The sequence below is a fragment of the Cyrtonyx montezumae genome, unplaced genomic scaffold, assembly GCF_038088225.1.
Source record: "Cyrtonyx montezumae isolate F1298 unplaced genomic scaffold, pur_monq_1.0 scaffold_3, whole genome shotgun sequence".
NCBI lineage: Eukaryota > Metazoa > Chordata > Aves > Galliformes > Odontophoridae > Cyrtonyx > Cyrtonyx montezumae.
Window position 1 is genome coordinate 43,224,138 of NW_027072034.1, and position 204,873 is coordinate 43,429,010.

At 41.9% G+C, this 204,873-nt stretch overlaps 6 protein-coding genes across 14 annotated transcripts; 3 read left to right on the plus strand and 3 right to left on the minus strand.

Moving 5' to 3' along the window:
- The first annotated feature begins 13,021 nt into the window (after positions 1–13,021).
- TCEANC (transcription elongation factor A N-terminal and central domain containing) lies at positions 13,022–14,271 on the plus strand. The gene has a single exon (XM_065743910.1). It carries the CDS (start codon positions 13,083–13,085, stop codon positions 14,160–14,162), a length of 1,080 nt encoding a protein of 359 aa, XP_065599982.1. The 5' UTR covers positions 13,022–13,082; the 3' UTR covers positions 14,163–14,271.
- A 4,959-nt stretch (positions 14,272–19,230) lies between these two features.
- On the plus strand, positions 19,231–26,708 carry RAB9A (RAB9A, member RAS oncogene family). Of its 4 annotated transcripts, XM_065741411.1 has the most exons (4): positions 19,231–19,310; positions 20,486–20,574; positions 22,629–22,660; positions 24,557–26,708. In XM_065741411.1, the coding sequence occupies exon 4, from the start codon at positions 24,588–24,590 to the stop codon at positions 25,191–25,193; it is 606 nt and encodes a 201-aa protein (XP_065597483.1). In that variant the 5' UTR covers positions 19,231–19,310; positions 20,486–20,574; positions 22,629–22,660; positions 24,557–24,587; the 3' UTR covers positions 25,194–26,708. The 4 variants fall into 4 exon arrangements, with proteins under 4 accessions (XP_065597483.1, XP_065597484.1, XP_065597487.1 ...); XM_065741412.1 differs by lacking the exon at positions 19,231–19,310 and having other exon boundaries at positions 20,424–20,574; positions 22,629–22,677; positions 24,571–26,708; XM_065741415.1 differs by lacking the exons at positions 19,231–19,310; positions 20,486–20,574 and having other exon boundaries at positions 22,457–22,677; positions 24,571–26,708.
- A 1,372-nt stretch (positions 26,709–28,080) lies between these two features.
- Positions 28,081–31,703, minus strand: TRAPPC2 (trafficking protein particle complex subunit 2). The gene is made up of 4 exons (XM_065741418.1): positions 31,569–31,703; positions 30,726–30,874; positions 29,943–30,024; positions 28,081–29,261 (listed from the first exon to the last, which is right to left on the minus strand). The coding sequence occupies exons 1-4, from the start codon at positions 31,659–31,661 to the stop codon at positions 29,163–29,165; spliced, it is 423 nt and encodes a 140-aa protein (XP_065597490.1). The 5' UTR covers positions 31,662–31,703; the 3' UTR covers positions 28,081–29,162.
- A 107-nt stretch (positions 31,704–31,810) lies between these two features.
- On the plus strand, positions 31,811–59,900 carry OFD1 (OFD1 centriole and centriolar satellite protein). Its single transcript, XM_065741364.1, has 22 exons — positions 31,811–31,917; positions 33,878–34,078; positions 34,901–34,969; positions 35,053–35,080; positions 36,337–36,444; positions 36,904–37,040; positions 38,295–38,468; positions 39,009–39,115; positions 39,966–40,085; positions 41,841–41,914; positions 42,588–42,679; positions 42,827–43,016; positions 43,755–43,885; positions 44,210–44,321; positions 45,695–46,306; positions 48,992–49,124; positions 52,209–52,309; positions 55,436–55,555; positions 56,602–56,753; positions 57,844–58,011; positions 58,733–58,803; positions 59,793–59,900. Exons 1-22 carry the CDS (start codon positions 31,822–31,824, stop codon positions 59,836–59,838), a joined length of 3,042 nt encoding a protein of 1,013 aa, XP_065597436.1. The 5' UTR covers positions 31,811–31,821; the 3' UTR covers positions 59,839–59,900.
- A 1,476-nt stretch (positions 59,901–61,376) lies between these two features.
- GPM6B (glycoprotein M6B) lies at positions 61,377–164,681 on the minus strand. 6 transcript variants are annotated; one of them, XM_065741401.1, is made up of 8 exons: positions 145,354–146,263; positions 82,552–82,671; positions 72,537–72,723; positions 69,256–69,412; positions 66,172–66,343; positions 64,558–64,631; positions 64,180–64,245; positions 61,377–61,932 (listed from the first exon to the last, which is right to left on the minus strand). In XM_065741401.1, coding segments are annotated over exons 1-8 (927 nt in total). In that variant the 5' UTR covers positions 145,355–146,263; the 3' UTR covers positions 61,377–61,782. The 6 variants fall into 6 exon arrangements, with proteins under 6 accessions (XP_065597473.1, XP_065597477.1, XP_065597476.1 ...); XM_065741405.1 differs by lacking the exon at positions 145,354–146,263 and adding an exon at positions 89,407–89,719; XM_065741403.1 differs by lacking the exon at positions 61,377–61,932 and adding an exon at positions 62,779–63,579 and having other exon boundaries at positions 145,354–146,261.
- A 13,402-nt stretch (positions 164,682–178,083) lies between these two features.
- Positions 178,084–204,226, minus strand: GEMIN8 (gem nuclear organelle associated protein 8). The gene is made up of 6 exons (XM_065743208.1): positions 204,091–204,226; positions 203,424–203,450; positions 200,906–200,934; positions 199,781–199,816; positions 196,679–197,102; positions 178,084–178,430 (listed from the first exon to the last, which is right to left on the minus strand). Exons 1-6 carry the CDS (start codon positions 204,224–204,226, stop codon positions 178,174–178,176), a joined length of 909 nt encoding a protein of 302 aa, XP_065599280.1. The 3' UTR covers positions 178,084–178,173.
- Between the last annotated feature and the right edge of the window lie 647 nt (positions 204,227–204,873).

Consider the following 204,873-nt stretch of genomic DNA (forward strand, 5'->3'; position numbering starts at 1 on the left):
CCAATCATAGCACAAAATCCAAAGAGCAAAACTGAAACCTTTTTTGCTGTGAATAAATTTGTAGTTGGCTTCTGCAGAAGCAACAGAATACATTACATTATCAACATTTGTAAACGTCCCATTAGTGCAGCAGCAAACTTAGATGGCATCATTTGCAGCTCCTGGGTCTGATGTTAAACTTTGGAGGCAGCACTCTGCCCGCAGGTTAGTAAAAAAACCCACCTCATTGCCTAACTCTATACTGCATCCTTCAAAAACTACTCTACAGATGTGATCATTTAATCCTGAACGTTACATAACGAAAGGTTTCAATCACTGTTCTTCAACTGACAGACAAATGAAAGGAGATCATTCGTTTTGTCAACCCGGCATGTACGGAAGGGCCAAGGCATGTTCACACATGATGGTTATCTTACAGCCTGAAACTGAGAACTTCACACATTCTGCAGCCCTCAGATGTGGTTTCCATTCACTAAATAAAGATTCCCCACTGCAATTGTTAAGGTTCATAAAGATAATGGGGAGAGACTTTCAATGATTATCACTCATATTTAATTTGTAATTGCTAGAATGTTTTGGAGTAGAAACATTAACCTGCTTGCACTGGATGTGAAGAAATTCATGAACTATATTTGTGAAAAGATAAACAGCAAGAAAGTATTGGTGATGTCCATGGAAATACCGATTTGTGTTAAAGGAAATAACATTTCCCCCACTCACAGGAGGCAGTTTGCAGATAGCAACCTCATTTTCCTAGAACAGAGGAGGTGGTACGTTTAATTTGCTGCTGTTTGTTCTATACACAGAAAATAGCAAAGCCAGCAACTGGTTCAAGCACTTCAAGGGAGGTGATCCTCCCCCTCTACTCTGCACAGGTGAGGCCACATTTAGACTACTGTGTCCAGTTCAGGACTCCCCAGTTCAAAAAGGACAGGGATCTTCAAGAAGGAGTCCAGCAAAGGACTACAAAGATAATAAAGGGCCTGGAGCATCTCCTGCGTGAGTAAAGGCTGAGTAACCTGGGTCTGTTCAGCCTGGGGAAAAGAAGACTGAGAGGGAATCTGATAAATGTCTATAGACATCTAAAAGGAGGAGGGAGACAAACAGATGAGGCCAGGCTCTTCTCGGTAGTGTGTAGCAATAGGACAAGGAGTAATGCCCTAAAACTTGTACGTATGAAGTCCCATGCAAACATGCAGAACTCCTTTACAGTAAGGGTGACGGAGCACTGGAAGAGGTTGCCCAGACAGGTTGTGCAGTCTCCTCTATGGACATATTCAAGACCTGGCTGGATGGCTGCCTGTGCCACCTATTGTAGGGTACCTGCTTTAGCAGGGGGTTGGGCTCAATGATCTCTCGAGATCCATTCTAACCCTGCAATTCTTTGCAATTCTATGATGTGCTAAGACCCGTGCTACAGAGCTACTGAAAACAGTCGGTGAAAAGGTGAGCAGCGAGGTGACAAAGTTTGCCTACATTGTTTAAGAAAGTCAAACAAAAGCTGTCTTCAAACCATCTCGTGATACTGAGTGCTACGAAGTAGGATGGGAAAATTAATTGTGGCCGACTGACTGAAAAGTAGCCAACTAGTAATAAATAATCATCACTATATCTACACAGTCAGGATTTCTATACTAGCTATTACAGCTAAGGACAATGAGAATAACTGCATTTTCCTTTGAAATTCTCACTTGCACTGAAGAATGCAAAAAGCATGTAAATGCTCTATCTCCATATCCAGTTCCCATATATCTTTCATAGAATCAGAGAATCATTTGAGTTGGAAGGGACTTTTAAAGGTCATCTAGTCCAACTCCCTGCAATGAACAGGCTCAACTACAGCTAGATCAAGTTGCTCAGAGGCCTGTCCAGACACTTCTCATACTGGTACTGCTGTCCACCAGTGGTAGATCACAGAATTAAGTTGTAGTTGATTTACTTGCTGATTCCCTCAGGAGGAGATTCAGTGGACTTTTCCATGCTAATCAATCACAATTGGGAGCTCTCTTCTTTAAAATCCAGTTACTGTCTCATGACCACTCTGTAAGTCAGTGACCCATGGATTCACAAAATTTTCTGACTGTACAACATCAGAATGGTTAGCAGTGGACAGAGAGCAGAAAAAAAGGACACAGAGAAAGGCAACTATTTATCTCAAGTACCCTGAGCCATACTTCTCTTGTTAACATTTAAGTGAAATGTAAGTCACCCAAAAGGCTTTGTGAGACTCCACTGACTCAGTCTGAAATTTCTTGACAAATCCTCCCAGTAATTAAATATTACATCTTCCTGGCAGTGTGGCACTCCCACTGTGTATTGTTTCTCCTGCCATCAAAGAGAATGGAAATAAATGGGAAATATCCCTCATTGATGTAACTCAGTTCAGTGTATGTGCATCAACGCTGTTCTATGTTCTGCACCTTCCATCACTACAGAAAATGCCCAGAGAGGATAGTGCCTTCAAACAGGAGGCAACTCCTCTAAGACATCTTTCATTTTCATCACTGTCAGAAATGCACAGAAAAGATGTCTGCAACCTTGAACTCAGGAACACGGTGGAGTGTCTTAATCTGCCTACACATACTGCTCTCTGAACTAATTTTTGCTACAAGATTCGTTATCCCAATCAATCAATTAAATTATTAAATAAGCCATTTTGAAAGTATTGTATTCTGCTTTTCCTGCTATCCCAGCTGCATTTCTACACAAGATGGAAATGATTTTGAGAGCTTTATGCTGAAATAAATATAATTGCATACTTCTACTCAAATTGCATGCAAAGTTAAAAGTCTTCTTTTTGATTTACATTTCCCTGTCAGGAGATATAGGCCTCATCTAGCTGGTATATGTTGGATTCAGGAGAGAGATAAAATTGCAAAGACATGACATCTCCCGCCAGTGACAGACTGAGGCAGGAACATATTGGCTATTCAGGATGCACACGGAAACTGAAGCAGCTGGAAGGAAGCCTTTAAAACCACTGCAGAACATTCTGATAGAAACTCTCCACACAACCAGCTTCACCAGTTTGCAGTACTGGTCTCTCTGCCTGTTGCTGTTGTTCTGTTACTCAAGGAACATCCTTTCCCTAACAGCAGCCCCTCTGGGGGTGGTCCTTCTTCATCAGTCAGTGTCACACTTAACCATCCCAGACTTTCTAGATTTCCAAGAATAACGTGATCTTATTCTTCCTAGTCAGGAAATGCTATAATAACCTTTTAGAGTACGTTCCATAATTCTGAACAAATCAATTTATTCAGCCATGATAATAAAGAGTGTCTGAACTTTTGCCACCTCTCATTTGGCTCTTACAGTCATACTATCAGAGAGATTTAATACAAAGCTGTGCTGCTGTCAATTCCATGCTTCGCAAACCCACAGAAAATGCTGTAAGAAGCATTATTATAATTATTATTAATAATAAAGATTACAGTTCTCTACATGATTAATGGTATCTTTATTATCAATATTTGTAATTCTGCCATTTCTTGATTTTCAGTCAGGAAGCAAGGGCACTTTTTTCATTTATCACAACCTTGGTGCTTAAGCTTTCTGCTGAAAAGCCTTGTTGAACAGAATACTATTCTTTATAGAGAAGTACTTATCACAACCAACACTGAAATCTCAAGGAACACAAGTTGCTACTGATTTTATCCTGGAAAGAGCTGCAAAAACACAAAGATATGTACATGTGCCATTATACAATATATAAATATAGCAGGTATTTCATGCTTATCCTTTGGCTTACTTCAGGAGGAATTGAGAAAACCCTATTACAGAATCACAGAACTGTAGGGGTTGGAAGGGACCTCTAGAGATCACTGAGTCCAACCCCCTGCCAAAGCAGCTCCCTAGCCCAGGTTGCACAGGTAGGCGTCCAGGTGGGTCTGGAACGTCTCCAGAGAAGGAGACTCCACCACCTCTCTGTGCAGCTGTGCCACTGCTCCGTCACTGCACTGGGAAGAAGTTTCCATGCACATTTGTGTGGAACTTCCTATGTTTCAGTCTGTGGCCATTTCACCATACACTGCTGAGAAGAGTCCAGCCTCGTCCCTTTGCCTCCCACTCCTTAGATATTTATAGGCATGGATCAGATCCCCTCTGAGTCTTCTCAAGGCTGAACAGACCCAGGTCTCTCAACCTTTGCTCATGAGGGTTCTCCAGGCCCTATTGTCTCTGGGACAACGATGGTTTAATGGAGAAGAATGTGAGTGAGGAGCCTGCCTCAAAGAGAGGCATCCCCTGTTCTGATCTCTGGCCCTGGGAAGGCCCATCAGAAGGCGCGAGTCTTCTCCTTTGTGTCTTCTCTGCTACGGGAGGACTGCCAGTTCTGAAAAGCCTCTTCATCTGCCTTCAATCCTTCAGCTCTTCTTCAGTAAGGCTTCGGGCTTTTTGGGGTAGGCTTTGCTCCACACCTGATTGCTGTACGAGCCACAGGAACAAGGTATAAAAGCCTGACCTCAACTGCGTAAGCAGCTGCGCATAATACACGGCTGATCACTCCAGCAGCGCGCCGTGGTGCTTGTGCCTTGAAGTGTACTCGGTACGAGGCAGGAGCCTTTTCTTGTCAGCAGAGGGCAGCACAGGCCTCAGCAGTCCACGAAACCAACGTAAAAGGAGACAGGTTTTCACTGTGACTGAGGATAAATCTCACCGTCCATCTGTAAGTCTGCTGTAGAGCCGGCCAGAAACAATTTTTCCCCGGCATCATCTGCGAACAAAAGAGGAAAGCCCGCGGCCCAGCCCGCCTCGGGTCCCGCCGCTCAGCCCCAGCCGGCCCCGCCCGCAGACATGGCGGGGAGGGCTGCGCCGCGTTGAGGCCTAGCGAGGAGGTAATGGGGTGCGGGTCCGTAGTGCTGCGTGTCCCCCCAGCCGCGCTGCCCTCTTCTTCCCGGTGTTGCTCGCGGGTGAAGCCGGCGGAGCGGGCTGGGGAAGAGGGGACGGGGGGCGGTGCTCCCCGCCGCCGCTATCCCTACCCGCAGTCCCGGAGGCACGAGCAGCTCCGCCGGGATGCTCAGGGTCTTGTGACCTTAAGCAGTGCAGCCGTGATCAAACCGAAGCTCGGCTGGCCTAAGGGCACGAGGAGCGGATGGTGAGGGGTTTGGTTCGCGTTTGGGAGAAAAAGAAGAAAAAAATAATAATTAAGAGTTAGTGTGCTGTTGAGATTACTCAGTGGTATTTAGGAGTGTAATTAGAGTTGGGGCTGGACCACCCGTTTTCTGAGAGTGGTTGCAGATCAGTTTGTGTCTGGATTTCTGTCTCGTGGCTTAGTGTTGGATGTCTAGGTTATGGTGACGGTAGTTGTAGCTGGTGTCACCGGCCCAACAGAGGCCAACAGAGGAGGCCACAAAGATGCTCAGAGAGCTGGAGCACCACTCCTGTGAAGAAAGATTGAGGAAGGTGCACTTGTTCAACTTAGACAAGGCTGCAGGGATGCCTTCCAGAACTTAAAGGGAGCTTTTAAACAGGAGGGAGGCTGGCTTTTTACACAGTCTGATAGTGATAGGACAAGGCAGAATGGCTTTAAACTAAAAGAGGGGAGGTTTAGGTTAAATGTTAGGAGGGAATTCTTTACTCTGAGGGTGGTGAGATTCTGGAGCAGGTTGTCCAGAGAGGCGGTGGTGCCCCATCTCAGGAAGCATTCAAGGCCAGGCTGGATGGGGCTGTGAAACAACCTGGTCTATGGGGAGGTGTCTCTGCCTATAGCAGGGGATTGGAACTGGTTTATTGCAGACATCTTTGAGATCTGCTCTTCCATTTTACATGAGATGAAAAAATGTTTTTGGGTTTCAAGGCCAGCTATGAAAATTCTCTGATTTCATTTTAGGCTCTGAGTTTAATATGGCATTCAATCATTTTAATTGTGTATATAGAATTTAGGTTGCTTGTAGCAACCTAAGGTATTTTTTTCAAGACTGTGCTATGCACCATCTCAGCAATAATGCTGACCATGTTTCTTGGAGAAAATTCGTTACGCTGTTAGGAATACTTGGCTGTTTCTGATCTTTGCCTCTGCTATAGTCTGGGTTTTCATCCAATGGTGTAGAACTCTTTGCAGAAAAATCATCTGCATCTCAGACACAAAGGAGAAGAAGATTGATGCTGTGCTTGCTCTACCATTCCAAGACATTCATTTACACTTTCTTGGATGCATTTTTATTTTGTCTTGGTTTATCAGTGGAAGTTGGCTGCACTAAGGAAAAGTAGAATACAGTTTTGAATCTGTGAAGGTGTGTGTGGCTTGAGCAAGGCGCTTAGCCCAAATTATTTTGGAGAGGGCAGGTTGTGTGTTTTTGTTGTTGTTGTTGTTTTCCCCTGAGAGTTGGCTTCTTTCTTAGCAGAAAACCTCTCATACTGATTTGTTTGTTTTTCCCCTCTGCAGTGATTTTAATTTTTAAAAACTTCTCATTCAGTACAATATTTTAGGATGACTATATTTCAAACCTGAGGTAGCTTGTTTTTTTGTTGTTGTTGTTTGTTTGCTTTCCCCTTAAGAGCGGATTGACTGACTAGATCTTTATTGATCACCATCACTTATTCTTGGACACACAGTGACTTATTATGCCATGCAGTCAAGTGTGAGAGGATAATGATTTGGCAAGGAGGTACCTCAGCAGCACAGTATTGCAAAGCCTAATTGAAAATGCAAGACAGTTTCTACCTTCACTTGGAATTTGGGTGGATGTTCTCCTGCTTTGCTGAACTTAAGCAGGATGGAAATGCCTTGTGTAGTTGCGGGAGAGATGGAGGTGTTTATTTTGTACTGCACTGAATTATGATATCATTCATGCTTTTGATCTTGCATTTCTATCACTGTGCATTTCATGAATTCAGAAAAAGAATGTTTTTGTATATGTGCTTGTTTCATGGATTTCTTACCACTTAGAACTAGGGAGATGGCAGTACACTGCTGTCTGAGTACACATTCAGTTAATTTTACCAATATTTGTTCAGCAGCGTTTGCCAAATAACATTAACTCAAGTGAGAAGTGGTAAAATTCCAGATTTTTTAAATGTCAGATGAAAAAAACTGCGTGTGGGACAAAGACTGGATGAGGGATAAGCCTTCCTCCAGTCTGTGACCACCTTTGGGCACACTGGGTGTTGTTTTTGGTTTTTTTTCTTCCAAATTTTGCGCAGATACGTACACTAAAAATGTAAAGTTTCCTAAAGGCCGTAGGGAAATTGTTTCTCCCTAAGGCTGGATTTTCTCATTATGCATTATTTCACAAGGCTGCATGTGTTTGCTATACTACAGCTCCCTCAAGTGGTAAAATACTTCCCCATTTTAGACTGCAGCCAGCTTTCTGTGAAACACTTTCCCTTCAGAAGTTTTGAGCTTTTCTCCGATTTCATCTTTATTCTGCTTATTTTTTTTTCTTTCCCCCTCATTTGTCGAAAATAGTGAACAGCTTTTAGGTCTGGAGAGAAAAGTAGTGGGCTAGAGAGTTGTGATCTGGTTCAGGTTGGATATTAGGAAAAATTCCTTCCCTGGAGGAGTAGTCAGGCACTGGAATGGGCTGCCCAAAGAGGTGGTGGAGTCACTGTCCCTGGAGGTGTTCAGGAAGCAGTTAGATGTTGCACTGAGGATCATGGTTTAGTGGGAAATATTGGTTGTAGGTGGACTAGATGATCTTGGAGGTCTTTTCCAGCCTTGATGATTCTATGATTTTGTGGTTTTCTGATCATGGTCTTCATTCAGCAACTCACCTGCCAAGACAGCTTGGGCAGGGCATTTTACAGAATCACAGAGTGGTTTGGGTTGGATGGGACCTTTGTGATCATGTAGTTCCAAGCCCCTGCTATAGGCAGGGACACCTCCCTCTAGACCATTGCTCAAAACTCCATCCAGCCTGGCCTTCAGTGCCTCCAGGGAGAGGGCATCCACAACCTCTGTCGTGCCCCAGAGAGGTGTGTAAGTTTGATTGTGTACACTTCAGTTTTGTCATCTGAGATCCAGGGAGAATGATGGATTTTTGTAGACTACCAACAGTTGTTTTAACCTTCTGTTCCCCTATTTGATGAATAACTAATTTCAGTCAGTGCTTTTGCATAGGTGACAGCACAAAACAACAGCCTTGGCAGTGTGCAGGGTGTCTAGCTGCTGCCTAGCTTAGAACAGGCTCGCAAAATTCCATCTACAAAGTAATGAAATAAAGCATACATGTATGTGGGAGAGGAACACAGACTGTAGATTTTTGGTTTTGCTATCATGCTGTTACACAGCAGGAACATTGGTGTTCAAGGAGTAGGAGCATGAGTAAGGAAGAACTCAGGCTTACTCTGTTTTGGTTCAGTGTGAACTTTGGCTAGAAAATGCACTCTGGTGTTACCACTGTATCAGTAATTCTTTGTTTTTCCCTACAAGAACGTGAAAAACATGCAGTAATCTGAGAGAAGTTTCATGTGCTCTAATTCTAGAAGAGTTCCTTGATATTCTGACTTACTATGAAGTGCTATGCAGGATCCCCAGTCTTAAGCTCTCTGCCTCAACCTCTGAAGAAACCAGAAGTTGTACAACCTATTGGTTCATGCATGTTCTTACCATCAGTATTGGTGATTAAAATCCAGTTGCCACTTGATTTACAGAGGAGCAAATGCACAATGTTTTTCTTATCACACTGCCTTTGAATATGGAAGCTGTGTTGAAATTTATTATTGACTAGGTAGTGTAGTACTTTATGGGTATGTATCACTTTTCACCTTGAAGTATTTTAAGGTCCTTTACAAACTGGGTACACACAGCAAACCTGTGCCATTCCAAGAATGCTTTCCCCTCAGAAGCTTCCTTCTCACTTGTCATTGATGAAGATGCATTTATTACTTTTACTTGGTTGTTTCCCTGCTAGTTGTTTCTTGTGTTTCTACTATTAGCCAATGAATATTTCATTCCACTGAAGCTGATAATTACAGAATTCTGTTCTTGTCATGTGTTTTGATGACTTTTTTTTCCCCTTGCTTAACTCTGCTGAATAAGGGGGTCATCCAGTTCTCTTTGCTACTTGTCATACGTGCTGAGGAAAGCACTTCCTTAAAAGTGATTGTTTTTACATAAGTGTGAGTAGTTTAATAGGTAATTGAATTTCCAAAATCAGTTTAAATTACTGTTCATACTTTCATGCCCATACTCTGTTTTCATTTTTTGTGGGGGAATTTCATTGCATGTCTATAGTTATTAATACACTGAGTGGGAGGTAGGGAAGTTCTGCAGTTTATATGACAGGCTCCTATCCATGTGCCTCTCCCTCACTGTATGTACATGCCAGTGCACTAAAACTAAAAATAAATGTACCAAAATAAAATGTATGTAGTTTATAAATCTGCATGCCTGATACTAAATGTTGAAACTACACAACGCTGTCTTTCATTTGGGTAAGTAAATTTTACAGTATGTGTAACATAATACATAATGTATATAGATAGTTGCAAGCACTGAAGAATATTACATTTGAAGTGGCATGCATTAGAAGGAGCAGAGCTGAATCTAAGGCATGGGGCATTCGTACTGTTTGAGCATTTAACAGTATCCCCACTTCTGCCCTAGACTGCATGAAAGGCAATATATGCTAGCAAATGATCGTCCTCTAATGTCAGCTGCTTAATATTTGGGAGATGGGGTGCTGTCCTGCTGTAAGCATGGCCACCCCACCTAAGAAAACAACTCTTTCTTAGTCTTACAGATTCTGTGTTTGGTTACCAAAACAAGTGAGGAAGGATTCAACTCTATATGCTTTTCATTGTGTCAGTTTAACAAATGTATTTGAAAGAGTGCATCTCTGTTTTCTCTGCTTCTGAAACTATTTAGTAAAACAATTTCTCTTCTAGACATTATTGAGCTCTCACAGGACTTCAGAATGTCAGGCAAGAATGAGCTGTTTAAAGACAAGTGAAGTGAAAGCAGAGGGCGTTTGCTATGGAGGTCAGGTTGGCCTGTAGTTTGTGAAGTTGAAATGAAAGTTGATGCTCGCTCTCTTGTCTTTCTTCTTTTCTTTAGTGGAGCTCCAATGTTAGGCCCTACCTAACATTGAAACTTATTTCTGGCACGCATAGTACAACTGGCCTGGTATTCTCTGAAAGCTGCAGAATGTGCAAATTGTCCAGCTGTCTCTTTTTTCCACCTTCTTTCTCCCCCTTCCTCCTCCTCTCTCGGGAGATTTCATCATGGAAATAGTGATGGTGCAAGAAATCTACTTGTGAGTTCCTTCAAATGTGCACGTGTAGCTGACTTTGTATCAGTTTCTAAATGCAGGTGACCTTTTATAGGATCTGGATGTATGCAACTTCAGCTGATGCTTTTTATACAGATAGAGAAGATTAAATCATAAGAGAAAGCACACGTTACAACGCACCATTCAGTGTGTCTGCACATTTAATTCTGTTCATCACCAGAAGAATGTTAGTAATGTTTGTGTTAGTTTGTGCAATGTCAGTGCACTGTGCATCTTTCTGTAAGAGCTGTTTAATAATCAGAAAGAAATCTCATTCAAACCCTGAAACCATGCTTTCTGAAATTTCTTTTTCTCTTTTCACTTAACAGCAGTCAGAAAATGTGGGAGCATGCTTTTATGAGGCTATTGCTGTAAGACAATACACGTATTGGTATTAGGACAACTTTTAAGCATTAGAAGTAGCAATTAGGATGCAGATGTCACTGTTCTCAAATCAGTTTGTAGGTGTCTCTGTTCTTGAGAAGAACAATGACAGGGACATGTTAAAAGTTTACCTGTCTGATGTGCCTCTCTGTTAGCAGCTGTGAAGAGAAGATTTTGGAAGAGAGAGAACGCATGATCTCTTAATAACAAGTGAGAGGTTGAAGTATTGCTGATGATCATGGGTCGTGTAGGAACCAGAGTGTGGTCTGGGGCTTATGATCAGTTCAGTTATATCAGTATACTTGCATAATTGTACTGCAGAGTAGCTCTTAACCTTAGCTTTACAGCTACCAGTAAATGTGTTCAGCTAGTTGCTGTTCAGTAATTGAAGAAATTACTCATGTTAAGTTGTGGTGATACTTAAAAGTTCTTCAGAACGTCTGAAAATTCTGATATCTTCAACAAATGCTTGAGAAAATTATTTAGGGTTTTTTTTTTGTTAGATTCCATTTTCACATTAACTACTTAGTTTTATTCTTTTGAAGTAACAAAAGCTGGAGGAAAAAGTCTGAAATGAAGAATCGATCCTCATATACCTCATCTGTCTGCAACAGAAATTAATGTTAATTGGAACTTGCATGTTTTATTAAAATCAAGACAACAGATAGAACAGATAATCAAACATCTCAGTACTTAGAATAAATTGTGGAAAAGATCTTGCCAAATTAGGATATAGTTACTGTGATGACTGTTTTAAAGGAAAAAAATAGGAAAAAAAAACCCACAATGTGTTTTTTTTTCTTTTTTGATATTCTGTATCACTGCAACTTGTACTTTCATTTGTAGTCAGATGCTTGGAAACAGTGAAAATTGGAAAAAGATATTGAAACAGATTCACAGAAGGTGAGACTTTTCTGAGTAAAGATTATTCTGCACATTTTGGAAAGATGGCAGCAGAGTCTTGCTTGATTTGAGGTAAATTTTCATGTTGCAACTTGTAACTATCAGATGAAATGATTTGTAGTGTTTTCCTTCCACAAAGCTGCCCTTGGAGACTATCAGGAAGGTGGCACAGAATGTATTCAGCAGAGTGAGGGCATGATGTTATTCAAATAGCTACTGTAGCAGAAGGACATGATTTTTAAGACACTCATAATTTGTGCAATGGAAAAACAAACATTCTCCAAAAGCAGCATTTTAGGTAAATTGAATCTGTTGCTGTAAAAACCTTGATATTTTACTGTCTTATGTGTGAGGGGGGGATGATATGTTGCCTGTAAAGCCTCCTTTTACATTTTTTGGGAAAAAGTATAAATTGATAGCAGATTTTATACATCAGTGTGTGATCTTTCCCCTCTACTCTGCCCTGGTGAGGCCTCTCACCTGGAGTACTGTGTCCAGTTCTGGGCTCTCTGGTACGAAAAAGACAGGGATCTCCTTGAAAGAGTCCAGCAGAGGGCCACAAAGATGATAAAGGACATGGAACATGTCTCTTATGAGGAAAGGCTGAGAGACCTGGGTCTGTTCAGCCTTGAGAAAAGAAGACTCAGAGCAGATCTGAGGGAACCAAAGGGATTAGGCTGGACCCTTCTCAGCAATATGTGGTGACAGGACAAGGAGAAATGGCCACAAACTGAAGCATAGGAAGTTTGGCACACGTGTGTGGGAGCTTCTTCCCAGTGCAGTGACGGAGCAGTGGCACAGCTGCACAGAGAGGTGGTGGAGTCTCCTTCTCTGGAGATGTTCCAGACCCGCCTGGACGCCTACCTGTGCAACCTGGGCTAGGGAGCTGCTTTGGCAGGGGGTTGGACTCCATGATCTCTAGAGGTCCCTTTCAACCCCTACAGTTCTGTGATTCTGTGATTCATCTGGTGCTTTTCAGTGAAAAATACTGAATTTCAGAACTCACTGCTCCTTGATAGTCCAGTGGTATGAGAGTCTGCTGATGCATTAAATGCTGCAGAATCCACCTGTAATTTCAGCTGGCTGAATGGCTTTGTAGTTACCTGTCTCCTCTTAGTAGTTGAGACGCTCCCCATATTTTTCTGTTTTGCTGCACATGCGTAGAAAAACAAAATTGATTGGATATTTTTATTGTGCTGGCAGTCTTTCTTGGTGCAATTTTCGGTAAAACACTGTGGTTTTTTTCCTTAAAAAATAGTGTCCCTTCCTATTTTTGAATTGTTAATTCTGCTTCAGCAGAAGTTCCCAGGCCCTTCCATCTGCCAGCTTTTTCCTTGCGTGGGTTAGACTAGTTTGCCCACCTACACTTTCTCAGGACCTGGCTTCCTTGGTTCCACATTTATTCCACTAACTCCACTATAAACCATTTCAAGAAAAAGTTGGCAAAACCAGTGATATATACAAGTAAAACAGTGTAAAATAACATACCAGGTAAAAACAACCTTCTTATAATATAAAGAAAATGATGTAATAAATGTCATTATTGCTGAACATGATCTTTTTATTCTTTTACTTTCAAGTTTCAAAATGGCTGACCCGAAAAATATTATCTACAGAATCCGTTGTATTGAAAAGCTACTCTCTGAGAACAACTTCCAAGAAATTGAGGATCATCTTAAACAGCTTGAAGATGTCAGTATGACTGTAGAATATCTTCAGGGGACAGAAGTTGCCAAGGTTGTGTACAGAATACTCAAGAGCTGTCCTTCAGCAGAGCTGAAAAAGAAAGCAAAGCAGCTATTATCGAGATGGAAAGCACTTTACAAGAGTAACTATCTTCAATCAGTGCAAGCCAAGAAGTCAGTTTCTATGTGTGTGAGAGAGGAAATGGAACATACTGAGATTCCTGGAGAACAGTTGCTGTCTGAAGGACCTTGTCAGCAGGAAGTATTAAATGCTATCCCTTCTAAAATTTTGATCCCACCACAAACTGTTAAAAAAGTGGTAAGTAACAACCCAGAAGGCAGCATAGATCAACTTTCCCCTTTTGAGGAAGGATGTATTGATAATGAAAGTTCTAAGCTTCTTGTTAACGAAGCAAGCTCACAGCAGGATCACATGAGAGCTCTGAGGTGTAAATGCACAGATCTTCTTTATAAAGCTTTGACTGAGTCTCCCAAAGACGAAGAAGAAAATGATAAATGGCTAGAGTTGTCTAAAGAAATCGAAGAACATATTTTTGCTCTTTATTCTAAAGATGACAAAAAGTATAAAAATTGCATCAGAAGTAAAATCTCTAACCTGAAGAACCCTAAAAGTTGCAACTTAAAGCATAACCTTTTTTCAGGGACTCTGAGTCCAAAGGCTTTTGCTGAGATGACAGTGATGGAAATGGCCAGTGATGAACTGAAACAGCTCAGGGCCCTGTACACAGAGTCCTCTATTCAGGAACATCAGCTTCCCCAATTTATTAATGGCATGCAGACAAACAAAATAAAGTGTAGGCGCTGTGAAAAATTTGATTGCACTGTCACTATGATTGCCAGAGGAACTCTCTTTCTTCCAAGCTGGGTGCGAAACACAAATCCAGATGAACAGATGTTGACCTTTGTTATTTGTAATGAATGTGGAGAACAATGGTATCACAGCAGATGGATTTGTCTGTAATGCTCTTCCACTTTAAGAAGTCATTGAAAAACATATATGAGAGGTGTCTCTTGAAACTCTATAATGTAAAACTGGATATTGATGCTACATAGACACAAATAAAAATTGCAAAAGCATTTTTAAAAATTGCTAAGTTGTTTTTGAAAATCTTCTGCAAATGTGTTTTGGGTTTTTTTTTTGTTTTGTTTTTAAGTGGTATGGCTGTGTGTTTGGTCCTGTTTAATGAACTAAATTTTCTTTTATGACAAGATCACCTGTCTAGTTGATGAAAGGAAGCTATTTAGTGGTATCTTTTTCCATTTCATTGAAGCATTCAATACTGATTCTCACAGAATGCTTCAGGACAAAATGCCCAGCATACAGCTAGTCAAAACTGTAATGTGATGTGTGAGCAATTGGCTGACGGTTCAGGCCCAAAGGGTTATATTAAATGGGGTTATTTATATCAGGATAGCAGCTACTCACTAGCAGAGTTCCCCAGGGCTCCATTTTAGGGCCAGTTCTCTTTAATGTTCTCATATATGGCTTAGATGTAGGACTAGGAGGTGTTTTGAGCAAGTTTGCTGATGATACTGAATTGGGAAGAGCTATTGACTCCATCAAGGGTGGAGAGGCCTTGCAGAGAGATCTTGACAAATGAGACACCAACAAGAGCAAGTGTTGGATTCTGCAGCTGGGAAGGTGCAGCCCTAAATAGATGTACAGTCTGCAGAGCTAGAGGCTGGAAAGCAGCCCTACAGAAAGGGATCTAGGGGGTTCAGGTTGATGGCAAGTTGAATGTGAGCCAGCAGTGTGCCCTGGCAGCCCAAAGGTCCAAACCATACTTTGGAGTGCACCAGGCCCAGCATTGCTGGGTGAGGGGAGGGGTTGTCCCACTTTGCATTGTGCTGTGCAGCCTCACCTCCTGCACTGGATGCGGGTTTGGGTGCCGCAATGTGTGAAGGACATGTAACTATTAGAGAGCATCCAAAGGAGGGCTGACTCTACTGGTGTAGAGTCTGAAGGGTAAGATGTATGAGGAGCAGCTGAGCCCCCTGTGTTCTCTGAGTGCAAAGGAGCTGAGGGGAGGCCTGCTGGCGGCTGCAGCTCTCCCAGGGAGCGGAGGGGCAGCGCTGAGCTCTGCTCTGTGTGACAGCGACAGGGCCCGAGGGAACGGCATGGAGCTGTGTCAGGGGAGGGGCGGCTGGGGGTTAGGGACAGTGCTGCACCACAGGGCGGTGGGCATGGCACAGGATGCACAAGAAAGTTAACATTTGTAAAGCACCCCTAGTATTGCAAACTCACCATTTTTTAAGTAGTTTTCTGTAGTAATCCAGTGCTAGTGGGCATTCTTCCATTACCTTCTCTCTCAGTTGCAATCGAACCTAATAAAAAAAAATTAACTGTATTTATTTCAGAGATAGAAAAGATTAAAAGATTAGAATATACTTGTAAATTTTGTGAAACTCAGTAATCATTAATAGAATTTCTGTTCCTGTTGGAAGAGCTGAAGTCCTTTGCTTTACCAAGGAGTTACTTGGTCTGTTTAGCTCCTGGTTGGAACACAGATAGTTGCTAGGTGTTTGATACTACCTTAAAGCCAGGCACAAAATAATTCTGCTTCTTGCCTAGATTGCAATCTGGGTCAAGGTGGAGGTCTCGAAGTACTGGTGGAAAGAAAAAGAAAAGATTGGAAGGCAAGGAGAATGAGGAGAGCTCGTTTTAATTATGTTATACAAATATATAGGAAAGGAAGCCTTGCTTATTCCACTATTGGTGGAAAAAAACTTGTCTAAGTTCAGTTTCACACCTAGTTCATATTGATAAATGTGTGAAAATCTAGCATTTAACAGTTAGAGAAACTGAATATAAAATCTTGAATAATTGTATTGCTTTCTTGACCATCTCGTACCATCAGTTATTTTCACCTAACAGTTTGTTGCCACTTCATTTTTTCCATCCGTGATTGAATCCACTCCTCATGACTGAAAAGGCTTAGTACAAAACAGGTGTCCTGTGGTGTCATGTGCTGCTGCATATCAGTATTCTGCAGACATGCAAGCGCCAAATGTGAGAAGCAGTCATTCAGGCAAGTCATGCAGACTTTGCTCTTATTTGAAAAGGTGTGGTCTCAGTTTCACTATGCAAAGTACTGTTCCAGGCTGCAGGCTTAAAATGTTTGCCTGGATAAGATTGTATGTTTTGGCTCAAACTGGCTACAAAGAGTCAACCTGTGACCACACAGCTTGTGCACCACCATGAGGGTAGAGATTACTGGAGAACAGGGAGTGTCAGAAGCCCAGAATAAGAATAAAAAGGAAGCTTTGAAAAGTGAGATTAATTTATGTTGTTGAGATCATCTAGGTTTGTTCCTGATGGGAAAAAAAATCTCTCAGCTTCTCAAAGCAGAGAATAGGGCTTTTCGTATGATTGTTAGGCATAACCATGATGCTCCTCCACAAAGGGGCATGGCATTTAGGGGACATCCAAACAGACGAATGTATGCTGAATAAGGCTGACATGTGTGCTTGTTTGTTGTTGTTGTTTTTAATCATTATTTTTTGTTTGTTTTCCTAGAAGTACTGTTTAAGTTCAGCTACTTCTTTTATTTTGTGAATAGTAGCAGTAAGGTATTAAAAATACAATTTGCCCTCAGAGTTGAAGTAACATGTACCTTCAAGACTTTAGTCTCTCAAGTCTAGAGCTAAATTAACAACAAAATTCACACATTTTTCAATGCAAAAGCAAAGATTTTATTCTGAGTATTCCCCTAATCGGAGTTGATGAATGGGAGTTAACAACTACCTTAATAACAGCACTCCTAATTCCTGGAGATCCCCTACAGTTAACTCTGTCCTGCTGAGGGCCTTTGGTTTTCCCTCAACCATTTTCCTGTAGCACATTGCTCTACCAGTTTGTTGTATAGAACTCTTCCTTTCTTTCCAAGACAAAAGGGAAACAGTCCACTTTCGTTGTTTGTTTCATTGTCTTCCATGGTACATACAAAAGAAAAAGGTTTCTTTTTTTTTTTTTTTTTCCTGCTAGCAAAAATAGGTTAGCTAGTCATTGGTAACTGTTGATAAGGAACAAATAAATTACAGTTAAATTAGTCCTTCAGAGAGCATGCAGAGTGTAATGGCCCAGGTCATCGAGTGCCTGGAAGATAAGGAGTGCTTTGACACTTGCTGAGGGGCTGGCTTGCCACAGTGTGGTATTAGCAGCGCAATAAAGGCAGCTGACTTCATATCCCCTTATTTTATACTGCTGTGATTCAGACAGGAGGTGACAGAGTCATGTTTTATTGAGGCAAGGTCATCACTTGCCAGGATGGGACAAAGTCTCCTTGCCAGTTATGGATGGTAAAAAGCATTATTCACAAGCTGTACTGCATGAGGGCTTTGCTGATGCAAAACATTCCCTTGCATGAAAACCCCCACTGTTCTCTGCTTGCTGTTGCGCTGTTGATAGGACATGGCATAGAACCAACTCTCATTCTGCTCGTGGGGATGGCAGTGTAGGTTGCGTGGATGCAGACCTCAGGAAGAGGGCCCACAGCATCCTGCCCAAGCAGGCCCAGCCAGTGGTGTCAGCCAGTCCACAAGGACAGGGTGTGCTAAAGCTGAACTGAGGCCGTGGGTCTGGGGTAGGGACCAGGCCTGTGGTGATTCTGTGGGCTGATGAATCCATCTGGGTCTGAAATCAGACTTTGGTGTTAACTGGACACCTCACATCTCAGATGGACATTTCCTTCAACCTGTTGCTGAGGCGTGGCAGGCCTATCTTCTTTGAATGGCCTCATCAACAGCAGTGCTCCTGGGGTTTCTAAGAGTGCTGCAGCAAGCACTTTTTCTAACAGATGTGAGTAACAGTAGCAGGGGGAACTGAGGGAAAAGGGGCTTCTCTTCCTTCCCCTCAAAAATGCATATGTGTGTTTTAAGTTTAAGGGTAGCTCCACTGATACCACTGCAAAACTGCAGGCACGAGAGCACCATGCTCTTTTTTTACATTCTTTTGTGTTCCTGTGTAAAAGGAATAAAGGTACACCTCACCACAGAAGTACAAGAATTTTGTGCCTAACTCAAATTTTAAAACTTCTTCAGACATATCCAAATGCCTGAGAACCAGCGTTCTCCTGGGAAAAATAAAGACAGTAGCAGCATACCCAGAAGGTAAAAATTATTCCCTCCTCTTACAAAAGCTGGCTTTTTTTTTTTCCTCTTAAGATCACAAAATAACGATCAGAACTCACGTCTTAGAATTGTCATCATTTACAGATGCCATTTGCTGCCCACCTGGCGCTTCCTTGTGGTTAATTTCAGCCCAGGATGAAGGCAGATCGCAGGAAACGAGTCCTTAAATGTTTTCTAAGCCCAGCTCTGTTCAGTAAGAATGGCTCTAGTGTCATCAGATTTGCCTTTAGCATGGGTGCTGCTGTCAGTGGGAGGCATTTTCCTCCGATAACACGGAGATCTTGTTTTCCGTTCCTTAGTACATCTGATCCAAAACCCAGATGACTGCAAGCGGCAGATCCAGTCTGATTGCCTCTCCCTTGTGATCGAAAGCATGTGACGGCTGCTGGAGCAAAGTGGTGTTTCAAAGGCTCATCCCTTAAGCCTATAATCACCTATTCCTCCTGATGATGTGGGGAACCTCTTTACATACACTCAAATACATTTCCGCTCGTTTTGCAGTTTGCCCTGCCCTCGTAACACGTCGTAAGAGCGCAGAAAATGCTCTGTCACCGGTTTCACAGTATCACAGAACTGTAGGGGTTGGAAGGGACTTAAAGAGATCGTCGAGTCCAGCCCCCCTGCCAAAGCAGCTCCCTAGGTTGCGCATTAGGCGTCCGGGCGGGTCTTGAACGTCTCCAGAGAAGGAGACTCCACCGCCTCTGTGGTTTATTGAGATGTTTTTTCCTCCCGCAGTCATGTTCAGCATCCACGCGGGCTGCACCCCGAGCCTCCCCAGGATCAGGTGCTCCACTGCACACAGCCCCGCGGCCCCGCCCACGTGAGCGGGGACCCCACCCCCGAAGGGCGGGGTCGCACCCTCCCGCTGGGGGCAGAGCCGAACGGGGCCCACGTGACCACCCTTCCCCCCAGCCTGCTCCGCCATGTTGTTTCTCCCTTCCCTCAGCGCCCGGCGGCGGCGGCTCCCATCCGCGGGCAGGTAGCGGCCGTGCGGCGGGCCTCTGTATTTCTGGGGGAGGCACGATGGGGCTGCTGTGCGGGGGTGGGGGTATGCTTGTGTGGTGTGGTCCGCTCTCCTGCTCCTGCCGGTGGTAGGCGGGGGGTTGTCGTGAGCGGGGTCCCGTGACTGCGGGCCCCTCGGCTGGGATGCGGCCCAGCGCGGCTGTTTGTCCCGCACCGTGCCCGCCGCTGCTTCTGGGGGGGGGGGGGGGGATTTTCTCGTGTGTCTGTTTTGTTTTGTTTTGTTTTGTTAGCAGCTGATCAAGTAGTTAGTTCTAATGGCAGGCTGGGGGACGAGCTGCTCGGCGGACAGATGTAAGACCTTTCTCTGGCACTTTTTATTTCTAGAAAAACCTAGCTGAAGGATAGTGCCACTACCCTAGTGTTAGAGCTCAGTGGTCTCCAAGGTCCTCGAAGGTCCCATCCAGCCGAAGCCGTTCTGTGATTCTTTCAATTCCATTGGACTAAAAGTTTCTTTATTTCTTTAAGTATATTGCTCTCCTTGCTGCACCACAGCACTGGCAGTCTGGGTCGATATGGTGCAGCCCACTTACTCCCTTACGGCTTTGCTCATATACCGGGGAGAGCATGAACTCACAGTGTAGCCTGGGTAAACAGAGGCAGCTATTGCTGTCTCTGGAGGAAAAGGGAAACTCGTACTGGAGAGAGGAGCACAGATGTGCAGCGTTAGTTAGCTGCTTCGTAACTTACTGGCAGAGACAGAGCAGTAACAGAATTGGTTCGCAAGGAGAAAGTCAGCTAATGTGATCTCGTGAATTCCTGGAAGAGCTGGACCAAGTTACTCCTAAGGTTGCTTTCTAGTTGCTGAAAGTCAGTGATAATATTATGAGATATTATTTAAACTAGGAGATGCTTATTTGTGAGCTTCTGAGAAATTATTTATTTTTCTCTCCGCCCCCCTCCCCCACATTTGTTTGGAGTTGTCAAGTGTGCTCATTCTGAACGGAAGTGAGCAATGAAGTAGAAGGTGAAGGCTGGGTCTACACAAGGCATTTCTCCTGACAGGTTTATCTGATCTACTTTGCTTTTCAATGTATGTTACAGTAACTAAAGTAATTCTGGCTGTAGGGTTATGCAGGCTAAATGATTCCTGTTCTTGGCTGCTGCCTCTTCCATTGTCTTGTGTCATTCCAGGTAACTGCTGGAACTCAAGTGCTGAACTCCACAGGAGTTACAAGTAACTGTACAAAGAAACCAAAGAAACAAAGAATACAACTTCCTGGGTATGCAAATGAGTAGCGCCAGCTTAATGTCAATCAATTTTGCATTATGTTTGTATTACCAATTATTAGGAATGAACTTCAGTGTTATCCTGATGTTAGATGAACTGTATCCAGGCTGGTGACGACTAGAGACAGTTTTTCAGACAACTTGTCATCAAGTTGATCTATCTGACAGAAAACATAAGCTGCCATCGCGTTGCAATAGTGCAGTTGTAGATGAAGAAAGGAAGACCAGCAGGGTGATTGGGATCTCAGTGGGTCAGGCCTTGTGACTGGAGGGCAGCCTGCTTTCCAGAGAACTGGGCTGTTGTCAAGTGCCCCATTGTAAAGGGTATTTCTGAGCCACAGCTTTTACATGAGGTTTTTTTGGAGGAGAAGGTCAGTTTGAAGGCTGTCTTGTGGTCAAATCTGCAGTGCATTGAGGAGTGCACAGCTTGGAGGATCTCGGCAGGCTTGTGGCCTCTTACCCACTGGGAAACTGTTCTTACACTGCTTTATTGTCTGGAGTGTAAATAAAGCAGTACCCTGTAAGCACATGGACAAGGATTCTCTACCTAAGTTGGGGAAAAGGGAGTAAATTTGCATCTGTTGCTTTCTTTGCAGCTGTCAACTTGCACATCTGCAGTAGGTGATCAAACTGCTGTAGTACTTGAGTGCTAAGACAAAGAGCAAGTGTTAACCTAGTTTTCAACACTTTATTCTGGATCCTGCTTGTGACCTTGCACCTCTGCAAGTTCTTGTGATCTTTTCATTTTATTTTCCAGATGTTTTGCAGAGAAGCAATTTATCATTGTTTAATGAGCCATTGTAACTAAATCAGGAGACAGGTTTTCTTTCTATATGACCATGATAAACATCATCAAACATGTTAAGGAAAAATGATGGAGTAAGTGCATATTTTTATTGCAAGGCAGGTATTTTTGTCTGACAACATACTTGAAGTGATCTCTTTAAACTGGTAATCCTTGCTGGTTTAATAGATGAAGGTGGTTTAGTAAAGCTGATTCTGAATGGGCTTCAGGAGTAAAGTGGGTCTGTTGTATATGTGTGAAGTTGAGGTTAGGAGATTGTGAAACATTGTCAGTGTGACTGTTACATCAGTTATGGAGGTGCTAATTTTGCCTGTCAGTAACTGAAACCATGTTTTGCCTTCAGTGTTTATCAAAGATGACTTCTCTGAGAAGGCTTGGCTGAAAGTGTATGAGGCTCTAAATAAGCACGATCAGGTGGAAGAAACTTGAGCACTGTTGGCCAAAATTTGACTACAGCACTTACGTTCTTTCAGCTTTTGGCATGATTTGGTATATACAAATCCTCCTCAATCCATTAACCTTGCATAGTTTGTTTATTATAAAAATAAGTTTGAATGTTGCTGTTACAATTCTCTAGACCCAAACCAATGACTTTTCTTTAAGTGTTCTCTCCACACCAAAGTGCTGAAAGAGGTAATTACTCTCAAAAAGTTAGGAAGCTGTTACCATGGAATTAAGTAAGTCAAGATAAAACAACGTTGCCCTGTCTAATACACATAAGCAAATGGGTTTTGTTTTATGAGATAGCCTGTACCTTTCTATCTTGCCAGCAAGTGTTCAGACTGCTAATGAGCATCTGTCAAACGTGTAATTCAGTTTAAAAGGGGGATTCTAGGAGGGGAATAACTAAACCACTTCTAAAAGAAGTGACATTTAGTAGGAACTGTGCCCTGCTTTACCAATAATGAAGTCAGTAGTCTAAAAGGTCCGACTTATGACCTTATAAGTTGGAGGAGGGAATTCAGAAATGGTTACCAAAAAGCACCACAGTGGGGCTGCTGTTTGTTTGTTTTTGACTTGTTGCTTGGAACCAAGTACTGAAATAAGATAGGGAAAAAACTGATTGTAGACTGCTTTGTGTACTAGGCTGAGGTTGCTTTTACATAAAATAATTGTGCAGCACAGTAAGTTGAAGTTAGTGGAACAAATACCTATTTGTAATCCTGTGGTGTCTTGCAGTCCCTGATATTGGTGAAAATAATCAGATGCACGTTGGAAACTAAGTTTTTGTTTTATTTTCAGATGCTGAATGATGATTTAAGCTGAACAGTAAGGTAAGAAATCTTCAGGAGTATTGTATCAGATACTGACTTTTTCTTCCAAAAACATTGTCAAGAATCTATTGCTTGTGTAAGTTCAAAGTACATAATAGGAGAAATAACACTAATTCTCCATACCTCTGGAGGGTTGTATGGTCTTCGCTGGAGTGTTAGGGCCACAACAGTTCAAAGCTGTTAAGAAATCTTACTTTGTTCAAGATGTTCAAGTGGGAAAAGTGCAGCAGCATACTGTACTGAAATCTGCCATCCAGTTTATGCAGATACCTTAAAATTGTGTAACCAGTTAGTGGGGCTACATAATAGGCCCTGACAGTGTATAAAGTCTCTGCTACTTTGAAACAAGATTGCTTCTTAATGCCTTTAAGTATGTTTCTTTGGAGGTTCCAATGCAGCTTGTAATCCCAAATGACTGAGAAGATATCTTTTTTCGTTGTTGTTCATACTAAGAAGTTTGCAAAAATGTTAACTGTTAGCGCGGTGGTTTCTGTTTCTGGAAACTTAAATATTCTGAGAAGTGAAGTTGAAGGCAACATCATGTGGAGGTGTTTGCTTGTTGGTCCTGGGGAAACTGTTTCTGTAGCCCCAGTGCAGAAGTAGTGGTGTATTAACAGTGAAGTATTCACTGAAGTGGAAAAACAGGGAAACATTCAGTACCCGCTGTTCTCTTGAATGTGTTATTTATTAGGAAGTTGTTACTGTATTATGTGTAGTTCAAATAAGTGTTAAGCAATGGGAGGAATTAGGGAGATTAGGGAAGGAAAGGAAATTGAACCATCCATTTCTTATTCTTAAGCACTTTTAATATTGTTGTGATCCAAACCTGTACAAATGCGGAGGATTTATGAATAGTTTTTCATCATGCAGTGTGAGTGAATAAAATCACTTCCTCTGAACAGATTTTTTAATGGAAGCAGCTGCTCCTCCTTGTATTTGGACGTTCCTTGTGCTGGGGCTTCAGCTGCTCTCAAACTGTGAAGTATTTCTTATGCTGTACTGTAGGTTGTTACACATTCAAAGATGGAGAGCTAAACACAAAAGAATTCCTGACATTTCTTGTTTCTAATGCAGGCCTTGATTCTAAGGCAGCACACAGTCATATGACTTTATGCCAGCTTGTATCGGGTATTAATTCCATAATTGTGTTTTGTGGGTGATGTATATGCCAGCAATGCTAATTACAACTAGCAAGACCACATTCCTTCCTTCAGAGGAGGAGACAGACCAGGCTACTTGTGACCTCCTTGCATTTTAAATAGGCACTATTTTCCTAAAAGCCTGTTTTGGCTGAGTTACTTTTAAGTTCTTAGAGTTATCAGGTTGGCACAGAAATGGCAGTTCTCATACCAAAATGTATGTTTGGGCTCTTTGAATTTAAACCTTACCTGCAAGCAATTAAAATAAATTTTAATAGCATTAGGTGGCTGTAGTGTAATGGAGGGTAAACTGTGGGCTGGCACAAAATGCAGATGATCTAACTACTTCAAATAAATAAGAAAACCCATGGACACTTAAATCTCACAGTAAAAGATAAAAGCTTAATTGGTGCCATTAATTCAAAATACTGAATGTTAGTATAGGAATGCTGTGACAAAAGCTAGTCACAGGACTTCACAAATGCTGTAAATTGGTTTTAATCAGTTCTGTAGACCACAGCGTTCACTGTGAATCAATTTCAAATTCATTACTGATTTCAAAAGTCATGCTGCAATCTGTGGAAGAGATTTTGGTTAAACACATTGCATTCTTGAGTGGATGTACCTATGCTCTGTCTATATTGCATAGTCGTCCCATCTTTGTGCATAAGCTTGGTGTTGGTGGGCTTCTAACACTTTGTAGATAATACTTTCTCCTCACTGCTTCCCTTTTTAACTGCTATTTTAACCTTTGTAGGTCTAGGAAACCAGGATTTATTCCCTTAACAATGGCAGCAAAATCATCACTCCTTAAAGTAATACTGCTAGGAGATGGTGGAGTTGGGAAGAGTTCCCTTATGAACAGATACGTCACCAACAAGTTTGATGCACAGCTGTTTCATACAATAGGTGTGGAGTTCTTAAACAAAGATTTGGAAGTGGATGGACACTCTGTCACCCTGCAGATATGGGACACAGCAGGTCAGGAACGTTTTAGGAGCCTGCGGACACCTTTCTACAGAGGTTCTGACTGTTGCCTGCTTACCTTCAGCGTGGATGACTCTCAAAGCTTCCAAAACTTAAGCAACTGGAAGAAAGAATTCATTTATTATGCAGATGTCAAGGAGCCTGAAAGTTTTCCATTTGTGATATTGGGTAACAAAGTTGATATAAATGAGAGGCAAGTGTCTACAGAAGAAGCCCAAGACTGGTGCAGGAATAATGGTAATCATCCCTATTTTGAAACCAGTGCAAAAGATGCCATTAATGTTGCAGCAGCCTTTGAAGAAGCTGTTAGAAGAGTTCTAGCCTCTGAAGATAGATCGGATCACTTTATTCAAACAGATACAGTAAACCTTCATCGGAAACCGAAACCCAGTTCATCTTGTTGTTGACTTAAATTTCTTTTTTGCCAAATTCCTTTTGACTAGCTTACTCTGTAAGAGCATGAGACAGATATAGGTAAAATAACAAATGGGTTCCGTTTTAATAATGAAGTTGTAATCCTCTGCTGCTTTCCTGGGGGAACAAAACCAATTTCCATTCACAAGTGACCCATTATTGAATTAGTGACCCTTTTATCTAGGAAGGTGTCAACTAAACACGTTAATATAAGAATGTAATTTGCCAGCTCTAAATGATAAATACTTTGAATATAATTAAAACTTGAACTTTTGGAAGCACTACTTTGGGGAAACTGTTCTGGAATTCAGATACAAAGAAACTTTTATATGTGTATATATATTTTTATGAAATTAGCATTCCATTTTTGTTTCACTAGAAGCCAGTTTCTTAACAATGCTAGATATTAAACTTTAGTCTCACTACCTTCCTTTCAATGTGAGTGGTACTTCATCTCTAATGCATTTACTATAAGTTAACATAAATTAGCTTTAAGTTTTCTCTAATTGCTATAATTTGTGCAGGTTTTTAAGTAGTACATGAATTTCCTATATATTTAATGCCCATCTTCCTTTGGTTTACTATTCTAATGCCGTACTAATTTTTCCAGCAGTTCAATGCAAAATGCGTGAGTTTTTTTTAATACATGTCTTCCCCTTAAGTCCCATTCTGGCATGTTTCTGATCAATTGGTTAAAAAAAAAGAGTATCTGGATAAACTAAGTATTTTTCATAACTAAAAATGGTTATATGTACTTTATTCTGTCAGCTTTAGTAACACTTGGAAATTTGCCATAATGTGGAGCTCTTCAAGAAAGCTTTTAGCATACAGCCTTAAAGTTCTGACCTTGTTGTTCCTGTTCACCTGAGCTATGAATGTGTTTGTGATCTCTGTACTGTGAAACTAAGGATTTGCAATACATAGGGAACTCAGGAAGCTCTTGACTTACAGCAGGTAGTGACAGCTTTCTACTTTAGTACAAGTAGATCCTATAGCTAATGTTCGAGCCAAATTTGATGCTGATTTAATATGCCATTGTCGGGTAGAGACTTAAAGGTTGATATTACTGTATTCATTAACTGACAGCAAACAGAAAAAAGTTCCATGTTTAATGGATAATCTTTCTGCTGTGTTGCAAATGAAGCCACAGGGCATGTATTTGAAGCTCTCCATTGCTGTCATGGTAGAACACTTGTATGAGAAGTTCTTGAAAGTTGGCTCTGAGAATACTCAACATCCTTCTAATAGCAAACCTGATAATGCACTGTAGCTTCAATGTGTAACCTGACTAAAAGCATGCCTGTTAGTGTACACATTGAGAAGGAAGTCCAAGGCCTACTGCATGGGCCATGTTTTTCAATAAATTATGCAGACTCTGTTTTCTGTACTGCAACCTTTTTGTTGTAATAGAGAAGCTTTTCTTGCTAACAGCAGTAAAAGCAAGAGTCTCCTCTTAATGTGCTTGCTTTGTACCGGATGTTATGTAGAAGTAAAGCTTGCAAAACAAAGTTCTTGTCGCTCTTACACGCTTTTCTCAGTATTTCCTATGCTCATTTGATCCTGTTCATGACCATGTTTACTCCATAGATGCGCTGCTCCTGTTGCAAAGGGATATTCTACAATTTCTACATTCAAAGTCTACTTCATTCTTAGTGTCCTGTACATACAGTGACAGGGCCGTGTTTTAAGTTTCAGTCACTGAACTGGTAAATACAGGCTGACCTACTGCTTCTGTGATACATCTATAGTGAGTGAACAAAAGATGTGAGGAAAGAAAGAAGGTAAGCTAGATTCTTATTAACTTTAAGCAGGGAGAGCAAAAAGCTTTAAGAATGAAGGTTGCTTACATTAGGGACTGATAAGACGTTAAGAACTTAAAGCTTCCCTGAACCTTAGTTTTTGCAGAAGCGAGATTGAAACAAAATAGCAGATGAAGTTAACACTTGAGCACTATAAATAAATAATCTATAAACGGAAATAAGGATGAGAACTCAGTGTTGTAGTTCTTCATGTACTTAATAGCCAATTTCTGTTTTCTTCTACCATTTGCATATAATGCCATGATTACCCAGCGTCCCTCTGACAAACACGTTTAATAAATTAAATGCAGTTTAATACAATGTGTGTGCCATGAGAATTGCTGTACCACAACTGAGTGGTAAAGGAGGTTTACATGCTATCCTGAATAAGACTGTTGCCTATGCAGAAATCAGGCTTTGGTGTGAGAGACTGCCAAGTAGTTGGAAGAAGTGGCAGTTTTATGACAAGCACATGCAGATTGTACCAAAATAAATACCTTCATCATGCCTAGCAACAAATGCAAAGTTCTGTGAAGGTTTAATATCTCCCATTCATTATGATGGTAGGCAGTTGTGGTACGTGTTTCAATTCACTGATTCATTTCAGATTAAGTACCAGGGGATCCTGTTAGTAACATTTTGGGTACTGTATAAATAAGTATGCTTTGCTTCAAGCATGTTTGTTCATTTCATGGATGTACCTTAAAAAACAATCTGCATGGGATTACATGACACTGTCAACATGCTGTGTGATGCAGGTGTTATGAAGTAGTGCTGCCAGGAAGAGTATTCCCACCTTCGTTTAGTGTCCCTCCTGTAGCCTTGCCTCACTCATCTGCTCCTCCCTTAAAATAATTTGAAGTACAGTCAACAGGCATCCATGCTGCGTTATTGCACCTTTTTATTTAAGGTAAATATCACATATTCTATATAGAATAGCGTTGCTTTTCTCAGGGTACATTTTACAGTGCTGCTTCAGCAGTATGTGTACATTACTAAGAAATAAAGACTGGTTATACACAAAGCACCTGTGCATGCAGTCCCTTTGACTGTACATACTACACAGAGTGTACTTCTTTTAGAATAGCATGCTACCTCCTTTGGAAATTGCTTATCAGATATGTTCTGCGGAAAGAAACAGATTTTATAAAAGCTTGCAAAATTAACCGAAATATCAGACACATCTATGCTAAATGACACCTATAAAATTAAGCATTTTGAAGCAAAATTTTGCAATGAAAACACATAACCACATTTGACAATGACACTGTAGCCAAAGAGGCCCAACTGAGTCCTTCTGAAACCCTTAGGAGAGGTTTGTAGATTGCAGTCAGAATAAATACATTCTCCAAAGGAGTATTTCAGCCCTTGCAAAGGTAATGGAGAGATGTGGGTTTAAACATCAAAGTTTAGTTGTTGGGTTTGGGTTTTTTCATGTGTGAATTAGACCTGAAGTCACTGCAAACAGCTGTTTCGACCTACTTTATGCCATTCATCAATGCACCACTGCAGGTCTTAACATCTGTCATGCTAAACATGACACGTTTACAACCTTAGGCTTAAAAAAAGAAAAAAAGCTTTCAAGTAAACCTTGCCAAAATGCTGAAGACAAAGCTTTGCTGACGATATCTCTTTTACTTAGTGCTTCATAATACATCTATGATGTTACAAGTTTAATGTATACCTTACTTAATACCAGAAGGAGTACAGTTAGCCTGCAGAGTACGTACTCTGGCAAAAAACTGCCAGTAGAAAAGTATACAACAAAATTATCCGCTTAGGCCAAAAAAATAAACAAATACCCTTTTGCTCATATTAAACCATCACCTCACAAGTGATGTCTTCAGTGCTTAGAGCAGATGTCCTCTCACCCCGGGTACAAGGCTGACATTTTGCACATGCACTGTCATGTCTCACTTTGTACCTATTCAGCCCAGACATCGTTACACGTGTAATTGTAAGACATCAACTCCTTAATGTACAATTTTTAAACCACAGAATCTGGCTGTTTCATCTGTATCAACAGGAGAAAATAAAAAGCTGCTTCAGCATCCAATTTGTCAGTCTTCAGGAAGATGGATATCCAGCGTGCTGAGAACTAACCAGAACTACAGTTCAAATCAGGACAGTACGGAAAAGGACTCACTCGGGAAAGTCAGTTCTTCAGCTCAAGAGGTGTTTCTTCCCAAGGAACTGCACTTTTCTTTCAAAGGCACTGGATCGAATTGGTGAATTGAGTTCATAAAACGGATTCATTGCAAACTGTGGAAAGAAGAAAATTTCATCAGTAAGTGCAGTGCCCAGAAATGGGAAGTGTTACTTCAAATGCCAACTGCTATTAGCCTTCAGCCTAATTAGTGCCATTGAAAAGCACGGATCTCCTAAAAGTCCTTTTCCTTCTCTTCCTACGACTTTTCCAGACAGTTGCATTCTCCCCCTTACGTGTGCACAGCTGTCTCCTAGTAAGAGCTCCTAAGAACAAACCCATCGTGACGCTGAGGGAAACCTGCTGTAGGAATTAGCATCCTTTGAGTCCCTGTAGGAATCTGAGATGGTGTCGGTGCTTTCAACTGCCCCACCTAGTGGCGATCCAGCCGCGCTGTGACAACATGAACTGCTACCAGGTCTGAAGAGAGAAGCACTTTGAGCAGACTGCCGTGTAACAGTCCTTTGCTTTCATTATCGCCATTAATAATGCAACACTGCCCAAAATCACTGAACTGAAATGAAAAAGAAGTTCTGAAGGAGCGCCATCTACAGCAATTTAGAAAAGTCTTATTATATTGCATAGAAAATGCATTTTCTGTGTCACACATTACCAGCTCTGGCAGATGTGGACAGTAGGGGTGCAGTTCTGCTCACACAAGGTACAACCCTAAGAAAACTCATTAATATGGCACACTGAGAAGCACTGCTGTGAAGCTGTCTGAAGTGGGGGCTTACCTTTATATACAAGTCATACACGTCGTTAAAGAAGTTCTTAATTCCATCCTCTTGCCTCACGTCATGAAGCATTATAAATCTCATATGTAAAACAATTAAGGAAAATTTAACCTTCCCAATGAGAAGACACAGTCTTTAGCACACCTAATTCCATATATATCTAAAGCTTTATATAAAATTCCCACATGTGAGAGCAAAATCACCTTTCTTTGGAAGGTTATTCTTTTCTAAGCTAGAAAAATTGAAACATCAGTGATATAGTCAGTACCTTTCCCATACAGCCCTGAAATTAAAGTGTTATTTGCTAAGTATAACAAATGTTTCACAATACATACTCTTTGGGACCATGTGCACAGACAATCAAGCCTTGACACTGTACCTTCAATATATGCACAACTGACATCAAGTACATCTATCTCTTAACACTACCAAAGGAATGTAAGCACAGAATCATACAGGCGTGCTCAGAACCCCTCTTTCCTTCTTTTTCTGCTTTCCTTCCTTTTTCATTCCTCTACTCCCTAATGAACTCCATGTTTCTGTAGGCTATTTCAGGTCCTCCCAACAATTATTCCTTCCCAAAAGGAAAAATCTTTCCAGCTAGTTCCAGTTTTAAGTAACTGCTGTGCCCCCTAACTCACTTAATCCTTCATCTCCACTTCAGGCTGAGGACTTCAACAATAATAACGGCCAACAGCTAGAGAAACGCGTTCCAAAGTCATTCCAATTGATTTATCACTTTCTGACAAAATGCTCAGTAATTACATGGAAAGAGAAGAAAGGATATGTCCAGCTGTGACAAAAGCAGAAACAAACCATTCATTAAACTTGTCCACAGTCTTCAGGTACATGTTGTTAGAAAGCCACATGTTCTCATCTACTAGGTCAAGAGCAGCGTGGGCAATGAACTGGTTGAGATGGCGATGATCGTCCTAACACATTTCCAGAAGATGAAGGATTAGTAATTCAGTGAAGGGAGTGAAATATAAACAAGCATTTGCTCAAGCTGGTAAACAACTAGTACTCAAGTTACATAAAGTTCTGTACACCCTTCTTTGCTGCCACAAATGCCATGCTGTAAAGAAACAAGACCAGTACACATTGTTGCGATGCTTGGATTCAAGGGAAAGAAAACTGCATAAGAAAGTGGCCATAGTAAAAATAGTCTTGAGAACAGCAAAAACAATTAAGTTGCATTTTTATGAATTCACATGTGGATTCTTTCCTTTACCAATGCATAACCTCCCCCTGCAAACTTATTCTACAACAGAGGTCCTGGTGAAAGTCTTTTTCTCTGCTCACCAGCTGCCTATTCTTGAGGGGGGTTCTTTTTTCTAAGAGCCTAGTATAGAAAAGCGGCCTGCAACTCGTATTAAACCCATGCTTGCTGATGTAAGTTGCACCTCTTTCTGTAACAAATGCCCTTTGCTGAGAAATCACATTTGGCCCTAACACTCCAAGAGCTGTGTGGGGAAAGAGACATTTCACTTTCAATCCCAGAATCCTACTCCCTGACGTTAAATAAACTGTTTGATACCGCATAATAATACTTTCTACGATACATCGGCGGTGTTTCTAACCCGGCTTGAGATTATCGAAGAGCATAAACAAGAAATAAAACCACACCTTGGACTCCGCTTTCCCGGGAGGCAGGAATTCCATCTCAAACACGGGGTTGTCATGGTGACCAACTATCACGAAGTAGAAGCTCCCCGACATTCTTCAGCACAGCGTGCCTGAGGAGAGAAGGCAGAGAAGGCGGCGGGAACGGTTAACGCCGTCAATGGGGAACGGGAACCGCCGCTCCCCAACGTCACGCAGCGGCCGCCGGAAGTGCCGTGAACTGCCGCCCCATCCGGTGACGCCGTGCTGTGGCGGGATGGCGGCGGGGAGAATGGACGCGCTGTCGGAGGATGAGCTCCGGAAAAGGCTCTATCAGACCTTTAAGAACCGAGGCGTGCTGGACGCGCTCAAGGTGTGCGTGGTTTGGCGGCTGCCCGCGGTGCGTCGTAACGCTGAGGGCGGTGGTGTTCTGAGCTGAGGAAATCACGTTAATAGAACGTCCCGGGGTTGGACGGGAGGCGTAAGGATCGTCTTGCGGCCTTTCCCCCTCTCCCCGAACACGTTGCTTTGGCTATGGCCTTACTGAGACCAGAGTTTGTCTCTGTGCTTGGTAAACAGAAACAGTGCTTAGTCTCAGGTTGCTGGTCAGGAGGGTTAACTACTGTTAGTAAGCACTGTATGCTTTATTTCCCTGTTGTTTTTTCCTTTCTCCCCTCTTACCTTTCTGGTTCTGCTTATAGCCAATCGGGCTGCTTGCACTTTGCCTCCTTCTTCAGGTGAATGCCATAGAGTGTGGTTATGTTCAAGAGTGATGCTTTGTTCTACTTGTAGCCTCTATTTATTTACGGTTCTTCTGGCTCTTACTCATATACTGAAAGTATCCTTCAGTCTAAATAGCTCCTGTACCTCGTCATGAGTCTTTAGACATTAATTCTGGCTTTCCTTCAGCATTCAGTTTCACAGTGCTGTGAAGTCAGGGTGCAGTAGACTCATTGCTGGTTATCTCAGCAGTCCCCTGCACCAGCAAGAAGTCTTTCCTCTGTTCTTAAAGCGAGCCTATCATGATTGCATTGAGCTTTCCATTTACAGCTTAGAGCAGTATCAGTGCTGGCCTCTTTCTTTGGAAGGCTGCACACATCTTGTTTTGAGGCACTTTACAACTGTAGTGCTCGATGTTGTTGGAAGGATGTATCTACTTTTCCCAAGCAGTCCCATGTGTATCATGCCTCAAACACTGGTACCTTGTCTTTCACATGGTTTCATTTTTTGCTGGTACTTAGGCATCTGATTGTATTGCTTATGACATACTGATCCTTATATACTTTATGGGAATTTTCTTAGCTCTTATTTTCATGTCAAATTCAGTACAGTTGAAATACAAATCTTGATTTATTTATTTTTTGTTAAGAATGTAGTTGATAAGGCCAAGAGTCTTGTATTCAGGACAACTTTTTCCCTCAGTGATTTCCATAGCAAGCTTTTAATGCTTGGCCCATTTTCTATCTTGTTTGACTGAACTAATAGTGAACTAATACTATTTAAGTCTATTTTCCTGCTTTAATTTTCCTTGTCTAGAAGATTATTCATCCTATTAAGGATTTCGTAGCCTTTCTGAGCCGAAGAGCTGAAGTAGTTGAGTTCGTGACTGATTCCTGCAGACACTTTCATCTTCCAAAGGCAATGCTCCCAGCTTTCTCCTGATCTGACTGCCTCCACTGATGAGAGGCAGGGTGGGTCTGAACCTACAGGCGTGCTGAGTGGCCAGGTGCTTCTTACCAAAGAGTAATGTTTGCCTTCACTTCTTTTAGCAGGAGCAGGGATTTAGCCCTATTTTCCACTACAGTTCATCACACGATGTGCAAGAAGTTGCTGGTCCCAGTTGTTTTGGGAACACTCATCTGTGTAAAAGTTATCTGAAACTAGACAAGTTCTGAAATCAAGGGAAATGATTTTATCAGCTACCTTCATTTTTCTCTGTTATCAACATAATTTAGACAGCTGTGCTAGAATATCAGGTATAATATAATATATATAATTTATATAATAGGTAAGGGAGCAAGAATGTAGTGATCTGAAATTGGAACTAAGTCTTGGAGTGGAGTTTATGTGAGTTCTTTGTCTGAGTACTTCTCAGTCCTACACCTGTTACATCTTGAGGGAAAGCCCAATATCACTTTAGCACCGTTTGTGAGTGTTTTGAAGAAGGGCACTCCTCTAAGTTCTGCCAGCATTCAGCTGCCCATTCCTGGTAAGTAAGTTGTAATGAAACATGTACAAGAAAAGTGAGAGCCCATTGATTTTTTTTTTTGAGAAACCAAAGTTCTTGTTATATTCTAAGGTTACCCATTACTAAATGGTTTTTCTTGTATCAGACGCAGCTCCGAAAGCAGCTGATCCATGAACTTATGCATCCCATTTTAAGTGGAGAACTTCAGTCACAGTCTGTTCCAAGTGATGACGGTTCGCTTTTGATCACAGCTTCCAACAGTTTGGTGGCAGATCACCTGCAGAGATGTGGCTATGAGTATTCCCTTTCTGTTTTCTTTCCAGAAAGTGGCTTAGAGAAGAAGAAGGTAAGTTTGGTAATCCACTTCCTTTAAGGCTTTTCTAGGAACTTGGCTTTCTGGAGAGTTGTTATATTCAAATAGAATTGACAGAAATCCCAGTTAGGGATCATTTCTATAAAAGACTTAAATATTCAGGTCTATATATGTCAAAACTTCAAACTTGCACTAGGCTAAAGACACCGTGTTGGAAAGGCATTGTGCCACCCTCTTAGCCACATGCTTGCTTCATCCATAGCTGTGGTTTGACATGACATTTAAAATGGCTGTGTGGCAGGCCACATGGGGAACTAACCCATATTAAAGCTAGCCTCTTTTTGGCCATTCAGTTGTCTGAAAGCGTGGTTCATGATCAGTTTCTGTTTCTAGTTAAGAGTTCTCTCTGAAAAGGGCAGTCTTTGCCCTTTGTTTGTTTCTCTTCTGTAAGTAAATGATAGCACAGTGAATTTTTTTTCTAATTGAAAATTAATTTATGGAGCTGGTGAGCAGTTGTCATTTGGATTAATGAGCTCATCTAATTGATATGGTAAATCAAGAGAAGTGGCAGGGAGGGTAGCAAGAGCGTGCATCCAGGTTTGAGAGGCAACAAAACCCTTTCTTCACAGCTTCAGTTTGTCATAGAGCTGTGCACTGACTGCCATAAATCTTTGGTAAAGGTAAGCAGATGCGGTATTTCAGTAGTAAACTTCTGAAAACGGATGTACGAGGTAATAAATAGTTCTTTCTCAAATGAAAAATATTCAACAACTGTAAAATGGTGGCTGTTGCATTTTTAAATTATTTAACCATCTCTACTTTCTCTTTTTTTTTTTTTTTTCCTTCTTTTGATAGCTGTTGTCTGTGCTGGATCTTCTTCAATTATTGAGGATCAATCCGAAATCCAGTTTGTATGAATCACTGGTAAAGTTGTTTTGATTCTGAAAGTAAGCTAAACTTGCAGTTGTGATGATAGACTGGCTAAAATGCTGTCTTATTTCTTACAGGCTTCAGGAACTCAGAAGGAGAAAAAAGGTACAAGATACTTATACATGTTGCAAACAATGATAGTTGTGTCACCTTCATTTTTATTAAGATGCTAGCAATAGAAACTAAGATTTCTTGAGTGCATGTTGGTCTGGAATAGTGTAAATTTAATAAGATTTTGAGACTTATAGTACATTGGGTATTAAATATTACGATCTTTGGATCAGTGCACACTTGCAGCCTGGAGGGCCAACTGTATCCTGGGCTGCATTAAAAAAGGCGTGGTCAGCAGGGAGAGGGAAGGGATTGTTCCCTTCTACTCAGTTTTGTGAGGCCCCATCTGGAGTACTGTGTCCGGGCCTGGAGCCCTCAGCACAAGAAATATGCAGAGCTCTTGGAACAGGTCCAGAGGAGGGCCACTATGATGATGAGAGGGCTAGAGCACCTCTCCTATGAGGAAAGGTTGAGGGAACTGGGCTTGTTCAGCTTTGAGAAGGCTCCAGGGAGACCTCATTGTGGCTTTCCAGTACTTGAAGGGAGTGTATCAACAGGAGGGGGAATGACTGTTTATGCGGATTGATAGTGATAGGACAAGGGGGAATGGTTTTAAACTAAGGGGAGATTTAGGTCAGATGTTAGGAGGAAATTTTTCACTCAGGGAGTGGTGAGGCACTGGAACAGGTTGCCCAGAGAAGTTGTGGATGCCCCATCCCTGGAGGCATTCAAGGTAAGGCTGGATGTGGCTCTGGGCAGCCTGCTGTAGTGGTTGGCAACCCTGCCCATGGCAGGGGAGTTGAAACTAGATAATCTTTGAGGTCCTTTTCAACCCAGGCCATTCTGTGATTGGATGTTTTTCACTCCCAACATTGACAGGCTTCACAACACAAGAGGTTTAGTAGACTTTCATTTTTTTTTTTAGACATATGAAATCATTCTTATATCTGCATGAAGAAACATAGCTAAATGATGTAGCCAGAAGTAACTTGGTCTTCAGAACCAAGTAACTTTACTAGTTACACTAGTAGTGTAACTGTAATTACAGTAATAGTAATCTGCTCCATCAAAGAGACCAATAGAAACAAAAGAAAGGAAAAGAATGAAATGTAATGGAATATACTTCTAATAAAAAATACTTATAGTAAAAATCAATAGCTGACTAGCATTGATTTTTATTCAATATTCACTGTGTTCTTTCAATAAATTGGGTTTTTTTTCAGGTATTGAAAATAACTTAATTAGTTACAAGTTTGAAAATTAAATTTTGATATGAACTCAGAATTAACTAATCTATTGGATCTTGGAAGGTTTTCTTATGCAGATTTTAATGGGACTTACAGAGCATCATCTAAATAAAGAATGTCATGACAGAGAAACTCAGACCATCTCCGTACCTCCCTACAGAGAATCTCTTGGTAAGTGCAGCCTTTGCAGGTCAGTCTCCCAAACATCTCCATAGTGGTAAACAGTATGGATGGTTTACATTCATCACTTATCCAAATGCAGCATAAAGTTACTCTGAATACGTTATTCATATGTTGCTAGTACAGATTTCTTCCTGATGTTTCTTAAGATATGTTGTGCTACAATTTTTTTGTTGTTGTTTTTATCATGCTGCTGTTTTCTTAGGATTTATCTGACAGCTATAGCTTCTTAAATGCTGTGAGAACAGTTGTGGCTGCATGCATTTCTTTTCTGCATGATGGTGTTTCAGTTTTTAGGCATAGATTGGGAATTCTTGAATTATAAAATGCACGCAGTTATTAATACATAAATGTAAAAGTTACATGCAAAAGGAAACTTGTCCTCTGTAGTAAGTGTGATGACTAATTTATTTTTAGACTATGATGGTTATTTTGTTTGTTTTTTTATAGCTGAAAAACTTCAGCTCATCGATGAGCAGTTTGCTGATTCCTATCCCCAGCATCATAAATATGAACCTTTAGAAGGAAAACTCCATGAATATAGGAAAGAAATAGAGAAGCAGCTTCAAGCAGAGATGTCTCAAAAGGTATCACTCTGGCAGCGGAATTTGAGGGAGTAATTTGTGAATGTTGACACCTTATAGACCTTTAATACTTAAGAAAACTTGAAGTGGCTAACTATGAATGATTACAAGTACAGAATATGAAGTTAATCACTTTCCCATTCTTATTTTAATAGTACTGCATGTTTGTATTCTCATTTATTGTTTTTTTTTTGTGTATGTGTGTTTACAGAATTAGTTAAGGTCTTTGTTCTGATGTTAGTTTAGTAAACTTTTCCTCATTTGCTTCTTAATTTCTTAAATTTTGTTTGTTCTTTGATCGTTTTGTTTTATTGGGAAATGTTTACGTTTCATACTTAAACTACTTGTTTCCTAGTTAAAATTTTGATGCTTAAATTTCATTACAATGCAAGGCATGAATCATTGGAAGGCCACAATGAGGTCTCCCTGGAGCCTTCTCCAAGCTGAACAAGCCCAGTTCCCTCAACCTATCTTCATAGGAGAGGTGCTCCAGCCCTCTGATATTATAGTGGCCCTCCTCTGGACCTGTTCCAAGAGCTCTGTGTCTTCTTTGTGCTGGACCCCCAGGCCTGGATGCAGTATTCCAGGTGGGCATCACAAGAGCTGAGTAGAGGGGGACAATCACCTCCCTCTCCCTGCTGGCCACCCCTTTTTTCAATGCAGCCCAGGATACAGTTGGCCCTCTAGGCTACAAGCATGCACTGCTGAATCATGTCCAGCTTCTCGTCCACCAGGATGGTAGGCACTGTCTTTTTGGTACACAGAACATGCTAATTTGGGCATTAAGTTTGTCTCCATTTAAGCAAGGCAGGAGATTGGAGTCTAAAGCAGATAAAATTCACTTCTCAATTCAGTTAACTTTAAAATTGCTTACCAGTGTGAAGTGAATTGAATTGCTGTAGGACATTTATAACCCACTTTGTGTATGTACAAGTGAGACTGTCTCACTTGTCTCTCTACTTTTCACAAATCTACATCCGTAGGAGTGAGCTCCTTGACTGGACACTACAACTGTGATTTTTTTTTTCCCTCTCTTTAATCTTGTTTTATCCAGTCTCACAATTTTTCCATCATTTCTTTTTTTTTTTCCTTTTTATTTTGCTCTTTTTTCCCCTCACATTTTTATTCTTGTATGCTTACTTTCCATCGCCTTCAAACTTTGAAGAATTAAGAATAGAATTGTGTGAGCAGAGATTGATTGCCATCCTTGTTTTGTAAGGGTCCTGCTTAACCCTCATTTACTCCTTTATGTAAAAGCTACAACATTTTAAAGAAGTTGAATTAGCCAAGATTAAAATGGAGGAGAAAGCACAAAGCCAGAAAGAAATCTCTGAGCTACGGTATGAGTTGGAAAGGACCCATCAAGCAAAGGCTGAAGCCTTGATTTCTCGTGAAAAGAATGCTATCGAGAGGCTTCAGAGACAGCAAGAGGTAACATTCCAAGTACTTGTTCTTAATCTAGTGCAAAGTGACTGTGAGTCAGTTAAACTGTCCTTTTGTCTGTGTCAGTTTTACCTTCGGTTCTTACTCAGCATATTAGTGAAAACTTGGAATTTACTTTTGTTCTCATAATTAGAGGAGCCTGTTCAGCAAATACAAGGATGAGTATCGTTAAATATTTAAGTAAAGTTGGCTGGAAAAGGAGCAGTTCTGCAAGCTAGAGGTTGAGTTGTAATAAGTACCTTTTAGTCTATTTTAAAAACTTCATTGAATTCAGACCACTGAGATTTTTTTAAGAGCTGATACAACTGCTTGGTCTTTTATTTCCAAAACACAGCTTTTAGTTCTGCTATAAATTATTTCGATTGCTTAGAAGAACTCTGAACTAAATGAGATACATGGTCTGCATGGTACAGATACACAGATATGTCATTATATGTAGAAAAGTTCCAGTAGCCTTTGCTGTAAGCATCTCCTCCTTTTATGATAGATATTGTGAAGTAAAACTAATGGTGATATTTTGTGATCCAGATAGAAGCAAAGGAAGTCTATGCTCAGAGGCAAAGTCTACTGAAAGATATTGAAGTCATGAGGACCAGGGAGGCGGAACTGAGGCAAAGAATTGAGGCATTTGAAATGTAAGTTGCTGAAGGGCAGTTTCAATTCTAAATGTTGTTGTTTCTTTGGAAAGCATACTTCATGATGTTACTGCTTCTGTGAAGCTGAAATAGATTTCTGTGTATCCCAGAAGTTGTGTTTGCATTTTGAACGGTGTTGTGTACTACCTGGTGGCTGGGATATCTGATACAAAGAGAAGCTTTTTTTTCCATTCCTTCTCATTCAGCCTTAACACTGCAGTATCACTTTGGAGGAAAGGAACCATATGTTTGCTTTGAAGGTCTTAAGTTAAAAAAGAAACTATTATTACAGTGTGTAATCCTAACAGTCTCAGTCCATGTACGTGATGCTTTGCTTTTTTAGACTTGTTTTTTTCCTCTGCTGTAAGTGTTGTCTATGAGTTTTCCTTGGTTAAATTGGAAAATAACTAAACCATCTTTTGCCAGGTTTTAAATACTACCTAATTTTATTACCCAGTCATCGCTTACATATGGCAAAACTAGTATCCCACAAAAACTTGTGTATTTTTTTTCTAACAAGCCAGCAGAGGGTGCTGATAGTGTTGGGCATGCTACTCGATCTCTTCAGAAAGCTTTCTGGTGTGGGAAGCTGAGTTAGGGTTACCCTGGGAGAGCTGCACAATTGATTGGTACTGGATTTTAATTGAGACAGTTTAGTTTGTGTCACATCTTCTTGTGCTTAATGACAAGCTCTGATGATAATTTAAAATTGCTAAGGTGTTACAAGCAATCACATCATTCTTAAATGGCTCTAAATGTTGTTTTAAGAAAAAAAAATTGAAAACTCCAAGGTTTTGGCTTTGTAACAGGTCATTTATATATATATATATAATATTTATTAATATTTCAGCACTCAGAAGCTTCAGGAAGAGAAAAATAAAACTATTGATGATGCGCTTCGACGTCGAGAGGTTGCTGTGAAGAACATAGAGGAGGCTTACGACCAAAAGCTTAAGACTGAACTCTTAAAGTAATTTTTTTTTCTCTAATATGACATATGTTAATTCTTATGAAAAGAGAATTGAAATATTACAGGATTTCTTTTGAGAAATGTTACAAAGTAAGGACTTAAAAGTTTTCATTCATTCTTGTTTTTATTGCCTAGAATTATTTACATTTTTGCTTCTCTTTGCTAGCAAGACAAGATGTTCTGTCAGATTCAGAAAGTGCTTACTACAGAAAAGAATCCTCTTTTGATTATAGGCTATATTATTTTTGTAGCTTAAAGCCTGCGTTCTTTATATGGGAAAGAGATGTGAGATAAGCTGTATGTTTAGACAAGAGGATGTGAAGCATTAGTAACTTCCTTTGACCAAGATTAAAAGAACTGGCCTTTTTATGGACACAGAAAAGTCCTGGAGGTTAAATTACAGTTAAAGAGAGGTTAGAAATTTAATGGAAAAAGAGTGAAAAACACACCAGTACACACGGGCAGGTTAGTTCTTAGCTTAATGCCTCCTCATTTTTGGGATCTCTGTTGTAAGTCACCCTCTCTTACTGTGACTCTAATCTGCTCCAACATGATTTCAAATAATTTCCTTAGAAATGCTCCTTGAAATGCTCATCTGTGACCACATTTGGGATGTTGCAGTGGGTATATCCTACAGTTGTTACTGCACGTTCTTTAAATGCTTTGGTCACTTGGTTCCTTGATGCTTCAGTGCAGGTAGATGCTTTCAGTGTGTTTCTGCTCATGCTTATATCATGGCATGAAGCAGTCATCCAGTTAGAAAGGTAAGCTGAACGACTGATGTATTGTAACTTATTTTTGCAAGCTGAGTATCAACTGTTCATATCAGCTGCCAGTAAGCAATAAGTATTATGTGTGTTGGTCGTCTTTGCTTAAATTACAGAGGGAAGATGTAAAGAACGATAAGAATGATGTCTCAGCTGAGTAGATTCCAGGGTTCTGTTAGAGAACAACAAAATGCAGACCTAACTGACCCATCTTGATACCTCGTTTTAACCAGTTGGTCAGTAACAGTTGGTTACAAGAAATACTTGTAAATCTCCTGGAAATTTCCATAACATTGAACAGTAAAGATGGATGACTACTGGGCTGTGAATACCTGGGCAGTGCTCAATGTCTGGTTGGTTCATGGTGGCATGTGAAGAAGCCAAGGGGACAGTACTGTCCTATACCGTCCAAAACCTTCATCCATTATCTGTATGGTGATGCTGTGTGCTCAAATATGAGGCTTAATTAAGGGGAATGGCTGCCACAACAAATGACGGTGTTTCAGTGCCAATGGATTTGGTAAACTTGGATTGTGCCAATGTGTACCTCGGGATTTTATCAAGGAGGAGCACAAAGCTCAGCATGCAGGCCAGAGTCATTCCTTAGTTGTACAACTGGGGAGCAGGAAGGGACTGAGCAGCCTTTCTGGAATGGACATGGAAGTTCCAGTGAGAACCAGGCTGACTGCAGATAAGGCCAACAGCACTGTGAGCCACCTTAGCTTCAGCTTGGCCGACAGGCTGAGGGATTTCTTGTCTCCCTAAGATACTGGTGTAGGTTGCATTACAAACAGCATGCCAAGTTTTGGGCTTCTCAATTCAACAGTCATGGAGAAGCTGGAGAGAGCCTAGTAGGGGTCTGTGGTGATAGTGATGGTTAGTTCTTAGAAGAGTTTGAGGGAACACAAATTGCAGACCAGGCTCAATGATCTGGTAGCATCCTGCAGCTGCTTGAAGTTTTTCTTTCTTTTCTTCTTTCTGCTTCTAGATATCAGCTTGAATTAAAAGAAGAATATATAGCCAGAACCAATAAAGTTACTGAAGATGAGCAAAAAAATAAAGGTAACCATCTCACTGTGATTAATAAAGCAGCCTTTGAGAGCTTTGATTAACAGGTATCAAAGCAGGACTGTTACTGAACAGTGACAGTGTTCAGTAAGAGAGATGTAACTGAAAGAAAAGCCACCAACTCAGGCTTTGAAAAACACGTAGCAGGAAACAGTGGCAGGTCAGCAACTCGTTGCAGTTTAAAATGCAGTGGGAAGCAGGAGCTGGTGCTTCACACGGAGGCTGAAAGCCTGCTTTTTCCCAGCTCTTTCTGAAGTTCTCCCAGCTCGCTCATTCTATAATTGAACTCTGGTACAGCCTGATTGAATCGTTGCCAGCTTCTACATTTATTGTGTGCAAGATGTTTAACCAAAGCTTGAGAAGAGAGCTGAGACAGATAGCATGTTTAGACTTTAAAGCTGGGGTCACGTGAAAGAAATGATATATGATGTGTATATGAATAATTTGATTTACTTAATTCTAAAATAGCTTTGCATATGCATATGTATACACTCACGCAGTGATTTATGAAATTTTGAAGGCGTATGTATACACATGTGACACTCAGTTATTTTTAATTCTTTAATTACATCGAAGGTTGGACTTAGCAACTTAGGTTTTTTTGTTGATGCAGACTTTAATGTAATTGTCTATTAATTTAATTCAGCATTTGCAATCCTCCCTGCAGAGAAAGCTATGCTTTTGCGTGAAGAAGCTGTTGCTGTGAACTCCAAGAGGGAGGAACTCAAGCAAGCTGTGTCACGCACAAAAGAACTTGAGGTAATGTTAAATGCAAATTTAGAGAAACTATTCTAATAACTGCATGTGTGCTACATAAAAAAAAAAGAAATAAAAACCAGTTTATTAGTATAACAGTTTTGCTTTAGAGACATCTTCATAAGCTACTGAATTGTTCTTTATCTGCAGCTAGATTTGGAGTCACTGAAGGCTCAGGTTCTGTTGGCAAATAAACAGAATCAGCTGTTGACAGAAAAACTGAAAGAGGTATCAGACTATCCTTTGCTAAAGGAGGAGAAACTGGAGCTCCAAGTGCAGAATAAACTACTTAGGCAACAGCTGGATGAGACTCGCACTGAAAACCAGCATCTTCGAAACAGTCAGTGTGAATGATTCAGTCATTTCCTTGTTTGTGCTTCCCTACAAGTATTTGTTTAGAAATATGTCTTCATTAAAATACATTCTTTGTATTATGTTTACTGTTAGTTGGCACTGACCCCTAGCTGATGAATTTAAGTCCTTGATATTTTATTTTCTTCAATATGTCTGCATAGTAGAAATCCTGAATTAAGTGGTAGCTATAATAACATGAACATCCCTTCCACCTCTTGAAAAGAGAAGTACATTATTTAGCATTATTTAGTACATTATTTACATTATTTAGTTAAAGCACTAATATGGTTAATAATGGTAAAATTAATATTACATCTTGAAGGGTGAGCCTGTGTGGAACCAGGAGTTGGACTCTGATTCTTATGGGTCCTTTCCAACTCAGAATACTCTTTGATTTTGCGACTGTAGTTGTGAAGTGCTGATTGTTTTTTAATGTGCATCTGAGGTGACTGGAAAGTAGAGCTGTATACACCAGTTAGGTTGGGGTTATGTATTTTTCTCCTATAGTAGGAAAATGTGTCTAGTTCTCTAGTGACTGCTAACAAAAACTTCAGTCCTTTGTAAAAGGAAAAAAAAGTCTTAATGTACTTGCTTCAAACAAAGCCTAATTTTAGAAGTCTTTGCTACGTCCCTGAAAACAAATGAGCTTTAAGTTTCGAAGAGATATCTTACAGAGAAGTGCACAATTATTTTATGTCAGACTGATATTTCTCTTTCTTGGAAGAACTGTCCCAGCCTTCAGCAGAGCACCTGGCCTGCCAAGCAGAGCTGAGGAAGGTGGAACATTCCAGGAGGCTGGCAGTGGATGAATTTGAAAGTCATAAGCAGCTTTTGGAAAAGCAGCTCCAAAGTGAGGTAAATGATTCTTTATTCTTTTTGTCATCTTGTTAACAGTTATCTACGTACCCGTGCATGCAGGCTGCCCTGCAGGTATTTAGGGGAATGATTTGCACTCTGCTTGTTTTTATGTGAACCACTTGCAAAAACAGAGAAACAACAACAAGCATAAACCAGCCAAACAACCAGAGTAAGTCTTTTCAAGCCATTAAATTGTTGATGCTGACTTTCACAGGTTTTGCTGGACCTGAAGAGTACTTAGAAAGAAATAAGTATTTAAACAGTTCAAATTATTCTGCTTTTAAGAATTACTGTTTCTTGTTTCCTCCGGATCCACTGTAGGTTGAGCGTTCTGCCCTGTTAAAGGCCCAGCTGTTGGACTTTGAAGCTACTGTCAGAAAGTTAAATATGCAGGTTGAAGATCTGAAACTACAGTTGAAACAAACACAGGCAGGTTTGTGTCTTGTACTAAAGAAGTCCTTCATGAAGTTTGCTTACCAGTTCGGTGTAAGAACTTCCAGATGCTGAAAAAATCCTTCAATTAAAATATTGCCATTGAGTATATTTCAAGTTCTAAATTAAAATCTACTTAAAAGCCTTACAACTGCTGTTTCAGAAAACAAACACATAGGAGGAAGGGAAAATAACTCTAACACCTGCATTTTTTATTGTCTCTGTTCAACTCAGTATAAAGACATCAGTGTTTGATGAAAACTTAATCACCTTTATTTCACAGGAATTAGTTGTGTTTTAATATGTTTTGATTCAGGAACGTTCATAGTAAGGATAATTATATCACATAGCTCACAATTTAAATTTAACTTTTATACAGTTATCAAAACTAATAACTTAAGCACCTTGCACAGACATTAGGAAGATGAAGGCACTTTGTAAAGCAATTCAGTCTGCTGAAGACATGTAATTCTAAAGATGCCTGTCAAATTGCTAATATCAAGTGTGATAAATTTCTTTTTTGGTACACGTGTAAATAAATTAAAAACCTAGAATTGAATTCTGCACTGATTATACATTACATGGAATATGTTGCAGCATATTTCAGTGCATTATTCACTAGAGCAGTGTGTATATTTTTATATATGGTATAACTACCAGTACTATTTGTAATTGGAAATTCATCAGTGTCAAAATAACAAATGTATTTTAATTTAGTGAAGAAGTTCTGCATGGACTTCTACTTTGCAGCACTGTTAAGGATGTTATTGAAGAACCATTTAGAAGAACCAATAAAAATAAAGTGGTTGTTTTGCTGTGAAAGATGGGTCCTTAAGGCTTACTGAAACAAACAAAGGCAAAGCAGGAAGCTGACAACCCTAAAATTTCAATGTAACTGATAATTTTTGAGGAATACTCTTTGTTTATATTATTATTATTTTAATAACCCGTTCATATGTGTTACATTACTTTTACCCAATTTCTTTTTGCTCTAAATAGAGGCAGAATTTCAGTCTGGCTTGTGTTCACCACACTGTAATAACATGGTTGGATATACTGCATCCAAAGTGATGACGTCATGTTTTCTTTTTTAAACACAACTGAAGAATTAACAGCAAAAATTGTTTAGTTAGAATGTATTTTTAAGACAGTTTTACGTGGAAGAATTACATCTAAAATTAATTAAATTGATGATAATTGCAGCAATGTGGCAGCATTAAAATACATTTAGACCAGTACATTGAATTCTCAAAATATGAATAAATCCATTCTAAAATTATTTTGATGAAACTGAATACCATGTGTTGTAACTTCTGTTTAGTTATGGATCTCTCTCTTTGTCTTTAACTGTCACTCATGTTCTTGATCTGGAAGCTCTGGAAAATGAAGTGTATCGGAATCCCAAGCCTTCCCTCGTTGATCGCTCCGTCCTCGACCTCATTGATGATAGGATTGTACCTCATGATATTTATGTGGATAGCATATTCCTGAAGAATCCTGTTCTGAGTGATGTTGTCAAGGGAAATGCTGTGCCAGGAGCTGGCTATCACCAGCAGTTACAGACACGCAGTGCTTCTCCAGATTCTGACCTGGAGTGTATGGCGCAAACGCGGGCTAGAATAAAAGAGCTAGAAAAAGAGGCAGACTATTTGGAAGAAGCCTACAGAAACTACCAGCATCGGATAATACAGGATACAGCTGCAAGTGGCACACCAAGAAAGATTCAGTCCCCTTTAATTCTCCAGTGTGCTGCTACTAGAGTCCCCTTGACTATGCAGCATGAGCTTTTAGAGGATAATCCTGGCTCCCAGCGTTCCCCTCTGAGCAGTCCAAGAGGTGAAAATTACATTGGAAGACATGGGCAGCCTGATGCCTTTAAAAATCCCTCAACACCACCGCACCAAGGAGTGCCTCCTTCTAAGTGCCTTTCTTCTACTCCTGCTTGCAAATTGGAAAGAGTTCTCAGAAACAAGAACCGTTCCGAGGGTAAGTTACAATTGTTATCATGAGATCTGATTGGAGCTCTTCTTGCATGACTCGAAGAGAAAGATTTAGCAGTGGTTATCTATTATATGGAGAGATTATTTCAGAAGTTACTATTCCGTGTAACCACTTTGGAACACTACTAAAACTAGTTAATGGTGATTCATCTTGTACCTGCATTCTTACCTTTTCATGCAGCTATGCAGTTGCATGTGCACAGCAGAAGACTTCATTATCTCTCTTCTATTAGCTTCTCTTTTCCAACCTGAAGGGTCTAGATTTGCTTTTATTTGTTCTATTAGCTGTGACATCATCAATATTCCTGAGCAATAGTGAAGGGGAGCAGATTAGGGTTTGCTCTTGAGTTTTAAATATTTTAATTTACTATTAGTGCCTAAGAATTGTTTAGTAACTTCCTTTTTAAGTGGCAGTACTCAGAAAAGCAAGCGAAATAGGAAACGATTGAAGATGCTGAAGAAAACACGTTCTGTTTCAAATCCACAGTACATCTGTTTCTTGAATCATGCAATTCTTGTCACTCTGTATCAAAATGCACTTAATAGGATGAAAAAAATAGTAATAAAATACTAAGGACAGCTGCTGTATAAAAGAAATACAAGAAGGGCAGCTAAATTTGGAAAAGTGTTGGCTGAGGCGAGCTGGTGGAAAGTGTGGAGAGCAATGAGTGATGTGGAAAGGGCAAAAAGAGACTGATTGACCTTTGCTTCACAGACCACAGAATCCTGCAAATTTAAAGAAAACAGAAGGAAGTACTTCATATCATGAATAATTTGTGGAATTTATTGCTTCTGTGGCAACGGGACTAAATGGGAAAATAAAATTTCCCTGTCAGGAGGGCCTGGAAAGCACTGCCTGATGGAAGGTGGTGGTGGCAAGCATGTATGGCTATAGGGGAGATATCCCTGTTCTCATTTTCCTTTTTCCAAACATTTAATGACAGATGCTCTTGGAAATATGCTACAGTCTGATCTATTGTGGCTCTCCTTGTGGTTAAACTGCTTTAATAGTTTAAAAAGAAAAATATGTAGTTTCTTCAGTACGTTCCTAAATTCTTCAGATAAACTTCATCAGGTCTTGGCACCTCCAACTTTGCTGAGTATATTAACTTTTTCTCTCTTAATAAGCAATAGGACAATGGATTCAGAAGAAGGCTTTTAAAAAGCTAAGGAAACTGATGACAAGGTGTCTCTTGTGAAGGAGCTGAATGAGAAAGATGAGTTGCAAGTTATTCAGAAATTAGAAAGAGAGACATTTATTGTGAGACATCAGTGCAGATTGCTCTTGTAGCTCTTAAATATCTGGAAGTGCAGAATGTAGCACAGAGGATACATGAGTGTGAATATATATAGAAGTCTTTGAGGCCCTGGAGCGTGTCCAGAGAAGGACAGCCAGGCTGTGAGGGGCCTGGAGCACAAGTCTTATGGCTGAGGGAACTGGGATCGTTCAGTCTGAAGAAGGGGAAGCTCAGGGGGAGATGTTACTGCTCTCTACAGCTCCTTGAAAGGATGCTGTGGTGAGCTGGGGGTCGGCTTCTTCTCCCAGATAACAGCGATAGGATGGGAAGTGATCGCCTCAAGTTGTATCAGGGGAAGTTCAGATTAGATATTAGGAATCATTTCTTCTTGGAAAGAGTAGTAAAGTATTGGCACAGGCTGCCCAGGGAGGTGGTGAAGTTGCTGTCCCTGGAGGTGTTCAAGAAATGTGTGGATGTGATGCTGAGGGACGTGGTCAGTGGGTAGTATTGATGGTAGGTGGACAGTTGGACTAGATAATCTGAGTGGTCTTTTCCAACCTCAGTGATTCTATGCTTCTACGATTCTACCATTTGCAAGCTTGATTAAAAGCCTTTTTAATGCATTGTTGGTTTTTTTGCCTTGGTTTGCAGGGAAGCTCAAGGCTTCGCCTGTCAGTACAGTCTGTGGCATCCTTCTCTGATAACAACCCTTGGTAAGGGGATAAGATCTTCAAAACTTTTCTTCTTTCCTGTATCTTCCACTTTCATTAATCTGTAGAAAACGAATGCTCCACTTCGTTTTCTAGTGAGTAACTGCCTTTTAATTTGCCTCAAGCATTCTCTTTTTCTGGTCTAGTATGCACATCACTATCTTAAAGTACTGATCAGCCACATCTTCCCTTGATGCCCATTGTGGGAGAAATTCTTAGGTATTTGGCACAAGGGTTGGATTTTGTGATGAACAGGAAAGTATTATGGGGAGCTGTTAATTGTAGGCCTTGTGAGCAGAAAATTTATGATAGTGAAGAACTGTAGAGGAGAACTTGACTACAGGGGAAAAAAATTAGAAACAGGACTTGGGTAGCTGTGCACATGAGAAAATGGTTTATTTAAAGGTATCACTGCCTAAAAGTAATTAAAAAAAATTCAAATGTTATTTGTTTGTGGGTGGGGGCTTTTGGGTCCCCAGCAGATCTGAAACGTCAGACTCTGTTTTCCAGACAAAGTTGCTCTGCATTTGTCAGATCCTACACTGCTGGAAATAACTCGTACAAGAAAATTCATATTGCTTACAGAATTGGATGTTAGCAGCCCTGTAGTGGTGGTTCATGCATAGTGCAGTTATGCATGGGTTGTGGAAACCAGGCTTATCTGACAAGTAGGATAAATGAATGCTTAATACAGTTTGTATTTTGTTTGTTTTTATTTTGCAGATGCCAGTGACTCGTACCTTGCCTCTTCCCAGCAGAGTGTTGGTCAAGTGCTTTCTCCTATTTCAAAGCCACAAATTCTTTCACATTCTAAATCCATTTCTTCCTCGCCATCCAGTCATGGAGGGAAAATTAGGTAATGTCATTTATAAAGCAACTTTTTAACCTGCTTTTTAAGGAAAAAAGGAAGTCTGTTCATGGTGATAGCTGCTTTTACAATTCACATAGACCATAAATTTTATGTCATAGCTTTACTAAAGGTGGGCAGCATTTCTCTCTTTAGAATATACTTTCTCTTTCGTGTTTTCCATTTAAAACTTTTCACATGTCAGTGTTCTGATGCCCTTTTGAACACTGGGTGCTGTTATTTAAAGTAAGGTGTGATGTGGGTCGTTGTATTTCAAAAACAGTGCAAGCTGTGCAGTGCTGGAAGTCTGCAGTGTCAGTTAGGCCTTCTTTTTGACTTTTATTTCCTTACACAGTAGGCCACGTTCAGAAAGCTGAATAAAAGATTCATTGCTAATAAATAATGTGAATAAAGTAGATGTGAACATAATTCTTGTAGCTTACTCTCATGAGCTGCATTGGGATTTGACACTGGTAAGCTTCTGCATCATCTGTATGCATATGATCCTGAGAATATTGAGAATTTCTGCTGACATTGTTGACTAATAACCCAAAGAATAGTATCCACATAAAATAACGAGGTGGATGGTATATTTTGTAAGGCTTATCTGGGTGCTATACAGACAACCAGTAAATAAAGAAAAGCTCACCCAGAACTCCACAGGGGAGGGATCTCCAGGAGGAGATCTTTCCCCAGTGGTGGTCAGCCCTAAAATGGGGTCTGGGAGAGGTGGAGCCAGACTGCACCCCTTCCAGTCACACAGTGCATTGCCTTCACCTGTGCTCCTGTGCTCCTGCGGCTGACTCAGTGCTCACCTCAGCTGATCCATCAGTGGGTTCAGGCCATGATTCAGCAGTTCCCATACAGAGTGCCTGTGTAACTTTTTCTAGAATAGGAATCTGCAGTCTTCTTGCATTTGTGTGATGAGCAGCAGAGCTTTTCTCTTATCTTTTGTTTTAAGATCTTTGTTGAGTAAATGAATAACTCTGAAAAATTAAGCTGCACAGGAGTCTTTTCTTTCTTCTTTTCATATATAAAATTCTTCTGTAACTAGTGGTTGCCAGTGCTTCCACTTTCTGAAACTGAAAATCTTGATTCTCCAGAAAAAGCTTGACTATTTAGTATCTAACATACCATTTCCTAGGAAAAGACACTTCAATCAGTGTCTTGCTAGCCATCATTCCAAATTTCATTGCTGTAGAAAGATGGCTGTGCTAGGGCAGCTCTAGCAGTCGTTGACAGGGCTCTCTTATTTTCTTGTTCTCCAGCCCTTCATGTGCTTTTAGTGTAGGGACAATCTCTGCTGCAGTTATAATTTAGGGAGAGCCTTTATATTCTTGGCCTCGAAAGGAAGCAGTTGAGATTTTTAGGGACTCTGGGTTAAATTCTGACATTGGTGTTTGCCTTCCTGTGGCTCTCCTTTGTCTGTCCATTCACATTTTCTACAGCATGCATCAGATATTGCTGCAGTGCTGTGACAGAACTCAGAAAGGGAATGTGGAGCAGTAACATGCACGTTAAGGTTTTATGGGCAAATGCTCCAATGCTGTGAGAAAATGTACTTCTTTGAAGGGTGCTGGGGAGTCTGAACTCCTACAAAAAAGGAATACACTGTGGGAATGGTAAGCTGTGTGACCAAGTTGCGTTACAGAGAATAGGAGAGGGCCTGGCAGTGGGTGGTGGTTGCTTTCTTGGGTTCCTTGCAACAGATCAAGGATGTGTGGTCCCAATAGCTTTCCTGGACTTCCTGCTTTCCCAAGACTTCCTTAAAAGGAAAATGTTGTTTTGTTTGGGATTTTGGAGGGTTTTTTGTGCGCTTCCCTATTTTGTGTTGCTTTAAGTATTTGAGAAATGCCATGTGTGGGCTTTTCCACTTACTGACTCCCATTATTAGGGAAAAGCCACATCACTGATGGGTACTGTGGGATTAGCTTTATGACCTGCAGGTTTTAAGTGCCGATGGGAACCTAAGTAAAAAGAAAAGGAAAGATGATGTTATAACACCAGTAAACCATTAGACTTCTGTCAGTGGGGAAGAACAACTGCTTTTCTGACCAGGACCTTCTTGTTTATTTATATTACTAAGTATGAGCAGTATGAAGGAAGCCAATAAATACAGGCAGGAAGACTGGAGTTGTAAGGCAGAGGAGTTATCTAAGCATTCCTTTTTCATTTATGACTGAAGCTGATTGTGAGGCTGTTACTGATTTTAGGCTAAAAAAGTAACTTCGTACATTGACAAAATAGTTTAGATGGTGGTGGTTGGTTTTTATGTATGTTTTAATGGTCATATTAAGCTTAACTCTTGCGATTTATTTGGTGTTGATGGGGCAGCCTACCAGCTTTTATTGAATATGCCTCATTATGGGGGGACTGTTTCTTCGTTCTCTGCTTTTTGCCCTATAGAAGCCCTGAATCGCTTAGAGATTCTGAGCACAAACTTATTTATGGAAGGGTGAAAAGCAACAGCTGGTGTGCAGTAAGCTCCTTTACAAATGGCTGCTGATGGATTGGTGACCTGCACTGCTTTTGCTATTCCCATTCTGGTCAGTTTAGTTTTTTTCATGTGGGAGATACCGTTCTTTCACATCATCTTTCTGATTAGATAAACGAGGATTTAGAATGAGGGCACTAACCCCATTTCTTACAGAATTTTCACCCCTGCGTATATGTTTTGCCAGACACTAATCCTAATACATTTCAAACACATCTGTTAAAATGATATCAAGGTGGGAATTAGTTGAATGCAGAGCCAAAAAGAGCCTTTTTTATTTTGATTTGACTATGGGTCACACCATCACATTTCTATTGTTTCAAACCAATGCCATTATGTCATGTGTAGGTCTTGGGGAAAGGCAGCGGGGGCAGCGCCTTAGCAGGGAGAGCCATCGTTGGTAGAAGTCAGGGAAGGATATTTCAGTCCCGTAACTTCGAGGCAGAATGCTGCAGCATTTTGCTTGCACGAGTTTTACAAATGGTTTGAGGGGTTGCTGTGCATGTGAGTGAAGCTTTGATTTAAATCTCAAACTGCTGTTTGCTTAAGAGATGTAGCATTCGTATTTAAGTTATTTACTTTCATCTTCCTTCTTCCAGACTTCAGAATCAACGGATAGATAACCAGGATTTCAGTGATATTCCCAAACCAGAGAAGCTAGTATATGAGGACCTGGAAGAGCACGTTTCTTCTCTTGAATGTAAGTTTTAGTTCCATTTTAGACAGCTGATTTAACACTGTAGGACTCGACAGTTGGAAGAAAATTGTCTTGGCAGTTTAAAACTAGTTGGAGAGGAGAAATTCCAACTCGTGCTGTAAATAAGGAAAAAGAAACTGGCTCAGGTGTTGAGTTCTTTTTCTTCTTATTTGCATCTTTAGAAAAGGGTACAGAGCAATAGACACTAAAATCTAGTTGGTTTTGGAATTTGGGAATGTTGTTCTTGTTCAGAAGCCTTGCATAACTTTGTTCTGACTAATGCATGTCAGTGTAACACTTACTTCAGAGTGCTTCAAAACTGTGAGGGTTTTTGCTTGTTCATTTGTTTTGAGCAAAGCATGCTGAGTGTGAACTAACCTGAGGACCTACTGCATCTGCTTCTTAAAGCAGAATCACAAGGAGTATTTTTCATTGGCCATATTGAGTAGGGTTACCATGTTGTAATTCTGCAGATTTCTGGAGCAATTGCTGCTCTTGCTGAGTTTTCCTTCAGTAACCGAGGCTTGGGTTATGTGTTACAAGTCACTTTTAAAGTACGTAGAAATGTGTGAAGAACACTTGAAGTTATTCTAGCATCAGTCAGCATCTCAGAGTGCATCTGGAACATATGGTTAAGTTCCTAAAGCACACATTTTAACTTTTTATTTGTTTGATTAAATTTTTTTGGTCTCCGTTGGTGGCAGGGGGAGTTTTGTCACTGTGTTGTGTTTCATGTTGTGGACTACGCAAACCTTTTTTTATGCACCGGAGTTATGCCTGTGGAGTCTGTTTTAGAAAATTTTGCATGTAAGTAAGGTGCTGTAGGAAGAAGAGAATGATAGGAGCTAATGTACTTTATTGCCATTTGTGTATGGAGACAGAAACAGAAGCACAGTTGTGAGCTTAATTTTCTGGTTTCTCAGCATTTGAAGAACCTGTTAATGGTGGGTCTGAGCAGCTTTATCTCCCACGGAAACGTGAGTTTAATTTAAGTAAAATTATCAGCAGGAAGGACGCGAATAGTATGCTTTAACACCTTCCTCATTTCCAGAATTCATCACATCTATAAAGTCTTGGGACTGACAGGTATGTCATTGGATCATAGATCATTCACGAATCAAAAGTGAAGAGCTGGCTGTTATATGGGAGACAGAGAACAACTGGGTTTCAGGAAAACATGCTTAACTGGTGTGTTTTCCCAAGGTGCTCTCACATTAGAGATTTTTAGGAATGCATTTCAATTTTACTTTATCAGATATGTGAATGGACAGGCATTTTCTTGGCAGTTGGGCCCAAGTACACGCTGTGCCCAAAGAACTTATTACCACTGTAGCAATCAGTGACACACGGTAGTCCGTAGGAACGGTATTAACAGTTTGCATATACCAATGATTTCTAAATTAACAGTATTTTAGTTGGGTCAGACTGCCTCAAATCTCGTGATGGCTAAAGAAGGGAGACAGTAACTGAGGAGAAATTAGGAGGGAAGAAGAACATAAAATCCAAGTATACATAGTAAAAGATATAAGAAGGGAGGAAGTTGGTGAAAGAATATAAAAAAAAAATCAATGGAATGAAGAAATACCACAGAATATGGGGCCCCCAACACAAGAAGAATATGGAATTGCTGGAGCAGGTCCAGAGGAGGGCCATGAAGTGTGACCGGAGGGCTGGAGCACCTTCCCTGTGAGGGCAGGCTGAGAGAGCTGGGGCTTTTCAGCCCAGAGAAGAGAAGGCTCCGGGGGGGGGGAACCTTACTGTGGTCTTCCAGTACCTGAAGGAGGCATACAGGAAAGCTGGGGAGGGACTTTTTATAAGGGCAGGAAGCAACAGGATGAGGGAAAATGGTTATGAACTGGAAGAGGGCAGATTTAGACCAGTTATTAGGAAGAAATTCTTCATTCTTCACTCTGGGGGTGGTGAGACACTGGAAGAACAGGTTGCCCAGAGAGACTGTGGATGCCCCGTACCTGGAAGCACTCAAGGCCAGGCTGGATGGGGCTGTGAGCAGCCTGGTCCAGAGGGAGGTGTCCCTGCCTAGAGCAGGGGGTTGGAACTACATGATCTTAAAGATCCCTTCCAACCCAGACCATTCTGTGATCCTATGGTGTAAGGGTGACAGTAGAGAATGTGGAAAGCCTTGTAGTCAGACTGTGAGCAAGCTTTAGCAAGAACAGATTGAGTATTGGCTGCAATTGCTTTTAGTTATGTGCTGGTCTTAAGGACGTATTGCGTCTCTTTCTGTCCATCCTTACAGAAAGGAGTGACTATGTATGAAGAGGTTTGTATTTTTTTTTCACTGTGCAGTAGCCATGGTTCTTGCAGTACTCGTCTGTTTTTCCTGCTAATGCAATCAACAGATTTCTAGAAATTAATGTTAATATTTAACCAGAACCTATTTGTGTTAGGACTTTTTTTGTCTTATTTCAGCATTGCAAATACCCTGAGACATACTGCTGCTTCACAGGGGAATCATTTTGTTGTTGAAAACCTTATAATTTAAAGCTGAAGAAAGGAGGAAGGGAAATAATATAGGAGAACATTTTCTTTTGTGTGTAATGAGCCATCGTTATGGTCTGATGTAAAACACACGGAATTGAGTTGCCTGGGCAAAGCTGGTAGTGCCTCTTGTTGCCTGTGTAAAAAGCTGAAAATGCTCTCCCTCATACCTGTGCTTCACTGATGCTCTGGCATAACTTGTGCCCTGAAGAAGGCAAGGATCCTAATAAAACGTGGGGGATAAGGTCATTAAAAGCTGTTTTATGTGAGCGAAACGGATGAGTTAAGTTCGGGTGTGTAATTTTTCTGTGGTCTGCGTCATGATTATGTAAAGAAATGAAAACATTTTGGTTTTCTATTATATATTTATTCACGACTCTGTTTTGGCTTTGTAAACAGAGGCGTTCCAATAGCTAATTTAAAAACTAACAATCCAGTAATTAAATAAGCAAGCACAGCCTGTGATAATTCTTCATCCTCAGGGACGTGGTCAAGTTGGAAGGAAAACGCTCAATTAGTGCTTATATTTATGAGCTCCAGTGCAGCCATTCCCACACTTTGTGTCCATTCCCTTTGCTCCGCTATTGTGATTACAGAACAATGAAGCCATTGTTGGTGTTTCTTCTCCAGATCAGGGGGACATTCCGGAGCAGTGTGAAAGTGATGTCTCGCATCCATCCGGGGACGCTGTCAATGCAAACCGTGTCACGGCCACTGTGCGACCAACAGCCACTTCGCTGCGGGACCTGAGTGAGTGCTCAGCTCAGAAACAAAAGTGAATGCCCCTTTTAGGTGTCAGCTGTGCAAAACAAAAAGCTAAATATTGAACGTTCTGTAGGTCGGGCTGCTGGAGTGATTGAGAACTTTTCCCAGTAGCGTTACGCAGTGAAGGAGGAGGAACGTTTTCCTTTGCTGTACTCCACGAGGATGACTTTCTTTGCCCTAATTTTGGTTAAATGTGTTTATAATATTTTTACGTCCTCCCCATGCCTCTTTCTCTGGCTTCTCCAGAGAGGATTTTGATTCTTCTTTTGACCTTTTCTAGAATGATTATTAAGTATCATCTCCATTCTTAGGTTTGGGGTGTTTTTTTGTTGTTTTTTTTTTTGTAGTATTTTCTGTACTATGTGTGTGGATTATTGCTTTTTTTTCTCTCAACTCCATTCACAAACTGTTACTGCAGCACTGATTTAATTCTCTGGGTGGATGAGGGTCATTTCAGTGCAGCCTATGGGGCTTTTCTGGATAGCAGCACCATGATTACTTTTATTTAGAGAGGAGCTTGCGAGCTTCTAACAATCCCCAGTCTTTAGTTTGCCCATTAAATTGCCATCTGAATGCTGTGCCACTAACGTGGCTTTTCAGTATCCTGGTCACATAGGCAGTCTGTCTTGCAGTAACATGAAGCGATTTTTCAAGTACTTTATAAAGCAAAGAATTAGATCCTGCCATATTGCTGAGAGGGAAAGAAAATGGCACGGGCTGTAAGGTAACAGATTTAATGAGGAAGTTCAAGATCGGAATGAGAAACGCAGAGAGATTTGTCAGCTCTGCAGCCCCCACTCGGGCTCTCCTGTTCAACTCTTGGGCACTCATACATCAGGCTGAAATGTATTGAAGTGGAAAGAAACACTGCCCCATATATAACTGTGGTGTACATATAAAAAAAAAAATCCAGTTGTTTTTCATTTACCCTTAATGCTATCCAGGAACCTTTAACTTGCTTGAATGCTACTGTAGTAGATTACAGAAGTGTATATAAATCATATCAGAGAGGTTGAAATAATTTTTCACAGCTGTGTTGGACCGAAGAGAGACTGAAGCACAAGACACAGAAGACAAATACTGGGAAGAGGAGAGGAAAGCCAGAGAAGAAAGGAGAGAGGGAGAACAACGGGGAACTTGGGAAAGGGAGCAAAATGAAATGGAAGAGCTGAAAGAAGAGACGGTGATTCAGTATTTTAATTTCTGAGAATAATGGGGCTTTGTACTGGCGTTATTATTTTAGATGTTAAAATAAATGCTGGTTAGAAGTAGATGTTATTCTTCTCGTAGATGAAAGTAGTAGAGGCAAAGTTCTCTTATGCATTTGTATGACTAACCAAAGGATCTTGCTACATTTTGTTGCACTGAGTAACTTTTTCACTGGAAATGGATGCTTATTATTCTGTGCTTCATGTAGGTGATTCATGTTCATACAGTTTCCTATCGAGAATGCAGATGTCACCAGACTGTATGGGAACTAGTGATACACTTGTCGTCTTTCTGGTCTGCACTTGCTGCTGTGTGACATCACCAGAATGTCTCAGTGTCCATCTGTTCATAGGTTCATAAGGTTGGAAAGGACCTACAAGATCATCTAGTCCAACCATCCTCCTATCACTATCCCTACCCAACTACTAAATCAAATCCCTTAGCACCTCATCTAAACGCTTCTTGAACAGCGCTAGGGATGGTGCCTCAACCACCTCCCTAGGCCTTTGTCAGGGTAGCTACCTTTAGAGTGCTCATGGGGAAGTAGAAGCTACAAGGAGACTGTATGGAATTTGTTTAAATCCCTTTGAGCTGATGTAGCACATGCTGAAATAGCATTCTGGGCTTCTGTGTGCTGTGTAACATTTTGTTTGCTGGGATTTTTTGTTGCTCCCTCCACTTTCTTCCTCTTCCCACGCTTAAGTCCTTGGTTAATTCACCTCAGTGAATTACACAGCCTCCCTGTGTCAGCCCATCTTCTTCAGTCCACGTGCAGTTGTCCACCCTGGCTTAGATCTCCAGCCATGGAGAGAAGCTGAGATCTCAGTCCTCACAGTCCATCCATTCAGAGAGGGTTCTCTTGAATGAGGCTTCTTGAATGTGACTCTTGGTCCTGAACAGAACGTAGCAAATTTAATGCTGTTCACACTGGCAATGTGTTGTTTATGGCTTGTGTGTGTTGTAATGGCTGTTTATGCTAAGTTGGGCATTAAGTCCTGCGGGTGTTCAGGTGTAAAGGTAATTTTTGGCATCGTCACTAAGTTTAATCTTTTTTTATCTTAAAGTGGATCCAGGACACGATGAAAATTGACGAAGAAAAAGAAGATGAGGGAGAGAAATGTGAAAGCAAAAATTCTGGTGCTGAAGAACTTGTAAAGGATTCTACTCCTAATCCACTAGAAAAATACATGAAGATAATTCAGCAGAGGAGAGAGCAGGAACTGGCACATGAGGTGATTATCCTTAATAAAGGGGCCCTCGAAGTGTATATGTATATTTTTAGATACTAGGACTGTATTTAAACATAAATAGGTGCTCAGTTTTTTTAAAAGCCTGTGTTTAAATATGGTATTTTGAAATGCTAATTAAAATGCAGCAGTTGGGATCTATACAGGTCAGTTTGCATTTCACTGCCACAGCTGAGCCTGGTGACAGCTCGAGGAGGGAAGGGTTAGATTGGATATGAGGGATTGGATGTTCTTCACAGAGAGAGTGGTGAGCTTCTGGAACAGGCTGCCCAGAGAGGTTGTGGGTGCCTCGTCTCTGCAGGTGTTTAAGACCAGGTTGGATGCGGCCCTGGGCAGCCTGGTCTAGTACCAGATCTGGAGGTTGGTGGCCCTGCCTGTGGCAGGGGGATGGAACTTGATCCTTCGGATCCCTTCCAACCCAAGACAGTCTATGATCCTGACAGAATTCAGGCTGGCAGAAAGAAAAACGTGACCTGATAGAGCAAGCACAAGGGTCAGAGTGACTTCTTTGATAACAAAACTGCAGCGTACTTTTTTCTGTCATTATCCCAGACTGTTTTTCCTACGCTCTGTTATTCTACATGCAGTGCTTCATTGGCAGAAACGGGCAGGCTCTTCCAGAAGCCAAAGAGCAGAAGCAGTTACTACTCGCTTAACCCTTGATTTAAGAATCAGTTACAGAGTGTGTTTTCCTCTTGGCTGCCAGGATTTGAAAAAAGAAGAAATACACGAAGTATCACTCATAGAGGGAATCACCTCTAGCGAAAAAGATGACAGGTAAGGATCTAGTGTTTCTTCTAATGACTTCTGCTAATAAATACAGTGTGAATTAAGGCTTAGAAGACATTTGCCTCTCAAAAAGAAGGAAAGTAAAAAGCGACAAGCTAGTAATAAAAAGTAAAAACGTTGGAATAACTGAGGATCCTCCCAGTTTCCATACGGGTAAACTGTGGAAATAATTAGGGTCTAGGAACGTACGTTCCATGATCTGGAATAGCTGTTTGCAATTAAAACTTTTTATCTGCAACCGAGTAGCATTTCAGTTTCTTCACAGAGAACTGAAGCCCAAGGGATTCTTCCTGGGTAACGACCCGATGAAAGTCTGCCTGTGCTGTGCCTAGCAGATAGTCTGCTATTTGCATTGCTCCAGCTTTGATTTATGTGAAGCAGTGCGGACTTGTGACAAACCAGTTCACACGCTGTTTCAGAGAGGTGTCTGGCAGCCTGTGCACATCCCGCGTTTCCTGTGGTTACCTCCAGAGATCAAGAAAGATACGTCGCCTTTAGTTGCTCGACAGGGGAAAAATCTCTCTGTGATAGGGGAAAAATATATATCAATCCAATATTTCAGTTTATTTGAAGGTGCAGAACTGAAAATGTATCCAAGGAAACAATAACTCGCGCTATACGCGTGATTGAGTGAAGTACTGTCTGTCCCTTTGCAGTGCTGTTGTACGCATCAGCCCTTATGCTGGTTCTGCTGGATTACACCTGCACGGTGTTGTTGTCCCTGGGTGAGCACTACATCAGTATGAGATGGGAGTGGTACCGGCTAGGGGAGGTGGCCCACACCCCCACTGCTAAAGGCTTGCTTGCTCACCTCATGGCAGCAGCACAGATGGACGTCAGCTAAAGCAGTGCCTTCGTGCAGGCTCTTAAATTGTGCTGTACTATTTAACCTGCTCTTTACAGCAAATTGCATATTTAAAACAAGAAGCTGCTTAGGCCTCACAGCGTATTTTCCTCCCCTCCTGTCCCACGTACAGCGCTGCAGGCGTTTCTCACGGAGACGACGATGACAACTTCTGGTGAACAAGAGCACTGTTTGTTTTGTACTGCATTAAACGGGATTTTAAAACATCTTTCTGGCTGCAAAGGAGTGGGCAACAAGGAACAGAACGTGCTTCGCTTCAGATCGGGATACCAAAACAGAGATGTGCAGAGTAGCCACAGGTCTGTTTAAAATAAGCATACCACGAGCATTGTCTATTATCTACAAATATTTATTTTAACACTTGGATGTAACTACAGGAAGCCCTTGGCACTGATAGAAAATATTGATTCACTGTTAGGTTACAAAAATTTATACATAGCAAAATTTAATGCTCTTTACATAAAAATATTAGACTACTTAAACAAAACTTCAAAAACTCCCAGTAATAGCTACACTGAATTAGAAAAGAATTAGGCTTTAAGACACTGCCTCCATTATTACCCTTATGCAAACACTGGGCTAGAACATCACCTGCATTGCCGTAGAAATGTCTCCTTCATGCAACAGGTAAGAACACACACTAGGCTATTTGTCATATTTGCTCTACACCGACCAACTCCGCCCCCCTTTTTAAACTGTCAAATCAGACTTCAATACTGAACAAAAAAAGAAATCATAGTTGAAGTTAACAACCCTCCCCCCCAACCCCCAGCCCAAAACGTCTCTTCGTTTAACTCCGACTTCAGGAAATTTTGTGCTTCCTCTCACTTACACTCAGCAAGCAGTCCAAACTATCAAACCACACGTCAGCGTAACATGGGCATGACTTCAATACTCTTTTTTTTTTTTCCCCCCCAAACGAAATTTACTTTTCCCCCAACATTTATATATATATATTTATATATATAATATAGAACAAACACCAAGTATACCATCACTAATACTCAAGATATCACTGAAAGCTTCTGAAATAAACATTAAATAGAAGGCAGACTCCTATGGGAAATGACTTTAAGATGGCACCGGTCTGTGTCGTCGTTTTCTGAACACCACGTTTTCTTAATGATGTGCTAATTAATTTGTAGAAAGGAAAACACATTAAGCACTGACTATAAGTTTGCTAAGCACCAAGATAGAGAAAGGTGGACATCCTGTGTTCTGATTTATGGCTGTCATCGTTACTGTTTATGTAAAACTCTGCAAACTTTCTCATCTGCTCACTTGGAATAGTCGCATCAGTGTCATTTTAATAAGGTAACACTTTTCACTTACTTAAAACGTAGGATAATGGTCTCCTGCTGCCATATAAATGCTAAGACATTTATAGAAAATAAATATTAAGGCAAAGCTGACATTTATTTTCAAAGAAGGGGATCATTATCCAGATCCAAGCGTCTACATTCCATTAAATAGCTAAGAAGAAGATTAACACTTGGGACAGCTGCGCAACACTCGGGGAAGCACAGGGGAGCGACTGCTGCACCGTAAAAAAGTGTGGCACAAAAGTAGATGGCTGTTCCTGTGGCCCCGTGGAAAGAGTGCTCAGAGAGCACCCTGTCACATCTGAGGAAATGCTGTGGCAGCTGCGCTTGCAAATAAGCACAGGCTGCTGTCAGAAAGCTCATCCAGCCGGGTTCACCTGGTATATAAAGCGAGATCCTAAATCACGTGTGCCTGCCTCTAAGGGCTGCACGGCTCCCTGCTTGCTTGCTGGTTTGGAGCACCTGCCACAGTTTTGTGCGGGAATTCATGCTGCACGGCAAAGATCAAATAGCACAAGTCTCAAAGAAGAAGAATTTGGTCACTCATTGTGAAGTGTTGCCTTTTAAAATGCCTGGAATAAAACCTCCATTCTCTGTATGAAAGGATGGAAGATTACCCATGGGAGGATTTCCCTACGAACGTGTTCCAGGAGCTTGAACGTGAAGCTTTTACACTTCTCTATAATTTTGTTTGGTAGACACACATCTGTACTGCAGAGCAGCTATCTGTTGATTTGTCAGAGCTACAGAATTCTTCTGCTGAATTACTGTGGCAACCATTTATGTGTAAGAATTGAGTTGCTCTTTTGACCGAGACTGGATATCCTGAAGCTCCTGCTCTTCTTTAGCTTTGATATCTTGGTAGGCCTGCATTTTGCTCGCATCCTTTAAGTAGGCCCAGTTAGAAGACAGTATCATGAGGAAGTGGATCTGGAAGAGAAGGGTGAGCATGATGGCTAGTGAGCATGTCAAGAGGCAAAGCAAGCTGCTAGTCAGATTAATAGACGCTCTTTATAATAACGACCAAAAAAAAACCAAAAGTTACTCTACGTTAATAAGCATTCCGTTATTAAAACGAGCACAGAGGCTGTTTTCAAAGGTCCTCTAGAATTCTGCATGCTAACATTTAGGCCGGTTATTCACAACTCAGAGAAAGTTAGTACCACAGTAATTACATGAGCTACAGAGTTGTACGGATTGATTAAAATGCAGAATGGGGGGGAAGTGAGAAAAAAAAAACACACCAACAAAGCACGTTTGCTTGTACGTGGCAATTTAGATCTAGCCAACTAGAGGTGCTCAGAAAAGCTGCTTCCTAAAGTGGTGGTGCTCAGGAATATTCAAGCCCAGATCCTGGTCACTCTTTTCCCCAGACAAACAGATGAGAACTCCACCCCACCCCTTGGAAAAAGTCTGAAATTGTAAACAGTTTTATTCAGGTGAACGAGGCTACAGTAACACATAGAAAAGTTAAACAACAAAACACGAGTCCAAAACTAAGCAAAAGCATGCACGCTCTGGGTTAAGAAGTCTTAATCGTGTATTGTTACAACTACATCATAAACCCCCATCATCTATCTTCAGGTGAAAACTCTTTACACATTGTGACTGGGTTTTTTTAATCGTGGGGATTTTTGCTACTTTGTGAATTCATCTCTTCCCAATTTCTTTTCTCCACACTTCATGCAAAAAAAAAAAAAAAAAATCTACTTCTGAAAACATCATTGATTTGCTTCTCCTCTTTCCGCCCCCCAGCAGTGTAAAAAAAAAGGTTTTGCTTCCTGTGCAGTCATACTTACATTTTTGAGATCTGGCTACTGAGAAATCAGTTACTAAAGTGCAAGCCACACAATAACAAATTATTTATATGTTCTTTCTTACTAGCTTGGGGCCCAAAAGCAGAATGTGATTGTTTGACGCCGAGCTAATGCAGGATGTATCGCCTTCCAGAGAGGGCGAGATTTGGCAATTGTTTGGAAATGAAATCAAAGAAAATAATCAACTTAATCGTTCACGCACCAGAAATGCAGCCAACTAGTTCTCAGTACTGGAGCTTTTCCTTTCTGCCAAAGGAGACTGGCACTGCTTTATTACTCTTTTTATTTCCTATCGTGTACGTTTTGCAGGCTCGAGGTTTTTGAAGTTGTCATTCACGGTGAAGAGTAAATGAGTCATCCCGTTCCGGATTATTTGTTTTAGAGAAGAGTGTTGGAAAGCAAAATGGAGTGTTCAAATGAAAACATCCCATCTTCAAAAGAACAATTTGTGAACAGTCCTACAGTAACTGAATCCTCTCAACAAGACGGAATAGCCAGATCTCATCCACATCATAGTTCATATACAAGAAGTCATTTTATTAATCTGATAAGCTAAATGAGGCTTATTGAAGCTATTTACAATTACTGAAACAAAATTCAGAAAGCTAGACTTTTAGCCTAGGGTGTCAGTGGTATTTTTCAAGCTACACAATGCAGCTCTTTACTGGGCTTATACAATTTAGAATTTAGTGCAGCAATCTTCCCGACTCTTAAACTTCAAAACAGCATAGTTATATGTAGTAGCCATCATGTAGATCAGCTGGTGGAAGAGAACAAAATACAGGAGAGTAAGACACAACGAGGTGACGGCTCAAGCCCACTTGGGCAACTGTCGATACTTTTACAACAGATGCTATTTGGAGCTTCTTCCAGGGTCAAGATGCAAGGTAAATTACTCGCCATTTATCCCCTGAGTAGAATCTACATAAAGGCCAAAGGCTGTTTTGCCAAAGAACAGGGACTCTTACAGCTGGACTTGGCACTGCAGGGTTGGACTGGTCAAACTGCCTGAGTGCAGACATAAGAACACGAGCATAGAAGCTATCGAACCCATAAGCTATAGGAGTGAAAAGAATTGGTGGACACAAAAACATCAGTCGTGGGTAGAAATGGGGTTGTAAAGGGACACGTGAAGAATTTTTTTCCTAAGCATAAGGGTAGGTGGATTAAGACGACTTTCTAAAGCAGAAATAATTTGTAACGACCAAAGCGTAGCAGCAAATAAACAGATGATTACAGCTCGCCCTCCTTTCTGTGTAGTGTCACCGCTTTAAAGATGTATAAAATTTGGTCTTAAAGCATCTTAAGCCTGAAAGGAACACATTTTACTGTAATAAAAAAAGTAAAAATTTCTACCCACCAATGCTATGACAGTGGCACCAGCTCCAGCACAAGCCACAATAAACAGGTGATAGGACATGTAGAACTAGGGAGAAAAACATGTTAAAACAATTTAATTAAAGTAATCGAGCATGGTATAAAATGCATTTCATCTACTGCAAAGAATAAAATATGCTGCTTTCATAGCAAAGCGTTCAAAACTTTAAACAAATAGAATGCTTAGAAAACACCCATTTGTTGGATGCACAGAGGCGGAGTACTTTCATTCAGCATTCTGTTTAAATCAATCCCTTTGTGCTACTACTAGTAGTTTCCTCAAGAAAGTGCCACCAGCTTCGTCACTGCCCCGTGCCTCAGCGACCTGGAGGCAGAGGTCACACACAGGGCGTCTGCGTACCTCATTCGTGTTGCAGATGTTCTCCAGGATGGGACCGCAGGCTTTGCCAGGGACAGCGTTCCACGGGATAATACCTGAAACAGCACAGCAGAAGAAATGGCTCATTTCAGGAATCGGCACACACTTTCTGTTCCTTTCTCTTCTTTTCCTCCCACTTGCCAGTCGCGTTCCCATTTTGGACATCCGCACACTGACCAGCACAGCTTTGAACTGGCAGGAGGAATTAACTCACTGAAACTACGCTTTCTCTTCATACCAAGGCTTCCTGCCAAGCTGTGTTCTCAGATGTGGCTTTCCCACATGGCAGCCAAATGGTCTGTTTATGCACTTCAGGTCCAGAATGAGACTGGAGCTGCGTGTTCCCTGACTGGGGACTGAAGGGGATCATCTGCATCTTAGAGACACCTGGCACCATGCAGGACAGCAGTCCCTTACAAGGTTAAGGTTTACTCCACCAGAAAGCAGTGAGAGCTGCTACAAGAAGTTCTGGATCGCTGTGCCTCAAATACTCCTAATTACTTCTCTTACATGACTGAAAATCAGAAAAGTCAACAGGATCTTGAGAGTTTAAAATAACCTGAACTTGTAGACCTGTAACAGATGTAAAGCTTAAGCAGAAGCCATGGCTCAAAAAAGGAAAGCGGCACACTGCTTCCACAATATAACCTACATTTCAAACTCAGCTGGTTGGGATTAGCAGCTCTGTAGGGAGCAGTTCACTGATACTATCTCAGGACGGTATGGCTTTCAGAAAGGAAGACTTCACAGGATTTACTTTAAAGCCACTTTCTTCCCTGCAACTGCAATGTACAGTTGAAGGCATTTTCAGCTACAGCTGCCCCAGAACGGAAGGCACCTCAGTGGCACAAGCAGCCACTTCTGTGAGCAATCAGAAAGCACTAAAAATTCAGTAATATTTGAGGCAGACCATTCACTGCAGGCTTTTGCTTTTTAGAGAATCATAGGCTCGTTAAGGTTGGAAAAGGCCACTTGGGTCATCAAATCCAACCACCAACCCGTCACACCACACCCACTGACCACATCCCTCAGTGCCACACGCACACGGTTCTTGAACACCCCCAGGGACGGTGACTCCACCACCTCCCTGTGCAGCCTGTGCCACTGCCTCGCTGCTCTTTCTGAGAAGTGTTTCCTAATATCCAACCTGAACCTCCCCCCAGCACAACTTGAGGCCATTCCCTCCTGTGCTATCTGAAAGTAACTGAAAGTAGTTGTTAAAGCACAATTCGAGCACTATGTAAAAACATCCTTTTGTTAAGAAAAAATACATGCAGATAGGTTCAAGAAAACAGAATCTGGTTCTCTCAGCTCTGCCTCTAAGCAGTTTATTTTGAGGCCAATCTATTTTTACACCTAATATTACAGTATTGGAAACTGCTACAGAATCATTTTAGATAAATGACTTGCCAGTTCAGTTGAACTGATTGCATCTGGAAAGAGATCAATGTAATCTGAATTAATTAGAAAAGCAATAACACATTCAGGGATACAAGATGCTTTTCCATCGGGTTCATTTGATAAAGCTGAAACAAAACTACTGAAGGCAGACCAAGGAGAGAAGATAAAGTTTTTAATCAGGATTTGAGTAAGTACCGTATTGCCTGATATCCACACAGATCTGGTCCCCTGGAACCGTCATGTTTATCTGAAGAGATTTGATGACTTCGCAAGTTGACCATATGTTATAGAACATAAAGACAGGCACAGCAGAGAAGCCAAAGACCCCGAGCCAGGCCACTCCAAGCACGTAGGTGAGGAAAACAAACTGGGCAGAGAAAAGACACGCACTTCACATTTGCTCTTTGAAAAGAGTACTTGAATTTTCCTTAAAAATGCTTTGATACAGTCTCCAAACATACTTTCAGAAATTAAGTAATACAGTATATTAACTGCCATTAAAATAAGCCTTTTATTTCCATGCGTATGAATAACTTTAGCTTGAAAGTATCTTGCTGCTCTCAGCGCTGCAGAGAAAGTAACTCAGGCATTTCCTTTCTCATCAGGCTGCTAGAACCAACAGTGCAACCTCCTGAGCGAGCAGCACGTTCATTTCTCAAGAGTCTCAGCGAGGCAGGGATGCTGGCTGTAGGCTAAAACTGACAGGATGCCAACAGGAGTCAGTATAAAGATTTTTTTTTTATTTTGTCAGCTATAATAGACCAGCACCTCCATGCAACTTGCAAATCACAACAGTAGTGTGAATCAATGTTTACAGAGCTCTTCTCTGCTCCCTGATTTACTGATATCAATTTTGAATGTAACAGTTGAGAATGCCTATTTTTGAAAACATACCACGTTCATTACAAACCAGAAAGCTGGAATTCATCTAATACACGTTGCCAGGAAGAAAATTACTTACTTCAACCTCAGAGAGGGTCGTGGATTTTCCCAATGATTCTTGCTGGTTTGTGTCCTCTTTTTACAAAAAGAAATTACCTGCATTTTCTTTGGTGAGATTACCAGCTACGGCACTCACTGCTTTGGAAATCTCCAGCTTCCTCTTCCCAGTGGACCTCCTCTCTCTTCCCTCTTCTTCCATGTTAAGTTTTATGGTGAGGTACTACTCAGAGCTCTGGCATCCCCTCCAAGCTTGCCCCTCCTTGAGAGGGTTTGGAAACAACTTGCCAAAAGGGGAATCCCTTTTTTACGTCTTGTATGTCCCCTTCACACTGTTATTTGACTCTAGGTGGACTTGGAAGGCTTTACTTTGCAGCAGAATGCTGACACTGTACTCCTATCTGAAACCTGTGAGCTGGTGCAAGGATGGGACAAACTGATGAGGGGAACTATCTCAGCCTGGCTCCAAACTGAACAAATCCTGCAGCTGAGGAAGTCTGCATCCTCAGAGGTGTGTCCAGCCACACTGAACAAAGCTGGAGATCTTATAGCAACGGTTCAGCATTTGGTTAGGCTTTCTAGGGAAAGAAGGTGATGTAGGTGGGAAGTACCTGTAAAACTAAGACAAACACGCCCCCCCCCAAAAAAAAAACAAACAGCTTGTCTCGAATTTATATACCACTGAACTGAAATACCCCATTTTGTGCCACATGCTGGAAGGTTGCTGACTGGCTTTTAGTATCAACCAAGTAGATCAGTTTAAAGGGTTTCTGTATCTATGCTATGAATATAACGTGGGCTTGCATGTGTGTATTTGAAATGTCCGTGAGAAGGAGAACACAAAGCCTTCAATTCCTAAAATAGCTAGGAAAAAGCACAATCAATCTCACGTGTAATAGAGATAAACTTTTGGAAACAGTTACTGTGCGTCACCGCAGCCAGGAGAAACAGCTCAGCCAAGTCAGAAGTCTGTCTCCTGTAATAATCCTACACAACAAGAAGGGGACTGCCCCTAGCTTAGTGATGGCGCTGAGGAAAACGTAGAAGTTCTTGATCAGATCAGCACAAAAACCACTGGATGACCCAGAGCTGCTGCCTGCACTCAGCCACAGCCACCAGGCTGCAAAAATCTTATTTCTGCTCACCGACCTTGTGATTCTCTGTGTGTCACACTGGTATTCGTGTACACAGCTGACAATCATGTGCTTGCAACTGCCCGACTGCAGAACCAATTATCCACAGTAATGGAATGCACACATGTCTACGTTTCCACTGTGTTTTGCATCTTTGGAAAAATGCTGTTTCAGACAGTTTTGCTCCACAGCAGAGATACTTTCCAAGAAAAAGAGCAAGAGAATTGCAGCTTAACTGGGAAATGATCAGATGCCTTATTTTTATTAGCTCTTGAAAAACTCAATAAGCATCCAACAGCACAGCAGAAAATTGTTAACCTTCATGAAAATAAACACGCATCTTCTTTGTATTTAGCCAGCTGAAAGTACACATTTTTTAAGTACAGGATACAGGCTGTATATTAAAATGCAACCATCACATCAAAAGCCTCTGCTCTTCTCACCCACACTTTCCCATGGGCGATCTGTCACACTGCTTATCTTCCTCCAGAACTACGAGCTTTGAATTCAGATTTACAGAAATGGCTTTGAAATCCTGTCTCAGAAACACAGTTACGTTGCTGTTCTTGCAAAGTGCGCCCTAGGGGGCAACGTGGGTGAGAATCTGAAGTTTTATTTTTAGTTAAACTTTGTTTAAAATGCTTTGCTAATACAGAAGAATACTGAAGGGAAGAACAGCTTGTAACTAAGGCTCTAAAAGTGTTTCAGCTTTGCAAAAAAGACTCGTTATTACGTCTGTATCCCTTCCGCCATCTGCAAAAGCAGGGCGAAAATATTTGATTCAAGTGCAGTGATGTTGTGAAGCTTCATTCATTGATGTCTGTTTGAAGGATCCAGACATCCTCATGTAGAATAGACTGTGGAAGTTAGAGGCAGTCTGCTATTTAAATAGCTCTGCAAACCATAGCCCTTTTATAGTCTGCCCGTACCACTGTCAGCACACACCACGTTCAGAACTGCAACAGTAAGTAGAGCTTTAGCAGGGGAGGCCCTGGAAGCACCACAAAAGTCAACATAAAGAGTCTGGATTTGACTGAGTATCCCTGAAGTTCAAAGAAAGATCAGCAGCAGGGATTGGCTCTGCCCACCCATAAGGAGTTACGGGCAGCAGCATGACACTGTGGTTCAAAAACACGGTCAGTATCAAACAGAGCCCGACGGGTTTTAGCTAGGAATGGCAACTGTTCCCACTCCCAGCACTACTCACCATTCCACTGATGCAGCGGCCACAGGCTGTTGTTTTGAACTCTCCATGCAGCTCCTTCACAGCACTCGTTGTATAAAAGCCTTCTGCCAAAAGGATTATCCCATATAAGAAGAAAAACGATGCAATGCCATAAATTACATACTGCATTAGCTGTATTCTGCAATGGAAAAGAAAAAAAAGATGCAATTAGATTTCAATCCTATTAAAACAAAGCGAGCCTTCCCTAAACTTAACAGGTATGGGACAAGTCATTTTTTAGAATCACGGTTCAGGGCTCTTTCATGCATTTTCAGCAAGTGGGCTGCAGGAGCGTGCTATGCCAACTGCCCCACTGCCACAGGCGTGCCCTGCTGATGTTCCTAAGTCCTGCACCTGCTCGAGCACCTCCTGTTCACGCTGCGCTTCCTGCGCTGAGTGCTGTCAGTCGTAAGCTGGAGGCCTCCACCACACAGATGCGCTTTCTTGTGACTGACACCGAACTCAGGGAATGTCTGATAGCTCCAGCACTGGGACAGTGCACTGAGGCAGAAAAGGCTGGAGCTGATCTGCTGGCTGAGCTACCAGGCTCTGTGCTGGTTCTCTGGGCTTGGGAGAAAGAAGCTGTCTTTGAAGTTTACCCACTTCTTCCTGTAAAATCCAGTTCATGTGTGCCTGCAGATGTCTGTAAATTGCGGTAGTGAGTGTTCTTGAGGAAAGTTCTCCACAGCCCAGGAGGGTACTTCCAAGCAAGCAGATTGCTTCAGCACCTTAAGTCACACTTAAGCTCCCCTAAATGCAGGTAAATGCATGAAAGAAATGTTTAGGCAATCCTTCCATTTGAAATGTGCAGAGGAAGGCTAAAGGCACGTGGCATAAGCACTTCCCTTGGATCTTATCTGAGGAGATTCTTGATTCCCCAGAAACCTACCACTGGCAGTGACACTCTTCAGTGTTTTTATTCTGACTGGAACAGTTAACAGAAAGAATCATCCATCAGCAATCTCATCACAGATACAGCAATGAGATGACTGTTTTGAGGGACCAGAATGGCTGATCTTCTATACAACAACTCTTCTGGTCTTCAAAAATCACACTTGATCATAAAATAATCATAGAATGGTCTGGGTTGGGTGGGATCTTCAAGATCATCCAGTTCCAACCCCCTGCTCTAGGCAGGGACACCTCCCTCTAGACCAGGCTGCCCAAAGCCCCATCCAGCCTGGCCTTGAATGCTTTCAGGCAGTGGGCATCCACAGTCTCTCTGGGCAACCTGTTCCAGTGTCTTTTCACCTTCACAGTGAATAATTATCATTAGCACTAACTTCTCTACAAGCTACAATGTATATATGTGTATGTTTGTTGGGATAGCAATTTTGAATGAAGCTATTCATAGAACAGAAAGATTAATTTTACAGATCCATACTGCTTTTAATTTTTTTTAAGGGTAAATATACATACGTCTTTCCTCAGATGTATTTTCAGTTCTTACTACTCTCCCTTAACTGTCTGCCAGCACAGATATGCATCTCCAAGGAACACCTGCATGATTTAGCTTCATCTGAAGAAAACTGATTTCCACAATTTACATAGTTAAGGGTTATCCAGACAGAATGCACACCTCGTGCATCAAAACAGGATATCCATCATTTAAAATTACAGGTGGAAGTGAAGTAGCATTTATGTTTATTTTCCAAACTGATTCAAAATAACAGGATAAATCCATTGCACCTGTGCTGTAAAGCATAAAGAAATTAACTCATTTGAGGGACAGTAACAGAATTCATTTCACCGTTGCTGTAACAGTCTAGGAGATTCTATGCACGTCACTAAAAATTAGCAGTATGAAACCTAGCTAAAAAAAATGATTATACAAATGGTGGCCCACTAGTATTTACATCTCTTAGCCTTAAAGTCTATGCCTTTTTCTGTCATCTCATCTCCCCAGCCTTTCTCATTCAGCTTCCACAGAGCCAGAGCTCTTTGGTAGGAGCTGCACAGCCCCCAGCTGCCGAGGCTGCCTTGGCAAGAAATCCTGTCAAGAATTCTCCAAAACTTGTGCACGTTGTGGCTACTTTTGCAATTTCATTTGCAAATGCTAAGAACAGCTGCTCATTGTTTCTGTCTGAATTTTTATGCTAATGGCAGCGTCCCTGCGCCTCACACAACAGAGGATGCAGTGTCTAGCAGCAAAAGGGGGGGGGGGGGAAGGAGGGCATGCAGTCACAGGGGACTCCAAATTTGGGTCCTGGAAGGGAAAAAAGCCCCCAAACACTGTTGTAGGCAGTGATCTCTGAGACTGCCACAGTTCATCTCTTCCTGTCCTCTGACTCAGTACCTGCAGATTGATAGGTCTATGTCCACAAGAGCTACAAGGGAGGCTGGACTCTAATACAGAAGTCTTCAACTGGTATCCTAAAAGCTGGGTCTTAGGGGCAGACGAGCAAAATCCTGCTCAGCACAGGGCATACATAATTCCCACATGGTGCTGGGAAGAGCAGCATGCATCCAAGCCACTGATGGATAAACTCAGGTCCTCAGAGTTAAAAGGAAATGGATATTTGCTTCGTGAGGCTGGATGCTGACCACAGGCTCTGAAACAGGCTTCTCCAAGAAGCCTCAGGAACGTGAAACCCCCTAATATTTCACTGGTGGTCATTTCCAAAACCTACAGCAGCAAAGACATGCATTTAAGCTACTGGTAAGAATTTACACTCTCCTTTCTTCTTGCTTTTTTGTCCAGTGCATGATACCCATCCAACCCACCTTCTTCTGAGGGGAGATAGAACAATATTTCTCAGCTACTCCTGTTATCCCTTCAAACTTTGTATCGCCAGTAAATACTATTTCTTCAGGTTTTATTTACTTTCATTAGAGCCAAGATCTTTCCCCCATAGTAACGTTCACCCCTGCAAGTAAGAACCAATAGCCTCATGATTCCAACACATTCAGTTGTGAAATCTAATACAAGGATGCTGCTTCTCCACTCCGGGCACATCTTGGCCTTCTTATGGCTGACAGAAGTTGGGTATAACTCTGGAGCAGTAGGTATAATGCACACGTTTTAGATGTCTTTGAAATTGATGTAATGAGCACAAATGGGTTAAGCAGGATATACACACACTATTTCTTTGTGTGTAAACACTGAACAACACCAAAAGACACCCGAATGTGTTGGGCAAACAAGCAAACTAATACTTGAGGATGGAAATGGAGATGTGAATCCATCTCTACCTGCTCAGCATGAGGGCACTGTGATGAACAATGGGTCCTCCCCAAACAGTGGCAATGGGAGGCATACTTACACTTCACTCAGCAAAGCATGGTCACTGGCAGTCGTGGAGAAGTGCTGCTCAAGGATGGACACGGTGCCTGTGAGCGCCACGTGACCACAGCCACAGAACAAGGCGACCCCCGAGAAGCAGAGAATGGTTGCCACCAGCGAAGCATATGGCACTCCTCCTAGGCACTTAATGCAACATTCAAAGCAACCTAAGCAGGAGAGAAAAAGCAAAAGAAAAGTTATGAGCAAAAAGCAAATTCTAAGGGAAAAGAATATTCACAGTCTGCTTGGTAAAAGCCAGGGGGAATAAAAGACCCAGACACTGTCACTGCACTAAGCAAAAATCTATAGATGGTGCAAGAAAGCATCACCCTTTAAACAGCGACCTACAGATCTGTCAGAGTGAGCTCAAAGCCCAGAAAGTGGGCTGAGTACTCTCAACTTTACGGGATCGAGAGTGGATCGATGAGACAGCCTGTGAAATGGAAAAGGAAAAAAGCAGCTTGTCTGAAGTGGTCCACTGCAATCCAGCTGCCTCACCACAGTTTGGTACTGCTGGTATTAAGAACACGAGCACCAGGTGTGCTGGCTCTGCTCTGAGAGCTGGAGAAGCGAACACTTGAGCCAAGCGAAGCTTTCTGGAGGAATGAAAGATGTGTGGAACACATGGCAACACCTAACTACTCCACACTCTGCCATGGCTCCTGAGTGTCTAAATCCATATATGAACACAGAAAAAATTAGTGGGTGCTGAAGAGTAGCAGTTTTTATTGAGTAGCGAGATGGAGTGGAATTACACAGACAATACACTTCCAGCTTTATAAGATGCTCTGGATTTACAGTGATCCCTGAGCACAGTCTGCAGTAGCATAATCATAGTTTTAATGAAATTTATTGCCTAAGCAGTCTGAGTGAGCAGAACAACCCCCCAGAACCGCTGCTGGCAAACGCTGCAGTAAGGTCGTGGCAGCCGAATTACCAGGCTCCTCCTGACCGTGCTGCCTGAAAGTCCATCTGCTTGCAGAGCTGGGAAATGTAAATCGGAAACAAACACAGCTTTTAACTGTGTTATAATGGCAATGGCAATCCATACCAATTCATTACTTCAGGGTGACGGCATTAAGCTGTCTCCATTAACGTACATTTCATACAACTGCGCAAAGCACAAGCCATTAGGGCCCCGCTCGATGTGTGCCTGGCGTAGCACACCGATCCTACTGAACGGCACAACATGAAAAAATCACGTGCAGGTATGGGACCCACACATCCCAACGTCCTTAGAGTCCTATCCCATGTCACAAGTGTAAAACTCTCCATTCTGAATGCCACCAGCAAGCACCCAAGTCAGGCTAGAGCAGCTACCGCCCGGGGAACAACCTATGACATGCCACTCTGCTAACTATGGGCAAGGTGTAATTGCACGGGAGCAAGACTGGGAAGCATTTGTAGCTGAGTCCATAGCTGTAAGCCACACAGTGGTTGCTGCCTCCGGGACAGAAATGCAGCAACCACCACAGACATGGCAGTGGGACACTCAGGGACAAGGCACAGCAAGCAAACGCAGATGGGCACTATCACAGAAAATCATCCCTGGTTTTCACCTTATCAGAGAGGTCCAAGGTTGAGTTCAGACAGCAAACCTTGCAGAGCAAACCTCAGCCGTGGTGTCTGGGGGATCGCAGTCCCCAAGTCATGTGTCAGGCACGAGGGCAGTCCTACACACGAGGCTGGCTCACTGCCCTCTGTACCTGCCTCCACATTGGACCCAAGTCTCCAAGAGTTAACCCCAGAAACTGCTGCATTTGACTTGAGATCAGCACTGAAGGCCTGCCTGCCCAAGTCTAACAGCACAGCAAGCCAGAGTGTGTCCAGCAATGCAGGGCCACAGCCTGGCACAAAATGGCCTCTCAGGTTCTACTGTGAAGGAGCAGGCAACCTAACACCTGCTTGCTGGTTGGTGGGCAGGAGACCTTTGAGCAATCTGATGGTGGCAATCCCCCCCTCCCTCCCAAGTCACTAGCAGCAGCACATATCGTCTTTGTGGCTGTACTCTTGTGTGTCCCACCCCAATGGCCCAAGTAAGAAGGCACACCACAATATTTGGATGGTCTTCATTGTATCAGGTCAGACCACAGCCAAGGGCCATCCTATGATGTCTGCAGGGCAAGGCAGAGGAAGCTGCCCAAGCATGGAACTGCAGGAACCTCTCACATGAATCAGGAGGCACAGGGCCTTCAGCTCACAGGGGAATCACACACAGCCAGCTTCCACGTGAACAAAGCAGCCCCTTTCCATGAAACAGAAGCCGTTTGGTTGTCGATTGGGCACCCCCAATCAACACCAGAGCTTCTGCACAGACTCTTGCTGGAAAGTAAATTCACGCCCCACATGGACAACAGAGCTGGTTTTATGTACTTATATACACACACATATATGTATCAAATAAAAGAAGGGAGACTTTCAAAACCAGCTAAAATCAAAAGTTCATCAAGCACTAAGACAGTCTTATCTGGACACCCAGACTAGCACTGAAGTAAGACGGGATTTCTTCCCAAAAAGAAAGCTTCCTAGCCAACCTGCTTTATGATCACTCTCCCCAACCCCAAGCCAGCAAGAACCCATACAGTATGACTGCAAACCCACAATGCTGTCTGCCTATTTCACAACCTCTTTTACAAATGAGCTTGATAAAACACTGATGACAAGTGCAGATGGAAGCCTGTAAACTAAAGCTAACTAAAATAAGTTTAGTTCCAATTGTTGTTTTTTTTGTTGTTGTTGTTTTTTTTACTTCCCACAAAGCCAACATGCAGAAGTTTTCAGCTGTACATCCACTTCTAGCACAGCGGAGTGTTTTAAAATGATTTAAATACGAAACTGTGCAGCACAAATAACCATCGCTGCATCTCCCCTTTCAATGGCCATTTTGTGCAAGGCATCACTAGAACCTTTTGTGCGACTCAGCAGAATAAAAACATTTTTTGTCCCCAGGCTGGTGAGCAGCAGTTGCCATGGAGGCAGGTTAATAACAGCCCAATGATTTGCCCAGGGCTGCCTGTGATCTTGGCTACAGATTTAACACACTCTCAGAAGGAGGCCAGCTAAAACAAGGACTGAGATTATTCTCTAGGGAATGAATGCTATTAAACACACACGCACACACACACAAATATTCTTGCTAAAGGACAAAAATAAAGAGAAAGGAAGAAAGACAGGAACCAACTATTCTTTTAATCTCCTGGAAACTATCAGTCACAGGAAATTGGTAAAGGATGAACCTCCGTACGTACACAAATCAGCAATTGGTTGCTTAATGTATGAAGAATAATTATATAATCTACCCAGCAGCGTACAGGCTGCTACATATATGCAGGGGCTTAGCCATTCAATTTCCCATGTCAAACGGCAATTGTGTGGCTAAACCTTCTTTGGTACTTTAAGTACGGCTTTAAGGTTTAAACTCAGAAAAGCAAGGTAATGCTGAATTAATGGAAAGAGGCCTTAGAAGAGAGAAAAGAGGAAAAAAAAGGCAGTAATTCTCAGACTCTGACTCATCCTACTAAGTCGAGATGGACTGGAACAACCATGTCTGTGCTAACAAAATGACAAAATGCAGTACGGGATCGGTTAGGTGTCATGGGTATGCCCAGGGCTTTCTCTAGGAAGTTAACACTAACATCAGCTCTGAAGGCCAGGCTTGAAAAGCTGAGACAGACGCACTTCCACAGAGCCATCACTCAAAGCAAAGCATGGTGAAGAACAGCACCTCCTAGACAGAAATCCAGCCTGTCTTCTAATGTCCATGACTACTTCAAGGTTGAACTAGTGCTTCTGTACCTCTGGTAGAAACCACTGATACTGTAAGGCCTTAAAAAAAATAATGATGGAATAAAGAAGACCTAAAACATGGTTGGAAAAGCTCTCCATTTCAGGCAATTAAACTCCATGCTCCTATGGCCACTTTCTCAGTTGGCTCCCACCCTTTTTCCTTAGAAGTTTAATTTCTTCTCACATAAATCTGTCTTTCTTTTTTTTTTTAAAGATGAAGCAAGAGACACTTTTTTTTCCTCATTGCTTACTCCCTGCAATTACATAATTGCATTTTTAGGAATCCTGGGGTGTGGTACGTCTGCCCAATTTACGCATGGAAGAAGTGCCATGGCCTCTTCCACCCCAGCAGCACCACCTCTGCTGTGTTCAGCACAGGGCTCAGGGGGTAAGAGCTGGGGAACTGCTTTCACAGTAAGAGTTGCAAGAGACCCGAGGGAAGAAAAAGCACCAGATAACATCTTAAATGCAGTCACTGCTTGTAAATGAGGTTCATTATTACACATCCACATGAGCCCTATGTTGGGAGCACTATTCTCAATTCACATGAGAGGGGAACTCAATACTTTACACTCATCTCCTCTTTCCCCAGCGCTGAAGATTACCTAATGCCAAACGTGCATAATTACCATTGGAGCCTTAAACCATGGATCTCTGTCAGAAAATTAACCGTATGTCAATGAAAACAAATGCCAGTTTTACTTTCTGCCACCTACTGTATTTTTTTAAATCTCCATTCTGAATGGCTTGTGCATGGTAGGATGTACATTTTTGTACCTTACAGCGTGATTGACAGCTGCGGGGGAAGCAGCGAGGGATGTGGGAATATGCCAGTATCTCTGAAGCAAAACCAGCACTTGCCTCCTTCTCTCTGTGAGAACAAGACAGTATCTAGCAATGAGATAACTTCCAGTTCTCACAGCTGTCACCCACACTAACTGCCAAGGGTCAGCAGCAGCAGTACAATAAGATATTTAGCCTTACAAGGGGGTAAGTTTAAAGCATGTGACAACTTTCCCTTTAAGCGTTCTCAGGGACACTCCAATAAAAAGCCTTTGTGTTCAGCCACTTGAAAGTCTTAGTTAAAGCTCTCTTCTTACCTGCTTCTCATCTTAAGCAGTGCTGATTTACAAAATATAACACAGAAAGCTAAAACCTCTGTTATAAATTATGAGAAATGCTCACTCACCACTGTCATGGATCAAGTACATTAAATAGACTAAAGCAGTAAGCTCAAGTAGAAGACATCCTTTGTTTTCCTCCCACAAACTTACTGAACCTCTCAAATAAAAGAATTTCAAGTTCAACCTTTCCTACTTTTCTATTTTTCTTCTCCTCCACTCAGAAGAGCTATGAATTCAATTTCTACTGAAAAAGAGCTCTTCACAGGAGCCAAAAAACTTCACATAGGGGTGTGTCATTCTAGCTGGATCGACTTGTAAATTAATATATTAATACGTTTTCCTAAGCAACATGAATAGTATTGGTGATGAAGATGACACAACCTTTGTAGACTGCAGCCAATGGGGCTGTCACAAAAGATCAGAGCTGAAATCCAGCAACACTAAAATATTCCATCCTGCATAGTGGCTAGCAGGAGATGTTTCTAGTGCAAACACAATGAGATCTGGATCCAGTCAGCCCCAGCCTGATCTCTGCTATTTAGCAGCTACACACTCAGCACTGAAGAACAAGGATTATGTACTCTTCTCTAAGGGTTACCAGTCTTATTTGCAACTTCTGCAGATATTCTTGATGCACCTGAGCTACTCTGTTTCTACGCTGTTAGTCACACAGCTGGTTCCTCACTACTGAGGACATTTTTTACTGTTAGCTGATCTAAGTGTGCCATCCTTCCAACTTCACTAGATGCTTCCGCACTCTTGTGCAGCACAGAACTAAAACCCCTTGCCTCTTGTCTCCTGTGCTGAAAGTGATGCAGAGAATCCACGAAGAACAAGCATTTCAGAGCAGGAAAGCACCAGTACCAAACCCCTTTTTTAAATCCACAAAGCACTAGGTATCTATGAGTAATAAGCTGTTCCTGAATATTCCAACAGTAAACTAGCACTTTTATTTTTTAAACAAAATCAACAACAACAAAAATCCTTGTACAGTTTATCGGGCTGGTTTATTTCTTTCTTATCACTGAAGAATCATAGAATCATAGGGGTTGGAAGGGACCTCAAGAGATCATCGAGTCCAACCCCCTGCCAAAGCAGGTTCCCTACACCAGGTAGAAAACATAACATATATGATATGATATGAATTGGAAGAAAGGCCTTTTAGCAATGCAAGATTTCTTTCTTCTAGATGCTATTAAGTGACACAGAGAATACTCCAAAAACGGAAGTCTGTACACAGAACCCCCTTTCCAACAAAACCCAAATCCAAATTGTCACTTAAAGGAAAAAAAAAATCCCGCTGCAGGAAGCAGCAGGTTAAATTCAAGACCTGTTTAGTGCCAGGACAGACACTCCGAATAGACTTTTTAAGGACTTCACCTAATTTATCTTCTTCAAATTTATTGAAATACATACACTTGCTATTTATTCCATTCCCAGCCTTCTGCAAGGCTCATTAAGTTCACAGGTGCTCTGTAGGCATCATTTTTAGACAGCACAATCTATAAAATATGAATCTCTACCACCACGCTCGCAGCAAGCACCCTTCCCTGGTGGGTTGCTGTGTGACAGTGAGGAGCTAGACCTGCACGAGAAGGACACTGCCACCCCGTGAGATTGCAGCACCAGACAATTGCTCTTGCCCAGCTTCATTCCCTTGCACAAAGGTCAGGCAAAACAGTATCAATTTTAATTCATGTCTCCTCTGTTTTCCTTTTGATCCATGAAACAATGCAAATTACACCAGAAGAAATGCATTTGATTTATGCTATGGAAAAGGCCTTACTTCCAATTGGTATAAAAGGGACCCCTTGAGGATGGATATTTTTTAGCTCTACGCTACCACCGGAGAAGAAAATTAAGTAGATGCTTTAAAAAGAGACTTCTCACAGAAGGAATGGCTCAAGCAGTACTGATAAAAGCTTTGGCATTATTCTTCCTGCAGACTCGATCTAGTAGTCTACTATGCAAAGCAGCCCCTTGGGACACTCGCACAGCCTGAGCATGTGGAAAGGCTCATTGATACACAGAGCTCAAAGAGCAAACATATTGCATCAGCTAGGGCAGCCTCTGGTCCAAGCTGTGCTGCAACTCTCAGCCGTCGGACCATCAACTCACTGCTTAAGATGTCTGAAGACATTCTTCCTCACCCTCACCCTGACCTTCCTCCCCTCAGTTCACCTATTTTTGCTTTCTTGGAGAAGCAATCAGCAAGGTCAACGTGGACAGATTTCTGCCTCAGTAGCTGGTGGATCAGGCAATTATTGTGCACAAGCTCAAGCCGAAGAGGTGAAACAGATGAGCAGAGTGCCAGAGATACTCAAATGCCTGGAATTCCATGCACGCTCACTGGGAGAAGCATAAAAACACCTAAGCACTTCAGGCCCAAGGGTCACTCAGCAGTTTTGTAAAATATTCTGTAATGATATCAGTGTTTCCCTGAGCAAACTCCCCTCTGATCCACCTGAAACTTGGAAGACGTCATTTCTAAAGCTGACTTGATTTAATCAAGGGCAAGTACCTTACCTGGAAGACGGGAGTTGTGGATCTTAGCTCCACCTTTCTGGCAGTCATAACTGACCTCACCACCAGCCATCACCACACAACTTTTTCCACATTGGATTTCAGCCATCACTACCAACTGCTTCCCCAGATGCCTCCTCCTTAGCTACAAAGAAGTAAACAGAAATAGGGCCTCTCCTTACATAGAGATAAGGGGGCATTCTGCCAAGGGGGTCTAAGATTTGCTAGGTTCATCCAACAATGGAACAGGAGAACTTACAAGAAACCTGAATGACTACTAGAGACTTGCAACAGCCACCGTGTAAGTATTTCCCCAGCTGATGTCCCACCATGTCAATTTTCAAAATTTCAGCTCTCTTCAGCAAGCTGAGAGGACACAAGGAAGAAAAAAAGACTCCCATAAAGCAAACAACACCCACATTCCCTGTAAACGCCTCCTGCTCAGCTTACATTATGCAGCCAGAGCTAAGTATCTCTTTCTTGAGACAGAAACACTTCCTGGAAAAAAAAGGAAAAGAGTTCTAGGCATTCTGAAAGGCTCATTAAGCTTGCAGGTGCTCTGAGGATGCCTTGGCTCAAGCACTGCAGCAAATTTCATACTGATTCTACTATTAAAACTCAAGTGCTTGATGAAAGCTTACAGTGGCTAAAGAGAGACCCTGTGACCACAGCAGATACTATGGGGATGCCCAAGAGGGGCTCTCCTAGTCATGTCCACACTGACATTGACAGGTCAGGCGAGAAAGGAGCAACCCACACTGCACAGGAACTCAAGAAATAAGGCAACTTGACAAAGCAGCTTGAGCTTGTATCTCAGCACTCCAGCCAGTGTCACGCAGCGGCAGAGCTGCATACCAGTGCTGAAGGGAGCTGTGTTACAGCAGGTGTGTTGTGATTAAAGCCACATTTTCCCTGCAGTCTAAGGGAAAGACTAATATTTTCACTGTGGCTAATTTATCACTGGCTAGTTGGTTTTACTTAAGACCTGCCCAGAACAGTCTTGCTGCTGCCTAGAAACCTTTTAATTTATGTAAGTGCAGCCACATATAGCACCTTTCTTTGAACTGGTCTCTGTATTGCATGGTTTGGTTTCCATCAGTAAGAACCCTTTCTTCTTCAGCCTTTCCATGACAAGGCATCACATTTACCTACGTGTTACTGAAGGGAGCTTCCCAAGGCAGCCTGCAAAGGGTTCTGCTGTCTAAAAAATGGGGTTTCTATCCCCATTTTAAGTGCCAGACTCCCAGCTGCCATGACAGAAGGCTGCAAGTCTCCTCTGTGTCCAGCTCATCTGTGCCAGCACATACGGACATGTCTCGGCACTGGGGACAGCTTGACAGGGCACACAGCCCTGATAACCACGCACCTGGCCTGTTCCCTCTGTGCTCTCCACAGACCCAGAAAGCAGCATTCATAGTCTATCGCTCCTCCCTGAGCCTTTTATTCTTGTACAAAGGATCCCACATACATTCATCCGAAGTTTTGACATGTCTACAGCCAGCCCCAAGTCTGTCACTGGATCACTTATCATAAAATAGGGCCAAAATGAATACTGATACTGAAGACGGGAGACAGAGGGCATAATTTACTACCTAAGCACTAGCAAAAGAAAAAAGAATGACATACTGAAATACATAAACATACGAATCCTAAAGAAAAAACGGATACGAACATACAATGGAGGCAAATTGGTGAATGTTGCGATTGCAGTTAAAGACTCTGATATGGAGGCAGACATTTCCAGAAAACAACCTGTCATGCAAGCTTCAGATACTCAGCCCCATGAAAAGAAGAGGACCACTGAATGTTGCAAATGCTCTCTCGGAGCATTTATGCCCTCAACTTTGTTAAACCATGCTCAGACTGGAATTTTCCAATACCATCAGTTCTGTGCTTGACTTCAGGTGCTTTCTGAGATGCTTCAAACCTAAATCCCCCCACTTTCTCAAAACAAAGCTTCAGGAAAACAAGAAAACCTTTTCAAGGATTCAAGTCAGATATTGAAAGCATACGGAATCAGAAAAACAATTTTTAAAACCTCAGCTTCTGTCTTTGAAAATCTGATACACACTACATAAATCTTTTAAAACCTGACACTGACGCTACTATTTCTAGCAAGGGAAAAATGCAGAGAAAACCACATAATATTGTCTTGGAAGCATATTGTAGGAGACCAATAAATCAGATGTTCTGCCACTAGTTTAGTGTCAATCAGTGCACTTGTGGCTGACCATTTGGATAGATTCGTCTGCACACACAAACCATACTACACCATCTTATTGTTAAACAGTTCTGAAACAGGCAGCACATTTAACAGGAAGGTATCCCTCAATGCATGTAACTCTTTCAAGCATTAACAAGCAAAACTGAATGTACATCAAGCATTCATAGAAAAGAACTAAACTCCTTACAGGCTTAACAAAGAAAAGAAAAAAAAAAAAGAAAACAAAACAAAAAAACAGAAGAAAATGTATCTTGCATTGTTAGGACTATTGCAAAGCATTAGGTTCATGCTACCATTTCTGAGCTCTCCATTCCAGTTGCACCCCGCCCTTTATTTACCTTGAATCCCCAAAGGACTAACATTGCCTCTCAATGCTGGCACATGATGGTACCGGTGTGGCCTTGAACTCCTGTACATCCAGTGGTACCTGCCAATTTCCATTTCTGGTCTGGTGATCACTGCCAATTTTAGGTGGTAAAAAGTCAGTGTCACCAAATTGTGTAGTTCAGTACTTTCAGTCATTTTACTTTAAAAATACGAGCCCATAAAAACACGTTTCTAATTACATCACTGAAATAACATAACTTCATCAAAACAAGGAAAGGACTGGGAGGAGGGGAAACAATCAACAGGGAAATGCTCATACAAATATTAAGAAGGGCTGAACAGTTAAAAATCACGATGAAAGACCCCTCTGTTACAGCTGCCAGTCATCTCCCCCCAACCCTCACTGCTCCCCCTCTTTTATCACAGCACTGGGCTCTGCTCTGGGAAGACACAGTCATGGAAAACCATGTTATTCATTTAATAAAATATTCCAAGTCTGACAAAGATAACAATTACTGTAGGGCAAAACCGTGGGCTTACTCATTACTTTCTTACATAAAAAAAAAACAACATTGTGGGCTTTATCTCACACAGGCTCCAATCATTTCTAAAAATCAAGACCAAATAGGTTAAGAGAGGCTTGTTCCAAGGGTCTGGCTTTGAGGCCAGAGGTATGCTCAGTAAGGACACTACACGCACCAAAATGCAACCAGTGCATGTTCACCAGCAAAGCCTTTCTGCTGCTGAACACTGAGGAGCCCAAGGGCAAAATGGCGCTGGGCCGCTCGCACACCGACATTCCCTGCTCGCCTCCCTCACAGCACTGCTGGGCTGTCAGGGCAGTGCGGCCCGGACATTTATTAACACACTCTGCAATCCCACTCAGTCACAGCTGAATTAAAAAAAAATAATAATCGCCGTCCCTGGCCAAAATAAACTTGACTGCACAGCGTTTCAGCAAGGTTACATTGCTAGGAAGTGGTGCATCGGGAACTAGGTCCAAGGCGAGTTTCTGGTCTGTGTGGGACTGGGAGGGCCCTCGTCCTTCCATCAGGTTGCTTCACGGCTCTGTGCTGACGAGTGCAAACGCAGCCACACCAAATGAGTCAGAAGAGAAACATCTTGGCCTCACTTCCAAGCAGTGGATCTAGAGGTTCGCAACAGGAATTTGTTCATCTTCTGGTGAATCACCTCTACCACTAAAGCAGCCTTTTGGGTAAAATCAATGGCTCTTTAAAAGGAGACGCTGTGGTTTGCTGCTGGTCCCCACTGTGCAACTCATACACAAACCATGGAGTAGGTATTAGACAGCACATCTTTCCCAAAAAGCATTACTCATTGAGCTCATAGAATATCCTGAGTATACTCCGCCTTGCATGGCTTATATTTCCTTTTAGGAAAGACAAATGCCACATTTTACTAACACAACCAAATTCAGAATATCTTGAAGTTATCGTTCCAAAATGACAGTGCATGCTCAGGAAAACTTCCATTGTTCTATCATCCCCTCCTGCTTACACATGAACAAATCTGCACTTGAGATCACAGAAATCATAATAATCAAATTTGATACAAACTGGAAAACAGCAGCATTGCTTGTTGGTACTGCACACGCTCTGCCCCACTCCCTGTTCCCTGCATTATTAAAAGATGGTTATTAGGAAAAGCTTTTCCAGAAGAGTGGTCGGGCCCTGGAACAGGCTGCCCAGGGAGGTGGTGTTCACCATCCCTAGAGGCATTCAAAAGATGTGTAGATGTGGCATCAAGGGACATGGTTTAGCAGACAATATTGGTGGCAGGCAGATGGCTGGACTAGATGACCTTAGAGGTCTTTTCCAACCTTAATGATTGTATGATTAGCTACTTACTGGACATTAAGAGACTGAGATTTAAAAAAAATTAAAAAGAAATATCTGACAAAACTTCCACAAGGAAAAAATAATCTTCAACAGCACTACAGCAGCATTTAGACCTTGGAAACAGAAGGGCCTCTTGCTAGCAGGCCAAAGCCCACAGTTTGAGAGTTCTCCTGCAGCAGCTACAAAAACCATTTGCTGAAAGCAACTGAAGCCAATGCAGGCAGTGCTTACTGTGCTATCGCATAAACCTTGCAGCATCATTCCTGTAAATGAGAATATTCCATGAGGGGTTTTTTTTTTAGTTAGTCATTTCTGATTTTACAAAAGCAGGGCAGCGGGTCAAATTGCATGCAAAAAAGTCAGCGTTTCCGTTGCTCGGTGAAGAGTCACACAGCAGCTGGCTGCCTGGCGGTCTGCTGCACACCTGGAATGACTCCCCTAGTCAGAGAGAATGTATGGCTTTAGAGGAAACGAACAGTTTGGACTTCCACCTGCAGCAGCTGAGGAAGCACCACATAGTCCATGGGAGTGAAGAGAGGGTCGTCGCTGGGGCATTACAGTCTGACAGCCTGGTGATAAACTCAGAGCCAGCAGCAGGGCTGGCCAGAAAATGGGGAAAGGCTGGAGAAATTGAATGGGGATCTCCTCTCCAACCTCTCTTATCCCTCCTCTTGCTGCAGCCCATTGTCCACAGATAGTGCCATCTGGGTTTCTTCCCCCATTACCATATACTGTGACACACATGTCTAGTTTTTCTGCTTTCATGAGGTCATTCAGGCAAATATGAGTACAGTCTGAGTGCTTTTCAGTCCCCTCCTATTTAGAAACCAAATCCTATTCATTAAAACCTAAATCACTAAGCCTGCCAAATTATTATCCCCAGAATATATCGTGTCCCAGATTCTCCCCAGGCTGGACCTCTCTTCCTGCAGCTCTCTTCTTCTGGGACTTAGACTGAAGCAGTTATTATTTTCTGAGGATCTGAAGCACCAATACACTGTTTCAAACAGGAAAAAATATGCAGCATGCTAAAAATCTTTAAATGGCTTGACAGCTCTGAAAGCACCATGTGAGCATCGCATTAGGGAATACCTTTGAAAACATTGGCTAGTAACCATAACATGTAAAAGAGATGCTTTTTTTTCTTTCCAATTTGCTGTAATGAAAGATGCATCTATTGGTGATGCATCAAAATGTTGTAAGTTCTCTGATTAGAAAGAACTTCACTGAAAATGAAATAAACACGCATATTGACATAGTTCTTTAAGTCACTCTTCAGCATCTCTGCTTGTACTGCACAGTTGCGATTAAAATAAGTATTTTCTCTATGTTTTTGTCTAGCACGTATTTGTCTAGTTAGAGTTTAATACTGGAAACAGCTTTGTATAACATGAAAATAATGATCGAAGCTCACAGCCATGGCTGTGCACAAGGTCGCCTTTCATCGATAGTTTCTTCCCAGGGAACAGCCAATTAAAATAAACCTTTGGCACAGCTGTTCAGGTTGGTTTTCATTATTCCTCAGGACAGCATATGCAATTTGAACATCATATGCATCCATACAAGGAAACCGTTTCCTGGTGTAATGGTTTTCTTCCAAGTGCAATTGGTAAATTCAGCAGGGCCATCCATAGCCTTTTTTTGTTTGGTTGGTTCTGGTGTATATATACATGTTATTTTGGAACTTTGCAGCTTAGTAATATTTTTCCTAGTTAAATGAAAAGGGAAACTTCTTGTCTCTGTTGATGTGCATCAGGATCTATATCCTTCATTGCTGATGTAAAATGGCATTTCGTTTTTCTTATTTATTCCACCTCAGTAAATCTGCCTGCTCAGTCCTCACGTTTTGATTTAATTTAATGCCTGCAAGATAAACCCTGTCATTTGTAATAATTTGTAAACCTTCATCTTTAAAATGCATCCAATCTGTCCTGCAGCCCTGTAAAGTATCTGCTAAACATTTTGCTTGAGCTCGCTCATGGTGTTCTCTGATAAGGGCTGCTGATATGCAATGCAAAGCTGACTTACTCCTTATCTCCATCAACATGGATGTTGCTCCATTTCCAATCAAAAAACTGGGGCAGCAGCCACTCATCTGGGTGCAGAGAAACAAATGCCTGATAAGCGCTGAATCCAACAGCTGGGCAGCATCCCTGCCTGAATCAGGCAGGGGACTCACAAAAACAAGTATTAAAATATAAAATTGGAATTCCGATACAATTTGGCAAAGTTCAGAAATGTAAACAAGATCAGTTGTTTCCATTTATCAGTCAGTAACCATTCACGAAGCACATCAGCTTGTGTAAATCATCTTGACGATACTGAAATACAAAACAGAAGGCCTTCCACATTTGCCACAGAGATGGGTAGCACAACCAGTACCTATGGGACACCAATCAACAATGTGGCTGTATCAGATACTTGAACTCAATGCAGACCTGGCTGATCCTCCTCAGTTTCTGGGTGGTTTTGCTCCCCAGCACACCCCTCCAGAGTAAAGGGAGATCTTTATGCAGATAGCATGCAGTCCCAACCCTGGTTCCTCAAAGTATTCATTCTATATAATTGCAGTACATCATTAATGATGCCCCCACATTAAAAATCACAGCCTGGAAACCTGGTGTTTAAAACTGTGGAAGCAGGGAACATCTCTTAGATGAAAAAATACTTGTGCTAATACCTACCTGCAGATTCCTTCTCCAGAATTTGGCAATGCAAAACACAACGCATGTGAACCCGAATATCCAGCGTGAAACACCCAGGATCTTTTATTGCTCAGTATCAGCAACAATAATATCCCTCAAACCACCATGACTTTGGTTTATTTCATCTCCTTGGACTTTGGCTTTCATTTCTGGAAGGAAGAGTTAAAATACTGTGATAGCTCTTTGAGTGCTTCAAGCTGTCACAGTTGCCTTGCAACCAGTAGATCTAGGACATTCCATATAGGATAGTCATTGCAGCAACTTCAGGTGTGATTTAAAAGGAAAAAGGTCTTGCAAACTGGCAAGCATTTTGGCCATAAAAATTCAGGACGAGAAGCCCGGAAGGTAAATGAACACCCTTCTTGAAAGGGTCAGCTTCTCACTTCCAACATGAGAGCTTCTGGTAGAAGAGCCCCTTTTGCAGAAACCTGCCACGTCACATAGGCACCTGATGCTGAGCCCATCCGAAAACCTTACTGAACTACAGCACCTCAGCACGCTGGAATATCTGATCCCCAAAAGCCCAACAAATCTCACCTCCTCTATCAGTGCCTCACGGGGACCTGAGCCACTTTGCTACTGAAAGTGGCTTTCTGCATTTAATTCCCTGTGAAACATAGTTGGAAGCTAACTGAATGGAAAAACAAAACAAAACACAAAAAACAAGAGCATGATAGGAGAGATGGAGTGTTTAAGTTTCAAAAATTAAGGAACTGTCAGAAGTAAAGCCTGGAAGTGTTACGTATGTTACATAGGTACATTTAAAGTAAGAAATTATCAGAGAAAAGCCAGGAAACAGTGATAAAATTAAGAGAGGAAGTTCCCCAGCTTGCATCCGATGAAAACAGCAGATCAACCATATTGACTTGGTAACAGATTTACTGTTCTATGTGCTGTGCTTTCACTCTTGCCAAATCAAAGGGAAACTACCAACTCATCCTGAACGCACGTTTTGTTTTTGCACAGCTGCTAATGCACACAGAAATTTTGTTTGGTGTTTACTGTCACACGTTCTAACAGTTTCTTTTAAACTCATCAACCAGCAGAGAGGAAATCAATGCACTTCTTGAATAATTATCTCTGAGCTCAAGGTGGGTTTTCAGCCAAGGTATTTAGGACATTTTGTAAATTAATTACTCAAAAACTACAGCGAGGTGGGTTACTGCCTGCATACACTAATGGCTCTCAGAGTTTAATCTCTCATCAGTGGAACTCCTTCGGTGAAATCCCTACGGGATTATGTAGTACTGTCTAATCACTTGACAAATTTCATTTACTTGAAACTGAAGCTAGGTTTGAATTATACAAAGTGTGTAGGAGGAATCAAATTCAAAGCAGGAAAACAGAATCTGGACAGGACGAGATTCATCACGATGCTCATATCTGAACTGTTTAACAATAAACAATTTTCTCAGAGGAACATATCAGTTGTGTATCAGCTGCATATGCCTATGAGAAACTCCAATTGCTCACAGATGACATACAACAGCACAAATGAGGAAAAACAAGTGGGAATTTTAATAATTTTGTACCTTTTAACAAAAAAAAACTTATTGCTCTGATTTGTACAGTAGGCTGCCACACCAAAAAGCCAGTAATTTGGCATAATTAAACGCTGCAGAAGCACGTAGCATGATCTGTGCTCTGAAGTTGAGCCCTGCAACCCAAAGATACCACCTGTACCACCGGGGGAGCGGAGCCCCTCTCCTGTGCACTGCCACCTCCCTGCTGCAGAATGGCCACCGCCAGCTCGTGTGCCCCACTAAACAGCAATTCCCAGCGCTTGAACGCATCCTGAAGGCTAATGCTGTGATACTTGTGGCATCATTCTTTTATCACTGCACAGGCAGATCTCCACATAGACAAAATCTACCAGAAGACACCACAGAAAATGAAAAGGAACTTCAAATGATGAGTGTTGTGCGTTCCTGCTGCCAAGCCCTGCTACACGGCTGGTCCCAGGGAAACACTGGGTCATGGCTCTGAGGACACCCAGCACACAGCCCCACGCTCCCTCTGCAACCCAAATTCACCAAAACCCATCGAGTACGCAGCAGCAACGAGGCTTCTTTTGCAAAAAATAAAAATCCTTTCTGCTCCACTCAGGAAAGGCTCAGAGCCACCAAACACACAGACAGACAGACAGACAGGCAGCCACTCCATCCATCTCCGCACAGAGCTAACAGAGGCAGCGCGGGCTGTTCAGAGCCCTGCTCAAAAGTGACCCAACTGGCCCCATCCCCTCTCAGCGCCCTCACTCAGCGAGCAGATTTAAACAGGCTATTGTTCGATCCCCGGGTACCTTTTTTCTCTTGGCTTTGTTCCGCGTTTTCCTCTGCTGCAGTTTCCATGGCTGGCTTCATACCATCCACCAAAAATGCCGCCCCCCGCCCCCCGGCACAGGCGCTTTCCCCTCTCCTCCTTTCCCGCTCCCTATTGACGGCAGCGGCGATGGAGCGCCTCTGTTCTCCCTCCTGCGGATCACAGCCCCTTCCACATCGCCCAGGCTCTTGTCAGCTTCGATCTCGCTCCACTCACTGGCCCGCCCGGCGCTGTGCCAGTCGCCGCTCCACCGTACGTCACCGCCGGCCCCAGCTATAAGAGAACCCCCCAAGTGCCCCTTTCCCCACTGTGAGCCGTGGTGAGGGCAGAGGGGGTGAGGAAGAAGGGAGCTCCCGGACAGCGTCTGCAAGGGGTGCCCAGGTCGGCGTGCAGCCTCAAGGCTCACTTTCCCGTGGGAGTCGGCTGCTGCACCGTGCATTTCGATTCATCCCACACATCCCCTGCCCTTGCAAGGAATGGGCAAGGGGTCAGCAACGTGGGTTTGTTTCCCTGGTTGGGTCCTGCTCGCTCCTGTGAGTGAGGGATAAGAGCAAGAGCAGCTATGTGTATAACGCAAATTAGGCAGAAGAGAAACAGGCTTGCACGACCTAAGATGTACGCAATATCATAAAGGATAAAACATTTAAGGAAACATAGCTTGGGGTTTTAAAAGGATGTCTGCTGTTTAAGACCTAAAGCCAAGCATAAAATTCATAGAAGCACAGAACAGCTTGGATTGGTGGGACTACCCAGCCCCAGCCCCTGCCCCCCAAGACAAGAGCTGTCCCCACCAGCTCAGGCTGCACAGGGCCCCATCCAACCTGGCCTTGAGTGCCTCCTCAAGGTTGGGAGGTTGGGTTGGGGCACCACAGCTTCTCTGGGCAGCTGTGCCAGCACCTCACTGCCCTCCATGTAAAGAATCTCCTCCTAATATCTAACCCTAAATCTCTCCTCTTTTAGTTTAAAACCATTCTCCCTTGTCCTATTGCCATCTGTCTATGTCAGTCAGTATTCCTCCTGCTTATAAGCTCCCTTTAAATACTATGAGGCCATAACAAGGTCTCCCTGAAGCCTCCTCTTCTCTAGGCTGAACAAGTGCAGCTCCCTGAGCATTTCTTTATAGGATAGGAGCTCCAGCCCTCTGACCATCTTTGTGGTCCTCCTCTGGACCCACTCCAAATGCTCTGTATCAGTAAATAGATCATTGCCAACAAGGCCATGTCTGATCTCTCCCCTACCTCCAGCAAAGACACTCCTCAGGCCTATACAAGTATCATTTAATTTCCAAACTCCAAGCCGACATATTTAAGGCACTGCATTAAGGCCAATTACTTTGCCCATCACCCTGCTCATCTCTGGCCCAACTGTGCTGCACAGCCATGCCCAAAGGGACCCCTTGTTGCTGGCAGGGTAGCGAAACACCCATGGAGTAATTTCCTTTGTATTCTGGTGGGTTTCAGTGGTTCACAGTCTCAGCGGCTCATCCTGCGGGCTGCAAAGACATTGAGCAGATTCAGCAAATGCTGAAGATGTAAAACTTACAAGCTGGATGTTCCATATAACAGATTCAACCACAAGAGTGGGAAGAGGGAAGCAGTCCAAAGATTTTTAGCTGCAATTCAGCCTTTTCTGACTAAAGTTCCTACACCCACAATTTTGCTGTGCATTTTTATTTCTATAGATGTTGAGTGACAAGCAAAAAAAGCTTCAGACCCATCCTTTAAAGAAAGTTCCCTCTTTCAGAAGAAACCAGCACATACATTTCCTCTCTCATCACTGTCACCACAGCAGCAGTTGAGCAATGCCCAAAGCAATGCAATGAGCATACCATGTCCCAACCCCACCAACAAGAGGTCTCGTGCTCCTCACGTATCTTAAGATTTCATAGCACAGCACCAGGACTTAATATCTATCAGGCATTTCCCTAAAAACTTTTCTTGGAGTCTGGGTTCAAAGCTTTTATCTCAGCAGAACTCCTTATAAGCAGGATGAATTAATTTGTAGAGGAGATGAAGTTTCCTCAGGAACCCACACACTGGGATCCTGCAGGTAATTAAATCAGCAGTACCAGCAGAAAACTCAGCCCAGGTGCAAGGCTTAATTTTCCATTCTCCTGTATTACACACATAGCAGTCCACACACATTAAAGTCCCTGTCCCAGTGCAACCATGTAAGGCAAAAATGGAGGAAAGCAGCTAAAAGGGAAAACCGTATGTGATATGCTTGCCAAGCTGCTTGAACCATTACTAAAAAATGTGCAAATTCTGTAGTCAGAAAGAAAAGAGCTTCTTTAGATTTGGGATAACGACTATGCAAACCTTCTATAAAGAGTGCTTTTATTCCATTTAGTGTCACTAAGATTGAAAAACACAGCAAACATCCTTACTTGCTGGAAGTCAAACCAACTTTAGCCAACAGTCGACTGTTTCTGACACTGAAATCCCTTTATTGGTACTTCCCACCACTCAGTCCATGCATCTGCTCTCAGATGTAACAGTCTAAAGGTCATTAAGAAGGTGAGGTATAGACTGTCCCATCTGTGAGAGTTCAAACCTCGCTTCTGACTACCCCAAGCTACAAAAAGCCTGATCAAAAATGAATCCAAGTGATATCATTTTAATACACGTAGTAGTATAAACACACAAAATACAAACGTCACCTGAAACTTCCTTTCTTTAAACAGAAAATACGTTTGGCAGGACTTTTGGTCCCGTCTTTGGAGGAAACTCGCTAACTTTTCCCTCTGTCAGTGAGCCCTACACCTTCAAACAACTGTATGCTTTCCTGCTGGCAAGCAGATTTTGTTGGGCAGGCTCCATACTTCTGAGCAGATGTTTTATAAACACACAACTAAGAGGCTAGGACACTATTTTCCTCTGCTTTCTCCCATGATAACCTCTTCTCAAAACAAGCAATGCAAAAGTAAGTGCACAATACCAAAACTAACTTCACAAGAGCTTGGAACAGAAGACTTCAGAAGTCACCAATCTAGTCTATTCAGAAGCATTAATTCTTCTAAATCATCCTCTAAAAGCTTTAAGAGATGCCCGAGTGTAATGCTCTCTCCCACTGCTGACTGCTTTCCTGGTAGCTGGATCACACAATGGGTTTAAGGACTTATCATCTTAAGTCATTTCTTAATCTTCCAGCTCGTCTGATAACAAAGCAGATATAAAGCACACACTACTCCCACAAGTGCGAACACAGGTACGAATCTTACGCACCAAGTCTTAACCTGAGTCACCAAGTTGTCTCCTCCATCACTCCATCTCTTAATCAGATGTGTCCTTTTTGTGTGATCAGATTGGGAAACGTCAAGTCTACGCTATGACAACAGCTCACAAGATAATGCCACAGGAGTAGAAAGGACAACAAATTCTTTGAAGATTGATATTTAGCAAAAACCTTCTGTACCAACCAGGCTGACCAAGACGGCCAGTGAACAGAAAGGTGGCTCGTTACATTACAGGAGTCCAGCCCCGTGTTTCACTTGCACATCAAAATAAAAACACAAATGAAAAGGGCAGACCAAGAAGGGGCTCTGCTGCTAAAGCACACAGACTTGAGGAAAATAATCAGAATCCTGGAAGACATAACCCCAGGAAGAACAGCAGTGGAGCAAATATATGAATGCACTGCAGACCAAGTGACATTTACTGCAAAACAGCATTAAATGAAGATTAACTTTGCTTCATTTTATCTAGTTGAAAAAAAATACAAAACATTTAATCACTTTGCTCTGTCAAGTAAAGCAGTACAACTTCACAAGTTAAAAAATCCAACTCCATTAAGATGCCAATTCCTTCGAACACCTATCTTTAATGTTACTGAGTCTACGTAGTTTACATTCCTGAAGGCCAAGGAGCTCTCTCATAAGCTACTGAAAATTCTTAAGATGAGCACATTTTTGCCATATCTACAGAGACTTCACAGAACTGTGAGCACGTTCCCACATAGTTCAAGAACAATTTGAAATCATTATATGAGATCTGAGACTCTGAAGGTAGAATTCAAAGCCAGTCCCTCAGACAAGACTGATGTATTCCAAACAACTATTTAAAGGCAATGTTTTAGAAAGCATGTGAAAGTATTCAAGAGAAGGAATAAATGCACAAGCAGTCACTTGGTGCATCTCAGTAGAACTACTTGCGTTCAGATCCTGTGTTAAAGCAGTTACCTTGGCTTGGGTATAAAACCAACTCTCAATGCTTAAGCAAAAGCAAGAAAATTTTCCACGTGGATAAAATTAAAGCATGACAACAGGCTTGTAGTTATACAGTAGTCAAGTACCTAGCAACTACTTAAAAAGCAATAATCTAGGACCCATTCTTCAGCTGTATTAGATTACTGGGAAAATGAAATCCTAATTAATGATCCCATGAACAAATGATAGTGGAAAAAAAACCTGTACTTTTACCACAGCACAAAATACAGGTTACTAAAAAATACGAGTACAAATGCAGTTAAGAATTGCAGTCTTGGATTTCTAGACAAAGCCAAAACTAAATGCTTATGCCTGGAGAGTAGTTATCTTTTCAAGCAAAGGAAATTGCTGAGTTCACAGAAGCAGGTGGTCGAGGAGGATGAACAGAGCTTAGCAGTGTGAAGGTGCCAGTCCTGCAACCTCTCTCCTCCAGCAGCACGAAAACGGCAGTGACTGCTGCCAAGCAAAACACCTGGCTGCAGGCCTGCGAAGTTGATGTTTTGTTGTTGGGTTTCATTTCTCTGGCTGGCCTGCTAGCATCCAGCTGGATCGCGGCTTCGGTCCGCTGCAGTTGTCACCACTGGAGAGAATCAGAGGCAGTAAACAGCCTGAATTTGGAACACAGACAGATGGCTTTATTTGTAACAAAAAAGAAACCTTACAGACTGAATAGGTAGTTCTGTATAGCGCTTCCAGTAGCTAAGCCTTGGACAGTTTCAAGTACTAGTGTCAAAAAATGATCAAGTGGCAGAGATGTGAAAGCTACCCAAGAGCCATAATCAAGGTTAAAATGAAAGCAAATGTAGATGACATTCTCAAGCAGATGGAAAGTCCATTTCATGAAAGGCAGGCAACAGTATGTGAAGAGAAAAAGCTACATATTATTTCTTTATCCAAAGTAATGGCTTGAGTATGTTTTTTGGTGGGGGGGAAGTAAAGACTGTTGTCATTATTAGAAGACAGACTAGGAGAGAAAATTCAGAACTCTGATAGATGGAACACAGGAATATCAACCACACTAAAGACCACTGAGGAAAAGCAATAGAAATTTTAAAAGACTACAGTTGAAATTATAACCTGGAAGTAACATCACAACCTGCACCATTCCGGTGCAAGGAAGCAGCACCAAGGCAAAATCAGAATCAGGCTGACAAACTGGAGCCATTTACAGAGCAGCTGGAGGAGCTCAGAAACAAAGAAACAGATAAATGAAAAGATTAAGTGAAAGCAGCAGACATACACAGAGTACAAGTAAATATCAAGAGGAGAAAAACCTACTTTAACATAATAAAAAGAAGATGCAGTTGAAAGGGAAAACTGTCTGAATTTCAGGCAAACTTCCTGGTATCAAACAAGCCTCTCAGGGAAGCAATGAAATCTTCTCTCCCTTGGGACTTTTAAAACCAGTAGACAGAAATGTAATGGATATTCTGAAGAGATGAGGGACTCTGGCAGAACGTACTTGCTTGCTGTAACAGATATTCAAACTGCATTATGGGCTGAGCAAGAATCGCCTCATAGCCATTCACATCTCTTGTGGAGTGAAAACAAGGGCAGTCACATCCTTACACACTGACAGGGCTTAGCAGACACCACCTGGGTATGACAAAGACCACGAAAAAAACAAAAGCAAAGACAACCCAGTATATCCCCCAGTAGCAGCTGTCATTCAGCAAGCAGCACACAGAGCACCAGCCCTGTCAGCTGTCGTCATCTTCTCCAGCTCAACAATTTTATGGCAGTACATAGAGTTTTCTATAAACGTAACGTGTAGCAAGATTCAAATGCTTTAAATTTATAACTAGGCAGCAGAACCAGGGTTTGAGTTATCCGATCATATACGTATTTTCCATTCACACAGCAGCAACATCCTTACATACGTGACTGATATATGAAGCCTTCCAATAGTGCTTCAAACAGTCCTCCACCATTTTAAGGCCTAGGTTCTTGATTTTGGCACACACTCCACCTTTTTTTGAGCTGTCACTTTCATGACAGAGGAGATTCTCAGCTGCCGTTCTTGTTTCTCCATCCCTTTGCTGTGAGCCATGATTTCATAAGCAGGAATGCTGCAGTGCAGAGGGAAACTGATAATGCTTGCGTTGTTTGTTTTCGCTCCCTTAATTCTGTGCCTTGATGACAGTAAAACCTACTTCGCTTTTGCTATGAACTGTGTCCTCCAATACTGCTAGCAAATTCTGCTGCCATTGCAGAAAACTATTAAGAATTCTTTAATTCTTGAGCATACTGGAATAGCATCCTAGCTGCTTTTGTCACACTTGCTTAACACATATACACCAGTGTCTCCTCAGCTTGTAGAGGAACTACAACAGTTGTGTGAGGCAGTACAAGTGTCATTACAAGGCAATCCTGCCTATATTGCTGCTTAGACTCAAAACACGTAGCAGCCTGAGACAGAATCCATACTGAGAAGCTATGAACTGAGGCTTTTCCTCCCGTTATCTATCTGTAAATAAATCTAAACTTCACTGAGTTCAGACTTGACAAAAAACTTGCTCTTCTGCTCCACAAAGTTGGATTTAATCAGACAATCCTGCCCAAACTTCACATCCAGTTCTGATTTTGAAAATTGCCCTCCCACTCTTCGCATAGACTCCAGCATCCCACCTACAATCTCTCATCTATTCAGTGCTCGTTTTGTTCTTCATTCCTGGCCTCAGTCCAGCCTTTTCAAAAAGCGTGGAAAAAGCACAGAAGTATAAAGAAGCACAAAACCCGCCTGCTCCCCCCAAGAAGAAACCAGAGGCACTCATTATGAAAGGCACCCCATGTTGGAAGGGCTTGGGGAGAGACAAGGACAAAGATGCCTCGTGAATTTCCTGAGGGATACCATGCACGAATCCTATGTACACGTATATGCAGAAAACTTACACGGGAGTATACACACACACGGAGAAAACATACAGATGATTATGCGTATGTATAGTGTGCAAAAAAACATCAGTGTAACTGGAATCATAATATAGACTAATAATTTAGAGAGCCTTATGTATTATACCTGATAGTGGACATACTGCTAAGCATCATCACACTTGTCCAGTCTCATCCAGTTAAAGGCTTCACAGCACTGATGCTGCCTGTTTCCCCTTGCACTATCTTGCTTTCGTTGCTTCAGGAAGAGGGAGAGAAGCAGAGGGGACTGAACAATCCCAAATCTGTCTGAAGTTCGTGGAGAGCTGAAGCAAGCAGTGAGGGCACTGTGTCTGAGCCCTCAGCTGTCTGCTCACCTCAGAGCACCAGGCTAAGCCGGGACCCACTAACACTGGACTCAGTTGCTCATTGCTCCAAGACCCACTCATGAACTGTGCGGCAGTTGTGTGACAACATTTTAGAAAAGCCCACCTGATCCAGCAGTCAGTTATAATGTTGACATAAAAGAGAGCATTAAAATAACTACTGGTACAAAATACTGAAATTCAGTGTCTAAAGTTTCAGTGTTCTATCAGTCACCGTCACTGTATCTAAGTCACTGCTACTGAAAACTCCTATTCCAGTGTAATTAAACTGTACTTTGAGAAAGATCCTGGCCTGGTTATATTTGCAGCCATGGGCAGCCTGTTGAATTGCAAATATATTTTCTGTTCGCATACAAGATCGACAGTCATGAAACTCTCAGTTAAGACACCAACTAAAGGGCTCCCAATTAATGCCCATTTTTTTTGCAAGCACAGATATCCTCATTAGGAAAGCAGCAGGATGTTAACAAGTTCTACTTTGAGGGCACCCAATTAACTCGTCTGCTAAATATGTGCCAGGCAACCCCAACCAGCCCAGCCCTCCCAATCCCCTCTTTCTAGCAGCACCAACTAGGAGCCTGGTCATGTACAAAGCAAGGCCTCTTTCTGTGCTCCACAATCACTTTAAGGAGGCTGCTGGTGGGCAACAAACAGTGGCCCCTCAAGTGTTTAACAGGCCTCTCACTGGCGCGCACAGAAAGTTAAGTGCGTACCCGGGGAGCTCGGTGTAATGAAAAAAACCCACCCTCCACTCCATAAACAGTGAAGGACTTAACCTGCCAACAAGGAGCATGTTTGGGGCTCTGTCTGGATCATGTCACGCCTCCATTTTGCTGAATCGCAGCGGTGGGTGATCGCGCATACAAAGCAAGCTCCAAGACAAAAGCGCTATAGGGTGAGCTAAGGACAAAGTAGCAGCTTTCAGCCTGAATTCCCAGAGAGGCTGTCAAGCAAAACCTCTTTGCCAAGGCAGGATTATTCCCTACAGTATACATTTCCAACACAGTCTCGCCTGGCTTTTCAAGCATGGTGAATTTGGAGCCTTTAGGTGGCTCAGTAGCAGAGCTGTCTGCAGCCCTGACTGCAGGACACTTGAAAGCTCAGCCCAAAGGAGGTCTGCCACCAAGGCCAGCCAGCAGTGGCCACACACGGCCATGCGACCTCTGTGGTCCACAGAGAACCAGCTTCTCCAAAATTAGCCAGAGGAGCTGGATCCCTGCCTCCCAGTCCTTCAGTTCCACTGCATCAGGCCCTTCCAAAAGCCACCCAGACTTTCTTCCAAGTGATGCTAACCTGACATTAACATCCTCGTTTTCCAGTTTCTTTCCAAACATGACATTCACTTGCTTTAAACAGCTCAAAGCCATCACTTCTGCATTTTGTCACATGTCAGAATGACACTCATTCAGCATCAAGCCTTTCTGACCTGCTTCTAGCATCATTTCCAACTCTACTTCTCCAGGTTTCAGCACATTTGTAAAACACTCTCTCTGCAATAAGAGCTTCTGAAGCGTAAACACTAAGCATCATCATCATGTGCCTGCTCTGGAGACCTCCACGTTCATGATACAAAATGTCACTTGAGTACTTTTGCTCTCAATGGTACCACAGAGACATTGTGCGACTGTCATCACTCCTTTTTCCCGAAGTATCATCATCTTCCCCACCACTGTACCATTTGGAGAGGTAAAGGATGGAAGCTAAGGAACCAGGCAAATGAAGATGGGATGAGTATATTGAAATCATGTACATATATATACACATATAAAGATGGAGAAAGCTCCAATACAGAAACAACATAGGGGTAAGATGCTATCACTGGTCTACAGAATGAGGAACTGTGTATCAAAAAACATGCTATGAGAAGTGTGTGTTGACCATCCTGCAGGTGACTTGGCTGCTCCATGTGAGGCAGAGGTCTCCTCACTCACTGCAGGTCACAGACTTGCCCACAGCCTGCTGAAAAAGGTCTCCACTTCTTAAGCCTAACCAAAGTCAACGAGTCCCATCTACCTGTTCACAAATAGTACAGGTAAGAAACTGAGGAACAACCTCTGCTTTGAAAGTATTTCTGAGGAAATAATTCCAGCTATGGTCCTTGGTAATGTTTAAACTCATTGTGTCTTCAACTGTAGTAGATACTTCTACTTCAAATGGAACATCACCAGATTGCAAACGCAATTAAAAGCCCATTTTCTTCATTAAGTTCACCATTAGCATACGGGAGGTTTGTAGAGCCTAACAAACAGCTAGAGCTAGAGTCTCATTGCCATTTCAAACCGTCTCCAAGCAAATATCATAGCAACATCACCAGAACCTCAAGATCATTTAATCCCAACTTCTCTACAATAAACCAACACCAACGCCTGTCAGAAAGAAAACAGAAAATTTAGTTTTCCTGGGTAAAGTGAGCATCCCATCCCCCCAGCTCCGGACTAACAGGTCAGGCTCCTGAACCAAAACGTGCAACTCAAAGCTCTCATAACGCTTGAAGGAGAAGGAAAACGAGAAAGGCTAGGTTTTCATATACATCATCAAGCGTTTTAAATGAGCAACGCCTGTACACTTTCCACATTGGCCAAACAGTGATGGATGTGTCTCCCTTCACGAGGCCAGGCTGGGCCGCAGAGGCGAGGCTGCCTGGCAGGGCAGGGGGCAGCTGGCGCCCATGGGAACCTGCCCGGCCCCCGGGCTGGGGGGCTTCACGGGTGACTGGGCTCGTCAGCCCCATTCAGCCCCACACACAATGAGACACGGCCGCGCGGCCTCCCCTGCCCCCCCCCCCCCCCCCCCTCGCTTTTATCGTCTTTCATATCTCAGTGATGACACGGCTGAAAGGGCTTCTAATGGGAAATGTGCTTCGAATTAGCATATTTCCCCCTCCGTACAATGGAGGCATTAAGCTGCTGCGTTTTGAAAGTCGAAACAAAAGCAGCCCAGGCTGTTTTTAGCAGCGCTGTTTGAAGTTTTATCCCCTCCTCCTTTCCCGGCTTGCAAGCACGTTTAACAAATTCTCACTCTTTCTGAAAAGAAGGAAGTGCAACAGATAAAATCTTTTTAAATAAATTATATTATTTGATCTGCTTCAGTGGGGAAAAGAAAAAAGGTCACTCTTCATCACCGTAAAGAGCATCATCATCTCCATGAAGTGCATTCACCAAAGCATGTGCTAGAGGTATCCTCCAGGAAAGTCTGCCTGGCTGTCTCAAGTGCTGTGACAGACCCTGCTGTCAAGGATCTCAAAATCAAAAAACACGAACACGGCCCAACATAAAGCCGCATGGGCTCCTGCATCAACAGCCCAATTCCCCTTGTACCACAGCACACTGCTGAAAATACAGGTCTTCAGTGAGAAATTAAACCACTACAATCCAGAGGGAAACGAAGCCATGCTACACCCTGGGATTATCCTTTGGCTTAATGGGAGGTTTACAGACAGCCAGACCCGAATCCCAAAATGCACATCCCTTTACAAACTAGCTTCAAATTAGAAAATCATTACTCATCTAACAAGGAGAAACAGGGCAGGAGGAAGGAGATGAAAATGACACAAGTTCAGCACAGGGCTAAGTGCTCAGGTATCAAAACATCTCTGGGAAACAGCTTCCTAGAGAATAGATTCACCTCAGATCCCTGCGCTGGACTGTAATGCTCAACAGCATAGCTGGGCAAACAGGCAGCCAGTCAACAACTTTCTTGGTAAAGAGGAGGCATGGTTGCCTTCTTACTCTCCTATCTTAAGTAGAATGTTCTCTAGGAGAGAGACAAAATTACAGATTACATGGATTTTTTTTCCCCTAAGATTTCCAAGGTATTTATGTAATCTTCTATATATGGCACAGCTAAGAATCACGCTCCCTAACAACATGAGATTACAGCAGAAAAGCAGAACACCACTGTGATCCTAGGCAGCTTGCAAGAGAGGTGGATCTGAAAATTGTTCAGAAAAAAGAGCCTGCAAAGCTTGGGTTGCAGCCTTTAAGGGTCTCATAGAATAAATGCCTTCTTTGTTCATACCCTTATCGGGTCCCTTGCTGAGGATCAGGATCCATCTGCACTCCTTCCTTCCTTCAGAGGCAACACTCAAGACATGCTCTAGACAAGTGGCTCCTTCTCAGGGATCCATGTGCCGAGGGGACCCACAGCTCTGTGCTCCCTCCTGTTGGGTGCCAACACAGTGGCTTTTGCAAGCCCCCAGTGCCCAGTAAGAGAGGCATTTCCATTTCTTACTTCCAGCAAAAATGAACAAAGCTTTTGTACTGTCTCTAGTAGACACATGTTTGCTGGACTCAAGGGCACAAATGGCTGGATTGCGACTTCCCGATCCAAGAGGTTACAGAAATCTAGCTGCAGACCACTTTATTTGGCAGCATTTCTCCACTGCCACCTGTGAATTGCCTTTAAGTGCTGGAAACACATTTTCACAACTTGGTATCAACATGGCAGACAGGATCTCCTCAGTTTGACACAAAAAGGCCTCATATCAAAGCAAAAGGAGGAAGGATTTATGATAACTTTTAGAGGCCTTTATTCAGTCATTAATGGATGTATTACAGTGATAAAGCAATCTATGCAGGAGAATTAATGAGGAGATGGGCTTTCTCACTCATACAAGGATAAGCAGATCTTTACTTTGTAAGCACTTCTTGAGGTGGATCCTCTCAAAAGAGTTGTTCAGTCAACTGCTGTGACAGCTTGGCAGAATTAAATAAAACAGATTTCAGCTCTGTTCACAAATAGATGTACTTGCACCACAACAAATTATTGTTTGTCACAAGAAGGCAGCAAGAGAAGCATCTGCTAAGAAGTCCAGTGAACTCAGAAACAAGATTTTAGGCTTCGTAGGGATAGGGTGTATCAGCTGAAATCTTTAAAAGTCTCATAACTAGGAATTTAGATCAAGAAAACAAAAGATTGAGAAAAAAAAACTTCCAATGATTGAAGATATTAAATCTCTCATGTGGAATTTCTCCTCAGGATGTTGGGGTGCAGAGAAGAAGCAAAAGGAGTCAGAGCAGGGTATTTGTGTGTTGTAAGTGCTCCAAAGGGACTTGACCACAACACCATAATACTTTACCAACCAAGGATGGATATACTCTCAAATTCCAGTTTTGCTTCATACTCACTAGATTAGGACAAATGATAAATATACCACACATGCTGCCATCTGCTGTGGCATGCTGGCACCGGACAGCACCCTACAAACAATGGCACCACTCTTCCTTTCAGAAAGCCCCAGAAAGAACGCTCTGTATTCTCATGTGATGGGATGGGTTTTTACAGGTCAGATCACTACAGGCTGTTGAACCCTGATACCACTGCTACCAAAGCTTCACTTTCTCAGACCTCAACAGGTAAGATAAGCTATCTATTTTAGCTAAAATAAAACCACACTTACTGCATTCACTTCAGCATCATGAGTCACTATCCTGCAAAACTATCTTCTCACCTCCACATTGAGTAAGTGCTATTAACTTTTCCAATATCCCACCTACTGCTATTTTCTTCTATGCAAGTGAACAACATCCAAATATCTCAGAACATGCTTCACGCTTCAGCTTGCGGTGAGAAGAAAAAGCTATAGAAAAATGTTCAGGACATGCTATGCCTGCTCCTCTAAGCAGATATAGTTCCTGGTCTTCTATATTAATCTCATATAAAAGCAAACCCCCCCTAACTACTGGCAATCAAAAAAAAAAAAAAAAAAAAAGATTGATTTGCCACAAAGTGAGATGAGGCCCTCATGTCTCTCTTCCCTTCCTTCTAATTTAGCAGAGTAAAACTGATTCCCTAAATTGTTACTATTTTAACTGCCTTCTAAACACTTCCCTGACTGGGGGAATCTGACTGAAGGTATCAAGCTAAGACAGAGGTGATCTTAAGTCTTTTCAGGACCTTGTAGAAATTTACTAGTGTGAAATTTCTGCTATAAATGCAAGAGCCCCACTACTTAGTAAGATACATGCCTGTACCTTAAAGCATTCTGGACTCTCGAGGCTATTCAGGCACAGAGATCTCAGCTGCCGAAATTGATACCAAAGTGGGGAGGGGAGAAATATCCTGTGCCCTTCTACAGGGTGCCTTCCTCACAGAAACGTAGCTCTGAGGTGATGAACTCCAGAAGCATTCAAGTGCTTTCATGCTGAAAGCATATAAACCCTCCTCTCTCCAAAAAGACATATTTTATTTCCTACCTGTGATATAACCATAGTGTCACATTATCACGGACACAATCTGACTTCCAAATATTTCAAAGAAAAATTGTTCAAAACTTCCTACGTACCAACTCACACACAAGAAACCATTAATCCAAGATACAACAACCAAACAAGTAAAATGTCCTACACAACTACAGTCAATTGTAAATCTCCCACAGTTTTGAAAAATCTGGTCACATGGTCCATAAAAGTCTGGACATACTGGTTCACAATGGTAGCTGCTATTCAGGACTTTTCCTGAGGACCCCAAATACATATTACCAATACATACAGCATCCCCACTTTCACCTCTACAAGGTGAATGTGACCATTATGAGTATCCTGAGCAAATGAGCCCTCTGCAACCTTACAGAAAGAAAAATAGAATTGCACACTAAAAAGGTAAGCAGATAACCTGAACTGCTACGGAGGGGGAAAACAAAAAGCAGTTATTTTATTTCCATCTGAATATTTTAGTAATTTCTACTACCCAACTTGTCATTTTCTTTTTGAAAAGCCTTTGGTTCCCAGTGCAGGTGTAAACCCTAAATTTAGAGATGCGGGGGAAGAAGTTCTATACTTCAAGAGTAGGCACTGGAGAAGGAATTTCTGCTTCCATCTCTCCTTTGGACCACGTTTCAGCCTGAATTTTAAAACTTTTATTGCTATCCATAATAGACTGCATGCATATAAGTGATGGAGATTAGAAAGGAAAGCATGTTTTAGCTTAGAAACAAAGCATTACAGCACAATGCTGCAAAATGAAGTACATAAACCAAATAGACTGTTTCTGTGTTTGCTGAAATACTTCACAAATGTAAAGCAGGAGTATTTTTAATTCAAAAACCAGGCCAGAATGTTTTCTTTCAGAAGCAATGAAACTACTTGATTGGTATTTCGCAGTGTGTGCCCAGATTTCTGGATGGACTCTTTGAGCTATAGAGGTCAACTGATATAACAAATCTTCAAACATACCAAATTACCTGTATAATCTACCATACACGTAATACAACTTTCAGGAGCACAAAAACTATGTTCGGGTCATTCCCTAGGAACATCTCAGTAGTTCTTCTGTTGATTTTTAGCTAATCTTTTTCTTTCTTTTACATATTAATCTTAAAACTTTATGAAAGTCTCAAATGTTTCATCTCAGTTAGATTCCAACCCAATACACCAAATGCAGGGGCAAACATTAGTACTCTGTGGCAAGGACTAGAGATTCATGAATACACTGAAGGTGCTTCACTTCTCTCTTGGTAAGGAAGACCTCTTCAGCATTTCTCTCCAATTACTATTAGCCAGGTACTGAAGTGAGCAACACAGGTTACATTTCTACCTTAAACCTGTACCAAGCATTTACCTAGTTTCTTCTTTTAACAGATTTAGATTGTTCACCATGTCTAAATGTTTATGTTCCCAGATGCAACAGCAGAAGCATAAACCAACTTTCAGCTAGAACAGCAGCATCTCTTACCTCACCAATTTCTTCTGTAACACTCCTTTGTGGAGGAAGATCTCCAGAGGCACAACAATATACAGTTTTAGAAGTGAAATGGTTAAGAGTGATAGTGCAATTTAGGAAGCAGGGACAGATATCCTCAGAGGAGTATAGAGATGATGCTAGGTTGTGTAGGGATGGGGTCAGGAAGGCCAAGGCCCAACTAGAACTGAACTTGGCAAGGGGTGCCAAGAATAATAAGACCTCTACAGGAATATCAACTAGAAAAGGACAGTCCAAGAAGGTATAGATCCCCCTAGTGAGTAACACAGGGAGGCTACTGACAGCGGACAAAGAAAAGGATGAAGTACTCAACACCATTTTTGCCTCAGTCTTAACTGACATCTGCTCTCCACACACTCCTCAAGCAGATGGGTCAGAAGGAAGGGCTGGGGAAGCAAATGACGCTCCCACTCCAAGTGAAGACCAGGTTCATGACGGTCTGAGTAATCTGAACATCCACAAGTTTATGGATTCCTGTCTGACCAAACTAGTGGCCTTCTTCAGTGGCATAACTACACCTGTGGCCAAGAGAAGAGCCACTGATGTCATCTAAAAGACCTTTGACATGGTCCACACAACATCCTTCTCTCCCAATTAGAAGGATAAAGATTTGATGGGTAGACAATTAGATGGATGAGGAACTGGTTGTGAGATCATACTCAGAAAGCAATTATCAATAGAACTATGTCTGGTCAGAGATCAGGGATGACTGATGTCCCTCAGGGGTCAAGTACTGGGACTGATGCACTTTAGTATCTTCAACAACAGTGTTGACAGTGGGATTGAGTGCACCCTCAAAGTTTGCAGATGTCACCAAGCTGTATGGTGAGGCTGACACACTTGAGGGATGCAATGCCATCCAGAGAGACCTTGACAAGCTCAAGCAGTAGGCCAACTTGAACTTTATGAGATTCAACAAAGCCAAGCACAAACTTTTGCCCCTGGTTTACAGCAACTCCCTCTATCAAAATAAATGGAACACAGCCCTGCTAAAAAGGACATGGGGGTAATGGTGGATGGCATCTTGGCCATGAGCCAGCATTGTGCCCAGAAAGCCAACTGTATCCTGGGCTGCATTAAAAGGAGCACGACCAGCAGGTTGAAGGAGGCGATCCTGCCCCTCTCTGCAGTGGTAAGATTTCACCTGGAGGTGTCCGCATCCAGATGTGGAGTCCCCAGTACAGGAGAGACTGGGTCATGCTGTAGCATGTCCAGAGGAGAGACACAAAAATGATCCAATGGATGGAACTCCTCCCCTGTGAAGACAGGCTGAGAGTGCTGGGGTTTTCAGCTTGGAGATGGCTCTGGGGAGACCTGACAGCAGCCTTTTAGTAACATCTTTTTTCATTGCATCTAGTCCAACTCCCATGCAGCAGGGATGACAGCTAGAGTCTGTGACATTACATTTAAACAACTGGTAATTACCAAATACTTACTCATTTTGTGGGCTTTTTGCCTTCAAAATACCAAAGATTTGCTATTGCACAATGTGTCCTAATCCCTCTATGACAAGTTCTACTGAAACAGTCGTATTTTTCCTTTCAAGTTACACAGGAGAACTGTGGCCACTGTCCTTGCAGAAAACTGCAAGAAACCTGATGAGTTTTTGTTAGCTTTCTCTTTGGGGGCTGGGGGGGGGGGAGGAGCAGGATAGGCAGATGGCCCTGGCTTCAAATATAGAAGATCTACCCACACAAAGCATAGGTGCTGGCAAGTTATACGTGGGTAGAAGGATTTTTCTCAATACTTTCCAGGGAATTAGTACATCCAAGAGACAAAACAGCAGGATAACAGAGGAAAAAAGTTAAAAAGAAAAAAAAAAAAAGGAAAAGGAAAAAGGATAGCAAAGCTGAGGAGGAACTGGGAAGAAGGAAGCACCACACACAGAAGACATGTTAACAGAACTCTAGTCCAGAGGAGAATACAAAAACATAACTTTCTGAGCAGATGGTGCATGCAACAGATACCGCAACGTGGGGAATCAGGTTACCATACTGACTACTATTTCTGAACAATAAATTAGTGACTAAAGCAAGCACGAGATGGTGAGCAATGAAACAATTTTGGGGAATGGACAAGCTCTATCAGATTCCATCCACTTCCCATATAAAACTCCAAGCCCTGCAAGCCAGCAGCCATACCCAGTCCACAGCAGGTTTCTACCCTCGATGGGACCACCTCGGGCACCAAAACTGGAGTCTTTTCCACTGAAGTGCCAACTACTAGCAGTTTTCTCTTGTTGATGGCATTCCTCACCCAAGAATTGCTGCCTGCCCCGTGCCTTGGCTGCCTTTCTTTGTCTCCCTCCCAGATAGCTCCTCCTGCTTCCAGCCACTACTTAAAACTCCAGGAAACCTTGCTCTCCCAAGAAGAAGAGTGCTTCTGTGCATAATCCCCAGACAGCAGCTGTGACCCCGGCACCCAGAAAGGGGATCATTGTGCTAAGCCATAGCACTAGGGCTGAACTTCCCCTCTCCCCCTATCCACTCAGGGCACGCTGGAAGTGGGCTGACAGCTTATGCACACACTCTGCCAGCAACTGTGGGGACCTTGTCCCTTCTTCCTCCTTGCAGGCAATCTTCCAAATCCCCATGCTCACGTACTTTATTTTATTGCTTTTATTTTTTATTTCAGAGGACCGAACTTACCACCTGCCAACAGAAGGAGCACTTGTTTTGGTATTCAGTCCTCAAGGCTACAGCAGTATCTGTGAAAAGTCACTTTGCCCACTTTTAATATGCAGAAATTCAAAACAGCTGTGCTTTCTCATAGTCCTTTTGTGTAAGTGTGGCTCAAAGACAATATTAGATTCAAAGCAGCTAAGGCTAGGATCTGAGCTGCCTGAAAAAATGCCTTTTCGTTTTTATCTATTTATTTATTACACTTCTCACTAGTAGACACACAATCCTACCAGCAGTGAAGTAACAGGTGTCAAGGCAGAAGAATGCACACAGTGTGATCCTTCGTGGCAGGTTTATCAGCCTTTTAGCACATTCAGCTTTGATTATTCTGACACAAGATAACCTTGCGTAACAGCACACAACGTACTAATTTACGGAATAACGACATGGATGTCAACTCCAGAATACCACACAAACTTGTTTCAGACTGTGGCCATCGTTTGTACTCCCAGAAAAGTATATGCCGTGTGAGCACTTTTAAAAGCATCCAAGTGGAAATCAATATATTTAGAGAAGCTAAAGTACACTGGAAAGGTTAACAAATGTGCTGAAGCACATAAGCGAAGGAGTAAACCCACAGCAATACTGAGAAAACTAAAAACCACTTCAATTCTTGCTGCAATTGATCAGAAAAACCCACTTGTGGAGCACATGTGCAATACAGAGCTGGCTGCAGACCACTACAAGTAACAAGCTTTCTTATGCTCTAATGAAAATATCTTTAGAGTATATAGATGCCTGTTTGGAGAGACAGCAATGCTTGTTCACTAGGTCCTTCCTTAAGAGCAAGGAAAGACACCCTCCCTGGAGCTGATCTCCATCAGAGTAAGACTGGGCTCAGAAAGAGTATTAGAAAGACAGAACTGTCGGAAAAGGCAAGAATGACAAACTGCTGAGACTACTACTACTATTACATTTACCAAAAGTAGCCCATTTGACTTTACTTCATTCCAGAGGACAAATACAAAACAGTCAAGGACAAATTAAGTGGTTTTTTTGTTGTTGTTGTTCGTTAGATTTTTGTTTAGCTCCATTAAAGCTACAGAATCGTGGACACTATCCATCAAAACAGGGTAATTCTGTTGAAAGGTATCTTCAAATCACAGAATATCCTGAATTGGAAGGGACCCACAAGGATCATTGAGTCCAACTCCTGGCTCCACACCCCCCGAAAATCAGACTCTATGACTGAGAGCATTGTCCAAATGTTCCTTGAACTCCAATAGCTCGGGCTGCGCCCACTGTTCCATCTCCATGTCCCTGCAGAAGAGAAGGGAAGAAGAACCCTCTTCTAAACCCCAACCTGACACAGCTCCATGCCATTCCCTTGGGCCCTGTCACTGTCACCAGAGAGCAGAGCTCAGTGCTGCCCCTCCGCTTCCTGTGAGGAGCTACGGGCTGCCATGAGGCCTACCCTCAACCTGTTTTTCTCAGAGCTGAACTAACTGAGGGACCTCAGTCATTCCTCATATGCTTTGTCCCCCAGACCCTTCCCCACTTCCACAGCCTGGATGCACACTAATAGTTTTATGTCTTTGTACTGTGGCATCCAAACCCGCACCCATTAAATCTATTCTACTATCATCAGATAACAGTGCTACATCAGACAACTTCAGGTGGCTGGCACTGAGGATGCCTTCCTCATCATGTGCTATGCAGTAAGTAGATGTGAGACACATCCAGAAGCACTGCAGATGCTGTTTGCCTGGTTTCACATCTACACAAGTGAATATATGGCCTCCTAGCACAAGGCCAGATTATGAAGTCATTAATTACACATAATTTCAGTCTGTTCAAAGTATCTGATATAAAAATCTGCGCCCTAGTAGGAAGATTGTAATTCAGCAGAAACCTCTTTGAACTCTTTCACCAGATGAGGAAGAGTTAATTATTTTGCCTGCAACAGAATGAATGTCTGTTTCCTGCAAATGCAGGTGCAGCAGCAGAAACATACCTAGACTTCCCACTGGCTTTCATGGTCAGCAAGTTGCCTCACTACCAGCAGAAAGTGGGCTCCTTCTGGCAAGCAGTGTGTAAGGCATTCCCCAAAAGCATCATCACAGACCAGCAATGCATTACAGTGTCAGCGATTCAGTCATGCTCGCAGATCTCAGAGAGCTTCTCACTAAACTCAAGGGAAGTGCAGCACCAAGGAAGTGATCATCTCCAACACTGACATGCCTCATGATGCTACATATGAAGATATACTTCGTGAATTGTTGGAGTCCGTTTTTAAAATGGACAGCCAGAAGGAAGATTAATGAAAACTAAAGTCAGTATGGAAAGCACACGGTCAGATCTGGCCTTCCTCATGTAGCAACACTAAGCAGTGTAAGCCACAGAGCCTCAGTTTAAGATGCTACTCAGGTAAATGGCATGCACAAGCACTTTATGGGGGTTCTCCATCAAGACACGTGCAAAGGAGGACTAAGTTGCATTCTCCTTTTGCAAAGCACTGTGCAGAAGTTCAAAGAATCATAGGGGTTGGAAGGGACCTCAACAGATCATCAAGTCCAACCCCCTGCCAAAGCAGGTTCCCTACACCAGGTAAAAACACAACCGTTTGAAGAAAGTGGAGCAGATTCACTGAGAATATTTTGTAAGGCCAGATGAGTTGTAAAATGCCAGTTTATAAGGAGAAATACATGACCTATAGGCACAGTTTGAAGTTAGAAGGCAAAAGGAACTTCCATGCGAAACACGGCGAATTCCCAGCAAAGCAGATGGGAACTTTACGGAAAGATATGAGAATTGAACAGCAACAACAACAAAATTTGAGGGATAGCATCCAATTCAATTACTCTTCTTTGATGACACCAAACTATTCCTGAATTACCATTGAAGTACTTCGTGAGTTCTCTTAGTAGCTCTTGATTAAACATCAGCTATAAGAACAAAAAGGCTCCCTTCAATAGCAGCTCTTTAAAATACAGCAATGGCTAGAGGTGTTTCTCTGTGGAAGCAGATGGGCAGTAAGATATCTCCTTTAGAAGCAAGCTGGTTCATCGGTTTCCCCTTGAACCCTGTAATGTTTGCATATGCTTATTTTTAGCTGAGCAAATAAATTTATTTAAAGTGCACTGAACCCCTCTTTCATGTCAACCCTGTCAGCTTTACTGAATTGTTTTGCTAGATACCAGTCTCTCACAGAGCTAAGTAGTCTTGAATTACATATACCTACTGATTATTATTATGAGAGGAAATTAATTCCAAATGCATTGTTGTGCTTCACTGCAATAGATTCTTTTTTAAAACTGAATTCCAGCAAATTCTAAGTCTTTGTAGAAATTTTAAACATATCTGTATACCGTATAATGGTGTTCTTATGTAATACATTCATTCTTCCTCAGTTCCTAATAACCAATTCATTATGATTTACACTATTTTAATGTAATTCTCAGGAATTGCTGACAGGATTGCTGCTGCTAACCATATGTATTTTACTCAAGTCTCTCTCCAGAGGAGGTACTTTCAAGCAGGACCAAGGCAGCACTCAGCAGTCTATATGCAACCTAGGATTCCTTATTAATATTTATTTTTATATCCACAGACAGTACCAAAATCTCTAGAAACACAGGAACTGAAGGTTTAACATCTACACTACCATATAGTCTTGTACTCCCAAATATACAGGACATATGCTTAATTAGAGTAGAGAAGAAAGTGAAGATAAAATAAGAGAAGTTTCAGTTTCCCTTTCAACATTTGCAGGGTCATGTGTTTCACATAAAAGAAATTGTCCTCACGAGACTGCGTTTGGGGAAAGGGGACACCTGACTCAGCACGTGGCCTGCACTCATTTGGGTGTGAGGGAGAATGTCATTCAGATCTGACATCTGTGAAAGGGCACTGGTGTCAAACTGGTACACTCCAAGCAGAGAGCAGAAAAACTTACCAAGACAGCAGGAATACAAACCACACTAATTTCCCATCTCTAACCTGAAGCAGTACCTTGATGAATCCAGAGGAAGTTACTTGCAAGCAGTAACACATACAGATTCAAATAACTTAGAACTGTCAATAGAAAATATTACATAATTTAGCAAGCCTCTTCTAAAAGCTTCCAAAGAGTGCAATTAACAGCTTATGAAAAGCAAACAAAATCTAACCTTCGTCTTTCTTCCATGCAGGTGACTCATCTGTCTTTTTGTTCTTTTTTTCTTTCATTTCCTCTGATGTCCAAACAAATAACTCTGCTAAAACAGATTATAAAGTACATCATCCATTCCTGCAGTGAGAAGACTTACAAAGCGAGCCCACATACCCTTCCACTGCCAAAACCACTTAGACATTTTGGCAACATAGGATACATTCTTTATGTTAACTGGCAGCTACCGTCTGACAGCTGTTCAGCTGCCGATTTGAAAAAAAAAAAAACCTGATGGCCTCACTCCAGTTCCCAACAGACTTATTCCAGATCACAAAGCTTTCAGATTATTATAGCCCACAAGACTTCACCCAGTTAGTCCTGAGTTCTCGCTGTCTTCTACTTTTGCTACAGAGCTATATTATTTCTTCCAGAAAAAGACAACTAATTTGATGTCTTTAAAGACTTCACCAGAAAGGGAACCTACCAAATTAATTCTTCAGTCCTTTCATAAATTAATCAGCAGCATAATAAAGAACATTACTAAATACTACCATGTATTTTATGTTCAACTTCCCAACGGCGAATTCTGTTACACCACTGTTTTCTAAATCAAATCTGTTCTCTCTCAGAAGTATGGATTAACCTAACAACATCTTAACCTACTCTTGGAACAATGCAAAACCTCATTCTCTCACAGCCTTTCTAGACCTACTGCTCTCCTTGCAGCTATTTCCAACTCATGTTTCTCATGCAGTTTTGAATTTTCAGCACTCTGTATAACTGCAGATCAGCTGTGTTCCGTTACTGAGTGCACTTACATTGCAAGCTTGCGTTTCATTAACCATTACAAATCATATGTGCTTTTCAAAGAGCAGTTCTTCTCCTCTTGAACTGTAATCTATACTTGATTTCTAGACAGCCTCTTTTTCAGCAGTGTAAATGCTTTATCTTCCTCACTTCTGCATGGTTGAATTAATTAGAAAATATAATACTCCTCTCTCATCTCCCCTCAGAAAAAATACCTACTTGAAGCTCATTGGATTTTTATCAAGCCATTTTATGTTGCCCAATAAACTGCAGAATTTACTCTCAATAGCATTTCTTTACAGCTTAAATGCTGCTACCAAGATTTTTTAAATTACTTTCTCTCTATTTATTAGGAAATAAGAATGCTACCCGTAATCAGACATCTTGGACTACACAGCCCAAATACTCCAGGGACCGTTTACATTAAGTAATTACTTTTGCCTATCTAGGGGTGACCGGAAGGAGGAAAATACCGAAGTATTGCTTTCTGAGTCACAGCTGCAAAACCTTTCAACTTGGTTCAGCTGTGTGGTAGCTTTAAATGGCTTCTGCAGCTTTGCACGTTACAGAAGATAGGTCTCAACACTGCTTGGCTGAGTCCTTCTCAGAAAAAAAATAAATGATCCTCAAGAAATATCTCAAGACATTTTGTCTTGCAGTGAACACTGCCTAATACATCACGAGATCTGTATTCTTCTTCAAGTGCACTTGAAAAAAGAATCACTTTATGCTTATCTTTTAAAGGAGACTAATGAGCAGAACATCACAGGAAATCAAGTACTCTTACCTATTCTCCTTCCAGTCTGAACCACGTGCCCAATTACTGCAGGACAGCTTTGGCATAGATGGTTCAGAATTTCTATGTAGCTGCAACAGAACAGCACTGGCAGGTATGCACTAAGAACTAAGATATTGGAAGATACACATTTAATGAATGCCTTCAAAACAGCAAGAAAGAAAACATCTAAAGTAGCAGACCACAACTTTTTTCTGGAATGCATGATTTTTCCTGCTGAAACAACAACAACAACAAAATTAGCTCATTCCATGGACTTTTCCCTTTCTCACCTATTGGACTGGGGAGCATCTATAATATGGTGGTTTTTTGCTCATCCTAAATCTCTCTGGCAATGGGTAATCACTATCCTTTCCAAAAACTGTAAAGCAAATCAGAAGGCTTACAGAGGATTAATACTGGATATCCCTGCTCCTTCATATGTTTATTTAAAGCCATGTGAAAATTAAACATTTAAAAATGTTTTTATGTAAGTACTTACTTGGAAAAAACCTGGAGTTTTGTTGAGAGGAGACAGGTGTTTGAAATCACAGCTATTTGCTTTTCTCAGCATTCAGGGAGTACTGAGATTCTTCAGGGAGACTGGATTTTTCTAAACCAGTCCTGGCAAAGGGTATATAACCAAGGAAACTAAAGCTATACAATACCTTAAACTCGCTATTTTCATTCACTAGTGTATTCTTGTACACTTTACTAGAATCAGTCTTGGGTGTACCTCTTCACAGCTACTTGCAACATGACAGTCCTCAGTTGCCAAAGAGTAATGTACACATATGTCCTCATTTCAAGACTTCAGGGTAATACATCTTGCAGCTACTTGCATTACTACCAAACCACTACACTGCGATCTCTATACCAAGATTACCTCTATTTATGTTTCTTTTCACCAGTCAGCAATCATACAAGAAGTACAATCAGAACAACATACTCATGCAATGCCAAATATATAGCATATGTAACATTAAGTAAATTTACAGAACCATAGGCTAACTTAGGTTGGAAGGGATCCCTGGTAGCTCCTAATCCAGTGCCCTGGCCAAAGCAGGGCCATATGCAGTGAGTAATTACTCATTACTTTATCCAGTTCAGATATTCGTATTTCCAAATACGGAATTGTACAGAGCCTCTCTGGGCAACCTGTTCCACACCCACAGGGAAAAAAGATTTCCTTGGAGCTCACCAGAAATTCCCATATTCCAGTTTGAATATGGTGGCTCCTCATCTCAACACCACGCACCTTCAAGAAGAGCTTGGCTTCTCCAAAATCTCTCATGAATGGTTAAAGACTACTGAATGTGAAAAAATAAGAACATTCTCAACTATTTCCATAGTTTTGTAGGCTTTGGCCTGATACAAATCTAATATAGTCAAATCATTTTCCGATTTCACAGTATTATTATGAAAAAGATGAAAATATTTGTTACCGAAAAAAAACAACACTGAGAGGATGCTTCAGTAAGAGCCCTGTTAAAGACCTTATTCTGTGCATTCACAGATTTGAAAAGAAAACTGACTACTCAGTATTAAAGAAAAAGCAGACGAGAGGGAGGAAAATTTCCTTTGCTAGTGCCAAAATCTTCAACCCTTTCAAAAAAAGTAAATCACATCCTGTAGTTTTAAAAGCTGCTGCAAGAATCAACACAGTATTTTTTCTTCCAGGAAGAAGAAAGTTAGTTTCCCATCAGGCGACCACGGTTAAAACAATTCATCCGCGTTGTGATTAAATGAAACTTTTAAAAAAATGTACTCAAAAGCTACATTCATGCCCGTAAGGAAGAATGACCTCTCTCATAATGAACTCTGAGGCTGGCAGCCAGTGTACAGAGGTTTTATAATGACCAGTTCTGGCTTCGGAGTAGCTAGTAGCTTCATTTTGCGTGTAGCATAGCAGATTTGGGAACCCGCTGAGACACTGAAGGACTGGACTGAAAAGGCTGTAATCGAGGCAGGAAAATGTTATCTTTGTATTTAATATACTGGGAGCCTCACACTTAGTATTTATTTCAATCTTTTATATTCAGATAAGCACTAGGACTAGATAACTTCAGGCAATATTAAGTGCTAGATTTTAAGTAACTGTGACATGAGAAGAAAGCCCTTTACATAACGAAGAGGAGTTAGATCAGGGGATAGACTACATTCCTGAATGCAAATTGCCTACTAAAATCGTAATCTATATAAGTGCCAAAAGACACTCGGCTTGCACTAGAGCCAAAGGTTGTCTGTGAAGGAAAGCTGAGAAGAAGCAAAGATCACAAGTAGTTGGCCCACATGGCTCTGCTGCTGGACAGATCCACTATGCAAGGTGCACAACAAGGTGCATCCATGCTCCGCTATCACATACAACCACATCCTGCTGCCATGGTTAAGATGTGAAGCTGTATGAGGTTAACAGCTGCAGTTCTTCCCAAATTGGAAAGATAGAGATTTGATGGATGGACTGTTCAATTGGAAAATAACTGGCTCCAGGATTGAGACCAGAGAGTGGTGATCAATGGCTCAGTTTCTCAATGGAGATCAGTGGTGAGTGGCCACAAGGGTCAGTGCTGGGACCAATAGTCCTTAATATCTTCATCAATGACACCGACAGTGGGGATCCTCAGCAAGTCTGCAGTTTACACCAAGCTGTAGGGTGCAGTGAACACACCAGAAGGGTGAGATGCCATCCAGAGGGACCTAGACAGGTTTGAGAGCTGGGGCCAGGTGAACCCCATGAGGTTCAACAAATCCACGTGCAAGGTCTTGCACCTGAGTCAAGGTAACTTCCACTAGCAATACAAGCTGGGAGATAAAAGCATTAAGTGCAGCCCTGCTAAAAAAATAATCTGGGGGTAATGGTGGCTGGGAAGCTGAAAATGAGCCAGCAATGTGCCCTCTCAGCAGAAGAAGCGGAAGCGTGGCCAGCAGGGTGAAGGAGGTGATCCTGCCCCTCTGCTCTGTGCCTGTACCTCACCTGGAGGTACTGCATCCAGATGTGGAGTCCTTAGTACAGGAAAGACAAACCTGTTGGAGCATATTCAGAGGAGGGCCACAGAAATGACCCAAGGGGTGGAACACCTCTTCTACAAGGACAGGCTTAGAGAGCTGGAGCTGTTCAGCCTGGAGAAGAGAAGGCTGCAAGGTGACCTGAGAGAGGCCTTTAAATACCTAAAGGGGAGCTACAGGAAAGAAGCAGACAGACCCTTTAGCAGAATCTGTGGTGACAGAACACGGGGAAATAGCTTAAAGCTTGAAGAAGGTAGATTTAGGTTGGATATACGGAAGAAGTTTTTTCACAGTGAGGGTGGTAGGGCACTGGAACAGGTGCCTGGAGGTTGATAATTCATCCAGCAAGGCTGGATCAGGCCCTGGGCAACCTGATCTAGCTGTGCATGTCCCTGTTCATTGCAGAGGAGTTAGACTAGACAACCTTTGAAGGTACCTTCCAACTCAACCCATTTTATCATTCTTCTATTCTGGCCTAGGCAAAGAATTGGGATAGCTTTTAGTTATCTGGCTGGATCTCAGTACTTTGAGCTATAAGTAGTAAGGCTCTGCAGAAGGCCAGATATATGCCTATAGGCTGGCACCTAAGCTGGGACACAAAAGCATTCTACAGAAATAGTTAAATGTTAAGGGCTCAATCACCGGTAGCGTTTTTCCTGCAGATGGAAACAAAAACTGGCAAAGCTGGTAAAGCAGCCTGCCAGTGAAAGATCTCTGAACCAAATCTCTGTCCCTTTGCTTGAAACTTAAAACCCCAAAATAACATGACTATTTGGATAAAGCACAGAACACCACCATCCTGATCTGAATTGTGTGAAGAGTTCCAGTAAGTGCATCTCATGTTTACCGTCAAATCTGAAATTTAGTCAGGTCACCAGTGCTGACAGCAGCATTCATGAAAGAAGAAACTTTTCATGCTTCAAAGCTAATGGCATTTGTGATCTTGGTTCAAGAATTCATTGACTCAAGTTTTCCCCAGAACACAGCAACAAAGCAATGCTTGAGCTCTTCCTTCTTCTCTGAATCTCCCCCTTCATATGAAGTTCTTTTCGCTCCAGTCCATCTCTATTCCCAAGCCCTGCAACAGTCAAGAACTGCAGAAGGGTACCTGAATGCTGGCTGGATGATGCCATGCCCAGCTACTGAAAGCTAACTAGGTAAGTTAGGAAAGGTAGTCAAAAGTGAGGTAGTTAAGTAAGGTAGTCAAACCCCGACAGCTAAGGTAGGGCTAAAAACAGTTTGGCAGAAAAGCAGACAGAATACACAGAAAAATGTTGGCACTTCAGAAGTCATTAATGAAGAAGAATTTGATGTGCTCTTTTCATAAGAAATACTCTTAAACTGGTTTCCCATAGTGCCTGGCAAGCTTACTGAAATGCACACTTCCCAGAGTGACACTTTGGATATCCAGAACAGAATAAATAGTGTCATTTTGTCAGTACAGATAAGTTAAATTAAGCAGGATAATTCAAGGGGAATAAGGAGAGAGGGAACAAATAAAAACAAGCTGTACTACAAATGTTGTGACAGTTTAAACTAGGTAACAACTCTCTTCAAAGAGACCCTCTTAACAAATACACCTGTTCAATTAATTAAGAAGGCATTCTATTAATTCAGAAATAAATAAATGAATAAATATTTGCTTGTATTCTAATAGCCAATGTTTATTTTCTGTGGGACTTCTGTCTAGAACAATACAGTCAAGCAAACAACATTAAAAAAGTAAAGTAGAGAGGAGACAGCTGCAAGAATTCACTACGAACCTGGACAATTTTCATACATTTTTCTCTAGTCTAAGTTACTGACAGAAGTGTAATGGTAGCATAGGAAGACGTGCCCAAATTTGGTTCTTTCTAGTCATCGTTATTAACTACAGGCCGTGTCACAAGGAAACAGATGCGAGAACAAGTTGTACAAATTCAAGTACATTGGCATTTCATCTAAAACAAAGGAAAAATGCCAATTTCATTACATCTCCCATGAAACTGCACCTATTTATAGAATCAAAAAATGTTTTAGACTGGAAGGGACCTTTAAAGATCATCATCTGGAACATATAAAGTTAGGGAATACTTGAGCAGTCTGGACATTCATAATTCCACAGGCGCTCATGGGGTGCACCTATGAGAGCTGAGGGAGCTGACAGATGTTACTGTGAGGTCACACTCTATATTTTTTGGTTAATCATAGCAACAGAAAGAGGTATCCAAAGACTGAAGGGAAGGGAATGTAACTTGCCTTCAAGAAGAGCAAGATGGAAGAAACAGGGAATTAGTGAGGCAAAACCTGAGTACTGGACACAATTTAGGTCCCCTCAGTATAAAAATGACCTGGTTATGCTAGATAGAGCACAACAGAGAGACACTAAGAGTATTTAGGGTCTGGTACATCTCTCCTATGAGGTGCTGACTGGTCTGGGACTGCTTAACCTAGGAAAGAAGGCTCAGGGAGTCTCTCAACAACTTAATAATATCTGAAGGGAGAATGCAATGAAGGTGGAGCTAGGGTGTTACAGTGGCACTAAGAAACATGACAACACTCAACAGCACACAAACTGCAACATAAGATATTCCCTCTGAACACCAGGAACTTTTGTACTGTGCAGATGATGGAGCACTGGTACAAGATGCCCAGAGAAGCTATGGAATCTCCTCCTTGTAGATCTTCAAATGCCACTTGGATGAAGGCCTGAAACCCTGCTGCTGGGTATCCCTGCTTGAGCACAGCTTGATACAAGTGGACCCAGAGGTCCCTACCAGCCTCAACAATTCTTGATTCCCCTGCCATGGGCAGGGACACATGCCCAGGGCCCCATCTAACCTGCCCTCAAACACCTCCAGGAATGGGGCATCCACAGTTTCTCTGGGCAGCCTGTGCCAATGACTCACTGTCCCCACAGTAAAGAATTATTATAATAAATATGGCTTGACACCCTTTAGGCTAGCCTGTATTTTCTCCACAGTCATATTCAGCAACAGCACATCAGGCATGCAGACCTTTTCCTCTGTTGTCCCCTATCTGATGATAAACCAGATGAGGTTTAACAAGAGCAAGTGTAGAGTCTTGCACCTAGAGAAGAATAACCACAAGCACCAGTACAGGCTGGGGGATGACCTGCTGGAGAGGAGCTCTGAGGAGAAGGACCTGGGTATCCTGGCGGAAAACAAGCTGGCCATGAGCCAGCAGTGTGCCCTGGTGGCCAAGAAGGCCAATGACATTCTGGGGTGCATTAAAAAGAGTGTGGCCAGCAGGTCAAGGGAGGTGATCCTCCCTCTCTACTCTGCTCTGGTGAGGCCTCACCTAGAGTACGGTGTTCAGTTCTGGGCTCCCCAGTGCAAAAAAGACAGGGATCTCCTTGAAAGAGTCCAGCAGAGGGCCACAGAGATGATAAAGTGCATGGAAAACCTCCCTTGTGAGGAAAGGCTGAGAAATCTGGGTCTGTTCAGCCTTGAGAAAAGAAGACTCCAAGGGGATCCGATCCACATCTATAAATACCTAAGGAGCAGGAGGCAAAGGGACAAGGCTGGACTCTTCTCTGCAGTGTGTGGCAATAGAACAAGGGGAAATGGCCACAGACTGAAACATAGGAAGTTCACACAAATGTGTGTGGGAACTTCTTCCCAGTGCAGTGACGGAGCAGTGGCACAGCTGCACAGAGAGGTGGTGAAGTCTCCTTCTCTGGAGATGTTCGAGACCCACCTGGACGCCTACCTGTGCAACCTGGGCTAGGGAGCTGCTTTGGCAGGAGGTTGGACTCAGTGATCTCTAGAGGTCCCTTCCAACCCCTACAGTTCTGTGATTCTGTGATCTGCATCTGTGCTGCTATTGCTTGTAGCACTGTAATAGAGATAAGCAAAGCACAGGCCATTTTCTTTACTGCATTATTTCAATCTATTTTTCTGGCTGCTGCAGTAAATGCACTTTAAACACATAAGCACTGTAAAAGCCCTAAGATTGAACTGATGAACTCAAGACTGTGATTCTGTATTAACACAAAGTACACTATACAATTACAATGAATACAAATATTTTATGAAGACTTATTGGCAAATCTCTACTGGGCTTGTAATCCATAGCACAATTTCCTGTTCTCTTATTAAGGGAAGATAACCTTTTGGCAATTGTTTTTATAAGATGGCTGTAATGGCTCACAATAAAGACCTTAATTAGAGAAAGATAAAGGATTTATGAAGAAAGTGAGAACTGCAAAGAATGCATTGTACAGTCAATTTTTATAACAGTCTATAAAACTGAATAAATCTTATATTAATAAAAAAACCACAAGAAATTAGTTTTAAAAAACATAAGATGGCTATTGCAAAAACACTTTCTATCCAGCTGCAAATAGCTGGACAACAGCATCCACATATCTGACTCTCCCTTGGGTCATTTGTGGCTTTCTTGCTGGAAACTGTAGAAATCGTGATATACACAGACTTCTAATGAAGTGTTGTAATGGGGCTCTTTGTGGGACTGGGACACTGCATAACTGTGTGCTTCATTTTACTCAGAAGATGAAGTCTGAGGAATTTGAATTAAACACAATGCAAGCACCGCAACACAGCGTACGCCAAATGTAATCTTAAACATCTTGTCTTAGGTAAGATAACTGTCATCTTAAAAAGCTATTGCTTTCTAGCTTCGATTAAAAGAAACCCCAAGCCTCATAGCATGCCAGAAACTGCAAGGCACGGAAATAGGAGGATGAAGCATGAAGACAAGGATAGGCAACAACTACTAGGTGCCTGTAGGTGCTTGTAGTTGCCACAGCAACACAAGAGAGGCTGCGGGAGGCAGGAAGAAGCCAAGAGATATCCAGGACTGCATTGCTCACACTCTCCCATCCTGCAGCTCTTTCACACTGTAAAACGCTGGTAGTTCTGAGACATTTAAAACTCCAGTGGAAACGCCTCAAAGGAATATGCAGATGGGCCCAAAAACTTTCCACCACGTATTAAGCAGATTTTGCATTACCTTGGCTTATGTAAATACTAGTTCTTAGGTCCATTTCTAGATACTTCTACCCACAGAAGGCAAAACATAGGCTTGAGAAGTAGGGAATTCAATAGCATGCCTAGGCCAGCAGTTCAGCATGCACGCCACATCTTAGCCAGGTTAAGAAGCCAAAGTCCTAGGGTTAAGCAGAAAGAAATGAAAGAACCACCTTGACCATTTAAACATAGGGAAAATTTTAAGAAGGAAAACACCCTTCAAGACAAGAGAGGAAAGTCAGAACAGCAAAAGGTTAACTTGTCCCCAGTCAGGAGATGACTTGCATGAGAACTCTCCATGGTCACTGGCTGTCTGCAAGGCTGGCAAAGAGAAGGAAATCGGCCTGAGAAGGGAAAGCACCAAAATTCTGGGAAGTGGAATGAAAAACATGCAGCTGAGATCTGTTTCTATTTATTTAGGTACTGAATTGGCAGGGGAAAACAGAAGAAATGATTATAGACCCTGAGGACACTAGGATTAGGCATATGCATAGGTCTCATCAGCATTTCATTTCTGCACTAGTTTGTGCAACATTCAGTTGCAAATAGAAATAGCATCGTGTTCACCGTGCATCACTTTTCTGGTGGGCATGAATCCCAGGAGCACTTAGTTATGACAGCAGATGCAGACCAACATCCCTATATGGGTCCCACCAAGAAGATACCACGTTTCTGAGCAGCTCTGCCACCAGACACCCACAGGGGAGCTGGGAGCTCTCCAGCAAGCAGCTGAGCCAAGTGCAGCAAACATCCGGGTCCCGGTATTTGGCGGCACGCAGGGTTTACATCTGTCTCTGCCCAAAGGGAATAAGTATTTAATGGAAGTATTTTCTCCAGATGTAAAATTAGTTTCAAAAGCCAAGTGGAACCCGGAAACATAGCTCTTTTCTTGGCCTGGCCTCAGAGCTTAATGTGAGCCACTCACAGCAAATCTGTGCTGTGTCAGTGAAAGTCTGAATGTGGAGCTTTTTGCTCCTCTCTGCAGTAACAGGCTTGAGAGATTCAGATTGACAATTTTTACAGTGCTTGGATATGGAAAAAGAAACAAGAAAACCAGGTTTTAGGACAATTAGAGAAGGTAGTGAAATAATCTTCATCTTGTTCCTTCTTCCGCAGAGTCATCAGGTCTCTGAGGTGAGGTAATGAACTGATAATGTAACACAGAAGCCTTATAACGATGAGCATTTTGAATAGCACACTTGAAGGACCTGTGTGAATCTAATAATGTTCAGCATAGCAAAGTGCAAGGTTTTGCATTTGGGTTGGAGTAATCCCAAATATGTGTATACACTCAAGGAGAAGAACTCCTTGAGAGCAGCCCTGCAGAAGAGGACCTGGGGGTCCTGGTGGATGGAAATCTAAACGTGAGCCAGCAGCTCAGAAGGCCAATGGTATCCTGGGATCCATCAGAAGAGGGGTGGACAGCTGGAACAGGGAAGTGGGTCCCTCTCTACACTGCCCTCATAAGGCCCCACCTGGAATACTGCATTCCGGTGTGGGGCCCACAATACAGGAAAGACACAGAGCTGTTGGAGAGGGCCATGAAGATGATCAGAGGGCTGAAGCACATCCCCTGTGAAGATATGCTGAGGGAGCTGGGCTTGTTCAGCCTGGAGAAGAGAAGTCTGTGAGGAGATCTCCATGCAGCCTTCCAGTATTTAAAAGGGGATTATAAACAGGGGGTGGAATCAAATTTTTTACAAGAGTAGATAACGACAAGACAAGGGAGAATGGTTTTAAGCTCGAGGAGGGAAGGTTTAGGTTGGACATCAGGGGAATTTATTCACTGAGAGAATGGTGAGATGCTGGAACAAGCTGCCCAGAAAGGCTGTGGATGCTCCATCCCTGAAGGTGTTCAAGACCAGACTGGATGGGGCCCTGGGCAGCCTGGTCTAGAGCCAGATCTGGAGGTTAGTAGCCCTGCCTGTGGCAGGGGTGTTGGAACTTCATGATCCTTAGGGTCTCTTCCAACCCAAACCTGTGTGTGATTCTGTGGACAAAATCCCAGTTCAGGTGAGCTCTGCAAGGCTACTGACAGCTAATTTTGCCTATCTGCAAGAAGCTTTAAGCCCTAACAAGATTTTGACCTAGAAGTAATTGGACAGATACCATTCATCTCTGCATACCATTCATTGGTAAGGAGGGGTAGTCACAAGAAGGAGAGCACTTCACATGTGTGCAGCTAATCTTCCTTCAGATGCTTTCTTCTAATTAAATGTATTTTGTGCTCAATGGAGACTGCCCAGGAAACAAGTCATAGATAAGTATTAGAAACCACAAGAAGAAGACACTTGGAAATAAGGGATAAGCATTTCAAGGCCATGTTGTGGCAAATGTACATGTATGCATACATGGAAAAATAATTTTGTTCAGGGAATCAGAAATTCCTCAGAAGCAGTAAATAATATCAACTCAGACCAAGTGATTTTCAGTTCTCTTTCTCCCCTGCCTCCAGTCAGTTCACAGGGCTCTCTCTTCTTTTTAATGGATCCTTAAGCAATGCCCTTGAATCACACTTGCAAAAAACTCTTCCAACCCAGAGGCATAGCACCCAGCACATGACATCGACATCTTTGGTCTGTACGTGGCACTCAGCACATCAGATGGCTAACATATGGCCCCAATATGAGAATTCAGTAATGCAGAAATGACTCGCACCATCTCCTACGCATCTAAGGAATTTGCAAATGGGGGTCCCATGCCCGCCCTCCTCTGACAGGAACTTTGAGACAAAACTACAGTGGGTTGCACAGAGACAGTTTCACAAGACACTGCTTGCTTAATTGGAAACAGGAGTGTATTTTTCTTAGCAACTGACATCTCATGAGACTGGCTGCTTTCTGAACTACAAAGCATGTGTGCAGGGAAATACAAGGTCTGTCATATGACCTTCGTTCTTTTATAATCATTCTGGGGGAAAAAAAAAAGCGTCAGCCCATGGCACACCAGGTGTCCTCTTTTCTGAATAAAATGCAACATCTGTTTTATTTTCTTTCAACAAATGAAAAACATAGCCTTTCCAAGCTAGTAGGACCACTCCAAAAGTAATGCCTCCTATTTTATAATGTTGGCCCACAACATCAGAAATAGATACCAGTGGTATGACAGCAGATATTGAACCTTCCTGCCTAAATTTTGCTGCTGTGCAACAGATGGCACAGAGGGGCAGTTTGAAATAATAACATCTGAAATGGAAACACAGATGAAGCTAAGGTGCAACACTGAATTCCTCCATGTGGAAAAAAATCGCAGCCACTGATGTTTATCAAAGCCTGCTGAACATTCCTGGAGACCAAATAGTGGATGTGAGCACAGTGAGGCGGTGGGTGGTACATTTCAGCAGTGGCGTGAAAGGTAAGCCACATTCTGGATTGCCATGCAGATTTTTACTAGCATGACATGCAGGCTCTTGTTCATTGCTGGCAAAAATGAAGCTAATGGTGGCAACTGTGTTGAAACAGTGCTGTGAAGCTGAAAATTTACTCCAACAAATAGTGTTATTGTGCTCTTTGCATCTGCTGCAGTATCTATGGAAATAAATAGAAGGCATTACTTTCAGAGTGACTTATGTATATTTCAGTGTCTTCATCACTTGTATCTTAAGTCTGTGATGAAGTAAAGCCATGGCAAGTAAGCCTACGTTAAATTCATTAACATTGACTGTGGTCCTAAATCACTTAAATGCTTCTAGAAAATCTCACCCAAAATTTTCATCCGGTCTTTTAGGCAATCACTCACCAAGACAAGCTACACAAGCATGCACCTCTACCTCAGACTTTCTCAGGAACACTTCAGAAGACCAAACCCACCAGAAAGCTTATGAAGATGGGGGAACTTACACTGATAACTACAACAAAGTCAGACTGCCTAAGAAGTAATTGAGCATTACCAAAACTGAGACCAACTGATGCTGCATTGCCTTCAGCTCAGATTGCTGGGTCAAGAGCTATAAACTTACCTGCAGGCAAATGTGATGTGAAAGGTCTTTACATCCAAGTGATACCTGTGCGCATAAATCTATGGGCACCCAAACACCATGGCATTGCTGCAGAGGACATTTGGTTGTTGCAACCATAAGGAAGACTTGTCACCATTCACCCATGCATTCATCAAGTTAAGAGAGGAGGAGGTGAGCTATCTTCACATTCCTTACATTAACTTAGCACTTCTATACTGCGGCAAGTCAGTACAGGACACAGAACATTACCATGTGCAAATGCGGCTCATACTGTTGAGTAATAATGCTATTTTAAACCTTCTGCTGCTAAGCAACACTGACAATCTGGTTAGAACATTTTGGAAATACCGCATGCTTCAGCTCTTCCCCCCCTACCCTTACAAAAGCTGTTCCTGCATTATAGTTATTCTAGAAGCTATTCAAAATTTGGAGTTTAGTGTTTGCACAGTACCAGTCCATTAAAGGATACTCAAATCTAGCCCCTTGTGTTGTATGTAGATACCCCGCTGTTCTTGGGAGGTCTTGGTAGTCAGCTGCTTGGTTGGACACTCATAGCTAGCAAGTAAGCAAGATTTCAGCCCACAGAAACTCAGGTGTCTAAAACAAGACATGACACTTACCTGAGCTGTCCAAAACCCAGCATGGAAGATTCTGCCACCAGAGCTGCCGGCAGTCCTGTTAAAGCTGTCTCACCTTGTACAGAGCTCTCACACTCCCCTCTTTATTAGGCACTGGGCATAATGTGGTTTGGTGCTTATTATTCCCTACTGAGTAGACTGTCTCACGAGGTTTGTCTATGCTCAAGTACTTCCTGTGATATGCTTTACTAAGAAACATCCAATTTCAGCAACACAAACTTTTCATAAGCTTACTCCTCTCATTGTTAGTTCAATTTATTCGGGCATGATTAATTTTGCTACAGACATTAGTGAGACTACAAACATTCACATCACTCCAAGCATTAATTTTATAGCATCTTTTGCTTCATCGTATATTTATGCATCTATTAACCTACATGGATGATTTCATCGCTAATAATTTCTACTAACACCCTTCCAGACATTTGTGACATCAGCAGAAAGATGTAGGTAGCTAGAAAGACTTGCCTTCCTCCTCCACCTGCTATCTAAAATTAAAACGATGTGACCAGGACAGCATGTCTCACACATCCTATACTTCTTTGATACATAGCACAGGTCTAGACCCAATTTCAACCCAAAGAGTGAAACACTAAAGGAAGGTGAGGCAGACTTCTTGAACAAGCACATGACAGCCTCCTGCAGCAAGAATGCCACAGGATAGATGTAAGAGCCAAATTTGGGTATTATAAAGGTACCATTACATAAGGAGCATTGAAAGAAAAACTCATCTTTCAGTTGACTGATTTTTACTGGAACAGACCCAAATAAATGGGTAAGAAGAAAACTATAGTGCCATGTGATTACACCATGTCTGCAAAAGGCATTTAAGATGGATGTCTCTTTGGACCATCCTCTGATTATTGCAAAGGAAGGTGCAGCAGCCCACTCTCCATAATTAAGAGAGCTGGTATTCCTCATCTCATCACACATGTCTCCCTGACCTACCATATGATCTTGATCATCAACTCTTGTGGAAGACATCACTGCACAAACACAGAGGCCTTCAGTACATGGTATTTACAATCACTTTTCAGCTATCAAAAGGCAACGCTCTTCCCTCTTTTTATCACGACTCTCAGAAAAACAAGAGACTGTAGCATGACTAATGAGTCCCTGAATTCCCATCTGCCAACACAAGTCAGTCACAATTTCACCCGCTTGCACCCAGCTGCTAAGCACTGCACCTGATCTGCCTCAAAACGGGATCACTGAGAACCACAGCACACTCCGCACTATGAAAATGTCCTTGACAAGCCACTGGGCACCTCATACTTGCTTATGCTATTACACAAAAGGGTATTTTCAATAGCTTATCTTTTGTTGCACAGTCAAGTTTTACTGGCTCCAAATCACAGGAAAAATCACAAAAATAGATCGTATTCCCAAGTCCTGTAGCAAGGTTTACTTTTGCAATGATTGGAGTACAAGACAGGCACAGATCATTACCCAGTATGCAACTTAATGATTTCCTAGCAAATTTTCTGCCCTCATTAGAAGTCTATTGCAAATACAGTCCGCTTCTGCCCTTAGCAGTCTCTAAAATTATTGAAATAAATAAATAAATAATAAAAAGAAGGGAGGGAAAAAAAAAAAGCTATACCTTCTGAGTCAGGAAAAATCAGGAGAGCATATAGTCAAGACTGAAGCACTGCGTATGACTTACCTTTCCAAAGCCCAGAAATAAATATTGACAAACCAGTCTTTGAAAAAATTACAAGACACCCAGCTCTGCCTGATCAGCGTGTGATTTAAATCTACAGAGAATAAATGAGGACAAAGCCTGTTTTACTGAAAGCAGGCATCCTTGGAGACTCAAGCTAAACGATCACAGAATAGCTACAGCCCAAGCATGTAGCACCCATTGTGACAGGCACCACGTTTTTTTTCTGAAGCATTTCCTGCTGAATTTAAATGTCAGGATGAAAAATTGAGCAATTAATTTAGACATGCTTAAAGCAATATTCTTGCAAGGTCCAAACTATTGAAGGAGGGAGACAGTGGAATCGAGGGAGCTCTTTCTCCTCTGTTCCAGTAGTCATTCAATGACTCAGTCTACAAGGCCAGTAAGTCAAAAGGATCCCCACACCTCCTCCCCACTCCTTTCCCTCAGTCCACCAACAGCGGGCCTGGTAAAATCTGAAGGCAAAGACTGCTACAAGTTTGCTGACAGGAAAAACTGAAGCACCAACATAATACCAGATGACTAAAGGAAGCATGGAGGGGCGGAAGCAGCCATTTTGATGCAAGTTTGCTCCATCTTGTGAAATGAAGAAACACAAGCTGACCTGCTCAGCGTACCTTGCCAGTAAGGGTATTGGTATCTTGCTGAGACACAACCATATGTTGTAAGCTGTCACTATCAGCAAAAGCATTTCTGTATTAGCACCTATGAGGTCCAATTAGGGAGAATGCTCCTGCTGTGCTAGGCACGTCAGAAACGAGGAGAGCAGACTGCTGTAATCCCAGACTGAATTCTCCAGTATAAATACAAGTTGCAGGATTGAAACAAAAGAAACAGATGGGAGGGAATACCCTATAACTAAAAGGGTAAAGTAATAGTAAAATTAGGACACGCTTTATCTGAGGATTTAATCAAATGTTGGAGATCCTGGACAGCCTGTTATTATCAAGGCAGATGTACCCTGGAAAGGCTTGAGAAGGATAAGCATCACCTCCTCAGACAGGGAAGCTCTTTCCACAGGCACGTGGCACCACTGCAAAGAACCTGAGAGTGCATGCAAAAAAAGAAGAAAAATGTTTGATCCTCTTCCATGCTTTTGGATATGCACTTCTCAGTAATCCTCCAAGTTATCTCAGAGCTGGGGAAAGCTGGCATTCTACTACCACGCATCATTACCAAACCTCGCGAGTACATGCATAGGATAATGCAGCCAGGGAAGGGGCTGTTCTTGTTTACAAGAATGCAAAGTTCAAATGTGGCTTAAACAAGTAGCTACTGCTCAGCAACGTCAGAGCAGAAGCCATTGGGCACACACTAGTTGTACTGTCACACAGGCGCAAAGGACGGCAGAAGGACAATGGCAGTCATTCATTTTCCAAAATGACGTGTTGCACCAAGACTTTCAGGCAGCACTTCCCTTAACAGAAAGCAGAAAATATGATTGCATGCCTGTTCTCCTTCTTTTCACTCGAGTTTCCGAAGAGCAAAAACAACAAATGTTAAGCAGCATCACCTCTCCTTTACTCCTCCAAAAACTCTTCCAGAGCACCTGGTTGTAGAGAAGGAAGCCTGGCCTATCAATTTCTGATGCATCATAACCAAAGCTGTCACAGAGAAAGAAAATATTCCTCCTATGATGTTGGGAACAATTTGTTTCCATGGCAGCACAGACAGTGATGAGCAGCTCTGGTAAATAGCTTGAGAATTATTAGGAGCAGAACATGGATCAGATGATTTACAAGCAACATAAATAGTGCAGGAGGTGACAAGAGTAAGAAATAGCCTTTGAAGTTGGAGAATTACACAGACAGTCACCAGATCTAGACCTCTGTCTTTTCCTTTTATCCCTCTGCAGTCAAGAGAAAACTATCAGTGCAGATGGATAAACAGTGCTGCGAGAGATACAATGGCATCTCTAAATCACAATCCCAAAGTGAAACTGTAACAGCCAACACCCCTGCTAAAACTGCGATAATTTTAATGATTTTTTTTTAAAGTGAGGTATAAACTTTGTTTAATCTATGCTTTGCAACACACTGCCAGCTGCTGCCTGAAGAACTCTGACAGATATTGTACTTTGTTGTTTGGGGAAGGAAGTTGGACATGTAAAAACAGCATACACTCAAAAGTCCTTCTCAAAAATAAGTGTTATCCATCCTCAGTTTTGAGGAACTGAGGACCTTTGAACAGAAGTTCAAGGTCACACAGATGCTGGATGAGAACCTAACTCACACTCCCCATCACCTGATCTTCCTCCTTTCCTCCACCCATTTGTCCATCAATAACCTGAATTATTAGAAGATTCCACCTTAATGTTGTTGCCTCAGCTCTTCATAATCTTGAACTACAATTTTGGTTCCTAAACTAACACTATATACACTGACCACCAACCAAATGCAACAGTTACTTAAATGGCACATGAAAAATAATAATAAAAAAAAACACAAAACAATCAAGCCACAACAATAAAACAAAAACACATAACATACAAAGAATTGCTCAACAGCTAAAAGCTTCTACACTGTGATGAAAGATTAAGCTCCCTGAGAAGCTCTTCTGCATGGATTAGCTTCCTTTTGTTTATTATTAAAGCTGAAGATGGCTGTCAGGCATATTTGGAGAATATTGCTAAGGCCGTTATGACACTGTAACCCTGAAGGCACCTTGAAGACTGAGCAGCATCACAGCTATGCCAGGGCTAATCCACTTAGGAAAAAATCAAGTTGAAATACCTAGCTTGACATTCTGGGAACAAGGAGAGGAAGTTCTATAAAGCCTATCACCAAATGGTAAGAAGAATCATAAAGTTTTCAACAGAAAATATGTCTGGTTTCCAGCATGGATTATACTCACACGTATCGATTGCATATTTGCATCAAAAGAGTGTTTCTTCTATGTGCAGCATATAACATTCAGCTTTGTCCCCTTCACCTTCCTGTTTGGGGAATTATCTTTTGCAGCCATCAAGCAGTCTTGAAATAATAATGTGGGAAGATAAGCACTGTGAAGGGGCATCCATCCCCAAGGAATGGAACAAAACACATCCATGTATATACAGAGAGAAAAGCTTTGACTTTTCTGTGCTTTTTTTTTTTTTTTCCCTTTCTTCCCACTTATAGAAGTAATATATATAGCTTGATGCTTGTGGGAACATGGGAACAAGAATTTCACGTCACTTAAAAATACAAGTAATGATGCCCAGCTGTGTAAGAGTAATAGCCTTCCAGCCTAGTATTCTGACTGAGTATGACAAAAGCAGATGCTGTGAGTCTGGCAGTTTTTATTTTTTGCAGTCATTTCCCCTGATGCTCCCTGAGGGTAGAGAATTGCTATGTTAAAGAAGGTAGTGGGTACTTGGAACTTAATACTGAAATTTTCCCTGAAATTGTGAAACCTTTCCTACCTGTAAATTACAGCCTTCCAAAAGTAACCCTCACTGTGGCAGACATTGCAGAGCTTTATTAATAGCAGTGCAGAGATAGCAGCAGCATGAAAAAGGCTCAAAGCAAGATACAGACAGGTGTCTTCAACTCATTATATATATAATTATGTATGCTATGTTTTATTATCTGCAAAGTCGTCTTTTAAGTTCAGTTTGTTTGTTTATTTAGGAGCAGTGAATTCTATTAAAAAATAAAAATTAAAAAAAAAATCACCAAAGCCAAGCCAATGGCCACCATAGATACTGGAGAAAAGACGTTAGTGATACCTATTACCCTTTCTAAAGGGCAGAAAGCCATTTCCAGGAAAGAACCACTTTACATGTCATTGAGCTGTTCCAACCACCATTTTTCTAATTGGTCCTCATGAGCTCACGCTCTCAGATTGTGTTTTATCACTCGCACAGTACCACAATAAAACCCTAATTGCTGTCCATTAGCTTCACAGATCCACTCAGATTTGAAAGAATTTAGCAGCAGAAGAGCACTGGAAGGGACTGAGCTGCTGCCACCACTGTATCACACAGAGGCCGGCTTAGACACCCAAGTTTACCATAGCTGTGAAACAGCTGCTATCACTGTGCTCCACCTCAGATTAGATCCAGTAACAAAACCCATGCCTTATTCTCTCAAGCACATTCACATAAAGTGAGATGATTTTTATACGCGAGAAAAGCCACATATTAAATTCCCACCCTTGCAGGCCATGGAAAGGGTTGCCCACACAGCAAGCAAAACATTCAGATGCTTCTCCCTGAGCCAGTTTGGTTTGCTGTCTAGCCAGGAAATGCTTCTGCCTCCCTCTGCTCAAAGGACATCAGTGTTATTCAAGTCTAGGGAGAGCAGCCATTATTCTGGCTGAAAGCAACAAAACGTCATCCTTTGAGTACATCAACTGCAGGAAAGCTTTGGGATGAGAACAAAAGCCCAGGGCAAAAACAAGTACATAAAGGGAATAGTTATCCTTAGATCTATGGAGAAAGATTTTGCTTAGGACTGGATCCTAGTTAAAGGGGCACATAAGTATGCTGATACCTTTTCTAAGATAGATTTGGAAGCACTGACACTATTATGGTGCTGTCAGACCACGATAAGCAAGCAACACACAACACTAACTTCTGATGTCAAGTATTTGCTGAGTTTTAACGTATCTAATGAGCCCATGGAAACCAGGGCTCAAATATTTTGACCTCAGATGGTGAAGCCGAAGGATCACTTCAAAGTGTCAGGGGAAGAAGCTCTCTGGATGTTGTTAGGCCAGCGATACCCTCACAGCTGCAATGGGTTGAGTTAATTTGAAGCACATCAGTTGAGAAGCCAGACCCACCACACTGCCTTGATGGTCTCCACTGCCAGGGCATGCCTGACATTAGCTGCTTTTTCTGAAGCCTCTCCAATGACTTCCCTGCTGCTACCTTCCATCCTTAGCTGCAGAGAAAGCCTGGACAGGCCAGCCTCCTCAGCTACACATCTAAAGTTAGCTGGTAACATAGAAACGCATTCTCACTACCCACATCTCCAGATGTCAGGTTCGTTTAAACACATTTAGCCATATTCAAAAGCTATGTATTGCCAGCAAAACAAGCATATGAATTCGTGCCTCTGAGAACTTCATCTGACACATCCAGATCAAATCACATAAATTATCAAGAGGTTAGATAGTGGGAATAATCATGCATTTCGTCTTGGCTGTTATTTGTCAATATACGGCTTTTAGAAGCAAAAAGTGTTTTCACAGAGATGTACAAAATGAAGCACAGCCAAAAAGATCAGCTGCTAGTAACAACACTGCCATCTCATGATTTTATTTCAAGTCTCATGACATTCAGTGCTTTCCTCAGTGCTTCAGCTCTTCAACTGTTAAAACTCAGATGCAAGTTATTTAAAACAAAACCAAACCAAATTTCCTAGCTTTCATGTTTTCCAAAGAAAAAACAAAACTTGAGAATGTGACCTCAAACAACTAACAAACAAGCAAAATGAAGAATACAAAGCACAGAATTTGGAACCAAACGATGTGGTTTTGGATCACGGCTTTCCAAGAGCCTGAACATCTGAACTGGACCATCATCCTCATGAGGTGTGTATGAAAGGACAAGCCACCCACATACCCCCTTTTACCCCACTGGGGATTCACTGGCAAAAAAAAAAAAAAATGTTTCTCAAAGCCACGTGATTTTCAGATGAAAAGAATGGAAGCATAGACTACAACTTGATTCATGGCCTTAACATCTTTCACCCCCACCTGCAGCTTCTCTGGGCTCTCCCCTAGCATACAGGCCCACCTTCTCACCCAGCAGGAATGCAGTTACTTGCTCAACCGCTCAAGATGTTTCTGTTTTATCCATTTTACTTAATGGATATAATCCTAGCATCTCCAACTCGAACTATTTCAGAAGGGCTAGAGGAGGTCAAGACAGTCAGCAGATAAAGCTTACTCGCAACAGTCACATTTTCCAGCCAGTTATGTTTCTGAGAAGAGCAAACTCAGATCTCAAATTGCTTTCCCTGGCACAGGAGTACCAGTAGAGGCCACCACAAACCCAACAGAGCAGGTTTTTAACTGAACAGACGTGTGCTCACATTCCACCCACATTAAGCAGAAAAGAGACTGGGATTAGGGTTTAACTTCATGTAGACCAGTATTTGAACGCGGCATGAAAGCTGGCCTCACCACAGACAGCTGGCTGAAGCTCTTTATGCATTATTCACAATTTTGTTTTTCATTCCTTTATTCAGTTCGAAGCTCATTATAACCCAGTGAAAAAGGAATGAACTATACAACATTTCCTGCACATCATGAAAAGTGCTGTGGCATTTACCAAGGAGAAATCCCAGTGAGTCTTTAGCAAGTGAAGCTGGGGTTAAATTATCACCCCTATAAACCCTTCGCAATAAAGCCTCATCTACTGATTTCAAATTCTGTTTCTGCTACGGGAAATCAGTACAGGCTAGGTATGCTTCCTCTCAATTTTATCCTTAGTTAAACAATCACCTCTCCCATGTATATAAAGGCTCCCTTACCTTTATCTGCTCAAGTCTTAGGAACAGCTGCTGGTACACAAAAATACACAAGGGCTTCTTGCTCCCACCAGTACCACCAAACAAGGTTGTTTCAATATAACATTTATAAACTACCACTGGACTAACTAACAAATGCAGTGTGAGCAGGTCAGTTCAAGCCAAGACTTATATATTAGTCTGGAAAGCAAGCTAATTTTAGCTGGTCAGCAACAACCAACCAAACCCCATCAATCAACCAAACAACAACAACAAAACCACAGAGCCAACCAAACAAAAAAAAAAGAAGGTGCATATTTCTAAGTAGCTACAAATACAGCCATTTGGTCCTTGTTATTACCCAAATACTGCAGAAATACTGCAATTTCAAGATTTTAAGCTCTCTGCCTACCTTTTTCTGCCTACTTGCATTTCAATACTGCAGAAAAGGAGAGTATGAACAGATAAGCAATATGCTTGTGATAAAATAGACAGTCTAGGTTAACTCACAACACCTGAAGACTTATCCTTTTTCCTTAATATTTTCCATAAATACTCCTCACATAACCTGCCCTCCACGCTGTTTAGGTGTTTCTATTGATGAGATAACAAAATAATTCCAGTCCCAAACAGTGTTAATTACTGCACATAGGTGGTGTTTTGTCTGAAAAGTGTCTCAGCTATAGATATCAAAGCAAGAAAGAGTCAACAGTAACAGATCAGAGATTGTTTTTCCAGAAGTCTCAGTTTTATGGCAGAACATATAAGCAGTTGAATACATACTACTAATGTACTTCAAAAAACAACAGCAACATTTTAAAAAGCGTAAAACCATAAATCCTCAAAAGTGGCTCTCCAGTACTACATGTATATCTTGGATGGAGGTAGTTATTAGAGCCAACAGACCCTACTGACCAGAAGCAGTAGAAAAGCATCTTTTTTTTTTTTACCATTTCCACATGTAATGGCAGAGGGTCCAGCGCAAATGAGCAGACATTGCAAAAAGAAGGAAAGGAATGCTCACCCAACTCCGAAGATCTAGGTGTGCAGAAAAGAACTCCCAAAGAGGGATCTCACAGAACTGTAGGGGTTGGAAGGGGCCTCTAGAGGTCATCGAGTCCAACCCCCTGCCAAAGCAGCTCCCTAGCCCAGGTTGGCATCCAGGCGGGTCTTGAATGTCTCCAGAGAAGGAGGCTCCACCACTTCTCTGTGCAGCCTGTGCCAGTGCTCAGACACCCTCCATCACATTCAACAAGAGATTCTTACTGAAGGGCAGTCAGCCCTTCAATTAGGTCTAAGAAGGGCGGAACTGCCTTCACCTGTGCTTCCAGGGCTGACCGGTCTCTTCTCCAGGTGCACAATCAGTGGTTCAGGCTGTGCCTCAGCAGTTCCCAAACACCACTCAAACAAAAATGAGAACAGCAGCCTGTAAATGAGGTCAGATTACAATCCCTCACTCTGGCTAAAGGAAGTGAGATACATCATCACAAATTCAGAGGAAAATAATCTAGGGATCAAGAGGTGCTCAGGCCCAGGCTGTCTGTGCATCAGAGATATGTGAAACACAGCAGTCACAAAGCAAGAGCACTTTTCCAGTTCACCTGCAAGTATAAATCAGTAACTGTAGCTAATGACTGCTACCTACTATTTTTAAGTCATTCTTCAGTAGTTATGCATTACTGAGTGTCTTGTTATAAGTTAAAGCCACAAAAATTGGTTAGAGTGATAAAAAGTAAAAAAAGCATATACATTCTTTCTCTCAATTGTTTTCCTTACTGGCCGTTGAGCGCACTTGTGGCTTCACGTATACTTTTATTTTTATACTCAAACCTCCATCTGTCATTAGACCAACAGTCTATAAAGAAAGGAAATGTGACAAAGATTTTGAACATGCGAAAGGTTTCTGTGAACGGGAGGAGAGCATATCATCCTCCATATGCACCAGGGACAGACAGGCAATACAGCTGGCTTAAAGTGATGATAAAAAGTAGTTTAGAGTGTTTATTAAGAAACTGGGAGGAGGAGGTGGCTGAAGGAAGGGGAATAATGGGAAAAATGAAGAGATTCAGCTATAAGGAGCATCACCCACCACCCAGAGAAGCTTGAAGTTTCAATTTTCAGAGGCTTTTCAGGCTGGGTGAGAAACACATCCCTGGAATTGCATGGATACTGCACAGAGCTGGAGGAGAACCAACTTGGTGATGCATCAGCATGCTTTTCTACAGCATCACGATTACCAGATTTAATTCGCTCTCTTTCAGAGACCTCTCACCAGCAGCCACATGGTACCTATTAAAGATCTTCACTAGATATTACATAGAGGAACTGCACTCACTGGAGGTGAATGCCAATCAACAGCTTCTTAGAAAAATGGTTTAAAGGGAAAAGCAGAGGCTCCAGCTTCTGAAAGTTCACCACTGCATGGTCTCATGACTTTGAGCTACTCCCTTGACAATGCCTTCTGTGTTTCAAACCAACACAAAGACATCAGAGGCCATTTTACAGGCTTTTAGGAAGTGAGACTTTGCGATTTCCTTTTAAAGGCAAAAACTGTGAGGGAGTACAATTTATTTCACCAGTTTCAGGTATCCACTTATTTTTACTGGATGATTGGTGAGCACAAAAAAAAAAAAAAAGTCATTTCATATTTTGCTGTTTAGTTATGAAGATCAATATTTTGAAAGTATTACAATTATTTCTTTAGCTCAGAACCAGAAAGTTGATCACGGCATTTTTTTTAATGATTATTTCTTTTTAATTAACTGAAGAATACTACAACTAAGCTATTTTATTCCCTTTTTCTACTCATTATATATATATATACATTAATTCTTTGAATTAAAACTTTGTAGAAGTCACTTTTCTTTGTTTAACTAAGAAGTTAAAATAAATGGTCTCGTAATGCTCTGGATAATGCATAACAGCTTTTATCCACAGATTTTTGGCACTCGTGGTCCTTAAAGTTGTCACAAAAAGCAACAGAAAATTTAAACATAATACTGGCAATTTTTGCAAGTCTTTTATAGTTCATTAGTGACCAGACCTTTCCACTATCTCCTCAGGCTTATGCAATTCTTTCCACTGACTGGTATTGGCTGCACTCCAACGCAACTATACATAACGTAACTATTCAGCATATGTATTAGCTCTGTTAGGCCATATGCTTTCTGGAAGAAATTTTTCCATTGAGGAAAAGTCCAGTTATGAAACTACAATTCAATAATTTTAAACACATTAGTGATTACGTTTCGATGACAAATTACCCCAAAAATACCAGATGTACTTTAAGACTCATGTTTACAAGGAGTTAAAACCCAGTACCAAAGGTCCAGAATATTCAATGGCTCTCTTCAGTGTCAGAAAACACTTAAATGAGTGTCTAAGGAAACACTTCAGAAACCTGTACTGCTTTTAATCCAATGATTTAGAATGTTAATTTCAAATATCTTATGTGTGCCTGTAAAAGAATTTATATTGTACACTTACACTCGTTTATGGAAGTAATTGTAAAGTTGGCAAATCCTAGGGTTACACACACTGAGTGCAGAGGACACACATCCACAGCTCTCTGATTTTCCTCCTTCTTAGGAAGGTGATGTGTTTTTAAAGACAGGTAAAGGCAGCACTGAAAAGTAAGGCACTGATAACTGTGATATTAGGGAGTACAGTCCTGAATTACCATAGATCCTTGGTACAACAAGAATATAGAAAAAAATATGCAACTGAGTAGGGGTGACTTCTCAGCTCCCACCCATATTTCTTGACTCTCAAACAGCACCCTATCAGGTACTCTGTCAGAATATTTTTGCTTCTAATGGAATCACAGAATAGTCACTGATTAATCAAAGCAACAAAAACTAAAATTTTCTTAGCTTAAACAGATTGTTTTTTTCAAGCTGGAGAAAGTACATAATTAACTGTCTGCACTATTTATACTGGCTTCATTGCGTGGTGATCTGATCCTTGAAGAAAGATAGTAACAGATGAATCAAGTAATTGATTAACACACAGGGAAATTATTAAAATTCCATCAACTCTTTAAAATAAATGTTTGCTATTTCAAGGTGAAAAGGGAAACCTGTCTTGTGTTGACTGATGCCACTTCTATCTCCTGGGATGAATGAGTCTCTAAAGTTACTCGGACTTCATATTATGCAGAGATAAAGCACAGTCAACCATGAATTCTCATAAAATGACCTGACTCATTAAACAATGCTTAAACACCACACGTACTAAATCTTCCACTGATTAAGTATTCAGAAGATGTTGGGCATCAACAAAAAGTAACAGGCTGTAAGACTACATGATCAGGGTAGGACAGACAAACCAGTATTAAATCAGAGTTGAAACTTGACCTCGTTGCAAAATCTCCAGCTCCAAGGAGGATATTGTGAAAAGTGACACATGACACTTCATGGCCAAAAACAGCTCCTAACAGCTATAGGAATACATTCCCACTGATATTAAATATCTATTTCAAATCTGGCTTGGATCTTTTTGACAAAGAAAATTGTGACACATCACAGATAAGTTTCCCATTAAGCTGGGCAGTAGTTAGAAAGACCAGTTGTCTGACAAGAACTCCTCAAGTAACTCAAATAACAAGCATGTAAAATCTTTGTCATGCTAGATATTTATTTCCCATAGTTATATAACTAAATTTCTCTGGAAAGAAGCAAGGGAGGACCCAAGACCACACACACCCCATAAAGATGTGCTATGAACTGTGTAAATTAAGTCAGTTATAAAATAAACTCATTTGGAAGGAACCTTTGGAGGTGAACTTGTCCCATCTCATGTTCATAAAAAGGCTATTTTCAAAGTTAGACTGGGTTGCTCAGGGCCTTGCCCAGCTGAGTTCTGAAAATCTCCAAGGACAGAGCACTTAAGGAAGAACAACTGAAGTGAGAGTAATTAAGTCCAATTAAGAAAGTGACAATTGTCTCCTGTTCTTTTGGTGTGCACATCTGAGAAGCAATCATCTCCACGTGCTCCACAATGTCTTCATTATCATTTGGCAACTCAGAACTGCCCCATCCTCCCCAGACTTCTTCATTTCCTTATTTCACACCCTCCAGTCCTCAAAATGTTTCACTGAATTTCAGCTGTACTTTCTTTCTCAGACTTCTTAATCCAAGATAAAACAGCTACAAACAAGTTGTAACTCAAGGAGCGGTAAGTCATTATTAATGTGTTTCAAACATTTTAGTGCTTCTTACACCGGGAAGACATGGGGAGAAGTACCAAAACATCTTAACAACAAATATCTGTAATGAAGCACCCAAAAGGCACGCACTCTTTTCCTGCAAGAGTGAGGTTGGTTTCTCAACAAATTCAAACTCACAGACAGCTACAGAATCAAAAAATCACAAAATTGCAGGGATTGAAAAGAACTTCTGAAGATCATGGAGTCCAACTCTCCTCCCTACAGTAGGTTTTACATGTAGGCATCCAGATAGGTCTTGGATATCTCCAAAGAACGAGACTCTACAACCTCTCCAGTAACCTCCAGTGCTCCATCACCCTTACCTTAAATAAGTACTTCTGCATATTTGTGTGGAACTACCTAAGGTTCCACTTTTTGGCCATTGCTCCTTGTCCTATCACTACACACCGCTGAAAAGAGCCTGGCCTCATCTAATTGCCTCCCACACTAGATATTTATAGACATTGATTAGATCCCTCCTCAGCCTTCTCCAGGCTGAAGAGCCCCAAGTCTCTCGACTTTTCCCCATAAGGAGATGCTCCCAAACATCTCTGTGGCCTTCTGCTGGACTCTCTCGAGAAGTTCCCTGTCTTTCTTGAACTGAGGAGCCCATAACTGGACACAGCACTTCAGATGTGGCCTCACCAGGGTAAAGTAGAGAGGGAGGACCACCCTCCCTTTACCTGCTGGCCATGGTCTTTTTAATGCACCCCAGGATACCATTGACCTTCTTGGCCACAAGGACATACTACTAGCTCAATGTCACCCTGTGGTCCACCAAGATACCCAGGTGCCCTCCACAGGGCTTCTTTTCAGCAGGTCAGCCCCTAACATGTACTGATGCCACGGTTATTCCTCCCCAGATGGAGGACTCCATACTTATCCATGCTGAATCTCGTAAGGTTCTTCTCTGCCCAGCTTCCCACGTTGTCCTTCCAGTGTGTCAGCCACTCCTCCCAACTTCATATCATCAACAAACTTCATGAGGGTTATGATCAACCCTATCATCCTGGTTATGATGAGGATGTTGAACAAGACCAGACCTAGCATGAACCCTTTGAGAACACCATTAGCTACAGGCCTCCAACTGATTGCAACCCTCTGAGCTCTGCCCAGTTAGCTAGATCTCAATCCACCTCACCATCCACTCAACTATCTCATATTTTCCAAGCTTCATTTGGGAAGAAACAGCACTCTTGATGAAAGTCTTCTACCACAACAAAACAAACAAAAAACAAACAAGAATTTCTATAAAATATTGCAGCAAAAACCTATGTATTTCATCTGAAGAAAAGAAAGAGGGATTACATACTAGATAAACACTGTGACCATGCAGAAAAAATTCTGTTATTTGTTCCTGGGGCTTTTTTAGTTTGTTTGTTTTTAATTAACATGCCCATGTTTAATTATTTTCACTGTCTTCCAAGAAGGAAAACCAGAAGAAGGAAAACCAGAAGGAGCCTACCAGAGTGGTAGCCTCCTGCAAACAATATAACAGTTACAATTCTGACTCAAGTCCATAAAGTGATCTGAGAAATGGCATTCTGCCTACCTCACAATAAACAAAACATGACTTTCCACATTGGTATAGCACTCTTTCAGCTCAAAACAACAAATAAATTATTTGATAAGCGCTTCTCATCACAAAAGCTACCTCTCCATCAGGAGCTTGCAGGAAGTGAGAGGCTTCAAACTATATCAAATGAAAATCATGCAACAGTCATTTCTGGTGTCTTCGGGTCTTTTTTTGTTTTGTTTTTTAAGAATGTGGATGATTTATTTAGAAAGTGTATTTTAATCACTTCAATTCAGCAGTGAGGGGAGAAAATAAGTAGGCTTTTATAATGCTAAAGACATGATAGTGAATGAGCTGGCGAGGAAAAATGTTTGCACAACAGAAATAACTTACAACTAACAAGAAGTTTGCCAATAGATTACTTTGCAGTGATAAATGACCAATAAGTAAATAAATAAATATCAGATACATAGTTTTTTTCCAGAGCCTGATCAGTTTTGTTCATGGGGCACAAAGCAAGCATGGCAGTGTTTCTACTTCAAATGTCCATCTTCCAAACGGTACTATCAAAAGTGGTTTAGTGGCTTCTGCTGTGCTGGAACTGAAAGAGCCATTTCTCAAAGCCATTTCAGAAAACAAAATGAAATGGGGGTGGTTTTTAGAGGAGACTACAAATTAATGGCAGCGAGATCCTCTTCTGCACCCCAAATGAAGAGTAATAATACTACCATGCAACAATTCAGGTGAGGTGGCAATTAGCAAGTCAACATCATGCACACTTCCTATTGTCTCTTTGTCTAACAGTTTCACATTAAGTTTCAAGTGATCCTGGAAACATTACTTATTTTGTGCATACTGTCCCAAGAACTGCTAAAGCTGCAAACTGATGATTACAAGCAAACAGCTTGCACAAGCTGTTTCTAGCAACAAAGCAGGTAGGAAATAACTGAGGACAGGTGGGAAAAAAAGCATTCTCAACCAGCCAAATGCAAAATGAATTAGGAAAAAAGTCTGACAACACACCCTAAAAAGATATCTTCCACCTCAACAAAAAATACATGTCTGTGTGTACATTTCCATGATATATGTAACTATCAACGGTCAACTTCTTTGCGCAATTTCTGAAAATAAATGTTAATTCCTGTTGAAAAGGTTTAAAAGAAATTAAAATGGGTTCATCATTATTCAAGGAAAATTAAGTTCTCTGATATTCTACACTTAGAAAATTCAAATAGTAAAAGACATCTAGCCCTATGATCTTCATTCATAGGTGATGGAAATTGCAAGGACACTAATGATGACAAGGTCAACAGCTGAGCAGAGTCAAAGAAGATGCAACTGTAGTGAAAAAGCAGCATCCATTTCTCCTCTGCTAGATGCTTAGAAAAAATATACGTATCTGATACTGTAAGGGAAAATGAGTACTGTCAATGTATTATCATGAGTTGTGAAAACTGAGCTTTGCTAAATCTGAGCTTCACCGAGATCCATGCCAGATTAGTTACTGTCTTCACACACATCTCCTCTGGAAGTTGGCCTTATTAATTAAATTACATTCAAGTGCAATTCTGTAGAAAACAATATAATTTTGATTGCCCACAGTCAATTCCTGGGTCTCCCTGCTTGTGAAAGTCCCTCTTCCTAGTTTGAAATAGCTGTAGTTCATAGAGCTCATCACTCAAGTACACGAGACACAAGTTGCTGATACATATCTGCAGAAGTTTGATTTTTGGTTCTTAACTCCTACCACTGCCAAAAGGTTTGCAATTCTGTAGCACACATTTATACTCCAGTTTATTGGTTTAATTATATGGCCTGCATCTTCAGTTTTGGTAATTATACATTTAGCAAGCAGATGCAAAGACTGACATGCAAGTTGCAGTATGTTACTACCGGGGCAAGTGGGTAAAAAGGAGATGAAACATGCCAAGATGCCGAACCTTTCCATAAATCACTTTCACAAAGTAGTCACAAAGAAAGCATTTATCTTAAGCTGAGTAATTTAGTTTAGCTCTGCTCTGCTTTCCAGCTGAAATTTAAACTCTAGCACCGAAAGGAATGTACTAAACCTGTTCCAAAATGACCAGATGTGCAGAATCAGCCACCATTCACACCACTGATGAACAGCTGCAGCTGAGTTTTGACAAAGGCAATGCTGCAGTTTAGCACTGACAGACAACATCATCTGAACTATAACCACAATATGTGCTCTGGTTAAAAAAAAAAAAAAACACAACAAAACCCAACAACAAACAACTGAAAAGTGATAGGGAAATGGCAGGAATACCTTCAATAGCCATGAAACACTAATGCTAAGTTGCACAGGCAAAAAGACTGCCATCTTCTTCCACAAACACACAGGGACCAAACAGCTGGGGCACACCTATTCAACAGAACCCTAAAAATCAGTATTGCAATTCAAATCCCAAGAGCACTTCTGACATACATCTCCCCACAGTTTCCCCTCACCATACCCGGTCCCACATTGCAGCATGTTTAATTCATTCCCACTGCACAGCTACATTCAGCCTTCAAGCTGTGATGGCAGAGAACCTGAAGCAGCCCTCTCTTCCCCAGAAGGATGCTCAGCAAGGATACCAGGACCTTATTAATCACAGTTTCACTCTACAGTATACCTTACCAAGATGCACTACATGCTCATGCAGGACATGTCCACACAAGGATACATCATTTATTTGTGCAGATCACCACTTGGTGCAGGGAATCATCAAAGCTGGGGGTCTACATGGTGATGAGAGGAAGGCAGAATGGCATAAATGTACCACAAATGCAAATGTTAAAATAAATAAATAAATAAATTTAAGACCTCCTTGAGTAGTCTTCAAAAGTAAACCTGCTTCTGAGCTTTGAAAAACTATACTGAGGCTTACACTGATATACCAACTTTGTGATTGACATGCATAGCACATACACAAGTAGTTTATACCTACTGTCAAGCCTTAAAGACAGACAAATGAGATTAGCAGCAGTCACTGGGTAAGCACTCAGAGGCTACTGAAATGGCTTTTTTTGGTCTGAATCACTGTAGGAAAATACAGGTTTCAACATTACATCCATTTTAGTCTATTTACTTGCCCAGTCACTTACAGCTGGAAAAAACACCATCTAGGCCATCTTCTTTACAGCCCAGCCCAACAAGTCCTCTCTAGAGCTGCCCCTGTGCATGACACAGGACTTTTGTGGCATGTCCTACTAAAGGCAGCACATGAAGTGTACAGGAAAACCAGAGTATAAGACATGCCACCCGACCGGCCCCACAGAAGGAGGACTCGAGAAGGTTCTGGAGACTGCATGACATGGCCATAAGAAAACAGAGAGGTAAGGTGGGGCCCTGGTGCCTAGAAGCCCACCTGCAGAAAGGAACATGGCAAGGACCATGCTAAGAGTGGCCGAGCACCAGCTCCTGAGCTCCAAGACCTTCTCATCAAGGCTTCCATCAATCCGAGTGTGGACTGTTGGCAGCATGTGAAGATCATATGCAGGTTTAATATACAATGCATAGTCAAGAGTGATCGGATGCCACTATTTCTACCTACTAGTTACACATATGCTTCAATTTTTATTCATTAAAAGGATGTTCTTTTTGTTTAAAACAACCCTGACTGTGCACTGGTGCATTGTTTTAAAATATTCATCCATTACCTTATAATAAATTAAGAAACTCAAATGATCTATCTTCTTAAAATAGCAATGCAAATCACACGTCTAATACAACCACGTGCAGATTTAGCACGAAGGATATCTATAGCTCAGTCAACATGTTGTAAGTAGTTACTGGAGAGCCAATGCTCCAGAGCACATGCTTCAGACTGCAACTCTTTCAGATGAAACTGAACTATGTGCCACAGGACTACTCTGAGATTTGAACCAAAGCACAGTATGCGAGGATCAAAAATAAAACACAAATGCAGAAACGCGTGCAATCTGCTAAGTCCATTTACTTGACTATGGATTTCCCTTCACGCTTTCAATTTAGTGTTTGGGTTTACCCTCTCCTCTATTTCCACTACAAAATAGTTCTGCCTACAGTTCAGAAGAATTACAGTAATTCCCTCCAGTTTTTTCCCCTCTCATTTTCCAGCTCTGCATAGTGACTCAAGCTGCTACCAGCAGGGCACAGCTGAAGAGAGCACAGAGGCTTCTCTGGATTTGCCTCTCTTATTAAAGCATTAGATTATTTGCATGCTTATTCGCAACACTTCCTCTTAGGAATGCAGTACCGAGTGCAGCCACTGCAAGACAGTTAATTTTAGGAATATACCTCCATCTGTATCAGAGATCTTGCTCTGTAGATAGATAGAAACAATGCCTCGCATGACGTGTAGCAGAGGAGCACTTTTCAGATGAGCTGTTGGACCTTAATGGTGATTCACAATCAATCACAATTCGACCTATCCACAAAGAGGGCGGCCAGGAGATCTCTGTCTGCTGACTCAACGATATGACAGTCTTAACCAACAGTGGGGCAGTGCTTTTCTTCACAGGTTACTGCTATCAGGTCAGAAGACATATTTTCACAGATCTCTATTTAAAGGAAAATAATCCTTTCAGCTTGACACTCCCATTTATCCTCTGACAAATTTTAAAAAGAAAGAAAGAAAGAAGCAGTGCAGTCATTAACATTTAATAAAAACAGCCATAATGTGCACCTTAAAGTATGTCAAAGCTTTACTTAGCTACCAAGCTCAATAATAATCTATCTTCTCTCCCTGCAGTATGTCTCCAATTGAGCTCACGGACAAAAAAAAGAAGGAAGTGTGAGACAGTGACAAATATTCACGCACACATGCAGAGGTTCAAAGTTGTGGTAAATGAGCATTCAAACATTCTGCTGCAAATTGAGCCACATTCCCCTCCAAAATAGCATTTCACCTACATTAGGCATAATTTAAGAAGAAAAACAAAAAGAAAAAGATTTATACATATGTAATTGGATGCTGAGGAGTGTGACTAACTTGAAAATTATGTCCAGATCTTTTGACAAATTTGACAGCTGTTCTGGAATAAATCTTTTCTCCTCTTTTCAACCCTTCTTTCTTCCCCTTTTTTTGCTCTAACAGATGCTTTCATTCTGTTTTGCTTTTTTTTTTGTTTGTTTCTCCTCCTCTCTTCAGTTACAGTCGGGGGGAGGGAGGGAGGAAGCGTAGGGTGCTAATGCACAAAGCGGTACTTGTTAAAAACTGAACACATCCAGGCAATTCGCCAGATTTAATTCCAAAGATCCCGCTTGTGATTCTATGCTAAAATGGAATATAGCATTGTTCTGCTCATAGGACACTGTGTCTTCTATGGAAGAAGGGTTAAAAACAAAAGGACAAAAACCAGCTTGACACTCCCCCCTGCTCCAAATGCATACTTCATTCCAGAAAATGCCATATTCATAGGCCTCCAGCCTTGTTAGAAATAAATCAAGCAGCAAAAAAACAAGATTACCTCTCAAACATCATGAGAAAACATCATTGAAGTTTATTGTAGACACAGTAAGAGCCAAAATGGGGTCACATTCTGCTGCTTCTATCAGATCTGCTGCATTCAATGTTTGGATTTGGACCTTGCTGCAGTGAAAACCGTTCTTTAAGGATATCAGGATCTGGCCTGAAAACATTCTGTCCTTGAAAAACATAAAATATCGACAAATGTTCCCAAGTTCTTTTCATCTGGACTCACCTCTTTACTGTGAGGGTGACAGAACCGGGGAACAGGCTGCCCAGAGGGATGGTGGAAACTCCTCTGGAGATATTCAGGACACCCCAGGATGCTTTCCTGTCTAACACCTACTGTAGGAAACCTGCATTGGCAGATGAGCTCCCCTACAATTCTGTGACTACCTCTTATTTTTTCATTAACAACCATTACTGGGGGCTAGAGAAGAGGCTACTCAGGTGAGAAACTTCTCATATACATAGTTCAGCTGCTCTAAAACTGAGATAATTTCATGAATTGAGAAGGAAGAAAAGGAGAGATTACTTGTTCTTGTACTTATATAAATCTTAAGAAATAACAGTCACACACATTCTCTCCCACAGCTTGCCACATAGCCTGATTCAGGCAAACAGATATTAATTAACCCGTAAGAAAGTAAGCAATAGGAACAAATACTAAGTTGTGAAATGAGCACAACAGAACTCTGAATTCCAGATGATTTATGCTTTGTTTAGCATTAGATACCCAACAGAAAATGCATATACTGATACACAAAGTAAAAATACATTAAGCTGTATGTGCATGTTGCACGCAGTGACCAATACTGCACTGATGTGGTCCGAAACAAAAATCTGATTATGCTTCTCATTTGGACCACTTTTCCTTTTTTGACTCACATGCAAGAAGCGCTTATTTTCCCACAGCTTCCCACTTCTCCCATGCACAGCCTTTCTCATCTCTACTGCTATCCTCCTGCTCATTGTCCGCCCCCTCTCCTCTTCTGCTGAGTTCCTGGGGCCCCCAGTTGCACAGGGATTAGCACCTCATGATGGCTCACAGCAGATGTTCCTCTTCCCCATTCCAGATGTGGGGTCCTTGCTGTCACTTGAATTACCACTAAGAGGGCACAGCTAACTTTGCTTGCAGAGCACAAGGATTCATTTTCAACAATGTGTACACAAAGCAAGAAGGGATTGCACGTCTCAGGGCCAAGCAAGGTTGAAGAACTTCTCCATTTAAGACCCACCAAGCACATATACTCTAGGCAGATCTGTCAGCCAGAGCTTTCTCAGTCACGTAACAGAGGCAGAGGTCCCTCCATCACTTAGATTAAGGTGCAACTCAGCCAACCCACGTAATTACAGAAAGCAATAATGGGCTGGGTTGCAGCCAGGACATATTTCTTCTTCATATGAAGCACCAGATGAATCTGAAACACTAACACGAGGTTGGGTTTTTTAGCTTCCCCTGCCCCCCCAACCCCATGGTTGTTTTTTTGTGGTGTGTTTTTGGGTTTGGGTTTTTAGGTTTTTGTTTGTTTGTTTTTGCTTTTTTAAATGATGAGAAAACTATGAACTTTAATATTTGAACAAACTTACATGGAAACACAGACAGAAAAGATAATGTGCCAGGCTCTTTCCTCAGCCGCAGCCTGCTTCCTCTTCCAACTTTCTGCTTTATGGTTGCAAGAGAAGCTAAAGGGATAGGATTTATGAGCCTTTTCAGACACTACATTTTGTGAGGTTTTGGATACACACTGTGACTGAAAACACTAAGAACAAACACGAATTAAGCCTGCAATACTATGTCATATTTTTTCCACATAGAAACCTCTTCAGCATCACCTTCCATTCAGACACCACAGCTTCCTAAGATAATAATGACCCTTGAAGCATTCCAAATACACGAGCAAATGAAACAGAAGCAAACCAGAAGAATTCAACCCATTTGCTCAAAGCCACAAAATAAAAAAGCAGGTACAGATATGACTAAAACATTATGTAAATCACAGGACATTTGCCACTACAACATATTGCCTTAATGAATTGCTTTGGATTCTGCCAACTCAATATGCTCATTCCTGTAAAAATGCACTTGGGAAATTCTCAAGAACGTTTTCATTAGACTGCACTTTCTGCAGTTGAAAGCACAATTTTACCTCTGGCTAAAATACACAATTTGTATTAAAAAGCAAGACTAACTTGAAGGGTTTTACAGTAATCCTTCAAACTCTTCATCTGCTAATACACGATCTCTGTTCTTCAACAACCAATACATGCAAAATCCACTTACCTCTTCCATTATGTTTTAGGACACCATGCTCTTGACAATTTTAACTGCTAGGAAATCTTACATGTTGTCTTCTGACTCAAATAAATTACACCGTCTCTGTCTTATATACATATTGAAGTTTAAACATTTTAACAAATGATCTTATGTTCCAAATTCCCATATTGCTGGTCGTCAAGGTAATTTTTTGTCAGTTGAAGATTTAAGAGAGTGGCTGTGCATAGTTTGTTGGTTTTGGTGGTTTGGTTTTTTTTCCATTTCTTCAGGAGAGGACATTAAGTTCAACTTTCTCAAGCACTTTTTAAAACACTCTGCTTTGTAACAAAGCATTTATTTCCCAGCCTATCACACAAAAATACCCCTGCTCCTTCTTCAGTAACCCTACTGCACTCTTCTTAAAACAAATTAACTTTTGTAACTTTGATAAGATGGTGTATTCAGAAATACTTTTATGCTGCTGACACAGCACAAGTTGCATGCAGACTGCTCACTCAGACTAAAGAATCTGCTGCGATGATGGGAGGCTGAGCAGAGTCAGCCCTTTCATGAGCTTCTAAGCCAATGTGTTACGCAGAAGAAACACTCAGCAGGAGTGGGCCACCATTTCTCATAAGCTGTTTTCTAACACTTCCTTTAATAAAAGCATGGGAATTTCTTTGCATCACCATTATGGCATTGATTGAAGAATACACTACGAGCCTCTTACTTCCCCAGGAAAGCAAGGGTTTCATCCTGACCGCCTTAAAGTGCAGTCCAGTAGTTGCCAGCTCTAGTGACGGATCTTGTCTCGAAGCATAGTGACGTGTATGGAGTGGAGCTTAATCCTTATCTGCTTTCCTATCCAAACTGCAGCAGATATCAGCAAATACCAGAAAAAAAGGGCTGCATGGTCTGAGAATTTTAAGCAGAATACCACAACAACATATGACCTCTGCAAGAGAGCGGTGGCCAGCAAAGGACTCAACCAGCTGCATGGAATTGCAGTCATCAACCCAGGTTAGAGAATTTCCTAGTCACCCACAGCATTTGTTACTGACTGCATTTCCATTTTAGGTTGACCTCCATTTAAAAGCTAAGCATGCTTTTTGAAACAGTAGCAAACCTTAACATGACCCTTTTTCCCATATGGTTTCCTACAGTGTCTACTTTCCAAGAAGACTGGACCATAAGATCAGAGTGAGCCTCAGCTCTGATGAGTGAGATGCGAACCCATGAAGCAGTCCCTGCTCCCAGCTTCTCACACCCTAAGCATAAAGTGACATCTGCCAGACATAACATTTATATTGTAAGAAAACATATATATATGTATACTTATATATTTTAGAGGATAGACATGCAGCGGAAGAGTATTTCTGACTGTTTATGTACACAGCAAGAAGGTGTCTCTGAGAAAACAGAAAGAAGTTCCTTACTTTTCCCTTCTCACTGGAGACGTTTCATATAAAGAAAAATCCTTCTATTAAAGAAATTCTGCAGTCACTGTAGAGCAACACTGCTGAGTTTGTAGCATCACTTTGTTTTAAAAAGGCACAGTTTCTGCCACCTAGCTGTTAGATGTAGGCTTCTGTTCACCTACACCTACAGGAGGCTCAGCATTTTAGAGATGAAACTTTATTCACAATATAACGCAGTTTTGAAAGTATGTATGAAAGCACGACTTCGTACTGCTAAGTGCAAGTGTAAGGGGAGCTCTCTACTATGACAAATCACCTAGGAAGGCTGCAGTTAAAGTACTTGTTAGCACTTCATTACTGAGAAATTAACAGGCATTTGGGGTTTTCTTTGGATTTTCATGGAAGACTGAAAAATGCAACTCTGACAAGCACTGCCCCCATATTCCCCTGCAGTCTCAGCGATCAATTTATCACCTCAGAACAAGTTGTCATCTGGGAGAAGCACTGTTTTCAATTAAGTATAAGCACGTTCAATGTATTTTGCAACCGTGAAACCGTATATACCTGCAATTATACTTGCAACTACGGAAGAATGTAATTTATATTACAGACCTCACCACAGAGCAAATCTTTACTTATTAGAGTGAGATTTGATAGCTAAATGGAAAACAGTGGTAATGAGAATTGCAAATAGAAAATTTAATGACGCTGTAGAAAAAAAAGTTTCAACTTAAAGCTACTATGTGTGTTAGCCTCTTCCTAGCTGAAATTATGTGTTACAAATCACTAACCATGCTTTCACGTGTCATTTCTATCCATAACCTTAAATATTTGAACCTAAGTTGCCGTGTTACATCATTTCCATGAGAGTCATCTCCTGCCATGGGAGTGATCTTCAATCACAATTTCCAAGATAGTGCTTGTAAGTATGAAATATAATTTGTTGATCTTCCTATTTGATAATGAACAGAAGCTTTTGATTATAGTAGTACATATTTCTGTAGTTGCTTACCTGAAAGATAAATCCAAGGAAATACTTCACTTGGTCTTTAATGGACTGTGACAGTCAAACTGAAAATAGTGCTAGCCATACTTTATTGAACCATTCCAAACCATTTGGCAATAGTGTTGGTGGTAAGCCTGTGCCACCAACAAACTGTATACCGTGACACACTATAAGAATTATTTATTGCAATAAAAAAGCATTTGGTTTCACATTTTAGCCTATTTTTTCATACAGGCACTTCACACTTCCAATTGGACTCACTGCCTCTCTCTGCAACCTGCCATACGATTGGAGAAGGAGGAGGGCGGCACGGAACATGACAGGAAGACAAGCAGTTTGAGATCTTCAGGTATCTACTCCAGAGCTATCCCTGTTATTTTTAAAAGTACTTGTGTGAGTGTTACCTGCTGAAAGAACATTTTGTAGAAGTTGACCTCTAAAAAAAAAAAATTAACGCTTTCATTTTTTAAGCTCTTTACCTAAAACAAAGCAAAATCAAGTTTACTATGCAACATTTAGACAACATCACCTAGCTCTGGGTCCTCCTATTTCTAACCAAAGGTAGCACCTGCACAGAACTACTTCAGATCTTAAAAAAAGAAAATTGCTAATTTTTGCTCTTAGGTTCCTTTAGGGCAGCAATCAATAAGTATCTAGTAAATGGTTACTTTCTAGCTTTAAATACACCACTGACTCAGCCTGCTTTAGATAAAGAGTAGAATAAACTACTTGTGTTAATTGAAAGAAATTCAGGTGAATGACCTTCAAATTAAAGATGCCTGCACCTGATGTCCACTGAGGCACTTTTTACTGAAATTGACTTTTTTTCTTAAATGAAACTTGCCTGCGTGGGGCTTACTGTCAAAAAGAAAGTAAAAAGAAAAGAAAAAGAACAAGAAGGAAGAAGAAAGACCTATATCAAGGCAAATTGAAACTTATCAAAATAGCCCAATTAACGCACTGCCTATGGTAGGCAGTATGTAAGCCATTTAGCATTGAAAATCCACAGCCTCCAGCATTTCTGCCATCATGTTAATTACATTTACTAGGGGCTGAGCAGGTGGCAGCAGTAAGATTTGAAAAGACAATTACTTAATGCGAAGGAGTGTAACACCTACAGAAGCTGTACGGAGAAAAAAAGATATCTATGCAATTATTTCCCAGCACTGTAAATTAATTGCATGTCTAATTTTAGGCACGGGGCTTTCCTGGAGCCTTACACCTTGTCATAAAAAGGCTGCAGGAGACAAGAAAGGAAACTCTCTCGTCCTTTCCAAAGAGGGTGGGTAGGCCTGCAGTGGGAGCCGGCCTCGGTGGTGAGGGTAGAGATCCCCAGGTGGTTCCAGTATTGGGCAGATGCCATGCATGGCCCAGTCAAACACATTTTTTATTTCACAGAATCATGGGATCATTAAGGTAGGAAAGACCACTAAGATCATCTAGCCCAACCATCAATCCTTCACCACCATACCACTAAATCATGTCACTATGTCAAGCCATGATGTTATAGCTTTGAGGAAGTAAAACAGTGCTTGTATGCAGAGCGCAGCGTTGATTAACAAGCACTAACTTTTGGCTCAACAGAACCCAGTTGAGCCCCTTGGGCCTATCTGACCCACTAACCACTGCTTCCTAACTACTCTGCTATGGCAAAGTCTGACTGAAAAATGCAGAGCTTGCAAAGCAGAAATATATGACGCTTACGTCAGTTCTGCAAGGATTTCCTTAACAACGTTACTGTGAAACGCCCTGTTCCCCCACCCTGAGATTTACTGGTTTTAGATTAAACATTTGTAACAAGGACGTAGCAACTAATGGAGCCTCTTTTAGTGACCTACCAGGGAATGCATGGAAGTTTCAGATAAGCTTATTGCGTTGCTCAAATGCCAGCAATTATTTTATAGCAATTTCTCATTTCTCTAAGGGGAAAAGGCAGGGAGGAAGCACAGAGTATTTGGAAAGCTGCAAAAAAAAAAAAATTAAAAAAAAATGCTGAATCTCTGTGACGTTAGGAGAAAACACTTTTCTTCCAGATACTCTGTATGTTCAAATAAGCATCTCCTACCAAAAAGATGACCCCATTTATTTCCCAGAGTACACAAGTATTTCACATGCACTTGAGGTTTGTACAGGTTTTGTGCTTTCCTATGGAACTGTAACCCTATACCAAAGATAACAGCACAAAAAAGCAGAGGCAGATGATGTGGAATAGACTTAGTATTCTTTACTAAGCAAAAGCAAAGATGCTAATATCATCTAGGAAAAGAGGCATGCCTTGCCACTTACAGTGCTGTCACTGAGGCCTGACGCTGGCCTGAAGATCTAAAGCAAGCAGAAAAAGTTGAACTTTTCAAGATCAAAACAACAGCAACAAAACCATAGAAGAGGGAAAACTTAAAATAAGTACCAGCCACTAAGCGGTCAGAAATCAAACAGTAAACAAAAGTCTCCAAAATAGTAGCAGGTCTTGTGACATTTTGAGCATTCAAGGACTACAACAGACAATGGTTGTATAGGAGCTAGAACAGACACTGAAGATTTTGTGGTGCCCAAGAACAATACTCCCACAGCCCTCCAGAAGGATGCTAATCAGCCTCCTGCATAGAAAGCAAGGAGAGAAGAGGGGAGACCCTCTCTAAAGAGTGTGAAACATCTCCTGGGTAGTAGAGGTTAATGGTACCTTCCAAAAAACCTATTCTTAGAAAGGGAAAAAGTACAGACATGCTCAGAGATTATCAATGCTCCATCATTTCACAGGAATGAAGAAAATTATGCTTAGTGAACTCTTAATTTCTTTTGCTTTCCAAAATAAGTTAGAAACAGAAATAATAAAAAAAAGCCACAAAACAAAACAACCAAACCAAACAACAAATACAAAATAACAACAACAAAAACAGCTTGGTCTAAACCACAGCATCTCTGTACAACTCACACATTTGCTTTCATTTCCAATAGCTTCCAAAATGAGGAACTATCCAGTACAAGTCTTGAAACCAAGGACTGATTTCACTTCACTGCAGAGACAATTCCCTCAGAGGGGAAAAAAAAAAAAAAAAAGTCATGTCACAATGCATGTTTCAAAATTTTTTTTCAATGAAAGATAGTTCTAATTTCTTAGCAGAGAAATATTTTTCTAATATAAGTATCCTGCTTGTCTGGATTAATGAAAACAACAAAAAAGGTTCCTACTGTTTTTTGTTCTTCTGACAACAACTTCTTAACCACTCTGAAAACAAACAATGGTGGAAAAAGAAGACTGATCCAACACCAGATGGCACACCTGCAGTGGGCCTTACCACATCCCTCTATCACGTAGCACAAGGCAGGGCCATTGGGGCAGCTGGGTCATCTCCAGAGATGAATCTGGAAAACCATTTCCACAGCTTTCAGTGGGACCTGACAGAAAAATGCTTTGGAAAACATAGTACAGCTTCAGCATGGTGGACGCTGACACGTCTTGCTAATTGAGGCCTAATAACAAGACAACTTTCTCTAAGACACTTCTTTTAAAGAAGTTTTACTGCAGTTTTCTGATGAGGACTCGTGCTTGAACTTCCATGGTTTGAGATTAAAACTGTCTCATTCTCTTGATTTTTCCTGAGGTTCCTACATATGTATACAGAAAACAATTTCCTCCAAGCCCAAAGAACTTGAATGCAATATTGGGGGGCTGGACTCGATGATCTCTTGAGGTTCCTTCCAACCCCTATGATTCTATGATTCCTACAAGTTCTGCTTTGTTTTCTAAGCATTTCTGTTGTCCCTGTTCTGGAAGGTCTGGTCTGCCGAGGACTAGCGATCTCCCCACACTAGGGCCACTTCCACAAAGACACCAATATGGGGATGTAGAAAATGGCAAAATGGTGTTTAATAAGGCACGACAGTTCTTTATATACATATCCTGCTTCGTTTATGCCCCTTAAGCACGCATCACACATCACTCTGAGTAGGGGAGGTCCTATCGCGTCACATCCCGATGCCCCAGCCACGCCTAATATAACACATTTCAGACAACATGCCATAGTGTTCCTTTTCACACCCCATTTTCTTCATCTGCAGCTGTGTCTTTCTAGAGTTTGGCTCTTATGAGGCAGTGGCAGCCATCAGTGAGCCCAGCAGTTTGCACCACTGCCTCAACAGCGTCCCACCCCGGTGTGAGGTATGGGTTGGCCAAGCCCCTCCTGTCCCTACAGAGATGAATGGCCTCAGTCAGGTGCTAACAGGTGCTACCTAGATGATATTACTGAAGGGAAGGGAAAGATTTCACAAAGTAAAATGCATTAGAGTCAATAACCATGCCCTAATTCAAACCAGGCTCTTCTAAATCCGTTCAGGTTAATTTTAATTACTATACAGCTCTTTCTGGGCATAAGCCAAAGGGGTTCACAGCAGAAACGCAGCAATCACTTAGGAGGCAGGAAGCTGCTGTGCTGATTCTATAAGCATCATGACCTGAATTAATTAGTACGTAGTGCCTCACGTTTACTCAAATCGTCTCCAGCTTCTACAGTCCTGATCTCATGTTGACGGTCACCACAGCTACAAGGGAAACAAAGGGCAGTGGTAAAACCTCCCCTTGAACAGAGGGAAGTTTAGCATTACTGTACCAACCATAACAGGAAAGAAGCTACACAGCTTTGGCAGAGCACCACCAGACATCCGCACTGAGCAACTCTCGCCCCACTGGGTACAAGGGTGTTGTGATTGACATCAAATGCAAAGCCACCACCTCCACAGGGCTTACTGTAAATGTAGGGTATGTCAAGAGCATACACAAACACACTGAAGATTGCTTTATCTAATGGTACTGTTAGGTCTGGAAAAAAAAATAAAAGCCAATTCCGTTGCTTTCAGGCAATAATATGCATAAAGCAGCCACTAAGAGAAGAAAAACTAGCTTTATTTCACACTCAGTCCAGAAAGGATGTATAGTACAACCATCCTCCAAACCCCAGATCTCAATACTTACATGCTGTTGAGCACCCACACGAGCCCCTGATCACCCACACCACTGATGCTGGCAGCGAGTACTCAGATAAAGATGGCTGTAATCCTGCTCTCTTCTCATCCTTCATGTTCTGTATCATTAACTTCAGTGCTTAAGAGAAACACAGCTGTCTTGGCAGGTCATGGTCAAGGAAGAAAGACGGTTTTGAAGATAATAAGAGCAAAAGCTCCTTAAAAGCCTTGATGACCTAGGGGAGGGATTTAAAATTAATTGCCAGCATCTCCTGGCAGGAAGCACCAGCACGGTATGTCCTGCATGCCCTGGAATTCAGGCCGCTGTCAGCAGGGTGCTCCCCACAGCCGTCCTCTGCAGGACAGACAGAGGTACACAGCAGCTGTCCTGCCTGAAGGCTTTAAGCATCACAGCTTTGGCTTCCACCAGAAGAGGAAGGATTCTGATGGAAGTCCACTTGTGACTACAGAAGACATGTGACAGTCCACAAGCCAAATCCTGAACATCCTCAGTCTCCATGTAGCAGTTAGGATCAATTCAGATTTGGGATACCGCTGTGATGTCAGCAAGTTAGCCTGGCAGCAAGAAAATACTACCAACACAGTAAATAAAGGCAATCATTTTTTCTCCTGTGCTTAAACTTGACTGAGGAGAAGAAATCTCTTTCCATAAAGATATAACAGTCTGATGCAAACACCAAGCACAAGTCTTGGAGCAATGAAACATATGCAAGGAAAAGCTTGACATATTTTCTGAGCAAGACAACAGAAAACACTTCATTTACAAGGTACATGCCCTAACAGAAGGGACATTTCACACGTACAGAAGAAGGCAGACTACTGACCAGGTGGAAAGTGGGCACAGCAGTCACACTTTTCCTGATGAAAGCAAAAAGGCATGTTTTCCTCCTACTGTTCTTACCACCGTCTTCCCTAAAAAACAAAGAGTTAAGGAACAAATATTTCCTTGAGGATGACAGTAGGTGAGAACTTAAGCAGGCATGACTGCATTGTCTGAATTTCCAAACCTTCATTATACCAGAGGAAAGAGAAAGGAACACTTCAGGATTTCACATGGTGGCTAGTAACTACCTCCCTCCTGTGTGTCCCTATGAAGCCCATGGTAGGAGCCCCCCAAGGAGTTCTGCACAGGGACTCATTTAGCACACGAGAGCAAAAATGGAGCTACATTTCCAAGCAACTGCTGGGTGGTCTTTATAAATAAATAATAATAATAAAAAAAATATTTGGTTGTTGTTTGTTTGTTTTAAAAACAACTCAGGGATTTATTTCCATTCTCATCCCTCAGTTAAATTGTGAAATCATAAAATCATAGAACTGTTTGATTTGGAAAGGATCTTTAAAGGTCATCTAGTCCAACTACCCTCTTTTCAACCATTTTGAAAAAAAAAAACAACAGAATATTCCCAATTCTCCAACTCATTTGAACAGAATTCTTTCTAAGGAGCGAGGTAGACTTCTGGAAGTTTAATTCCATTACTGTGGAGGATCATTCTTCACACAAGAAACAGCAATCTTGTCTGAGATTGACTAATACAGCATTAAAAAAAAGTTTTCTCAACCGAAAGCATTTTATCAGCAGAAGAAACAGAAGTGCTGACTGTGAATATGGTAGTACATTCCTCATTTCTTTTCTTTGTATGCTCTTTCAACAACAGAAAAGATTCAGCATACAGTAATTAACATATTTATACACTGGGCTTTAACAGCAGCTGGGGCATCCCCATTAACCTTGGCAACCACACTTAATATTCCATATGCACCAATGCCCTCCAGATACTGCAGCAAGAGAAACCCAGGCCCTCAACAGCCCTCCAGGAAATCACTTCATTTTGATTTAAGAGAGCATCTTCTGACATTCTGTTTATTTTAAATCAGTTTCTTCCAATCTTCCCACTGTTTTCTTTCTCCAACAGGGGTACACTGCATACTTTGAAGCAGATGACAGCTAGCAGCTATCACAGAGAGCTGTCCTCCACAGAAAGCATATCTGCACGTGCCAAGTGCATCACCTGCCTGTGCCACAGCAGCTCCCACCTACTGCTCGTGGCACACGCGTGTGAACACATCAAGTGCCTTGGCCACCAGTCTGCTGAGAGAGCATTCAATGGAGGATCGAGTGTCGACACAAAATCGTCCAAAAGCAGGAGGAGACAGATCAGACAAAATCTGCCACTATGCGATGAAAAGCAACGAGGAAAACAAAACCATGGAACTACTACACCAGGGAGTATGCTTACTCACATTGTAACTGAGGGATGGGTATGAGCCAGAAGCAGAAACAAACAAAACCAGTGGTCTCCAGGAAAGGAGCATTTAAGAGTACCTATCAAAAAAGCAAGGATAATAGGGACTGAGAACAGCTTACCCACAGGCATACACCCTGCCCACAAACCTCAAAAGAGAAGCAGATTAGGAGGGAAGAACAAGGCTTGACCATGAGGTCCAATGCTTCTTCCTCTCTGTGAGAAACAGCCTAACCCACGCCAGAGAGCTGATTGTAATGGGGAACACACATGACTGCTTGCAAGACAACTGCCATAGGAAGCCCCTGAAAATCCAGTTAAAGTTTTACAAGAAAAAAAAAGATCATTTTAATGGAACCTACACACCATTTGAAGCTAAAATGATTCCAGTCTTGACGAAAGCTGCCACCTTGTTCGTACTTTCTTTTATTTCCACCCACTCCTCAAACAGTTACCTTCAGTCTGTCATGGCTGCTCTAAATTATTAGCACTTTCAAGTGACTTTTCTGCTTCCTGATTCTTTTCTGCCTCTCTGAGAGGAATAAGAGGAATCCGATATGTGGTAGATTATCGTGAGTTCTCAAACGTGGTACTGCAAGCGTATTAATGGCAGGTAAGACCAAAAAACCTCGGAGCAGAATTGGTGGAGGAAGTTAAAGACAGAATATCTACTGTAGGCTTTCTATAGCTCAAGTTTGAGGAGAAATACAGGTATTTTCAAACAAAATAATTAAAGGGGGAACTAAAAATAACAGGCTATAAAAACAAAATTACTTACCCAGCTATTTTTCATGCCAAGTCATTATTTAAGTTCCTAGACGCTAGCTGAAATGTGGGATTTTCATCATACAAATACTGTGCACAAGAAATTGCCATTTTCATTTCAGCCTGGAATAGGCAGCCCTGGCCAAATCAGTCAAGTATAGCAAAGCCCTCTCATTGTACTTGCTTACATCAAATTCTGGTTTAATGGAACATTTATCAGCTTTAGCACCTAGTAACTTCATTGGCTGGGAAGCAGGCAATAACAGATTACGCAACGGCTTTTGTTATATTCCCCTGGTGTGGTATGAGAAATATCTCAGAGATTTCCAGAGTCCTGGCTTTCGCACCAGCCCCCGTCACAGATCCGGAGCAGATGTTGTAGGAAGTGCTGTTGTTTGGGCCACCTTGCAAACTGTGGGCTCTTGACAGATGTGCTGGAGCAGCTCCCTGCGCCTGTACCATGAATTCTCGGCCTCATGTACTCCCACTAGTCAGCTCTTACTCCCAAAGTTTTGGCTTCTTTTTGTAACGCATGCCTAAGCAGCTCGAGAAAAGCATCTGATTTCCCACGAGGGAAGTTCCATGTGGCAAACTTGTTTTCAGCTGTGCTCCTTGCAAATACAACAACACTTCTTACACTTCTGTTCGAGGGAGGGAATGACATTTATGTCAACACAGTTTGAGTGATATAAGCATTAGTTTACATATAAACAACAGTCATCTGATGTCTTTGAAAAGTTCTTGAAGAGAAAAAAAAAAACAACCAAGAAAAACCATGGCCCTTTAATATAAAGCATCGAAGATCTAGACCATGGCATTTTGTACGCATGATGTGTTCATTTCTTTCCTGCAGCAAATCCCAAGTGAAGTTCCTAGAACCTAGCATTTAAGAAGCTTTAAAAAGACATCTTATCTTGAACAAGACACTATCTTTGGTTTCAAAAATCACAGAATCTTTAGTTTGGAAGGGACCTCAAAGCCCACCCAGCCCCAACCCCTGCCATGGGCAGGGCTGTCCCCGGCCCCATCCAACCTGGCCTTGAGCACCTCCAGGGATGGGGCACCCACAGCTCTCACCACCCTCTGAGTAAAGAATTTCCTCCTAACACCTAACCTAAATCCCCCCTCTTTTAGTTTAAAGCCATTTTCCCTTTTCCAGTCACTAACTGCCTGGGTAAAAACTCAGTCTCCCTCCTGCATATAAGTTCCCTTCAAGTACTGGAAGCCACAATGAGGTCTCCCTGGGGCCTTCTCTAGGCTAAACAAGCACAGCTCCCTCAGCCTTTCTTCATCGGAGAGGTACTCCAGCCCTCTGATCATCTTCGTGATCTGAAACAGCTGGACCCATTCCAACAGCTCTGCATTATTCCTGTGCTAGGGCCCCAGGCCTGGATGCAGAACACCAGGTGAGGCCTTAAGAAGGCAGATCAGTGGGGTGCAATCCCCTCCCCCTCTGCTGGCCACCCCTCTTCGGATGGAACCCAGTCTCCGTTGGCCTCCCAGGCCTCAAGCACACACTCCTGGCTCACATCAAGCTTTTCATTTGTGGTGCACCAGAGAGCAAAACACCCGTAAACCTCGAGAATTTAAAATCTCAGTGTAAAATCTCTCTTGAAAAGAAGCCAAGTTTCAAGACCACCAAGCCTCCCTTGGCAGCTTTGTTCCCACTTGCTCTGCAGTTTATCTTGTGCACACTCCCGATATCTCAGGATTAGAAGCCTCAAAGAATTTTCTAGAGTGCAAGCTGACAAAAATGCACATTACAAGGTAGAGTCAAAAATATATTGGAGAGCCCAAGTTAGCTCCCACTTTCTGGCAGGATGAGGAAGGCAGATTCTTCCTTGATTAGCCATCAGCAGCAGGCTCCATAGCTCCAGCCCAGCAAACACTGATAAACTCAAATATATGTTTCCAATATTAACAAAACCAGCAGGCTGCTCAAAACATAATCCTCCTCTGGCCGCATTCCCACCATTTATTCTGTTTCCCAAATCTCCCTGGACACCAGATCAGCCGTACTCTTAATACCAGGTGTCCTCCCTAGCCAGCAGCACCCAAACCAGCAGCAGAAAGGCAGTGCCTTTTCTATGCTCTCATTCAAACACTAAAACAAACCAACAAAAAAACCCCACATAAAATTATGAGAGCTGTATCTTAAATCAAATATCCAATTCAGTTTGCACCTTCAAGAAGTTCGACCTTCTTCATGATTCACATCCCCACTACTGTGAATCACACTCCTTTTCAAAATTCTTCCACCCCAAGCCAAAAAAACACCAACCCAAACACAAAGCATAAATACATTCCCAAAAGTCATTTTCTTTACGTATTCCTGCAGGCTAAAATTTCCAAGCACCACGTACATTCAAGTATCAAAGAGTAAAACAAACACACAAATGGTGCACAGCGAAGCACCATTTTGCACCACTCAATGGCTCTGATTCAAGCACATTTTCCTATTAATGAAACAAGCTTCATTCACATTTTGGAATTGCTGCTAGTCAAACAGCTTAAAAAAAGATGGAGAACAAAACATCTTGAATTCTCAAAGTTCTCTACACAGCTTGTGAATGTTTCCCAAGCCACAATTTTCTACTGCAAGCTTTTGAGCCTAAAACCCAAAGAGACAAATAATTATGGAGAAGGAGACTGCCAAAGCACCAGAACAGCACAGCAAATGAAAGCAGCAGAGCAGTGAGCACTAAGCAGGACACGATGAGAGCTGTTACAGTGAGTGGTCAACCTCCCATTGCAACCACTGCTTTGTGCTGTGCTTACACGGGATGGTAATGGGACACGCTGAAGGGCACAGCTAAGCCAAGGCCCCCACCACCACAAGATCATGTCTAATTGCAGAAGAAAGGCAAGGAGAGGTCCAGGAGACTGGTACCCACCTCAGGCACTGTCACCTGGAGTCACTTCCTCCAGCCCACACTGCACTGCCTATAACCTGGATGATGTCACTGTACCACTCTACGCCTCTTGGGTCATCCTTCACCCACTATGGATATTTATGTTTGCAGCCTTCCCACTGCCAGCTTCTGGATCCACAGAGCCCAGCAGGCTCAGCTGAGACCAATGCATTTTGTTAAAACATCTCTGTTGTCCCCAGCTGTCAGAGACAGTTCCCCTTCCTTAGCCTTGCTCGCAACAGCTTGAAGCCAAGCTCACCTGCTCCAGCTCCCATCACTCCCAGCACTTCACAGTGGTCTGCCCCAAGTCTGTACCCTGGGAACATACACCTTGGAGCAAGGAAGGTGCTGCGACACCAAGCACAACAGTGCAAGACATAACAAGAGCAGTGCTTCTCTGTGTTCATTTTCAATTTATTTTAACTCGATCCAAAATACACTCAGGGATAATTCTTGATTTTAAGAGTAATGACTCTGGTAGCAACAGTCCTGAAAAACAATGGCTATTGAACAAATACCATACAAAAAAAAAATGATGTTTCCAATAACACAACTACTGGCAGAGCAGCACAGGAGCCAACCTGAGAAAAGACACCTGGCTAGAGAAATAATGCAATGATTTAAGTGCTTTAAACACTGGAGGTGACAAACGGGTTTTGGCTGGTTAAAGAAGGTCTAGAGATATACTGAAGGCAATGGGTAATTACACTCCTACTGCTCAGCTCTCGAGTGGATGAAATCCTTAACCCTGCACGTACTTTAGCAATGTAACATTTCCAGAGCTATCTGATGCATCACAATTCATGGAGTGGACAGCAGATATCCTGTATCACTGAACCAAGCACTTAGAGAGCAAGAGAGAACCCCTAAATAGGGTGAAACCCCCAAATTATTTAGGACACTGGGAAACAGTTGAAACACATAACACCTTCTTCTCCATCTCCTCCTCTGACAAGAAAGTTTACAGAGAGAAGGCAAATTTAAGCACTTTTCAACAGCCTTAAACAGGTCTTGTGGAGACAGGGAAAGGATGGCAGTGTAAAATTTTACACTTCTCTAGCTAAATATATTTAAGAGGTGCAAGATTTAATAGAATACAGACTACAAGACCACGTAATTGAAATCTAGCCATCCTTAATGACCGATACTAATCAGATTTTACTATTACCAGGACACAAAAGACTTCAGCTCCCGTCTGGACCAAGTAAATAGCTGACAAAAAGAACGAGGGCTGATTTTTTCTCAGGATTTGCCCCTAACTATTTATAAGAAGAAAGCCTGGCTTGTGGAATATCTGAACCTCCTTCAAAGATATTTTACAGCAAGGTGAGGACTCAGTTTTGTATGCTGAAAGGGCTCATAAGCTGCTTCTGAAGTTGAAAGGGATGGTCCGCGTGGGGCAAGGGCTATTGCTGGGATAGAGAAGCATCACTCCATGCTGCTGGAGCCCTGGGACCCCACAGGTTGGTGAGGGCCGCAGAGCAATCAAGGGCACAGTGCCCAAGGGGAGACAGGATGCAAACCCCACAGGACAGGCATCACTCCATCCCTGTCTGTAGCAGTTTGGTGGAGATGAAAGAAGAAAAGTTATACAATTATGGGATTACACAGTCATTCATGCACTGCTTGTCAAGGTTTTTAGGACAAAGCTGTTTTGGAGTTTTGGTTCATTTTGTAAAGCATTTCCCTCCACCTCCCAGGTGAGGCGCTGCAACATCAAGGCGGTTCTTGGAGCACAGGATTCACAAAGCACCATGGTAGTAACGACAACCCTTGAGTCAATGTGAACCATAAATACTGGTAACTACAACAAGCCCAACGTTTCAAAGCACTGAGAGAGCCAAAAGCCCAATGCACTCCATGGTGGCAGCTCCAAATAGGAAAAGAAATCAGTCACAGTGGGCCAGCCTCACACAAAAGTTTTGCACGAGTAAGGACAATTCAAAGGGTCCTAATTAGGACACATCCTCGTGATTGGGTTGGGAGACTGCACACCAGCCCTGGTCCCACAGCCCCAGCCATGGTGAGGCTGTTACACAACACACCAACAACGCACTGCATTCACCATGGACTGCTTTGCTGCTACAAAGGCTCCATTGCTGTGACCTCTGTTTGCAGCATCCCATCTAAGGATGTCCCCTCTCCCAGTGGGTTGCAGCACAGCCACCCATCAAGCCTGGAGCTGCTAAGCCAAGAAGTGGACAGGCATGGGACTTTGGGCCACTGTCACCAGTAAGGAGTTCAAAGCGTGCTGCCTTCTTTCCAGTCCTCTTTTCTCAGCTCTTTTGTGAAGGACAACACAGACACTGGGACACAACCTGTCTACTGCCTGCATGCCTAAGGCTGACAACTCATGAGGCTGTGCTGGGGTTCTTCTGAGACTTCAGCACAATAATACGGATTGGCTTCTTCAGGATGAGCCACCTTCGAAGGTCTGGAGCAGCATTTTGGTTTTGAGCCCCGAGTCACTTACAGAGCCGCACAGACCAAGCTATTTAACAAAAAGTAAACACCCACACCTCAAATAAGACGCTGTGATTCAGTGAATGCTCCTCTTTCCTTAACAACACACTCCCAACTTTTCTTCCCCTCCCATCCCGAGATCCCTCCAACATCAAACCACAGCAGCAAAGCAAAAGCCTATGTTAAGAGAAGGACAGGATGCTTCATTTAATATCAATTTCCGAAGTTTACACAGCACAAGCTGTCTAAGAAGTGACTGTGGGAACGCGCACATGAAACTCAAGCTTGCCACTTCGTAGGCACAATTCAGCCACTTGCTCAGCTGAGCAGCGGGAAGATGTGCACGGGGTGCTGGAAACTTCAGCAGAGCTCAACAACGGGGCCACAGTGCCGCAGGAGCCAGAGCCCAAACCGGCTAATAAGCACTCAGAAAGTAAGGAACGAGGTGATGCGAATTAATTTAACTAACTAACAACCGCAGGAATTCCGTCAGCGCCCCTCGGCTGGGTAATTAAATTCTCTTTTATCCCTTAATTAAAGCCGGAGGCAGCAACACATCGGCGCGCTGCTGCGGCGCCCGAAGGAGCCTTCAAAGCCCCGCCCGACCCCGAGCCCCCCGCACCTGCCTTCTCCTCCCGCCCGGCTCGCTTACCCATGGCTGGCTCCGGTCTCCCGAGCCGTGCGGGGCGCTGAGGGGAGCAAGAGGGCGTTCGCCGTGCCGGGCTGGGCTGGACTGCGCTGGGCGGGAAGCGCGACGGAGAGCAACGGCCGCAGCTCACACACTGCCGAGCTCCGCTCGCCTCGGGCGGCTGCGGCGCGGCCGGAGGGGCGGGGACGGCCCCGCCCGCACCGCCCGGGGGCCCGGCCCGGCTCCGCACGGCTCGGCCCGGGGCAGGGAGGCGGAGCGCCGCCCCGCGACAGCGCCGGGCAGTGCTGCTGCAGCACGAGGGTCTAGTGCCTCCGGGGGAAATGGGAGGGCGGCCATGAGAGCCAGCGCAGTGGGGTGGAGGCGTCTGCGGGTTCGTGGAAGCCTTCCACACCCAGGTGGAGTGGAGGCAGGAGGCGTTGTGTCGCCCAAGTGTGTCGTGTGCCAACAGGTGTGTGGCAGGGCAGCAAAGTCAGGGCTGCTTCCCAGCCATGCTTCCACTCTAATCCACCATTAAATTCAGGGGAGGTTCTGATCTAAATCTCCCCTCGTTTAGTTTGGAATCGTTTTCCCTTTTCCTGTCACAACTGCCTCCACTAAAGGGAGACTGTCCCTTCTTTTTTATAGCCCCTCTTTAAATGTCTCCACAGAACTTTGAACTCTTCTCCCAGCAGAGCCCAGTAAGCCATTTTACAGAGAGAGGAAAATACCATACCCAGTGTGGATGCTGTTCTCAGTCTTCTTGAAATGTAAAGGAAGTGAGCTACACAGCTTTGAAAAAAGAGATCATTATGGAAATGGCATATGACCCTTAGTGGCGCTAAATAGCACTGAAATCACTGAATTATTAAGATTGGAAAATACACATAAGATCATCTAGTCCAACTACCAACCCAACCCCACAGTTCCCACTAACCATGTCCCTCAGTGCCACTTCCACATGGTTCTTGAACACCTCCAGGGACAAAATCCAGAAGGAGCTGCAGGAAAGTGGTAACAGCACCCTGCCATGTACAAAGAGGAGCAGCTGATTCTGGTTCTGGCTGTACTTGTGGCCATGGGCACCCCTGCCCTGCAGAAAGACAAAGAGCCATCTTGCATTTCTGACCAACATGGCTGCTGAGTATGTGGGCTTGCTGCAAAGCACAGGAGAAGCATTCCTACAAGATGTGCGAAGGAGAGAGGCCTGCTCTCCTTGATGAGGCATCTCCAGGACTACTGCTTATTTTCCCTTCAGAGCACAGCAGAGATCAGCTGTCCAAATATTGGTCAAGGCTCTGCTGTCAATGGGGATTTCCAGTCACAGATCCTGAGTCTGGTGGGCAGAGGTGTGCAGGGCTGGGGTCAGGGCTTGCGACTCCTCCAGCAAAAGGGACAGCACTCAGCAAGGCCATGGAAGCAGGAATGTTCAGCTGGAGCTTCTGCAAGACTGCACGTCAGAACTATGGCACCTGCAGAATAGCTAATGGTCACATGAACTGTGCTCCACACCCTCATCTTGTATCCAATGCACAGTGGAGAGGAGAGGCAAGCAGAGGTATGCAGCTCCTTAGCAAGCTCTGGTGGCCTATTAACTCCTCTGTAGAAAGCTATGCTGGAAGTCAGGCTGATCCCACACTCCTGACTCCAGCAGGATCTGGTGCTGTTGGATCTGTAAAAGAGAAGGTGAAGGGTTGCAATTCTGCATTGATTGATGTAATTTACTGCCTACGCTGGGTGCTTGAAAACTTTTCTATAGCCTGGGTAACAAACCGCAAACATTTCTGTGTTTGCTAACAGTGGACTCAGTGGTTACTCACAAATATTTCTTCTGACTGCAGCATGAGCAGTGCCAATGGGCAGCAGTCATCTCCAATTTCCAGAGGGTTGGAGTATATAGGGAGCCACTCGTTATGCTTAGTTTTACAAAACCGCTGCAAATCTCCAAAACCATGTAAAAGCAGAGGCTTATTAGTCAGCCTCCCTTTCAATGCTAACAGAAGCATATTTTGGGTTTAAGGGAAGCAGAAGTGCTAACGTCCAATTTTAGTTCTCTGTGTTCTCTGTGGCCTTCCTCCATGGGTTTGGCACTACTCTCTGTCCTGAGCTCCTGAGATTCCCCACGCAGCCAAGGCCTGCTGGGGCCCTTCTCTCCTGTGTGATCTCCTGCTCACAGCAGCACTGCAGAAGCCATGGATGTTAAAGGGAAATAAGATGACAGTTGTATCCCTTCATACTGTCATCTGTGTGTGATGGAGCAGTGACCTTTTCGTGCTTTGAACTCAGCATCTCAGTGTAGATTAAGGAGAATGACTCACGCTCTCCTGTGTCATTTGTGCCTTTTATGTGAAGTTGATCTGCTTTAGACTGTGACTGTCGCTACCAAAGCCCTTTCTCAGTGCTCACTGCACTAGGCTGCTTGGAAAGTTCATACAGTAAAATGCTGAACAAAATGGTTTGGATCATTGGCCCCATGTACTCTGGGGAGAAAGAGGGAAAAGGAAGGATGAAAAGCAAGAAGTGATAGTTAGCCGGCATGTAGATGTCCTCCCCTGGAAATTGACATTCAGATAAAATAGCATATGGAATAAATATTCTTCAAAATCAAAACTGTTCCTTATTACCACGTAGGTCACATTTTCAGCAACCGCTCCTCAATATGTAAATAACAGCAGTGATTGCTTTAGAATAGATATAATTATATATTCAACAGAATGCATAATTTTTCCCAATGAACCGCAGTTAATTTTATCTGAAAATTAGTGATTACCATTTTGGTGTTAATTACAGAGTGCTAAATATGTCCTTAGTGTTAAGAGATAGACTTCTCTCCGTTTCATACAGCCCTCGTCAATTGTGAAATAGCTAACGTCACTTTGTGACTTTGAAGACAAAAAAAAATAAATAGAAGATATTGGAAATGAAGGATAAGGCTTCAATTGGGACTTTCAGCCACTCAGGAGTGGTCTTTCACTTAAAGGTTCTGCACGCTGGGCCTTACTTGCTCAGTATTTTGCTCTTTTGTGCACGGGTGTTCTGTGGCACAGACTGCCCAGGGAGGTGGTGGAGTCATTGTCCCTGGAGGTGTTCAGGAACCGTGTGGATGTGACCGAGAGGGACTTGGTCAGTGGGCATGATGTGATGGGTTGGAGGTTGGACTAGATGATCTTATAGATCTTCTCCAACCTTAATGATCCCATGATTCTATGAGAGATCTGAGTTTAGAGAGAGCTGCAGAAAGAGGACAGAAGAATCAGCCACAGTATTTCTTATTCTGGGTGCACACACTTCTATAACTTCACCTCTCTTCACTTTGTAGCTGGTAGGGAGCCATGCTGGAGGTAAAATGAGGTCTGAAAGTGGGTGGATGGTCTCAGTAAAGCATTATGTGGAGTGGGAAGCTTGTGAGTGAAAAGATCTTGAAGTCTGAAGCCTGTTATACAGAACAAACACAAGCTGGTATGAATTTCCTCCAAAGTGGAGCCCACCTGCTTTCATCCTCCCCTTGTGAATCGGTGAAACATGGATGGAAAACCCTGACAACTCCTCCTCCAAAGGAGGAGAGAAAAATCCGGCCCCCTCACAGTAAAATGATCCCAGTAAAGGCATTCTTCCGCAGGTTCCACTTTAAAACATTTAGGTTCAGAAATGAACTTGAGTTTGGCCAAAGATGTTGGACTTGGTCTAACAAGCTTGGGCATAAACATTTACTGGAGTGCTTTGCTAAGTTACTGCTGTGTTGTGAAGTAAGGATCCTGTGGGCTGGAGAGGCCACTCTACTGTCTTTAGAAGGAGCTGGCTCGGATGTATGAATTATCCGACACTTTGATTAGTACCAGAGGGGAGATCTGAATGTGGAATAGTTTGCAAATGGAGAAACCAGATGGGGGCAATATGCATACCCACACGACATTAGTATTCAACTTCAGAGCAACTTCTGTGTGAGCATATATGTGCTCATGGCAATATCCTGAAAATAATTGCATACATATGTACAACAGCCCCACCCCAGCAGTATCAATAGACTTAACCTAAGTTTTATGTTGAGTTGCAAATGAATGGAATAGACTTTATTTCAGGAGTGCTGAACACATGGCTGCCATCCAATAACTTCAGCATGGCACCCACCCAAGAAATTGCACTAAGGCAGCCTAATCAGGACAGGATTCCTGGCAAAAGCACATTTTGAGACAAGGCTCTCTCTCTTTTTCCAAAGTAGAAAACTCATTTGATGGCACTCACAGAGAGAAAGCATTTAAGAACATTCTCAGGTGCTTTTTTTAATTATTATTTTATATTTTTTGAAAACTGACTCAAAGAGCATGGAGGGAAAATTGCAGGACTCATTTTAACACTTCTCCTGGATCCAGTTGGACAGTGAAGCTTGAGTAACAGCCAGCTGATTTCATTTTGGTTCTCTCTTTTTTTTTTTCACTGCTGTCAATAGGGAAAAGCTCATAACTTACTACAGAACATTTTAATTCTGCTCTGTAAACATGAATGGTGCCTTAGACCTGAACGGTGTCAGAAAGCTGAATTAAATTCTCTCATAGTGGGCTACCCAGCTTTAGTTTTTCATTAATACACATTTCAAAATACTGGTTTGGGTTTTTGTAATTGTTTTGGTCTTTGTTTTTCCCCACTGTTTTATTGTTCCTGTACTACTTGTATTGCTTTGCACAGTTCAGTTCTTGCACATGGCTGTACCCAGAGATGTGGTCTGTGGCAAAAACGTGATACACTGGAGAAAAGATGGGAGTGATTCAGTAACTCAACAGCAGCAGCACAACTGACTGAGTGTGCCCAACAGCACAGTGCAAAGGGACTGCAGGAGATGGATGGCCTGGGCTGCCGCAGTCCTACAGGTACTTCACCAGTTGTTAACAAATGGGAATGAGATGACTCATGGAGTCATAAAATCACACAATAGCTTGGTTTGGAAGGGACCTTAAAGCCCATCCAGTTCCAGCCCCCTGCCATCTAGTAGATCAGGCTGCCCAGGGCCTCATCCAATTTGGCCTTTGACACCAGATCTATGAAGTGTGGTTTTAGAAGGAAAGTGTTGTTTCAGGTCTGCTGACATAATGGAAATGCTTATCCTCCTTCAGACTTCACAGCCAACCAAAAAACTTGCCAGAAATGTGACATTCAGAAATGTGAAAAATAGCGTAATTCTGGTCAGATGAGTGACAGCCCTCCAGGAAAGCCCAACGAGGATGAGAATGCAATGCAGTGAGATCAAGTTTGATGTTAAATCTTGGTTTTGGAAAGTTAGTTAGACATCTCACGTCCCAGACTAATACATATATTTAAAAGAATTATCCAAACATCTACTTTATACATAAACATTTTCTTCCTATTTTCCATCCAGATTTTTTTACAAATGCATGAAAGTATGATTAAAAATAAGAAAGCAGGACTCACTAGTCACTCATACACACACATTCTCCAATTTGAGAGACCAAAAAATAGATAAATGTGTAAAATTATCTTACATTAGTTATCATTTGGCTTTTCATTTGTAGCATACAGGTTGTAGAGGTTGTATTTTGGAAATGCAGATCTGTCTTAGGACCCTTGTTTATCTGATTCCTATTATCTTGGATATCATATTCAGCAAAAAGAAAAATAACAGTATTCCAAGAGAGGAATGTAATCAAACTTTAAGTAGAGCTACATAGACTACTGTCATACATGGTTTTGGATTCTTACTTCTCGTGCATTTTATTTTAAATTAAATTCAGGCTAAACCGAAGAGTTTTTTAGCCATCAGCCTACACCATTAGCTCTGGCCTCGTGTACTCAAAGGTAATAACAGAATCATAGAATGGTTTGAGTTGGAAGGAACGCTTAAAGGTCATCTAGTCCAACACCTCTGCAATGAACAGGGACACCTAGAGCCACATCAGGGTGCTCAGAGCTCTGTCCAGCCTGACTTTGAGTGTCTCCAGGGATGGCTTCCACCATCTCTCTGGGCAACTTATTCCAGTGCCTCACTGCCTTTACTGTCAACAAATTCTTCCTTATAACTGATCTAAATCACCCCTCTTTTAGTTTGAAAACATTTCCCCATGTCCTATCACAACAAAGGCAGCAGAATTGGACAGAAAAAGGTCCTATTGCAGCAGTTTCTATGGCACCAACTGCTGCTCCACCTGCAGCCCACGTAGGCACACCTCTGTACTGAGCAGGGACATGCTCTGGCCTGGTGGCCTTCCCTTTCCCCAGCAGTCCCACAGCCTTGGGGATCCATGCTGCAGAGCTTACGAATCCCAAAAGCAAAGCTGTCTCCACTAGAATAATGTGAGATATCCAGAGAGAGCAAGTGCTGCTGCTATGTAAAGAATTTATTAGCAGCAGGAATAGATGCCCATATCAGCACTTCACTGGTGGATAAATCAGTGGGTTTGCTAACAATGTTTCAGTTCTCTTGATTGAACTGGATTTGAAAGACAGAAATGCAGCTGCAGACTGAACTGCTTTATATGCCAAGAGAATACTGAGTAGCCAATCCCGAACATCCAGGGCTTCTGGGATGTGGGATAATGGGGATAATTTATATGGGATAATTTTGTTTTTGTTATTATTATTTTATATGCAAGCAAAATTATCAGTGCCTCCATCTAATCAGTTTCTGGATTGCAAATATTCCAGAGTTTAAACCTGTTTGTGTGAAAGAGAAACTTCTTTGTGTTTTAGCTGGGGTTAACACTAAATCTTGGTCCTGCAGCAGCTTGTGGGAGTTCTGTTATATTACATTTGTAACCTGTTTGGAGGATACCCAAACAGAAAATACTGGAATTGCCTGTGGTTATGAGTGGTATTGAGATAGGTCACATTACCTTATGCTATTACCTGCATGCTACATGTGCTGCCTTGGGCATACTTGGTGTTTCTTTCACATGCATGTCAGGTTCCTTTAACAGTAGCATTTCAGAGATGATCTGGCCAAGTGCCCTCATTTGCCTCTTCCCTGGTTGCTCTCTGGGGTTCCAGCCAGTAAATCCCCATGGGTTTTAAGCTCTAAATAGGCTGCTGCTCTCCCTCCTAGGGATCATGCTGAGCTGAAGTGGTGCCTGCTGGAAAAGTAGAAAATGGGATGCCAGCTGGCAAAGAGCGCTGAAAAGAGGGAAGAAAAGAGATAAAATGATTCTCAAATTGAGAAACTGCCTTAGCAACATCCTCATTTGTGGGGTGGGAATAGATCATGGTTGCCTGGATTGGTCTTTGAAATGGCTGAGCTCTTAAATCACAGTTATGCCTTTCTGACAGAGAGATGGAGTTGACAGAGATGCACTGTTGAGACACACTATAAACTCAACAGATGGATTGTGAAGCCCAGGCTCTATATCCAGTAGTTCTCCCATGAAGGGAAAAGTCTTTCAAAAGCTTCCCCTGGTGCTCAACAGGATCTTGGTTGCTTCACTGCGCTGCTACTTTAGAAAGGCTTTGGTCAGTAGTTTAAATAAGCAGGGATATTTACTGGAGGTGGTTGACTGAAGCCTGCCCAGAGAGGAGTTGGCAGTGATCCTCTTCCCACCCCTGGATCAGCAGGGAGGAAGTTTTGTGGTTCGACTGGGAAAAGAAGAGAGAGAGAAATCCTTCCTCCCTTGGCCAGCTCTGGGTTTGAGCTGTTAAGAGATACCAAAGGCAACACCGTGGTGAGGAGCCTGGCACCTTCTGCTGGAAGCTCTGAGGCTGCTGGAGGTACCTGCTCTTCTCTGGGCATATGGATTAGAACTTCTCATTTGCTCTGTTGGCTATCAGGTGTCTGGGCAACATTTCATCCTTTAAGTGTAGGAGACAGGAGCATAGGAGCTGAGGGAAGAGAAAGTGAAAAGTGTGTGTTGGGATGGAGGTAGACAAGCAAGGTGGGATCAAGAAGAATCACAGAATGGTTTGGGTTGCAAGGGACCTTTAAAATCATGAAGTTTCAACCCCTGCTATAGGCAGGGACACCTCCCTCTAGACAGTTGCCCAAAGCCCCATCCAGCCTGGCCTTGAATGCTTCCAGTGAGGGGGCATCCACAAACTCTCTGGGCAACCTGCTCCAGTGTCTCATCATCCTCACAGTAATTAATTTCCTCCTTATATCTAAATTTACCCTCTTCCAGTTCAAAACCATTTCCCCTTGTCCTGTCAACATATGCCTTTTATAAAGAGTTCCTTCCCAGCTTTCCTATAGGCCCCTTCAGGTACTGCAAGGCTGCTGTAGGGTCCACACATCACCTTCTCTTCTTCGTATGTGCAACGTGAAGTATTTATGTGTGCTGCTCTGCTGCAGAGCAAGGTCCCAGCAGTGCCATGGTGGGCTTTTGGTCCCGTTCTGAATTCACTGCCCCATGTGTTGCAGGAACACATGTGAAGTCCTTCCCTGACACCTCCTCTGAGAAGCCCTGCGGCTTCATCAGCACCAGGTTTTGAATTCATTTCAGGAAGGCTCCAGAAAGCATAGCTGTGCTGTGACAGAGAGGGTCCTTACTCCAGAACCAATCTCCTCTGCTACTAAAGGCAATAAAGAAAATTATGGCAAAAGAAGTACTCAGTGCTCATTCCTTTGCTTGTTCTGTCAGAAAGACCCCTCTTCAGGTCACCCACAACTCCAGTGTGAGGAGCCAAAACAAGTATCTCCACAGTGCATTAGTGCTTCTATAGAGTCCTTCTAAAGAGATTAGTTATTTGCCCTTCACTTGCGTTTTTTTACTAGGCAGAACTTCACTAGGAGAATGCCCTATGTTTCCCCTGTCAACAGCAGTTAAATCTTGTTTGGAAGGGCAAAACGAGCTTCCTTAGCGTAGTCTGGTGCCTTTGATAGCTCTTTTAGTCTCTCAATGTTAGCTGCATTATGCAAGACTAGCAAAATTAAATCCCTCTCTATGGCATGCCTATGGCTAAAGCTTTTTTCATGGTAAATATATTGATAACAATGAACTGTGCTGGTGGCTTGCATTACATGTGGAAACTGTTATTCCAGGCATAGACTGCAGTGTGATAGTCCCCCACCAGTGTAAAAGAATTGTTCCCTTCAGCCCAAGAAGCTACCCCATCCTACTGGAATAAAATATCCAGTAGTTTATAGTGTTTGAAACTTCAAATCGTATTTAAGAGTGGTAATGGAACCATTTTATTTAGCTAGTTTAACTTCCTTCATGCCAGGGTTTTGAAGTGGGAAATGATGTAAAACCACCATAATGCTAGAGAACCTAAAGCAGAATGTCAAAATCAATGTATCTTTCTTTCTGATTGAATCTTGGGCCTCTGATTCCTGCAATGGTTTACACTGAACCAAAGGAGATAAACCTTAACCACATAAACATGCTCCTTGGCACAGTGCCTACAAGCCTGTAAAGTTTCAACTACCACACATGAAGTAGAGATGTAGAAAGCAATAAGAAATCCTAGGATAAAGCCTTCTGTAGGTTTGCCAATCTTTTACGTTCAGCATGGAAAAAAATAAAAAAGCACACTTTTCTATATGACTTATAACAGTGAACGCTACCTCACATGCCTAGTGAAAGCAATGCACCAAAGCACAGAAAGTCTGTGCAAGCTGTGAGCACTATAAAAGTGTTCGTGGCAAAATTAATCTACAAAGGCTTCCATCTGTGGAGTTTGTCACTTCCACAGATCTGCTCATCTGATTGCACAAGCGAGTGTTTCCTGCTAACCTACAGATAAGCTGTAAACAGCTTAGCTGAAGGGCTCTTACCACTGAGCTTTTTACTTAGGGAGCCATCAGACAATTGAGAGCTGCTGGCAGATCCAGGTGGCAGCATGCTTCGGCGGAGCTGAGGCACTGGGGTGACTTCTGTAGCTACAAAAAAGATGTGCAGGACAGCTGAAATAGGAACCTCAGGACTGGCGTTTCACTCCTGATCTTCAGTCTAAGAAGCACATAAAAGAATTCTGTAAATAGCCATAAACAGATCATAAGTCTCCTATATCATCATCTAATGGCAGCTGTGTAGATAACAGTATGAGGAGAGTCCACGAATAAAACAGCATTCTTTTATCTCATTCCAGCATCCAGTGAAGCGTAGCTTTAGGGAGATCAAGAGACAGTGGTTCAACTCCATGCTTAACAGCCTTTGTACACTTTTGCCTTACAGCTTTTTTTGGTAGTTATCTTTATTCAGAACAATGCTTACAAATCAAGGAGGACACGCCAGGACCTCTGTTTGGAAAGCAGTTCTATCAACTCTTCCCATTCCTCTTTTCCTTTCCTCCCCACAACATTGTTTCTTTAGGACAGGTGGAAACACCAGTCATGGGGACAGTAACAGAAATTCCTGCCCTGCTGGAACTGATAGCTGAAGTTGAGGCACGTGCACTCGCCTACTTCAAAGAATGAACTGAGTCCAGCCAACTCTACAACAGCCAGGTCTCCAAGAGAATACCTGAAGTCACAGTCCATCACCTACCCAAAGCTCCACTGCACATCATCTATGCAACAGCTCAGCAATTCCAGCCACGTAAGAACATACAAACATATGCAGCTTCATACTTGATGCATAATCATCCTTGAGGAGTGGCTGAGACTCCTTTAGAGGCTGCCATTCTACATAATACATTCTACATGATAGGAGGATGGTTGGACTAGATGATCTTGTAGGTCCTTTCCAACCTTATGAACCTATAAGAGGAAGTCCATGAGATTATTTTTTCCTTTGGACCCTCAATGCATGACCACAAGAGACAACATAGCAGGTTATGCAGAACTTCTTTCCAGCAAGAATGTATTATTTATCAAGCAGTGTATTTTTCAGTAACTCATATGTTCAAGAAAAACTAGGGAAAACAGGGTTGATGATGCTTTCTTTAGATTGACAGTATTTCACATTTTGGCCAGTAATCTTGGCACTCTGTAATTCTTTCAGACGAATATTCAGAGCAGCATGCAAAATATCACTTAAAAAAACAGGATTAAGCAGCTGAATTCAAGTGTCCTGCTTTTCTCAATTTCCATTCAACGAGTTGTGCTCTCATAAATGCAACAACAGATGATGTCAATATTCAAAATTATTTCACATAATGACTGAGAAACTTCTACAAAAAGACATAAAGAACAAATTCGCTGTGCATTAAGTATTTATCCTTCATTAAAGCTGTTACAGAAATTTAAGTTGCTCTACGTTATAGATCTCTCTGTGATATTTGCAGCTAACCACTGAACAGGACTACTAACAACAAAGATGAATACACGCCAACAATTCTGATGAGAAATTATTTTGGTCAAAATTGTTTAATCTCTGTTTGCCTGTATACACAGGCATACTAAACCATCATCTGCTTCATGAGGAAACAATTCTACAAGGACAAGTGTCCTTGACAACGTCACCACTGCATAAGTGTAAGCGGTTTTTCTTCTGTTAGGAAACACAGAGGTCATTGCTTCGCTTTTATGTTAAATTTACACTGTGCCAGTTCTGAAAGTTTTTCTTTTCTTTTAAGAACATGTACAGTAAAAGAGATCTATTCCCATTTTTCTCCAGTCTTCAAAAGCTCGTGGTTGGTTGAAGATGCTTTTGAAGATGAGTTAGTTTGCATATGGTCTTAATTTCAGAAGCTCATTTCCCTAATCCCTTGTATGAGAACTTTGCTTCTAACTGCAAGATGCATTTTTTTTTCTGTTAGAGCTGGGAAAAGCTCATGACAAATAGTTACCAGTAAATGAAGAACTTCCTTTCAGCAGGACTGTACCAGCAGTCAGCATAAATGAAAGTAACACTGCAACGTTCTGAAGAAGGAAGAATTGAGTCTGCAGCAACACTGCTGCATTCTGTTCATGAGGTTGATGTACATAGTCTGGCAGTTGAGGATTTCAGCATAATACGTGTACACAGAAGAGAAGAGTGTATCTACAAGTACTTCAGGAGATCAGAATTTCAGCTTCTACTAACGGAACCAGTTGGATCTAGAAACACCCATGGTAAGAACTGGGTTGAAATCAAGAACAGCTCAGTCCTATGCATCCCTTCTTTCTTTACTGAACTGCACATGGGAGACAGCACCACCATAATGGAAACATTTCAAAGAGAAACAGAGAAATCTGTGCACAAGATCCAGGATACGGTTTTCCCTCAGCAGATGCAGCAGCTCTCCTACTCATTTTGTACCATACTCTATGATTTGGTAATGACTGGCATTCCTGTCAAAGTCCTGTCTGTCCTCTTTGTGCTTCTTAATACATTAAAACTGTGACTGGTTTTAATGCAACTCTCTCTAACCAATACAGCAGCAAAAAAGGCAGCTTTAGAATCTGTGAACTGGAGAGCAAAAGTATGGAATTTTTGTTTGCTTTTTTGTTTATTATCAGTTACAATATGTTATTGAGAGCATTTATTTGGTCAACAAAGAAGTCCATACAAAATACTAGATTTCTGACCAAACCCACCAAAAAACAAGACTTCAGACAAACACAGGACTGTAATTCAAAACATGACTGCCTCTCTGTTAAGTCTAAGCTCTTCAGATCAAGCACATCAGTAACATGTCTTGAAGATTGGAAGTTTTTAATTTGGGTGTTTAAGTCCATCTCTTCACACCTAAAGAGTGAAGGAGGTAGAACTGAACTGCAAATGCTGATTTAAAAGAACGTGGTAACTACTAGTGAAAACAGTCTCCAAACTGTGCCTCGGATTTGGTTTGGTGCAGCTGACTGTAGCAGAGAACCCCAAACACAATGGGCATGAGAAGTTAATTTCAGTTGTGACTTTCTCTGATGTAAAAAAGGCATACAAATGTTTGTCCAAGCTGAAACAGTGTTTTGTTCCCTTGCTTTGACACTGTAATACCGCTTAAATCAAGCTACAGTTCTTCAGCACACAGTGGTATGTAGCAGCAGTGCTGCACAGTTAAAGACCAATACATCTTCCTTCAAGCTTCAAACCAATAAGATGTTTTTATTAGAATGGCAAAAATAATTGTTGGCTCTAGCCCCCAAAGCATTTTTTCCTCTTAAGGATCTCTTTTGCTAGACAGATGTCTAACGGACAGGGCCACATCAAACTTCTCCCCCAAACTCCCCTCCTCCTTTATTAAAACATTTTCCTATCTAATTTTGCGTTGAGTTGAACTCCTGCCAGACAAATATCAATCTGAAAGAAAAACTTCCTGCTTTATTATATGCATTTGAAAGATAATTCAAATGGCCAAGCTACAGTCATTGGATATGCTGCATCTTGGCCAGCGGGCTCCTGGCTCACAAAGAAAAAAGTAAAAGATTAGGAGCCACAATACTTTAAGCTGTGCTGTAAACGCTGCTATATTAAACAAGACTAAATAGGACTACTTAGTTTCCTAAATGGAAGGAGCTGACAATTGGTATAGTCTTTTTCTTGTAATTGCTCTTAATTTTTTCCAGTTTTTAAGGTATGGTCAAGCATGGTCAAGGCAGGCAGACACCAAATAAGTGAAACTGACTTCAGACAGTTATATTACTATCTCTTCTTTTTACTAACTGGCAACAGTATGTATGTAAAATGGGCTCTGATCAACACTACAGACCTTGTAAAAAGGAACACAAAGCAAAAAAAAAAAAAAGCTTTGTCCTTGCTGGCCCCTGCCCTAAAACCCATCCAAAACCGAAACACGCTGCTTATTCTTTCAGCAGCACAGCTTGAGGCAACTGTCCCTGCAGCTCTGTGCCAGGTCAGAGCACAGTCCAGGTACTCACAGCTTGAGGGGAATAATTGGCCAATATTTGGGCTGTTTTTTGTCACAGTTTCTGTCAAAGATAAGTTGCATGGCAGTCTCCATAGCTAGGATTTTGGCAGCTTCATCCCCATACAGCCTCTCCATTTCTGCCATTCTTCTCTCCCCAGGTCTTTCTGCAGGCGGCTCCACAGAGCGTTTTGTGTTTCTGTAAGGGTCCTGATCAGCCTCCACGTACAATTCTTGTTCCTCAGCTTCCAGCTGCTGCTGTCTCCCTAGACAACAGAAACACAAGAGATGTAAATTACAGAATTGTCACCTGATCACATTTTATTTTCACTTCTAAAATCACATTCTATTTTCACTACTGCACATTCAGATCTGTGGTGGGTCTAGACAACCCAGGTTCACTTGTTTAGGGTGCTGTCAACTTCTTCAAGGGAAGATCCTGGAAAACACAGAAAACCTCTCTGTTACTACTAACAAGTAGTAACTAGCATTGCTTCAGTTCTTCCCTAACATATGCAAGTCCTGAAAAGAAAAAAAAATTACAAGAGTTGGTTTCCAACATAATTACTTAGCAGCTGAGATAATGAAACAATGCATAGGACAGTGCAACTTTAGCTGAACCACAGCCAAGAGAAAATGTAATCAGTTACTACTCTCTGAAATTGAACAAACTACTCTGTCACGCAAGTGTCAGCCACCAAATGTATCCAATGAAACACAGCTGTAAGCATTGTGTTTAGACAAACTAGCCAACCTCATCCATTTTGCAGGACCTGCGGAGTTCAGAACTGACAGCCTTACTGTCACTGCTTCGAAGGCAAGACGAAACAACAGCTAACATATATCCCTGCACCACATCTTTTAAAGAGGTTTCAAAACAGTTGGGAAAGGTTGAAACACTTGGACCAATCTGCCATCGAAAATCCTCTTTGGTAAGCCCAGTTTTGAAGCAAGAAATTGTTTCTGCATGCATAAGGATACCCTCACTTCATGGATGCTACTCTGATGATAGAAACAATGCTCCATGCAGTTAAAACAAAGCACGTACTAGACTCCTCTCTGATGGGAGACATTTCTACAAGATGAAGAAAATCACCTGGCAGGTACTGAACTTCTTCACCCACCAATAACAAATGATGGGTCCCAAAACTGCATCATAGGAATGGTACACTATCAATACGAACGCTTTTTAAAAACAAACAAATAAGAGGGACTGAGGTTCACTGGTCAGGATGCATCAGTCACATGCAGGACATAGTCCTCAGTGTTTGATGCTATGGACCTCTTCTCTCCTCTGGAGACATTCCAGACCCGCCTGGACACCTACTTGTGCAACCTGGGCTAGGGAGCTGCTTTGGCAGGGGGTTGGACTCCATGATCTCTAGAGGTCCTTTCCAACCCCTACAATTCTGTAATTCTTTCTCAGAGAAATAATTTAGCTTCTACCAAACACAGGACATCTGCAAACCCTAACCCAACACTAAGTATCCTGACATAACCATGTCAAACATCCGCAGTTTATTGTTACACTGCAAAGCCCTGTACACAGCAGCCAACTGACTGTCAGACTTTGTGAAAGAATTATGCCCTGTAGCTCGTCCACAGAAAATAGGTATATTACACTGTTGAACAGTGTAAGAAGAAACTTCCAAGTCTGACATGTGTTCGTTTCAGAGGGACAGGGAAAGCTTTTGTCCTGCCATTTCCACTATTTTGTGCTGGTAGAGGAAGGGCAGCAGGGCTTGAAGGGCTTTTAGGATCACAGGGGTTGGAAGTGACCTTTAGAGATCACTGAGCCCAACCCCCTTGCAATCTACTTAAAAGCGATGCTTCAATTCCAATGCTTTTTCTTTAAAATTCCCAAAGCGTGCTGCACTGCCAGAACTCACAAGGAAACAGAACAGAGGTCCATGTGTGTTTGAAGAGTCATTTATTTGGTGTCAGGCCATTTCAACCAGAGATCTTGATTAAAGTAGTAACGCTGCCTACAGAGGCCCCAGCACCATGAGGACAGGCTAAGAGCTCAGGTGGCACAGATCACTTACACTGTACTGAAGCAAACTTCAGAGGACACCAGGAGGCCCACAACTAGGTAGCACGCACAAAGGACAAACCTGACACAAATTAAGCAACTCACACTGAATATTCTTCAACAAATCCAAAAATCTATGCTGGAAGAATATCTCCTCCTGTCGGTTTCACAGCAAAGCACTGGCAGGGCAATGAACTGAACCCATATTTGTTGACTCTCTTGAGCCATGGAGACAATTCTTTCTACTTCTGTATTGTCCACAGAAATTTCTTACTCATTACTTCTACAGCTGAATGCTTGAAACAGTTGCTTCCTCATATGCTCAAGAATGCTCATAGCAACAATTAATTTCTCAGGAGATATATAATGAATCCTTCTCTTTGGAAATTAAATACGTTCCTAGCAGAAGCTTTATAACAGATGAGTGGATTACAGTTAGGTGTGCATCAATCTCTATTTGAAGCACAGAGTGGTTCATAAACCCACAGATCCTGATATTATCAAAATAATAATATCAATTTTAATTCTATTCTCTGAATTACCTAATGAACCTCTGAACGATACATTTTACATCACATTTCACTAATCACACTTAACACCATTAACTTTCCAATCTAACTATTCCACAGCAACTGGCTAGAAAATTCCCAGAGTGACTCTATTACATAGTCCTAGATCTAAGAACGAGCGTTAGAGAGCCTAGGCACAGCCTGCGGACAGATGTCTGCTGCTTACAGCTTTTAATTGCAGAGGCTGAATTTGAGCACAGAATACAGAAGCTGTTGCTAGTAATGCCACTGCAGTTGTGTGGAAGATGTAGTTTCCCATCAGTTTATTTGTGAGAGATACTACTGTGAGAAGTGACAGCGCCGGCACCACTTGGTGTCATGGCAATCATGGAAAGAGAAGCCATGGAATAAAATGGGTATGTAAGCTAGCACTTTTATGTCAAGCCAAACATTGAGATAAGAAAGAGAAGATGGCTGAGAAAGTTTTGTCCTGCTGAGAAACATACTAATTAACTTTGGTGGACAGGGAAGCAGAACTCCCCTTACTTCCCAGTTAGTCTGCGTTCTGTTTCCTCAAAATTTACTTGAGAAACAATACAACTTGTGCTACATCTGCAGCTACCATCTCATCAGAAAGTTAACAATAAGCCTCTGATAATGGAAAAAACACAACAGAAGTGTAAGCTGTTTACAGCAATAAAAACCTACAGAGAGGCAGTCTCTTTGAAGAAAGCACCAAACGTTCATTTATGAATTAGGCAGCAAGGTTAATTAAAAAAAATAATTCTCAGCCCACAGCAAGGAAGTTCTCAGCTCATTTTCAAATCTGAGCTCCACACTCCACATTTGTCACTGTGCTGCCAAGCAATAAACGTGGATCAATTTTTTTGTATACAGTTCGGAGTAGTTTCTCCTTCCACTTCACACAGACTGAAAAAAAACTGCAGAGCTTTCCATTACAGCATTCAGCTTCAACTGCAGGCATGCCTGGCCTCCCCCTGTTGTGAAAAAGCAGTCTGCAAATGGTCAAAAGGCAGGCACACCACAGAAGCAGTGTTTGGCTGCAGTACCAAGGATAAACGTTGCTGACACTTTCCTGACCAGCCAGTTCTCTTTGTTCCCAAACATTCTCCTCTCCCTCAAAGCAATTTTCAGAAGAAACTTATCCTTACTAAGTCCACTTCTGCTGGGAAGCCATAGCTACCTGGCCAAAAGCAGTTCAGATACCTTTTTCCAAGCACAATAGTTTTTCCATCATCTATCAGGAATACCAAGATCTCTACCCAAGTCTTATTGCATTCTGGGACATTACCAGTGCCATCAAGAGTCTAGGCCTTTGAAGAGAAGGTTTTTTCCTCCCACTTCTTGCCTGCCACGGATATTGGCTTTTAATTTTAGGTATACTAGGTGAAAGAAATGTGAACGAATGCAGACAACGACCTTCATCCTCAGAGCGTGCCAAAAGCAGGACAAACAGTAACAAACATCCTGGCTATTCACTGCATTTGTGGCTTCATATGCACACAAACACCATTTAGTATGCTTTCTGTGGAACTCTGATCAAAGCTCTTCAAGATGTAAGCAATTTTCCCTGTAGGCTCCCAGAAACTCAGAGGTATTCTTCCTCCTATTTTATAAAAATATATATACTTCATATACATTTAAGTTTGATCCACACAGTTCTTTTTTGCTTGTACAATTCTGTGAGAAGATTAAAAAGCAATAAAATAACTTGACTGGAATTCACTCTTTTCTTATTAAAAGAAAAAAAATAACAGAACAAAAGAAAGGAAACAAAAATCTCAAAACCAGAATGTAAGTAAATTCCCTTATTTGGAGACAAGTCCTCACGAAAAGACTTTTCAACACAAAGAGGAGATGAAAGCAAGGACGGTAGCTATCTACATCGAATTTTCAATGAAGACAGTGAAAAATTGACATCCAGCATCCTGAGGTGTCTTGTACCATTTTCAGCTCTTCCTATTTATACACCCAGCCCTTACCTTGCCATAGCCCAGAGATCACATGCACTCCGATAGCATTTCTCAAAAGGCAGCTCTCTCTGTCCCTACCTCTCTGGGTGCACACCACCTGCAGCTGGCCATACTACTGGATGCTGACCCATGCCACAGCAGCTATGCCACGAGACCAAGGTCTTGCTTGCCCCTATATGTCACACAGCTTCCACTGACTTTCAGTTTCTTGCTTATCTAGCACATTTTTCTTGAAGGTGTTATTTCACTCTTCCCAGTCTCAGTTCTGCTTTTACTTTTCCATGCTTTCAGATCGACTTATACCCCTGTTCACATATTTGTCTTCTTATTTCAAGTGATTAATGATTTTGTTACTGCTGCATGTGCATTTTCAGAGCTTTCCCATCCTGTCTTAAATGCTACCTGAGCTGAGCAGCCCACACTAAGAGCGTTAAAAACACTTCCTTTTCTACTGATTAAAGACTCCTAGTTCCCTGCCTTTGAATGCCACTTCCCACAAGCCTATCTGCTGTGTTAAATATTCTGCCCACACAGGCTTCTCAGTGCAAAATGCCAGATTCTTCAGCTCCCCCAGAAAACTAAATAGCTCTTCAGTGAAGTTATATGATTTCTCTGAAGTGACCGCATCAGACCATTTTTTTATGCCCGTACTTGTACGAACCAGGCACACCACACAGAAAACCCAAATCTTTACCTAAAGGAATTCTAACAGAATAAGGATTTCAATTTAAGAATTCCTCAACAGGTTATTCAAGGATTTTAATTTCTCCAGAACTCTCATGAATAAAGGTGACTTTTGGGGGAAAGTAACTGCCTGCAACAATAAGCTCTCAGTTATCAGAATGATTCACTGTGAAAGAGAGCTACCATAAATACCGAAGGCATTAATAACCCAAGTATCTATGTTGACATGCTTTCCATCGGCTGGTCAAGAAGGGAATGAGTTAAAAGAAATTGGATATTTCACCATGTATATCTACAAGCAATGCAAAATTCTCCAGAAAAAAAAGAAAAAGAGAAGAAAACGTTCTGCTACAGGCTTTGAAGTAAGAGCAGATGTGATTCCTTGGCAGGCTGCAGCCATGGTTCCACAGACATTCTTCCTTTCTCAGCTACAAAACTAGCTTATGTAGTTTTTGCTTCACTCTTTCCCTCCTCAGCTGCATGCTCCAATTCCCAAGCTCCTCACCGATGTCGGTATAACTGTCTCAGGGGCACTACAATGTAGCCCACAAAAAATAGCCATACTTAGTCTTTGTACAGTTTAGTGTATTGGCACCACGAGCAAACTAAAATGGCAGCACTGAAGCAGAAGTGAACAGGTTGGGAAGAAAAATGAACTAAACCTGGCTTTGGCACTGAGAAATGTTCGCTGAACCACAGTCTGACTGAAAACTTAGTGGTAAAAGCAGGAAATGTCTAAGGAATGTGAGTGTCTCTCTAAGAAAGATGCAGTAGCAACAGGCTGTCAGAGGAGACAGGAAACAGATCCTGCAAATCTAAAGTACTCAGTTTGATAGCTTCTTATTATAATGACTTTTAAAGAAACTCCTGTAGAAACAGGGCAAGATCACTTACTAACATCTAGTTGCTTGTTGTCTTATCTTTGAAACCGAGATCAATACATAGCCAGGAAGCAAGGCTAGAACCACGGTGTTCCACTTCCTGGTTTGCTACTGAATAATACCACTGTTGTTAATTATCCACATCATGCTTCAGTTTAATTACTGAAACAAGCCTAATGCTTTCCTACCTGGTAATTATGAAGAATGAATTATCTCGCACCATTTTGAAATCTGTGGGGTAAGTAACTGGATGAAAGCTACACAGTTAACTGGAGACTAGAAAAGCTGATTTCTGCTCCACAAATAGGATTTTAAACCAAGAAGGGTTGTCTTGTCGTCTCCAAAACAAACTGCCCAATTTCCTAGATAGAAACAATGCAAGCCTTCACGTCCCTGTTTACACTAGCAGTAGGCTATACTGGTTACCATCCAGCTAAACAGCCATTAACTTTTGTTTTATTTCCTCCTACCACCTTCCACAACAAAACCCTTAAGAAGGGATATCTTATCCCCACCAGAACATGAGCTGAAGCAAAACCCATGAACATAAATCAACCAGCCAGCTCCCTGGAACCCCAAGTAGAAGTCTGCTCTAGAAACTGGAACGCTCTGAATGCAGCTCTCATCACATGTGTGCATCTGAAAGCCACACAGCACAAAACACACAGGTGTGCCTAAGGTAACCAACCAGTGTGCTATATTCACGCACACCAGAGATACCAAGGTACCCTGACTGTACATTTGCACCACCTGAAAGAAATGAAAAGCTAGGAGGTTGCTGACCACCACACAGAAATTAACAGAGGATCAGGCACTGGCAGCTGCCTCCAGTACGGATCAAGCCTCCAGCAATAAGATTAAATACAGACCAGCTGACTCTGCACTCCCATCCCCCAAACAACTCCAATCTGTCGCTGATGGCAACAGTGCTGACGCCAGACAAAGGCACCAGTGCTAGAGTAAACAGAAGGATTACTTATCTATATATAACTGTATCCATATATACACACACATATATGGCACAGCCGGAATAGATCGGACAAAGAAACACACAAAATTAGAAGTGCTTACTTAAAAGTAAACCAAAACAATGAGGAAACAGGAGTTTCACTACCAGCTTTATGTGTGTCCTGAATAGAAAGTAGGCACACACACTCGGAAGAAAGTACTCTGTGATGTACAAAGTGCTCGACAGCTAAATAAAATGAATGTTTGGTGCTTTCATGGGAACAAAGAAGGGTAGCCTATAAGAATCTTTTAAAATAACCTTGCACATTAGAACTTCACACTTAAATTTTCTCCTTGATTCCAGCCTATACTGACTATACTGCTGAATTCAAGCTTGTTCTGTGGTATGACAAGGCAAAGCAATTCAGCAAGATATGCAGGGGAATCTGCTAAGTTATCAAAACTAAGACTTTTGAAAGCAACCCATGCCCAAGTAACCAACTTCTTGAAAGAAAGCACAGTCAGACTATGAACAGATCTTTCAGTTAACCAGCAGGTCCAAAAGTTAGTGCTACTGCAGTCATGCAGAATTAACAATCACCAATCCAGATAAAATTAATCTCAGAAGGAAATATGCATTTTTTCCATGCTGTTAGTATAAAGAACAAACCCCTACAGTGTGTTGCCTGATTTTTTTTGTAATTTTGTAAGAGACACCTGGAACAAAAGAAATCAGCACATAAAACAAAGCTTGTAAAAGAAAGGTCCAAGGGGTAACTTTGGAAATTCACCTCCTGAGTTTCTCATTGCTACTATGCTAAAAAAAAATGAAAAAGAAAAAAAAAACCAACATAAATTAGGACTACAAAGACATCACAATTGTTTAAGAGCAATGCCAGGATGCATACAAACAAATGACAAAATAAACACTTAGTTCTGCTGCTAATCTTGCCTTTCACCTAGCATCATTTCATTGCTCTAGCAAATTAAATTAGATTCATTTAAATGCACAAGGTCAAATTGTGCCCAGTATGGAAAAACAAAACAATAACAAGATGAAAATATGCCAGAGAAAACCTGCAGATGTGGGCCTATCATACCTTCTGCAAAAGGGAAACATTTGACACTAGAAATAACTCAAGAGCCCCTTGCTGGAGCAGAGGTCTAAACACAACCTGCTTTCAAAAAAGCAGCTTCTGGCATCCTGTCTTTATGAAGTTATTAACATCCGTCAAGTAGGAGCTTCGTGTCTCCCTCCTGTGACTTCAGTGGCATAATTCCCACATGAAAGAAGCACCGAAGAGACTTGTTGGAAGGGAAGATTTTTCATGAGGAGAAACATCAGAGTAAAATTCTACAGAAGGAAGGTGAACCCAGGGAACTACAGCTGGTGAGCCTCACCTCTTTGCCTCTGGAAAGATTATGGAACAGATCCTCCTGTAAGATATGTTAAGGCACATAAGGGACAAGCAGGTAATCCAGGACAGCCAGCACAGCTTCACCAAGGGAAGGCTATGCCTGACCAATCTGTGGCCCTCTGAGGGCCTCTGATGTGGTCCCTCACCACATCTTCGTTTCTAGAGAGAGATGGATTTGAGGGGTGGACTACTTGGTGGATAAGGAATTGGTTGAAAGGCTGTAGAAAGAGGCTTGTGGCAAATGGCACTATGTCCAGGTGGAGGCCAGTGATGAGTGACATTCCTCAGGGGTCTGTGTTGGGACTGGTGCTCTTCAACATTTACATCAAAATGACGGGCTCAAGTGCACTCTCAGCAAGTCTGCAGATGACACCAAACTGAGTGGCGCAGTTGACATGTTACAAGGAAGAAGGACCTCGACAAATTTCAAAGAAGGGCTCACGTGAACCTTAAGAGGTTTAACATAGCAAAGTGCAAGGTTTTGCACTTGGGTTGGAGTAATCCCAGACGAGGAGAAGAACTCCTTGAGAGCAGCCCTGCAGAAGAGGACCTGGGGGTCCTGGTGGATGGAAATCTAAATGTGAGCCAGCAGCTCAGAAGGCCAATGGTATCCTGGGATCCATCAGAAGAGGGGTGGACAGCTGGAACAGGGAAGTGGGTCCCTCTCTACACTGCCCTCATAAGGCCCCACCTGGAATACTGCATTCCGGTGTGGGGCCCACAATACAGGAAAGACACAGAGCTGTTGGAGAGGGCCACGAAGATGATCAGAGGGCTGAAGCACATCCCCTGCGAAGACATGCTGAGGGAGATGGGCTTATCCAGCCTGGAGAAGTCTCTGAGAAGACCTCCTTGGAGCCTTCAGGAATTTAAAAGGGGATTATAAACAGGGGTGGGAATCTAATTTTTTACAAGGGTGACAGGACAAGGGAGAATGGTTTTAAGCTCGAGGAGGGAAGGTTTAGGTTGGATGTCAGGGGAAGTTCTTTACTGAGAGAATATTTGAGGGGCTGGAACAGGCTGCCCAGAGAGACTGCGGATGCTCTGTCCCTGGAGGCACTTAAGACCAGGATGGATGGGGCCTGGGAAACCTGGTCTAACACCAGACCTGGAGGTTAGTGGCACTGCCTGTGGCAGGGGGGGGTGGAGCCTGATGATCCTTGTGGTCCCTTCCAACCCAAGCCATTCTGTGATTCTAACTCCACAACCTTTTCTCAACAAAAGACAGTAGTGAATATGAAGGGAGGAATAGAAAAACAGGGAATACAAGTAATCAGCGATTGCCAACTTTTCCTCCTGAGAAATGAAAATATCAGAAAAAGCAGATACTTCTCCCCACACTCCACCAAAGCCAGATAGATACTTTCAAACTGCCACCTCAATACCTCCTCCACCAACACATCAGCACGATGACATCTCACACTCTGGACCCTTCCAGAGGTTCTCAGACTCCTTCTCACCATACCACTGGTCAAAAATCCCAAAGCAACGACAACTGACAAATCTGAAATCTTCCACATCCCTTCTGGTCAGTAACCACATGAGAAATTGCAGACCTAGAAATAAAGATGTTCTGTAAGGCATGCGAAGAATGAGATCAGAAGAATGCTGTCTTTGTAGTATTTGAACAATAATATTAAAATCAAGGTCTAACATGCTCTTAGGAAACCTAAGCTCCTCGGCAAAGTTCCCCTAATTTCCACGTGAATATAGAGCTGATGTTTAAAGCAATAACCACTGCTCTAGCAACTACAAATGAAATTAAATCCAAAAGACTCTAACCCAGCTAAATGTGAACAGTAACAATAACCAGTATAGCACCCATGTTGTTTATTTCAGTATGTATATAATTTCAGTACAAATACGCACTTACTTTTTATTCATCTTTTTAAATTGTCTCCATGATTTCATTGTATAGCAGAACAGTGTTTTGACAACATAGACTTATGTCTTTGAAAATATCAAGGGAAAGCTCTGACATCCAGATAAACAGGTTTTTGTACTTTGGAGGCAAATAACAACTGTAACTCTGATGAACAGCTGGATCAATCCATGCTGAGCACTTGTTTGCAGTACAACTTCTTGTTAAGTGTGTTGACATATCAACAAACCTCTCTGTGTTCTTGAGAGACAAGGAAGTGCTATTACCCCTGGATTAAAGGTCCAGATTCAAAAAAAAGGGACTCTGGACACAAATTCCTAGAGCAGAAGATAACTTAGATTCTAGGAATGGGTGGGTTTTGTAGAAGATCACATCACGTAGTGCCACAGGTGCTCAACCTTGCCACTGGAAGAGACAGAACGACAATGTTTCATGGCACATGGAAGTTTAAGATGCCTCTTCCTCCAGATATGATTTTTTTCCTTGAAGGTATGGTTGGGAAAAGAAAGATTATTACCCTGGATATGATGCTACACTAAATCCACTTTGAGAGCTTTTGTGGATCCTGTCCCAAATAACATGACCAAGGTCATGATGGAATTCTATAAAGGCCACCTAAGTCTGAGCCTGGTAGCTCAAAAGCATGTCTGCATCTCTCAATTCTGAGCATGCAAGGAGGTAAGTTTCTACAAGAGCCAGGCAGAAAGAAGCCTTTCAACTCACAGTTTCTGACCATGCAGTACCCATAGCCCCCAGTTACAGTGGGCAAGAATTTCATCTGTTTGTTTCTGACAAAACTGAGGAACATTGAAAGACATTGAAAAGCAAAGTTGCTTAAGTCAAAACACTGCACAAAACACACGCAGAATTTGCAGAGCGAAGTTATGTCTCCAAGTAGATCTGTACAAGGTGTGTGCTTTCCTTGTGAGCAATATAAAACGTTAAATGCTTGAGAAATGTTGTTGCACCATGCTCTGTTGTAGATTCTCAGGATTTTGGAAATAAAGAGCATAAACAAAGGACACCGTGGTTATATTCATTTCTACTTTGGTCCTTGCCAGCGCATTTGCTCCAGTACTTTAAACCTTAAAACTTTAAATGTTCATGCTACAACAACAGGTCCCCTATGCAGTCACAAAAAAGACTGGGTTAGAAAATGCTTAATTCACAGCCACTGCCCGATTTGTAAGCACTACATTAAAAATGGATGAATTCAGATTTAGCATCACAAAACTGAGTCAGAGCTCTCCTAAATTAAAGCATTTATAGGGGCAGAAATGCCACGCGTGGCACCTAGACGGAACCACTAATCCAGGAATTTTAAGGGCAACAGAAAAGCACATAACAGACTGCCTGAGTCCAGTGATTGGCACTGAATGGCTTTTACATCACTTCCCTAGAGCTATCAGCACGGTCTTACCTGCTCTTTTCCACAGCAGCTGCATTCACAGTCTCCCCTGCAGGGACAAAGAATGAAGAGAAGACTAGGGAAGCCACATAGAGCAGCTGCAGATGCTTATAGCATAAGCAAGCAGACAGACCTGATCAGAAAATTACCAGCACCAGTTTCCAGTTTAAGCAGATTCTGTGTGTTCCCCCACCAAACCTTCTCAAAATTGTTCTTGCTCTTACAAGAAGACTAAGAAGGGATTCCTGGGGTATGCCTGGTGGCTCTTCACCAAAGCTTCATGGAACCCAGACACATCACTGCAGTATACTCTTGGCAACTGCACAGAGACAAAACCAATGATGACACTCTGCTTGCCTGACCTAAAACTGAATTACCACACTATTTCCCTTACACAGAGAAAGCTCTAATAGCTGATCTCAGAGCTACAGAAGTGATGATGTACACAACTGCCACTGACCAGGTTCCACTGGATCCTTCTGAGACCACTGACTAGCAAAGCGTACCAACACCAGACCTAGCATGGAAAAAACTCCAGCCAGGAGGAATTTTATCACAGCAACAATTTACATAGAGCAGCAATGATACAAGGTTACCATACTTCACTGATTCACAAATAACTCAGGAATAAAAGCTCTCTGAGAGAAAAGGAGTTGAAATTTTGCACTCATAAAGATGACATCATTAAGATCCAAGAAGGGTGACAGCTAACTTAAGCATTAAAAAAGTGGTCTGGAATGAACAACTCTTCTCCGATCACACTGTTTATTCTTCTGTTGCCTAAGACTTCTTGTATCTCTTGAGGTCCCTTCCAACATCTATGATTCTGTGAGGTACTCAAAATCCCTCATAAATGTAAACACACTGAGCCTGCTAACAAGCCACTTGAGGTATGTGTTATCTCCATGGTATTAATGGAGACAAACAAAGGGTGAGATTTTAGGTTTTCAAAGTTTAATACGTGTTTTCACACTAAGACAGCTACGGAAGAATTCTTCACTTCCATCAAATGAAAGAAAAAACAGAGATGCCTGACACCTCAGCACTCCTCTTCAAGCAACATCTACGCTGCAATCACACTGAACAAGATGCGCTGCTTTTCTCATGCCCCTAGTTATATGCTGCTGCAACTCAAACACCAGTAACCAACAACGTGCTTGGGCAGAACTGAGCACAACACAGCCATGGGCATACAGAGCTGCAGGCTCCAGCCCCAGCTCCCACTGAGCACCCAGACTGCATGCTTGGAGCAAAGTTTGCAGCACCCCTGGGCATGCTACCTAGAGCATCCCAGCAGTAAAATGACTGCACACACAGCTTTGTGCTCACACACTTTAAGAGGATGTCAACATTGTTAAAAAGTCTCAGCCTGAGGTACAAAACAAATAAGAGTGACTTCAGATACTGTAACTCTAGCTCTATATATGCCCTTACAAAACCCTCCTGACCATGCAAATTTATTTCTGACTGCATCTAGTCCAGTGATGCAAAAAGCACATAGTTCCCTCAGCAGCACCTCAAGCATCCTTCAGAAGCATGACAGCCACTAGCTGTAAAAGATATTGGATTACTGGGAAAAATCCACACAACAAAGCTAAACATGTTAGAAGCCGAAGCTCTGTCTCCAGCCTGAGATCCAAGGTCATTTCCCTGACTATCACATTCTCTGGGAGTATCTGTGTTCCCAAGCTGATACCCTTTGTGCAATGTTAATCTCTTCCCTTATGAAATGGATATAAAACTGTGCCCAACTCTGCTGTTCTACAAATACAATTCAGAACCTCTTTTATTTTTATTTTTTCTGGTGAAGAATAGTGGAACTTTTCTTTGTTTCTGCAGCAAGGAGGCATTCTTCTGCCATTGCTTTCCAAATAGTACAGCCTCTACGTTGGCTACACCAGCACGTGCACTTCAGAAGATTCTGCTGCTACAGGACAGAAGTTCAATCATTACGAAGAGACGTTTATCTTTCTGTTAAATTAAAAAAAAAAAACACCCCATGCCTCAAAAACGTATCTCAAACACATATATTGTATAGAGGACTCTCTTTTTCAGAAGATTTTTTCAGAAACTTCAGCAATCCAGCTAACCAAGATAGCAGTAAAAATTTGTGATGGCAAGGCTGACAAGTCGAGTGGACATTTATAGGGTCACCATCCACACTGTTTTGGCAGTCTAGGGTAGGGAAAAAGGAGCAAAAATATGCTGGTCATCTAGAGGAGAAGAGTCTAACAGAGCAACATGAGTTAACAGAGAGAAACATTTCTTTCTTCCACTTTTGGTAAAGCATGGGCTTCTATGCTCATGTTTGTTACCATTATTTTCCAAAATACAGAGGCTTTAAACAAAACCAAAAATTTAATGGACCTAGTATTGTTCAGACAAGTTTAAAAAACACGGAAAATTCCATTAGTTTCTCATCACAGAAGAGGCAGTGGCAACTGTCATCTTTCTTTTTCTCTGAAAGCCAAGGGAAAAAAACCTAAAATTGCAGATTTGAAACAAACATCTTCATTCAGCATTTCCTTTCAATTTCTTTTTTTTTTTTTCTTAAAAAAGGTTTTCCATCTGGCACGAAAATTTTAAGTTGAGACAACATTATTTTGGGAACAGCTGGAGGGTCTATGTGGGCAATACAAACAGAGGCTTTTTTCCATTAAAGAGTCTAGCATTAACAACTGACAGACCATTATCCTACAGTAATGAACTGACATGACAGTACTTCCCTCTGCTTTTGTTTTTAAATAGAAGATACTGTTTCTTTGCCTGTTGGCTGCCACAGAATGGTCCTCAATGTATTTGCAATGCTGTATTTGCTCAATTATAGCAGTCATTTTCTCTTGCATGTAAAAAGAGAATAAAGAAGAACTGCATAAAGACGAACTATGTTTCAAAGGCTAAATTTGGAAGTGCAATAAATAAAATACATGCAATTTGACAATTCACTCAATTGTTAGGCTCATGAATCTCACTTTCTTGTTTTTGTCCCTTTAATTCTTGCAAATATAAGAAGACAATGTATTCAATCCTTTATATCTAGGGCACCTGGAGAATTAAGTATACTACCTAGGTCTGACAGGTGTGATAACTCAGATAAATGACTTCACATTTTTTAACAGCCTTACTGAAGACCTAAATGCTACTAAAAACATCCCCAGGAAGCACAGGGTATTAGAATCATTAGTTCAGATGAAGAACAAAACCCCTTAAATAGATACATTAGATAATTATGACTGCATATGAAGGTAAACAACTGAAAAGGAAAGAAATCAAAACTGCCTGTAAGGAATTTTAACCAACTGTACAGGATATCTAGAATATGGAATACATTTGTGGTGCATTCATGTGTCTGAGCTCATACAGAGTCACCAGAACTCTGCTTACAATTACTTTGGGACATTCCAGGAACACATAACTTGACTGCAACACACGACGTGAATACAAGAACTACAAGGAATTTGATATGAACTCAAAGACGCACACAAAAACAAGGTTATTTGTGAACAACTGTATCCCTGCTAAGAGTTAAATCATGCAGAGCTTGCCAGTTTCAAAGGCTTTACTGTACAAGACAACAACTGAAAAAAAAATACAATTGCTGAAGAATAGGCATACTCTTGTAAGTCTGTGCTAGTTACTGAAAAATGAAATAAACTTGAAGTTCTCTTCCATGGCAAGTCTAACGTGATAGCTTCCTTCTCTTTGAAACTCTTCTTTTTGCAATTGATGTTAAGACTTGTATTTTATCACCCAGATACACGCCTTCCCCACCTACAGCTTAGGCCTATTTAAGTCTTCCAAATAAAGTATGCAAGATGCTCTCTTCTAACATCTGTCATCCCTGCTACCTCCAGCAGACTCTTTAACAGGCACTAGAACTGTGAGTCTGACATTAGCCAGAATTAATTTCAGTCTACTTGACTACCCTTCTACATGTTGATGAGACATGGACCACAGGTGAGAGCCAGCTGGATGTAACTTGGTAAATCAAAGCTCTCATCATACCTATGTCCAAATAGTTGTATTAAGTCTGTGTATTATTTCCTAATTTTGCAGGTCTTGAAACACAGACTAATGGCGGTCATCCATTACAAAAATAAACCAATTCTCCATTCTCTATACCAGTATAACCCTCTCGTAAAGGCCCAAATCCCCTATTTGGCCTATTGCTCTTCTTCCATATGTCTCACACTTCAGCAAGCTGCTCAGAAACATATATCAAAGTTGTGCATAGCACTCATTTCAAAAGAAGAGCAAGCCAGGTGTTTGCTTGCAAGTGCATATCAAGGTGGAGGGTTCAAAGGCTGCAAACTCCACCTGGAACCACTTATTTATATCAGAGAAAGAAAACTCAAGACACAGCTTTCCCATAACATTCCCTGGCAGCTGGATTATACTTCACCTGATCACCAAGGTCTCTACTGATAATTCTCCTTTGACATGTCCAGTTTAGACAAAATTTTAAAATTTCACCTCAACGCTACAAGTGGCTCTTCCAGAAATGGATGCCTGAATTTCAGGCATTACTGAGGTTTACAATGCCCACGTTCCTCTACAGATCTCTTCCTAAAGTGGTGAGGCAGCCCATGATTTACAGATTAGGATTAAAATTAAAAGTTACCGGAGGAAATAAGTAACCATGGGTTTCCTTTATGCATTTGCACCATCTCAATTGTCTTGACTATCAATATAGAGCCACGGGGATTCTTCAGTACAGAATGAAAGACAGAACACGGTAGTGTAACAGAGTGCACCTTAAATAACTCCTAAATTTCATTTCACTTTGTTCAGAAAAAGCATCCAGGAAAATGAATAGCACTACTTCGTTGTGTGATACTGCCTTGAACAGTCTCCATATCAGCTCATTTCCATACAATGAGGAAAACAAAGATTTTCTCCTCTTCCTGATACTTATGCTAAATGAGAAACTTCAACAGAACAAAAAGTGCTTTTTATTTTTCTTTTCCTCTCCTGTAAGAAAAAAATATTTCTGAACAAGCTTATACTGTATTTTTAATTACCTGTAAAATTTGCATTTAGATAGCACCAGACACCCAAGAGTTTTGTTAATACTTCTATATTTTAATTGAATCTAGTACTTGTTTACTTTTACATGCCTTGAATAATTACAGACATAACTATTACCCTCATTTTATCATACCATAGAGAAACTCCAAATTACAAGAAACTAAGGCACGCAGTAGCTCAAGGCCAGATTCTGCTTAACTTTGGACAAAGATCTGGAATACTGTCACTGAAGAAAGTGAAGTCACACTTATATATAAAGTATATAAAAGTCATAAATAGGCTAGTATATGGCACAGAGCAGAAACCTAATTATTCCAAAAGGCTCCAAGTATCTCTGTGGTGAAAGGAACAGAAGTCAAATCTGTATTCTGAGTCACAAGCCTCTTCCTGATTCTCCTGCTCATCATAAAGGATCAAATCATATTTTTAGCAAGAGCAGCCAGTGAGGGGTCAGGAACAGACTGAACCAAGGTCATACAGAATATTTGTGACAAAGACTATCCGCAAGCCTAGATTTCCCCATTTCCAGGACACCACTTTAATCACTCACACCTTTAAACACCATTAATCATAACGAGAAAATAGATAAATAAAAATCAAAGAAAGTACTACATTTTAGGATCAGTCAACCATCTTGAAGTATGCTGTACCCCATTAAAGGAATGTTTCAGAAGAGGACATCAAGTTGATGCTGAAAAAACATGGAGAGAAAGGGCAGGCAAATCACACACTACCACTTGAGCTCTTTGGCTCATGTTCCTTTGCTAATTACAGAAACAGTGCACCATACTGATAGGAAGCATGAAGTTAAAGCTGAGGAGTCTCAGCTCACTGGATACCTCAGATCAAAGAGCTTAGAATATCAAGATTTTTATTTCTCCCTCCCAATCACTGCTATTATCATGCATTTTTCTTTCAGAGTATTTCCCCCTTTTGGTATACAAAGAAAGCTGCACTGAACTTCCATTCTGGGTATTTCCTGTTTGAGTTAAGGGGAAAAGTTATTTTCATCATACTATTTTCTAAAAACAGATCATTAATCACCCTGCGATACTTGTATATGAAATAAACTACCAAGAAACTTTTTTTTTAAAAGGAATTTCACAGAATGAAAAGATGATCAAGATTCTGAGACAAATACTAAATCTTTGGCTTATATCGCCTGCCTAATGACTTGGCTCCACATCAAGATGCAAAATAAAGAGAAACTTCTGGTATAGTGTAGAATGAAGAGTACCTTAGGGATGCAAAGAGACAAGACAAAGGTCTTGGAATTTTACTGTCGAGTTAGCCAAAAACAAAACAAGCAAAATGGCTGCTCCATATTATAGAACACATTGAGGTTTACCCTAGGGTTCAGTGATGTAGTGAAGCACTTCCTCTGGGTTCCCTCTCAGACATACAGCACGTTAACCATGTTTAACATTAAAAATTCTTGAGTTCTTGAAAGTGAAGAATACAGCCTTCTAAGACAAGCGCATTATTCTCCTCTTTGCAGTCATAATTCTCTCTCTTTCTCACAGAAAACATCTGAAATTTTTTCTAAGAGTTATTTCTAATGAATCATACTTAACTGCACCCATTGGTTTTGCCTGATTCAATCTGCTCAGCTTGTCTGCTTGCAGTGCCTGTTTCTATAACTGTTACACAACCTGTAAACTTTGAAGCTGTCCCTCACTCAACGGGGTGGCCACCAAGCACCAGGAAACACAAAACAAGCACAGACTTACTTAGTTCTTCCCGATGCCTCTCCGTTTGGGCAAAAAACTGCCGAAGTTCCTCCGTGATCTCCATGTTACTCAGGTCATATTCAAACTCCCCTTCTGACTCGGAGCCTTCCTGCACTTCAGAGTCCTCCTCTTCCTCCTCCCTGTCATCATCCTCATTCCAGGTCTGGTCATCCATATACTGTTGAGCTCTGCCAGGTGGGCTGTAGTTGGAAAAATGGCTGTGGGTACACGGGGGGTCAGCCCCATCCCAATCTGAGTAGCGGGTACTTGGAGAAGCTGTAGAAGGAGGCCATGGTATGTGATAAAAGGACTCCATGGCTTTCCAGTAGGCTTTCTGGTGTCTGTGCATCCAGCGCATAGCTAAATCATAGTGCCTCCAGTACCTTGCATACACTTTATGAAAATACCACGGCTCGGTTTCTTCCTGCATCCAAGTGAGGGGAAACACACACAAAAGAGAAAACAAGTAGTAACTGAGAGATCAAACACTCTAAGAGCAAGCCCCAGATTTGTATTTTAATCATCAATCATTCTTCTCCTAAAAAAAAAATCATATTTCTAAATGAAAAGGGCAAGTATTAACACAGTACATATGCCCTTTTCCATTATCAGGTCCACCAAGGAAGAATTAGCAACAGAGTTGCATCCAGGAGCTTTTTCCCCCCCACAGGTGTTTGTACTGTTATGGTGGAAGTGGTTTTTGGGGAAAACACTTCCACACTTCCTTTAACCACTCACATGAGTTTTAAGAACAGAGTCATTCCAAGGTGTATGCAGCCAACACCTGATTTCCAAATCCGCAGGCAGAAAACACAAGAGATTAAAATTCCTCCATATTAAACAAAGGCATTCATTTTATCCAGTAACATATTTCCTCCATCTGTCTGCCAATATAAGTTTCTCAGGAAAGGTCAAATGGCAATTCAGCCAAGTTCATATAGCCATCATGGCCTTGATCAAAAACAAGTCTGTATTTAGCCAACTGCCAGCTGCCAGTAAATCCCCCTTTTGTACTCATCAGCAACCAACACATGAAAAAGGGTAACAAAGTACCACTGATAAAGCACATGGAAAAATAATTCTATAGAGGCAAATATATTGCAACAACACCTTCTCTTGTCCTGCATGTCATCTCAGTTTCACTCCATTCATGTTCCACTAGCAACTGAAAAGCCCTGCTGTCCTTCTAACCCTCAGCCCTTTCATACAGACTATTTCACCTCTATCCTCACTCTCAAAATCAGGAAGTAATGGAGGATCTTAAAATAAAGCCACAGAGTAGTAACCTAAAATCTAGAACAACCAGAACAATTAGCTATCCCCCCTCCTGTCCCATCTTGATTTCTATAGAAAAATCTTTTATATAGGCAAAACAGAATGCTTGTTAAATGAGAAGACTTAATTAAACCATGTTTTGGCAACCAATCTATGGCAAGATTAGCCAAGGTTTTCAGAGATGAATGTGACATTTACAGCCCTTTATTAGTTTTTTCATTTTTTTTCTTTTTTAGAGGCATACTACAACAACAACAACAAACTCTATATGCATTCCCTTGATCTCTACTGGCACGGACTCCACAGCTTTAAAAGAATGACCCTCTGGAAAAAAAAATTAAACCCCAAACAAAACAGGAAAAAAAAAGCCTAAGAAATACTTTCCATTTATTGCTAAGAATATAAAGTCAAGTTAATTTAATTTATTTATACTTGTTTTCATTTTCTTTTTGTCAGGTAATAATGCAAATAATGGAGAGCTTGGAGTAATTATTTTTCATACCTCAAAAAACCCTCAGCTGTTATGTTTCCCTCCTTTCTGCAAAGCTGAGCCCATTACTCCATAAGAGGTCTATAAATGCTCTCATTCTAAGGTAACTGTTAAGTGTTTTCAGAAATAAAAGATCGCCATCCACAAGAGTTTATAAAGAAAAAAAATAAGAACAATAAAACAAACTTACATTCCTTATTAACTTCTGATTAAAATTGCACCCTAATTATGAAGGGCTACAGGGCTCAGCAACCTAATTTAAAAGCCCAGATAAATGATCCCTCCCATAAAGTAACAATTCACAGATGTTAAACTTCATGGCACCGATTCTCATTTTAGTCCAATACTGTGTTGCTACAAGACCTATCGTTTGAGAAGATTTATTCCTAAAATGAGTGGGTGCAAGAGAAGCATCTGCCTTCCATATGGAGTTTCTTCATTCTTAATCATCCAGTGACCTAAAAGCTACGATATACAATGTTTTTTCATTTATTTATTGTTCTTACTTTGCTAAAGAATGTCACAGTGACTCCTCATCCTTCAGCAGATGAGAACATTCTGTTGTCGAATTTGATACATTCACAGGTTCCTTCCAGAACATCTTATTTTTCCCACTACTTAAAATTCCAGTTTTGAAACACTATGCAGCTTGACAAAAGAAATCTCCTACATTCTATATATTTCCAAAAAATGACAGCATAGTCTTTTAAAGTTCAAAAATTACCTCCAGTTCTTCTTTAACATTTCTAAAAGAGCCCTTGATCACTTCACTCTAAGCTCTGGAATCCAGCTGGTTGACTGGCTCCAGTTGTTAATTTAGGAGAAAGGAAGACAAAAAGCCAGTTCATGGAGACAGAACTCTGATGCTGGTGCCTGTCCAAATACTTTTTATGGCTTTTCTGTTGAAAGTGACCCTTAAAACCCCCCTTTTACATTTGAATTTTAAAAATCCATCTGTTAAAAAAGAAATTACAGAAATGTTTTACGCTGGTGTGGAAAGAGGAAGGGAACACTTTAAAGTCTATATTAGTTCTACGCCTGTGCTTTTTCAGCTGCAGAATAAATGGAAATAAGAGATTTCCTCAAGAAAACAAAAGCCATAAATCTAAGGCAAATGATCAGAGCCCTCTGTTATTTTCCTGTTATGACTCTGGAGCCTCCCCAGGAGTAGACAAATCACTCGCTGTTGTAATCTGAACTCTATTTCATAGCCATTTAGATACTTCCACATCTGATTTTTACATGTCTGCACTGACAATTCAATAAAAGTGCTTATATGCATTTTGTATATAAAATGTGACTAAGCAATCACATTGACAACCGTAAAGACTGCTTACCATCTCTTGTGGAGTCTGTTCCCTGATCACAGTGAGCTAGAAAACAAAACAGCAGCTTTTAATTCATAAAAACATGCATTATGATGCTCACAAGTAATCAATATATTTTTGTTAAACTTGAGTACTATGACCTATAGGTATTGAATATCTTTTCTCTGTTGTGGCTAACTGAAGTCTCCTATTGGCAGTTTTTTATTAGTCAGTACAAAACTCAGTCCTCAAAGATTTCCCCTATAATACTAAGGGGAAAAGGGAGTCTCCCAACACTACACAGCCTAAAATGCTGGGACTGAATGATTTTCCACATTACTCTCTTCCATTTTATCCCACAGATTATACTTACACAACCTTTACTTTCTAAAGAAAATACAAAACAAACAAAAAACAAACAAAAAAAAAACCCAACAAATACAACATCCTCATTTTTTAGCAGCATCTGCACAGGGACATTCATAAAAGTTGCAAATACCACAAAATACTTAAACTCAACTCCACTTTGTACTAAATTTTCTGATTAAACTTAGAGTGCACTTACGTAGGGTGAATACCCTGAAAGAATAGTACCTTGGAGGGTAAATACCCCAAAAGAATAGTACCCACAAAAAATAATCATAGCATCATAAGGGTTGGAAGGGACCTCAAAAGATCATCAAGTCCAACCCCCTGCCAAAGCAGGTTCCCTACACCAGGTCACACAGGTAGGCATCCAGGAAGGTCTTGAATATCTCCAGAGAAGGAGATTCCACAACCCCCCTGTGCAGCCTGTGCCAGTGAATAATGAAGGTGGACAGTATATTTTTGCACATATTATCCAGATGGTATAAAGACAACCAGTAAATAAGGAAAGGCTCACCTGTCACTGATGGCCAAAGCTCACCTAGAACTCCACATGGGAGGGATCTCCAACAAGAGATCCTTCCCCAGTGGTGGTCAGCCCTTAAGTGGGGTCTGGGAGAGGTGGAGCCAGACTGCACCCCTTCCGGTCACACAGTGCATTGCCTTCACCTGTGCTCCTGCGGCTGACTCAGTGCTTGCCTCAGGTGATCCATCAGTGGTTCAGGTTATGATTTAACAGTTCCCATACAACTTATAACTGCATAAAACCCTTTACTTTGACTTACTGACCTTTTTCCCCAGACAACCAATCCAGTCCCCTGTAAAAGAAACACAGATCAATTCAGGTTGCAATCACATTTTTCAATGTGAGGAAAAAGAGAGAGGAATAGGGGCAATGGGAGAGGAGGAATTAAAAAATAGGGGGAAAGGAGGAAGAGAAAGTGCAAGAACATGAACAAGATTACTGTGACCACAAGTTTTTCTGCCCAGAGAAGCTGTGGCGCCCCATTCCTGAAAACAATTAAGGCCAGGTTAGACATGGCCCTGGGCAGCCTGATCCAGTGGTTGGTAATCCTGCTCCAGGCAGGAGGATGGAGCTCAATGTGCTTCAAGGTCCCTTCCAACAAGTCATTCTGTGATTCCAAGGCTGGATTTGTATTTGCCATCATTTTTAGTACCAACATGAAACACAGAAATATTTCAACTTATCCCTCCACCTGACAATTATTTTAATACAATGTTAGATGCTTCCTCCTCCCAGTGCTGTCATTTAAAACTTGATGTACATGATGTATGTGGTTGCCTGTGAAAGGTAACAGGAACTCAGCACACTAAACCACCACTGCTTCCCATAAAACATAGTCAAAGGCTCTTCCCAGCAATACTGGAATACAGCCAAGACAATGCTTACTTAAAACTTTTGTAGATTCATACCGACCTAAAACTAGGATTTTTCACAATACATGTGAATACAGGACAAACACCACTTGCACTCAGTCTCCGATACAATAACTAATAACTTTTTTATTTCTTTACACCTTAAGACAAAACATACTGAGTGAAAGAATGAGGATGAGCCATGATCAAAGAAAATGCAAATCATGAAGCTACCACAAAGGCAGATTATTGTCCTTTGCATGGTACATACCAAGCTCAAGCCCATAAACCCTTAGTCAGACCAACAAGGAGCCCTACATACAAAAGCAGTCCCATTGCAATAAATGGGATGAGAAGTAACTAAGTAGAAGGATTGCATCATTAGGCAACTAACGTGCATGAATTCACTGTATTCCTCACTGTCTCCTTAAAGGAGGAAGAATAAAATCCAGAACTGAGATCGCTGAACAACACTGCAGTGACTTGTAACATTCACAATCCACACCTACATAGAAACCTCATGGGCTGTCCCCCTGCTCATTTCAAACATCTCATTTCCCATGCTACCCCTCTTCAACACGTTTAGCTCCATTCTCCTGACTTACATGCATACTTTCTGTCCCCTTCCCATACACATCTGGATGCTGTCAAGGTCATTGCAAGTGTCTTTTTCTTATACTTAACAATCTAAGCTCACAGTAGCCATCTCCTCTATTTCCACTTCAGAAAAATTAGGTACATTTCACATTCATTATCCCCCTAATTCCTCCTACATGACAGAATGTTCTTAGAACTAGCTGCAGTGTACATAGAAATCAGGTTCAGAGTTTAATGTAACTGTTTTAAAAAGTGAGTTAAGTGGTGAAGTTTGATACTTTATTATTAATATACAACATGTACATACGCTCTCTAATGAGGAAGGGAGAAAGGAAGGAATAAATGTGATGAAAATATTCAACTCTATTAGTTTATCAAATATGAAAAGCTCTCTTTGTCAAACACAGAAACTTTACTCATTGCCATGAACTATTTATGAAACACTACTAGCAACATAAAGTGGAGCATAACAGTGTTGCAAGCTGCAACATAAAAAAGTTTATTTTTCTGCAGAATTATTCTTCGAAAACAAACAATTCAGAATATGAAATATGTGAAGAACCAGAAAATAAATGTCATAATTCTACTTCCATAATTCATAAATTAAAAAATATGAAAACGAGTATATGAAACTTGCCACTAAATGTAGAATTTAAAAAGAGGAAGATATCTGTTCTTGTATGCTATCCATTAATGAAAGTTTTTTCTTTTATAAGTTTTATTGCTTCCTTTTCCCAGTTTTAGAGTATTTCCCCATAGATAATTAAGTATGGAGGCAATGCCTTTAATCGAAACATGCCCCTTTCTTTATCAGCATCATACCAGTTTCATTAACAAATGTAAAGATATCTGATCAACGCAGTGACAGCACTCAATCTGTACGAAGTCAAATGAAGTTGAGTCCAACTGTTGTATTTTAAGACTTGGTAAGACAGCATGCTAAATATTCCAAGAGTTCCGTAAGATAATACAAGCCATCTAACCATATCAACTGCGTGCATCTTCCTACAAACACCTACTGCATTTTATTTATTTATTTTACTTATAATGCTTACTCCTAACACAGAATTACCACGAGAGTGAACTGTCTGAAGATTGCTTTGACAATATGTTTTAGATTAATACTGATGCATGATGTTAACTTTAATACCAAAGTGCCCTACTTACAGTCATAAAGAAAATTCAAGTCCGTGAATGCTAAGGAAGAAAAAGAGGAAAAACTCCCAACTGCACATGCTGCATTCTTATCTAAGAATGGCCATAAACACAAGATCTGTCTGGGACTCAGGATTCAGTCACAGCTGGCCATCATCGAAAGAGTGTGAATACTTACCTATTGCTATGATATCTTCACGCCAATCTCATACACCAACAGTGCCAATTCCTGCAAACAAATTGCATGTAAGTCAAAATTACAATCACTGCAGGGGCTGTTCCGTTTAACTGATGTAAACAACCACGCTGACCAAACTTTAGAGTGTGTTAGGGCACTTCCTACCCAAGCAGAGCCGGAGGCAGTAACCCTGCACTGCTCCTGCTGAAAGGAGGGTAACAGATCCAGGACACAAACCCCAAATCCACGTGGGGCCAAAGCTGAGGCAATGCAATTACGAGCAGCACCAGCAAGCTTTTGCTTCACGAGACCTCATCGCTACAGTCGTTAGCTTGGAAAGGACGGAACTTTGTATCTTTTAAAAGCAAAAGTAACTTCTGGGCGCTGCGTATGTCATAGCAAAACTCCCATTAGAGCCTTTTAGCTCACCCCCAGCACAAAAAAAAAATCCAACGAAGAAGCCGGGGCCCTGCTGAGCTCTACAGGCACACGCGGCCATAGCGGCCTGCAGCACACACGGGGCCCTACCCCCAAAGCACCGGCATTCTACAGACCCCTTAATCCGATTTGCGCGCGATAAACGCTGCTTGCCCGCCCCCACCCGGCGCCCAAGCTCTGAAAGCACAACTAACTCCTCCCGAACTATCTGTCCTCCCGCTAACACCACCTCCTTCCCCAGCCCGTCCCTCCCGCAGCAATCCCACCGTAAGGGAGAGGCCTCGGCCGGAGCCCGCGTACCCACCCGGGCGGCGCGGGGAACCGAGCGGAGGAGGCCGCGGCGCTCCGTCGCTCCCTTCCGCCATGCACGCAGCGCGGCACGGCGCTGCCTCCACCGCTTCCGCCCGGCCCTCACCGGAGCCGCGGCGCCATCTTGCGGAGGGCCGTGCCGTGGCAGGACCCCAGCAGAACGGGGTTGGGGGGTTAAGTCGGCGCGTCACTACGTTAAAAGCAAATACACACACACGAAAATGATACATGAGTTATACAAGGGGTATCTGTTAGTCATGAAGATACAGCCCCGGACTCAGGGACTTCATGAGCGAATCACTAGATGCGCTAAGATGGCGGAATGACATGCTGGCATGTGCCTCTGTGACCGTCAGGCCCAGCCCCTGTCCCATCAGTGCACCCAGAGCAGGGTGCCAGGCCCAAGGTGGCTCTTGGAGGCCTCCAAGAAGGAGACCGCGCAGCCTCTGGGCAGCATGTGTGGTGTTCTGTCAACCGCACAGCTCAGAAGTGCTGCCTGATGTTCAGAGATGTCCTGCGCCCCGGTTTGTACCTGTTGCCTCCTTTCCTGTCTCTGGGTACTGCTGAAAACAGCTCAGCTCTGTCTTTATTACATTCTCCCTTCAAGGTATTTATATGCATTGTTGGGAGCGCCCTCGAAGCTTCAATTTTCTTGCTTAAGCAGCCACAGCCACACCTCTTAGGGAAGATGTTCCACTCCCTT

Bases quoted from the DNA above. Each gene is read 5' to 3' on its own strand.
- GEMIN8 (XM_065743208.1), bottom strand. From the start codon at position 204,226: ATGGCGGAAGGGAGCGACGGAGCGCCGCGGCCTCCTCCGCTCGGTTCC. The intron at 199,817-200,905 runs GTCAGTAAGTCA...TTTGTTTTCTAG, and splicing joins TTGGTTGTCTGGGGAAAAAG to CTCACTGTGATCAGGGAACA. The intron at 197,103-199,780 runs GTAAGCAGTCTT...ACTTGGATGCAG, and splicing joins AACAGACTCCACAAGAGATG to GAAGAAACCGAGCCGTGGTA.
- TCEANC (XM_065743910.1), top strand. From the start codon at position 13,083: ATGGCTGACCCGAAAAATATTATCTACAGAATCCGTTGTATTGAAAAG.
- RAB9A (XM_065741411.1), top strand. From the start codon at position 24,588: ATGGCAGCAAAATCATCACTCCTTAAAGTAATACTGCTAGGAGATGGT.
- GPM6B (XM_065741405.1), bottom strand. From the start codon at position 89,467: ATGAAGCCAGCCATGGAAACTGCAGCAGAGGAAAACGCGGAACAAAGC. The intron at 72,724-82,551 runs GTAAATAAAGGG...TCTCCTGCTTAG, and splicing joins TAGTCCTTTGGGGATTCAAG to GTTGCTTTGAATGTTGCATT. The intron at 64,246-64,557 runs GTACGCAGACGC...TTTTCTCCCTAG, and splicing joins ACATCTGCAACACGAATGAG to TTCTACATGTCCTATCACCT.
- TRAPPC2 (XM_065741418.1), bottom strand. From the start codon at position 31,661: ATGTCGGGGAGCTTCTACTTCGTGATAGTTGGTCACCATGACAACCCC. The intron at 30,025-30,725 runs CCTTTCTTCTCT...TGTTTTACATAT, and splicing joins TTTGTCACAGCTGGACATAT to GAGATTTATAATGCTTCATG. The intron at 29,262-29,942 runs GTAAGCCCCCAC...TTCTTTCCACAG, and splicing joins TGTATGACTTGTATATAAAG to TTTGCAATGAATCCGTTTTA.
- OFD1 (XM_065741364.1), top strand. From the start codon at position 31,822: ATGGCGGCGGGGAGAATGGACGCGCTGTCGGAGGATGAGCTCCGGAAA. The intron at 38,469-39,008 runs GTAACATTCCAA...TTTGTGATCCAG, and splicing joins GGCTTCAGAGACAGCAAGAG to ATAGAAGCAAAGGAAGTCTA. The intron at 58,804-59,792 runs GTAAGGATCTAG...TCCCACGTACAG, and splicing joins TCTAGCGAAAAAGATGACAG to CGCTGCAGGCGTTTCTCACG.